This window comes from Muscardinus avellanarius, assembly GCF_963383645.1.
Source record: "Muscardinus avellanarius genome assembly, chromosome: 4".
Classification (NCBI taxonomy): domain Eukaryota; kingdom Metazoa; phylum Chordata; class Mammalia; order Rodentia; family Gliridae; genus Muscardinus; species Muscardinus avellanarius.
The window spans coordinates 136,769,579-136,987,563 of record NC_137789.1 but is presented as its reverse complement, the minus strand read 5'-3'; the positions used below and the strand labels follow the sequence as shown (position 1 = coordinate 136,987,563).

General features: G+C 43.8%; 5 protein-coding genes and 1 pseudogene across 7 annotated transcripts; 2 read left to right on the top strand and 4 right to left on the bottom strand.

Annotated features, from left to right (window-relative positions):
- Nucleotides 1-38,407: 38,407 nt before the first annotated feature.
- On the top strand, nt 38,408-40,075 carry ITPRIP (inositol 1,4,5-trisphosphate receptor interacting protein; the record flags this gene model as incomplete). The annotated part of the gene is made up of 1 exon (XM_080694611.1): nt 38,408-40,075. The coding sequence occupies exon 1, from the start codon at nt 38,417-38,419 to the stop codon at nt 40,073-40,075; it is 1,659 nt and encodes a 552-aa protein (XP_080550737.1). The 5' UTR covers nt 38,408-38,416.
- Nucleotides 40,076-52,634: 12,559 nt separating this feature from the next.
- On the bottom strand, nt 52,635-68,807 carry LOC308261783 (glutathione S-transferase omega-2; the record flags this gene model as incomplete). The annotated part of the gene is made up of 6 exons (XM_080693907.1): nt 52,635-52,794; nt 54,401-54,507; nt 64,361-64,462; nt 65,724-65,946; nt 68,416-68,524; nt 68,774-68,807. 6 exons carry the CDS (start codon nt 68,805-68,807, stop codon nt 52,635-52,637), a joined length of 735 nt encoding a protein of 244 aa, XP_080550033.1.
- A 6,489-nt stretch (nt 68,808-75,296) lies between these two features.
- GSTO1 (glutathione S-transferase omega 1) lies at nt 75,297-84,486 on the bottom strand (the record flags this gene model as incomplete). 2 transcript variants are annotated; one of them, XM_080694510.1, is made up of 6 exons in its annotated part: nt 75,297-75,450; nt 76,233-76,339; nt 79,218-79,313; nt 81,488-81,710; nt 84,165-84,273; nt 84,453-84,486. In XM_080694510.1, the coding sequence occupies 6 exons, from the start codon at nt 84,484-84,486 to the stop codon at nt 75,297-75,299; spliced, it is 723 nt and encodes a 240-aa protein (XP_080550636.1). The 2 variants fall into 2 exon arrangements, with proteins under 2 accessions (XP_080550636.1, XP_080550637.1); XM_080694511.1 differs by lacking the exon at nt 79,218-79,313.
- A 7,231-nt stretch (nt 84,487-91,717) lies between these two features.
- CFAP43 (cilia and flagella associated protein 43) lies at nt 91,718-195,379 on the top strand (the record flags this gene model as incomplete). The annotated part of the gene is made up of 38 exons (XM_080694860.1): nt 91,718-91,791; nt 93,091-93,344; nt 98,056-98,152; nt 108,452-108,619; nt 110,446-110,596; nt 120,145-120,304; nt 123,524-123,591; nt 124,926-125,057; nt 131,894-132,010; nt 137,453-137,533; nt 141,228-141,376; nt 141,828-141,931; nt 146,215-146,355; nt 147,533-147,705; nt 149,516-149,665; nt 151,204-151,334; nt 154,178-154,322; nt 156,863-156,952; nt 157,981-158,058; nt 164,149-164,274; nt 165,559-165,663; nt 166,947-167,063; nt 167,948-168,181; nt 169,988-170,194; nt 171,948-172,037; nt 172,292-172,372; nt 173,136-173,261; nt 176,735-176,854; nt 178,674-178,781; nt 180,954-181,040; nt 181,959-182,047; nt 182,900-183,113; nt 184,968-185,080; nt 186,690-186,849; nt 192,753-192,917; nt 193,972-194,052; nt 194,672-194,825; nt 194,966-195,379. 38 exons carry the CDS (start codon nt 91,718-91,720, stop codon nt 195,130-195,132), a joined length of 5,007 nt encoding a protein of 1,668 aa, XP_080550986.1. The 3' UTR covers nt 195,133-195,379.
- A 131-nt stretch (nt 195,380-195,510) lies between these two features.
- SFR1 (SWI5 dependent homologous recombination repair protein 1) lies at nt 195,511-197,648 on the bottom strand (the record flags this gene model as incomplete). The annotated part of the gene is made up of 3 exons (XM_080694859.1): nt 197,535-197,648; nt 196,677-197,081; nt 195,511-195,699 (listed from the first exon to the last, which is right to left on the bottom strand). The coding sequence occupies exons 1-3, from the start codon at nt 197,625-197,627 to the stop codon at nt 195,511-195,513; spliced, it is 687 nt and encodes a 228-aa protein (XP_080550985.1). The 5' UTR covers nt 197,628-197,648.
- Nucleotides 197,649-200,047: 2,399 nt separating this feature from the next.
- LOC308262447 (elongation factor Tu, mitochondrial-like) lies at nt 200,048-201,321 on the bottom strand (annotated as a pseudogene). Its single transcript has one exon. The product of its transcript is annotated as an elongation factor Tu, mitochondrial-like (transcript).
- Between the last annotated feature and the right edge of the window lie 16,664 nt (nt 201,322-217,985).

The following is a 217,985-nucleotide window of genomic DNA, read 5'->3' as shown; positions in this document are numbered from 1 at the left end:
CTCTACAGTAGGAATTGTGTCCTTCTGTGGGCCACAGAGAACCACTCAAAACTCTTGAGTAAAGGACCAATAAGGTTTCCAAAACCTTATTAGTGCTTGCAACATTGTGCAAGCATTGACACTGTATGTTGAAAAGAACTTAATGTGAAGCCAGCTGAGAGATCTCTCCTCCCAATAACAAAATAAAATTACAATTTGTGTGTGTGTGTGTGTGCGTGCGCGCGTGCGCACGCGTAACTGGGGATTGAACATAGGAGCATTCTATCTCCAAGATACATACCAGCCCTATTTTTTATTCTTTATTTTGAAACAGGGTCTCACTTAGCTGTGGAGGGCCTCACTAAGCAGCTGAGACTAGTCATGAACCTGCGATATCCTCCTGTCTCGGTCTACCAAGTACTGGGATTACAAGCCTGAACCACCACACCAGGCTTTCAATTTTCCATTAAGGTTTTAGGTAAGTATTCTAATCCACCCTCTATTTAACAAGGCTTTCTTGCCTAATATAAAGAAAATTAATGGATTCTTTCAAAAGCATGTATTCTAACTGGGTGCAGTGACAGGTGCCTGTTCTTCCCATGCTTGGGAGGCTAAGACAGGGAGGTTCAAAACCAGCTTCAACAATTTAGTGAGACACTCAGCAAGTAAGTGAGATCCTATTCCAAAATAAAATAAAAAAGGACTGAGGGTATAGCTTGGAGACAGAATGCCACTGGGTACCAAAAAGCAAAACACTGCTTAATTAAATCTTTAAAGGTGATGTGCAAGCAAAGAGAAATACAGTCTTTGGGAATTAAGACAGATATAGAATCACAAGCATATCTACAACATTTTGTATAACAAGTTTAGTATGAATTTTAAACTCAACAGAGGTTTTCTGCCTGACTGGAAGTGGATTATTGCAAAGAACACAACGTAGCAATTCCACAAAGGAAGAAATAAATCACATTTACTTAATATGGTGGTGCTGCTGCTGCTCTGTGCTTTCCCCTTGTTGATGCTAAACATGAGCACACACAGAAACGGATCACAATAATGTTCTCAAATCTCTCCCTGTAAATGGTATTAATGTTAGCACTTGATGAGCTGCTGGTTTGTTCACAGGCCACGTTTTCTTTGTACACCTGGCTCTGAGCACAGGACTGGAAAAATATCACAGAAAGGGAAAAAAATTCTGTGAACAAAAGATATTCTTATAGTGTGATGAAAATGTATACTGCTATTAAAAGCAAGGCAAAGCCAGTTTCTTAGCTATGACCAAGGAGCAGCTGGTATGTACATTGTTACCACATAGAATGTTATTTCAGAAATATAGTATCAACATGAACTGGTCAGGAAACTGTGACACTCCTTCATTGACTACCAATCATGAGATTTTGCTACATGCCCACTGTTCTGGATTCTTGGAGTGCCAATATGTGGGAAGAGAAGGAAAAGAAGAGGGAAAGAGAGTCACTATGTAAGAGGAGACCAGCATGAAAACAGATTGCAAAAAAACAAGAGGAGACTAGTGTGAAAATAGATTACAAAATCAGAGACTAAGAAAAATTGGCCAGGGTCCAGCAAGAAGAAAAATAGGAGAAAGGAAGAAATGTGGGAAGATAGTGAGAGGAAAGAGAAACGGAGAAATTATTAGTTCATGGTATTGGTGTCTGGAGCTCATTTATGGGGAATGAAGAAAAATGAAATAAATCAAGATGACTGGTGGGGGAGAAAGGAGAAAACACTCAAAACACATAATGGAAAATGTAAGGAAGAACTGGAAGGACCAAGAGGAGGGAATGGCATGGACGAGCCTCGGTAATGGGAAGAGGCGATGATATCACAGCAGCATACGTCAAAAGGGAGCAGAGAGTGAGGGGGCCCAAAGCATAAGAAAGATGGAGGGACGATAAAGAAAGGACCTGACCACAGCAGGTGGGGTTCCTAAAAGGGGGCTGGACCTGTTAGAGACAGAATGAAGAGGGGGTGGATACAGTGTAGAGGAAACAGAAGCCGCAGGATTAGGGCCTGATGGTGCTAAGAGAAGCTGGGCCCAGGGCTGGCTTTCTGGGTGTCAGCTCAATGCTTCCAGAGCTCAGTGCTCAAAAGGGCCCTGCCTTGGCTAATACCCTGCTGCAGCATCTTAAAATTCTTAATTTTTAACAGAAGCTTTGTGTTTTCATTTTGTGCTGGGCCTCGAGAAGCATGAAGCTGATCTCGGCTGGAACTGATCATGTAATAGGAAAGGTGGGGGATTTGGGCAGGGCCACTGTGGATGGGGACCGTGAATGGCGAGTGACAACAGGGACGTTAGACTGTTGAGGTTGTAAATGAGACGGCTAATGGACAGGCAGAGGGGTACTGAAGAACAGCAGATTGACTCCTCACGGGTGATGCTGAAGATGGGGCACTCTGTTCTGTGGGAGAGTGATCCGGAGGCCCTACGATGTTATCAACACAGGGGTCAAGGACAACACAGTGCAGTGGAGATGGGCTGAAGAGTCTTTAGTTAAGATCCGTGACAGCAGATGATCCTATGTTAGGGGATCAAGGAGTGACAAATGGACAGGAGTTGGGGAACGGCGTGACAGTGAAGTTCTAGGAAGCCTTCTTCCAGGCCTCCCTAGTCAGGTGGGACACCCTGAATACTTCTGTGTGGACTTCTCTGTAGTATCACCTTGTGGTTCACACTCTAGGGATGGATGGGTGCATGTCATGTCTGAGTCTGGGAGTTCCTGAAGGAAGAACAGGAGGCATGGAGCCACAGCCAACGGGGAGAGAAGTGGGGGAGGTGAGGGTGCGGGTAGGATGTGGGTGGGGACTGTCAGAATCAGGGGAGGTGACAGATGAGTCCCAGTAAGAGAGGGATGACAGAGGTGGGGCGAGAGGCGACAGAGAGGGCGCTGACTCCTGACCTCGGCCATCCTGACGCTTTTTCTGGGGGCCTCAGAGGCTGCTGTGGAGATCGCAGAAACTGGGTCGGAGTCTTGGGAAGGGACTGTGAACTGCCCTCAGCGTCTAAAGGGGCGACACGTTATCTCTATCGCTGGCCGAGGGCAGAAACCCGGCACTCGGCGCTCGGCGCGTCCTCCCGTTGCCTGGCAACTGCCACGCCCCCTAAGGGGTAGCTAGCGTTCGAAAAGGGAGGAGCCTCGGAGGTGGATGGTGTTCCCCAAAGAAATATGCAAATATTTTCAGAACGGGGAGGGACCAAGAAAATTAGGGGGCGGAGCCTCTGAGAGTCTAGGAAGAGTACCCTGGGGGGCGCAGAAGGTAGAAACGCGGAAGAGAAAGGAGTCCCTGTCTGGACGTCAGATACAGAGTCGAAGTCATTAAATTCTTTGATTCCTGAAATGTACAAGACCCACCCCTGGCTTCTTTTTTTCTCTTTATCCTCATTCCTATTCCTAGTCTTCATCCTCAGTCCCATTTGCATTCGCGCTAAGGTTCTTGGATAGGTATTTTTTTGGGGGAAAAAAAGTATAGCATTTTAATCAGTGTACTTTTAAATTATTTTAAATAACGGTATTGAACTTTAAAAAGTGTCTTTTTTTAATATTTTTTCTCCCCAGCTCCAGACTGGTACTGAAGATAGAACTTAGGCGTGCCCTACCACTAAGCTATACCCCCCAGGCTTTTTATTTTTTTATTTCAAGGTCTCACTAAGTTGCAGACTTAGTGATTCTCAAACTTGTGATTCTCCTTCCTCAGGCTCCCAAGTAGCTACAACACCACGGGTCCCCATGGAGATCATCCTTCACATCATTATCTTTCTAGGATGTGTCTTTGTTCAATTTGGAGTGATAATCCCAGCTCACAGTTTCTGATTACCGCACACATTTCAAATGGGGCATCCACCCCATTTTACTTCCATTCCCCAACTGTTAGATTAAAAGGCTGCCTCCAAGTCTCCAGTACTGCAAACAGTGTAGTCATGGTCCTTTGGTTCCTGGCCCATTTTATAGATCTGTGTGCAAATTCCTCTAAAATACATACATGGGAGCAATTGTGAAAGTCACAGGGGCTGCATGGCACCTTTGTACTTGGCTATGCAGGTGTGTCCTGCACAAAAAAATCCAGCCAAGGAACCACTAAACAACAGATTAAAAAAAAAAAAAAAAACACCTCCCTCTTCTTTCCTGCTCATGCCATGTGCTGGAAGATAACACATACACACACACACACACACACACACACACACACACACACACACAAAATCTATTCTCTAGCCAAGTCATGAACAGGGAAGGCTGTGAACAGGTTCCTTTTCCAGCTTATCTGCCCAGAGGTAGACACAGAGGTGCCTACCAACCTAGTGGAAGACCTGATCACTTAACTGCACCAAGGACTGTGAGATTGTGCACCCCAATCACTGCCTATGCTGCACACCAGTACGTTGCAGAAGAGTTTCTGTCCCCTGGACTCCAGTACATGGTAGTTTCCTCATTCATTAACACTCATTTCGTGTTTACTAAATATCAGACACTGTTCCCAGTGCTTTATAAACACTGACTCATCTAATTAGCCAACTTCCTTATTTTTGTCAGTATGATGGAAATAGTGTCAACACATTTTGCTTTCGTTTTCACTTTCTCTATCAGTGAAACTGAGTGCGTCTTCGTATATCCATAGGCCACTTGGGGTCCCTTCTGTGAATTACCTGCCATAGCCTGTGCCTACTTTTCTATCGGTCCTTTTCTTTTTGATTTGCAAAGCATTGTATGGGGAGAATACTAGGGATTGAATCCAGGGGTATTCTATCTCTGAGCTACACTCCCCAGCTCTTTTTATGTTTTATTTTGAAACAGAGTCTCACTAAGTTGCTGTCATCAAACCTACAGTACTCAGCCTCTCACATACTGGGATTACAGGTATGCATCACTGTGTCCTGCTACGAAACATATTTTTAAGTCTGAACATTAATGTACCTTTGAAGACTGGAAATTTTACCTTTATGTTCTTTATGAAACAGTGATCCTTAATCTTGACTTTGTAGTCCTTTTTCTTTTATTTATCTTCTTCTTTATTTTACTTTTTATATGTTCTTACAGTACGATTTTTAGTTCTCAACCCCAAGGTCACAAAGGTAGTGTTCCTCACTATTCTCTGAGCTTCTTCGGTTTACTTTTCCAAATCCGATTCTCTAATCCCTCTGCAGCTCACCTTTGTAACTGATGTGAAATAGGCATCCATTTGTATCTTTCTCCATGGAGTGAGCCAGTGTTTCAGCATCCTGTATTAAACAATTCACTCTTTCCCAATCAGTTTGGGAACGTCCCCAAATATACACGAGTATGTTCTGAGCTCCCTGGTTGGTTTCTGTGCCTGAATCACAGCATTTTACTACTAAGGTTTTATAGTCAGACATCATGGTTGAAGGACTAATCCCTCGCTCCATTTATTCTAGGTCAAAATTGTTTGAATTATTCGTGGACCTTTATTCTCTCATATAATTTTAGAATAAGTTTGTGAAGTTCCTCATGAAACAAAAATATTTTAATTGGAATCATATTGGATTGATTAATCCTGGGAAAACTGAAATCTGTGCAACAGCATCTCACCCACGACCTGAGACTGTAATGTGATGGAACCAATGTGTGTGGTTCGTGTCCTGCACGGTGTCAAGTGTGGGGCTGTGTGTCCCTTCCATTTCTGAGGACCCCCCGAGAGGATCACTAACAAGCAGGAGGCTTGCCGAGGTGACAGGAATTCGATCCAGGAAACGTGTTTTTTCAAGTGCCCACTACACGGTGGGTACAAGGCTGCACACAGGAACCGCCGGGTGACCAAAGCAGTCACTGACCTTTGCATCCACAGCCTGGCACTGGGGAAAGGCCAGAAAGGCCCACCCACGATCCTAACGCCATGCGGTATCATTTAGTGCATGCCCTACCAACAGAAAGCACTACGGGAGTTCAGGGAATCAGGGCATTGATATCTGAGAGCAGTATTTATGATATGGGGACAGAAAGACCCCAATGCAGGCCATCAGGGAGCCACAGGAGGCGAAAAGGCCACGACATGTTCAACTCACAGGGCTGAGATGCTCGGACATCAACAAGCACGGGGAAAGGATGACAGGGTGAGTGTGTGGACAAACCAATTTATGCTGATGAAACAATGATTGCCACTACGGAAGACTCTCCCTGTGTTGCTGCAATAAAAAGAAGCGCTAGGTGGCATCATAATACCAAAAGTCCTCACCTTTCAGGGCCTCCGGAAACGTCCACCAAGACTGTTTCAGCCCCTGATTTGGCCAAGAGTGCTTCCATGAACCTCATTTCTCGTGATACCCTTTTATTTTATTTCTTGAACATCTACTGTATGCTCAGCCCCGTGTTGCATACTGTAAAGACAGAATACAAAAGGAGTTCACAGGAACCTCCTCCCTAAATGAGCCTTAGGAGATGCAAATTGGCACGCCACCATTCCTCACAAAGATTCTTTGTGTGTGTGTGTGTGTGTGTGTGTGTGTGTGTGTGTGTGTGTGTGTGTGTGGTACTAGGATGGAACCCAGGGGCATTTTACCTCCGAGCTATACCCCCTGCCCTATTTTTTTTATTCTTTATTTTTGAAACAGGGTCTCACTGGGTTGCAAAGGGCTTCACTAAGTAGCCTAGGCTGTCCGTGAACCACGATCCTCCTGTCTCAGCCTCTCAAATACTGGGATTACAAGCGTGCGCCACCACGCCCGGCTTAAGATTCTTTAGAACAGTCAGAGGCAGTACTGAAATGAGAATGTCAGGACACAAGGTCCTGTGCAGTCTGGCCCTTTTGAGCTTAATTCCTTGAATACATCACATTCTTACCCACAACCTGGAATTCGCAGCCGCTGATCTGCCTGGCCCCTTCCCCTTCACTGGCTCCATCCATTCTTCCTTCAGATCTTAGCTCCTCTGGGAGGACCTTACAGACCAGCCCTGGCATCGGATGCCTTCCCACACTCCCATATTCTACTTCTTGGACCATCCCACAATGGTAACTAATGATCGAATCACGCAGGTGCTTACTTGATGCCTGTCTTCCCACCAGACTTCAGACAAGGAGGAGGCAGGGACCACATGTCTTATTCAGCCCTGCCCCACTGGTGTTGGAGTTACAGGCTCAGCGTGTCCCTCAAAATTCATAGGTTGAACCTCTGACCTCTGTCCTACCTCAGAATGTGACCATATTTGGAGATAGGGCCCCTAAAGTGGTGATTCAGTTAAAATAATAATTGGATCGGGGCAGACCCTAATCCAACCTAACTGGTACCTTTAAAAGATGAAATTTGGACCCACAAAGAAACACCAGGAATGTGTGCACGCAGTGGGAAGACAGGAGAAAGGGGCTGTCTGCAAACCAAGGGAAGGGGCCTCGAGAGAACTCAAATTTGTTGACGCTTTGATTTTGGACTTCCAGGCCACAGGCCTGGGAGGAAAGACATGACCGTCCTTTAAACCACCCGTCTGTGGCACTTCGTTATGGCGAACTCATACAATTGTCCAACACTGTGCTCAGTAACTATTGGATGGGTGACTATTCCCCCCCTAAGATAGTACAGTTCTTTTGTTTCCTGTGATATTATGGTTGAAACGCAGGAGTACTCGAACACTCAGCTACATCCCTAGCCCTTTTTAAAATTTTTTCATTTTGAGATGACTCTTGCTAAGTTACCCAGGCTGGCCTCAAATTTGTAATCCTCCTGCCTCAGTCTCCCCAGACACTGAGCTTACTGGCATGTACCAGTATGCCCAGTGGGTGAATGATTACTGAATGAGTTTTAAAATAAGGAAGTCAAGGATGTCATTTGGGGAAAGGCAACTGGTAAACACGGCTCTTGAACTCGACCTTCATATGAGTTAGAGACGTGGAAGGGAATACAAGGAATTCCCAGAATGGCAACTAGCATTCGGCAGATACCAAGCCTAGATTGTAAAAGTCCTGTTGGAGGGAGGGTGAGGACCCCATCAGGGACCAGTAGACACTAATGTTGATGAAAGGGCAGGGTGAATGGCAGAGCGTCTGGTAAGAATAATGGGGAAGTGGCTGCAAACTCAAAGACCAGTAGGAGCAGCCAAGGGTTTACCCATTTGTTCTGCCAGATAACTCAAATATATGATCATGAGCTGTAATACCTCTGCAAAGCTCCCTCTTTAAACCTGAATATAATAGCCTCTTAACAGCGCCCTCCTAGGAATTCGAAGCTGTGTGCTCTAATGCAGAAGTAAGTGCTATATTACATATAGAGCACTCATCTTTCCAACAGCACCCAGCAACCCAATGAGAATAGACTACAAAGAAAAAAAAAAAAAAAACAAGCAGAAGCACTGACTTGCACACTGCAAGCAAATTCCCAGCCTGCAATGCGAAGCAACTGCACCCCCCCCCCAAAAAAAAAAGAACCTACTCCTCCAAGAGACCACAGAGCTCCTAGTGGCTATTCTAGAGGGAGCTGGTATAGTCTATAATCTCCTCTGAGACTAAGAATGCCCACGGTGAAGCATACACCTGCCTGAAGCCAGGTACTCTAGGTTGCTTGACCTGGCTCCCCAGGGCCACAGCTGATGGGGTCAAGACTGGAGACCTGGCCACCAGAGGCCAATTCTATTGTTTTTTTCCTGAGACCAAGAATTGTAAATCAGTCATTGCTGGAGCCTGGAACTGAGCATGTAAAACACAGGACAGAGAGAGAGAGAGAGAGAGAGAGAGAGAGAGAGAGAGAGAGAGAGAGAGAGAGAGAGAAACAGGGTGTGTAGAAGAGAAAATAAAGCAAATGAATGAGGGAAAGCCACAGACCCAAAAGAGAGAAACAAAAGATAAGGGAGGGGGTCTCCTTTGGTAACTAATGCTTCTTCACATCCTGACAATAGGTCCTGGGGAGGCCCAGCAATATCCGCTTTCTTGGGTTCTGCTAGATTTGCATCACCCTAACAAAATCACCTTGTTCAAGCCAGATGTAATAAGTTTTCATTGCATATATCCACCTCCTCCCCAAGAAAAGCCCTGAACAACACAGGTCCCATTTGCAAAGGCATGCTTACATCACTGAATTTATTACCCATGGAGTTTAAACGCTGCATGTGGGGCCCCAAGTGGCATGGCAAAAACTGCTCCAGTCATCATGTCCAACATGTCTCCTCTAGGCTATTGGGAAGATTAAAAGCCCACGTGTTACAGAAAATTGTTATCATTTATCAGCCGACCCTGTGGTCACCTTCGATGATAGAGCAGAGTCCCAGCTGGGTAGCACTCTCCACAACTGTGTGAGGTGTATTTTGTTCCTTTAATCTTGTCCTTTTTCCAGCCTGCTGCAGACCTAACTTAACAGAACTTTGTTGAGCACTTGACGTTGGTTCCCAAAGGGTCTCTAGACAAATTCGCCTCCTGATACCTGAGAAGCCAAGAAGCTCGGGCAGATTCATTAGGAAGATGAAGGGTCAGGTGCCAGGCGGCAGCAGCCAAGAGGGGACAGTGTCTGTATGGAGGAGTCGGGAGTGTCATGACCACCCAGACATCCTACCTGCCTGCAATGTTGCTGGGTAAGCAGCTCTTCACCCACCAGATTACTTTGGTTAGGCAAGCTCATTCAGTCCCCTGCAGTCTGATGTCCCGCTGACACTGGTAAGGAATCCTACCAACCAACCAGCTGAACAGATTGGTTAAGAGCACTGAGTAGCTACGTTTTCTTACAAATATATAAGTGAATAACTAAGCAATGTTTAAAACCCAAAGCACACATACCTTTAATGATGGATCAATGCTTTTCTATAAACTATCTCTAGAAAGTGCTGTTTTCAAACACTCCTAGGCTTTACCTGGGCTCATCTTGGTATCTCCTTCATTGTCTGGTTAGTGCTTTCAAAAGTCAGCTCACTGTCACCTTCTTCAAGAAGTCATCCCAGTTAGGCACCCCTCCTCCATGCCGCTAGAAAACTCAAGCATCCTCTGTCAATACATTGTATGGAAGATATGTGTTTACTTCTGTGTCTCCGGCACCAGACTGAGAAGACCAGTACCTCTCTATCTCTATCTCTCTCTCTCTCTCTCTCTCTCTCTCTCTCTCTCTCTCTCTCTGTCTGTACTAGGGATTGAGCCCAGGGATAGTCTGCTTCCCAGCCACATACATCCCCAGCCCTTTTTCCTTTTTCTTTTGAAACAGCATCTGCTAGGTTAATGAGAGTCATGTTGCTGAGTTTGGTCTTGAACCTGCTATCCTCCTGTCTCTGCCTCCCAATTACTACAATTATAGGCATGCATCACCATGCCCAGCTCAGTCTTCTCTTTAATGTATATATGATGCTGACCCATACATAGGAGATACTCAAAATACAAAGTTTGGTGAATGAATGGGAAACACAACTAGCTTATGTACCCAGGCACACAGCAATTATTCTTAAAGGTGATTCATGCTTAAAAGAAGTTAAAAGCTATTGAAACATAAATATTTAAGATTCTTAAGGTAGTTAAGCAAAATCACGTTTGAGTATACACCAGAGCCCCAACAGAAAAATTAAGGATTGCATTAAAAGCATTTATCTTGGCATCTTATTTCCCTGCCCATTCTCACTGTTAAGTGCTAAAAACTGTTTTTGCACACACAGTAGGTCTTCAATAAAACTTGACAAATGAGTGGAAAAGTTGATGGATACATGGCCACATGCATTTAACGTGACTACTCCCTTGTGCTGTCATTCAGCAAAAGCAGCCAGAGACAGCGAACGTACAAGCACGACCGTAGCCAATAAAACTTTACTTACAGAAACAGGTGGCGCTTTGGGTTGTGCTGCCAGCTGTAGTTTGCCAGTTCCCAATTTAGCACAATGCCTGGCATAGAGTAGGTGCTGAAATATTTGTTGCATGAATGACTAAGGGAATGGAGGTTTTCCTAACATAACAGAATGGAGACTTGTTAAAGCCTGGAGCACCATCGTAAGTTACACACAACCTGTACCGAGAGCATTAGATGCAAAAGTAGGCCTGATAGAAGTTATTTGTCAGTTCTTTCCCATCCAAGCAGTGAGTGTGGATGAAAAATTAACGCAGCACAGATAGACCAGAAACAGCTATAACAGAGATGTAAGCTAGAAGAGTAGGTTGAAGATGAAACGTGTGTGTGTGTGTGTGTGTGTGTGTGTGTGTGTGTGGTACTGGGGACTGAATTCAGGGACATTCTACCTCTGAGCTGCACCCCCAGCCCTTTGTATTTATTGTTTGGAAAATAGGGTCTCACTAGGTCACTGAAAGTCATGCTACGTTGCTGAGGCTGTCCTTGAACCTTCAATCTTCCTGTCTCTGCCTCCCAAGTACTGGGATTGCAGGGGTGTGCCACCATGCCCGGCTGCTTTTCTTTTTTCAAAGTGTAGATCTTGATTCATTAGTAATTTGTAGCCTTCATTTATTTCAAAAAAAAAAAAGGGTAAGAGATGTTAAGAGGAAAAGATGGCTGGGGGCATCAGTGCAGCAGGTATGAGGCCCCAGCACCAAAGGGCGGGGGGATTGTACCTCATCTAGTAAACAGAAAGATTGTTCTTATGGAATCTGTCTTTCAGTCATAATGCACTTACTTGTATGTGAAGTTTCTTGAGTTATGAGGTAGAATATATTTTTAAAAGTATAAAAAAAACACTGTCTAATTATCAAAATCTCATTATTGAAGAAATTTAGTGTGATTGTACATCTGAAGGGAAAAAATACAGTGAAGGGCAAGATTCTGGGTGCCAGGTTCAAATCCTGGCTCTTCTACTTACCAGCTCCGTGACCCTGGACAAATTATTTTGCCTCTCTGGGCCTCAGTTTCTTCATCTGTTAAATGAGCATCTAAGGAGACTTACTATGTAGGTGTGAGAGGGAAATTATAAGAGTTATTACTTGCAAAATGTTTAGGGTAATCCCGAGCACACCATCTGAGCATGAGCCGTGATAATTCTGCAGCTATCCAGCAACAGAACCTTGAATGTCTGACCTCACTTCTCCGGGCTTGATTCTCAGGAGTGTGTGATCTCAAAGGCCCTGGAGATCCCATCATTTCTCAGGGCAAGAGTGGCATTGCCAGCACTGGCCAATGAGGAAACAAACAGTCCAGTTCAATCATCCATCATGTTCCACTGACACAGCTGAGGGCTCAGCAAGGCAGCATGTTCCAGAGAAACATCCTGTGAACTAACCTGCTGTTATCTCTTGAAATTCCAGGCAAAGTTGAGTTCAGGGTGGAGAAGGTAACCAAATCGAGCAAAGGGCCTTTTGTCTCCTCCATCAGACCCTTCATGACTAGCCATGGCTTCCTGTCTCTCCCAGTGTCCAGCGTTTCATTCCCTATCGTGGGATAACCACAGGTCAGGGTGAACAGGAAATCTGTCCCCGCTTATTTAATTTTTCAAAAACTTTCCAGTATTCCTGAGTGTGACATGTGCTGTTGGGCTGCCCTGGAGCTGGCCCAGCATTTGTCCCTTTCACTGTGGAATTCAACGCTTCATCTAGCACCTACCCTACACTCAGGGGGAAAAGTTCCACTTACACATACACCACCACCACCACCACCACCAGAAAAGCAGGTCAAGTTGTAACTGGCTGTCCACAAATAAAGACATGAAAATGACCACTAATAATGTTTGTTCATCCTCATTCAGAATTAAAGAAATGCAAACCAAAACATGAAGATGTCCTTTTATTCAACTATAAAAGAAGCAAACTAGTTAGTTAGAAACTATACCTAAGGTTGGTAAAGATGTGGAGGAAAAGGCAGTCTCATACTTTATCAGCAAGGGGTTGGGTCGGTAAGATCTCTTTGCAGGGCAATTTTGCAGTATCTAGGAAAACAGTAAATGCATATTACATTTGACCAGCCCTGAAATCATCGCGGCATTAAAATAAAATAGCCCCTTGTACATAGCCTTTGTATCTGGAAAATAAAATAAACTCTTGCATATTTAAACCCTTTAAAATTTCAAAACTTATAAAAATTGCAGTTGCAAGGCAGTCATGGTAGTACACACTGAGACAGAAGGATTGCAGTTTCAAGGTCAGCCTCAGCAGCTTAGTAAGATTGTTTCAAAATATAAAAGCACTAGGGGTGTAGCTCAGAGGTAGACTCCCTGGATTTAATTACCAGTATCAATAAAACTCAGTGTGTATTCTGTTACCTGAAGCCAAAAATTATTCCTAATTAGTAAGGTTTTTAAAAAACCTAAAAGGCAGTAAAAGATGGCATTCTTTTCTCGCACTGACTTTAACATGAAAGTTTCTAGTATCCCCAGTAAGTACAGTATTGATGGGGGGCTGGGTTTCACCCTTTGTTCTTATCACGTTACAGAAGTGTACCCCTCTTGTCTCTTCCCCCCAAGTACTGTAATTACAGGCATGCACCGGCTTTCTTGCTCTTTCTTCCTTTGAGGACTTGCCCATCACATGAGTCGTACGAGTTGGGGCTGCCACTGACACACAGGCAGCCCAAGGGTTTTGATTTCTGCAGCAGCCTTTCCTTAAAGTAATTCAGAGTCTCAGACAAACCACATGCTTCCTTGCCAATGGGAGTAGGATTTTTTCCATTCTCTTGTTATTCAAAGTCAGCCTTCCCAGAGCCCCCAGCTTTAAGAAAGGGGCTCAAACACAGATTCCTGTCTAAAACTCAAGGCCTGAATGAATTCCCTCATGTGTGTGTGTGTGTGTGTGTGTGTGTGTGTGGCGGGGTGGGGGGGGACGACTAGGGGTGGAACCCAGGGGCTTTCTACCTCTGGGTTATGCTCCCAGACCTATTTTATATTTTATTTGGAAATAGGGTCTCACTAAATTGCTGAGAGCCTCGCTCAGTAGCTGAAGCTGGCCTCAAACCTGTGCAATCCTCCTGTCTCAGCCTCCCAAACACGGGGATTACAAGGGTGCATCACCAAGCCCTGCTCGAATTTCCTCTTCTTATTTCACACCTGGAGATATTTCTTTTTCTTTTTTCTTTTTTTTCTTTTTTGAATATTCTATTCAGCCCTACTATTTTGTTTTGTTTTGTTATTTTGGGTCTGGGGATGGAACCCAGGGGCATTCCACCTCCAAGCTACACTCCCTGTTCTATTTTTTATTATTTATTATTTATTTTGAAACAGGGTCTCACTAAGTTGCAGAGGACCTCACTAAGTAGCTGAGGCTGCCCGTGAACCACGATCTTCCGCTCTCAGCCTCCAGAATGCTGGGATTACAAGCAGGCGCCACCACGCCCGGCTCAGCACTGTTTAAAGCAGGAATTCCCAGACTTGTGCTCCTTGTGTTCCCAGAAATTAAATCCTTTGTGCTTTCCTATCTTTTACTAACCCTTTCTAGAGTAGGCATGGTGTCCAACCCAGGAGGGGGAGTTCAAGGAAGGCTTCCTGGAGGAGTGACGGCTCATCCTGAGATCCGAAGGCAGAGTCCATAATTAGGCACACATAATGTGTGCGTGCATAGGGGTGACAGTTTGGAGGAACAGGTGGAGTGAAGGTTGGATGCAGATGATAGTGCACATGTGGATAGCCATGGGGCGGGGAGAGGGGAACAAACAGCATTTTTGCCTTCTGAGAAGCAGAAGTTCTAAGAAACGCAAGAAGTTTTGTGCGGAACTTGGAGTGAAATATAAGGTTGGAGAGCTAAGAAGGGGCCAGTTTATAAATGGGTTAGTGCCAGGTTAGGCTGGATGCACCTAGTCCTGACTGGAGACAGGAGCCCGTGAGCGAGGTCATCGGCCACAGAAGATGAGATCATCAGGTTGAAAAGAAAAGCATAATGAATGTTCCTTATATAAATATACACAGCTGGCAAGAAATTGCCAAAACAATTTTGCAGGCAGGGTGACAATCCAAGAGGGCATTCAAGCATCCAAGCACTAGGCTTGGTATTCCAGAAAAAGCCTGAACTCTGATGCTAAGGATTACAGGACTCAGTGTGGAGCGCCCCCAGCCCCAGGAAGTGCCCCCACCTGCTTAGGGGAGGGCCTATGTGTACCGCACCCATCCAACTTGCCAACATTTTGCAAATACACAGCTTTTCCAAAAAAATAAATAAATAAATAAATAAACGTTTCCCCAGTGTCCCTCCACCAACCTCCAGAGACCCCTGCTGTCAGGAAAGGGCCATCTGCAAAGAAACCCTGGACCTAAGAGTGCCCTGGGCCAAGGGCCAAGGGGTCTATTTTTAGAAAAACTTCTCATTGCCTGTTTATCTTTCCGATTCAGCCTAATGTGTTCCTGGCCATTAGTGTTAAAAGTTACTTGGCTGGATTGAGAAGGAAAGAGAGAAGGTGTTTTAAGACCACGGACCAGGAGCTAAGGTGATAAGCCCTGGAGGTGTTCTAATATCCCCCAATCACTGCCCTTTGGAGCTCCTAAGGCAACTCCATGAAGAATTCACTCAAACACTCCCTGGGCCTGAGATCTGGGCAGGTCACGAAGGAAAGATGACCCAAGGCTGGGGATTTCGTAAACCACGAAGTCCAACCCGGGTGCTACGTGCTGTCCCCTCTGCGCATCAGTTCTGCGACTTTAAAATAGAGGTAGTAATAGCACCTCTAACCTTACAACCCCATCCAGACTTTAGAAAAAGAGCGCCCTCCGCAGCGCAGCTTCTGGTCCTCCTTCACCTTCGGGTCCAGTTACTCCGGGAGAAGGGCCACGACTCTGCATTCACGCATCCTAAAATGTGGTGAGTTATTTAATCCATTCAAGCTGCAAAAGAGAAAAGGACCGGCGGCGTTGTGTCTCGACCTCTATTTTCCTCTAAGGGACAAAACTGGTGGCCCCAGGAATTCCACCGCTCGTAAAACGCGCCAAAGAGACGCTCTCAGACTGGCAGTGACTTAACCCCTTCTTTGCTGCGGCCTAGACCGACCGACTTTTAAGGGCGTCCTCCTCGACCCCCGTCCGCCCTCCCCACTTTCCTCCAGGGGCCACATCCCGTCTCGCCTGGTCAGTCTCGGGTTCTGCGGTCTGGCCTGGAGCTTCTGGGGGGTCAGTGCGCGGATCTCGGGGTGGGCCGGGGATCCGGCCGCGCTAACCCGCACGGTCCTCCTTAAGGAGCTTCCGCGGCCGCGAGGAGAGGCGGGTGTTTTGTTCTTATAAGGAGGGAAAAGTTTCCGTGACATCCAGGAAATGAGTAACTCCGCAGCCCCGTAGGGCCGCGCGGCGGGAGGCCAGGGGGCGGGAGGCGGCCACCGTCCCTCCAGCCGCGCGAGTCCCGCTGCCCGCGGAGCCCGGATCCCACCCGCGCACGGTCCAGGCGGCGCGGACCCCGGGCTGGCCACCGAGGCCGAGCGTAAGTCAGGCCTGCAGCGCCGGGCTCTGCGGCTTCCAGCCGCCCTGGCGATGGAGGAAGGGTGCGATGGGGACCCGGGACTCCGCCGATCTGCGCCCGGGACCGCGGGCTGGAGTGGGGTGGGGGGATGCCGGGCGCGCCTACCCCAAGTGGGCGCATTTGGGGGAACCCTTACGGCGCGCGTGCACGAGCGGGCGCCACTCCAGTGCCCGCGGCTCCGGGGATGCGCGCAGGGCTCGGCTCCAGCTCCGGCCGCTGACCCCCGGGGCTGACCCCAGCCCGCGTGGCCCAGACCACGCAGGCGCCGAGCCTCGGGGCTCCAGCACCTGCAGGCTCCTAGTGTGACCTTCTGTTGCTGAGACCCGCTGAGCAGAGTCTGGCGGCAGAAAGAAAAGTGGAGTCGCTCCGCTCCTAGGCCGCCCCTCTCCTCCTGGAAGGAAGGGGTAGGAGTGACGTTTTGTTTCTTTTTGGTTTATATTATTTGCTCAATGTGGTTGCTCCAGGACCGGATGGAGCCCCCGCCAGCCACTTCCTCTTTGGAGGCTTAGCGGAGTAGACCCCACGCTGGGCAGAACTTTCTCCCAGGGGTGCAAATAGTTTCTGCCACCCAACCCTTAACCCCAATCCTCGAGGGGGCCCCAGCCCAGGTTTCCCATCCGTCATGCTCCTCTTAAAAAAATAAAATAAAAGAAAAAAGCTGCCGGCAGGAAAGAAAAAACCCACCCGAGCCAGGGCAAGCGCCTCATTTTGCCCTTGTTCTTCTGCCCGGTGTGAGAAGAGCCCCCCTTCCAAACTACAAAAAGGCCAGATACTGCTAGCAGCTAAATTTACTCCGGGGTCCCTTTCTGTTTTCTTGTTCCTCTTTCTGTTCGGCAGGGGCCCTTCCCTTTTACAAACCAGTCTCCCTGGGAGAGGCTGCCAGCGAAGGCCAGCCCTTGGCTCAGGCAGTCACTGGTCCAGACACCGAAGAATGCTGTATTCACCTGGTTAGTAACTTCACAGGCTGTGCGGAGGAGGAGTCTCCCTCCAGCCCCCTCTGCCCAGGTGGCTTTCATTGTTTCTTAATTTCTTAATTCCTTGTGTGTTGCTGCTGCTTCAGGCCATTCTGCCTCAGATTTTCCACTTGCGGGTAACCACGGGTGCTTGTATCCACTCTCGTCCTGGGGTAATGGAAAGGCTTCATCCACACACTCATCTCTAGGTGGGTAATTCAAAGATGCAGCGATTTCAAGCTCTGGTTTTAAGGGGACAAGGAGCTGGACTTTTAACCTGGCATCACCCCAGACATTATTATCTCTCTGCTCTTGGGCACCCAGGGGGAGTGATGGGGCCGCTGGAGAGCCTGTTTGGGGAGGGAGGAGGGAGAACCAGCAATGCATATCCCAGGGATGAGAAGCACAGGGCGGCCTGCTGTGGCCTTCACGTGTCCCAAGCATTGAGATTTGAGAAATAATAAAGACCTGCTCCGTCTGGCCTCAGAGACATCTTGGCCGGAAGAAACAGAAAACAAATCTCAATATAGCACAAGAAGGGACTTTCAGCCACCAGGGCACCTCATTGCAAGGTGCAGCCCTGCCAGAAGACAGGTGCCTTCAAGCCCAGGGCTCTGTTCCACTTTGGAGTGGAGAGGCCCCCTCCGGAGGGATGAGGTGGTGCAGCAGTCTGGGGGATGTCTGGGAGCAGTGGACCCAAGGGAGGGGCTGGTGGTCCAAGGAACAGGACGTTATGTTGAGACCTGTCAGTCTTGGGCCTCTCATCCAGTTTCCCTGGGGAGGGAGACAGACCCCTGAGGAAGCTGAGAGCTGTGGCTAGTTTTTTCAGTCATATGTGTGAATTAGAATAAGGTGCTCCTGCCGAGTGTGGCTATACTTGTAATCCCGGCATTTGTGAGGCTGAGACAGGAGGATCATGGTTCATGGCCAGCTTCATCTACTTAGGCCCTCTGCAACTTAGCGAGACCCTGTTTCAAAATAAAGAATAAAAAAATAGGGCTGGGGTGTAGCTCGGAGGTAGAATGCCCCTGGGTTCCATGCCCAGTTCCACAAAAAAGAACGTGCTCCCCTCAGTAAGAGGATGACATTTGTGCCATTTAGAAGCAGGTGCCCATCGTCAAGGAGCCAGGATTTATCCTTGCTATCAGCCTGGTGCTCTTGGGCAGTGCACAACCATTACAGCAGCCCCTATAACCCGTTACCCAGGGCCTAGTATTTTTTAGGCTCACTCACTTGCCCCCCCCCCACACACACACACAAGCACTCTGCTGGCAGTAATGCATTCAGTCCTGACAGTTGCTCCGTTAAGTATTATCTACAGTTTACAGATAAGGAAATGGAGATCTGGAGAAGAAAAGTATTTAGGAGCCCAAAAGCTAAGTCCCAACCTGTGAGCATTCACAGAGCAAGAAACAGGTTAAACTTAAAGCAAGCTGGGGTGGGAAAGAGGAAAGAACAGTTGCCCTTTACTTTCTTTCTCAACAGAAGAGATACCTGCTTTCACCCCAGGTAGTGGAAAGATGGGAAACTCACCCAGCTGGAAAAGGAAGGGAGGAAAGAAAGAGGCCATCCCGGCCGTGACGGCTGATGGGGAGCCTGGCCCAAGCAGCAGGCAGCAGTGTGCGGGAGCAGTCTAGTTTGGGTCCTGGCATGAGAATGTTAGTGTCCCCTGAGCGGGGTGCTGAGGGAAAAGGCGACAGCTTCATGTAGGGCCCTCACCCAGGCAGAGTCTCCCCAGGAATGGAAGCGGGTGAGGGGTGACCGAGCAGGCTGTCCTGACCTTGCAGACCCCGCACCCCCACCCGCGTCCTCTTCCTTCTTTGCTCAGGTCCTGTTTGTCTACAAACACACTTCCCAGAATCCTCCAGGAAACCTTTGCCCAAATTCTGTCTCATTGGTCCAAATAGATACCTGTTTCTCTTGGTACTTGGTTAGTTGGAACTGAGCTTAAAACATGCTGTTCAGAGATACATTAAACACAACAGGCTTCTCGCCAGTCAGGAATCCACAGGCCCCTGGGAAGGCCGGCTGGTGCCCAGCAGATGCCCAGAGGGTGGTGTTACCTGGGTGGATCATGTCACCTGTCCCGGGAGCTGACTCTTAGCTGGACCCTCTCAGAAACCCCATTTGTATAATTTTCAGAGTGGTTTTTGACTCAGACTACTTCACCACCCTGAGAAAGCTCCCAGAAGAAAGCGCACTAGTTATTAATATGCACAGGAGACTGCACATCGTGCAGGCCCAGATGGCATCTTGTCTGTTTCCTGCATCCTGGGCAGGCCATTTGGGAAACCTGTATTTAGCAAAGTCTCAGTGGTGGGGGGAACCATGTGAAATAGTCTGTCACCTCTGTGGCCTCTTCCTAGTAGAGCGCTACCTGCCAAGTAGACCAGACACTTGGATCTGCCTGGCTGTGTGCAGCACCTTGACTAGCACCTCAGGGGCAATGTTCGCCTAATAGGGTTTCTCCCTTTACTCTTACATAATGTAGCTTTTATTTTTCATTGTATTTAACTATTTGCCCAGTGTTTTACAAACATTTGCTTCAAGCTGCACAGATTTACATTTGCATAAGTTAAATTCCTACTGTAAAATCTCAGAGATGTGAAACTGTGGAATGCTATATGCAAATCAAGAGGGTGGTCAGATGACCTGGGTGGGCCAATAGGGAGCCAAGTGGAGAGCCAAGAAACAGGACCCCTCCTTGCACTGAGACTCTGGGGAATGCTAGGGCCCAAGCGGCCCCTGTGGGGGCCTAGGAGTACAGTGGTTCTAGGGCAGGGTTTGCTCTGCTGTCTCAGGCCACCGATCCTGCCCAGCTGACCTCCTGGGGCTTCGTGGGTTCTCCCTAGTCTCTCTGGGCCCCCTCAGGGCTCATCTTCAGCGTACCATGCCTCCAGGCACCCAGAGCAAAGGAGGTGTGGCTTCGGGTGGGCAGATTTGGGTTGGGTCCTGGCTCCACTGCTCAGTCGTTTGGTATTCTCAGCAGCTGGATGAGAGCCTCCACTAGTCCAGGCCTCAGTTTCATCAGCAGCAAAATGGGGGCAAGTGGTAGAGGCTGGCGGGGTTTGAGCCAGATAGTGTGGAGAAAGCACGGTGCCTAGCCCAGGCTGGGGTCTGGTTTCTTGCACATAGATGCCAGTCACTGTTCTGCAGTCTGTGCTGGGCCGAGCATCCCCCCAGGCCAAAGGCCCAGGCTGGAGGACCTGGACTGGCCTCAGTGTCCCTCGCAATGGTTTGTTCAGAGCTAAGTACAGGATGCTGGTCCGGATATCTTGGCCTGCTCTGAGAGAGGGAGTCAGGTTTGAAGCTTGACCTGTTGCAGACATCAGGGAGGTGGGGAGGGTGAGGAGGTCTTTGCTGGAGGGGAAGGGGGTCATTTGAGAGTACCCCAAAAACCTCAAGGGCCTCCGCAGTGGTGTGGGACTCCTGATGTTTTCCTCTAGAGACAACATCCCCCCTCCTTCTACGTGGTCCACCCCATGATGTCAGCAGAATGGAAGGACCTCACAGGTGACATCACTGTTGCCCAGGCAACACTTTAAGGCAGCCAGGAAGGAAACAGACCAACCTCAACTGTAAGACACATGTTGAAAGGAAAGGACTAAGAAGGTGCCGTCTCCTCTGCAGGTGTGCTCAGGGCCAGGGGAGGACGGGCCACGGGGCAGGGACCTGCAGTTTCCAGGTCGGAGCTGGGAGCCATTTGGCGGAGGGTCTCTAGGCCTTGGGTTCAGCCCAGGGGGAAGAGCTCAGTGCTGATGCTGCAGTCTCTTTAGTTCTCTGAGCGTGAGTCCCTGCAGGGGCCTGAATCTGGAGAGTAGGGGACAGGCTGGAGTTACGATGAGTGTGCCATCAGAAAAATTGCTTTTCCTCTTACTCGTCCTCATCCTTCAAAAAAAGTGTGATGCAAAGATGCCCACGTCCTTACTCTGGAGTTGTTCATCTTTTGAGCAGCTGTTGTGTGCCCATGATATAAGTGTGGCACTGGGCTCGGGGACTTGCTGACCTCCTGGAGCCTCACAGCGGCATGCACAGAGAAGAATGTGTGGAATCCACTGTCCCAAGGGGTAGATGGAGGAGACAAAGAGGTAGGTTCTTCAAGCCAGAAGGAGAAACGGGAGAATCTCCCAAAGAGAGGTTTGCTTCAAAGCAGGTATTATCCCAGTTCACTTGCCTTCAGTCTCAGAGCTGGAAACAGAGGAGCTGCAGCTGTCTCCCAGAGCCTGAGGCTTTCTGCTCCCTCGGGCCTCTGGCCACACCGGGACTGAAGGAGGCTGCAGAATTCCACAGAGTGAGTGTCAAAGGTGAGAAGACAGCAGGGCCCACCCTCTCCAGGCTGAGCCTCTGGTCCCCTCTTGCCTTGATTTTGTTCTGTGATATTAGCAGACAGAGCTCAGTTTTCTCATCTGCCGGGAGCAGCGGCATCCAGTAGCTGATAATACTGAGCACTCCTTGTGATGCTCAGATGCAAAGCCCAGGCCAGGATGTGAAATAACTCATTTCCAGATGTATAAGGCAAGTGAGACCTTGCCGCCAGGGTGGAGGGGCCTGGCTTTGGAGCTGTCCCCTTGGGCAGAGGCAGCATCTCCACCCTCCCCTATGGAATCACAGGCAAGGGTGTTGTCCTCCCGTTGGCCCTGCGTGTCGCTGCAAAGCCATGTGCTCCAGCACACTGTTCTTTCCCACGGAGCCCTTTTCAATGGCCTTCTTAGCAGAAGTCAGGGGCCCCGCCTGAAGTTTGAGAAAGCGTGCTTTGTTCTGGAGTCACCAGAAAGCAGGACTGCAGTGTGCCTGCGCCCTGCCCTGTGTGCCGCCCCCAGGTACCCCATGTTTACTTATTCCAGTTTTTTCCGCAGGTGCCTCACCCCAATGTACGTGATCTCTCCAGTGTCAGAAGAGCCCCGTTTCCCTTTCCTGGTCTGCAGGGGTCCCCCTTCCTTTTGGCTGGAAAGCCATCTCAAACACAGACAGACGAAGCCTCAGGGGTTCATTCTGTCCCACGCCCTTCTTCGTACTCCATTTCACCTGAATTGTCACCTGGATTCTCAAACAGCACGGGAGAGTCCACAGGGCCGGGGATCACGCTGCAGCACAGATGTCAGGTCCCCGAGCAGCACACCGTTATTGGAAGCCCGTGGGCTTGGAAGTCAGACAGGCCTGGGTTCGAATCCTGGCACTGTGAGGTGGGGTGAGGGGCCGTGCCGCGCAGGGCCTCCTTTTTTTTATTTGTAAACGGAGATAAGTGGCTGCCTCTGAGGTTGAACGGGAGAGAAAATCTTGCCCTGTCAGTTGTGTGGTGGGAGAAGAGGTCAGGAGGAGTCGCCGTGGGGGATCGAGGGGGGCGCAACTCAGGATCAGAGAGGTCCTGGAGAAATCTGCCGGCCTTCTCCCAACAGCCCCTGGCTTTCTTTTGTAAAGATATATTTTTAAAATTGGAAATCTTTCCCAATACTGGTACATGAATACATTTTGAAACCTTTTCCCAGTACTGGTACACTTAGTTCATGTTGCGGGGGGGGGGGGTTGAATTGTGCGTGGTGGGGGGGGGAGTAATTCCCACACCACCACCACACAAATAGACAAACGGAAAAACCGTAGATTCTTGTCCTAAGCTAAGAATAAGTATTCATCGCTTGGACCGTTGCTGAAGATTTAAAGAAGTTTATTAGAAAGATAGAAATACAGAAAATAGAATACAGCCCCATGCCAAGATGGCATGAGGGGATGACTCGAATGAGTACAACAAAGGGCTTACACGTGGACTTGGCCTTTTATATCCATGACCTCCATCTTGTTTGCGTGGCTCTGACATAGTGAACGTCCCTGTAAGGTACCTCCCCTAGCAAGGTGTGGAGAGGTGTCTCCTTTCATAAAGGGCAAGGTCAAACCCTGCCCCATCCCCCCTAGATCATTATGTAGATCTGCCTTTAGAAAGAGGAAGCCCTAGCTCTCCTCTATTGACTTGTTAAGTACTTTGAGCTAGGTTGATTTACACTGGAATAGCTGCCTGTTATTAGGCCGAAACCAAATCCTTTCTTTATCCATGTCTGCCTCCATTTTGACACAACTATTTTGAAATATACCAATTATTTTCTTTTGAAATATATTAATAATCAGAGCTTTCCCAAATCTTCCTAGGCCATTCCCAATACTGCACAGTTCACAGGATGGACAAGAATTTCAGCACAAGGCAGAGACGTAGCGGCGGGTATGGGAAGGTGTGTGAGGATGACTGCAGCCCAGTGACCTAGATGCTTTGGGTGTTAGGGCCCTCTTCTGGGTCCCGATGGGGCCTTCATTGGCTAACCAACATGCATCCCATTTGCAAGTGGGGTGGCCAGCAGTGCCCGAGGAAACGACCAGAAGTGAATGGATTCCTGTCTTAGTGGTCCCAGTCGCCTTCCAGTTCTTTTGTGTGGACCCTAACAGTGTTCTGGGTAATTAATAGCCACAGGTTCTTGTTCTTAGCTGCCTTAAAAAAGAATAGCCAGAACTCTACTGCTATAAGATTAAACAGTTTTTATTATTATAACGGCAGAAAGAAGGGACAAAATACTGCATTAGAAAAATAGATGCAGTGGAGTGACTTGAAAATAATACACTGAAGTTTTTGAATACCAAACAGTTTTTATAAAGATTCATTATCCTTCATCTTGCCCAAACAATAGTCTTCCTACCCGACTAGGTATGAGTCTGCCCATTAACTCTGTGCAGGCCCCTTTTTTTATGATTATGGGGATTATGACTATGGGGATTTCTTGCTCAGCCAAAAGCTTTCTTGCTGTCTTCATGCAGGTATAGGCCCAGGTCTTTGTTAAGACCGGAATGTGGTATCCCCCCTTCAACAAATGCCTGTGTCATCCTCCCTCATCCTTGGGGAATTTTAGCCTATCTGCTAGAAGTTATTTATTATGTAAACCTGCCTTTAAAATATGAAGGCCCTGGGCTACAACTCTATTGTGTATTCTTGCTGATCACTTTTGGTGCCGGGAATCCTGCAGGGTTTCTTCCCTGCCTGAGTGCCTGCGCAACACCCAAGCTCTGACTATTTTTTATATTTTTTGGAATACCAAAGCTATTTTCAAGTACATTTTGATGCTATTTCCCAATACCAGCACAGAATGAGTCAAGATTTGCAGATTCCCCAGAAATCTGGGGCTGATGGGCATTGTGGGGCAGGGGCAGGGGAAGGGAGGGGTATAGGTTTCTACATTAATGTTACATCTTCTTCTCTCTTTATGTTTCTTTTTTACCTGCCTTTTTATTTCTTCTGTCCTGCCTCAGTTACAATTTACTAAACCATCTTGAGATGTGCAGAGCCATGAGGTTTGTATAGTTTTACCCAGAAAGGAAGATCTGCTGGTTGCTCGGCCCTGCTCATCTGTAACAGATGCAGTAATCATCCACGTATCTTTAATTTCTGTGAGGCACTTGAGCAGGAAGCTGGGTGCCAAGGGGCAAGGCAGCCGGGGGTCAGACAAACCTATGTTAGGGTTCCTTCCTGGGGCATTTGCTTGGTAGATAGAAGTGGTCTCCAGGGCCACGTCTGCAAAGGGTTTTGCTCACGTTCCCTCTGTCAGCGTATTGCTTTTCCAACTGCAGGGAAGAAAGGACTTAAAAGTTACTTCATCCCAAACTTAACACACCACTCCAGGAATGTCACATTCCCGATCCCCGGGGTGAGATCCTCTGGCCAGCCCTGAGTCCATTTGTCCATCCATCCATTCAGCAGGTGCTCATGGAGCAGTGGCCACCGCCTCCTAAGGTTGGGTGCTCTGGGACCAGTAGGAAGGGCTGCCAATGACCCTCTGCTGCTGAGCTTCCCGAGTCACCAGACTCCCTCCTCTCCATCTCTGGGAGTCTTTAGAAGACATGGAGGTAGAGACCATTTAATCTTCCCCAGGTTTCTGGAGGAGCTGCAGGGATGTTGATCACCCCCCCTTTTCCCCAGAGGAATCCTTAAGTCATAACAAATCAAAGGCTGACTTTATCACCAGTGTCGATGCCAGTGACAGTGATGTTTACAAAACATGTGATCATGTGCACCACATCGCTGATAAACAAAAGCCACGGTGTGGGTACCACCACCATCAGCCAGGGGCGGAGGCAGACTCAAACCCAGGCCATCTGATGCCAGAGTTTAGCCCTTTTGTCAGAGGAGGACACAATAATTTTGTGGGGTTCTTGGCTTCCACCGAGAACAGAATATCAGCAGGACAGGTCAGAGACAAATGCAGAGGTTTAATTTGAAAAAAGTAAAAGTACACAGTCAGGGGAAACACGGCCACCTCAAGAAGGTGAGCGGGCCAGGATCTTTTAGCAATCCTTTTTTATGGGATACCTAGAGAGGGGGTGGCCAGGGGCAGGAAATGGGGTAACATGAAAGATGCCCTTTTCCCTTTGAAGCTTCAGGTTGACAAAAGGTGTCAATTCTCTTTGAGATGGGACTCCCCCAAAGTTGAGAGGCAAGTCAGGGCCACCGTGGAGAGGGGTCTGTAACAAAAGGTGTAACTTTTTCGGGGATCCTCTTCCCAGGAAATCGGAGGCAAACAGAACTTCTAGAAAAAGGTGAAACTCTCTCACAGATTTAATCACCTCTGGAATTTTCATTTGGAGCCAGCACATTATGATCTAAAAGTATGGGCCTGGCTCTGGCCTAAAAGCAAATAAGCTCTGTTAAAACGAAGGATTGCAAAGTTCTTTAGATTTTAAAACTATAGTTTTCTTCCCTTCTCGGTTTGTCTCCTTTCTACCTAAAATGTTATTTCTTCCCTCCTACCTCACCTTGACTCCCATTCTCTAAACCCTCACACAGCGCTGTACTTTCTAGTGTGTCCCTGTGCACTTGTGAACATGACATTAGCAGTGGCTGCTTGTGGACCCGCCTCCGTGGATGCATGGCCAGGAGGCATGGCCGGGCATTATCTGGACACCAATGTTCACAGTTTCTGCCTCCCTCCTTAACCTCCATCTCTGGCTGCAAATGATATGGCTGTTTATTGTTGTTTTGTTTGGGGTAATTTACAAGGAGTGTGACTCTGTGTTGTCACAGATAATTTGGGAGCAATTTTGCTAACTGTTCCAAGCCTTGGGGTCTAAGCCCAGGCCCTCTGCTCTCTGAGAGGAGGAGAACTGGTTTGCCCTCACAGGTGTGGGAGGAGGCCGGCAGCTGCTCCATTGTTCAGCCCAGGACTCTGCATAGGCAAAGTAGCTCTTCGTGTTTTACAACCTGGTTGGCCTCCCTCCTGCCTTTCAGTCTTTTGTTCCCCTTTATTAAGATGAAAGGGGTTTCAGATCTTTGCAGACACAGACCGTGTGTGTGTGTGTGTGTGTGTGTGTGTGTGTGTGTGTGTGTGTCTGGCTGGCTGGGGGGTGGGGGGTAGGGAGCTTCCCCTCCTCTCCGCCCCTCCCCCTTTGCCCCAGTCCTCCTGGGTCCGGGCTTTGTATCAGGTTCTGCCTAAACCTCCAGGACTAAACTGAGGGGCCAAGATAGAATAGGAGGCTGGAGTTTTTCTGTGGCCCTGACTGGTAAGAGCGCGGTGGGGTGGGGTGGGGGAGCTGGACTCTGTGAAGCCTTGGGAGCCTCCTGAGAGCCCACCTAACCCCACTGCAGCCAGGCTGTTCAGCTTTGGTCTCTTTGCTCCCATCCAAGGATCAAAAGGAAAGTGGCTGGCGGGCTTTGTTCGCCGTGGGGCTGCCCGGGTCTGGCGGCCCGGCGGGGGCGTGGCCAGGGGCGGGCTTTGTTTTGCTTGGTGTTTACTCCTTGCATCTGGCGGCTGCTGCTGTAGCTGCTGCTGTTGGGAGTCCCTTGGGAGTCTGCTGCTCCACCAGAGGTGTGGTCTTGCTATAGAGTGGGTGCTGTGCTCAGAGGCAGGGGGTGTACAAAGCACAGCGTGGAGAGAGGGGAAGGGGCGAGCTGGGGGAGCCCTGGCATGCCCAGTGAGAGGTGGGTGACAGTGGTCCCTCTGTACCAGCCCCCATGAGGACGAGATGATACTCCCAGTAGCCGGAGGAATTCCGCCCTGAGGAATGGTAGCCCAAGCCAGGCCAAGCTCATACATGACTGGGAAATGCTCAGGGTGGTACAGTGTGAGATGTCTGTTCCAGGATGGTATGTCCTTTGCACGGTGCACAAGTCTGTGCCCCCACGCTTTGGGGACTGTAAAGACAGTCAAGACTCTGCCCTTGCCCCAAGGAGGGCAGCTAACTGATGAGCCAGCAGGATGGCACCCCAGGCCACAGGGCCTGGCGCACCGTCACTGTGCACCCAGCTCCTGGGCACCATGAGTGCCTGCAGCCATGATGGGGCCTGGTATGTGCCCGCGTGCCTCTGTCTCACCCACACAAAGCGCCAGACACTTGCCTGCACTCAGGGGATTAATATGTTCTTCCATCCCTTTCCAGAAAGAAAGGGACGGGGTTGGGAGTTGAGAGAAGGCTTCTTAGAATGGTGTCTGGGATGGGCTTGTCGTGAGGACAGTTGGGTAGGGTTTGGCCCACAGACACAGATGTCAGAGGGAAAGGTGGAGGTATGCAGGAGGTGTTCAGAGAGCGGCAACTGCCCCAGAGTGGCAGATTTGGGTTGGTCCTGGCAGGGAGGGAACCAAGAGGTCACCTGAGTTTGGGTAGGGACGGGCTCTGGACATGAGACTTAAAGCACTGACTTGTTCGTGGAAACAGGATTCCACTGAAGTGGGCAGGGGAGAACTACAGGGCTGGGTCCTAGGGCAAGCACATGATGGGAGAGCACCGTCTCAGGTGGAATCCCTTGCTTTGGTGCAGAGAATAAAAAGCTGGAGAGAGACCAGAGGTACCCCAGCAAAAGGGGAAAGTGGTCAGGAATTGCCAGCTGAGAGAAAGAAGAGGGAGCACTTCATCAAAGCTGTGTGAGCCTCCTATTGCTGCCATAACAAATTACCACAAACTGGGGGCTTAAAGCAACAGACATTCATTCTCTCACAGATCTGAAGGTCTGATGCCTGAAATCCAGGTACCCACGCTCTCTCCGGATGCTCTGGGGGTCCTTCCTAGCCTCTTCCAGCTCTGGATGCCACTTGGCTGTGAGAACATCCCTCCCGTCTCTGCTTCCGCCTCCCATCGCCGCCGCCTCTGTCTTGCCCTTTCTGTCTCTTCATAAGGATGCTGGTCACTGGACTTAGGCCCCATCTGCGTAATCCAGGATGATCTCGTCTCAAGAGCCTTAACCTCAACATATGTGCAAAGACTCTTTCCCAGTAAGGTCACATTTGTAGGGTCTGGGTACATTTGCACATCTTTTTTTTTTTTTTTTTTCAGTACTAGGGATGGAACCTGGGGGCATTCTACCTCCAAGTATACCCCTAGCCCTTTTTTTATTCTTTATTTTGAAACAGGCTCTCACCGAGTTGCAAAGGGCCTCACTAAGTAGCTGAGGCTGGCCGCAAACTGAGGCTGAGAGAACAACATCTTTTTGAGGGCTACCTTTCAACCCTTGCAGTGACTGCTGGACTTGAGGTGTCCTGGCCAGGGACCGGATAAGAGGAAGGGGGAGGAGGGCTGGGCCTCAGGGGACAGGGGAGCGCTTCCCTTGGCCTGTGGCTGTTTTACTGCTTGTGTCCTCCTGCTCTCTCCCCTCCCCTGACCATCTGTAGGCACCATTCCTCTGTCTGGTTGTCTAAGACACTGCTTTCTGTGCCATCCTGTGGGTCAGGGCCTCTGCTGCTGAAGCTACGCAGGTATCTGAATGGAGGGCATGCACCTGTCCTGCGAGATGGAGAGCTTCCAGGCCTTCTTCCTCTGTTCACCAGAGGACATGATCAGCCCAAGGCACAGGAACAGGAAGAATGTGGCTCTCCTCCTGCAGCTGGCAGGGGCTGGGCTGCTGTCCTTCCTGTGACTCGGCTGCCCAGCTGCCCTCCTGACCCCAGCCCAGGAGGGGCAAGGATGGAGTTGGAGACTTTTTTGAAACCCCTCCCTCTTCCAAGAATGGTTTTGGTAGTGTGACTGGGCAGCTTCTGTGAGTTCAGCCAGTGCCCCATGCAGATAGCAGAGCTCACCTAGGCTGAGGCTGCTGTATGACTATGGGTGCTTCCCTCCCTCCCCGCCTCAGTGGGGCAGATGGGGTGGGAGCCCTCTCTCTGCTCTCTGTCCCCTCTTTTCTACCCTGTTGCCCTCACCAGGGTCCGGTCCTGGGTCAGTCTGGACTTTCCCCTGGTTTAGGGAGGGGCACGGGACCCTGGTTCTCCAGTCCTTGGGACCATAGACCGTAGCCTGTGTGTTTAGTGGTTTTTGTTTTGTGCTACTGGGGATTTGATCTCAAGGCACTGTACCCCTGAGCTACACCTCCAACCCAATTTCATTTTCCATTTTGAAACAGAGTCTCACTAAGTTACTAAGGCTGACCTCAGACCTGTGATCCTCCTGTCCCAGCCTCCTAAATATTAGGATCTCGGGTGTGTGCCCTTCTGCAGACCTAGCCCAAAACACCAAGTACTCTTTAGTCCATAACTCTTAGATGACAGAGTCTCCTCCTCTTTCCTTCTAGTCCCAGGAGAGGCTGCAAGGAAGGGAGGAAACCTGCCCTGGCATTTACTTAAGTCCCCAGCTGCCATGGAGTCTGCCCTCCAGTGCCAGTTGTGACTGTTCTCTCCAGTGTGGCTGTCGGGCTGCGGAGGACTGGGCTGGAGTCAGGACTGGGCGTGGGGAAAGGGTCCAGCCTGCTGTTCCAGGGAGCCCTGGACACAGGGAAGAGCAGGCTTGCCGAGTAGTCTTGGGGGGGAGTGGGAACAGGGAGAGCCGGGCCTGGCAGCTTGGAAGGATGGGGCAGGAGGCTCTGGGCAGGAGACAAGAGGCTGCGGCTTGCGAGGGACCCACTGACGTTTCTTATTGAGCTCATGTGGTTTTTAAAGGATTTTTGAGGTAGTAGTCAACACTTGAAATTGGAAGCTTTTGATGCATTCAGATTACTGGCTTCTCTTGGTGTGTGTGTGCGCGGGGGAATCTTGCCATTTGGGGTACACAAAATGTGAGGTGGTGACTCTACCCTGCAAGTAAAGCGTGGGTCATCTAAGTGACCAATGTCCCCACAACTCATTTCTACACAAGAGCCTGGCATATTTTCCCCTGAGCATCCCCCAACCGACCCCCCAGACACTTGGTTTTTGTTTTGTTTTGTTTGTGGTACTGGAGGTTGACCCCAGTGGCATTCTACCTCTGAGCTACACCGTCAGCCCTGTTTTATTTTTTATTTGGACACAGGGTCTCACTAAGTTGCAGAGGGCCTCGCTCAATTACTGAGGCTGGCCTCAAACCTGTGATCCTCCTGTCTCAGCCTCCCAAGTACTGAGATTACAAGTGTACCCCCACCGTGTCCAGCTCTGGCACTTCTTTTTATAGCCCCTGTTCTCAGGAAGGCTGGCTGGAGGAGAGGAGAGGACAGAGCCGGTGCAGGGGTGGTGGGGACCAGCTGGAGGGCTTCAGGAGGAGGTGCCAGGCCTGGAGCCGCAGTCGTTCACCCACTTTCTCAACTGCTTTTTCTTGGTCCTCTTCCTTCCGCTTTCCTCATTTCTTTCTCCACCTTCCCCTCCCTCTCCTGCCAGGGCCCAGCCCCCCACAGGCACCCTCCCTGTCCCCACATGGGGTGCAGGTGAAGTGGACAGCCGCAAGAAGGACCTTGCTGGCGCAGGAGCTGGCTCCTGGCCTTTCTGTCCAGCCTCGCTCCTGGAATGGGGGCAGGGTGGTGAGCAGCGGCGCCTTCGGAGACGCTGTGTCTGAGCCCTCGGTACCAGGTACCACGTCCTGTCCTGGCTCTCCCAGGTTGGGCACAGGAGGGTGTTGGCGCGAACGTTGGTCCCACAGCTGCATCTGCCCCAGCCCTCTCCTCTCAAACAATTACATGATAAGTCAGCTCCCGGCGTGTTGGGGCCTGCGGCATGTCCAGCCTGTTGTTCTGCGCGCCCTCAGGAGGACGTTCTACTTTGTGACCATGTGGGCCCGAGGGTGGAAGGCAGGAACCCATTGGTGAGCTGACACAGTGTGGCCTGAGCTCAGCCGTCCATCATGAAAAGGGCTAGGTGGGCCCGATCTCAGGAGACCAGCTGCTTGTGTGATAAGGACACTGGACTCCGCCCGAGTGACGTCACATGGGCGGTTGCGGGTCTTGCTAGGAGCAGCATGGAAATGTGGGTGGGATGGGCCACAGAGGAGAGCTTACGCACTCAGACTGCCTGGCTGGGGCTCCTAGCTCCAGAACCAAGGCTCCGGCCCAACACGGGCTCCGCGTTCACCCTGTCCTGCTGCACCATCCTCCTCCACGCTGAGCAAGCTTAAGGCAGCTGGCCTGGATGGTTGTGATGGTCACAGTGGTACCCCGCAGGTGGCCCCCAGGCAGGGAGAAGTGGCAGGGCTCAGTTCCCATCATGTTCCTGGGGTCAGGGAGGAAGAGCAGACAGAAGGGCCAGACCCAGAGGTGCTGCTCACATACCTGGATGTGCTGCAGACCAGGCAATCTTGGCAGCCACCCAGGGAAGCTCCCTGACCCTCGCTCTCTTTATTTGTAAGATAGGGATAATGTAGCTACTTGGTGTTCTGAAAACGAGAAAAAAACACGTGCAGAGTGCTTAGCACTGCGCCTGCCATGGGGCAGCTGCTTCTGTAAATGTTCTTAAGGAAAATGTCCTCAACCTTTCACCACCCTTCTTTCAGGCAGGAATCCCTGCCATGCTTCCTGGGAGGTGCTTGGAGGATGCTACCTTTACCCCGTCCTCTGGCTTTCATGTCTCCTCTTTAGGTCTCAGTTTCTTCATCTGTAAATGGGGCTTAGAGTAGCACAACTCTGAATTCTGACTTTCTTGAATCTGTGGCTTTATCCTCCCCCTCCAAAAAACAAAGCAAAAAACCAGCATATACTTCATTAGCTGGGGCTGGGACACCAGCACAAGGCCAGGCATACGGTATGGGTTCAGCCCAAATGCATGGCAGTTTGAGTCTCCCTGGATCCCTCCTTTCTTGGAGGGCCCAGAACCTAGACATTGGGAAAGGCGCCCAAGTCACTCCACCTGGCCTGGGCTAAAGTCCTCCCCGGCCAGCCAGCAGCCTCCTCCTTTATTCCATTTCATAAAGGAAACTGTCAGCTGTTCCTTTTGGCTCTGAAGGTGATGCCGCATTTGCTGTTGTAATTAGCAGAGCTAATTGCATCTGACAGGCCGGGTCAGGGGCAAGCCCTTGGCAAGCTCCAGGACCCAGCTGCTGAGACTGCAGGAGCCCCACCCTCCTGCCTCCTACCCGGGATGACTGGCTTGGAAGAGGTGATGCTTGAGGGTGGTCCTTAGACTCTGGTGGGTGCTAGAACCACCTGGAGAGCTCATTACACAGTACACACACCACATCCACACACACAGCGTGCTGGGCCCCAACCCTGGGACTTCTGATAGCAGGCCTTGAATTGCACCTGGGAGTGTGTGTTTCTTTTCTTTTCTTTTGGTGGTACTGGAGTTCCTGGAAACCCTTCTACCTCCGAGCTACACTCCCAGACCTGTTTTTTTTGTTTTTTTTGTTTTTTTTTTGAAACAGGATCTCCTAAGCTAGCAAGACTGGCTTCGAACCTGCACGATCCTCCTGTCTCCGCCTTCCAAGCGCGGGGATTACAAGCGTGCGCCACCGCGCCCGACCAGAGAGTGTGCATTTCTAACAAGCTCCGAGATGGTGCTGATACTGCAAACGCTCTGAGAACCACTATCCCTGAGGGCATTCTGGGACCTGGGCACTCCTGTGGCCAAGGATGCAGCCAGCCCTGGGTGGGAGCTGGTAGGTGGAGGGCAGAGGGATCTGATGGACAGATCGTGTAGCTGGACACAATCTCATTGTAGAATTCTGCCTAGAAGCAGAGAAGGGTTGAGTTTGGAGCCAAGGGGTTGCACACCAACACCTCCCCAAATAGGCAGGTCAGAGGTTTCAGGGCAAGGAGAGGCCTCCAAAATAACAGGCATAAAACTCGCCGTCCTTGTGGCTTTTGAAGCTCTAGCTGAGTTGTCTTACACGCTCATCTGTCTCAGATGTCAGTACTTCTGGCTGTCCGACTCCCCTTGTGGTATGACCAGGGGTCATGCTCATCCTTGTGGGCCCTGAAGCATCAAGCAGGTCCCTCAAGCCCAATAGGTGGCTTTGTTACTAGCACAGTGGAAAAAACCTGGGCTCTGTGGGCAGGGCAGACAGCGGGCCTGACTTTCAGCCTGGCTATGACTCTTCTAGTCACATGGCTAGAAAATTACTTAGCATCTTGGGTTTGGGATAATGCTTCTGCGAAACAGGGATGGGACCCACCTCTTAGAAAGTTACAGTGGTCTCTGTAGACAGTGCCCAGCACTTTGAGGGAGAGCTTTAAGATAGAAGCTGTGGTTATTGGACAACTCTTGGGGTGCAGGAATAAGGGACCCCAGTAAGGAGCCTGGGAATTCTTCAGGGCCTTAGGGTCCTGGCCACCACCTGCAGCCCTCTGCCTGGGCACACAGACTCTGCCGTTTTCTCCAGCCCCTATTGCCCCATGACCTGGCCCCTTGCCAGGCTAAGTTTAGCTGAGAACTGCATGAGCCACCCTCAGTGGGCGAGGCGGGGGTGGAGAGGAATTCACGGGCTTCCTGTCAACTTCCTGGCAAGCAGACAAAAGCCCGCCAAATGACCCAGGATTATTCTCAAAGCCGAACCCACCAACTGATGTCAGAGAACACAGGTGTGGGACAGCCTTGCGAGGTGAGAGCTTAGGACAGAAGATGACGTCTAGTCTTGGGGGAAAGCCCTCCGGGGAGGGATGTGTGTGTATGTGTCTGCACATGCAAGTGCACACTTGCATGCATCTGTGGTTGAGGAGCGGTTCCCAGCCACTGGCCCCATCTCGTGGTCTCCGGTCAGCACGCCCTGATTCGCTCTTTTGTTTTTCTGACCTGGGGTGGTCAGGGCAGTAGCTAGGTGACTCCGTGTGGGAAGAAAGTAGCAGAGGTTCCAAACTGAGCCGCAGGGAGCAGGTGCTGAGCAGCCACAGCCCCTTCTCTGTCCCCAGGATGCTGCAGGCAGAGCCATCTGTGCAGAGTCTAGTGAAGATCAAAAGGATATCTGGGATCCCATCACGGGGAAGGAGGTGGCTTAAAGGAAGAGGTGAGTCAGCAGGAACTCCGAACCTGCAGGAGGATCCCAGGCTCTGCGGGCCTCTCCCCCTTTGCTGGGAGGCAGGGCGGACCCAGACACGGGCCAAGGCACAGCCAGAACAGTGGAGCATTTTGTGCTTTGAAAGCACTTTTGAGCGTGGGTTTCTCCACGCCCTTGGGACTTGGGCAGGGCTGGTGTCGTGGCTCATGAGAAAAGAGGCCTGTGGAGGCTGAGGGGAAAGGAGCTGGTCTTTCCAGACGGAGTGCCTTCTCTCTGCCCGGCACTGTGATCTCACTTGACTTTCCCAACATCTTCATGAAGGAGAGACTGTTCTGGACTCCTCCTCACAGGTAGCGGACAGGAGCCCCAGAGCAGCCGAGTGATCTACCTGAGGTCATGCAGCAAGGGGCAGAAGCAACTGAAGTTCCAGGGCAAACGTGGGAAGGGCAGGCTGTTCATTTCTGAGTCACCTGCTGGGGAGAAGAGATGCGCAGTGTAAGGTTTTTACAGAAGTGAACCCCCATCTGAGGGAGATACTTCCAAGAACTCCACTGGCACCTGAAAGCACAGGTAGTACTGAGCCCTACAGCCCCAGGCACCTTGCGTCTTTGTAATGCTTCCCTGGCGCTCATGGCCAGTCTCATTGTAACCCTGCCCTCGTCTGTGTTACTGGGGGCTGCCTGCATCCTGCCAGAGTTCCTTGTAGGGGCGTCAGCTGTGTATTCCCGTCTTCTCACAGCCTTTTATCAGAAAGCTCACGCAGGAGCACGGACTTCACCAAGTTCAAGATCATGTGCATTATCTTGTTTAGGCTTTATAGCAACCGGTGTCATTCTTCCCGTTGAGAGAAAGAGACTGAGTTTGGGAGAAGTTGAGGGATTTGGCCAAGGTCACGTCTAGTAGGTGCGTATGCTGGGTTCTGATCCAGTCTTTGTCCCCCGAGTCCATCCACTTAGCCCTTTGGTTTAGCATTTGGAACTTTGCCACCTTCGATACATGGAGGCTCTGGAGCCCGTCATCCTTGAGCAGGAAGGAAGATGCTCGTGGGTAGTATAGAGAGTACTGCTGGGTAGAGAGGAGGAGGACTTCCAGTGGCCACGGCACTCCTCAGTTGGTGGCACCGTAGCCTGAGTTGACATGGAAACTGACTCCCTGCCTGGTTGGAAGTTACCAAGGCTGTCACTGTAGATGGCCAAGGTCTCCGGTGTCCAAAGGTATCCATACCTGTGGTATGGGGGCCCTAAAGGACATTTGAACCCCCAAATTATCTCCTGTCTAGCTGCTGCCCAGTATCCACTATGGCCACTCCATGCCTTTACCTTAAAACTCTGATCCAAGTTCATCACCAGGCTCACAGTTTGCCTTGGACCACCCTGGCAAGATCTTCCATTACTGTTTCTCTAATGTGGAAACCAGGGCTGACCTGTTTCTGCAATCATCCAGCACGCTGCTCCTTGGCTTGGGGATGAAAAGCTGGCTGGCTGGCCCGGTACTCTTTCCTCATCTCACCTCTTGCAGTCTGACTTCCTCCGCTTTCTTCTGCCCCCATTTCCTGCCCTGCAGAAACCAGCGAGTGCCACTAGCCCTGTAACCCCATTACCTGGGAGGCTGAGCCAGGACAATTGCAGGTTGGAGATCGGGCCTCAGCAAATTAGTAGGACTCTGTCTCAAAGTAAAAGACAAAAAGGGCAGGGGATGTAGCTCAGAGGTAGAATGTTCCTGGATACAATCCCCAGTAACCCCTCCCCCCCCAAAAAAAAAACACCAGATATTTTTATTATGCAAATTCGGGTTCAGGAGTTGAAGCCAAAGAGAATGAGACTCCTGTCCAGAAAGTCCTATCAGCCAGGGTCCTGTCTTGCTGGGGTGGAGGCAGGAGATGAGAGAAATCCTCTGGGCTCTTTTTATTGTCCAAGAACAATCTCTGGACCTTGCATTTGGCCATTTGCTCTCTTTGCTGAAGCCTAGGCAGGAAGGGGAAGCGTGGGAAGGGCAGATGGTTCATTCCTGAGTCTCCTGCTGGAGAGAAGATATGTGCAATGTAAGGCTTTTACAGAAGTGACCCCCCCCCCCATCGGAGGGGGATACTTCCAAGAACTCCACTGGCACCTGAAACCAGAGGGGGGTACTGAGCCCTGTAGCAACTATGTTCTTTCTGTACATAAATAAGTTTAATGCCTTTCCCATCTTAACTTATCCGCCATATACCACACACTGTGTCCATAACTTCTGCAGCTTGAGGCAGGCATGACAAAACTAACACAAACTTCTTTTTCCTTCACAGTTTCACAGATGGAAGATTCGCTCTTCCTATGGAATCTTAGCAACCTTTTCATATGATCTCTTTTTTCTTTGCCAAAGTTGAAAACGTTCATCCTTTCCCTTAAAAGAAGCACTTTACTGCTTTCTCTGGCATATCCAAACTGCTAGCATCACCAATCTTGCACTTTGGGGCCATTATTAAGTAAAATACGGGTTACTTGACCACAAGCACTGGGCTCCACGGCAGTCAACCTGATAACCAAGCTGGCTGCGAAATGGCTAACAGGCGGGCAGCACATGCACCGAGGACATGCTGGACAGATGTGATTCACATCCCCGGCAGGAAGGAGCCAAGCACCACACTAGATTTTGACACACTACTGAGAACGGCTGCAAGCTAAAACCTGAGCATTGTTCGTCTCTGGAAATTTCCATGTAATATTTTCAGACTGCAGTTGCCTATAGATAACTGAAACTTCAGGAACTCCTAACTCTGGCTAGGAGCTGGGGAGACTACGGTCTTACAACTGTAAGGCAATGCTTCCCAGACTTGAATGTGGATGGTATGAAAATACAGGCTCTGGTTGAGTATATCTGGAGTGGGGCCAGGATCCTGCATTTCTAGTAATACTATCTCCCCGGATTTATTGCAGCTGATGGTCTGTGGGTCATATTTGAATTGCAAGGATTGCAAAAATCATCCTTCCCCGAAGGTCACATGAGGCCTAAAAATTCATTTATCCAGGGGAAATAGAGCACCCCCTTTCCCAACTAAGAAGTCAGAATTAAAGTTCAGATGCTTACAGCTTGTTTCTCTCTCTCTCTCTCTCTCTCTCTCGCTCTCGCTCTCTCTCTCAATCTCTCTCTCTCTCCCTCCCTCCCTCCCTCTCTCCCTCTCCCTCTCCCTCTCTCTCCTATCACACCAGGACACAGGGGCTCAGAGAGGCTACTTAGCAATTGTCAGAGTCACACACAGCTATTCATTGACAGGGCCAGTTTGGAACCTCATGCTCTTAACCACTGGGTTTTACTGTATTTAGCAGGAAGATGCATTCACCAGATGGAATGCACTGGGGGCAGAAGATGATTTAAGAATATTTGGAAAAACACCCCAAACTGATGTAAAGAAAAAGGAATTCTCTATTGACCCATATGACTAAAAAGCCCAGAAGTAATGGCTTTGTGCATGGCTGCATCGGGCGAGTCTGCTTCCCCCTTTGTTGACCTCTTTCTCAGTCAGACTCCCCTCCCTGGTGTCTGCATAGCCACCAGCACCACAGGTGTAACCTTGTTACCTAAAACCCTAGTAACAGGGTGAGACTTTCTCCTCATTGGTCCAGCAAACCCTACATTTTTCTCCCATTGGCTCAAAATAGGTCATGTGTTCATTGGAGAACCAATGATGGTGGCTGCTGCTGGGGGTGGGTGTGTGGAATGGTATGAATGTCTTGGGCCTGAGTTACCTACTCACCCCTAAGCTAGGGGCAGGATTATCCCTACCCCAGGATAAGGACCCAGTGAAGAAAAGGGTTGGCTCCTAGGGTCAGTGGGTTGCTGTCAGCAGCAAGACGAATGTCCTGGCAGACAGAAAGCAGTGTCCACCACAGGTGTAGGCCTTGGGCTCTTCCTCCCGACGCCAGACTAAAGAAGAACCGGGAGGCAACTACAGGGCCAGGCACCCGGGTCCGGTGGGAGAAGAACCAAGATATCGGCTCTTGGGGGAAGAGGCTGGTACGAGAGTCCTGGGAGGAGTGGCACTGTGGGAAGTGTGTGTGACCTGTGATCTTTCTGTTCCCAGGAAAATTCCAGCCATGGCCGTGGGGCTCTTCCGGGTGTGTCTGGTGGTGGTGACAGCCATCATCAACCACCCACTACTGTTCCCGCGAGAGAACGCCACGGTCCCCGAGAACGAGGAAGAGATCATCCGCAAGATGCAGGCGCATCAGGAGAAGCTGCAGCTGGAGCAGCTGCGCCTGGAGGAGGAGGTGGCGCAGCTGGCAGCAGAGAAGGAGGCCGTAGAGCGGGTGGCCGAGGAGAGCCAGCAGCAGCACGAGGCCCACGTGGCCTGGGACCTGTGGACCACTCTTTGCATGATCCTTTTTCTGATCATCGAGGTGTGGCGGCAGGACCACCAGGATGGGGCCTGGCCCGAGTGCCCAGGTGGGGACGAGGATGAGCTGCCAGGGCTGGGGGGTACCCCGCTGCGGGGCCTCACCCTGCCCAATAAGACCACACTGGACCACTTTTACGAGCGCTGCATCCGGAGCGCCACGGCCGATGCTGCCCGCACCCGGGAGTTCGTGGAAGGCTTCGTGGACGACCTGCTGGAAGCCCTGCGGAGCCTCTGCAACCGGGACACCGACATGGAGGTGGAGGACTTCATCGGAGTGGACAGCATGTACGAGAATTGGCAGGTGGACCGGCCACTGCTGTGTCGCCTGTTTGTGCCCTTCACGCCCCCGGAGCCCTACCGCTTCTACCCCGAGCTCTGGTACTCCCGCCGCTCGGTGCCCCTGGACCGCCAGGGCTACGGCCAGATCAAGGTAGCCCGGGCTGATGGGGATGCGCTGAGCTGTATCTGTGGCAAGACCAAACTAGGGGAAGACATGCTGTGCCTTCTCCACGGCAAGCCCGGCGGGGAGCGGCCAGGCAGGGAGATGGAGGAGCTGCTGTGTACCGGAGAGTCTCCTTACCTAGACACCATGCAGGTCATGAAGTGGTTCCAGACAGCCCTCACCAGAGCCTGGCACCGCATCGCCCGCAAGTACGAGTTTGACCTGGCCTTCAGCCACCTGGACACCCCCGGCTCCCTCAAAATCAAGTTCCGCTCGGGCAAGTTCATGCCCTTCGACCTGGTTCCCGTGATCCAGTGTGAGGACTCCGACCTGTACTTTGTCCCCCACCTTCCCAGGGAGCCCTGCGGGAGCACCCCGGCCTCCAGCACCGACTGGCTCCTGTCCTTTGCCGTCTACGAGCGACACTTCCTCAGGATGACTTCGAAGGCGCTGCCCGAGGGGGCCTGTCACCTCAGCTGCCTGCAGATCGCCTCCTTCCTGCTCTCCAAGCAGGCCCGCCTGACCGGCCCCAGCGGGCTCCACGGCTACCACCTGAAGACGGCCCTGCTGCACCTGCTGCTCGCCCGGCGGGCCTCCGACTGGAAGGCGGCACAGCTGGTCGCCCGCCTGCACGAGCTGCTCAGCTTTCTGGAGAAGAGCCTGCTGGAGAAGAAGCTCCATCACTTCTTCGTGGGCAACCGCAAGGTACCCGAGGCCATGGGACTCCCCGAGGCGGTGCGCAGGGCCGAGCCACTCAACCTGTTCCGGCCCTTCGTCCTACAGCGCAGCCTCTACCGCAGGACAGTGGACTCCTTCAATGAGATGCTCAAGAATGCCCCGGCTCTCATCAGCGAGTATTCCCTGCATGTCCCCTCCGACCATGCCAGCCTGCCCCCAAAGGCTGTCGTCTTGTAGAGCACGTGGGATTCAAGGGCCAGGAGGGAGGGCATCCCTCAACTGCATGCCACTGGAGCTCTGCAACCCTGTCTTGGGAACACGGCAGGCTGAGTAAGGAGCCGAGAGGTTCAGCCTGCCAGGAAGCCAGGTCTTCCTACAGTACGGAGGAAACAGAATTCCAACTGGATGCTGGTTTGCTTTCCTGCCATCGGGGTCTGTTGGTAAAGCTGTTGTTTGGGCTAGAGGACCGCTCCTTTGCAATGCGCTTTTGGGTCACCATCCATGGCCAAGACGATGACTGGACATTCCATGGGCCATCCATGGCCAAGACGATGACTGGACATTCCATGGGCGCTGAGTTGGAGAGAGCGCAGGTGCCGATTTGAGCGTAATCCTTATTGCATCTTGGGTCCAGTCTGTGCTTAGTATCAACAGAGAATCTACTAGAATGTTGCCAGGGACATGTGCTTAGACCCAGTACCCCATTCCTAGGAAACCTGGGCCCCAGCCATCTGCAGCCAAAGCACGAATAGGGACAGATGTGGGAATTCACAACCTTTGACCCATATCCTGCACAGTGGGGGTCCCATGGTGGCTGCCAATTATTTATACTACTTGAAGAGAAGACCTGGTACAGATCGGAGGCCCCCGTTGGCTGCTCTCTCTGATACACAGAATTGGGTACTTGGTGGCAGAGAGCTTGCCGCTGGCCTGCTTTTCGGTCACGCCTCCCCCCCAGGTGCACTTCCACCAGCGGGCTCCATCCTCTGCACCTGAGCGCGGCTGAGCATGCTGAGTGCCAGCGAGGCAGTCTTCCCCTCTCGGTTCTCTCCTCAGCTGGTCTCAGAGCCTGGGTTGCTAGGGTCTGGCTTACAATCTGGCCCCCCTCAGAGGAAGTTGCAGAGGCCTGAGGTTAGGACTGCCATAGCCCTGAGCTGTGCTTGGGTTCCAGTCCTAGCAGGAGTGAGAGCTCCTGGAGAAGAAGCAAGAGCTGATGGGGAAGCCCAGTCCCCATTTTCAGCCCCAAGGACTCTGGCTCCCAGCTCCTCACCACGGGGGCTTGCTCACTGCACAGAGTCCACCTTTCTGTATTGCTTTGCTGAGCATATGGGTGACCCCCATCTAAAGCCTGGGCAGGGCTGCCCGGGGACCTGTGTGGGCCTGCGGACACAACCCCTGGGATTCAGAGGCCTCTACAGCGCTACTGAGGGCTACAGGTCCTGGGCAGGTACCGGCGGCTGAGGTGAGACGTGCTTTGGAGGATCTGGGACTCCCCTCCACCTGGGATTCACTGACCCTTGGAGATGTCTCCCTTCAAGGTTGCCTGAGGTCCAGGAGGAAGTGGGGACAAAGAGCAGGGCAGCACCTGCATTCTTCCTCCAGGACTTAAGCTGGCCTTGCCTCCCAGGCAGCATAAGCAACACGCAGGTGCCCTGGTGCACCATGACAGGAAGAGAAGCTCCTTCCCGCGAGCCCAGGCATATTCTCTTACCCAGCCATGGAAAGCTCCAGAAGATGGATCATTTCTGCACCAACGTGGAGAGACTCCGCTGCCTACATCAGTGCAGCAGATCCCATAGGACTTGTCCTTGTGTGAGCAGGAAGTAGGCTGAGCCTGCGCTGGGGTACTCTGCCACAGCCTCAGCTCAGCGCCCCAGGAAACGACCCTGCTCAGGTGTGACTCTTAACAGCAGCCTGGAGACACCCATCCTTCGAGATTTGTTTCTAGAATCAGGGCAGATTTCCTTAATTATTGTGGCTTCTGCCTTTCCTTTCTTCATCCTTCTCCTGTTGTGCTTTGAAGAGATTCCAGCAACCAAGAACCAGCCTCTGGAAGCCGAGACCAAGGCTGGGCTCGCTCTACTTCTCATGACTTCCAGGAGGAAGGTCACTCGAAAAATACCTCTGGCGTCTTGTTTATACAGAACGCGGTGGGAAACAGAGGTCGGTTGTGCACCAAAGCTGCTTCTGAAGCAGAAAACAGCAGGGCTCTTGGTGTTTCCTGCTGCCTTATTTATATTAAAGGAAGAATTAAATTCTCACAAGGAGTAGGAACACGTTTGCTTTTAGCGTCAGGAAATCTGTGTGGCTCCCGGGGCAGGGCTAGGGACGGGCTGCATTTCCTATTGACAAGCAGAAGCTCTCAGCCCTCTTTTATTCTTACACTTTCAGGAAACTTCTAAAAGTAACAAACTGGAACATTTTTGTCTTGGAGGCAGTTAGCATGCTACCTGCAGAGATCCAGAAAGGGCCTTTGCAAGTCAGCTGTAGGGCAGAACCCAGCACAAGACCTTTCCCCACAGAGCTGATGTGTGCAAAGAGCTGGAAATAACAGAACGCTTTGTTTGAAGAAAGGGACTAGCTCACTGGGCATGGTGGCACACACATGTAATCCCAGCTACTCGGGAGGCTGAGGCAGGAAGGTTGCTAGTTTGAGGCCACTGGGGGCAACTTAGTGAGAACCTGTCTCAAAATAAAAAGGGCTGGGGGTATACTTTAATGGTAAAGAACCCCTGGGTTCAATGATACCCAGTACTCAGTAGAAAGAAAGCGTTTGCCTTATAAACTGGAGGAGCTCTAGCTCTCTGGGGCGTATGGGATTTTAAGGACACCTCCTACCCTCTTTCTCTGAGCTCTCCCTTTTCTTTCCCAAAGATGGTGACTCTGCCTGGCATCTGCCCACCTGCTGGGCAGAATATTTCAGACTTTATTTGCTATACTTGACAAGGGTGGACTGAGTAGGGCCTGTCCAAAGCCAACTTTTATAACAACCCTCTGATGAAAACTAACCCTGGAAGGAACATTGTAAGGTGACCTTCCTAGCAGTCACCTGTGAAAAGTACAACCAGAAAGACCAAAATCTTAGCAGTGTGTAGTGATACCATTGCTTCTAATCCCAGGAGGATCACAGGTTCAAAGCCAGCCTCAAAAACTTAGCAAGACCCTGTTTCCAAATTTAAAAATAAGGCTGAGGTATAGCTCAGAGGTAGAACACCCCTGGGTGCAATTTCCAGCCACACACACCCACACTCAAAATGCATTGCTGATAGGTTCCAAAAAGACCAGTCAGTTTGTCCACACGTCACCAGCACTCCCCATTATCACCTGGGCACAGGCTCCTGGGCCACACTGCAGTGGAGTTTGTAGGAACTGGGCCCAAGAATCTGCAATTTCACCAGGTTCCCCAGATAATTCTGGAAATCCAAAAACCACTGATCCCTGGGGTGACTAGGGAAGACTTCACTGGGGGTGCTGCACCCTATGGCCTCTGGAGGTGGATAGGACTGTGACCAGGTGGGGCACTATAGGCAGAGCCGTCGATGCTGAAGCAGCCCCTGCTGCACGCCAGGTCCCTTGTCTACCGCACACGTGAGCTCTCCTCCATGCCAGCACAGGCCGGTGCTGCTACCGTCTCCCCTGGTTTCCAGATGAAGGAACCGGTGCAGAAGGGTTAAGTGACTTGTCTAGGGTCACACGAGGGTAGGTAGCAGTCAGGATTGCAATCAAGCAGGGCTGATAAATAAATAGCAAATAGAGATGGTAGAGTGGAGAGAGCCACGGGAAGCCTTGAAGGCTAATCTGAGGTAAATCTGGACTTCATACAATCAACAGTGGCAAGCCATTAGTTGTTTGGTTTGGTTTTATTTTGTTTTAGCAGTACTAGGGATTGAATCCAGGAGTGTTCTACCTCTCAGCTATACCCCCAGCCTTATTATATTTTGAAATAGGGTCTCACTAAGTGGCTGAGGCTGGCCTTGAAACTGTAATCCTCTGGTCTCAGCCCCCCAAGTACTGGGATTACCAGCCACTGGTGGCTTTTGAGTGAGGCAGTAACTTGACTCACCCCAAAGCTATGGAGTCTTTAGTTAAGTGATCAGTCTCCTCCGGAGGTGCTGTGGGGGGTGGGGGTGGGGGAAGTGGCGGTCTCCCAGAGCAGTGGTGACTAACTGGCAGCAGTCAGTGAACATCCGGGAAATCCTAACTTCAGTCTCTCCGAGGCTGAGGCCCAGAACATTCTCATGTCTCGGCTAGCCCCACCTCGTGGGATAGAGCTGAAGGTCGTTTGGTTTGGCCAGCAGAGGCCCCATGCAGAGAGCCAAGGACCACCCCAAGAGACCTCATCCTCAACACATCCCACCAGGGCGGGCCTGAGTTAACTTCTCCTGGCCATCTAAAAACAGCTTGTTCTTTTAAGTCGTTTGTTTTTGTTTTTTTTTTAAATAAAAACAGTACTAGTCATGACAAAAATATAGCAAGTTACATAACAATTCCCACTCGTGACTGAAGTCCATTCCTCAGAGATAACCAGTATTGAGTTTCTTTGTGCCCCTCCAGATTGTTTCTGTGTATGTATCGCCTCTGTGTGTACCCCCCTCTTTGTCCTCTTTTACATAGATAGCCTCACACCGTCTAACTTTTCTTGGACTTTTTAAACATTTGCTTCTATTTCATTCCTGAAGACAGCTGCTCACTATCTCATTAGATGTGTGTGCATGCCTCAGTTTACCCGGCCCCCTCTACCAAGGAACCTGCAAGTTGCCTCCATTTTTATTTTTCCCTATAGCAAGAAGCACTGGAATGAGCATCTTTGCACTAAGGCTATTTCGAAATGACCCTTTCCTGGTAATTATATTCTGTACTTAGCGACTTGATGTATGTGGATTCACCACCAAGCATTCCTCCCATAAAAAGAAACTATTGCCAGGAATTTCTTCAGTCATTAAGACACAAGAGTAAGGGAAAGAAGCTGAGCATGGTGGCTCATACCTATAATCCTGGTACTCCGGAAGCTGAGACAGGAGGATCACAGGTTCAAGGCCAGCCTCAGCAACTTAGCGAGGTCTATTTCAAGATAAAAATGCTTAAAAGGGGCTGGAAGTGTGGTTTAGAAATACAGTGCTCCTGGATTCAATCCCCAGTACCTGAAAATAAGTAAAGAAAGCCAGGTGTGATGGTGCATGCCTGTACGCACTGCACACACGCACGTGCGTGCGCACACACACATAAAACAAAGTTTAACCAAGTATCCAGTGGCAGATGTGCTTTCCCTGGGTTGAGCACTAAGTATGTGGGGAACGAGAGTATAACACAAGGCTCTGTACCCAAGGATCCAGGTCTCTCAGGAAGGCAAGACCAATGGCCACAGAGTAAGTCAGAGAGCCATGGAGGGTGGTAATTGGAAGTGAAATTGTGTGGCTTGGGTTGAGCTATAACCATTTTAGCTCCCTTATCAAATGAGAAGCACCTCCCCAAAGAAAACCAAGTCCACCTCTGTCTCCCAAATGCTCGTTCTCCATTCATCTGAGCCCAGGGCTGGGTTATTTCCTCCTGCACCACATGGGGCCTGGCTTTATAGGTGAAAACAGCATTTGTCATCCCTCTGATGTCCCTCTGCAGCCCCACGAAGAAGCCAGAAAATAAAACTGTCAACAACAAATTATCTCCCAGCAAGACAGAACCACAGAAACCTCAGAGATGCTCAAAGACAGTTCTTTTCTCCGTGGGAAAAGGTAGGTCTTAAAAGCAACACAAGATTTGCAAGAGAGGGGTAAGAGGAAGATGGAAGGTGTTTGGTCCCATCTGTTTCTTGGAAACCCATGGGTCAGTGGTATTTTTAGTTTTTCTTTGGGTGACATTAAAATAGAAATAAAAAGCAAAGACCCACTTCCTGCTCCCTCTCACCAGCTGCCCGTGGTGGTTGTATTCACAACTAGCTGTGACCCCAAGTCTCACTGCTTGCCTGATCCCCAAGAGCAGACTGAGGACAAGAGTTCTGTGGGGTTAGTGTTGTGATTGGACTCCCCCATGGGTTGGCAGTGGCCTTGGCTCTTCCAAAAGGCCTGGGGAGTGCTGAGTCAGCCCCCTCCCCCAGGAGTCTGGAGGCTGCAGGCCAGCCCTAAGACCATGATCTCCCAGACAAGGTGAGTCAGCACATACATACTCCACATACCGCCACCCCAGGAATCAGAGCCAGCCAGACCACAGCAGATGCACTAAGTAAAGCCAGACTCGGGGGCCAGTCCTATTGACATCACAGCTTTGCCCAATGTGCTTGCAAAGAAGCCCTCTCCATGGATTTGTTCCTCATGGCAATTTACAATCTGACCAGACAGGGAAGCTACGCAGCCTCAAGCATCTAGCGGAAGACCTCAGGCAGCAAGGCTGCCCTGCTGAATGTAGTGATCCAGAGAACGGAGGAAGAACAGGCCCCACCATGTCTCCATGTGCCTCGACATCCGCCCACTAGTTCCGACATCTCCAGGTGAGACTGTCAGCAGACAGAGTTGAAGGAAGTCCCCAGAAGAGAGAAGGGACCTCAACTCAGCAGTCCTGGCAAGTTCTTAGGCTGCAGAAAGGAATTTTAGGACACAGCAAAAGGAACAAACAAAGATTTCTTTTGGAAAGCAAGGAGATTGATTCAGGAAGGCAAGCAGTAGAACAGGACACACACAAAGGGAGAGGGAGTGGGGTGTTGGAGGGCGGCAGGTGCTTTGGGGTCTTGGGCTGTTGTTAAAGGAAACTAAAGAGTGATGAATGACGTGGCGGGACATCAGCAGGTGAGCTGGGTTCTAATCATGGACAGCAGGGTGGGTCACCATGGTCTGGTTTTCTTTTCAGGATCTCTGGGTTGATGCCACCCAATCATTAGGTCATACCTGGAATGTGCACGTATCCTAAGTATCTAACGAGATTTTCCCCTTGGTTTTATTTAGTCTAAAGAAAATACATTGTGTGTACTAGGAATGTGAGCAGGCATTAGTTAACTGGATTCAATACTTTAAGATTCATGGGCATTTTAAGAATTTATGTCTGGAGGAAAACAGGCTTGGGGCATAAAGGACAGGGTGCTCATGGAACTTCTTAGATTTAAAATTACCATTTCTTTTTCCTTTCTCATTAGTCTCCGAACTACCTATTCTTACCTCTTCTATCCTACCTTAAGGCTGAGGCTCCACACTCACGTACACAACCAAGAGCTAAGACTTGGGCTCTGAGTTCAAATCCCAGCACTGCCACATCCCATCATTCCAAATATCACCATTTCTAGGAGCGTTGATTGTAGAATGTCCCCCAAACACTCATGTGTTAAAAGCCTGGTCCCCAGTGCAGCAAGGTTCAGAGGTGGGGCATGGCTGGTTGGAGGAGGCAGGTCACTGGGGGTGTGGCCTCAAGGGCTGTGTGTGTCCCTGGCCACCTGGCTCTCATTCTCCCCTCTCTGCTCTCTCTTCTCCCCTCTCCCCTCTCTCCTCTCTTCCTCTCCCTCTCTCTGCTTCCAGCTGCCATGAGATGAACAGCTTTCTCCTGCCCTGGAGCTGGCCAGCCATGGACTAAACCTCTGAAACCATGAGCCAAAAATACATTGTTCTTCCATTAAGTTGTTCTTGTCAGGTATTTTGGTGACAGTGATGCAAAGCTGAATAACACAGTGGGCCTGGGTTTTGCCTCCATTTCCTCAGGTATAAAATGATAATGGTCCTGCCCACCTCATAGAGTCATTGAGAACATTAAATGAAAGGGTATGAGCAAATCACGTAGGCCCTCCCTGAAGAATAAGTACCCCAACAACACACCCAGCAGCCTATGTTATGTGTGTGTGGTAGGGGGAGGTTACAGGGGATTGAACCCAGAGGTGGTCTACCTCTGAGCTATACCCACATCCCTTTTATATTTTTGTTTTAAAATTAGGTCTTGCCTGGTTTCTGAGAGTCTTGCTAAGTTGTTGAGGCTGGTCTTGAACCTGTGATCTTCCTATCTCATCCTTCCAATACTGAGATTACAGGCATGTGCCACTATGCCCAGGTCCCAGCAGCCATTACTACCTTTGCTCTTAGGAGAGCTCCTTAGGGCCCATTGCTCCCTCCTGTTGTCCCAGTGGCGTCAGGGCTGTGCCCCCATGCTTCCCAGTGTGAGGCTGTCTTTTCTGGAGATGCCCTGAGCACACAGCTTGGACCAGCACGTTCTTCCATACTGCCTTGGGGCCAGATGCATGCTGGGTATGAAGAAAATGTGGACCTCACTGGAGGGGCCTGGGGCACTGCCCCCAAGTTGAGAAAACAGTGAGGGTCTCTTGGCCCCAGCCCTTCTGACAGCCAGAGCTTAGATCAGCAATCGCCAGAGCCAGAAGAGAGCGAAGCGGTGGTGCCCGGCAGGACACTGATTCTCTTTAGACAGCAGACCCATGGTGCGCTCCCTGGATGGGGCCCGTGCACCTCATTCATTCAGTCATCCATCCTATCATGTGTTCCTGCATTTTCTCATACATAAAATAATGGCTGGGGATCACTACTCTACACCTGAATACCAGGAACTGTGCAGATGCCACAGAGATCAAATCAAGGGGACAGAATTTTGCCTCCAGAGAACTCCCAATCCAGGGGGAAGCATCAGCAGGTCAGGAGCCCTGGAGACAGGGAGGTGGAGGAGCGCTGGGGCTGCGGGCACGGGCTCTGGAGTCGGTGTCTGCACAAGTCCCAGCGCTCCGTATGGCCAGCCACGTGCATTGGGGTGAGAGAGCCGTGCCGCCTTGAAGCCTGTTTACCACCTGTAAAGCAGGAGTAATTAGTACTCGCCTCATTGGATCGGGAGGTGTAAGTAGTGCACTGTGCCATCCTGGCATTTAGTAAGTGTTCTGTCAACATGAGGTCTGTTATTGTTCTGACATCCCTCAGTTCTTCCTCCACTCCCCAAAGCCAAGCCCCCACAGATGCTTTCCCCGGCTCCCAGGTGAGCAATGCCTCCTGCCACCACCCCCGGGGATCTGGAGGTTCCCGTGCACCTCCTCCCTCTGCTTTCACATCATCTGCGACCCCAGAGACAGCCCGTTTAGCAAATAAATACCCAATGACCATTTATTCTAGAATAAAATTATAAAAATATATCCCACCCTTATCACTTAGTTATTTCCTCATTATTTACCCTGATAACGGCCTCTTAAGACAGAAATGCACAAAAACACACACAAATGCACTTTTGAGAGCTTTCCATGCCTCTGAGCATAACCCTATATTAAGCCCAGATTTTGCAAAGGCTATTAGCACTAACAGAAAACCACTCTCCTATTCCACCTCGCCCCATCCAGGGAGGCTGAGAGGGAGGCTGCACCTGCTTAGGGTTCCCGGGGGGCAGCCCGGTCACTGAGCTGATCCCTGACCTCTGCTGCTTTGTCCTCAGGCTGGCCTGGAAAAGGCTATTTCCTGCGGGTTCCTAAGGCAAGTTGCTGACCGTCGCGACCCAACCACGCCCTCTGCAGGGAGCTGTCTGCTAAGGGCAAAGTGGGCTTTGGACACCTGAGCCAGGGGAGGCCTTGAAATCAAGGGAACCTCTCCCTACTCCCAGCAAAGCTCAAAGGAGCAGTGTGGGAGTCACATTCGGGGGTCCCGGGAGCATGAGAGGGGATGTTGTAGCTTGTACTTTACAATTTCGATGCAATCTCCTTTAACGCACACAGCCACTTTTGTTGTCTGAGATCAGGAATTTCAAGTGACATTTAGTCACCATCCCCACCAGACATCAGAGAACTCGAGAGCTAGAAAGAATTTCAGGTGACATTTAGTCACCATCCCCACCACTGCCACCATTGCTGCCAGCTGCCCCAGCCACAAACACCCTCTGCCCTCAGCCCTGTTAAGATGGCGAGGGGCTCAGTCCAGACCCTGTAAGGAAGGGAAGGCCGCACAGCCTCCTGCGGGCATCCATTCTGACATTAAAATCCTTGGTGACAAAGAGGTCTCTCAAATGCTGCTTCTGTGATTCAACTCATTTCCCCCTTTTTCCAGTGTGGAGGAAATACAGCTATCTGTCACCTTGAATCCTGAGGTTTCAAATGCTTCCCTACAAAAATGGATGGGCCTGGAGAACATTATGTTCAGTGAGATTAGCTAGTCTCAGAAAGCAAAAGTTCATATATTTTCTCCCATACGCAGAAACTAGGAAGTAACTGGGATACCAGAGAAACTCCAGTGGCACCAGGAAGGTGGTCTAGGGGAAGGAGAGGAAGAGGGAGGATCGATGAACATAATCCATCGACATTATGCATATGTGTGAGAATACCAGTGTCAACCCCAGTACCCTGCATGGGGGAGGGGGTGGGCAGGGAGCTGGGGAAGAGCCCACCAAGCGCTGCGGGCATGTGTGTCACCATCACACAACTACATTATGATGTGAGATATAGTGCACCAATAAAAGTGTATTAGAAAACGCTGCCTGCAGGATAGGCACTCACTGTTAAAGGAGGCTCTCTCTGGGAGAGAAGCTCATAGACTCCCTATTTTTGTATCTTTTAAGTGATAAGCAGTACTTCTGCCCCCACCCCGTAAGAGCTCTCCGTGGAGCATTATGTAGTTACCTCCCCCTCTTTCCCGCAGACTAAATCCTCCTAGTTTCATCCACAGGCTGACCACGCAGCTTCCTGTGGGTCTGGCGGTGACGTGAAGAACTGCAGGAGGAAGGATGAGGCCGTGCCTGTGGCCAGGACTGAGGCCACCTGCAGAGAACACCCTGCCCAAAGGATCCCGAGCTGGGCTGCGTGCCCAGCCTGCCATCTCCCCAGGAGCACTTTTCTCCATCCTTCATTTCCTGGTTCATCAAGTTTTCCAAATTAGTACGTGGAGTCCCGGAAGAGATCACGTTCATTCTGGCCACCATGCTGTATTGTCACATCAACAGCAAGCTGGGCTCATGCCAGAGTCATAGCACCCAGGGTTCACACCTGCAAAGGGTGGTCAGCCCCCTAAGCCGTAGGAGAGGCCCCAGGAGCCGATTCCCCTCTTTCCCAGCGCAGATCCCAGGGAAACGGTGATTCAGGGCACACTTGGCTGTGCAGCTGCCCGGGTGCCATGGCAACAGGGCACCACATCCAGAGCAGATGGCGCCGCAGACCGCCCATCACATGGTGCCTCTTCTAGCCGGCCAGGCCACTTCACCAAACAGGCTTGCTCTCTCTACCTGGCATGGAGCAAATCCTGGTAACTATTTACATGGGCAAAATATGCCCAGAGCCAGCAGATAGCAAGGCCGGGCTGAGATGTGGGAGGGAGGGAGGCTGGGCTGAGACAGAGGCAGGGGCAGTGGACCACTCCTCTGCGCTAGGAACAAATCAAACCGAGGCGCTTGCTGCTGACTAGTCTCAGCGCACGGCTGGGAATCTGGGGTGGGGGGGGAATCCAGGTGAGGCATTGAGATAACACAGCATCAGAGCTGGGCCTGGTAGGGCATATCCATAATCCCAGAGACTCAGGAGGCTAAAGCAGGGGGATTGTAAATTCAAGGCCAGCTTGGGCAAATTAGGGAGACCCTGCCGCAAAATAAAAGATAAAAAGGGTGGGGCGGGGGTAGTTCGGTGGTAAAGGAACACATAAGTAAAACAAAACTTCAGCAACAGACAGTCCCAGTCGCTCTCCTCTAGGGGAGCGATGGAAGCTTCCAGGCAAAGGCCCTGCCGCGCGCCTGACCATCTTCAGCTCTTGTCTTGGTGGTACCATACTGCCTGGACAACCTGGCGGAGGGGCCATATCACTGCAAGCCAAGCAGCTTCCAAAACCAGGCTTAGAACCTCAACCAAGCTGGGCGTGGTGGCACACACTTGTCATCCCCGCGCTTGGGAGGCGGAGACAGGAGGATCGCGCAGGTTCGAAGCCAGACGCGCTGGCTTAAGAGACCCTGTTTCAAAAAATAAAAAAGTATAAAATAGTTCTGGGAGCGTAGTCCAGAAGTAGAAGGGCTTCCAGGAACCCCAGTACCACCAAAAAAAAAAAAAAAAAAAACCCTCACCCAAGACGATGGAGAGACGAGGCTCCTGTGCAGCAGGGCCTGCGTCTTTGTCAACGTTATCCCCGCCGTGGCCCTGGGCCTGGCGCTCAGCAGAAGCATCTGTTGGGACCAAACTGAAATAGCACGTGACACAAATCCAACAGAGTGACCTTTGACCGAACTTGGGGTGTGGGTATTTTTTAAGGCAGGATGCTGGCAACAGAACATTCTAGGAGACATCCTGAACCCCGACAGCACTGGCACTATTCTGACGTACTTAGTCCACTTAGTCCACGGTGATAAACGGGTGTTTCACTTCCTGCTTTGGAATTCTTTCCAGTCACAAGACCCTTGGTGTTTCCCAGGCCCGTAGCCAAGGTCTGAATGAGAAGGCTGCTCACGCCCACCCACGCGGACAGCGGCCTCCATTCATCAAAAGGAAGGCACTCGGAGATGGAGTGTCTTCTTCTTCCCTCTCCCTCTTCCCAAGTTTTCCTCCCACCAGTGACAGACACCCACCCTAGGCGGGCCTTGAACCAACATCAGAACCAGTCACCTGGAGGTCAAACTGGTCCAAAGGCCAAGGAGCCAAGAAAACACACCGGCTCCCCAAACGTGCTTAAACGTCAGCACCGGATTCTTCTACAGAATCATTAGGAGCTACTAACGATAGAGTCAGATGAGTGAGTATCTGAATGAGTACATTTCCTGTTTCCATTTTTATTGGAAACCTCAAAGAAAAGGAACAGAGACAGATCGACTACCTGGACAGTCTCCGATGTGGAATCACAGGTTGGGGACTCTGGGTGGCTAAGGGGGACCGTGAAGCTCAGCAAATCAGCCCAAAATCAAAGGCATTGGGGTTGTTCTGGAAATAGAGATTCAAGAAGCCCATGAAAATGCTCTTATCTATGAGCAGGGCAGAGACTGTGGGGTCCTGCTTCATGGCTGCTATCCAGAGCCGTAACGTTGGGGTGTGATTCACACAGCTGCAAGAGAAGAGAGAGGTGTCAGCACATACTATACGGGAGGTGCTGGGAAAGGGGACAGTCGCCGCCTCTTACATTGGCAAGGAACAAAATAAATGGGTTTACTTGGGAAATGCCTTTGTCTTAGTTATTATCATGCGAGCATGATCACTCACAGTAGGGAAATCTCATTTTTGGAGCAGTTGTATGTGGTTTTTGTATTATAGAAGTTGTTGCTTGCTTCCAATAAAAGAGTGAGATGCCAGTGGACTGAAGCTCTGGGGAAATAAGGCACCTGCTTCATCGTTTGATAACAGCAAGACAAACCGTCTTGGGTCATTTTCGGATTTTACTGAAGGGGTTGAAAAAGATAAAGGCGAGAAGTTACCAAGATATTTTTAAAATGAATAAGATGATCAGGAAACTTGAAATAAAAGAGCTGACAGAGACCTTTCAAAGAGGGATCATGAAATCAGGTCTAGGGCAGGAAGGGTTAACACAGTACAATTTGGGCCGGGGAGCCCGGGTCTAGCGTGAAGCTTCTAATCTGTGTTTCAACACCCTGTCCTCCGAGGAGACAGGTCCTTGTAATTTACATGTATGAGATTGAATTTAAATAACCAAGTATTTCATTTCTGATCCGCAGGACCATTTCTAAACACCACGAATGTATGTCCAGCACCCACCACGCGGCTGACAGGGATCGAGCTAGGGTCACATGCATCGAGCTAGGGTCGGCACACATCCAATGTCTCCCTGAGCTTTGGGATAACAAAGCTGGCATTCTGCCTCCAAGCTATGCATCCAGCTCTTTTTGTTTTTATTTTTATTTATTTATTTATTTTTTGGTGGTACTGGGGGTGGAACCCAGAGGCTTTCTACCTCCGGGATATACTCCCAGAGTATATTTTATATTTTTTATATTTTTTTATATATATATATATTTTTTTTTTTTTTGGAAACAGGGTCTCACTAAGTTGCTGAAAGCCTCCCTAAGTAGCTGAGGCTGGCTTCGAACCCATGCGATCCTCCTGTCTCAGCCTCCCAAGTGCGGGGATTACAAGCGTGCGCCACCACGCCCGGCCTTTATTTTTATTTTAAAACAGTCTTGCTAAGTTGCTGAGGGCCTAGCTAAGTTTCAGAGACTCGCGTCAAATCCGTGATTCTCCCATCTCAGCCTCCAAAGTACTGGGCTTAAAATCTTTTTTTTTTTTTTTTTAAAGGGCATGCCTCTCTAGGGGATGATGCCTGAGAGACGTGACTCAGTGTGTGATCTCTGCTGTGATGCAGCAGAACTGAGTCAGGGGCTGGGGGAGCTGCAGACAAGCGCTGAACGCCGTGAGCCCAGCCCGTGGGGGTGGGCTGTGGAGGAGAGCAGGCGGTGACAGCTATGGGAGCTTTTGCAACACGGGCCTCATCTGCAGACCTCCAGAAAATATGTGAGTGTGCTGGCAGTCAGAGAGAAGCACAGGTGTGTTTTGAACGAGGAAGCACATTCGGTGGCGTTAAGGCCTGATCTCGTTTCACATACACCCTGGGACATGTCCGCAGGGGGCGCTAGGGGCCCACAGACCTTCCCAGCCATCTTCACCCAGCACATTTGCAACCACACGGTCAAATGTCTTACTCGGCTATCCCATATACATCCAGCCGCTCAAACCAGGGCCAGAGGAGGTAATCGATCATGGATATGTGGTCTCCACCAAAGAAGGTGGTGTTCTGATAGTCCAGAATCTAGAAATGTAAACAGAAGAAAAGCAAGTTACTCTGCAACGTGGCTGACACATTTCTAGACACAATTATGAAGTGTCTCTGAGGTTTTCTCCACCTCCTTCAGGGTCACACTCCTGGCCACATTCTGTTGCCTCCTCCTCTTCAACACTGGAACCACTCATATGACTGGAGAATTTGCAAGGACGAGCTGGGAGAAGCGGCCAGCCCCTTCCTCCAGCCTGGAGCTCGCTCCTCCCCAGGCTGAGCTTCCCAAAGGTCTGCTCCTGCTTGGGGCCAGCTGCCCAGCACCCGGAGGCTTCGTCTTGATTCTGAAAGCCAGCGTTATGACCCCAACTTGCTGTGGCTGTGACCCCCATTTCCCAGCACACTTTATCTGTAATAAAGGGGTTATTGTAGTCACCCTGGGTCTTCCTCTTTTTCCTACTTCTCAGTCAGCTCAAAGCTAAGGCAGCGGAGAGCAGCACCGTTGAGTGGCCCTCGAGTCCCAGCGCTGCCTTTCTAACACGCTTCCGTCTTTTCTTTAAGTTCTTTGAACCTCACACCTTTGTTGGCTACTCAACATTATCAACATTCCGCACCAAGATAAAATTTTTGTTTCCCAAATCAACACAGATAGATGGACTATAAAAATTTTAAACTCTCAACAAACAGCCCAAAAAAAAAAAAAAAAGCACTTGAGTTTTTTTTTTTTTTTAATTTTTTTATTTTAAGCAGACATGCCTCTGGGCGTGATGGTGCACGCTTGTAATCCCAGCATTCCGGAGGCTGAAACTGGAGGATCGTGGTTCGTGGACAGCCTCAGCTACTTAGTGAAGCCCAACGCAACTTAGTGAGACCCTGTTTAAAAAATACAAAATTGAGCCGGGCGTGGTGGCGCACGCTTGTAATCCCTGCGCTTGGGAGGCAGAGACAGGAGGATCGCACAGGTTCGAAGCTAGCCGCACGCGCTGGCTTAGGAGACCCTGTTTCCAAATAAAAATGTAAGAATAGGTCTGGGAGTGTAGCCCGGAGATAGAAGGGCTTCCAGGAACCCCAGTACCACCAAAAAAAAAAAAAATACAAAATTGAGCCGGGCGTGGTGGCGCACGCTTGTAATCCCTGCGCTTGGGAGGCAGAGACAGGAGGATTGTGCAGGTTCGAAGCCAGTCGCGCCCGCTAGCTTAGGAGACCCTGTTTCCAAATAAAAATGTAAAAATAGGTCTGGGAGTGTAGCCCAGAGGTAGAAGGGCTTCCAGGAACCCCAGCACCACCAAAAATAAAAAATTAAGAAAAATTTAAAAATTAAAAATAAAAAATTGGATTGGGGAGAGGTAGAATGCCCCTGGGTTCTATCCCTAGTATTGAAAAAAAAAAAAAAAAAAAAAAAGCATGGCTGAGGTTGTTGTTGGGTCAGGTCTTCCCAAAGAGTATGGCGCCAATTACCTAGTTAAAGCAAGTAAGCTACTCACGTTGGTCTACATAACCCATAACCAGCTAGCTATTTCCCCCCTTGCTCTAGATGCAGACTGCTGGCCCAGGTGCGTCGTGGAAGCAAGCTACGATGGTGTTTCCCTCTTGAGATGCTGGGGCTCTCTGAGGTTTGCTAAGAGTCCACTTGTAAATTGGGTTCCTGGGTAGGAATGGCACCAGCAAAGGACTGGTTCCTCTTGGCTGGGGTGCGCTCTTGGCTCACAGTTAAGACTGGGAGGTCTGGAGCCAGCAGCCTGGTCCTATGCTGGGCTTTACCTCTGATCCTACATGGAACCCAGCTTATCTCCTTCTGCACTCAAGACTCAAAGTTCTCATCTGCAAATTGGTGGTGATGTCAGTGCCCACCGCAGTGCTGATAGTGAGGAAGGACATGATTGCTCATGGAGAAGCCTGGCCCTGCTCAGTGAGTACATGAGGGTAGAGACCCCTGCAGTCTACATCCACAGACACCACATCCATCCTGACAGGGGATCAAGGCGCTCCTCTGCCTCCCTGCCACCCTTCACAGAGGGGAAAGCAAGCCTTTTTCCCTAAAGCCTATCTATTCCCCAGAGGGGTATGAAGGAGTCCCTTGATCCCTGCCCTGAAAGTCTGGGAAAAAAGTGTTAGGTGGTGCCAGGCGTGGTGTTGCATGCTTGTAATTCCAGCATTTGGGAGGCTGAGACAGGGGGATTGCAGTTCGCGGCTAGCCTCAGCTACTTATGCCCTTTGCATCTCAGTGAGACCCTGTTTCAAAAAAAGAATAAAAAATAGGGCTGGGGATGTCGCTTGGAGGTAGAATGCCACTGGGTTCCATCTCCAGTAACACCATAAAAAAATGTTAGGTGGTATATATATATATATATATATATATATATATATATATATATATATTTTCGGAACTGGAGATGGAACCCATGGGCATTCTACCTCTGAGTCCTATTTTTTATTCTTTATTTTGAAATAGGGTCTCAGTGAGTTGCAGAGGGCCTCACTATGTAGCTGAGGCTGGCCACGAACCTCCTGTCTCAGCCTCCCAAGTACTGGCATTACAAGTGTGCACTACCATGCCTGGCTCATGTGCTATTACTTTGGTTAAAGAAGCTAACAGGATAGTACTAAGCAAAATCTGCACAGTGAAAACCCGACCAGAGGCTATTTTCAGTCATGTGTCAGTAAGATCTGGCTGAGAAGGGAAAGGAGCACGTCACCCCATTTCTATAGGTTCCAAGCCAGCTCTAAGCTTCCTTTGTGTTCAGGAATCATAATCACTGACTTTGAAATGTACATCCAGAGCTCGTTATTGGACTTCGCAGCACGAGTGAGAATCAGTCTAGAGGTGTGGATTCTAGATAACTCTTCTGCAACTGCATAACTTCTGCTTTACAGAGCAGGGTGTTCTAGAAAAAGTCCTGGCCAAGCAAATCAGATACAGATGTTTAATAGAACCTATGGTGGTGGTGGTTGGGGCGGGGGGAGGGTCCTTTGGAAAAGGGGCGAGATAATTTTGCAAATGAATAACTGCTTGGTAATTATGTTTGTTTGGTATATATTTCTAAAAGTTTTCCCATTTACTCAAAGTAGGAGCATGCCTTTAAGTATTTATGATCTTTCAGACCCATAAACCTCCTTATATAAACACCCCTAAAGTAACACTGGTGTTATCAAGGTACTTGGCATAGTGAAAAGCTGACGTGAACAGATGGATGAAACAGATCAACAAGCCTTCAGCAGCCCCTCAAAGCCACATATGCCCCCTAACTCTCTTAGGCCAAGCATGACTCAGACCATGCACATCGAAATACCTGACGTTCTTCCCAGGAGGTACATAAACAAATGTATCAAAGTAAATCACCAAAGAAGTGTGGGATGGAGGGAGGGGGAGGGAATGGGATGGGGGCTGGAGGAGGGCTTGTATATCCTCTCAAGTCTTGTACTCCAATGTGATTGATATATGACTACAATGCACCAATTTAAAAAATAAATTAATTTAAAAAAAAGAAAGAAAAAAAATACCTGACGTTCTTAATACTGCTGCAGATACATTTTTTTTCTTTTTTGGTGCTAGGGATGGAACCATGCCCTCATGCAAGCGAGGCAACCAGAGCTACTTCCCCACCTACTGCTGCAGATTCCTGAGCCCTGCCCCAGACAGCAATTCTCGGCAAATTTCATGCAGGGAATGAATCTAAAAGTTCCTATATAAGAGCTGTCTCCCCATAAACTAGCACAAATGCTGACTTTTTCCACAAATGCGTCCCAGGGATGCAGCTAGGCCTCTTTGGAGGTCAGTTGTCGTCTTAGGACCCTCAGGAGGAGACTTCCTTCTATGGAAACCTGGTACCTTACAGAATGCAAAATCACTTTCCCCTTAGAATCCCAGATATCGCAGGGGAGATATTCTGCAGAAAAGGAGTTTATTTTTTGGAATATTATAAAAATGTATTTTAAGGAAATTTTCAGTGTTTTTTGTGATACTGGAGATTGAACCCAGGGATACTCTACTACTGAGCTACTTTCCCAGCCCTTTTTATTTTTTATTTGGAAACAGGGTCTCACTAAGTTGCCCAGGCCAGCCTTGAACGTAAGATACTTCTGTCTCAGCCTCAGAAGTACTGGAACTACAGGTGTATACCACCATGCCGGGCTAGAAATACTATTTTATAAAATGTATTTTATAAATACTATTTTATAAAAGTCACTCCACAAGCAGTAACTAGTGTGCGATGCCAATACATAAGGGAAAACTGATGAGTATGACAACCGCACACCGTTTCCAGCGGCTGGACACGAAAGGCCAGGCTGGCGAAGGGTGAAGAGGGAAAGTCGGCCCTTTAAGGTCAGCACAGGAAGAAGCACACAGGGCTCCCCCTGGTGGCCATCAGTGGAGAAGGCAGTATCGGCTATAATAGAAGGCGGCTTTGGAGAAAGAAGCAAGATCATTAGAAGCAAACCTCAGACTTCTTTATACCAGGCACTCTAAGAAAAGAAAAAAAAGAAAAAAAAAAGAAAAAAAAAACTCCGGCTTAAGATCTTGGACTCTCCGTTTCAGTAGTCTCAATAATTGAGCCTCCAACCTCGAAGCGGCTGCCGACCCTCCCGTCATTGACACCATCACCAAGAAGTCCTGACGCAGGTGGCGGCTCCCAGCGAGGACTCTGCACTTGTTGGAGGAGGGAGATAGCATTTTGTCTAGTTGGAAACAATTCTTAAGAAGCAGAAGCCGCTCCCTTCCAAAAGACACAAAGCTACCCGCTGTTTTGTGAACAGGACAATGCAAGCCCTTATCCAGAAGCAGGATCAAAGGACTCATCTCCAGGCCGGCGTGGTGGCGCACGCTTGTAATCCCCGCATTGGGAGGCGGAGACAGGAGGTTCGCGCAGGTTCGAAGCCAGCCGCGCTGGCGTAAGAGACCCTGTTTCAAAAATATAAAATAGGTCTGGGAGCGTAGCCTGGAGGTAGAAGGGCTTCCAGGAACCCCAGTACCACCAATATATATATATATATATATATATATATATACACACACACACATATAAAAAATAGGTCTGGGAGTGTAGCCCGGAGGTAGAAGGGTTTCCAGGAACCCCAGTACCACCAAAAAAAAAAAAAAAAAAAAAAAAGGACTCATCTCCAGGGTAGAAAGCTTGTGAATCCCAGAAAGATAAGTGGAACGTCTCAGGATTTCAAATTTCAGGTCCCTGCCACATTGAGACAGCTGAGGATGGGCCACCGGTGTGATGCGCCAATTCCCTGCAACACTAACCATTTTCTCCTCTAGAAAGAAGCCTGGAAGAAAGGCCTTCGGGAGAACAAGCCCCTCCTGCTGCCCTGGAAAAATGCAGATTATAACTTGACAATATTTAGAGATTAGAAGGACAGAGAAAATTCTAGGCTAGAGTCCTTTCATGGCCCTACTTCTTTTGTTCAAATCTGTTTGTAAGAGTAAGTAATGCTGACCAGACAAATATGAGCAGAGAGACAAATGGCAGATGCAAATGTAAATGCCTATTTACCACGTCTCTGAAGGGAGAGAGGACAATCCTATTCACAAAAGCATTAGAAGAAAGCATAACAGGAAAGGTTTGTGGCACAGTATTTCAAACTGTTATATTTCTATATGCATAAACGGGACAAGCCAACTTAAGAGCCGGAACAAAAAATGTGTTTAAAAAACAGTCAAGTAAGTTGGGCATGGTGGTGCATGCCTATAATCCTAATACTTGGAAGGCTGAGAGGACTGCAGGCTCAAACCCAGCCTCCGCACGGAGTGAGACTCAGAAACCTAGTGAGACCCTGTCTCCAAACAAAAACAAATAAATAAAAAGGGATGGGGGTGTAGCTTAGAGATAGAATGCCCCTGGGTTCCATCCCCAGTATAAAAACAAAACCTCCCCATCAAACGCCTCTCCAGCTCTCTACTATGGCCCTGCTGGCCCGTCTCATCTGTCTTTCACACTGTTGCTGGGCTGACTGCTTTACTCTCCTGCCTAATAATCTTCAATTATTTCCTATCAACTCTGCCAACAAGAGCAAATTTTTGGCACCGTGGAAGGGTCCCTTTGCTTCTGGCCCCAGCCCACCCTGTGCCCCCATCCATCCGTGAAGGGTCAGTGGAGGCTTTCTCCACCACACACGTCAGCAGCCCAGCACGCAGCGTGCTGAGGCTTTAACGGGGCTGACCAATCGTCTCCTTGGCTGGGCTTTGAGCCTCCTGAAGGTGTCTTGGTTTTGCATTTTCTAGTACCTGCTACAGAGCCAGCATGGAGAGGCCACATGGACTTACAACATATGATTAGTACAGTCCGCTTGAGAAGGCTGGGGAGAGAGAATGAGATGGCATGTACAAAGCGCCTGCAGCTTGGTCCCTGGCACAAAACACTGGCTTCTCGTTGCCCCAGAAAAGAGCCCCACTGAAAAAGATCTGTGCCTCCACCATAACTTTATATATTCACTCAGCAATCTGTAACTTACAAAATTCATCCATCATCTAAACATAAAGTGGGCAGGAATCAGACCAAAAATGTTTTCAGTCATCCTCAAATTCAAAGAGTTTTGTTGTCCCTGACTGGGCACATTTTTATCTGTGAAAAGGTGACCAGGCATGACCAGATCAGCTCAGCTGATCTTTTATAAGAAGACCCAGGCCGGGCGTGGTGGCGCACGCTTGTAATCCCTGCACTTGGGAGGCGGAGACGGGAGGATCACGCAGGTTCAAAGCCAGCCGCGCTGGCGTAAGAGACCCTGTTTCAAAAAATATATATAAAATAGGTCTGGGAGTGTAGCCCGGAGGTAGAAGGGCTTCCAGGAACCCCAGTACCACCAAAAAAAAAAAAAAAAAAAGAAGACCCAGCTGGGCCTGGTGGCCCACACCTGTGATTCCAGGACTTGGGAGGCTGGGCTGAGACAAGAGTATTACAGGTTGGAGGCCAGCCTCAGCAACCTAGAGAGGCTTTAAAAATTCTCAATTTGCTAAAATCTTCAAGCTTCTTTTTTTAAAGCTTCAATTCCCTTCTCTGTCCAAATACTATCTTAATAGATGCCTTGTTAAACACCATAGTCGAGGTGGTACTGGTCTGGGGGAAGCAGATCTGGAGCCATAACCAGTCCTCTTCTTGCATAAGGTTCTGGAATCCTGGGGAGGAAAGCCTAGGACCCAGGACACCTTCTGCCACAGTCTGCAGGCTCAGGACAGAAGGTTGATATTTGTTGTTTATAAATATCCTAACTGTAAAAATCTAAGGTAGGAAGTAAAGTGTATGTAAATTTAATCTACTTTTATTTGATGATGGTCAAATGGAAGAGTATTAATAATCAGCCTCCCCTAGGGGGATAAAAATTGTATTTTCTGGCTGCCAATAGAGGAATAATTCATTCATAAAAAATATCAGTTTCGCCGGGCGTGGTGGCGCACGCTTGTAATCCCCACGCTTGGGAGGCAGAGACAGGAGGATCGCGCAGGTTCGAAGCCAGCCTCACTGGCTTAAGAGATTCTTTTCCAAATAAAAATAATATATATAGTAGCCCGGAGGTAGAAGGGTTCCATCCCCAGTACCACCACCCACAAAAAAAAAAAAAAAAGCATAGTTTAAGATGAGCATGGTGGTAGCCTTTAATACTAGTAAAGAGGGTTGCAGGTTCAATATCAGCCTCAGCAATTTAGCAAAGCCCTCTATAACTTAGTGAGACCCTGTTTCAAAATAAAAATAGCCGGGCGTGGGGGCGCACGCTTGTAATCCCTGCGCTTGGGAGGCAGAGACAGGAGGATCGCGCAGGTTCGAAGCCAGCCGCGCGCGCTGGCTTAGGAGACCCTGTTTCCAAATAAAAATGTAAAAATAGGTCTGGGAGTGTAGCCCGGAGGTAGAAGGGCTTCCAGGAACCCCAGTACCACCAAAAAAAAAAAAAAAAAAACCAGCTTCTGGAAAAAAGATAAAGGAAGTCAAAGAAGCATCTCCCAGATTCCTTTGTAGGTGGGGAGTAAGTACTATGTAGCTACATTACCACCAAGGCAAAGCAGAACCCTACTGGCAAGGTTGCTCCTTGCCCACCCACACCTACCTTCCCCCTTTTCATTAATTACAAAATGCTGCTTCCATTCAGGGTATCTTGGCTAAAAACTAATTTCCCAGCCTTCTCTGAAGATAGCTATGACCCTACAACTAAATTCTAGCCAATGAAACGTACACAGTTATTGGATTTAGGGTAAAGATCTTTTTTTTGGTGGTGGTGGTACTGGGGTTCCTGGAAGCCCTTCTACCTCCGGACTACACTCCCAGACCTATTTTTACATTTTTATTTGGAAACAGGGTCTCCTAAGCCAGCACGTGTGGCTGGCTTCGAACCTGCGCGATCCTCCTGTCTCTGCCTCCCAAGCGTGGGGATTACAAGCGTGCGCCACCACGCCTGGCTGGGAAAAGATCTTTTAAAGAACATAGCTGTTTGCCATCCTGCCCCCCTTGTCTCCTTTTCAGAGACTGGACTGGGAGGCGATGGCTGCGGTTCCAGAAACTCTCTTGTCATTTTGAGGATGAAAACCTTGCACTAAAGATGAAAGAGAGAATGCCTCAATCCTTGGTAATTTCATGAAGTAGTCAGCAAAATATCACAAAACTATCTTCCTCTGGCTTTTTTGCTGCGCTTTGTTTTGTTTTGTGGTACTGGGGATTAAACTGAGGACTTCACGCTAGGCAAACACTCCACCACTGGACTACACTCCCAAGCCCTTTTTATATTTTTATTTTTTAATATATTTTTATTGGTACATTGTATTCAAGCATCACAATGGAATACAAGACTTGTGAGGATATACAAGCACACATCATCCAATTAGCCTTTATCCAATCCCCATCCCACTCTCTCCCCCTCCCTCAATCCCATGCTTGATTTAGTGATTAACACTGATATATTTGTTTACGTGCATCATGTGTTTTAAAGAGATTCCATCTTCCCCCATCCCATCCCCTCTGATTGGTCACCTTAATTGCTCCTCCATAGGCCCCTTTCTTCCACTAGATTCCCTATTACCCATTTCTTCCTAGTTTTTGCATATTAGGGAAAGCATCTGATTTTTTTTATTTTCTGTGATATTTCTCTGTGTGTTGTGTTGCAAGTTCCGATCCCACTCTTGAAGGCCTCGGCACCGGACCCAGGCCCTTTTTAAATTTTATTTTTGAGACAGGATCTGGCTAGCCTCAAACTTGCTATTCTCCTGCCTCAGCTTCCTGAGTAGCTGAAATTCCAGTCTTAAACCAACACACCCAGCTCTCCTCTTCCTCCTCCTCCTCCTCCTCCTCCTCCTCCTCCTCCTCCTCCCCTCCTCCTCCTCCTCCTCCTCCTTCTCCTCCTCCTCCTCCTTCTGATAGAACCCAGGGGCTTTTCTACCTCCAGGCTACACTCCCAGACCTATTTTCTATTTTATTTGGAAACAGAGTCTCCCTAAGTTGCTGAGAGCCTCACTAAGTAGCTGAGGCTGGCTTCGAACCTGTGTGATCCTCCTGTCTCAGCCTCCCAAGTGCTGGGATTACAAGCGTGCACCACCACACCCGGCTCTTTCTTCTTTTTTTAATGTGAGACAATAAACTTTTACAGGATAAATGCACAGCAGTTAGGTGCTACTGGCAGCCAAATATAATCCCTGGCCAACACCAGTGTGCATAAACACTTCAGGAACATAATGTCATCGCATGTCCTGCAGACCTTCTTTGCAGACTTTCGAGAACAATTCCAAAGCAGGTCAGTGTAGAGCCAGCGCCCACAAATTACAATCAGATGACCAGAAGCTGAACTTTGCTCAGAGTCTGGTAGGAAGAATCAGCCTTTGAAAGCAGAGGCTGTCAGAGGGCCCAGATCAGAGCCCTGCATTCGTTTCCCCAACTCATCCCACTCGGAGAGGGCCCTCCTGTACCTCTTCCAGGTTGCAGAGTTCCTGGCGCAGGACTGTCTTCAGATCAGCACATTCTCTTCCACATCTCAGTGCTACCAGACACTCTTTGGTCAGATGTGGGACCTAATTAGAGGACACAGTTTCTTAGTGGAGAAGTTCAGGAGAGCTCCATGTCCCTGCTCTGTTTAAAAAGGAAGCAAAACTTTATAAATTCAGCATAGCTGGCCAGCACTCCCAGACAGACTCCCAGCTTCCTGCAAGGGGCACATCTCTGTGGTTCCAGGAACCCACTGCTCACAGCACCCTGGTAAGATAAGGTGCTTTAACAGGGGTTCGCTGGCACTCCTTACCTGAACAGCTGTTTCTGTACTGTACATTCTTAGGCAGGACACTCAATCTCTTTAAGCCTCAGAGTTCTCATCAGAAAAATGGGTACAATAACTGCACCCACCTCAAAAGGCAGATGTGGGCTGCAGTAAGTGGGCATTTGTACAGCAGTCAGGGCAGTGCTTGGCCCATCTGATGTGCTTGATATATGCCAGCTAGGAATGGCATCCAGTTTTTTTTTTTATTTCTTGCCAAAGGGGAATGACATTAAAGTTTCTCTAGCACCTCTTTCTTTCCTTCCTTACTTCCTTTTTTTCTTTTTTCTTTTGTACTGGGCATTCTACCTCTGAGCTACACTCCCAGCCATAGTTTTTATTTTGAAGCGAGTCTCACTAACTTGCCGCGGCTGCCCTTGAGTGCGCCACTACACCCAGCAATCACCGGCACCTTTTTTCATAAGCAATAGCTTCCTGTTCCTTCTGTTCTTCACATTTTCCTGGACAGCTGGCACTTTTGCCTTATTTAAGGGCAATCCCCTTCCATGCATAACCTTCTTCCTCCCAGAGCCTAAGAAATACTCCCTTTAAGGGATCCTGTTTTTGGTCTTTCGGTATTCTATTTCAAGTTGCATGACCATTACTATAACTCCCAAGACTGTTGGTTGAAATTATTTAAATTATTATTTGTACTAGAGATTGAACTCAGGTGCATTCTATTTCCAACCTATACTCCCAGACCTTTTAACGTTTTATTTTGAAACAGGTTGCTTAGGCTTACTAAGTAGCTAAGGATTGCTGTGAACCTGCAATCTGCCTGTCTCAGCCTCCCAAGTATGGGATTATAGGAGTGTGCCGCCACTCCCAGCTCCCCAAAATTAAAGCCTTTAGCCTTTACTATCCGTGGTTATACCCTACTTTAACTCCATGTCAATTATTCCCTGGAAGTTCATGTGGTATTAAAATGAATCAAATTTCACCAATGATTATAACAGGTTGAAGTTTGGGAAATACATACAAAGCAAAACCGAGTGTAAGCGGCTTTTTAAAACTGGTCATACCTTAGAAAACAGCTCCAGCAACATCTTTTGGCGAGCTCGCTCATAAGGGTCATATGGGAACAGCCTCCTTCCTGGATAGGCGTCGTCCAGGTACTCACAGGTAATGACAGATTCATAGATCAGTTGACATTGGCTATTCTCCAGGACAGGAATTTGGCCAAAAGGGTGTTTTGTATAGTACCAGTCAGGCTTGTCTTTTAGGTTAATGTTGATAACTTCATGTCTTAAAAAGCAAAGGGCAAAAAAAAAGAACACAAATGAGAGGCACATGCAGGCAGACATTCATCTCAAAGAGAAACAATCCGTTTATAAAATTAGAGATTGTAATTATATTAGCCTTTTTTAGAGTTTAAGTTTGGTACAAATTGCATAACATCGCTGTCTTCATTCCTGCAGGAAGAGGCGTTAGATGTTTTCTAGACCTTGTCTGGATCCTTCCTCACGATTCCCCACAGAATAGGTTTACTTTATGGGAAATAAGACTCAAGGAGAGTCCAGCATGGCTGTCATGCCTATAATCCCAGTACTTGGGGGGTGGGGACTGAGACGGGAGGATTGCAGGTTCAAAGACGGCCCTAGCAACATAGTGAGACTCTCAACAACCTAATGGAACCCTGTCTCAAAGCAAAAAATAAAAAATAAAAAGGGCTGGGCTGCAGCTCAGAGGTAAAATGCCCCTAGGTTCAATCCCCAGTACCACAAAATAAATAAATTAATTAAAATACATTCACTAAAAAAAAAAAACACACACACACATCTCATATCCACCTTCCACTAAGAAACAGCAGAGCCAAGATCAGAGCCGAAAGACTAACTCAGAGCATACATCCCTTACCACAGCATAAGATGGCTTAGGATGCTTTAAAACTCAAAAAAACAAACCTGGTATTAATAGCTCAAGACAGAACATGACAAATGCCAACAGTAAAGAGTATAAGCTGAGGCATCAAACCGGACAGTCCAGCTGGAGACCTTAGCCGCGCCCCCTCCCTCACCAATCTGCGCTCAGGGTCCTTAGTGGGAAAAGGGGAAGGAGCACATTGTTTAGAGTGTTGGAGATGGCGCCTCGCACATTAACATGCAATGCTTTTAAATTCTTACTAATTACTAATCGAGGCTCAATCCCGTAACATCACCGGAGGCAGGCACATATTTCTTAAAAGATTAAAGAAAACAAATGGGGGCATTTGTCGCTCAGTCTGAGCCTGTCTTAAAGGAGTGGTTTCAGCCAAGTGACTTTTGTCCTTCTCCCCAAGGGACAAATGACAAGGAAATATTTTTTGTTTGTCACAAGTGATTGGGGGAGGAGATGCTACTGGTGTGTGTGTGTGGGGGGGGTGCTGGGGATGGAACCCAGGGGCATTCTACCTCCAGGCTGCACCTCCAGCCCTATTTTTTATTCTTTATTTTGAAACAAGGTCTCACTAAGTTGCGGAGGACCACACTAGGTTGCTGAGGCTCGCCATGAACCTGCAATCCTCCTGTCTCAGCTTCCCAAGTCCTGGGATTACAAGCGTGTGCCACCAAGTCTGGTTTACATACATTTTTCTTTTTCCTTTTTTCCTTGTCATTTTGGGGATTGAACCCAGGAGCTTCTACCTCCAAGCTACACTCGTAGCCCTTTTTGTTTTTTGTTTTAAAACGGTCTTGCTAGGTTGCTGAGAGCCTTGCTCAGTTACTGAGGCTGTCCTCAAATCTGCAATCCTCCTGTCTCAGTCTCCCAAGGACTGGATTTCAGGCGTGTACCACCATGCCCAGATCTAAAGAATCCTTATATTGGCCTTTGTATTCTCTGAATTAAGTCTGAAACTCTATAGTTATCCCCTAATGAGGGGCTCTCCAAGACAAAAGTCAGGGCCTGGAGCAACACCTTCTCAACTCTTTGGCTCCAGGCCAGTTGCATTGCGTAGTCCACATTCCAGCAAAGTTACCCCGCCTTCCAAATCCAGAACTGAAGGAGCTAGTTTTGCCAATTTCCTCCTGAACCTTCCAGATACCTCTTGATAACAATTACTTCTATTTCAGTGTTTGGAACTATCTGTTTCTTCAACATTTTTTTTTATGCTTACTATGTGTCAAGCTCTCTTCTAGCCCATGAATGAATGACAAAGTCCCGAACCTCACATTTTGGGGATGGGCAATATGAGGGGTTGTGGGGGAAATTGAAGGAGTGGGAGTTGGCAAAAGACAGATGAATAAATAAGAAAATTTTGGCTGCAGTAAGGGCAACAATGAAATCCAAGAGTTGACCTAGAACACCCGGGTGTGGGGAGGGGGAATCCTGAAGGGGATCAGGAAAGGCCTCCCTGGCCTGGGCTCTGCTCTTCCCAAACAAACATTAGAGGAGCAGAACAGTTCGTGACATAATCATCCAGTCTGCTCTGTGTTATCTAGAACTTTCATGAAGACGCCACTCCAAAAAGAGCTCTGCATTCCAGGAGGGCCTGGGAAGCCTCCCTTGCTTTAGATGTTGGTATACCATATTCAGTGAGTCCTCCTCCACACCAAGAATCCATAAAGAGTGGGCATTTAAATCCCGACATGCATTTCAGAGGAGACTGGTTGACTCGGCCTAATAAAAAGAAGACCAGGAGCTCCTTCTAATATCTGAAAGCGCCCCAGAGTTTAACACACCCCCCCCCCATGTCTGTAGGGCTTAGGACTCAAGGAGCACTGGGATCTAGCTTCTCACCTGATGCCTTTGGCCTTGAGGACCAGGCGTGTCCTGTGAGAGTAGGGGCAGAACCTCATGCTGTAGACACGGATCATACCCTCAGGGACTGGCCCTGGGGGAAAGCTTCCTACAGGGTGGGGGGTGAGAGGCTGGTTAGCTCCGTGGGGAGATGGCTCACTCCCCTCCCTGGGATCCTAGGAGGGCTCTGAGCACTCCACCTCCCCAGCCCCACAGAGGACACCTTTGGTTACAGGAAGTCCTCCGAGTCCCTTCTTGCTCCACTGACCCACAGCCAAGGCCCAGCAGCTGCTCTCCAGAGCCTGAGTCCCCAACAGATGGAGCTCTAAGCCCGTGGGCCATGATCCAGAGGACTTACCTTTCCCCAAGGACCTGGTTGCATCCCCAGACATGGTCTCCAGATGTCTGCACAGCGCCCAGTCCTCACAGTTGCCACTCTGTGGCTGGCGGTCGCAGACTCCTGGAACAAGTACACTCTGATGCCCTTCCTGTCCCAAATTCAATTTTTGAATGACTGTACTCTGGCAGGGCAGAGGGGTTAGGATAATTTAACCTGGGGAGACATCGCTGCAGACTGGGAAGTTCAGGGAGCTGGCAAAAACAATATCACACAAACAAAACCCGGAAAAGCACCCCTTGCTTTGGACATTCGGGTGCCACTTTGGTAGAAACTTCTCTACAGCAAGAATCCATGAAGCATGGGCATTTAAATCACAACATGCATTACAAGGGAGATTAATAAAAATTGACCAGGGTAATACTTATTCCTTCCCATCCAAAGTCCTCCTTCTTATATCACTTAGACATTTGGCCACATCTCTGTATGAGTATGTTTTTTTTTTTTTAATAAGGCCAAACTTTCTCATGCTATAACAGACAGAAAAAAAGATTAGGAGTGTTGAAATTTTGCATGGCCCTGAGAGTGAATGGCAGCTTAAAATTTGCACTCGAAATACCTTCTCCTTAGCTAGGCTTGGTGATATACAGCTGTAATCCCAGTATTTGGGAGGCTGGAACTGGAGGATCATGGATTTATGGCCAGTCTCACCAACCTAGTGAGACCCTGTTTGAACATAATTTAAAAAATAAAATACTGCTGGAGATATAGCCCAGAGTTCAATCTCCATTGTGAAAGAAAGAAGAGAAAGAAAGAAAGAAAAAAAGAAAGAGAAAGAAGAAGAAGAAGAAGAAGAAGAAGAAGAAGAAGAAGGAGGAGGAGGAGGAGGAGGAGGAGGAGGAGGAGGAGGAGGAAGAGGAGGAGGAGGAGGAGGAGGGAGGAGGGAGGAGGGAGGGGGAGGGAGGAGGGGGAGGAAGGAAATAAGAAAGGGAGGGAGGGAAAAGAAAGACCTCTCTTTGCCTCTCCTGATCCTGGCTCTACCTGTGAGATTTTGCCCAAGTTCTGAAAAGCTAGCAGTGAATACATACAAGATATCTGGAGGCAAAGAACAATTTGTGAGCTCATCCCACACCTAGCCTAAGTTTCTAAGAAGACTCTCTTGTAGTTAAGGACACATTACCCACAGCTCAGTAAAGCAAGAGCCACTGGGCTCCTCCATCAGAGGCAGGTAGAGGAAATCACTGGCCTTGCTCTGATGCTGATAAACTGAAACCCTAAATTTTAGCAGGTGTCAAAATAATTCCTTTTAATTTCCAGGATTGAGCTGAAGTGGCAATTGCTTGCAAATACATTTTATGAGGTTCATGGATAATGAAAGAAAGAAAACTACTTTGTGTCTCAAACACACTGACGAAATTATTTCCATACTACTTTGCTTCCTACAACCAGGCAGGTAGCTCGTATTAATCTTATTTTACAAAATAGAAAACAGCCCCAGAAAATTGAAAATATTTGCCCAAAGTAAGCAGCTAGTGGAGTTGAAGAACTTTTGTTGAGAATAAACTTAGGGCCTCATGCCAGTCAAGCATTCTACCACTGCGCTACATCTCCAGCCCCTACAAAGTTCAAGAACTTTAAAGTCCAGACTAGCTCAGTGTCCTGGCCTCTAAACCTGTTAACGGTGTGGAGGAAAGGGTACGTGTCCAGGAAAAGATAGAATGCATAATGGATGCTAATTCAATCTGAATGTTTTATTAAAATGACAGTAGCACATTGCGTGGCTTATAAATGGGCACATTTTTAATTCTAATCTATCCATAATTCTACCCATAATTTCTTGGTTAATATTAACATTTTTTTACCAAGAATGATAATTAAAAATCTTCAGAATAGTGACTTACATTTTTACTATCATTCAATAATTTCATGTGCAATAAGCCTAGATAATGATGTGGCATGTGTCATTACTTTATAAGAATTGGAGAAGAGCAAAAAATGTTTGAATAAACGCATAGATGCTTAGAAACGTATAGCCATCCAGTCAGAAATCTGATGTTTGGAAAAGAAAAATTGGTTCCGGACGACAACGACGACTACTACTATTACTACTACTACTACTACTACTTCTTTTTCTTCTTCCTTCTCCTCCTCCTCCTCTTCTTTTTTGCGGTATTGGGGATGGAACCCAGGTCTGAGCTACACCCCCAGCCCTATTTTTTATTCTTTATTTTGAGTCAGGGTCTCACTGAGTTGCAGAGGGCCTCACTAAGTAGCTGAGGCTGGCCACGAACCCATGATCCTCCTGTTTCAGCTGGGCTTACAAGCGTGCGCCACCACGCCCAGCTGGTTCCTCCTCCTCCTCCTCCTCCTCCTCCTCCTCCTCCTCCTCCTCCTCCTCCTCCTCCTCCTCCTCCTCTTCTCCTTCTTCTTTTGGTGGTGGTACTGGGGTTCCTGGAAACCCTTCTACCTCCGAGCTACACTCCCAGATGTATTTTATATTTTTATTCGGAAACAGGGTCTCTTAAGCCAGCGAGGCTGGCTTCAAACCTGCGGGATCTCCTGTCTCTGCCTCCCAAGCGCGGGGATTACAAGCAGAAGACATAGAGATTTCCCATATCCTCAGCCCACATACATGCACAGCCTCCTCCACTACTAACATCCCAACCAGAGTGGTACATTTGTTAAAATTAGTGAACATACATGGACATATTATTTACTCAAAGTCCACAGTTTACATTACTTATTCATTTTTTTTAATTTCATATAAACTTAATGTTATGTTATAATTTGTATTTTTCAACCATTTAAAAATGTAAAAACCAAGCCGGGCATGGTGGCGCATGCTTGTAATCCCTGCGCTTGGGAGGCAGAGACAGGAGGATCGCGCAGGTTCTAAGCCAGCTACCTCTCTGGCTTAAGGGACCCTGTTTCCAAATTTTTAAAAGTATAAAAATAGATCTGGGAGTGTAGCCCGGAATTAGAAGGGTTTCCAGGAACCCCAGTACCACAAAAAGAATAAATAAATAAATAAATAAATAAATAAATAAATATGTAAAAACCACTGAGCTCTTTGGGCTGTAAAAAAAAAAATAGCAATTGACTGGATTTAGCTCAATGGCCTTAATTTGCACATCTGTGGTCTGTATTACAATGACTAAATTCGCAATGGCCAAACTAGGAATTTCATATTCCATTTGTAAGTGAAAGGTTCTACTACGCCAGAAGAGGATATGCATTTGCAAGATTTTTTCCCTCATTTTCTCCTTTAAAGGAAACCATATCTGAGAGTTAGAAAGTGTTGTTTATTAAAAGTAAACATTCTCCTGTACATGGGGAATCAAGTCCTGAAATTGAAGTCTATTTGAGTAGTTAGAGGAGAAAGGACAGAGGGATGGAAACTCTTCTTCTTCTGATGAGAAGCAAGAGTGGTTCTCAAAACAGGCTCTCGAGCCAGATGGGCTGACCCTGAGACCTGCCTTTGGCTCTCCAGCCAGCTATGGACCTCTCTGGCTTTCACTTGCTTATAAAATGAGAACATTAATGGTGCCTATTAGAGGGGCTCATTGTATGGACTGACACTACCCAGGCACCATTTATACAGTAAAATCTCAGTGCACCTCAAAATCTATGGCAAAGATTAATGACTAAGAACACATTGTAATATTATAATGCATTATAGTTTTGTATCCATAAAAAACGAAATATACTGTAACTCAGCTTTGCCGGGCATATTAGTATTAAAATTCAACTCACAATACTTATTTCATCATTACCAGTTTGGAGGCAATACTACTATAACACCATGTGGTTTGGAAGGTTTAGTTTGGACACAGGATGAGGTATTTAACACTTAGCATGTGTCTGTCACCTAGTAAGCAATATTATTGCTTGTAAAAAATAAGCTATTATTATTTTTACTATCGTTTAAATGTAGAAGGGAAGATTTTCACAGTCTTCAAAAAGACAGGAAAAGCCCAGAAACCAAATTTTCCTGCCTGCCTGAGCACAAAGCTTGTTAACTAGTGGGTGCCCCCATTTCAGGGCTGAGAAACAGTGATCCGAGGTGGTCTTCACCTGCCTCCAGACAAATTAAAAAAATATATATGAACAATTTAATTTGAGTTAAAAGTATTCAGTTTAAGCCGGGTGTGGTGGCGCACGCTTGTAATCCCTGCGGTTGGGAGGCTGAGACAGGAGGATCGCACAGGTTCAAAGCCTGCCTCAGGTACTTAGTGAGGCTCTCAGCAACTTAGTGAGATCCTGTTTCCAAGTAAAGTATAAAATAGGTCTGGGAGTATAGCCCGGAGGTAGAAAGCCTCTGGGTTCCATCCCCAGTACCACCAAAAAAAAAAAAAAAAAAAAAAATCCGGTTTAAATACTGTCCTTTATTCTTAAAATATGTCTCTTGTACTTTGTTTTTGTTAAATTATTTGATATAACATTTGTAAAGTTTACATAGTTGGGCTTTCTCTTAATGTGCTCAAATTAAAGTGCAAAATTAAAAGTTGGCACTGCTACTCTGGGGCCCAAACTGTGTGATATTCCAAAGTTCAAAATGTGTGATCTCAAATCCCTTTCTCTTAGAGTACAACGCAGGTCTCTTAGAGTGCAACGACCCACCCTGCGGAGGTGACAGGAGAGACGCCCACCAGGACCCTCGGGGCGCCTCGGGAACCCGATGGCTGGGAAGTGCAGTGGCGGCAAGGGAGGCGGGGCTCAAGTGGGAACCGCCCCTCACACGCGCTCCTACCCGCCAACTGGTCGCGTCGCTCGGAGCTTCAACCAATCGCCAAAGCTTTTGGAAACGTCTGTCACGCAGAGTGGAACCAATGAGCTGTCGCGGTGCAACTCCTGAATACTGAAGTCTAGGGTCCCGGCCAGTGACTGCGCTGGCCAAAGAGAAAACCCGGTAGTGGTTGGCTGTGGCACCGGAGCGCCCGGCCCCACTTCCGACCGGAAACCCGCCGAGCGCTGCCGAGGCCTGGCTGGCGGGCGGGCGGGCGCGCGCAGATGGCTTCGCCCGGAGCCGCGGCGTTGCGGGCGGCCGAGGGCGGGAGCCGGAGGCCGTTTATGAAGTCAAACGGTTCTCGGCTGCCTCTCAGGGCGCGGCTCCCACATCACTGTGAGGCGGGGGTTCATTTCCTACTCGGGCTTCGCGGCTCACTCTGGAGCTACTAAGTCGGAAAGGCAGCGCCGAGCTGTAGAAGACTGCTGTGAATGGGTGGAGGATGGATGGATGGATGGATGGATGGATGGATGGATGGATGGATGGATGGATGGATGGATGGTGGATGCTGGGGATAGAGCCCAGAGGCATTCTACCTCCGAGCGACACCCTAAGACCTATTTTATTTATTCTTTTTAATTTGGAAACAGGGTCTCGCTAAGTTGCTGAGGCTAGCTTTGAACTCAAGTACTGGAATTACAGCCATGCACCACCACGCCTGGTTGCTGTGAAGTAAGTGTGTGTGTGTGTGTGTGTGTGTGTGTGTGTGTGTGTGTGTGTGTGTTTTACTGGGATAGAACCCAGGGGCTTTCTACACTTTCAGACCTATTTTATACTTTATTTGGAAACAGGGTTTCACAGAGTTGCTGAGAGCCTCACTAAGTAGCCGAGGCTGGCTTTTAACCTGCGGGACCCTCCTGCCTCAGCCTCCCAAGTACTGAGATTACAAGCCTGCGCCACCACGCCCAGCTTTTGCTGTGAACTCTTAAAAAAACTAATCATTTGGAAGTTTTCGTCACCGGCAAATCTGAAAATAAGTACTGGAAACCAGACTTTGGAGCCGTTTGGTAAAAGTGTCTTGGATGTATTCCCCGGATCTTTCTGCCAGATTGTTAATGGAACCTCGGGACCAGCTGTAGAATGAAACGAGGTTTTCTGACTGACTTACCTTCTTCTCATGGAGGTGGTATGATGATAAAACTAGTGCCATTAATATTTCTCAATGGGAATATTACCTATTATTCAGCCTTATATACTGTGATATGCACAGTATTTAACTGCATATATGAGGCACCTACTGTGTGCCCAGCATGGGATTTGGAAGGAAGAACTTGAAAGGGCTAGAGATTGGAGGTGGGAGACCAAATAGACTACCAAGTCACATAGCTTTAAGGTGATGTGGAGGGAGTGAAAGCAAGTTGATGATGGAAAGGAAAGAAGAAGGAAAGTTTCTCAATTCAGAAACAAGAAGACCAGAAGTTTTAGGGGGCATCTCTTGAGGTAACAACAGGGTGTCCCATTGGAAAATTCCTATGAACATGTAGAAGTCTAGATTGAAGTTTAGCTCTCCCTAGAGGTGATGGGGAAAGACAGCCTCTCAGCACCGACTATGATAGAACCCACAGTCATTTATTTGAATATTCTGAGATAAGAGATGTGTTCACGTTTCTGTAGGAGAGCATTGAGGAGACTCCAGAGTTAGGCCATGATGTTAGATCAGCTGGAGATGAACCAATGAGATGTGAGGGCACTTAGTAAAACAAAAGCATTGCTATAAGTGAAGGAAAATGTCAGACAAAGCTTCGATTCTTGCCCCCTTCAGAGCCCATAGTCACAAGCTTCGATGCTGTTCTGTAAGTAGAGATCTAAGAAACCTTGATAGGTCTTCGCATCCTTGAGGAGGGCTGATACCGTGGGATCTTTTCTCATGGCTTCCACCCAGAGTTTAAGTTTTGGACTGTGGGCTATACATCTGTAAGGGAGGCAGAAAGAGAGGTGTGAGCCGGGCACACTAGGATGGCATCGCAAAGCCTCCCGAATGCCATCATCAACATCACTCTGCAGTTTTGCCCCTGACCTTTCAAAAGATTTCTTTAAAATGCATGTACTCATAGGATATTAGATTCAAAAGGTATCATAGAGCCCCTAGTTTTACAGAAGAGGAATCTGAGAGGAGAGTGAAGGGCATACTCCATATAAGAACCTGTCCAAACCTCAAGACTGATTAAGACTGAGAAATAATACTGTTAAACATCAATTATTAATAATTATTCTATCATTAATATCTAATAATTTTTAATATTAATTAGATATTCAATCATAAGATTGTGATAAAAAGTAACCCTGAATAGCTCTACCCTCTTAAGATGTGGGAAGTAAGCCAAGGTAGCTGGCTTCCAAACTCAAAGCACATGTGGAAATCTTACTTGTAAATGAATGGGAGGTGACCCTCGTCACACAGTCGTGCAACAACATCTTGTAAACAACGACCATCCTTGCGTATTTTTTAACCAAGATAGTAAATTTTGAAATATTTTACTCCATGTCACAGAAATCTTCTGCCCCCCCCCCCCCCGGGATGGGTAAGAGTAGTGACAGTTGGTGTATGACATGCCTTGAGGAACCCAGGACTCCCCTGTCTCTCTCATTCATACTAGTTGTATTAAACATTTCAACTTTTGTTTAGATGGAAGTTCAATATATACTATATCACCTATCATCCTAAATTAGGCACCAAATATTTAAATTTCTTACTCATTTAGCTCCAGTGCATCTAGCCGTTCAAACCAGGGCCACATGAGGTAATCAATCATAGAAAGAGAATTGCCACCAAAGAAGGTCGTCGTCTTATTAGTCAGAACCTGAACATTAAACAACATAAAAGTATGTATTTGTGCATTTAGTAAGAGCTATCACCAGAAATGATAAAGGCAATTTAAGTAAAGCAGGTGAGAACAACAGCTTTTATCCTGAATATCCAAGTAGGGCTTTTGTTTGATCAGAAAACTTGAATAGCTTTACAAACTGTTGGATTGATGTAAAGCATAACAATCAACCAAATAAACTGGAAAACAGAGAAAAATGAAACAAGCCACAGAGCACAATATATCTGTAAAAAGAAGACTAGTATTCATAATGTAAAAAGAACTAGGAATCAATAAACAACTGGCAAACTAACCATTAGAAAGATGAACATGACTTGCACTTCACAAAAGAGTTCCAAATGACCAATAGTAATTTGAAAAAGTGTCCTACTGCATTAGGCATCAGGGAAATGCAAATTACATTACCAGTGCACACCCTTGACAATGGCTAAAATGAACCAGATGAAGTTTGCAAGAATGCAGAAACACTCCTGGTAGGAGTATAAATTGGTACAGTCACATTTTAACAGAATATGTCCTTTATAACCTAGCGATTCTACTTGGGACCCTAACATGGGTTTGCCTAAAGATATGTGTACAAAGCCTATAATCCCAGTACATGGGAGGCCAAGAGGGGGAACTCAGGTTTAAGGCCAGCCTTGGCAATGTAGACCATTTCACAATAAATAATAAAAAGAGCTAGCCATGTAGCTCAGAGGTAGAATGTCTCTGGGTTTAATCCTCTATACCTAAATAAGTAAATAAATATCAATACAAATGTTCATTATTTGTAACAGCTCAGATTTGAAAATGTTTATTGTCAAGAGTAGAATGGGCAAATTGTAGTGTAGCCAAACTTTGAAACACTATACAAAGAATAGAAAAGAACCACACACAGCACCTAGTACTGAATGAATGAAACCAGACCCAAAAGAGTAGGTATTTATATCATTCCATTTGTGTAAAGTACAAAAATTGCACAAGCTAATATTCTGTTTCTTGATATGGGTGCTGGTACCATGACTTTTCACTTTGTGAAAATTTGTAAAGTTGAGCTCTTATGCTTTGTGTCTTTGTCTTCTGTCAGCTGCTGAACCGTATTCATCTTAAGAATATGGACTGCATCTGCATGTAATTTTTCAATAAAAAGTACTTAAAATATGCTGGGAAAGGTTTAATTAAATAGATGGAAATAAACTGGATGTAGACTGTTAAACATATGATAATTCAAAATCAACACCAACAGGATGTTTTTGAAATTTAAGAAAGTGAATTGATAGTTAGGGTGCTGTCAAAAGGGAGAAATTGAGAATATTATCAGCCTAATTAAGCACTACACCAATTTTCCTTTATTACTGCCTCCAGGGTTTTTCTTTGGATCCATGTGACATGAGCTGTTAATTAATTATGTCCCCTATTTGTCTTCTGTCAGCTGCTGAACCGTATTCATCTTAAGAATATGGACTGCATCTGCAGCTTTGCAACCTTCACACTGTCCAGCAGAAAAATATAATTGACCAAAATTGATTCAAGAAGAAATATAATCCCGAAATAAATTACCATTAAGGAAATTTAACTAAAATTAATTTAATTAAATACATTTAAGTAATGAAAAATCTACTCCTGCAACAGAGACATGAGGCTCAAATGTTTTATAAAAACAGTCCATCCCTATTAAGTGGTTTCCAAGATTAGAAAAATAGAGGAAGGTACTCAACCCATTTTAAGAGGTTAGACTATTCCTAACACCAAAATCAAAAGACACTATAAAAGTAGAAAATTATAGGCCAATCACATTTACAAACACATGTATAAAAATTGATTGATTTTATAATAAATATGAAAGCCCATTGAAAACAGATGGGTTTTATCTCAGTAATGCCAGGATGGTCCAGAAAAATTTATCAATAGCACTCTAGTCACCAGATTAAAGGGGAAAATTCTGTAAGCATTTTAATAGCTATAACATGCCACGAAATTAAGTATTTATGTTTTTTTTAAATACTGGAAATTAACAGGAAAAAGTTTCAGGAAAAAAAACTTACAGGAAACTTCATTTCTACTGATAAAACATTGGAACACATCCCCAAAAAGCAGGAACCTTGTCTTCCCTCAGTGAAACTTAGGTTGAGTATGAACAGAATGTCTCAAAGCCAAGAGGAAGGGTCCATCTCAAGGCCCAAATGACAGCCCTTCCCCAAAGGAATAAAACATCTGGGCTACCCCTAGTGTCTGTGATTCAAGCTTTTTTGTTTGTTTGTTTGTTTGTAGTGAAATGTTTATATATCAAGTAGAAATACACAATGGCATTGACATCCTGATTACAATTGGGCTAAATTGTTATTTTTTGAAAATATGGACAAAGACTGGAAGCAAGCATGGAAAAATGAAAACAAGTGACAAATGATGGGAATGTAGGTAATATTTTCTTTTTTTCTTGCTACTTTAATGTCAGTGCAACAAAACAAGTCCTTGACAAAGTGCATTTGGGAAGACGAACTTACAGAAATCAGTGTACATTTTTTTTTTCCTTTTTCTGGTACTAAGGATTGAACCTGGGGCATTGTACCTCCAAGCTACAGTCCCAGCCATATGTTTTATTCTTAATTTTTGAAACAGGGTCTCACTAAATTGTGGAGGGCTTCAGTAAGTGACTGAGGCTGTCTGCAAACCTTCAAACCTCCTGTCTCAGCCTCCCAAGTACTGGGACTACAAGTATGTGCCACCACGCCCAGCTCTAAATTTTTTATTTTATATTATTTCTAATGGCTATAAAGTAACTTGAGAAATGGGAGTATGAAGAAAAGAGTAGAAAGCAAAGGAAGGTAGATACAGAGTGCCATTTACCATGATGAGAGCTAAGAGAAACAATTACCTCCTCAAGCTTGCTGAATTCTTTCTGCAGTTCTTCTTTTAGGACAGAGTGGTCTTTACTTGGCCCTCTAATATAGCTCGATATTAAAGATGGTACCTAGAAAGAGAATGATTTCTTAGTTCATCAGTTTGAGGCTGACTGCATCGGCCCCCTCACGTTAAAAATATTGTAGAATCCTCATAATCATGGTGTCTGGGAATTCCAGGTACCTGCGTTCACAGGGGCCGTGCACTGACCTTAGAAACAATTTTATAGTCTAAGCTGTTGTGTTGGTTCAAGATTTTATAAATTGCAAATAAGAGAGCCCCTTTTGGTGAGTTCAAGCCAAAAAAAATCTTAAAAAGACACTGAGTTGCTCATAGAATTTTGGGGAGACTAAGCAAATAAGTCTGGAACTAAGAACATTCCAGATTATGCCGAGAACTGGCCTAATGGGAAGTGCTTGATGCTGCCAGTGCCAGCACAGCCCTGACGCCACAGAGTCAGTCCTGCTGCCAGGAGGTGGACCCTGGAGTAATCCCAGTGCTACCAGGCCCCTGCCATTGTTACTCCAGAATTGAATCCTGCAGCCACCACGGCTCCTGAGGCCACAGCTCTGCCAGCACTCGCCAGCAGACCCACAGGAGGCCGGTTTCCTCACATCACTCAGGTCTGAAGTGTGTGTGTGTGTGTGTGTGTGTGTGTGTGTGTGTGTGTGTAAGAGCCCCAGTCACAGGTCTTGGCCCCAGTGGTCAAGGAGCTGAGGAAGAGAATTTTTTTCTGAGTTCTATGTTGGGGAGGTCACAAAAATTGGTTCAAAAGAGATTGCCTGCCTGCAGATTTGACAGGTGGAGTAGCAAATGCTTCGATGCTTGTGGTGGAGGTGTTTGCGTTTTAATATTTTCGTCTTTGGATCATCTAATTGTAAGAGACAGAAGCCCACTCATCCCAATTTAACGGGGACTTGCAAAAACAGAAGAATCCTCGAGATCCCATTGATGTCAGTACGACTTGCCCTGGTTGGCTTGCAGGTAGCCCTCTGTCCACATTTCCATCTTCGCCTGCCTAGACTTTCATCTCTGTCTTTCCTGAACTAGCTCTTCCATATTATTTTTCATATATCAGTTTTAATCACAATGCTCTTAATTTCTGCTTCACCTAAAAATGTATTTTATGCAGCTTTGATTCTCTTTGATTCTCCATGATGCATGTACAGCTCCAAAGCTTAACATTTTTACTATCTCGCAATTAGCGAGACGCAGCAGGAAAGGATTGGAGAACATTTCTGGTCTAATGTGCTATGGTTAGGAGGGCTGGATCGTGTGATCCACAGGCCATCTTTTTCCTGTAAGTGAATAGGAAAAAAAATGGTGAGTATCCCCAGCTTTCTGTGTGTGTGTGTGTGTGTGTGTGTGTGTGTGTGTGTGTGTGTGTTACTAGAGATTGTACCCAGGGACATCTACCTCTGAGCTACACCTCCAGTCCAATTTTATTTTTTATTTTGAAACAGAGTCTCACAGCAAGATCACAGCTTCACAGCCAGCCTCAGCAACCTCCTGAGGCCCTCTGCAACTTAAGGAGACCCTGTTTCCAATTAAAATAAATGAATAAATAAAGTAGGACTGGGGTTGTAGCTCGGGGCAAGAATTCTCCTGGATTTAATCCCCAATACCACACACACACACACACACACACACACACACACACAAAATATATATGAACTAAGGTGCTGAGAGGTAAAGTAACAGGTCACACAATATGCAAGTGGCTGAGGCTGAGCTGGTCACAAAACTAGACAGTGGCCAACAGTGATCACAACGCAGCCCTCACCCTCACAGAGTTCGCATCCCAGTGTAACACAGGGGAGATGGCAAGCAGTTATCAGGGCCAAGTGCTTTGATGGAGAAAAGTTAGCATATCTGGGGACACAGAGCCTGGACCACTGACCAGCACTGAGAAGCTTCTGGAAGATAGCACCAGCCCAGAAGACACAGGGGAGATGACTAGGAGACAGCCAGGCCCCGGGAGACGATGGAAGACACCGGAGAAATGCTGAGAGAGACAGGTGGCTGGAATGTAAGGTGTTAGGGGAAGAGCCAAGAGGGGCCGCTTTGGAGAGGGCAACAGGAGCCGGATCGTGGAAGGACTCGCCGGGCATGGCAAGCTGACAAAAGCATATTCCTCTTTTGTCTTCTTTTCCTAAATCACTGGACCATCATAAATAACATTGATTTTAGCTTTTAAAAAAAAAAGCATTTTCAAATAGGAGCTGAAATTTCTTACACACACACCTTAGAGAATAACTCGAAGACCATCTTTTGGCGAGCTTTCTCATAAGGATCCTCTGGAAACAGCTTCTTCCCGGGATAGGCTTCATCCAGGTACTCACACGTAATGGCGGATTCATAGATCAGCTGACCCTGACTGTTTTCCAGAACTGGCACCAAAGCATGGGGATTCTTCTCAGAGAACCACTCAGGCTTATTTTTTAAATTGATATTGATGACTTCATGCCTGAAAGGCACATGCAAGACTATGAAGAGAGCAAACCATTTTCTGTACTACTGAATAAATCCTAACTGGTCCCACAATCCACATCATTGATCAGATCCCAGTTTTAGGATTCTCCTTGATTCCCTCCATACCAGTCTTTTACTTAAAGCATTTAACCATCAGGCGTAGTGCTGCATGCCCGAAACCCCAATACCTGTAATTAGATCTACCTTGTATCTTAAGAGATTACAGAAGAAATATCACATAACTGTTAAAGCCAGAGCTACATAATTGTCAAAGCTGGCTCAATGTTCAATAGAACAGATTACTCAAAAGTAATATACACCAACACCTTTCGTTTCCTGTTTTCCTCCCGCATGGCAGTAGCTAGAATAGCATTTAGTTTGAGGATTTAAATATGTAATCCCTCATGGAAACAAACGAATAGCCAGTTGGAACTCTAGTAGATGTGTAAAAGTTTATGTGCTCACAGAATACTGGGCACACTCACATTACAAGAAAAACAAGAACCCCTGCCAAACAATGACTAATATTTCTGAAAATTTACTTTATGAAAACAAAAGGTAGATCCTGGCCTTTGGTGATCAAGAAGTCTCACCGAACATGCATGCATTTTGGTAGCCTGCCATTTTGAGCCAACAGTCAACACACCTGTCCCAACAAGTAGAAAGATAAAACTTTTAGGGAAAACCATGCTTGGATAGGCTACACCATATGGTCAAAATTAGAAGTTCAGTCAAAATTCCTGCACTATTATAGTACCTGAAAGGTCTTATTATCTCCTCCATAAAATCCCCCTTCCCACTATGATGGTAAGATAATTTCTTAAGAAAACAGTCCCAGTAAGACAATGTAGAGTTCGAGAGAAAGACACATAACCCAGGACTTTGTACCCCTAAATCCAGTTGTGTCCTACCCCCAGACTTGAAAGAATCCAGTTTGAATTTCTCTTACTTGCAGTAAGAGTTCTGACCAATGCAGCAAATATTACAGTGTTAGCTGGGCGTGGTGGCGCACGCTTGTAATCCCAGGATTTGGGAGGCTGAGACGGAAGGATCGCAGGTTTGCGGCCAGCCTCAGCTACTTAGGGAGGCCCTCTGCAACTTAGAGAGACCCTGTTTCAAAATAAAGAATAAAAATAGAGCTGGGGCTGGGCGTGGTGACCCACACTTGTAATCCCAGCATTTGGGAGGCTGAGACAGGAGGATTGCACAGGTTTGAAGCCAGTCTCAGCTACTTAGTGAGGCCCTTTCCAACTCACTGAGACTCTGTTTCAAAATATAGAATAAAAAATAGGGCTTAGGGGGTGTTTCTCAGAGGTAGAATACCCCTGGGTTCCAACCCCAGTACTGAAAAAAAAAAAATAGGGCTGGGGGTGTAGCTCAGAAGTAGAATGCCCCTGGGTTTAATCCCCAGTAACACATACACACCAAAAAAAAAAAAAAAAAAAAAAAAAATATATATATATATATATATATATATATATATATATATATAGTGTTTTAGATAATCATTACTAGTGGATATTTTGTTGTGTATTTATAATCATAATTTCACCCAAATAAGGTGCAAATCTCAGTGAAGTGATAGCTAATACAAAAACTTTTTTTCTTTAGAATGCACATTACATTTCTTTTAGGAAACAGAACTGTCTGACTAACCAAATCTCCCCTTAGAAGATTAAAGTTAGTTTACAAACTCTAAGCACATAGATAGAAAACTTCTCAAGAATAGGGCTGTTTTAAACTTTCACTGGTATCCAGTATTTGTTCAAAAGATTCCCCAGGCTACTGGGAGGGAAATTGTTCTAATGGATGGTACTGAGCCTCAGAGAAAAGCTACTTGGCTTGCCCAATACGGATAACCCTTCAGTCCATAACTGCTAGTTCCAATACGGAGGCTTCACAAAAGATCCATTATAGGCCTAGTCATTTCCTTTTCTTGGACTAAAGCAAGATGTCAAGAGTTGTGCCGGGGTCAGTCAACTCGGTGCTATTCTAGTAAGTTAAAGATCTGAACTCTGTACCCAGGCGAGTTACTACACAGGGAGGGACCATATATTGAAATAAGAGGCGATCAAGAATGGAGAAGCCACTGGGTGAGAGCGCAAACACTGGCCCAGGAACCTGGAACCCAGCACGGCTTAGCCAGCTGCTGTCCGTGTCCACCGGTGATCTTACCCCACAGAAAACCCACTGTACAGCGGCCGCAGATTTTATAAAGTGGCTGGCTGATGGGGGTGAGCTGGCCTAGACTGCTGTAGTCAGTGGCATTCCCTTCCCCCTCGGAGGGGAGGTCTGGAACTTGCTATGCCCCCCCCATTAAGGGCCGAGAATATTTTTCTTCTCGTATAACAGACACAAAAGGACCCCCGGGGGCCCTCTCGGGAATCCCCAGCCCCAGAGGCCGCCCAGCGGTCCCGCGGGCTCTGGGCGCCCGCTGCCCGGTCCTCACCGGATTCCCTTGGCCTTCAGGACCAGCAGCGTCCTCTGGGCGTAGGGACAGAACCTCATGCTGTACACTCGGATCAGGCCCTCCGGGACCGGCCCCGGGGGCGCGCTGCCTGCGGGGGAAGCAGAGAAGGTTATGGCAGGTCTTGGGGGACCCCCGGCCCCCGCCCCAGAGTTGGCCTGGCTCTGGAGGCCTCGCCCGCGGCCCGAGCGGCGGCTGGGCTCCGGAGCAGCCTCGCCCGCACTTGGCCCCGGCCGCCCGCGCCCCCGCTCCCTGTGGCAGCCGCCTCACCCTTCCCCAGGCTCCGGGCGGATTCTCGGGACATAGCGCAGGCAGAGCTCCCCGCGTGGCTGGCTCCTGGGTTTGCAGAAGATTCAGGAAGTGGACGGCTTCTCCCTTCCTCCCTATCTCCCTCCCTCCCCTCCCTCCGGGCTCAAAGGGTGTCTGCCCGGTCTGGGCTGCGGACAACTCCACCCAGAGGGAGCCCGGACCCCAAGAGGCACCAGTCAGGAGAAGGCTGGATGCAGGTCTAGGTGCCCTGCTCTGCGAGAAAGCTGCGGTGCTGCGGCCCCAACTGCATAGGTGCCCCCGCCCAGGGCTGGCCTCAGGGTTTTTTGTGGGTTTTTTTTTTTTGGGGGGGGGGGGTGGTATTGCATCAAACTCCACCAAGATACTCACCATTCGGAGATACACCAAAGTGGCTCCAAATGTACCAGTATTGGGAAGAGGCATCAAAATGTATCAATGTGCCGGTATTGGAAAATTGCTTTGATAATTTCCAAAGTGTAAAATACAGTCAGAGCCTAGATGCTGTGCAGGCACTCAGGCAGGGAGGGGGCCGCAGCTATTATAATGCAGAGTTCCTCCCTGTCTTTGCCCTTCATTCTAAGGATTAATCTATAGTAAAGGCCTTAGAGTCAACTGAAGCCCTTAGCCCTAAAATTAACAACAGAAGCAACCGGTGCCTCTGTTTACCTCCTCTCCTCTGTGATCCGGCCTGGGCATAGGAAAGGTAAACTTGTGTGTGGCTTCAAAGCACCCTAGTTGATGAGCCACTAATACTCCCCAGTACAGTAGAGACAAGGGCCAGGTAGATTCTTGACCCTTGCACTTAGTAGGTGCACTGTCCGGAGACAAGAGGCACAACCTGGCTAAGGCATAAGTAACTAGCCCATTGCCTTGGTAATGCTGATGAGAAAGTTACCAATACAAAATCTATTTAAAGGTCAGCGTCCCCGAAAAGGGCCAGAGTTCCATTTTCGGGCTCTCCAGCATGCGGATCAGCAGGCTGCTTTTTCCTTCTCTTCTCTATTTCCTACCGCTTCATTTCCTAATTTTGTAATAAAGGTTTGTTAAAGCTGCACTGAGCTGCCGGTTTTAATTTTTCTATTCAACAAATTTTAGTTTTAGAACCCCCACCATTCAAACTGTAACACAAATGCTCAGAAGCACCCACCACCACCCCAACCTAAGGTCCTGTCTGCCCTCTGCCTCTGACCCTGACCCTGGCCCTGACCTCCCAGACCCCCAGCCCAGCCAGGAAGGTGCTTCTGGAGAATAGCACTGAGATAAGAAAGGATGAGTGGGAAGACCTGTCATTTGAAAATCTTTCTAATCCCAGTAGTGGGGAGGCGGACACAGGAAGATTTCAAGTTCAAAGCCAGCCTCAGCAATTTAGTGAACCGTCAGCAACTTAGTGAGGCTCTGTTTCAAAAAATTATTTTAATAGGGTAAGGGATGTAGCTGAGAGGTAGAATATCCCTGGGTTAAATCTTCAGTACCAAAACAAAACAAATGTTTTGAGAGTAGGTAAATTGTGGTATATTCATATAATGACAATTATTCAGCAATAAAAACTAACACACTAAAGCTATAGCTGTCAATGTAAGTGTATCTTAAACACATAAGACTGAGTCATAAAAACAAGTCACAAATAAATAGATGGCATAACTATATATATTAACACACAGCATGTGTGTGTGTGTGTGTGTGTGTGTGTGTAACTACCTGAGATTGAACCCAGAGGTAGTCTACCTCTGAGCTACACTCCTAGCCCTATTTTATTTTTTATTTTGAAACAGGATCTCACTAAGTTCCCGAGGGCCTTGCTAAATTGCTGACCTTATCCTTGAACCTGCAATCCTCCTGTCTCCCAAGTACTGGGATTACTGGTGATTGCCACCATGTCTACCTTCTATATACTTTAAAACATGCACAATTAAGCAGCACATTGGTTATGGCACATGTATATCGTGACAGAATTGAAAAGCAGGAGGCAATAACCATAGAATTCAGGATAGTGGCCATGCCGGGGAGGAGGAAGTGACAGGAAACGTTAAGGTGCATTGCGTGGAGGGGGTACTGGTAGGCTGTTGGCCGCCTTGGAAGAGGGAGGGTGCATTGTGTGGAGGGGATGCTTCCAGGGTGTTAGCCACCTTCCATTTCTTCAGTTGGAAGATGGCTTCTGGAGAATAGCATTGAGATAAGAAAGGGTGAGTGGGAAGACCTGTCATTTGAAAAATCTTTTTATAGAATTAAATTTTTTACTACATGCTATTTTGGAAAAATTTAAAATATAAGAAACCGATTTTTCAGTAAGAACAGAAAAAAAACCCTACTGTTAAAAGAGAGGATGTATATCTACATATACTGACACAAAAACATGTTTGAGATACATTGTGAAGTGAAAACTTGCAAGCAGCACGCAGAGATAATCCCATCTGCTGAGTACGCACTTCCTGCCAGGTATCTGCTAAATGTTTTAAATTGGGGGGAAAAAACCTTTAAATCCCACAACAATCCTAAGAATTAAGTGTTGAGATGGTTATCTCGTGGAAAAAATTAGGGGCCAAAGGTTAAGTGACTTTCTCAAGATCTAAATACCTGCAAAGGGTGGAGCTGGTTTTTCAACTTTATTCTGGCACTAGAGTCATTTCTTAACTGCTACCATGTTTCCTTCTAGGATTCACATTTTTTGGTGTTTTATAACACCTCTGAAGTAGAGGTGCAGTTAAAATCACCATAGGCTGGTGGCAGTCCCGACACAGGTGTGATTGCCTGTGCTTGTTGCAGGGTAGATATCAAGGGCTCAGAAGCAAATCCCAGAGGTAAGAAGAGAGAACGCAACTGCGTTTCAGATTCAGTTCTCTTGCTGGCACAGAGGACAACGTTGGGAGAATGGAATGCATGCTAGCACTCTGGGTTGAAAAAATTATTCAGAAGAGCTAGATTCTAAAATTGAATGAGTTGAAGCAATACTTGAATTTATGCCACTTACACTTCCCTTTTTACACTTGCACAAGAGTAGGAGAGGATAAAAATCCATTTCTAAATGGGCTAAAGATTTCTTTTATGATAAAAAGCCTGTTTGAATCTAAAGGAGCTCTTTTTCAATGTGTGTAAAGTAAAAATTCTAGAATTCTGCTGTAGTGTAGTTGGTAGATTATTTCCCCTTTATCATTTTAGATTTGGTGAAATGCAGTATGTCTTTCTAACAATTCTTTTAAAGTACTTGCCAATTTGTAGGGGGCCTATGGGGTAGTGAACCCCGGGGCATTCTACTTCTAAGCTACAACCCGAGCCTTATTTTATTTTTCATTTGGAAGCAGGGTTTCACTAAATTATGGAGGGTCTTGCGAAGTTGCTGAGGCTTTGCAAACTTTTTAAAATGGAAAAAATATATTTTATTTCATGACCAAGCGGAAAACACAAAACACACACACACACACACACACACACACACACCAGCATTTATGCGTTTAATCAATGCACTGTGAAATTCCTTCTGTGTTTTTTCATTTTTAAAAAGTTTCTGGCCCCAACCTAGTAGGTAGATCTTATTGACCACTGGTGTGTCCCAAAGTATAACTGCTGTAGAACATATATATGTGCTGCCAATGCTAATGAAACGGGGGTTTCTTGAGAGAAAACCCGGCGAGTTCTTGTCTGCGCTGAGAATGACACCCGCAGACCTCAGGAAGGGGAGTAAAAGGTTTATTGGAAGCAGCAGGGAAGAGGGGGGGAGTGGTTGAACACCCCCAAAGGGGCTGGAACTCGGGGTCCAGCAGCTGCCTTCAGGACAATAGAGTAGCCCAAGCTGAATCAGGTGCAGGCTGCTTTCTTCCAGAGTCCGCACGATCTGCCAGAAGGGAATAGAGAAAAGTGGCCGAACACCCCATAGGGGCAGTCGGAACTCCGGGGTCTAGTAGCTGCCTTCAGGGTCACTACCCGAGTGTCGCCCGAGCCAAGTGCCCATCAGTTGCAAACTACCTTCTCCCAGAGTCCACGCGATCTGCCAGAAGAGAGGTACAGGTCACCCCTAGGGGCCTGGCCAGCCATGATGTCCAGCAGAGGCCTTCAGGTCACTACTCGAGAGTCACCCGAGCCACGTGTCCTCAGATGCACTCTGCCTTCTCTCAGAGCCAACACGACCTGCGAGAGAGAGAACAGCTCCTTTCTACCTCCTCACTAATAAGCAATTTAAAGGAATTGCACGATCTTAACATTAGCCCCAGTAGTATCCTTTGCATTCATAAAAAACAAAACAACAACAAAAATAATTTAACATGGCTTTGTGATTATGTATCCAGCCTACCCAAGTGCATGGTTTCAGTGTGGAAGCAAATCACCTTTTTTTCCCTCAGGCCCCACAGTGGAAGGAAATGACTTGCAATCATGCAACAGAGCCCTTTATCTTTACTGTGAATTTTATATAAAAATCTCTTTTATGTGCAGTATTTCATTTGAGCCCTACAGCATCCCTGCAAGAGTAGCCAGGCCAATGTTAATGTCCACTTTATAGATGGTGAGGTCAAGTGGCTTTCTATTTATAACATATCTGTGTGTGTGTGTGTGTGTGTGTGTGTGTGTGTGTGTGTGTGTGTGATACTGGGGATGGAACCCAGAGGCATTCTACCTCCAAGCTATATCTCAGACCTATTTTTTATTCTTTATTTTGTAACGAGGTCTTACTAAGCTGCAGAGCGCCTGCTCACTAAGTAGCTGAGGCTGGCAGAGAATCTGTGATCCTCCTGTCTCAGCCTCTCAAGTACTAGGATTACAGGTGTACGCCACCACGCCTGGCTTCATCACATATCTTGGAAAAGTCAGAAATAGAATAAGAACTAGGACTTTTAGGTTGAGGGTTCTTTTCTCTAAACTTCATAGCTTTTGAGAATAAACTCTGAACTCAAATGCTCACCGCTTCATGCATACTTTCTTACTGTTGACTCAAGTTTTGTCCTAGAATATAGCACAATACCCAATTCTAAATTTGCCATGCCAGGTTTCCACCCACAAAGAAGCCACAGAGCATGTATTTTTTTTTTTTGGAAAGTACTGTTTCTTTTTATCTTGTCTAATAGAACACAAGTTGAAAAACCCTAAAGGCCAAGGAAATTCAAAGGAAGGAAGTCAGATGAAATGGTATAAAATAGAGCACACTGCTAGATTTTACTGCTTTTAAGCTTTGACTTTTGTGAGAATTTAAGACAAATGAGGTGATGCTTTTGAAGAGGATGTAAGTTTAGATGACATTATTCCCTATGGAATGTGGAGTGATAGTGAACTAGGATCTTTAAACACTGTGTAACACTTTGATGATGCTTTAAAGTGTCCCCCAAAGACTCATATGTTGAGGACTTGGTCCCCAATGCAGGAATGTTTAGAGGTAAGCCTTTAAGAAAATGACTGGATCAAGAGAGCTATGACCTCATCAATGGATTGATCCATCTGATGGAGTAATGATTTATATGGCCATTGGGAAGTGACGTAAACTATAGAAAGGTGGATAGATATAATTGGAGGAAATAGATGCCCTGGGAGGGTGTATATTGGGCCTCTCAAGCCCGCCTCTCTCTATCCATTAATGGTCCCTGTGTTAATTTCAATGAATTCTCCATTAGAGTCTTCAGATGTCAATGTTCTACAAATCTGCCCAGGATCCAAGGCTCCAAGCCATCAGAAGCCTCCTGCCTCTGGAGGGGGTAACTTCCTTACTTTTTGTTAGTCTGTATTTTCTCATTCCTGCAAGCACCATTTTCCCCTTTCCATCATCTCCTACAAAGTCTTCCTTCTATGTTATCTTTTCTTAAAGACTAATTTGTCAAAAGTATGTGACATAGTCAGGAGTTAGGAAAATGTAGGCCAAGAGGGAAGAGGCCCATGGAGAAGTACAGCTGCAAGCTGCAAAAACAAGTGCTGAAGTCCCACTTCTCTCTGAGACTTGCAAATGTGGGATTTTGTGGGTCAGTTTTCTGCAGTTCCTAAACACTCAGTACCATGTGTGGTTGCCATTCATATCTCAACATACAGACTCTAGTACAGATGTATATGTCTCCATTTTCCCTCCACCCCACCTTAATGAAGGGCACCGCCATCTCCGGCTGTGTATCAGAACTCTAGAGCATCCTTGGTTCTTCCTTTTCCTTTACTCGTCTTTATCAGACCAGCATCAACTCTTACAGACTTTTACCTTCTAAAATAACTTTTTAACACATTGCCCCCCACCTCCCAGGTAGATGTATCTGACAACATCCATAGACACTTGAGATAATCACTACTATAGAAATGCTACTGTCAGAGATGCAGTGTGAACACTTACACTGCAGAGGCATCTCTACCCACCCACCCCCATCCCAATAGTAAAGAAATCCTGGTGTAGCAGGTCCACTTGTCAGGATGTTGTAACAGACTCCTGGAAGATCTTTCTATGTCAATTCTCTCTGTTCCCCACCCACCTGATATCCTGCTGCAGCCAGAATGATCTGTTATAAACATAGATCTGACCATGTCATTCCCTTGCTTAAAACAGCTTAATGTCTTTTCATGGCTCTTAGAATAAAGGGTAGAATCCTCACTTGCCCTTCACCTGGTCCTTGGTTCCATCTCCAGGAAAAGGAAAGAACCCGAGAAGAGGAAGGGAAGGCGAGGGGGAGGGAGGGAGGGCAGCGGGGGGAGGGGGACCGAGCCTGCGACGCAGTGACAAGCTGGTGACTTCCGAAAGCTGTCCGCTCCCTTGAGGTAGCAGAGGGTACTTCTGAAAGTGCTGTACAGCAATGAAGGCGTGGAACTCTGGATTTAGACTAGACCTGGGCTTAACCACTGAGCTTTATAACCTTGAACAAATTACTTTTCACTTTCTTTTTCGGCTATATGGGGCTGACTGGGAAATATGAAGACTAACTGAACCTGAGTGGAACTTGGAACAAAGTTTGGCCTTTCCAACGCTCAAAATAATAGCTGTTCTTAGATTTATTAGTATTGTAATTATTTGGCCCAGGCTAGGTCTCTCCAGCACCTGGGGGCGGAGGGGGGCGCCCTTTGCTTCGCTCGACTCTCATCCATTGGTTAAGACGCAGCAGCGCTTCCACCAATCCGCTTGGCGAGAGAGTGAGGGCGTGCCAAGGGCGGAGCCAATGGGCGCAGGGGTTGCGGTCTCCTGGAGACGGATGTAAATAGTGGCGCATCCTGGGAACCTCTGCCACCAACAAACTGTTACCAAACCTGCGCCAGGGTCTGCGTTTGCTGCCCACCGCCAGACCGAAAGACACACAGCCATGGCGCAAAGCCGGGAGCGAGAAGAGCCTCCCTACGCTACCCACTCCTCCAGCAACGCGACGCTGTCTGTGAGGTGCGGCGCCCGCGGACCCTGTGGCTTTTGTCTTGCAGAAACCCCTGACCTCCTAGGAGCCCTCCTTACCCTCCGCCTTCTCCTTCCGTAGATCTGCTTCCCCGCAACGGCTTTCCGCCTCGCCAGCCTTTTCCGCAGACTCCCTGTGCGACCTCTTCTTTCTGCTCCTCCAGTGACCAGTCTCCAATCGTCTTTCCCGGTTTATTTTCTACGACCTCGACACTTTTGCGCTTTCCCAAGATCCCTCTCCTTGGCCCATCATTTCTGCCTCCTCTCTGGTTTAGTATTCTCTGCGGTGACTCGGTTCCCTGGCCTTTGATACATAGTCCTCCGTCCCCCCCTCCCCCGACCCGAGACAACCCCCATAACATTCTTGTTGTCTTAAGTGATTTCCCCCCACAGTTGGGACTATCGGTTCCTTCCTTGTCTCGTCCATTGCCTTTGGGTTGACTTGCATTTGCAGCTGGCTTTGAAACACAGAAAGCGCTGCACAAATAGAGGTGGCATTTCTTTCCTGCCACAGTCTATAGTATTACCCGCGCTCTCTTCCTCAGCCCCCCGCTCGCCCATCCGTTGAGATTACTCACCAAACCAGTGTCCTTCACCGGCTTTCTCTATGATCTTAGTTTTCTCTATTATCTTTGATTTATAAATGAAATCAGAATCTCCCTTATCGCAGGCCCTCTTCCTTCTAGCATATAACTACCAAGCACTCCTTACTTAAAAATATGTTCCTTTTGTGTTCCAACCTTCCATTCACGTCGACTCTGTTCTTTTTGTTTTCTGCATTTACCTATGTTTTTTTGGTCCAGTATATGGCTACATAGTCTTCATCTGTGTAAAAGAGCTTTTTTCCCCTGTCTCACCATCACAAAGCATTCTGCCCCACTGGAGGTTGTTTTTAAAGTTTGTTTTAGAAGTGAAAATTATAAAAGATGCACCCTGTGTTTTCTTTCTGTCTCTCTGTTATTTTACCTTTTTCTCTTCTGAGTACACAAGGCTCCAGAAATCCCTATGAAGCTTTCTATGTTTGTTCAGAGTTGTTCTTTACTGAAAAAGTTCTTCATAGAGGCTCTTCAGACCTGTGGAGATTTAGGCCAACATTTAAATTTCTATACACATTGACTCAAACTGATTTTGCTGCCAGCAGACGTGCTCTTTCATCGTGGAGACTGCTGAGCAGAAAAGGAGTGAATATAGATGTGTTTCAAATTGTTATGACTTTTTGTTTGCTTTGTTAACAAAAAGAAAAAGCATTTGAAATGTGTTATATTGATGGTAACGTATCTTTTCCCAAAGATGGGTGCAAGGATTCCCTAAACAGAATGTTAATTTTGTCAATGAAGAAACCATTTGCTACCCTTGTGGGAACTATGTAATATTTATTAATATTGAAACCAAGAACAAGACTGTACTCCAGTGTATTAATGGAATTGTGGGCGTCGTGGCAACTAACATTGCTTATGAAGTTGTGGCTTTTTCTGACCGGAAGCTAAAACCCCACATCTACATCTACAACTTCCCTGGACTGACCAGAAGGACCAAATTAAAAGGTATCATGGGAAGCCCTTCCTCTGCTCATAATGAATGGACTCTAGGTGTGACCAAATCTAGTTCTCATAAGTGAAGGTGGTTTGTAAGTTGAAAGTTTTTATTTTAATTAGAATCACGCTGATCACTAAAGATTTATAATCAAGTAGACTAGAGCCTGTATACTCCAATGTGATCTACTTGCCATCAGCACTGATGCTACCTGGGAAACTGTTCAGAAATGCAGAAACTGGCTCACCCAAAACCTATTGAATGGGAGTCTGCATTTTAACAAGACTTTCAAGGTGATTCATATGCATATTAAGCTTTGAGAAGCACCGGGCTATAAGTCTGACCTTTTTCAGAAAAATTTTTTCTTTCCTAATTTCATAGTGAAGATTCATAATGAACTGATGTTTGTAAAACTTATAAAGGCAAGTCTCAGAGCATCACTTTTCTCATCCATGAAATGGGGATAAAGGTAGTATCTAATATAATGTGCCATAATGAACACACACACACACACACACACACACACACACACACACACACACACCTTGTTGACTCATTCATGAATAAATCTGACCCAGACTGAGCTGCAGGCACATCTCCTGGTACCTCCAACTAGTGAATCCTGCATGTAGCATACCAGAGACAAAAACCTCATACTTGAGGCTGGACTTCGTTCTGGAGTCTTGGGGGTCAATAAGTGTATAAGTGAAATTAGATAATATTGCTATAGCCGAGCATGGTAGTGCACGCTTGTAATCCCCCACGTTTGGGAGGAGACAGGGGGATCACGCAGGTTCAAAGCCAGCGGCGCTGGCTTAACAGACTCTGTCTCCAAATAAAAAGTATAAAATAGGTCTCGGAGTGTAGCCCGGAGGTAGAAGGGCTTCCAGGAACCCCAGTACCACACACAAAAAAAAACATTTTACATTTGGGAGGCTGAGACTGAAGGATCGTGGTTCGTGGACAGCCTCAGCTACTGCATGGGTATTTATTTTGAAAGCAGCATCTTACTGAGCATTCTTTATCAGTCCTTGTAGATGACTGCATTATTTCTCACCTCCTTTCTTGTAGCTATAATTTTTCTTCAGCTTTACACTTTGCATTGGCCAGAACTTCTAGGTTGATATTAAATAATAAAGGTAATTGACTTAGTTCTAATTTTATTTTGAATTCTCTTAGGGTTTCATTATTCATGATGGATGCTGACCACTGGTTTGAATGCACTTCCAGCTGTTTGTATAGGGCTACTTTCCAAATAACTAAGCTGGGCAGTTTTGAGGAGTAAGGGTAGTTTTAGTCCACACAGATTGTTTCCAATATGTGAATGGGATTATGTTCTAAGTGAGGTCCTCTGCAACTTAGTGAGACCCCTGTTTCAAAATAAAGACTAAAAAAAAAAAAATAGGGCAGGTGGTATGACTTGGAGGTCGAATACCCCCCGGGGTTCCATCCCTAAACTCAAAAAACCCAAAAAAGTTCACCTATTTTTTCATATAAAAGTTGTATGTATATAACACTGAAAATAATTTAAAACATTTTATACAAAAATATTGCTATAACATTTTGTTGAACATTATAACTTTTTTGTTGAGATGTTTTGAAATACTTTTATTAATGCATTGAAATTATACATCATTGTGAGGTTTAATGTGATACAAACATCCATGCATACATACAATTCATGCACACAGTGGGGGAATTTTCCGTGTTTTGAACAGATTATGACAAATCTTAGAACATAATCCCATTCACATATTGGAAACAATCTGTGTGGACTAAAACTACCCTTAATCCTCAAAACTGCCCAGCTTAGTTTGGAAGTAGCCCTATACAGACAGCTGGAAGTGCATTCAAACCAGTGGTCAGCATCCATCTTGAATAATGAAACCCTAAGAGAATTCACAATAGGCCCTGTTTCAAAATAAAAGTTAAAATATAGGAATGGGGTATAGCTCAGAGGTAGAATGCACCTGGGTTCAATCCCCAGTACCATAAATAAATAAATAAATAAATAAATAAATAAATACTTTGAAAAAAGCCAAAGACATAGAGTAACCTAGATGAAGAAAATAAAAAAAAACACTAATTTTTAAAAAAATTTTATTGGTGCATTGCAGTCATACAACTTCATAGGATAAAAGATGGTAGAGACATATATACACACATCACTCAGCCCTTCCCCAGTTTCTACCCCATTTTCTTCTCCCTCCCTCCTTCTCATGTTTGACTTAGTGATTGACTTTGATATGTTTTTGAATATATATCATGGACCATCCACACAACATGCAGGTTCCATCCATCCATCTATTATTTTAAACATGTAAGCTAAAGAAATGGAAAGAAAAAAGAAAAAACCACTAATTTAAAGTAACTCCATAAAGATATATTCCTGGATGGAAGCCCTAGTTATTATAGAGGAATATAATATTTGTCACAGGAAATAATTCATACATTTATTATATTTTAGAGAGCAAGGAACACTTAAATGATTCCAAACTTTATCTGGGAAAAAAGAAAGTAGAGCATACTTAGCAAAAGGAGGGTGGCAAGGTACCAGGTCTTTGTAACTTCATGGCGCTATAGTAATTTGGAGTGTGTATCAGTACAGGGACCTCCAGGTCAGTGAAAGTAGAATTGCCTTCTGTGAAAGTAGAATTCAATTTTAAGGAAATATAGTAATCGGAAATATGATAAAACATGTGTGCAAAAGAGTTTTAAAAACTGTCATAATAGCAAAATATTAAAAATACTCCATATCCCCAGTATTATGAATATGGTTAAATAAATTAAAGCATTCCATAAATACTATTACAAACATTAAAGTCACATTTTTAAAGAAATATTAAGACAATGATAAAATGCACACTATAGTGTGGACCAAAACAACAACAACAACAACAACAACAACAACAGGGCCAGGCATGGTGGTGTACTCTAATAATCCCAGGACTTGGGAAGCTGAGACAGGAGGATTGCAGGTTTGAGGCCAGCCAGCCTCAGCAACTTAGTGAGACCTTGTTTCAAAATAAAAAATAAGAGCTGGGTGTGATAGCACACGCTTGTAATCCCAGTACTTGGGAGGCTGAGATAGGAGAATCGCAGGTTCACAGCCAGCCTCAGCAACTTAGGCCCTCTGCGACTTAGTGAGACTCTTTAAAAAAAATAAGTAAAAAAAATAGGGCTGCCGAGCATGGTGGCACAGGCTTGTAATACCCGCGCTTGGGAGGCGGAGACAGGAGGATCGCACAGGTTCGAAGCCAGCCTTGCTGGTTTAAGAGACCCTGTTTCCAAATAAAAAAGTATAAAAATGGGTCTGGGAGTGTAGCCTGGAGGTAGAAGGGTTTCATCCTCAGTACCAGCAAAAATAATAACAATCAACCAATCAATCAATGGGGCTGACAGTGTAGTTCAGAGGTAGAATATCCCTGGGCACAATCTCCAGTTAAAAAAATAAAAATAAAATAAAATAGGGCTGACAGTATAGTTCAGAGGTTATATGCCCCTGGTTTCAATCCTCAGTACCATAACAAATTAATTAATTTTATAAAATAAAATAGGGCTGGGGATGTAGCTCAGAGGTAGAATGCCCCTGGGTCCATCCACGGCACCAGAAAAACAACAGCAACAAGACAGTAGGACACAATACCATGCATCACTCAAATTCAGTTTTAGATAGAGTACTTGTTACATGTGATATTTAATCCACAATTGTTATATCTACAACAGGAAAGCTACATTTAAAGAAAATATATTTGTATATATTTTTATAAGTAAACATGACAAAATACCAAAAAATTTTGCTAGATTTGGTGATAGGATCACAATGGATATATTTTTCTTCTTATGTTTTTATGCTTGTATCTTTTTATAACCTTCAATTATGCGGGGGTGTATATACAACAATAATTATTCTAAGGCCTTATTTCATTGTTTTTATTTTTGCATTGAATGTTCAATAAGTACATGTTTTCTTTGTTTTTTAGACTACACTAAATAAAGTCCAGTTAATGACTAGGGTAAAATCGCAGGAAACAGGGCATTAAAAATACACAGGACAAGAAAAGGCAGAGCTAGGTAATGGCAAAGCTCGCCCCTGTGGAGCCACATCAAAGAAGCATAGGTGAAGGGGAAGGAAGTCAGATCCCACATCCTGGGAGGCAGGAGCAGCATGGCTCCGTTTCAGCATCCCACGCTTCACATTTTAAACATGTTGCTAAGATTTTTCAAGTCAAGTTGCATTTTTTCTACTAGATATACAAACGAGAACAGAACATTTGTAGTTGTCCCAAGAACTGGGAAGTATTAAACTTGAGGGGCCAGATATGGCCTAAGGCTACAATAAGGAAATAAGCTATAATTCCAACTCCCCAAGGGCAGTTTGAATGACTGTTGTAATTACAACATCTCATGTACTGAAGGGATACTTTATGGTCTCCAGGTCATGTCAAATCATGCTGGGCCATGTATCCTCAGTTCTGCATTGAAGTCTAGAGACAGTCATCTAATGGTCTTAATTCACTCTAATATCTTTTGAAAATGGATCTTAATGTTGTTCTTAGCTTTCTGTTCATAGTCTTAAAAGCCATTGGGATGATCCCTTACTCTTAACAGTCAAATGCTTCAGAATTAAGTGAAAACCACAAGAAAAGGGAAGCAAACTACTGAGTTGACAGTTAATCCATCCATGATACTCAAATCCTTGTAATGGGTTTTCTATTTTAGGCAATGTTCTTCTGGACTACACGTTACTTGCGTTCAGTTACTGTGGCACCTACCTGGCTAGTTATTCCTCTCTTCCAGAATTTGAACTGGCCCTCTGGTAAGTATCCTCCTGCAAAATTCACTTGGAATCTCATCCTTCTGGATTTTACCAAAGGAAATATACATGAAATTCTGAAATAAGAAAAAATGGAAGGAGTAACAGTCCTGATAGTAAGGTCTAATAGTTGTTATGTTTAGGCCCAAAATTTGGCAAGGCAAGCACTACATAAAAACTAAGTTAATTATTTCTTTCTCTTTTTTATTAACATGCCACATCATTTCCTTTGTCAGGTAAAGAATATACTTATAAATAATATATTAGCCAGGCATGGTGGTGCACACTTATATTCCAGAATTTTAGTGCTTGGGAGGCTGAGACAGGAGAATCACAGGTTCAAAGACAGCCTCAGCAATGTAGCAAGACTCAGCAACCTAGCAAGACTCTGTTTCAAAACAAGAAATAAAATGGTCTGGGGGTGTAGCTTAGAGGTAGAATGCCCTTGGGTTCAATCCCCTGTAAAAAACACACACACACACACACACACACACACACACACACACACAATAAAATTAAAAAATGAATTATACTTTAAAGTTTCATCTTTTCTTAAATGACACTTTTGAGTTGTTAGAATATTTTCTACTAATTTTGAAATTAAGATAGTCCCTAGATTAGAGCTTAGTTTGCAGTAATTGCTTTTAGAGATATTAGAACAATTATTTGCTGAGAGAGTAGAATAATAGCCCACACCTGCCAGTTTTACTGAAAATGCCTGTGGATTAGACATATCTCTGTTCTGTGTCAGGTCATACCATGAGGCTGACTTCATAACTGCATTTGTTCTTTTGTCATGATATAAACCCCTTCCAGGGGAAATTTGGTTTATTAAGGGAAAATACAAACTGTTCCAGGAACCATGGAGAATGCATCTTACATATGAGCATTTCTTATTCAAAAGTATAAGAATCTAGGTTCAGAGAGCCATATTTAGTATATGTAGAGTTTTACAGAATAGCTTGGTTGAGATATAATTGACATATAGCAAATTATTCATATATAAAGTATATAATTTAAGATTTGATTCATGTAAATATCCATGAAGCATCACCATAATTACAATAAATATATTCATCACCCCTAAAAGTGTCCTTGTGTCCCTTGAGATCCTCCTTATTGGCACCTGCTACCCACGCCCTTACCCCATCCCTGTTCTGTCTCAGGAAACCACTGGTGTGTTTCTGTCACCTGAGATTCTTTGCACTTTCTAGAATTTCACATACAGAGGGTCATACAGCATCTATTCCATTTTGTCTGGCCTCTTTCGTGCAGCATCATTGCTTTGAAATTTGTATATACTGCTGTGTGTATCAAAGGTTGTTCTTTTCTAGCCCATGATACAGATTTAACATACTTTGGCCACCTGTTAATGGATCTATTAGCTTACTAGAGCTATTGACAGAAACTACTGCAATTTCTGTGGCTTTTCCAGCAGAAATGTGTTCTCTAACAATTCTAGACAAACAGGACAGGAAGCACCCAGGGAGAGAAAACAAATGCATAAGTTCTGATAGTTCCCAAAACATAGGGCTCCTCTTGTCTTTTATAAGTGCACCCTAGGAATAGGACACCCAGCCCAGAAGTAGAAGGAGCTCTGATGTAGTCATGTGGCAGGCTGGGGCCTGGACAACGGCCCACAAATGGCCAGCTGTGTGATCTTAGAGAGGTTGGGCTTCAGTAAAATGGAATATGATAATATCTCCTAAATATGTTTTTCCTCGAGTTCATTGAGTAAAAGTATCCACAATACCTAACAAGGCCTATTACATGGTATTTTTTATTTAATACAGAGACCAAAAATGATCATTTTAGGCTAATTCTGGACCACAGAAAAGGTTTTGTTTTTGGCCATAAGACACTTTTTTTTATTTGGAAATTTTAGAGAAAAAATTGTCTGGGCTCTCTCAAATGCAGCCAGCCATGGGCCTTAGTTCCCAAGGGCAGTGGTCTGTTGTAGGCTAGTGTGTGGCTACACACTCAGGCCACAGGCTCTACCAACGGAAACAAGGGTGGGTAAACTGAGGTCCATAATTATGACCTGCATATTGTCCCCCACTTGTTTTGTTAATAAAGTTTTAATGGAACATGGCCCTGCTTACTTGCTTCTAGATTGGGTCTGCTTTCACTGTATAACATCAGAATTGTATTGGTTTGATAGGGGCCATATATAGACTCCAAAGCTACACATACTTACTGTCTGCTCCTTTTAGGAAGAGTTTGCCATCCCCTGATTTATCAGTGTACATTCAGGACATTTGCTTCATTTACATTAGCTTCATAGACCCCGTGGGCATTAAGGTTTGCTCACTGGATCTAATTCATTCAGTGAAATCTTGATCCTTGGCATTGTGCTGGGTACAAAACATCTCTGTTCTTAGGCATCTTTCCATATAGTGCAGAAGCCTAAGACTTGTGAAATTTCCGATAGGCTGAGGTGGGGCTGAGACTAAGGGCAGACAGGATCTCCCCATCCCACCCATTCCCCTATATTTGTGTGCACATCTTTTGTGTGTGTGTGTGTGTGTGTGTGTGTGTGTGTGTGGTACTGGGGGTGGAAACCAGAGGCTTTATACCTCTGGGTTATACTCCCAGACCTTTTTTATATTTTATTTGGAAACAGGGTCTCACTAAGTTCCTGAAAGCCTCCCTAAGTAGCTGAGGCTGGCTTCGAACCCGTGCGATCCTCCTGTCTCAGCCTCCCAAGCATGGGGATTACAAGTGTGCACCACCACGCCTGGCTTGTGCACATCTTAATATTCATGAGCACTTCTACTTAGAGTTGGGAGGGGAGGAACAAGAGGCAGGACTGAGGAGAGAAGAGGAGGGCAGATGCTGCCCGGAGGACCAGAGACTATTCTCTTGTGAGGAGATGCTGCCTGTGGCTCTGTAGCAGCAAAGAGTACAAATGAACATGAACAGAGCCAGGAGACAGGCCTTCTTCTAGGCCTCTGCTCTGGCACCTCAGGTTTTGAAAGCTCTGGGAACAGTCCTCTGGCACCCTAGGGTGCTGCATAGAAAATGTGAGCGGGATTTAGTGCTCTGATAGGCGCCAACAGCCTGTATCTTCACCAAGTAGCCTTGCCATCCAGGGGCCAGGACAAAAGGGAGCTGGAAGATGAACGGGGAGGAGGATGCTGTCCAGTGACAGCGGCTAGCCCACCGCTGGAAAGGCCGCTTCATACTCTGACTTCTGGAAACCAGATTGGCAGGAGCACAAGGACCGTGATTCAGTTCCTGGAAGGAACTATGTCCAAGGCAACTTTACATTCTAATGTTTGAAGAGAGCAGAATAGGTTCCTGTATCATTTGCATAATTAAAAATTTGCACTGTAAAAAATATTTTAAAGTAAGAGAAGAGAGGCAATTTGGTGCTTGTGGTCCTATGCCAAGGTGTCTGGGACATCTTAGGTCCATCAGCAGAGGGCATAGGGTAGTTGAGCTGCCATGCTCACTACCACCACCAGTTTCCCCTGAGAAGCCCTTGCTGAAAGTACCCATGAGTCAGCCCTCTTGATCCTTTCAGGAACCTGACATCCATGCTGCTCTCATTTTAAAGAAAGAAACTTTAGAGAATTTAGGTATTAAAGCAGTTTTTAAACGAGCATTGTGAACACATAGGGTAGTTCAGGTATTAAGGTAGTGTAACCCCTTAATAACAGAACCAGTAGGAAAATAAAAGAAGCTGCCTCCTGTCACAGTCCATTTGGGTGACCAGGTGACTTATAAGCAAGAGGCATTTCTTTCTGGAAAGTGGGAAGTCCAAGGTCAAGGCCAAGGCAGTTCCAGCGTCTGGCAAGGGTCTGCTTCCTGATTCGTAGATGACACCGGTTATGGTTTAGGTCTGAGTATCCCCAAATGCTCATGTGTTGGAAGTGTGTTCCCAGTGCAGCAGAGTCCAGTGGTGGGGCCTGGCTGGAGAGGGTGGTCATGTCGTTGCAGGCAGGGTTGTGGGGACTATGTGATCCCTAGTCCCCTTTTCTTACTCTCTACATCTGGCCACCATGACTGAGAGTGGCTTTTCTCTGCCATGTACTTTGCCACCAGTTTCTGCCTTGAGCTTCATAATTAATAAACCTTTCCATCTCTAAGTTGTGCTTGTCTTGTATTTTGATCACAGTGACAAAAAACTGAGTAAAACAGCACCCTCTTTCTATGATGTCTTTTGGTGGAAGGGACAAGCTAGCTCTCAGGGGTATCTTTTTAAGGGTAATGATCCCTTCATGAGTGCTCTGTATTCATGACCTAATCACTCCCAAAAGGCCCTATATATGAATTGGGGGGACAAAAAACATTTAGAACACAACAGTTCCTGAGTGCTTAAAGCACACACACACATACACACATACACACACACACACACACACACACACACACACACACACTTAGAAACAAGAATGGCTTAAGAGAAATTCTAGGTTGGACACCAGAACAGCTAACTTTCCAGAAGTCTCCATAACCATAACACTTTAAACTGATAAACACTTTATTCTACCAGGCAATGCTATCATACCATCATATCTGCTCCAGTTAAGCTCTCACCTATAAAGTCATGTGTTACCGACGGGCTCAGTCCTTGTGGGGGGGCAAGTCCACTCGCGGCCGGGAGCCTCAGAAAGATGGGGCAAAAGGCAGGTGATGTCCTGCAGAAACTTATCTGCAGCGATTCTTTCCCCTCTATGAATTCCCTAAGTTTTTAGGTACGACGTTTGGGAAAGAATCTGAGGCGGACAAAGGCTTCTTGAGCCAATGACACTTTATTACAAAAAACCCCAAAATTTATACCCTTCACCAGTAAAGTTAATAATAAGAGAAGAAGGGGGTGGGTGTAATCACTGTGAAATAATAATGAATGACATGTAAACAAAGGTAATAAAACTAGTCCTTCAGCTGGCTGTTGATCTTCAAGAGATTAACTCCCTCCGGATTCTTTCTCAGGTTTTGCAGATAAGCAGTTCCAAACAGGCATGCCCAAGGCTTGGGGGCTTCTCGGGGAATCTTCTTTAACTTTCTTGGAACTTTCCATCTTTTTGGGCTCAGTTCATATAGCAAGTGTGGGGAGATGTGGTGATTCAGGTGGATGTGATGGAGTTTCTTCAGGTGTTGGCATCTTATCTTCTAAATCTGAAAGCTTAAGCAAACTCACAACACAGTTTTGCAGACAAAATACCACAAACAACACCACAAAGTTCTTGGTTTTAATTGTCAGATGTATTTCCTTAACTGCTGAGCACTCTTCTTTAGACAATAAGCCTATTAAAAGCCTACTCATCTTTAATAATCCATTTCTCTGTCACAAACCCTCTGCAACCTGCTTCTAACTTTCTAATTCCTTTCTTTCCCAGTTGGGACGTTCTTATGATAAGCTCTTCTTCATGCAAAAATGCTTTTCTTACTCTTACACGGTATTTCCTTTCCTTCATACATATATATTTAGAACGTCTGTCCTTTATTTTGTCATATTCATTTCTAACCATGGGTCAGTCTCTGTCTCCATGAATGCTCATACTGAGGTAAAAGTCAACAATCTTTCTCCTTGAGTCTATTGTATTTGGGCAACTAAGTTGTTTATCAACTAAATTGCTTTAAGGTCACACACAAGGTTTTTATCTTCTCTGTCTCTAGGCAGGATCTCAAGGGTAAACAAAGTTACCTTAAACTGAGCTACCTTACCGGAGTTAATAGCTTAACCTAAGTTAGTGATAGTGAGGGTCGGAGACCCTTTGTGATTGCTGCAGCTGGAGTGCTTATCACAGCATCTGAATTCTGGCCAGTTTTTATTATTATTGAGCAGAGCCAAGGACGTTTAGACAAATTATTAGAGAATTTATTTCCTCAGACTCAATTTCTTTCATAGTCCTGTTCTCACATCACCGGAGCAATTCGTGTAGAGAGTTAAAAGAATACTAGAAGAATAATAGTTATGCAAGAATATCTAAAAGTGGAAAGATGCTTTTGGCCAGTGAGCACACCTTCTCTCGGGGCTTATTTCTCACTTTGAGATTTTGCCTATTTAACTGCGAAAATGCAGATGCCGAGAGAGCGTGGCTTTTGCTGGTATCTGCAGTCATGCCTGCCTTTATCACATAGGAGCTGGTAATCAATATATTAAGACAACAAAGTTACATTTTCCAAGAGAGTTCTGGTCAAAGCAAGGTATAAAGTTTATTTTTTGTTGAAGAAGGCCTGTTTTAAAATGCGTTCTAGCATAATATGGGGAACAGAACCAACACAATATTTTCCCCTCTCAGTTGGAATTCCTATGTTCTTGTGATCTATTTGTCAAAACTTAAATAGCTTCCAAAGATCTCAGGTCCAATGGGCATGCATCTATTCTGAGGATGGGGTGGGTGTCAGGGAAAGCTTTCTGGGGAGGGGAAGTAATGTTTTAAGTTGATACCCTGCCTTGTTTGCTAGGCCTTCTGTAACAAAGTAACCCAAAGTAGATGACAAACTATAGAAATTTATTGTTCTAAGCTCTGGAGACTCAAATTCCAAGATCTAAGTGTTGGCAGGGTTGGGTCCTTCTGAGGGCCGTGAGAAGATTGGTTCCATGCCTCTCCTCAGAATCTACTGGGTTCCCTCCCCCCCCCCAGAAATCTTTGGTGTTCCATGGCCTATAGAATCATTGCCCATATCTCGTCTCTCATCTTCTTATGATATTCTTTGTGCGTGTGTGTGTGTGTGTGTGTGTGTGCGCGCACGCGCCTCCTATTGTCTCCCATTCCTCTTATAAGAACACCAGTCATATTGGATTAGGGCCCATTCAACCTCATTTTAACTTGATGACCTCTACAAAGACCCTGTTTCTAAATATCATATTCTGAAATATTAGGGATTAGGACATCAAAATATGAGTGGGAGCACAATTCAATTCTCATAGTAATACCTAAAGGATGAGTAGGACTAAACCTTGAGAGGGGAGAGAAGAAAGAGGATTCCAAGCAGAGGAGTGGCCCACACAAAGGCCAGGAAGTCTGAGAACACAAGGCAGGCTCTAACTGAAAAGTCAACATAAGGCAAAGGAAATTAGCCACAAGAGAGCAGCCAGCTGATGAACAGCCTTATACATAGGTGACCATGGAATTGATCATCCATGAACATGAAGGGGGATGTTATTAATAATTAATGCAGAGCAACAGACCTGAACTGGGTTCCTCCAAGAAACACTGGGAAAGGACTTGCCCTACATGTAATCCATGCTAAAGCTGGTAGATTCTTAGGCCAGAGGCTTGACTCCAGAGATCCAACAAACCAGGTCTGCCCACTTGCCCCAAAAAGCAAACAGAAAAGGCAATAGATAAAAGCATGAAAGAAACTTTAACTTATCAACTCAACTTCTCTGGGAAGACAAGGAGATCCTTAGCTGACAGTGGTGTTTCTAGAAAGGGAAATAAGTGCAAGTGTTGGGGTTTGCATAGCTGGAGGCTTTTCATGTCTGCCAAAGCAGGTGGGTGGGTGAGTGTGTATGTCTGTGTCTATGTGTGTCCGTGTGTTACTGGGAATTGAACTCAGGAGAATTCTACCTCCAAGCCACACCTTCAGCCCTTTTTTTATTCTTTATTTTGAAACAGGGTCTTGATAAGTTACTGAAAGCCTTGCTAAATTGCATAAGGCTGGTCTTGAACCTGCACTCTTTCTGTCTCAGCCTCCCAAATGCTGGGGCTGCGGGTGTGCATCACCAAGACCGACCAAAGCAGGTGACCTTGATCAGGCGTGGTCTGGTCCATCCTTACACCAGGGTCTATCAGGTAAAGTCTTGTCAGAGATAAGAAAATTGCTATTGCTAGGGGGAAGCTTCAACACGTCACAGGATGCTTATCCATCAATGCCATTGTTCCTGGAATCCAAGGCGGTGCAGGGCAAAGGAGACAAATACAAAATGGAGGCAGAGATGCCAAGTCTTTAATCTGCTTAATCCATATTTCTAAATATATCATTGTCTTAAGAGTGGTTGTTTGCTATTCAAATGTCCTATGTCCTTGGACATTTGTAGGCAAAAGCAAAGAGTCTGTCCTTATTGCACTAATGGGCACATGTTTATCCAAAAGGCAATGGGAAGCCTGAAGCAAAGCCTCACGAACCAGTTCCTTAGTAAGGAGGCCAGGGAAGAAGGCCAGGAAGGAAGAGTGCCAATATAAGGTCACATTATTTGGCAGCCACCACATGGTACCACAAATAATTGATGGCTCTGTTTTGAAGGTGGCCTTCAGAGAAGCTCTAGGAACTATAAATATGAACTGTCCCCAGCCAGTGACAGATGGTGGGTGGGGAAAGGGAAGATGAGGAGACAAGAATTTATCCATCAACGCCTGTATTCCATTGATCAAAACTTCACTACCCGGGGCGTTAACTCCTCTGCACTTTTAGGCTTACTGTGTCGTCCTGCACCTCATGCCCAGGTGTGATGGGTGGGTAACATGGAGTTAGTCAAAGTAGAATTGTCTACCGAACTGGACAACCACTGAGTTAGTTAGGTAGGAGACATGGTCCAGGTGCCAGACACAATTGAGGCTGAGAGGCTATGAAGTGTCTGACCACACGAGGGATGTGACAGAGGGTCCAGAAGGTAGTTGTAAGCTCTGCTGAATTCTGCAGCGGTAGAGCTGGACAAAGACCAAGGCAAGCCTGTTGGCTGTGGGATGAAGGCAAGTGTCTGTGGATCTCAGCTGTGTTCAGGGAATGGTGGTGATAAGACATAGATATCCTGGGATGAGGGGAGAGAGGAACTGAGAGGGCAGAGGCAGAGAGAGTGAGTTTAGAAGAAGTCTGGCTCAATGAGAAGGGAAGGGAGATGTGGATGGGTGAGATTGAAGGAAGGAAGGCTCTTTATGAAGATGGTATAGCTGACCACCTAAGTGTTGATACGAAGAAGTTGGGAGGGAGGGTCTGGATATGCAGAAGAGGAGTAGTCACAGATAAACTAATGTTCTTAAGAAGGCAAGATGTGTAGGATCCAGCATGCATGGTGAAATTGACCTGTAGGAGGAAAAACAAGCCTTCCATTAACAGGCGAGGAGGAAAGGATGATGCAACCCTAGTGGGTTGTTAAGCTTAATAGCAGAAATTGGGGGGAAGTCTCAGCTGGTGACCTCTATTTTCTTTGTGGGAATTGAGGCCACTGAATTATTGAGAATGAGGTAGAAGTGTTATGGGCTTCAACAGAGAGGAGATTTTTATTTTTATTATTATTTTTTGTGTGTGTGGTACTGGGGATTGAACCCAGGGGCATTCTACTTCTGAGCTACACTCCTAGCCCTATTTTATTTTTATTTTGAAACAGTCTCACTAGGTTGATGAGAGTCTCACTACTTTCTGAGGCTGTCCTCAAACCTGTAATCTTCCTGTCTCAGCCTCCCAAGTACTAGGATTACAAGCATATGCCACCATGCCCGGCTAAGAAAAATATATTAAATAGTTGCTTTACGCCATGGGAGAGAGAACCTACCAGAGAAAGATAGCAGAATTGGAGGCTGTCTCAAGGGTCCAGTGAGAGCCGTAACCACAAATGTATTACTGGTGGGATTAGCTAATCCTGTGATCTTTGTCTCTATGTCCCCAGCATCCCAGGCTTTCAGCTGTAGCCATACAGGGTTGACAGGTCTCGCCAGGTATCTTAAGCAGAGAGTCAAAGGATCAGAGGAACTAGAAAGTCCAGCAGTAGTAGCTGATGCAATATTTGTCCTGGGCATTCAGGATGGGCATGGGAGGCCGTGAGAGCTGGGTGGAGGGGGGACAAAAGATAGGCTCAGTAAATATTAGCTCTGATTTGTTGCTCACGACTTGGCTGGTTCAGGGCCTGAAGGCAGAGTACACACTTTTGTTGTTGTTGCTCTTTTCTTTTCCATTCAGCTAGTGAAGAAGCCTTGCTCCTGGTCAGGGTAGGGGTCGAGGGCGTTCTCTCAAATGGGTAAATGAATGAATCAACTTTAAAATGCTGCTCTTTTCTAAATGACCAGTTGGTATCTGTGAGTACAGTACACACAGATCCATGTGGAGTACTTACACGTGGTGCTTAGAGATGTAGACATTACATGCGTTTTTCTACAAATGTGATGATGTGTTCCAGTTCCTAGGTTTGCTTGAGGTGAATTCAGATTGAATATATATAGCTATTTTGTTTCTTAGAGAAGATCAGTAGAATGATAAGATTGCCTATGAATTTGATGGTAGTGTCATAGATTATATAAATCATATAAATTATGTCTCTACTTACAAAAAGTATCTTAACATAATTAGATAAATCTCAAGACATGAAATTTAAACTAATTAACTTTCCCTCAACTGCTGTTTTTCTCTAAGGAACTGGGAATCAAATGTCATTTTGTGCAAGAAATCACAGCCTGGCATAGAGGTGAGCCAGATGTCTTTTAACCCCATGAACTGGCACCAGCTCTGCTTATCCAGCCCAAGTTCTGTAAATGTGTGGACCATTGAGAGAAGTAACCAGGAACATCATTTCAAATCAAGGTAGAAGGCTTTGTTACCACAAATAACCAAGTGATGGTCTTTGTTTGAATTCATGTAATGTAGGTGGGTCAACTTGATGAATCAAGTGGCTTTAAAACATTCACACACACACACACACACACACACACACACACCCCTATATTTCTATATATATAATTGTCTTAGAGTAGCTATTTGCAATTCAGAAAGACTCTCTTTGACTTCATTTCCCAATGAGTTTTAAGTATTAAGTCCTTTGAGAACTTTTTCCAACATGGTTTAATTCTGCAAACTTTTGATTTTTTTTCTTACTATTTTAAAACATTACTGTTGTATTTTAAGGACATTTATGACCTTTTGCTCCTATTAATTTACTACCCTACCTAAATCTCACAAAGAAGAAACTGTTAAGATATAGAAAGTGCAGAGATTACAGTATACACATAGCCATGTTATCTGTAAACAAGAGAAGTTACATAAGGTGGAGTCTTGGGCATTGCCTGTTTAAAAAGAAATGGGTCAGGGAGAAATTCTGGAACCCATTGTTGATAACGATAACAGCCATCGTTGACAGCAATGGGTGCCTTTGTTGAGAAAGAGCTCAAAGACTCAAAGTGCTACTGAGCTGGCCATTTTAACCTACTCTACAAAGTCAACGGCCTAGAGATGTTGGACAAGCATGCCCTTGAATTTGTGAGTTTTGAAAAACTGCCTTCAGTGAAATTACTATAAAGCCAGGAACAAACGTTTTCAAACTGGAGATCCCCAAGAGAGTACTTCTTTCTGCTCAGTACTCTTTATGTCTCAAGTTTGTTTTGACAAAATCCCAACAAATAGCCAAATCTAACACCAGTGAAAGTTGACAAGACTGTATCTCTTAACAAAATGGGGTGATGTCTGCAGCCTTGTGAGGACAGTTAGGTAATTTCTCACACACCTGTCTTCCTCTGCTTCCCTCAGATGGTTGCTCTAGTTCTGAATGTTGACTCGCATGGTTTTTCTATAAGCACATAAAGTGGAGACACAATGAGTGGATTGTCCTGATTCACAGAGCAAGCAGGATTCAAGAGCACATACATTTAAGTAGCACAGCCTTACATTTAAATAGCATAGCCTTACATTTAAATAGTGGGTACTTTTTTTCAAAATTATTTGTCATTCAGTAACAACCAAGGAAGTTTTAAAACTAATATATGAGACCGTGAATCTCCAGACTCGCCTTTATAACCATATTATTATGGATTAAAAGTAGATATATGGTAACTTTGAAAATAAATTATTGATATGAGAGGTTGGCAAAGGTGGCTGAATCTATTGTACAAATATGCTTATGTTAGCTCACAGCATCTTTTTTATTTGAATTAGTTGCCAACATTTAAAATTTGAGACATTTCTCATAAATACCCAGGATATGATAGCCTCTTAAAATTTCAGAACCAAAATTCTCACATGCCAACAACCCTCTTGGTTGGAACTGAGTAGCACCTGCCACCTATATAAGAGACACTTTACTATTTGTTACAGTGTCCCTCTCCCCTCCCCCACTTCCACCATCCACCTGCCAGCTACACATTTATCTGCCTGATCCCCATCACTATTCAAATTTACAATTCCTGCTTTAGACATTAACTTGGAACATCTTGATAACCCCTATGTATTTGTTTATAAATGTGCAAAACTTTTTTTGCCACATAGCATATATTTTTCATATATTATTTGGCTTTTATCTTTTTATGTAGTTTTCTGTTGTGCAGCTCCCTACCTCCCTTACCACTGACAGTAGTAGCTATCTCAGTGGTTAGTGTCTAATCTGATTGTTTTGATGTCTTTTTTTTTTTTTCTGACAGGACCGTAAAACTGCCTCTAGAAGATGGGACATTTGTTAATGAAACAGATATGCTTTTCCCCCACTCGTCTTCCAAGGATCTCATCTACGGACCCTTGATGCCACTGTCAGCCATTGCAGGGCTTGTAGGGGAAGAGGCAGAAACCTTCAGGGTAATTACCTTATTTGCCTAAGTTGGAGGTCTTGGAAACTTGGCTTCCTTTGACTGTCTAACTGCACCATGAGACTTGGAGGATGGAGAGGGTCATCTGGTTTTCAATACAGATTAGCCATGGAGACTTCGAGAGACAAATACTGGAGCTTTGAGTCTGGATGGCCGGGAAGATGATGGCAGCTGCAGGGAGCCCAGATGTGGTTTTGGTTTGGGAGATACTGAAGCTGAAGTGCAGTGAAGGCATCCAGGTAGAGATGCTGGGTGGAAGTTGGCAAGCAGACCCAGTTCCAGGGAGGAGAAAGTGGGCCAGGTACGGATATTGGCATCCTCGTCACAGCTAGCAGGTGGGACCACCCGGAGGGGGGGTGATGAACAAGCAGAGAAATGAAAATCCAGAGAGGAAGTGGACTGTGGGGAGCCAGGAGGAGAAAGAAGATTGGCCAAGGGTCCCAGAAGTAGGAGCGAATCCAGGAGAGAGGAACACGGAGGAGTGTAGGGAAGTCTCAAAAGGGAGAGTTTGGTCGGGCTTCATGGTGTCCACCTGGAACTTCAGTACTTGAGACGCTGAAACAGGAGGATGGCAAGTTGGAGGCCAGGCCTGGGTAACTTAGTGAGACCTTGTCTTAAAATAAAAAATAAAAAGGGCTGGAGGTGTAGCTCTATGTAGAGCACCCCTGGGTTCAGTCCTAGTACCACTAAAATAAAAGAGGAGTGAGGGGGTGGGAGTGTGTCAACAGCTACGTAGGCATTCATTCCTCCACCCCACAGATATTTGTCAAGCTCGTTTTATGTAGTCGACACTGTATTGGGCCATCAGGACCACATAGGGACCAACCACACATAGTCCTCACGGAGTTTATGTGCTTGTCAGGGAAACGACACTAACAATAGCAAAAGTGAAGAGAGACATTAAACCGTGCAAGCTGTGATAAATATTAATTTTTATTTTATTTTATTTTATTTTTTATTGGTGCACTGTATTCATACGGCATAGTGGGATACAAACTTTTGTAGACATACATGCACACATTGCCCAGTCAGCCCCCACCCGATCCCCACCCCATCCCTCCTTCCCATGCTTGGCTTAGTGGTTGACATCTAGTATTATAGCAATTTATCCAAAATTAAAAATGATAATTTCACATAACAGTTTCATTTGTCTGATACCAAGCTTTTGATAACTTAAAGATAACATTTCAATATTTCTTTTTACTTTCTTTCTTACCAGAGAATATTTTTTTTACTATTTTTTTAGGTGAAACTATCATATATTTATATATTTATTTTTCAGAAAAAAAATCTATCCTAATATGGAATATGGACTCTAGATACCCAAAACGATCTTGAAAAAGAACAAAGCTAGAAGATATATATTTCCTGATTTCAAACCATATAAAGCTACAATAATTGAAACAGTGTAGTACTATTCTAAAGGCAGATATATAAACCATTGGAGTTAAATAAAAGCCTAGAGCTAATTTCTTCCCTATATTGTCAAGTTATTTTTGACAAGGTTTCCACGAACATTGGGTGGTGGAAATAATAATCTTTTAACTAAATATTGTTGAAAAATAATACTTACATGGAAAAGAATAAAATTGGACCCTTACCTAATCCCATATACAAATATTAACTCAAAATAGATAAAAGACCTAAATATAAATCTTAAGACTATAAACTTTTAGGAGAAAATCTGGGTCATAAAACCTCACAACATTGAAATTGGCAGTGATTTCTTGGATATGATTTCAATGGCACAGGCAACAGAAGAGTATACAAACTCCCTAAAAAATAAAAAAATATTGTATATCCAAAGACAATGTAAACAGAGTTAACAGTTACTGATAGAATGGGATAAAATATTTCCAAATGCTATATCTGAAGGTATATTAATATTCCAACTAGACATCCTAAAAATTAACAACAATAAAAGCAAACAATACCATTTAGAGATAGGTAAAAGACTAACATAAATAATGAATCTCCACAGATAACCAATCTTAGTAGTCTGTTGGATGGAAAATCTTGTTTCTCTAGTTCTGGTGTGTGTTACCTATTTCTTCTTTGTAGTTAATCTCTTTGAGTATTTTCTCTAGCGCTGGTTTTGAAGACATAAATTCCTTCAGTTTCTGTTTGTCATGGAAGCTTCTTATTTCTCCATCTAATTTGATAGAAAGTTTTGCTGGGTAGGAAATTTTTGGCTGGAAGTTGTTTTCTTTCAGAGTTTGGAATATGTTACTCCAAGCCCTTCTGGCTCTCATAACTTGGTTTGGGAAGTCTGGAGTGATTCTAATGTCACTTGGCCCTTTGTTTTTGTTGCCTTTAAGATTCTCTGCTTGGCTTCCACATTGGTCATTTTGACAATTATGTGGCGTGGGGATCCTCTTCTCCGATCCTGTCTAAAGGGAGTTCTATAAGTTTCCTGGACCTGTGTATCAACCTCTTGTTTTATGTTTGGAAAATTTTCTGCTATTACTTCCTTGAAGAGATTGTTGGTCCCTTTGGTTTCACTTTCTTTTCCCTCCTCTATTCCAATTATTCTTAGGTTAGCTCTCTTAAAATGGGCCCATATTTCTTCAATGTCAGATTCCTGCTGTCGGATATTTTTTTCTAGATTAGAAACTATGCGTTCATTTTTGGAATGATCATCTTCTAAGAGCGAGATTCTGTTCTCCATGTGTTCTAATCGGTTGTTTGTGCTTTGAATTGAGGCCTTTACTTCATTAATTGCATCCTTTATCTCTTTTTGGCTCTCTCTGAGTTCTTTTCGAAGCACCTCTATTATTTCTACAGTTATTTTCCTGATTTGCTCTTCTAGAAATCTCTGATTTTCTGTTTTATCGGGTTCTGATGTTGTGGGGTTGTGGGCATTCATTGCTCCAGTGTTATTCCTCTTTCCCATGATTTCGGAAGTTTGTGCCTTCTCTGGGTTCTTCCCTTGGGTCACTATGACTTCGCTTAAGGTGCTCTGGATCTCGAGTCTGTAGTATCTCTGACCCCACTACTCCTTTACTGGGTTGTATCACAGAGTCTCCGGCCCAGGGAGTCGATAGAGGCTGCTTTAGACTATGGGGGGGTGCCAGGTTGGACGTTCTCCTATGGTGTGATATCTCTGCCACTGCCACTCCCCCACTGGGTCAAGTCCCAGGGAGTACAGTACTGGGATTTCTCCTCTGTGGCCCGCAATTTGACTCACTGTTCTTGAGTACGCAGATGTAGCTGTACTGGACTCGGTGAATTCACTGCTGCTGCCGCCGGTGGCAATATGGTGCCGCTGCCATGCCCTCAGCTGTGAGGCTGGCGTATTTTTTCTTCTCTGGTTTTGAGTTCCATTCTTAGTCCCTGCAGCGTGTGCTGAGCTCAGCCACTGGGAGCTTTAGATGATCCCTGCGCCGAAAGATCCCGCCTGGCTGTTCCGCAGCGGCTCACCTCGGCTTGCTGTAGCCGTCCAGTGAATTTGCCGCTGCCGCCGGCAGTATGGCGCTGCTGCCGCGTCCTCCGGCGTGAGGCCGGTGTATCTCCTCTGTGGCTCTGAGCTCTGTTCTCAGTCCGCTTTCTCTCTGGAGCCTGGTGATTTTTTTGTTTCTCTGGTGATGGTGTTTTCTGGCTATGAAAGGCGCTGATTTTGTGGTAATGGAGATTGGTTGTTAGCGGGGCTCTTAAGCCCCGCTTTTCTCGGTTGCCATCTTCCCGGAAGTCCTGTGATAAATATTAAAAGGGGATGGGGTAGCAAGGAAAAGATGCTGGTTTGCTGCTCATGAAAGGCCTCTGGGGAGATGACATTTAAACTGACTTGAAGCACAAGCCTTGGAAATATTTGCCACCAGGGGGCAGCAAAGTAAAAACAAACAGCTCACCATGGAGGTGCACAGGCTTGTTTCCCTGTTTAGTATGTGGCGCCTTGAAGCCCCCAATTTTAACTATCTCGGGTCATTTTTTCTGCAGTGAATTTCTGCAAGAGCTCTCATATTCACTTTTTTTTTTCACCGACATGATTATCTACATAAAACATTGAAAATAGAGGCAATTGTCATTTGGAAAATGCTATGAAATGTGGAGTTACCATTGTTTTAAACGCTCATAATAGACCTTTTTTTTTTTCTCTTAGTACTTTTGTGCTCCACGCATCTTAACCTTTTTCTGAAAGCAGAAATCTAATGTTATAGTTTGACATCTCTTAATCAAACAGGGTATATTAATAAGGCCATACACTTTGCATTTTAGCAAGAAATTCATTTTCCCAATAGTTTAGTTTTATAGCTAAATAAGATGAGGAACGTGGCTAAGACATGAACTAGTGGTTGTGCCAGGAGTGAAAGCATAACCAAAATAGATCTCTAACGTCTCCATTTCATCCCTTCCTTGAATCATTTTTTGTGACCTGGCTGCTAATGGCAAACAAACAAACAAACAAAAAAAAATTAATAGGGACTTCATCCGAGTGAGTCTTAGAAATCAGCAAGCCATGGACGTTTACAAGATCACAAACATTAAATAATCCCATTATCCTTTTGTAGCTAATGCTAGAAGGACGCATTATAGGCCTTTAAAAAGGCCCGAGTCACATTACCCAACTTATTTAGGGCATTAGAATCATATCCAGTTGTGGTGTGGGGAAAATCAAAGGCAGATGTTATCTGGGCAGAAATTGGAGCCAAGAAAATCAATTTAATCTCAAGAGTACAGTTTCTTTTTCCATCTAGCCCCCTCCCTTGCTTTTTTTCTTTTTTAAACAGAAGTTCCGAAATAGGAATCTCTTTTTATAAACTCAAACACATTTTGAGAAAAAATATTTTTTCTTTCTTTCTTTTTTTTTTTGAGAAATAACGTTTTCTAAAACAGTATTAAGTTGGACTCCAATTGTTCATGTTTGCTCTTTATGTGATCACAACATTTGATTTATGATCCTAGAGGTCTGAAAAAGGAGATTGTATTATTGACAAATATTTTTAAACCCATTGTTACCTTTAAAAAATCTCTCAGAACTTTTAGAATTGAAAATTTTATCTTCTCACATAATCGTATATCATATTTATTTTTAATTGATACTGAATATAATAATAAAAGATAGTAACACAGAGACAAGCCCAAGTTTTTTGTTTTGTTTTGTTTCTTTCTGGTATTAAGGATTGAACCTAGGGGCAGTCTACCTCTGAGCTACACCCCTAGCCTTATTTTATTATTTCATTTTGAATTAAAGTCTCACTAAGTTACAGCAGGCCTCACTGAGTTGGTGAAGCTGGCCACAAACCTGCGATACTCCTTTCTTAGCCTCCCAAGTACTGAATTAAAGCTTGTGCCCTCAAAGACTCCTGGCTCAGGTTTATCTTTAAAAAAGAAAACCTGCCCAGTATGGTGGTGCATGCCTATAATCCTAGTACTTAGGAAGGTGAGACAGGTTCAAGGCCAGCGGCAGCAATTTAGCAATATAGGTTTAAAAAATAAAAATAAAACAGGGCTAGGGTGCCGCTTGGAGGTAGAATAACCCTGGTTCCCTAGTACAACAGAAGAAAAGAAACGCATAAAATATTGGTTTAACAGACCACAGCCAGAAAATTCCAACTTTGTTTTTTACCCTTCCTTCCTTCCTTCCTTCCTTCCTTCCTTCCTTCCTTCCTTCCTTCTTCTCTCCCTCTTTCCTAGAGATTGAACCCAGAGACATTCTACCTCTGACTATACCAGTAGCCCTTCTTGTTTTTTTAGAAACAGGATCTTATCTGCCCAGTTACCTTGTCTCTGTGCCTGAGAGCCATCCCCTAGCCAGGGCTCAGGCTGCTCAGAAAGAAACCCAATAAATTGTTTCACGAATGTACAGAAAGGAGAAATCCCCTCCCAAGGACTCAAGGAGAGATTGTTCTCCATAGCAATAAAGTACTATTGTCTTTGCCAATCCCCACCACCACCATAAAAAGAAACAGGATCTTATAAGCTGCTGAGGTTTTCAGTAAGTTGTTGAGGCTGACCTCGAACCTATGATCCTCCTATCTCAGCCTCCCAAGTTAATGGGACATTTACCATCACACCTGGCTGAAAATTTCAAGTTTAATCTTCACATTCTGTTTCATACACACAGATTCACTGGTATTGGGAGAATTGGATGGGTGGTAGGTGTTTTGTTTTTGTTATTATTTTTATTTGTTTTTATTTATTTATTTTTGGTGGTACTGGGGTTCCTGGAAACCCTTCTACCTCCGGGCTACACTCCCAGACCTATTTTCTATTTTTATTTGGAAACAGGGTCTCTTAAGCCAGCACGGCTGGCTTCGAACCAGCGTGATTCTCCTGTCTCCGCCTCCCAAGCGCGGGGATTACAAGCGTGCGCCACCATGCCCGGCTTGTTATTATTTTTAAGATTTTAAGTCAATTGGTATACTAAAAATAAAAGTCTTTCTGTAACTTATACTCTAAGGTTCGATGTCATCAAGACAATACAAGAATTTTTTTTTTTTTCAGTACTAAGAATTGAACCCAGGGCCCATTCTTCCATTCTCTGCTAAGGAATTTTTAAATAATGTTGATTCAATGAATAACTTCATTCCATATGAGTCAAATCTCAGTCAGACACCAGAGAAATATCATTGGTTAGCAGAGTGAAATCCTTTTGATTGGTTTTAGCTCTACCTCCTCCTCCCCCCACAACCTCTTCCTTCTTCAGGTGACCACATGGTTACTCAAATATTTATCTTCTAACTACGCATAGCTAAGAGGGCATAGAATAGACCAAATATATAATTAAAGTCAATCTATCCTTTAAAAATGGTATGATGAAGCCTTAAAATTATCTATCCTTTAAAAATTATAATAAAGCTGAGCATGGTGGCACACACTTGTATTCCCTCCTTGGGAGGCTGAGACAGGAGGATCCGGGTTTGAGGCCCTCCACAACTTAGTGAGACCTTGTTTCAAAATAAAGAATAAAATATCGGGCTGGCTGGGAGGTAGAATAAAAAATCAGGCTGGCTGGGAGGTAGAATAAAAAAATCAGGCTGGCTTGGAGGTAGAATGCCCCTGAGTTCAATTCCCAGCACCACAAGAAAAAAGAAATAAAAACCCATGATAAATCTTCCTATGCAAGGTTGCTGCCTTCATTTTATTTCAAGTTCATCCCAAATAATGTCTCGCTCCACTCCCTTTATTCCACCAAGAGGAACCATTGCCTGCTCGTGCGCCTATAATATTGAAATACCTCCCTACTACAACCACCATGTTTCCTGATTCCTGATATTTGTTGACTACTTCTTCTCTCAATAGGTGATTACACTATCGAGAAGACAGATCTCTTGGGACTTGGCACAGTGCCCGGTATATAACCAATGCCCAATAGATGTTTGTTAAAATATCAATCATGCTAGAAATTTTTATCCATTGGGAATCTGGTAGAAATAATTACTTTGGAAGGGCCACACTGGCCATTACCTTGAATTTACAAACCTTTTTATGAACAAAAAGAGCAACCTATATTATCTGAACAACTGCGTATTTATTACAAAGGTGGCTTGCATACTTAGAGTTCTGAATAGAAAAAAGGGGCCGGGCGTGGTGGTGCACGCTTATAATCCCTGTGCTTGGGAGGCAGACAGGAGGATCGCGCAGTTTCGAAGCCAGCCGCGTGTGAGCTGGCTTAAGAGATCCTGTTTCCAAAAAAAAGTATAAAAATAGGTCTGGGAGTGTAGCCCGGAGGTAGAAGGGCTTCCAGGAACCCCAGTACCACAAGAAAGAAAGAAAGAAAGAAAGAAAGAAAGAAAGAAAGAAAGAAAGAAAGAAAGAAAGAAAGAAAGAAAGAAAGAAAGAAAGAAAGAAAGAAAGAAAGGAAGGAAGGAAGAAAGAAAGAAAGAAAGAGAAAAAAGAAAAGAAAAAAGAAAAAAGGGTTGCTTCTATGGGTTCAAAACATTACCCAACTGTGAAACCTATTCCAGCTCAGCCTGGCTTGCTTTCCACAATACTTCTCAACACACAACGTTCTACAGTTCTTTCACTCTCTATTTCCCCTCACCCAGAGATAAGCTCCACGAGAAGGAGGTGTTGTAGTCACTGCCTTATCCCTGTGCCTGAAATGTAGTAAGCGCCTAACAGGCATTTGTTAGATGAGTGAACATCTGAGTGTGAGAATGAAAGAAACATGGAACTCTTAAGGAATTTAAAAATTATTCTGTTAATTTGACCCACAGCATAATAAAAGTGTTGACTCTATCAATGACCATAAGGGTGTCTAAGGAAAAAAAAGACATTATGTTGTAGCACACGCAATTCTAATAGCATAACATAACAAAAAGCCCAGATGAGGCCAAACATCACACACACACACACACACACACACACACACACACACACACGTAGGTGTAACTAGTTCAATAGAAAGGAAGGAATGTCAAATTATGATATTCTGAATTCTGATTCTTGATGAGTACTATGGGGTCGTCTGTTTCTAAAATAGCTGGCACAGCTACCTTGACCTTCAGGAAGAAGAGTAGGTTGTTCAAGGTTTACACGGAGGCCAGCTCTGTGCTGACAGGGAGAGGGCAGTTGCTTTGGAAAAGTGCCTAAGGCTGTGGGGAGCTCAATATTCAAGTATTATCATCTAAGGCACAGATCAACAAACTATAGCCTGCTTTTTGTGGCCCAAGCTTAAGAATGGTTTCTACATTTTTTTTTTTTAAGTACAGAAAGAAAGTGACGCCAATTTATATGGTCCAGAAAGCCTAAAATATTCGATCTCTGTTCCTTTACAGAAGACATTCGATTAGACTCTTGATCCACTTTGGTTTTTAGTCTCTGAAATCAGCTTTTGTTCAAGGTACATACCATAAAATCAAAGTCATATAGGATGTCTCCTGAGCCAAATTAGAGGCGCTGAAGAGCCAGGCCAAGGGTTTTCTTCTCCTTTGTGAAAACTAACTTAAGCAGAGGATCTGAGGCATCCTTGCACACTGCGGACCATCCTGCAGAACCAAAGAGGGACTGCTGATGGAAATCTTTCCCCCAAAGGGTGATTTTTTTAAAAAAGCTAAACAATGATTTTTGTAGCTCCAGGATACCAAAAGAGTCCACTTAGAAACATTTTAGATGTTACTCAAAACCCACGAGAATGTGTAACAATAGGGAACTCTGAATGCATTGGCAGAAGCATCTTTTTTTTCCCCCCTTAGGGAATTAAAATGTAGAGAGTACCCAGGTGTGATGGCACACACCTGTAATCCAAATTCTTGGAGGCTTGCAGGAGGATTGCAGGTTCAAGGCCAGCCTCAGCAACTTAGTGAGACTCCATTTCAAACTAAAAAATAAAATAGGTCTGGGGGTATAGCTCAGAGGCAAAATGCCCCTGGGTTTAATCCCCAATATCACACAAAAAAATATTGTAGAGAGTGAGAAATGAAATGAGGAAGTTCATGTAGTTCTTGGAAAATGGCAATACGTACATGGCCATGGTGCTGGCTTTCTTGTTGGCATTTGTTTTGATGGGTGTCTCTAGCACTAAGCCATGATTGTTATCAGCTCTAAGCCATGATCGTTATCTTAACATGAAGCATTTATTTTTCCCCCCCGAAGCCAAAAGACGATGTATATCCTTTGCTTCACCCAACTATGCACTGCTGGACTCCAACGAGTGACCTGTACATTGGCTGTGAAGAGGGTCATCTCTTAATGGTCAGTGGGGAAAGCTTGAAGGTGACTGTGCTTCAGAAGACAGAGTCCTTACCGCTGAAGGGTAAGAAACTGCTTCATCTTCCCAAAAGTATAGCCATTGGTGTAAGTTTTGCACATACTTGAAGATGGATTTTTTTTTTACCCATTTTTCCCTTTCTTAGATACATCTTTGGTTCTTCCTTTTATTTTTTTAATCCTCTAGTTATTTGCCAAGTCCTATGGCTGCTCCTTACAGGTAGCCACTGTTTATTGAGTGTTACTTTCCTCTTGGCACTCAGGATACTACTTTATATTTCATGTAATCCTCAAAACAACATAATAAGAAGATACATTCTTATGTCTGTGACACAGATGAGGTTAAGAAACATGTCCAATTTCATATAAACTGTGGATACAATGCCTTCATCCAGGAAATAAGACCTCAGAGTGCACTTCCTTAGCTACTAACCTGTGTCCTTTCCGACACATAAGCCCGTTGAGCTTAGTCAGCTCCTCATGCCCCCTCCTGTCCCACACTCATTTCCACCCCTCTCTCCATCATGGTCGTGACTTTTAGTTCCAGCTTCCTTCTTGAAAACAACCTTGTATTGCTTGGTTAGAATTTCAAAGAGAACTTTACCCAGTCTCCCTTGGATCTAGTGTCCATTCATGGTTCCATCAGGTGAGGCCAGGGTTGATGCTGAGTCATAGGAGCCAATATCTACCCACTAGGGGCCAGGTGTAGATCCCTGATGCAGGGAGCCCCGCCAGGGCGAGCCCCCCACGCCTGTCCAATGCTCTCTCTATTCCAATGGCTCTGACTGTCTTGATTTCTGTAACAACCTCAGGACTGCCGTCTCTGAACTAAATCTATATCTGACTCCAACATCTGTGGCAACTCTGAACAGTCGAACTCTGAATATGTTAGCAGGACAGCTTATTTTTCTTAGGGAAATAATATGGAGAGAGGAGAGAGAGAGAGAGAGAGAGAGAGAGAGAGAGAGAGAGAGAGAGAGAGAGAGAGAGAGAGAGCACGCCAGTATTTCTTCCTGTTATTTTTCAGACATGCCTCCTAACCACTCCTCCTCTTGCCACTTTTCCTCTCTGAATCTCCCAGTGCCTGGCTCAGGATCTGCCCTCCAGCAATTAGGACATTCCCCAGATGGACTATCACTCCTGGGCCCCCACTTCCAGTCCCCAACTCACACTCTATGGGTAAACTCTCCCCAGATGCCTTTCCCTTTACTCCACCTGCACCCTCCAGCTTGCTCTGTTCTCTAAGCGAGCACCCAGAGTGGCCATCCGGTGGCTCTAAAGAGCAAGTCTTCCAGCATCGGCTCTTGAACTTTTTGAAACTTCTCACCATTCCTGTGCTCTCTCTAAACTCTGTCAGCTGTTGTATGTGCCTTTGTCTGTCTGGGATGTCACACTCTTCCGTGACTCCTTGGTGAAATTCTCCTCCTGTGTGGAGCCCTCCCTAGCCCCACTCCAACCTTCAGGCCCAGTGCGATGGCCCTGTCTAGGATTCCGTGAACCCCGTTCTAGGCCATGACAATGCTCACACGCATGTCTGTCTGCCCCATCAGTCACCAATTCTCTGTGGTCAGTCAGAGACTTCAGTCTTTAATTCCTTCTTTGGCTCCAAATCAAACCCCAGATACTTCTGGAGAGTAAATCGGCACCTACATGCCTTTGCAAAATGAATTCCAAGACAATGGTTCTAAGTTACAAAGTTCTATCACACTTCTAATATATTTTACACAATTTAGGACTTCACTGTATGCAGTCTTGCATTGCTCATTATTTTCTGCCTGCCTATGATTTCTTCTGATTTGATAAGTGCTTTCAAATACAGATATATCAAACCTCTACAATGTTGAAGGCATTAAGCAAGGTGCCTTAGGGGTTACATAGATGAGAAACACATACTCTCATAACTTCCATCTTCAAGGGAGGTAGGTTTTACTGAAGAGAATAAGAGAAGTAGACAAATAATTATAGCCATGGAGACTACAATTAAGTTGATCTCATTTAAGAAAGAGCTTTGCAGGTTCTATGGGGATCCAGGTGAGGAAAAGCATTCAAGCTAAGTCATCTCAAAAGTGCATTTGAAAGCCAGGCCTAGGGGTGCACTCTTGTAATCCCAGTGCTTGGGAGGCTGAGACTGGAGGGTCGCAGGTTCAAGGCCAGTGTCAGCTAGTTAGTGAGGCCCTCCGCAATTTAGTGAGATCCTGTTTCAAAGTAAAGGATAAAAAATAGGGATGGGGGTATAGCTTGGAGGTAGAATGTCCCTGGGTTCAATCCATAGTACTGCAAAAAGAAAATGCATTTGAACTGGCTCTTGAAGGAGGGGTTCACGGGCAGAGGTATAAGTAGGTAGAATTTTGGGCCTTGGACCTATCTGCATGGATAACAGACTAACACGGGCAGGTTGAAAAATAATAAGTGGTCAGGTTTGGAGCGTCGAGTATTATAAGACTAGTAGGGAACAAATGGACATCATTCCAAATCAGATTTTTCCTGTCCAACCAAGTAATTTATACTTAATGTAGCTGACAGTGGAAAGACTTCAGCCCCCACCCCCACCCTAGGTATGGGTCTCAACTGGAATTGTGTGTATGCAGATTGACTTAGCCTGAGTTCAGGAAAGGAGAATCCTAAGACTAGGTGGCTATTAGCAGCAAGCACCTAGACCAGGCCAGGAGTTATAAGAGCCTGGAGCCTGTTGGCAATCAGATCAGAAAGAAAGGACTCTGAGAGGTGACTAGGCTTTGAAGGAAAGGGTCGTCTGCTTCTTAGCATCTAGCAAAATGTCAATAAACAAATAATGCAGTGGACGCCAGCTGAGCCTTTGCTTTTGTAGTTCGTATCATTCATCTTTATAAAAAAGGTGATGTGCTTTTGTTATTTTCCCCCAAGAGCAATGCTTATTAATAACAAATATTCTCATAGAACATTTTTTCACTTTCTCTTTGTCCACTGGGATTTTATTTATTGATATATAAATTTATATACTATAAAATGCACACATCTTAAGTATACTGATAGATACTATAGTTTTGATTTTTTAGGGCTTTCCCCCCCAACTTCTTCAAAACTCTGACAGTGCTTTCATAAAAAATAAAGTGTATTTACTACATAATTCTATAATACTAGTTATATGAATCTGATGGAATAAAACTTCAAAACCACTGGTTTGATTTATATCAGTAACTGTTGGTAAACAATTTTAATAATTCATTGTTATACTATATTTCTAATTTTGTATCATCTGTTTTGCTTTGTTTTTCTTCTCCAAAAGAGGAAAATCAGCTTATCAGTCCAGTCACCATGGTATATCAGCAGGATGGCCTGTTTGCTTCTGGAATTGTAATGTATTTTATTTTTCAAAATCAATTGCTTTTGATAAAAAAAAATAGAATTTCCTTTTGCCGCCTTTTACTGTTTTGAACCATATCTGGGGATGTCAAGTTCTGTCAAATTATTTTTTAATTTGTTAATACTGCTTGCCCTTTGGATGCTATTATAAACATTTTTATTATGAAGAATTTCAGTTATACACAAAAGTAAAAAGAACTATCACATCTTATGGCAAATAAAAAAAAAGGCAATAAAATATCCATTATCATCCGGGTATGGTAGTGCCCGCCTGCAATCTCAGGTCTACTCATAGCTGACCCCAGTCTCCTGTTAGCTTTGCTGTGCCATTGCCACAGGTCACATCTCCAAGACCCTGAGGGCAGCTAGACTATCACAGAGTAAAGATGCAGATCCCCCTGTGAGCCGCCTCATAGCCCAGGCGCCTGTCTGCGCTCAGCTTGCAATTCCCCCAAGGTTGCCGTGGACTACCCCTCCTCTTTCCTACCTTCAATCTGCATTTGTGGCCTTTGTGACTCTTGACTCCTTTGAGACCACCCTCCATATATGTCTTAACCTTTTTTTTTTTTTAACAAAAATAATGGCAGCATTTGCTGTGGTGCGGGATGGAGAATGAGGATGATCTTGGAGAAAGTACCTTGCATGTCTCCCCCACCAACCAGGTCTCAAGCACCTGCATCCAGCCATTTCACAAACACTGACTCTCGGTTACACTGGGCGCCAGTTTAGAAAACGATGTAGTTAAATTAACTCAAACCTACCTACAGCCAAGCAATCAACCAATTCATTTTTATTGGACAGCTCCTATGTTCTGTTATTGTGTAGGGAGCTGAAGAAGAGGATACAAAGGAAGTAAAAGGCACATTCTAATACTTGGGTGGTTTAGGGAGATAAGAAAAGCTTGTAATAAAGATGGACAAGCGTACCCAGGGCTGAGGACAGGGCTATCTACAAGCCAACAAACGCTGCCTCGTTTGTCCCAGCTCCTGAATAACGAAAAGGTGTGAGAAAATGGATGCTCCAGATGCTCAAAGAAAAAGGGCAATCAGCAAAACTTTAGGTAACTGAAAAATGTGTCACAAAACAGATACAATCAAAGCTCGACCAAAGAACGTGGGTAAAAGTTGCCTAAATAAAGACAAAAGGTTGGTGTGTTTTAGATACTGTAAACATGGGGGGCGATTCCACATAAGTAATAGATGGTAGTAAATGGTAATAAGTAGTAAATGGTAATCTCTAAGTCTTCACTTGTTGGGCAAGGAAAGTGTACTATGTGTCGACCAAGACTGATATTGTACATTTATCTCATTGTGTTTGGTCTGTAGGATGGTGCCGTGTACTCTTTAATTATTAAAGATTCAAGTTACAGAGTAGAGAACTTTCTTGAGGTTGAAGGGCCTGTGGAACATCTGATGTTTTCTCCCAGTTACCAAATGTTGCTCATTCAAACAGACAAGGTATGGTAGAAGGTGATTTCTTTTATTTTCTCTCTCTTTTCTCTCCTTTTATTTTTTTAAGTTAGTACTGGGGATTGAACCCAGGGGCATTCTATCTCTAAGCTACACCCCAACACTATTTTTTATTCTTTATTTTGAAACAGGGTCTCAGTGAATTGCAAAGGGCCTCACTAAGTAGCTGAGGCTGGCTGTGAACCCAGATCCTCCTGTCTCAGCCTCCAAAATGCTAGGATTACAAGCATGCACTACCACACCCAGATCACAAAATAATATTTTTGATAAACAAAGAGAAAAGAATTTTAATTCAAAGAGAAAAATCAGGTGCCGGGTGTGATGGCACACACTTGTAATCCCAGCATTTGGAAGGCTGAGACAGGAGGATCGCGGTTTGCGGACAGCCGCAGCTGCATAGTGAAGCCCTTTGCAACTTCGTGAGACCCTGTTTCAAAATAAAAAGAATGAAAAATAGGGCTGGGAATGTAGCTCAGAGGTAGAATGCCCCTAGGTACTGCAAAGAGAGAGAGAGAGAGAGAGAGAGAGAGAGAGAGAGAGAGAGAGAGAGAGAGAGAGAGAGAGAGAAAGTTAGATTACTTCAAAGGAGTTTTAATTAGACTAACAGCTAAGTTCTCTGTGGAAATAAAATAATGTTAAGTAAGAAATAGTGGAGCCAAGCACGGGGGCACTTGCTTGTAATCCCAGTACTTGGGAGACTGAGACAAGAAGGTCACTGATTCAAAGCCAGCCCTGGCAACTTAGCAAGGTTCTCAGCAGTTCAGTGAGGCCCCATTTCCAAATAAGAAATAAAATCAGGCTGGGTGTGTAGCTTGGAGGTAGAATGCTTCTACGTTCAATCCCCTTTAAATGTATACCATTTATGTTCAATAAAAAAATTGTTAAAAAAATAAATAAAAATAAATAAATAATTAGCCGGGCATGGTGGCACACACTTCTAATCCCAGTACTTGGGAGGCTGAGACCAGAGGATCACAGGTTCACAGCCAGCCTCAGCTACTTAGTGAGGCCCTCTGCTATTTAGTGAGACCCTCTTTCAAAATAAAAAAATAAAAAATCAGGCTGAGGATGTAGCTTGGAGGTAGAATGCCCCTGGGTTCAATCCCCAGTACTGACAAATAAATAAATAAGTAAATAAGTAAGTAAATAAATAAATAAATAAATAAATAAATAAAATAGGGAAATATCTTTAATGTGGCGCAGAAGTCAGCACACTGTGGCCCCATGAAATAAAACCTTATAAACAAGGTTTTATTGGAACACACCCACTCCATTTACTTAGGGATCTCTGGCTGTTGTCTACTTCAGTGGCAGCGTTAAGTAGCCACGACAGAGACCACACAGCCTGCAAAGTCTCACATAATTACTCTCTGGACCTTTTTTTGTGTGTGTGGTACTAGGGGTGGAACCCAGGGGCTTTTCTACCTCCGGGCTATACTCCCAGGCCTATCTTATAATTTATTTGGAGACAGGGTCTCACTAAATTGCTGAGAGTCTAAGTAGCTGAGGCTGGCTTTGAACCTGTGCAATCCTCCTGTCTCCACCTCCCAAGCGCTGGGATTACAAGCATGCGCCACCACGCCCAGCTCTGGACATTCATTTAAAAAATATTTGCTAACCTCTAATATAGTAAAAGAAAATATCATCTGAAATTCTATTACCAATGAAAATATTTTAGGAATATTTAGTATAGGAATTTTTATTCCTCTACTTTTTCCCAATGAAAAAAGTATAGGATTAAAAAGAAACATTTTCAGACATTTGAAAACTGAGAGTTTGTCCACAGCAGACTGTTACTAGAAAATTCTAAAGCAGGTACTTCAGGCAGATGGAAACGATCCCATCTGGAAGGTCTGTGATGCAAGACAGAAGGATTGAAGGTTCACAGCCAGCCTCAGCTACTTAGTGAGGCCCTCTGCAACTCAGTGAGACCCTGATTCAAAATAAATAATAAAAATAGGACTGGAGGTGTAACTTGGAGGTAGAGTGTCTCTGGGTTTCATCCCAAGTACTACAAAAAATTAATAAAAAAATAAAAAGGATTGCAGGTTGTAGCTCAGAAGTAGAGTTCCTCTGGAGTCAACCCCCAGTCCCACAAACACACAAAAACATAACCCAACTATCTGCTATAAGTGACACATGAAGTAAAAATATAGAAAAAGTTATGTCATAAAAACATTAACCAAAGGAAATCCAGTAGATATATTAATATTAGAAAAAATAGTCTTTAAGGTAAAGATTATCACTAAAGATGAATGGCCTTATTTTGAAGTAATAAAAGTTTTCCAAGCATGGTAGCACAAGTCCCCAATGCCAACACCTCAGGTGGTTGAAGCAGGAGGATCACAAGTTCAAGGCCAGCCTGGGCAACTTAGTGAGACCCTGTGGGAAAATAAAAAATAAAAGGGCAGAGGTGTGGCCCAGTGGTTGAGCCCCCTCAGTTCAACCTTCAGTACCACACACACACACACAAAGATTAAGCTCACCAGGAATATATAAACATTTAAAGCACATAGGTAACCTAATAATATAGCCTCAAATATATATAACAAAACAGAACAGAATGGCAAGATAAAGTCATGCTAAGGGATATTTTTTTTTTACTTTTTTTTTTTATTGGTGCACTGTATTCATACATCATAGTAGGATACATACTTTTGTAGACATACTTGCACACTTTTCCCAGTCAGCCCCCACCCAATCCCCACCCCATTCTCTCCCTATCCCTCCCTCCCATGCTTGGCTTAGTAGTTGACATCTAGTATTATGGCAATTTAACTAAAATTAAAAATGGTAATCTCAAATAACAGTTTCATTTGTCTGATACCAAGCTTTTGATGACTTAAAGATGACATTTCAATATTTCTTTTTACTTTCTTTCTTACCAGAGAATATTTTTTTTCTATTTTTAGGTGAAACTATCATATATTTATATATTTATTTTTCAGAAAAAAATCTATCCTAATATGGAATATGGACTCTAGGTACAGAAAACGATCTTGAAAAAGAACAAAGCTAGAAGATATATATTTTCTGATTTCAAACCATATAAAGCTACAATAATTGAAACAGTGTAGTACTATTCTAAAGGCAGATATATAAACCATTGGAGTTAAATAAAAGCCTGGAGCTAAATTCTTCCCTATATTGTCAAGCTATTTTTGACAAGGTTTCCACAAACATTGGGTGGTGGAAAAAATAATCTTTTAACTAAATATTGTTAAAAAATAATAATTACATGGAAAAGAATAAAATTGGACCCTTACCTAATCCCATATACAAATATTAATTCAAAATAGATAAAAGACCTAAATATAAATCTTAAGACTATAAACTTTTAGGAGAAAATCTGGGTCATTAAACCTCACAACGTTGAAATTGGCAGTGATTTCTTGGTTATGATTTCAATGGAACAGGCAACAGAAGAGTATACAAACTCCCTAAAAAATAAAAAAAAATTGTATATCCAAAGACAATGTAAACAGAGTTAACAGTTACTAATAGAATGGGATAAAATATTTCCAATTGCTATATCTGAAGGTATATTAATATTCCAACTAGAAATCCTAAAAATTAACAACAATAAAGGCAAACAATACCCTTTAGAGATAGGTAAAAGACTAACATAAATAATGAATCTCCACAGATAACCAATCTTAGTTGTCTTTTGGATGGAAAATCTTGTTTCTCTAGTTCTGGTGTGTGTTACCTATTTCTTCTTTGTAGTTAATCTCTTTGAGTATTTTCTCTAGCGCTGGTTTTGAAGACATAAATTCCTTCAGTTTCTGTTTGTCATGGAAGCTTCTTATTTCTCCATCTAATTTGATAGAAAGTTTTGCTGGGTAGGAAATTTTTGGCTGGAAGTTGTTTTCTTTCAGAATTGGGAATATGTTACTCCAAACCCTTCTGGCTCTCATAACTTGGTTTGGGAAGTCTGGAGTGATTCTAATTGGTTTGCCTCTGAATGTCACTTGGCCCTTTGCTTTTGTTGCCTTTAAGATTCTCTGCTTGGCTTCCACATTGGTCAGTTTGACAATTATGTGGTGTGGGGATCCTCTTCGATCCTGTCTAAAGGGAGTTCTATAAGTTTCCTGGACCTGTGTATCAACCTCTTGTTTTATGTTTGGAAAATTTTCTGCTATTACTTCCTTGAAGAGATTGTTGATCCCTTTGGTTTCACTTTCTTTTCCCTCCTCTATTCCAATTATTCTTAGGTTAGCTCTCTTAAAATGGGCCCATATTTCTTCAGTATCAGATTCCTGCTGTCGGATATTTTTTTCTAGATTAGAAACTATGCGTTCATTTTTGGATTGCTCATCTTCTAAGAGTAAGATTCTGTTCTCCATGTGTTCTAAATGGTTGTTTGTGCTTTGGATTGAGGCCTTTACTTCATTAATTGCATCCTTTATCTCTTTTTGGCTCTCTCTGAGTTCTTTTCGAAGCACCTCTATTATTTCTACAGTTATTTTCCTGATTTGCTCTTCTAGAAATCTCTGATTTTCTGTTTTATCGGGTTCTGATGTTGTGGGGTTGTGTGCATTCATTGCTCCAGTATTATTCCTCTTTCCCATGATTTCGGATGTTTGTGCCTTCTCTGGGTTCTTCCCTTGGGTCACTATGACTTCACTTAAGGTGTTCTGGATCTCGAGTCAGTAGTATCTCAGACCCCACTACTCCTTTACTGGGTTTTATCACAGAGTCTCCGACCCAGAGAGTCGATAGAGGCTGCTTTAGACTGTGGGGGGTGCCAGGTTGCACGTTCTCCTATGGTGTGATATCTCTGCCACCGCCCCTCCCCCACTGGGTCAAGTCCCAGGGAGTACAGTACTGGGATTTCTCCTCTGTGGCCCGCAATTTGACTCACTGTTCTTGAGTGTGCAGATGTAGCTGTACTGGCCTCGCTGAATTCTCTGCTGCTGCCGCCGGTGGCAATATGGCACCGCTGCTACACCCTCGGCTACGGGGCTGGCATTTTCTTCTTGGTTTTGATTTCGACTCTGAATCCCTGCAGCGTGTGCTGAGCTCAGCCACTGGGAGCTTTGACGCTCTCTGCGTGGAGAAATCCCGCCTGGCTGTTCCGCAGTGGCTCACCTCGGCTTGCTGTAGCCGTCCAGTGAATTCGCCGGTGCCTCCGGCAGTATGGCGCTGCTGCCGCGTCCTCGGGCGTGAGGCCGGTGTATCTCCTCTGTGGCTCTGAGCTCTGTTCTCAGTCCGCTTTCTCTCTGGAGCCTGGTGATTTTTTTGTTTCACTGGTGATGGTGTTTTCTGGCTATGAAAGGCGCTGATTTTGTGGTAATGGAGATTTGTTGTTAGCGGGGCTCTTAAGCCCCGCCTTTCTCGGTCGCCATCTTCCCGGAAGTCTGCTAAGGGATATTTTAATATGCTTCTTGCAGTACACGATAGAATAAACAATGTATTCTCAAAGCAGCATAAAAAAATGAGCAAAAAAGCTTTCTCTCTATGACTCAGAGTGGGGTTTCCGTTCTGAGTAAAGCCAACATTCTCACGTTTTGTTTTGTTTTGTTTTTCTTTTGCAGTACTGGGGATGGAACCCAAGGGCATTCTACCTCTGAGCTACACCCCCAGCCCTATTTTTTATTCTTTATTTTGAAACAGGGTCTCACTGAATCACAAAGGGCCTCACTAAGTATTAGCTGAGTCTGGCCACAAACTGCGATCCTCTGGTCTCACCCTCCCAAATGCTGGGATTATAAGTGTGCACCATAATGTGGACTTCATGCCCTCCTGTTCACCTTGTTCCATCACACTGGCCGGGGCGGGACAGGGGAGGCTGTTTCCTTGAATACACCAGGCAGGCCCTTCCCTCAGCCTTTGTACTGGCTGATGCCTCTGTCTGGAGGACTCTTCCCTCAGAATCCATGTGGGTCTTTTCCTCGTCTCCTTCAAATCATTTCTCTAAAGTTCCCTTGTCCCTGAAGCCTTTCTTGGATGTTAAGTTTAAATTTTTGCTCTCTTATTTTTGCCATGAAGTATCTTCCTCCCCTGCTTTATCATTATTATTTTTCTTCTTACAAGTATCACTATTTAGCTCACGTGATGATTTGGGGGTGTATTATTTATTGTGTGAATCTCTCAGTAAAATGTAAACACCCTAAGTGCGGGGAATTTTTGTCTGTGTTGTCCTCTGATGTCACTGCAGCGTCCAGATGAATGACTGGCATGGTGTATCCATTCAATATTCATTGAAGGAATGAACGAAAGGTAGTAAGGATCTACCAAATTTTGAGTTCAACAGAGTTGTATTTTTTAGATAAATAAGAAAAAGAATATTTGTGTTTAATTCAAATAAACTTGAAGAATTACAGGACAAAGTTTGACAAAGTTTGAGATGTGAACTTGGGAGCTGAGAATGATAAACAAGTCATAAAGTAACAGTTTCAGCCACACTTTCAAGGCTTAAAACTTTAATTAGTGCTTCCTATTATGTTTAGCATGTGGTAGGCTTTAGTAAATCTTAGCAGCTTTTCTGTTTCCCCACATTTTTCAGATTTTCTACATGAATAGACATTATTTTGAAATTTAAAAAATGTATTGTACTATGTTTTATCATTTAAAAAACAAATACCTGGAATCAAAAAAGTCTTATTTATGATTTTAAATAGTGAATGAATACATCAATCAGTCAGTCAACCAATAAACAAACAAATCAAGCATCTAAGTTTTAAGTGCCTCAAAGTCAGGTCCTTGCTGTGTTCTGTGGTTTATCCCATTTCCACACAGTTTAGTACTTACAGTAGGAATTTAATAAGTACTTGTTGGACTATAAAGCAACAATTTTAATGTTCCTTTTTTTCATGTATCAGGGATCTGTCTATATCTACACTTTTGGTGAGGAGCCAACCTTAGATAAAGTCCTAGATGCTTGTGATGGCAAATTTCAGGCAATTGACTTCATCACTCCTGGAAACACACATTTCATGGTAAGGAAGATTCTATCGTGACACAATAGAATTCAAAGACATGACGCTTCAAGATTTAAATTCTGATCTATATGTAATTGGGTAATTTCAGAGGTTCATGTGCATAGCCAGGCACATAAGACGCAGAGTATCTTGGAGGTTAGGGTAGAGATGCCAGAATACTTCCATTGTCAAGGCTATTCCCTAGTTAGGATGACATCATCATATAGCGACTTCAGAATATTGCCTCCTGAAAAGAGCCAGATCAATTCTGCAAGCCAGGCCTTTAAAGACACTCACGCAGTAAGCTGCTCATATTCACCTCCTGTCAGAGTGACATCAGGTCCACAAAAGAATGAAATATGTGCCATGAACAAAATGTTAATTCAGTCTACTTAGGGAAGAAAAAGTCTGTACATTAACAAACTATGTACTTCTGGGTTGTGGATGTAGCTCAGTAGTATAGCACTTGCCTAGCTTGTGAGAGACCCTGGGTTCAATCACTAGCAAAGACAAAGAAAAGAAAGAAGTAAAGAAGGAAAGAAAGGAAAGAAAGAAAGGAAAGAAAGAAAGAAAGAGAAAGGGAAAGAAAGAAAGAACTTCTTTCCTAGTGTCCCACTATTTACTCAAGAATCAATTTCAATTTTATGTGATTTATCATTCTATAAAATAGAAACATATGTAAGCTAAGAAATAGATGACATTTTAAGGTTTCTCCCAATCTCAAGGTCCTGAGTACATGATTTTTAAAATGTCTATTCTCATCGTGTTTCAATTCAGTAAACATCTGTATGAGACTTACATGTTCAGGAATTATATATTCAGTTCACATTTTCGGCTTACTCCTTAACTTGTCTCTTGCTGCAGTCATTTTACGTTGCGTTCAGTTTGGATCCTGGGGAAGTTTTCTTTCTAAGTGAACAAATGTGCACTTTGGAATTCTGATTCAGTATGAAAGGTGTTTGAAAGTCATCAGTCTCATCCTTACAACAAGAAAAAAAGCTGGGCAAATGGAAAATGACCTCTCTTCGATTTTTCAGAGCATCAAGGTCATAGGGTAAACCACTGCTTCTCAAATTGAGAGATCAGCAGGCACATACAGAGGACCGCAACTTACTGGAATAGAAGCTGAAAGCACCAGGGAGATACAACTAAAATAACTGCACATTTCAGGCCTTATTTAAGGAGCCTCCAGAGAAATTCAAAAGGCAGCATTGGAGGCAAAAACAAAGATACCAGAGAAATTTTAGCTTCTGACTAGCTACAGTAAACATTAAACACAGTAACTCCCAGCAGATAAGCACCAGTCCTGACACTGAAGCCTATTGACCTCAGCTCCCTTTCCTCAGTACAGCACCTCCAGCCTTCAACACAGATGTGCCAGGCACACTAAAAGCCAGACCAGAGCAAGAATCAAAACAAATCTAGTAAAGAATAACATGCCTGGGCTTCTTATGGAAAAAGTGAACCACATACAAGAAAAATGGGGAGAGTAAGCAGAGATTTGGGAACTATAAGAAAGAAGCAAATGAAAAGCTAGAAATAAAGACACCCTAAGAGAAATAAAGAATGCCTTTGACTTATTCATCCATAGACTGCATGTGGCTGATAAAGAATCAGTGAACTTGAAGAAATTATCGATATCATCCTCCCCAACTAAAATGCAAACAGAAAAAAATGAAAAAAGCAGAACAGAATATTCAAAAATTGTGGGACAGTTACAAAAGATATGATATACACATAATGAGGAACCAGAAGGAGGAAGAAAGAGGCAGGAACAGAGGCAATATTTGAATTAAAAATAAGTGAAAATTTTCTGAAATGTACTGGCAGAAACAAAACCACAGATCCAGGAAGCTCAGAGAGAACTTAGCAGGATAAATTTCGAAAAATTCATATTTGTCTACATATTATATCCAAACTACAGAACATCAAAGACAAAGTCTTGAAAGAAGCCCAGAAAGAGGAAGGGGGAGCACTTTACCCAGAGGGACAACGAGAACAATTACATTGAACTTCACTTCAGAAGCCACGCGAACAAGAGTGAAATGAAATATTTTAAATGTTAAAGGAAAATATCTTCCAGCTTAGAATTCTGTATCCAGTGAATTATCCTTCAGCGATAAAGGAAAATACTTTCTCAGACAAATGAAAATTGAAGGAATTTTTTTGCCAATAGATGTGCCCGGCAAAAAAATTGTTTGAAGAACTTCAGAGAAACGGATCTACTGAGCAGAAAATTGAATTCAGTAAGGACGTAACCAAAATGAACTGTGCCATTGATCATGATGCACTTGGCAGCTGTAGAATGCCTTATCCAACAGCGGCAGAGCACATATTCTTCTCAAGCTCCCAAGGAACATTCACCAAGACAGATCACATTCTAAACACACCTTAACGAATATGAAAGAATACAAGTCATATAACTATATTGTTTAGGGACAAGAGAATAAATTTATAATTTATTAGGGGCTTGAGGTACAGCTCGGTGGTAGATTGTTTGCCTAGAATGTGCAAAGCAGCCCTGGGTTTGATCTCCAGAACTGTACACACACACACACACACACACACACACACACACACACACACACACACGAAACTTCCTAACTACTTAAAGATCAAATAACACATTTCTAAATAACACTTAGGTCAAAGAAGTCTCAAGAGAATTTAAAAACGTTGAACTACATGAAAATGAAATACCACTTACCAAATTTAAGAACGCAGTGAGGGAAAATTTAGAGCATTGAATGCTTTTAGTAGAAAGGAGGGAGCTAAAACAAATAATCTAAGGAACCACATTAGGAGACCAGAGAAAGAAAAGCAACTTAGGTTCAAAGTAATTAGAAAAATAAATATCAAAAATTAGAACAGAAGTCAATGAAATTACAAGTATGGTATCAATAGAGAAAAATGAGCCCAAAATTTGGTTCTTTATAAAGATCAGTAAATTTTATGAACCTATATATAGTTAGGTCAGTTAAGAAAAAAGAGAAGATATAAATTATCAAAATCAGAAAGACTGAAGGAAAGTTTATCACAACTGACTTCCCTGGATATTAAGTGGATAATAAAGAAATGCTATGAATAACTCTATGTCCACAAACTGGACCAATTCCTTAAAAGACACAATCTACCAAAACTTACAGAAAGAGAATTAGCTATTCAGAAAGGGTATATAATCCAAAAAATTGGAAGAATAATAACTTTCTAAAATAAAAAGCACCAGGTCCAGATAGGCTCACTGGTGAATTCTACTAAACATTTAAAGAAGAAATTATTTCAATTCCTAGAATCCCTTCCAGAAAAGAGAAGCAGAGGGAATACTTGTAATTCAGTAACTCATTCTCCTGAGGTATTATTCTACTACCAAAACTAGACAAAACATTACAAGAAAAATGGACTACAGATCACTATCTCTCATGAGCACATATTTAAAAATCCTCAACAAATATTACAAATCAAATCCAACAATATATGAAAAGAATTCTACATTGGGAGTGAGTGTGATTTATTTCAAGTATGCAAGGCCGACTCAACATTCAAAAATAAGTGTTATCTATCACATTAAGGCTATCATCAGGCTAAATAAGAAAAATCATTAATAGATGTAGAAAAGACAGTTAACAAAATCTATTACCTATTCATGACAAAATAAACTCTTGGAAAATGAAAAACAGAGGGGAAGTTCAACTTGACAACGAATGTCTACAAAAATACCTATAGCTAACATTATACTTAATATTGAGAATTCCTATTCAGCATCAAGCTGACATTCTGAGCTAATGCAATAAGACAAAAAAGAAGAGGAAGAGGAAGAGGAAGAAGAAGAAGAAGAAGAAGAAGAAGAAGAAGAAGAAGAAGAAGAAGAAGAAGAAGAAGAAGAACAACAACAACAACAACAACAACAACAACAACAACAGTAACAACAAGTAAAAGATACACAGATTGGGAAGAAAGAAACAAAACTTTGTTCTTAGATGTCACGATTCCCTGTGCAGAAGATCCTAAAGAATCAACAAAAGCCTTCCTAGACTTGAGTGATTATACCAAGGTTTCCGGATAAAAGTTTAACATGACAAAAAAAAAAAAAAGCCAATAGCTTTCTTATATACCCTTAATAAACAATTAAAATTGAAAAGTAAGAACAATACAAATTTACATTAGCGTCATCAAAATGAGCTAGTATAAATCTAATAAAACGTGTTTGTCTTCTATATGAGAAAAGTACATCGTGATGAGAGAACACAAAGACCTAAATAAATGGGGACCAATAGAGAGCCCAGAAATAGACCCACACCAATAGTCAACTGACCTTTGGAAACATCAGTGCAGTGAAGAACTGATGATCTTGTCAAAAAATGGTGCCAAAACAACTGGGCAGCTACATGAAAACAAATGTACATGCAGAATTTACCCCTTTCAAAAAATAAATAAAGCCAGGCATGGGGGTGCACACTTGGAATCCCTGCACTTGGGAGGCTGAGACAGGAGGATTGTGCAGGTTCGAAGCCAGCCTAAGCTGGCTTAAGAGACCCTGTTTCCAAATAAAATATAAAATAGGTCTGGGAGTGTAGCCCAGAGGTAGAAGGTCCTTGGGTTCCATCCCCAGTAACACCAAAAAAAATAATAATAATAATAATTAAACTGGACCATAGCCCCAAATGTAAAGTGAAAAGTTATAAAACTCTAAAAGACAATGTAAGAGGAAAGCCAAGCAACCTTGGGCTTGGTGGTAACTATTTAGATTTAATACTGAATCACAGTCCATGGGAGGAAAAAGAGATAAGTTGGACTTCATTAAATTAAAAAAGTCTATGAAAATTATTTAAGGGTGTAGGGGGTAAGTAGAGCACAAGGGAATTTATGGCAGTGAAGCTATTCTGTATGATACTCTGGTGGTGGATACACATTCCTAAGGTAAGCTATAGATTTTAGCTTATATTTTAGCTCATAGTATATCAATATTGGCTCATGAATTGTAACAAAATACCACACTAAAGTAAGGTATTGATAATAGGAGAATTATATATGTGGAGGAGAAGAACTCTCTGTACTTTCTGCTCAATTTTTTCTGTAATCTCAAAACTGCTTTAAAAATGTCTAGTAATCTTTAAAAAAACAGTGTATAATTTTCTGTTTCTAGAATTATTCATTAGAAAATAATCCCATTGAATTTCCAAGTATATTTTATCTTAAAGACATCATATGTAAAAATCTTTATCCCACTTTTATAATTCTAATTAGTTATTATGTATTAATTAAATTGCACTACAGACAATATTTCTTCAGAAAATAAGTGTTGAAACTGTAAAATAATTATTTATAATCTACATAAACATAATAAAAGTTGTTTTTTTTTTTTACTAAATCTTTGGTTGGCATACTAGAAAGTAATTTAGAATGTGTTTTCATAGAAGAGTCTGGTTTTCCATTTGGTTTTATTTTTTCTTTCTTTTACAGACACTCACACAATCAGGGGAAGTTTGTATTTGGTGGATGGAGGATTGTACTTGTGCAAGCAGGTTTTATCTGAATACTCCAGTAAGTATGCCTCATAGATTTTTAAAAAGATGATTTCAAAGCTATGCCCGTGGCACACGCCTGTAATCCCAGTACTTGTGAGGCTGAGACCAGAGGATCAAGGTCAGACTCAGCAAGTTAGAGAGACCTTCAGCAACTTAGTGAGACCCTGGTTCAAAATAAAAAATAAAAAGGGCTCGGGGTATAGCTTGGAGGTAGAATGCTCCTGGGTTCAATCCCCAATGCAAAAAGAAAAGAAAAAGTTGAAGTCTAATCTAGTCTACATGTCCATGTTCACATTTCAATTGTCTGTAGAAACTTGCTGTGCAGGGCTGATTGCATTTTACCTATGGATTTAGGATCATGCTGTGTGTAGAGTATCTGCTGCAGCCAGGAGAGTGGGGATAACATTCTATTTTGTGATACTAGACAGGCTAAGTTCTCTGTGGTGGCAGTTATTTCTGAAATCCTGGTGCCTTCCATGTGTCTCATGCTGTAGGCTCGTTGTAGACTGCCAGGGGTCTGTGCTGCGTGCAGGCTTGGGGTGGGGGAGACAGCTGAGAGAGGCCCCACCAGTGACTAACGCTTCAGTGCCACGAGGGAGGAAGAGAGTGCCAGAGTTATTGCGTTTGCTCAGAAATGAGACAGCCTTTGCCCATAATGAATTAAATGGCCCCACTGTGCCAAGAGATCAAATAGAAACAGAAGAAAATTGTCACCCTTGACAGATTAAGCCAATCATTAGAAGGTGGGGGTTGTTGACTGAGTCAGCTGTAGAGAACAGACCTTTTCTGGTCTCTTGTGTGTCTCAGTCTCACAGCTCCAATGATATTACCAAGGACACTGTTTTTCTGTCCCTACCCTAGGCCTTTAGTTTCATCTTAGGTCTCAGTGGTATGCAAGTACCAGGCTCCAATGTCACATCACATTACCAGGGAAGAAAACTTCTGACGGGAGGGGGAAGAAGAAAAAAGATCCCCTCTTCTAGAAAGCTTAGTAAATATCTTCTAATGTCTTAATGTCTCTGAACTAATCACAGTGGATAGGGAGATGAGAAGTGCTAGTTGGCATAAGCGCAGCCCTGGAAACGTGAATCAGATCTCTTTCACTCAACCCTGAAGCTAGAGAAGGATGGTTTGTCAGCGCATAAGCAAGAAATGTTCCGGAAGGAAGGCATGTGGATACTGAATAGCAAACCATTAATCTCCCACAACACCTACCTCAACATGTTACTATTACTTTTGCGCATTCATAGTGCATTGTGCATAATATAATGTAAAAGGGGAAAAAAGGAACAAAAAACACCTGTGATTTGAGGGGTTTTTTTCTCTCTATTATTTACTGCCACCGTTGTATTACTCGGTTCTAGATAAGTTAAGGGTCTTAGCAGGTAGGGAAGTTTTAAACCTTCCCCTTTATAAAATTAAAATCTCAATTATAAAAGACTAGGCATCATACTACATGAAAGAATATTGCAAGATGCAAAAGATACATAATTCATTCAAGTAAATGAAACTCTTCCCCCAAAGTAAAGATAAAAATTCTGTCCTAAAAGACTGGGGAATAGGAGAAAGAGTCCATAATCTGTATGGCAAGTGTTATGTATTAATTTCTACTATAATTCCTAGAACTAGAAAGAGATTTTATAAGTCCATCTGGACAGCTCCTTTTACAGATGAGAGACACACAAATGTCTAACCACACCCACAGGGGCCTGTATAACCAGGTCTTACCTTGTTTCTATTGGCTAAGGTGGAATCCAGGTGCCATCAAAAGTCCTCAGCCATCCTTCAGTGAGCTCCAAATCAAGCCTGGTCCACTGATATAAGCCAGTCGGCACGGGGCAGAGACATTGGTCTGTCCCACTGGGAGACACCACTGTCCTACAGAAAGCTGATCAGGGAGCAGCCCCAGTGTCACTGAGACCAGATCTCCCAGTTTGTGTCCCAAGTGTGCTCCACTCCCCAGGGAACCGGCCCAGCACCACAGTGGCCAGACACCCGGACACTAGCAGCTTTGCTTGATGACTCCTGCAGGGGACACGAGACTCCTCTGGCTCTCACTGCCAGTTTTAGACTAGCCCACTACTGCCCTGGAATAGAGGAGAATTATAGCTGATTATTTTGGGAACACAACGTACACACACATAACACACACACTGAGAAATTCTATGGAGACTTTCAAACAATAATAATAAAAAAAATAATAATTTTTTAAAAAAACTCACTCGGTTGGGAGTGAGCACATTCTGGTGAGGCTGAACACGAGTGTTCATCTAAGCTTAATCACCAGCTGTGGGACCCAGAGCAGGTTGCTGCACCTCCTTGTCCCCTGTTATTTATTCTGCAAAATGATGATCTCTTAAGTTCTTTTTCAGTCCTAACATTTCATCGTTTTATTCAAAACAAGCTGCACAACACTAATCATAGGGGAATGACTCTGATTCCATAGGCATTAAGGAATTAATTTATCCTCTTAGGCATTATATTCTGTATAAATAACTAAGATGAACAGGGATCTGTTGTATGTTTCTTTGATGATGGAATCCATGGTCCAGTGACCCGGTTAGCTTCTTAAGTCTTCCTTGGTCATACCAGATCCCCTGGGCCCCCCATTCCTCAGATGATGAATGGTGGTTTTAAAAATCAACAACATTCTATTAAAATGTCCAGGAATTTATTTTAAATTTCTTAGTTTATTTGTCATTATCGTTAGCCTGGCATAATCATTTAATCATCTTTTAGGAATAAAGATGATGTTGTGGTTTAAACTTCAAGAAACCACAGGAAAATGGATGGAACTGGAGGACATTATGCTAAGTGAGATTAGTCAGTCACAAAAAATGAGAAATTGATGCTCTCTCTAATATGCGAAAGCTAGGGAGAAAGTGGGTCATAGAAGGAACTCTAGACAAAGAATGGAATTCTATAGATGAGCAAATAAGGTGACCTAATTGAAAGGATGGGAGGGGGGAAGAGGGAAATTCTCTAATGCACATGATGTTAACAAACATATCAAAATCAATCACCAAGCCAAACATGAGAAGGAGGTGGGGAGGGACTGGGTGGGAATCGGGTAAGGGCTAATTGGGTGATGTTTGCATGTATGTCTCCACCATCTTGCATCCCATTAAGATGTATGAATACAATGCACTAATAAAAAATTTATTTAAAGTTTAAGAAACTGCTTTATATGCAATTAGGATAAAAAGATAAGATGTGCAAATTCCTGTGCCTGTTGATGTAGTTGGTTAGCTCAGAAGTGTGGAGTTCATACTTTGAAATATGTACCACCCAGCCGGGCGTGGTGGCACACGCTTGTAATCCCAGAATTTGGGAGGCGGAAACCGGAGGATCGCGGTTCGCGGACAACTTCAGCTACTTAGTGAGGCCCTCTGCAACTCAGTGAGACTCGGTTTCAAAATAAAGAATAAAAAATAGGGCAGGAGGTATATCTCAGAGGTCAAATGCCCCTGGGTTTCATCCCCAGACATGCAAAAAAATATATATATATGTATCACCCAACACCGGCCACTCCTCTCATTCTGCAGGCTTTGCAAAAAATATAACTGAGTCTTTTTGTCTTGTTTGATGGCTGGTGGTTTGGTGCTGGGGAAGAACCCGGGCCTGGTGCATGCCGAGCTGTACTCGCAGCCGAGTAGCCTTCATGTCTGTGGGAGAGCGGGCCTCATTCTCTGGGGCTTTATCTTAAACAGGCGACCACTTTGGCGTGCTCTCCTTCCTCCTTCTGTGCTGCCGTGGGGACCACAGATGGCTGTGTGTACTTCCTGGACGTATGTGAGGTGGCATCCCCTACGATTTGTCACAAGGCCTTCCTCTCCAAGTCCTCTGTGCAGCACCTCATGTAAGCACCCTGCTCCCCCAGTGCTTTCGTCAGGCCTGTCCCTTGAGGATTCCAGTAAGGCCATCATTGCTTTGAAACATACAATTCACAGATTTCATCTCTGTTGAATGTTAGTATGTCCACTTGGTTTGACAGTCATAAAGTATACAGAGGGCAGGGTGTGATGGTACATGCCTGTGATACTAGTACTTGGGAGGCTGAGACAGGAGGATAGCAGGTTCAAGGCCAGCCTCAGCAACTTCTTGAGACCCTGTTTCACAATAAAAAATAAAGAGTGCTGGGGCTATAGCTCAGAGGTAGAATATCCCTGGGTTCAATTCCCAGTACAAAAAAAAAAAAAAAAAAAAAAAGAGTGACTAGTTTTGACTCCAGAGTTGTTCACCCAGTAAATCTGTTTATCATCTAGTGGTGAAGCAAGTAGGATCTAATCATCATATTTCTTCTGTTCTAGTTATGACCAGAGAGGAATATATCTGTTAGTTGGAACAGCAGAAGGAAACATCTTTGCTATCGATGCCAACCCCTCGAGCTTATTTCAGATCCTTGGATTCACAGGTACCACATAGGATATTTATTGATTTAAAATATCAATCACTCTTCCGGGAAGATGGCGACCGAGAAAAGCATGGCTTAAGAGCCCCGCTAACAACCAATCTCCATTACCACAAAATCAGCGCCTTTCATAGCCAGAAAACACCATCACCAGAGAAACAAAAAATCACCAGGCTCCAGAGAGAACGCGGACTGAGAACAGAGCCACAGACGCGGCAACAGCGCTTTACTGCCGGCGGCAGCGGGGAGTTCACCAGACGGCTACAGCAAGCCAAGGTGAGCTGCTGCGGAACAGCCAGGCGGGATTTCTCGGCGCAGAGAGCATCTAAAGCTCCCAGTGGCTGAGCTCAGCACACGCTGCAGGGATTCAGAGTGGAAATCAAAACCAAGAAGAAAAACGCCAGCCACACGGCCAAGGGTGTAGCAGTGGCGCCATATTGCCACCGGCGGCAGCAGCAGCGAATTCAGCGAAGCCAGTACAGCTACATCTGCATACTCAAGAACAGTGAGTCAAATTGCGGACCACAGAGGAGAAATCCCAGTACTGTACTCCCTGGGACTTGACCCAGTGGAGGAGGAGCGGTGGCAGAGATATCACACCATAGGAGAACATGCAACCTGGCACCCCCCCACAGTCTAAAGCAGCCTCTATCGACTCTCTGGGCCGGAGACTCTGTGATACAAACCAGTAAAGGAGTAGTGGGGTCTGAGATACTACTGACTCGAGATCCAGAACACCTTGAGTGAAGTCATAGTGACCCAAGGGAAGAACCCAGAGAAGGCACAAACTTCTGAAATCATGGGAAAGAGGAATAATACTGGAGCAATGAATGCCCACAACCCCACAACATCAGAACCCGATAAAACAGAAAATCAGAGATTTCTAGAAGAGCAAATCAGGAAAATAACTGTAGAAATAATAGAGGTGCTTCGAAAAGAACTCAGAGAGAGCCAAAAGGAGATAAAGGATGCAATTAATGAAGTAAAGGCCTCAATTCAAAGCACAAACAACCTATTAGAACACATGGAGAACAGAATCTTGCTCTTAGAAGATGATCATTCCAAAAATGAGCGCATAGTTTCTAATCTAGAAAAAAATATCCGACAGCAGGAATCTGATATTGAAGAAATATGGGCCCATTTTAAGAGAGCTAACCTAAGAATAATTGGAATAGAGGAGGGAAAAGAAAGTGAAACCAAAGGGATCAACAATCTCTTCAAGGAAGTAATAGCAGAAAATTTTCCAGACATAAAACAAGAGGTTGATACACAGGTCCAGGAAACTTCTAGAATCCCCTTTAGACAGGATCGGAGAAGAGGATCCCCACACCACATAATTGTCAAAATGACCAATGTGGAAGCCAAGCAGAGAATCTTAAAGGCAACAAAAGCAAAGGGCCAAGTGACATTCAGAGGCAAACCAATTAGAATCACTCCAGACTTCCCAAACCAAGTTATGAGAGCCAGAAGAGATTGGAGTAACGTATTCCCAATTCTGAAAGAAAACAACTTCCAGCCAAAAATTTCCTACCCAGCAAAACTTTCTATCAAATTAGATGGAGAAATAAGAAGCTTCCATGACAAACAGAAACTGAAGGAATTTATGTCTTCAAAACCAGCACTAGAGAAAATACTCAAAGAGATTAACTACAAAGAAGAAATACGTAACACACACCAGAACTAGAGAAACAAGATTTTCCATCCAACAGACAACTAAGATTGGTTATCTGTGGAGATTCATTATTTATGTTAGTCTTTTACCTATCTCTAAAGGGTATTGTTTGCCTTTATTGTTGTTAATTTTTAGGATTTCTAGTTGGAATATTAATATACCTTCAGATATAGCATTTGGAAATATTTTATCCCATTCTATCAGTAACTGTTAACTCTGTTTACATTGTCTTTGGATATACAATATTTTTTTTAATTTTTTAGGGAGTTTGTATACTCTTCTGTTGCCTGTGCCATTGAAATCATATCCAAGAAATCACTGCCAATTTCAATGTTGTGAGGTTTTATGACCCAGATTTTCTCCTAAAAGTTTATAGTCTTAAGATTTATATTTATGTCTTTTATCTATTTTGAGTTAATATTTGTATATGGGATTAGGTAAGGGTCCAATTTTATTCTTTTCCATGTAAGTATTATTTTTCAACAATATTTAGTTAAAAGATTATTTTTTCCACCACCAAATGTTCGTGGAAACCTTGTCAAAAATAACTTGACAATATAGGGAAGAAATTAGCTCTAGGCTTTTATTTAACTCCAATGGTTTATATATCTGCCTTTAGAATAGTACTATACTGTTTCAATTATTGTAGCTTTATATGGTTTGAAATCAGAAAATATATATCTTCTAACTTTGTTCTTTTTCAAGATCGTTTTGGGTATCTAGAATCCATATTCCATATTAGGATAGATTTTTTTTCTGAAAAATAAATATATAAATATATGATAGTTTCACCTAAAAAAATAGAAAAAAATATTCTCTGGTAAGAAAGAAAGTAAAAAGAAATATTGAAATGTTATCTTTAAGTCATCAAAAGCTTGGTATCAGAAAAATGAAACTATTATGTGAGATTATCATTTTTAATTTTGGATAAATTGCTATAATACTAGATTTCAACCACTAAGCCAAGCATGGGAGGGAGGGATGGGGAGAGAATGGGTGGGGATCGGGTGGGGGCTGACTGGGCGATGTGTGCATGTATGTCTACAAAAGTTTGTATCCCACTATGATGTATGAATACAGTGCACCAATAAAAAAAAATCAAATAAAATTAAATTAAATTAAAAAAACAAAAAAACAAAAAAAATAAATAAATAAAAAATAAAATAAAATATCAATCACTTTAGCCGGGCATGGTGGCGCGCACGTGTAATCCTACTGCTTGGGAGGCTGAGACAAGAAGATCGCACAGGTTCGAAGCCAGCCTCAGCCACTTAGTGAGGCCCTTTACAACTCAATAAGACCCTGTTTCTGTTTTAAAATAAAGAATAAGAAAATCGGACTGGGGTGTAGTCCAGAGGTAGAATGCCCCTGGGTTCTATCCCCAGTACCAAAGGGGAAAAAAAATCAATCACTTTACTCCAAAAAGCTTAAGGTTAGGAAAATGGAACTATAGCAAAACATTTATGGAATATTTTCTAAAAGTATTTAAGTACCAATTTACGTAACAATTAAGTTATTTAAGAAAATTCACACATTATATTTGAAGGTGTTTGGAATATTAAATTATCTTCTCGGTATATAGTTGATGCTAACAACTATTGAACTAATTTAATGAAATAGCTGAACATTTTTATAGTATTATAAGGAGAATTAGAGCTACTTTTTCTTTGAAATAGTTTTTAAAATAAATGTTTGATCTTTATTTAATAAATAAATTCTTTTCTCTGTGCTTTAAGTACTGAATATATATGCATGTTTCCCCTCAAAATATATTTATAAATTCATTCATTGATTTATAAGATTTATCAAGAACCTACTAAGTGTAAAATGCTGAACCTAAGCCCTTGGGGGATAAAAAGGTCAAGGAGACAATTTAGTGGAGAAGCGTGAAGCTGCGCGCTGTGTAGACACAGAAGAAGCAGCAATGGCTTCTGCCAGGTGTGAGGGAAGGAGTGGAGGTGAAGGTGTGCACAGATGGGGAGGTGCAAGAGAGAACCGGGAGGCTTCCCAAGAAGTTGTGGGCTTGAAGGAGTGTGTGTGTGCGTGTGTGTGTGCACGCGTGTATGCATGTGTGTGTATGTGTGGTACTGGGGGTTGAACCCAGGGGCAGTCTATCTCTGAGCCACCCGGGCAAGAGTGGGAGGGAAGTGTGGAAAGAAGCCAAGCTGGGCCCCAGGCGTGGCGCACCGTGCCAAGGGCAGACTGGCTGGATTTCTAGAGGAGCAAGCTCATCGCCACGAGTCTTTCTACCACGCCCATGCCTTTAGTCACAGATGCAAAGAACTATGCCAAGAGTGTACTCGGTATTCAGAGTGGGCACACTGGCCGGAGCACGTAGGGTTCGGCTGAGGCTGGTGGGGACAACAGACTCTGGAAGTCACTCCAGTTGGAAAGAAGCTGGGTTAAACCGGGCTGGCTGGAATCTGCCAATCCAGACATCAGCTCATCAGAGCTGTTCCTGTTGTTTATGTTTAAAGGTCATTTCAAATATCAATAAATTTGGTTCTAAAGATTGCATGAAGATTGTCTATAATAAGATACCTTTATCGCGATGGTAAAAGAATCTTTAAACTTACCAGTGACCACTTTGACATTGATTTCCATTTGCTTCCAGAGGTGAGCAAAGACATTCTTCAAATATCCACAGTGTCTCTTTTGGGCACAGACATGGTGGAAGTGATGGTACTTTCCGTACTTCAGGAATCAGGAAGAAGCAGGCTGGAAATATTCACTCTGCCTGTAATGCTACCACACGGTAAAAACCAGCAACCCAGCTCATTCTGTCCTGGACCCAGATCCATTGTTGTAGGTGCTTTTTCTTCTAGTGAGAGATTTGTTTTTCTTAGCATATGAAGAAGTAAAATGGCTATCTTTTGCACATCTTTACAGAGTGAATCTGATGTGACTACAGCACAATTTGAAATGTGGCTTTTCCTCTAGGCCTTATGACTCATGAATTTATTTTATTATTAGAGAAAAGAAACAGAATCTACTGACACATGTCAAATCAATGTGCCATACTGTGATGCCTCTTGTTATATAGTTTTAAATATATACAGTTAAACTCAGATAGCGTATAGTGCATTTACCATCATTGATAGAAATTATAAAGAAAGCTTTCTGGGGGGAAAAAGGGATGAGAAAAATACTCTTTTTTTAGATAGCAAATATTTTTGATAAATATTTTACAAATACACAATTAATAAGGCTCAAAGTACCTTTATGAGCCAGGCATGGTGGTGTGTGCCTATAATCCCAGTACTTGGGACACTGAGACGGGAGGATCACAGTTTCAAGGACAGTCTCAGCAACCTAGCAAGACCCTATTTCTAAACAAAACCCCACAAGGGCTAGTGGTGTAGCTCAGAGTAGAATGCCCCTGGGTTTGATTCTTAGTACCACCACAAAAAGTACTTTTATGTTTTAATTTAAGAATCTCTTCACTATCATGTTTATTTAAAAGAAATGTCCTGTTGATTGCTGAAAATAACCAAGGCCTACAAAACATATTTTACTCACTATCAGGCATACGTATTTCTAGTTTTTTTTTTTTTTTTTTGTTGTTTGTTTGTTGGTTTTTTGGTAGTACTAGGGTTCCTGGAAGCCCTTCTACTTCCGGGCTACACTCCCAGACCTAGTATATATATTATTTATTTTTTTTTTTTTGAAACAGGGTCTCTTACACCAGCACGGCTGGCTTTGAACCTGCGCGATCCTCCTGTCTCCACCTCCCAAGCGCGGGGATTACAAGCGTGCGCCACCACGCCCAGCTATAAGTATTTCTAGTTTTGAAATGATTTTTGTCACTAAATAATCTGTGCAATATTAATTGAGCATTTAAAATTTTTATTTTGCTTTACACAATTGTTCCTAATAATATAAAAAATCAATATATGATACAAATGAACTCTCTTCTTTTTCAAATCTTACAGTTACTATAGCCTTTGCCAATGAAAGAGGGAGGCTGAAAGATGAGTTTATTCACAAGTACCTGTATGAGATGGAGCACACTCTGTCCTCTGCAGTCTTAGACTATCAAAGTAACCAAGTACACGGCTTCTGCAGTCAAGCACCATACATCTGCAACTATCTTCTTCCTGAAAAAGTATGTCAGAACTTTACCATTTGCCATCACAATCAAAACCAACTTTGTATTCATTAGACATGATCCTTCTGACTCTAACAGAATAGGGCAGTTGACAATTGGCTTTATCAACAAAATTCCCTTGAATAGATAAATATTGGTGTTTCTCATTAATTCCTGATAATGTATGTTCGAGCAACCTCACATGTATGCGACATATATCATACTTATCAGATAAACATGTGGTTGACACAATATTAATTTAGTGCCTTAAAAAAAATGTAAGCCAGGCATGGTAGGGCTCGCCTGTGATCCTAGTACTTGGGAGGCTGAGACAGGAGACTTGCAGGTTTGAAGCCAGACCCAGCAATTTAGTTAGACAAATCAGTCTGGGGGTATAGCTCATAGGTAGAATGCCCCTGGGTTCAATCTCAGCACCATGCATGCGCTCGCACAAATACAAACACACACACACACACACACACACACACACACACACACACACACATACACGAGAGAAAAAAAAGAAAATCTAGCATTAGAAAATCTATTCCAGCCGGGCGTGGTGGCGCATGCTTGTAATCCCAGCATTCGGGAGGCTGAGACCAGAGGATCGCGATTCCTGGATACCCTCAGCCACTTAGTGAGGCCCTGTGCAACTTAGTGAGACCCTGCTTCAAAATAAAGAATAAAAAAATAGGGCAGGGGCTGTAGCTCAGAGGTCAAATGCCTCTGGGTTCCACCCCCAGACCCGCAAAAAGAAAAAAAAGGAAAAATCTATTCTATAGATCCATAGATGCCAAAAGCTATAAAATAGATAGATGATTTTCAGTGGAACTCTGTACCTAAGCCCTCTGAACCTAAGCCACAAAGTGATTGTTAAAATATGTTCCTGGCATATTTTCACCGTTCTCTCTTCCAACTTCTTTTGCACCATGTTACCTCCTGCGGCACACACTGGCCAGCGACCTGCTTACTGCCCTTTGGCCAGGTACCATCCCTCTAGTGGGTCCCAAGGCCATCTCCCTCCCTCACTGCCTCTCTGAAGTCTTCAGTCAAAGCCCTTGGAACTGTGAGAAAACAAAATGGCTCATGGCAAGGAGAATTCAAGGAAGCGTCACGGAGGAGGCCGTATTTGAATTAGACTTTGAAGAACACGTCCAGTTCAGACGTGGAGGAATAATGCGTGCAGCCTGGGGGTTGGTGCTGATATAGGGAAGTAGGCAGGACTGGTGGGAACAGGGTGGAGAACATTCTAGACCAAGTGAAGGGCATGTGCAAAAGCGTAGAGGTGGGACACACAGGAGGACACTGACTACTTTCTTTAGACCTGCTTCCCAGGATCTAGGAAGATGATTGGTAAAGATAAAGACTGTCAAGGTAGGCTGGGATCCTTAATGGCAGGCTAACATAGAAGTGAGACTCTCCTTGCCGGGCGTGGTGGCGCACGCTTGTAATCCCCGCACTTGGGAGGCGGAGACAGGAGGATCGCGCAGGTTCGAAGCCAGCCCTGTGCTGGCTTAGGAGACCCTGTTTCCAAATAAAAATGTAAAAATAGGTCTGGGAGTGTAGCCTGGAGGTAGAAGGGCTTCCAGGAACCCTAGTACCACCACCAAAAAACAAAAAAAAAGAAGTGAGACCCTCCTTAGTTGCCAGAAACAAATTGTCATTTGCAAACAGAGGTGTGACATGTGGTACACACAGGTGCTTCCTTGACCCTGTACTGGTTCACTCCAAGAACAGGGATGTCTTTGGATTTGAATCCGACCACACAGGCAGTGCACATCTGCAGACCTGATCTTCTCTATAATGTGGTCCCTTTCTTTGGCAGGAACATACTGACATTTATATTCTTAAGCCATCCCAAAAAGTGCCAAGCAAACAGTATGGACCCGGAATGCTCTACCTGTCTCCGCATGGACTATGGCTCATAACAATGGCTAAATGTGGAATCTTATGTATCCGGGATGTCTACACATTGGTAATTTAAAAAAAAAATAAGTATATTGAACCAAATTCCTTCATCACTTGCAGATTCAATGTGCCACCACTACTACTTTTTCTGATTTCCATTGTTCTTAGACCTCTGAGAAAGTTAAAAAAAAAAAATACTAGCTTCTCTTCAAAAGGTGGGGGATCCTGTTCTAGGTTTTGAGACTACCTGTCCTGGCTATCAGTACTACTGAATCCGGTCAGTGATTCTGACCTAGTTTTCTAGCCCCACGCACCCAGAGCACTGCAGGCAGCCCTGCACCACAGTCCTAGGGCGCCACAGATATGATCCAGGTTGAGTCTCACATCCCAGCTCCTTTTGCTACTCTCTAGTAGAAAGAATATTTATGAAAAAGTGATACATTATATAGAAAACACCTTGAATCCTCAGAGATTCTTTTTTTAAGTGAATGATTCGCAAGCTCTGCTATGGTGCTATCCAAATGGTTTGTAATGCACGGCGTAGCCGACACTGGCACAGCGTCACGAGACATCAGAGTTGCTCTGGGTTGATCCTATTACCTGGGCTCACATGCAAAGCACTCAACTCATATATGAGGTTAGTCATGGAAGCACTGTTTGTAAAAACAACCTAATCTCCATCAGCAGAGGATTAGGTGAATAGCTTTATTATGGTATAAAATCGGTATATAAATAAAACATGAAATATTTCGCAGCTCTGATACAGAATGAGGACATTTTTATGTAGTAATGTGGAAAGAGCTTCACACTGATTGTTAACAGTGTTAGAATTTATGTAGAAAAAAATTTATATTTGTATAAAAATTTGTTTATGCAAAACAGACACACTTTTTTTAAAATAAAAAAAAGGTGTCAAAGGCTATTGATACTAGTTACACTGGCTGCCTTTGGGGTACTGAGAACCAGTGAGACAGAAACCAGTGTTGAGTCAGGGAGCTTAAACCGGTGCTCCCTATGCCACTCTGTGTGTGTGTGTGTGGGGGGGTTGTTTTGTTCTGTTTGTCAAATTGGCTTAATTAGCATCTTTCAAGGATGCTAACAAGAACTCCAAGGCATATGATTTTCTGTCTTCATGCTCTCTGTCAGAGTCAGCTTGTTTATCCTCCCCTGACCCAGGGTCCTGTGGCTTGAACCCAGGGCCTGGAGGATACTGGGCAAGCACACTACCACTGAGCTGCCCCCGCCCCAGCCACAGAGCATCTGAATTTGCCACTTCTGCGAACCCGAGGCCCCTTCCCTCACTAAGGGCCTCTGTAAGTCCCTTCTCTCCTTGGTGCCTGCTTCCTGGCCTAAGTCAGTGACAGTCCTTTCTCTTTCCACGCCACATACACAGAACAGCAGGAGAAGAGATCAGTCCTGGCAAACGTGTTTAGACTAGGGATGTTAAATGCTACCTATTGCCAAGAGTTACTTCTCTACCCACTAAAATGCTATTAGCAAATAGAAACAGATTTATCCGCAAGCAAAAGCGCATGCAACTCTGTTAGAAAAGCCATGTCAAATTGCCGTTTGTAATTTCTCCACTTTGTTCTTAAACCCATTGAGGAAACATTTGCTCGGTGCCGGAGCCATTCTCACCAGGGCCACGGGATCCAGTCCATGAGAATCTCCATGGATGGGCAAAGCATTCTGGTGAACGGGAAAGATGACGGCACCCTCGTGTTCCTAAAATGGAAGTACGTACAGAACACACTCAGGAACCCCACTAGGTGCCCGGTGTTTGCAAACAGTCAAGCGCAGCCCCATCAGCACAGCAGGAGAAGGCTGCTGTTGCAAAGCTAACCTTTCATAGTCGCAGATCCTGAGGGGAGAGGGCATACCACGCTGCGGCCTTGGCCTCGCCACATGGGAAGCACCAGCCTGGCTGGGGGAATAGCTTCAAAGGAAGAATCCAATCCAGCAGGCTTAGGATGAGCAAGTCTGAGTCACATCAGTAAGGTGTGGGGCACAGAGCCAGCTACCCCTAATTGTCTGGGACTTCACCCTGAGGCTGTCAGGGCAGGGAATTGATGGCCTGAGAGTGACAGTCCGCAGAGGAGGTGACAGGGGCTGTGGCCTTTGAAAGGCATGCCCTGGGGCAGGTCATTACCATCTTTAGGAATTGGCTAGCCCTAGGAGGGGTGGTTCCCAAAGTTAATGTCTCTGGGAGTGCCAGTCCTACTTTTCACAATAGCAGCTGGAAGAGCATGTAAGGAATGAGGACAATCGTGAACATTAGATGACTTTAAAAACTCCTATTTATTCCCAAGAAACCCAACCTATGTGTGTATGTGTGTACCGTACATAACAGGTAAAAAATCTCATTTGCTTGACTGATAAGATTTTGCTTAGATGATTCTAAATTATTTAGATTCAGTTTGGTTAGACTAAAATTAAAATTCTAAATACACAAATACTACCCAAACTTACAGTTGGTGACCAAGAGTAGAGAGCATAAAGGTGACCCAAAAAAGACAGCCTGTGCTGGGCCCTTGGTGGCGCATGCCTGTAACCTCTGCACTTGGGAGGCTTGGATAAGAGAATCACAGGTTTGAGGCCAGCCTCAGCAACTTAGCAAGACCATTAGCAAGTCTGTGAGATCTTATTTCAAAATAAAAAATAAAACAGGGCTAGAAGTATGGCGTAGAGGTAGAAAGCTGGGCCTGGTGGCTCACACTTGGGAGGCTGAGATAGGAGGATCAAAAGTTCAAAGACACTCTCTCAGCAAGTACTGAGACTCTCATCGACCTAGTAAGACCCTGTTACAAAATTTAAAAAAAAATAGGAATGGAAGTATAGTTTGGAGCTAAAATGCCCCTGGGTTCAATCCCCAGTACTACACATACACACACAAAAAAAGACAGCCTGAACTTTGAATATTGCTGTGTGTGTGTGTGTGTGTGTGTGTGTGTGTGTGTGTGTGTGTGTGCATTGCCTGTGCATGCCTGTGTGGTACTGGAAATTCAATCTAGGATGATTCTACCTCCAAGCTACACCCTCCAGCCCTATTAATTTTTATTTTTGTTTTTACTTATTTATTTATCATTTATTTTGGTGGTATTGGGGATTGAACCCAGAGGACTTCTACCTCCGGGCTACACTCCCAGGCCTTTTTTATATTTTATTTGGAAACAGGGTCTCGCTAAGTTGCTGAGAGCCTCACTAAGTAGCTGAGGCTGGCTTTGAACCTGCGCGATCCTCCTGTCTCAGCCTGCCAAGCACGGGGATGACAAGCGTGCGCCACCACACCCGGCCTTAGTTTTTATTTTTTGAAACATGGTCTCACTAGGTTGTGGCTGGCCTTGAATCTGCAATCCTCCTGTCACAGCCTCCCAAGTTCTGGGATTTTAGGCATATGCCACCGTGCCTGGCTTGCCTTTTTATTTTCATTTTTATTTTATTTTTTATACCGGGGATTAAACATCACAATCTTGGGAGCCACTTGTTTCAAAGATTCTTTTGAAGACTGCATCATTATGTCCATTTTACACATGGAATCTTGAATAAAATACAAACCTCTATCTTACTAAATAAGTGCTAACATAGCCTTTACAGTCTGAACAAATAGCAGCTTGGGCAGGAGCCAGAAAGTGCGGGAGCCCTGTTTATAGAAGTAAAGACACTTCTGCCCATTAGTACTTGCCCAACCTCCCGCTCAAAACAAAGCTGGGCGTGAAATGTCAGCCCAGGACTTACGAGCTTGTGACTGTTACCAGTGGCCTAACCCAGGACCCTGCCTGGGTCACACCTGGCCACATTCAGCTATCTGCCAAATAAAAAAGAAACAAATGATGGAAAAATGAATCTTAGGCAGTTGTATCAAACTGGGGCGAGGCAGCTAGACTGCTTTTTCCAGTTACCATTTATTAGAACAAAAGCCAGATGATGCACAAGGGTGGATTTAGTCAGGCTGAGCTTAGCTGGAGAATAGGTCAGTTTTGATTTTCCTGGAGTCTGTCCTCGGTGTGAGAAAGGAAGAGAGTTACCAGGAAACTGCTTTCTGTCCTTTCACAGGGGGTCTGTGAGGACCCCAGAGTAATCTATACCAATGTTACTGGAGGTGGGGCATCTGGGGTGTCTGTGAGCTGTTCGAAGCACAGAATCTAGTGCCCCATCCAGCTTTTCTGCGTCACGGTGTCTGCAGGTGGGACCAGGAATGTGTTTCCAAGAAGCGTCCCAGGTGATACCTGGTTTGAGGCATCCTAGTGTGCTGCGTGGAAGGACCCCTGCCTCCCCCAACAAAGTGGACTGGCCTGTGCAGTGGTCAGGGCAGGTCCAGGGGCCGTGCTGGGTGAGGACATTGGGACAGCCTGAGGAGAGGTCACCCTAGAGAGGTATAGAGGCTTGTGTCCTGGAGCCCATGAAAGGATTCTCCCCTAAGAAATAGAGCCCTAATAACTACAGGGCACTACAGAGATTCATCCCCATGTTTTTTTTTGTGTGTAGAGATGATTGGGTATCTGGAAATAATACTGCTAAATACTTTTTTTTTTCTTATCATGATTTTACAGCCTTTGTGTTTTCTTTTTAATCACTATAGGCGGTTTGGAGGAAGCTTAGCTGCTGAAGCTGAAGAATACTACCAGCACCTGATAGCTTCTCTGAAAAACATCATGGAAGAGGAGAGTTATTATCTGAGTTCACCAAAACTCTCCTTAGATTTTGGAAGCGAACATGAATACACAGTTGAGTTCCCGCGTCACTCTCTAGCTTGCATGTTGTTGTTTTTCTTAAATCAATTTAGTTTTCATTTTATAGCTTTCTTTATGCATATATTTAGCAATATTTCTCCTTATCTGGGCATTTAATAAGTTTTCAAGTATAATATAATCTATATCTGAGAGAAAATATTCAGTCTCAAAATGGTCACAAATATTACATCTAAGATGTAATAATCTAAGATGTTTAAATAACCATAGTACAACATTTCCAGGCTTCCTGGAAAAAAAGTCTTTTACCAATACTGGTGCTTAGCTAAATCAGCCTTTTGATACTTTCACATCACGTACATTATTTAGGAAGTGTTGGGCTAGAGAACAACATTCGTCCATTTACCGAGAACTGAGCTGGGAGAGGGGTGGTAGAGGCAAAATAAGAAAAGGAAAGTTTCCATTTTCTTGGTGTTTACATTTTAATCGGGGGCTGGTGGTATGCAGCAAGACAGATAAATAAGCGAACAGAGAAGAAAAGCTTAGTGGCAAGTGCTCTTTGATGAATGAGAATAGGTTGATGTCATAGTGTTTGCCTGGAGAGCCTCTCCAAGGAGAAGACACTGAAGCTGAGATCTGAATCCAAAGAGGGTGGAGGATGGAGGACAAGAGAGCCCGGGAAGAGGGGAAAGGAGCCTGGCATGTGGTGGGCAGGGACCTACAAAAAGCCCATGCCCTTCAAGTGAGCAAGAGAGAAAGTGGTAGGAGATGAGGTAGGTCCTCTAAGGGGAAGAGACCAGGTAAGAAAGGGCTTCGCAAACCAGGTCATTAAGGTTTTATTTTGCACATACTGAGAATCTATGGAGGTGTTCTGAGCACAGTATTAACTAGATCTCATATATATCTTTGAAATGATTGTTTGCCTCTGGATGAAGAGTGTCCAGTAGAGGACAAGAGAGGAAGGCAGCAGGGAGATTGGGGAGGAGGCTGTGGCAGGGCTCCAGGCAGCTGGGATGGGGTGGAGGAGCACCGTGGTGGACCTCATAGAACTTGTTCCTGGACTGTGTCATGGTTTGGAAGCCCCTTGTCAAGTCCCATATGGGGTACCAAAGATGTAACCGTTCTGGGTGGTTGATCACCCACCCAATCATGGGTTTTTCTCCTGGGCTAGTTTAGAAAAAAGGCCTGGAGACTTCCTTGGATTATGATACTTAAGTAAATTTTTATTAAGAGAGAGAAAGAGAAGGGGAAAGGAGATAGTGCCACACTGGAAAAGAGGGTGTGTTAGAGAGCTGGGAACCAAAACTCTGCTTTTTCTTAAAGTTTCTGATCTTAAATAAGGTCTCTTATCTGGGTTGTTATGCTGACAACTTATTTTCCCACCTTGCAGGTGCCTAGTATCTTTTTTTTTTAAGACTAGTCTTGCCAATAGCCTTGACCCATTTTTTTTTTTAAATCTCTGTTTTGTCGCCTCTAAGTTTGAAGGTCTGTAACTTTTTACCTTTCTCTTGGGGTCTGCCCCCATCTTATCTCCCCATTGTCATCCAGCAGGGTTTAGGGGGAGAGCCACTTGCTTGTAGACCGGGCACTGTAGGAAGATGACTGTTTTAACCCTTTAAATGCTGGCTCTGGTTTAGAACAGGGCATGGTATGAAATTATCTATAACCTGATCAGACTGGACATAGAGAGAGAAGGGACTCAAGGACAACTCCTAGATTCTTTCCTTTGAATCCTGGGGATGGAGCTGACTGTGGGGAGAGCGCAGCTGTAGGGAGAAAGAAGAGATCAGTTTTCCCCACACTGAGCCTGAGAAGCCTGCTTGCTATCTGAGTGGAGACGCCAGGCTGACTCTTAGCTAGATGAACCTTGAGTTCTGGGGAAGGGCCAGGTCTAGAGGTGTCTGAGAGTCAGGGGCACAAGGATGGAATTTAGAGCCATACAACTAGGTATAATTATGAGGGTGAGTGGTGAGATGTGGAAGGGACCAGGGGAGCGGCTGCTAGCAAGCAGAGTCATGGGAGAGATGGGGGAAGTGATATCCTGAACTCTTCCACATTTTGCTGCAAAGAAAAGCACAGAGATGGATGGGGTGGTCAGTCAAGAGTAGTTTTCCTAAGATATTAAGAGTATGTGTGCATATTGTTGGGAAAGAGCCAATAGAAGGGAGATGTGGATAATGAGAGATGGGGGAAAGCATAAAGACCTCAAAGAGGAGGACCAGATGGAGGTCCTAAGAAGGGATGGAGGGCAGTCCTGGATAGGCAGGTAACAGGGAGGAGGCAGGGGAGGTGAGGACAGCCTACAAGATCATTTCTGACTTCTCAGCGACTTTCTCAGTCTCTTGCAAAGTAGAAATTAGGCTTATGCGAGGTATATAATGGTGTCATATAATGTAATATTTTAGACTTTTAAATTTTCTGGAAGAAATTAAGAAAATGGTGGGAAAATGTCTGGTACAATTTTTAAAATGGCCACAAATGCAAAGGAATTCAATGCAGTTATATGAAGTAAGGTGGTAGAGAAGAACATGATCAATTTTTAATTTAAGAAATGTCTGTCTCCTAAAATGTATCAGAATAATATCTACAATGACTCATCACAAGAGGATTTAGTCATGACTGGTGTTAAGAAGGAAATTCCATGGATACAGCAAAAAAGCCAAGAGGTATTTATAAAATGCAGGACAACTTCGAAATAATGATCTATGGTAAAGTAAATAAATTAAATTCCTACAGAAACCTAGTGAAAAGCTAGAAGGTACAATAAGACAGGACTTGATAATGCACCGTACTGTTGCAAGTATAACTTTCATGAAAGCAAATAGATACCCTAAAGACAGCACAGTCCATTAGATTAACTCATATAAGCTTTAAGAACTATACTTAGGGCTGGACGTGGTGGTCCACTCCTGTAATTCTAGTACTTGGAAGGCTGAAATGGGAGAATCGCAGGTTCAAGGCTAGCTTCAGCAATGTAGTGAGACTCAGAAACTTAGCAAGACCTTGTTACAAAACAAAAAAGATAAAAGAGGTAGGGGTATAGCTCAGAGGTAGAATACTGGTAATACTTTCTCACACACACACACACACACACACACACACACACACACACACACACACACACTGTACCTGGACCAACATGAACCCTGCAGAAGTGTCTAGGTAAGCCAAAGCAAGGGATGAACTGTGATACCCTCATTTTGCAGTGAGTTTGGGGAGATGCTTGTCTTGAAGCAAGTGGCGGGAGGGGGAGCAACATAAGTGATGCTGTGGCTTCTAAGGTGACAGAGGAGACATAGGCAGCAGCGTTTGAATCCCAAAGAGCGCCTTGGTTTTCCTTGGTCAGTTGTTCACTGTTTGATTTTCACTAAATGATTTTCCTCCCACCAGATGTGGCATCCACATGGTTTCAAGTTGCTTCAGTCCCCCTTTATAGCACAGGTTTAGGTAAGGTTTAGGTAAGTTAGGTTTAGTTAAGTAAGTATACCTAAACTTACTTTAGGTAAGTTTAGGTTTAGTTAGGTTTAGGTAAGGTACAGCGGGGGCATCTTTTCACGCCAACTTTAGATTCCTAGTCTTTGGAAGTGTCTCATTTCTGTTTCTAGAGAAGCGCTATCTCTGTAGCTAAGTGTCTCTCCTCTCTCGCCCTACCATTCCTCCTGCTTTGTTAAGTGATGAACTCGGTCCTTTTCAGGCCACCAAAAAGGAAGTTCAACGGTTCTCCCAGAAAAGGAAAGAGATAAAAAGAAGAATCAAAGAACTTGCTAAAATCGTAAGTGTGTGATTTCGTATCCTAATGCACCTAGCCCTCGGTCTAGTTTTTGAACTTCATTTTGTTGAACACAGTGTGAAAAAGTACTGCAAACTGAGTCTTTGAGTGTACTAAACAAGGCTGGATTTTTTTCCATATTACACTACATAAGCAATGGCTTTTGGTGTCTTTCCCCAAATCCCTGTTTTATATGGTAACTTCATATTTATTTTTATCAACATCATATGTTTATAAGTCAGAAAATACTGAACTGTATAACTAAAAATAATGTTCTTAAAGCAGCTGCCCTACTTCTCTCCACTCTCATTACTGCATTTCTGAGGTGGCTGTTTCCATTTTTTTTTTCCACTTTTTCTTTTGGCTTTTTACCCCCATCTTTCTAAATGGTTTTGTAAATACCACTGTTTCATGATATTTCTTGAAGGGGTCTGGGGGTCTTCGGAACCAGTGAAGGGGGGTCGGCGCAGGAAAGATCCAGGGCCATTCATTGGAGATAAGCAAGCAAGCAAGCAAGCAAGCAAAAGCTTGATTAAGACAGCCCAGCTCCCTTTTATATCAGGAAGCTGGGAGGAGGGGGCTTCCGCTCACAGCGGAAGATCGGAAGATCGCACAAAGTACAGGGCGTTTACTGATTGGGTGGCTCATACCCCAGTGGGTGTGTTATCAGGGGACTGGTTGTTGGGCATCCCGTGGCCCCTTTGGCAAGCTATGAGGTAACCAGCACAATCCGGAAGAGAAGCCAGAGAGGTGCCATCTTTGGCATGACTGGGCTGCTTATCCTAACATTTCTAGTTTGACACTAATTATGGCCTTGCTGGTTTGTAAGAAGGCTGGTTCTTTTATATCCCCCCTCCATATGTACACTGTAAATTTCCAGAGCTGAGCCACACTATATGTTGTTATTACATGTCTACTTTTACAACTTTACTTTTCTTGGAGTTAATCATTGCCTTTAAGTTAAACCATTCTCTAGTCCTATTGCTTATCCAATTTCTCAAAATTCTAGAACACTCTTCTCAATACAGTCAGATACTTGAAGTAGTCAGTCTGTCAGTGTTTTGTGGTTGTTGCTGTTGTGTTTGTTTTTTAATTTTTTGCAACTTCCCTTCTAGAACTTTCCATCTTCTAGCTTCACTCTAAGTGTCTTGCTTTCCCAGACCAGACACATGGCTGCTGTGCTAGGGCCTTTTTCTTGCCTATCTTCTTGGGAAATGCTCTTATCTGCTTCCTGAATCCCTATTTCCTGCATCCTGTATGCTTTTCTTTGTTTTCTTGGCCTGCATCTTCCAGTAGCTTCCTCAGGACTGTTGTGGAGTTCCATGCTTGGAACATTCTTTAGAATACAGCTGTGCCTCTTGGATGCCATTCATATGTAATCCAGTGTGAGTGGTGTCCAACTTACAATTGTACAATGTTTTCACTCTATTCTTGAGAAAGGGTGCAGAAGAGGTTTATTTAGGGGGATTTGGTGACTCTCTCTCTCTCTCTCTCTCTCTCTCTCTCTCTCTCTCTCATACTGAGGATTGAACTCAAGGGGCATTCTACTTCCGAGCTAGACCTCCAACCCTATTTTTTTTTTTAATTTTGAAACAGGTCTAAGTTATTGACTTTATCTAAGTTACTGAGCCTAGCCTTGAACCTGCTATCTTCCTGTCTCAGCCTCCCAAGCATTAGATTACAGGTGTGCACCACCATACTGAGGTAAAATTTTGTCTTTCTTAAAATGTCTTTATCTTACTCTTACCTTTATTTAATGGTCTGTGTAAGTGTACACAGAACCTCAGAATTGAAGGTTGCTTCATTGTCTCCTGACTTAGTGTTTGCTTTAGAGAATCTAGTACCTTTCTGATTCCAATTGTGTGTGCATATGTGTATTTCTGGGGATTGAACCCAGGGGCATTCTACCTCTGAGTTATACCCCAGGCCTTATTTTACTTCTTATTTGGAAACAGGGTCTCAATAAGTTGCTGAAAGCCTTACTAAGTTGCTGAGGCTGGCTTCAAATCTGTGATCTCCGGTCTCAACCTTCTAATACTAAAATAAAAAATAGGGCTGAGGCCGGGCGTGGTGGCGCACGCTTGTAATCCCCGCGCTTGGGAGGCGGAGACAGGAGGATCGCGCAGGTTCGAAGCCAGCCGTGCTGGCGTAAGAGACCCTGTTTCAAAAAATATAAAATAGGTCTGGGAGTGTAGCCCGGAGGAAGAAGGGCTTCCAGGAACCCCAGTACCACCAAAAAAAAAAAAAAAAAAAATAGGGCTGAGGTATAGCTCAGAAGCAGAATGCCCCAGGGTTCAATCCCCAGTACCAATAAATAAATAAATCCCCTCTCCAATTCTCCCATTTGAATATGTCATCTGTTTCCTACCAGGATTCTACATTTATTCCTCTTTCATGTGTTAGACATTGGTCAGTCCTTTTTAGTCAAAAAACTTTATCTTTCAGTTCAAAGAAATGCTCTTAAAGTATTGCTTTGGTAGTTTCCACCTCTTTACTTTTATTTTCCTGGTTACTAATGAAGTCCAGTATCTTTGCAAAACTCTCTGTGAAGTCTCTGTGCATATCCTTTGCTCATTTTGTTACTGGGCTTGTTGATCTTTTTCTTCTTGATTGTGGGAGTTCTTTATTTTTATTTTGAATTTATATTTATTTATGATAATTAGGGCTGTGGTGACAAACTTGAAAAAATATGGCATAGAGATGAGAAGTTGATTTCATTCTCATGTAAGAGTCGGAGCGGGGGCAGGTTCAGGTTGGCAGCTATTCTGTCCCATAGAGTCATTCGGAGACCCGGGATGCTAGTGACCCTGCCATCTTCAGCACGTGGCTTCTGAGGTTGCCTTGCTCCATCTCATCCCGGTCAGGTGTTAAGGGAAAAGAACACAGGGGTGTGTATGGAGTAAATCTGGAGGTAGTCCTTATTATTAGGTTGGACTGCATAAAATTGCTATTTTATATAATCTAACCCACATATATTTTCTACAAAAATATATAATTCTGCTGGGCGTGGTGGTGCACACTTGTAACCCCAGTACTTGAGAGGCTGAGACAGGAGGATTGCATGCTCATGGCCAGCCTCAGCTACTTAGTGAGGCCCCCCCTCAACTTAGTGAGACCTTGTTTCAAAATAAATAATAAGAAATAGGGCTGAGGGTGTAGCTCAGAGGTAGAAAGCCCCTGGGTTCAACCCCCAGTTCTGTAAAATATATATGTATATTATTTTATATGTATTATGTAAAATACATATTTATATACTACATAAATACATATATTTATTATATTAAATACGTTATAAATGTATAACATATATTTATATAATATGTATCCTTAAATTTTATTTTATTGGTGTACTATAGTCTCACATCATAATGTGGATCATGTTGACAATGGCAGATATTCACACAGTACTTGGTGCCCTTCTCCCTCCCCTTTTTCCTCCCTCCCAATACTGAGTGTCTAGGTTAGCTATGTTATATTCATATGTATACACATATTTGAATGTAGCTTTTCCATTAATAAACCTCAGCCTTCTTCCTCCCCTACCCTTTCTTCCTGGCTTTGCTGATATTTCCCCTCCATTATATGGAGTCCCTCTGGTATCCCCAATGCTCCCTAGCTTAAGCATATTAGAGAAAACATATGTCCCTTCTCTCTCTGTACTTGGCTGATCTCACTTAACATAATGTTCTCCAGGTCTTTTCATCTTCTTGCTAATGACATGATTTTGTTCTTCTTAATAGCTGAGTATAATGCCATTGTGTGTATTTCCCATAATTTTGCAATCCATACATCTGTTGATGGAGACCTATGTTGGTTCCATATTTTGGCTATTATGAGTTGTGCTGCTATGAACATGGGTATGCATATGTTACTGTAGTTCTCTGATTTCAATCCTTTGGAAAGATACCCAGGAGTGGTATAGCAGGATCATATGGTGGGTCCATTCCCAGTTTGCTAAGGAATCTCCACACTGATCTCCATAGTGGCTGAACTACTTTGCACTCCCACCAACAGTGTAGGAGTTCCTCTTTCCCCACATCCTCGCCAGCATTTGTTGTTATTTGACTTCTTTATGTTGCCACTGTGATTGGGGTTAGATGGAATCTCAGTGTAGTTTTGATTTGCATCTCCCTGGTGGCTAATGAAGTTGAACATTTTTTCATGTATCTATTAGCCATTTGTATCTCTTCTTTTGTGAAATGTCTGTTCAATTCAGTTGCCCATTTCTTAATTGGGTTGTTTTGCTAGTATATAGTCTTCTGAGCTCTATATAATATGTATTATATGAAATATATATATATATATGGTTCTGAGTTAGGATAGAAGAAATAAAAGGAGACAGAAAGGAGACATAATGGAGAAGGATATACAGTTTTAACTGAAAGTTCTGCAGACTTTTCTAGGCCTTTCACTCCCCAAGCCAATCTCTTTCCCAGCCTCATCATGCCCAAATTTCTAGGAAATCTATGTCTTAAAATTAATAAAAAATTCACTTAATTATGACAATTATCTTGTGCAGTGTTAAGTAACTTCCCAATAATAATTTAAGCAAGAGAGATATGCTATCGTAGGAAACCTATAACTTAGGGGACTTTTCAGCATTATCTATTGATCAGAGACCATGTCACCCTAAGGATCCTAAGACTGACCAACCCCCATAAACCTTGTTGTGATCACCAGAAAAATGTCATCCTCACGTACCTTCCCATGCCCACCCCTCACCAAGCTGCCTTATAATAGGGGAGCCAGGAACTCCGAGAACACATCACTCTTTTGGAGATGGCCCACGTCTCCCTTAAATGTCTGTATCCCTGCTTTCCTAAATAAATCCCTGAGTCTCTATTGACACGCGCTGACAGTCTTTGCCTTCACGTATGTCAAGGAGCCCCACTGGTCCTGAGTGGAGCTCCCCGATCTCTCTGGGAACTCTTCAGGATCCTCTTTGAGAGAATCTCTTCCCCCACGACAATCCAACCTACACCAAATGTTTTCTGTCTCATCTCTTAAATTTTATAATGTACACTTTTCAATGCAAGGTTCTAAGACTATGGCATGGTCCAAGCATATTGATCATTTTCTATTTAGCTTTTACTTTTCGTGTCTGACTTTAAAAGGCCTTCCTAAAGCTGGGTATGATAGTGCATGCCTATATCCCAGCTATTTGAGAGGCTAAGATAGGAGGATCCTTTGAACCCAGGAGTTCAGTGCTACCATGAACAATACAGTGAAACTATGTTTTGCTTTGTTTGTTTGTTTGTTTGTTTGTTTGTTTGTTTGTTTTAAACTTTCCAAAGTCTCTCACATATTTTCTTCTGTTACTCCTTAGTTACTTTCATAATTCATATTTGCAAATGGAATGAGGTTTAGATCTAACTTGATTTTTTTTCAAATAAAAATTCCATTTGCCCAAAGCTTGGTAATTGAATATGCCATCCTTTCTTCACTGATTTACAGTACCTCCTTGGTCAAACCCTGGAGTCCCAGGTATAAGGATTGTTTGTGGATTCTCTGTTTTGAGATAGATCTTTTCCTGAGCCAACACTAAACAATTTTAATTGTATAACTTTATAATATGATTTTATCTTAAGGGTAATTCTCCCTTTGCTCTTATTTTTAAGATTTTTTTTTTTTGGTGGTACTGGGGTTCCTGGAAGCCCTTCTACCTCCAGGCTACACTCCCAGACCTATTTTATATTTTTGAAACAGGGTCTCTTAAGCCAGCGCGCCTAGCTTTGAACCTGCACGATCCTCCTGTCTCCGCCTCCCAAGCGCAGGGATTACAAGCGTGCGCCACCATGCCCGGCTAAGAATTTTTTACTTTTTAATGCACATTTACTTTTCCATTTGAATTTAAAATCAGCTGATTTTAAGTGAAGATCTTACATAATTTTGGTGCTTTTGTTATTAGATGAATGAATTTTAAGGACCAAACCTTAAAACTCAGCCTACAAACTCATCTTTTATTCAGTAGCACATTTGGATGAATAGAACATCTATTTTATTGATTGCTATCTAAAGAGACTAAGAAAATTATCTCTAGCTTTAAAGTTAAATTCTTTACTTATCATTCTTTTCTATTATTTCAAAATGCAGGTTCTGAATATGATGGAAGAAAATGAAAAGGTAGATAATATCGCAAAATTAGACCAACAGGAATTTGGCCTGGACCTTGAGGAACTGGAAAGGCTTCATGATGAAAGTGAAGAGGAGGTGGCAAAGGTTTGAACTCACTGAGTATAAGTACCACAAGGTTACAAGACAGACATAAAAGCTTGGTGTAGAGAAAGGCGCTTTCCATGTTGATTTGCTTCTTACTGTTAATTTTTCCTGAGCTCTGGGATTTTGAAGAGACTTCAGCCTTGGGTTGGGCGGGATACTGATCCAGAAGAGAAGCATGTTAGTAGATAGCACCATGAACCCAGCTGGCTTTCCGCATATTGAGGGTGGAGCACTAGTCTCTGGGAAGAGACCAGCCAGGGATTGGGAGCCTAAAGAAACTAGGCTACAAGGAGCCCCAGCCAGGATCTCAACAAGAGGGAAAAGACCAAAGCCCAGGAATAACCATCTGGATGTGGTCGTGGGGACCAATGTAGGAGTCGGCCAAGTAGCCTTCACAATGGGAAGAGGAGGGTAGAATAGACTGGCGCTCTGGCAACTTCTGACAACAGATACACCAAAATAGCTGTATTAGCCATGAATCCAGTGGATCAGAACAAGAAAGAAATGAAATGCAAATTAAACTGTCATTTGATTAGACAGTTAATAGAATAAATAAACAGATAACAAAAATACATTCTGACATCTGGGAACTATTATTAACAAGTTTGCTAATATATCTGTTAACAAAGTAAAATGCAAGAAGGGTCTGGAGAGGATCCTAAGGCCTAAGGATTACTGGGTTTCACTTTTATACCCGATCTTTTGGCCAACTCTATTAGAATAGGACTACCTAATTACTGATATATTAAGTGATGTGAACAGATAAGACTAACTGAAGTAATATGCATCTTTTTAAATGGAAAAGAATATTGAGTTATTCTTTATATTGTGGACATAAGCAAAAGGGAAGTTACGTATAGTAAAGACCCCCAGACAGAGGTCACAAACTGGCACTTCAAATATGTGTTGGCAAGAATTAAGCCAGCATTTAGATCTCTGAGAGTTTCACATACAAATATGAATTTCAAACTTCTCTGATGAAACAGGGAGGCTTGGCTCAGGGGTCAGTTCTCAGTCCCCTACGCCCATGTGTGTGACCTGGCCACTCTCACAGGTGTTTGTGTTGACATCCAGAATCTCAGCCTCCAGACATAAAGTTCAGGAAATGTTCTCAAAGCCACCAGACATTCAGCTCAGTGGAGGGTAGCTCAAAGTGTCAGGGAAAGACCTCAACAGGTCCCACTAAGTGTGTAGCACTAACTAGGTAGTGAGTTTACAACCAGGTGACTTTCTGTAAGAGGCACATTTTAATTTTAACTTTTCCCTTCCCCTGTGTGCTTCAAGATCAGAAAGGATGTAGAGATGCACAACCTCGCCAAGAGATATTTGACTGAGCTTATCAAAGAGGAATGCTGGACCTCCATGGCTGTAAAAGGCCGTGCTCTTAAGGTAAAGGACATAACCCCAGGTACAGAACCTGGGCTGATAAGAATTTTCATGGTAAGTCTTGGCATAAAATTGGCCAGGCATGGTGGCACATGTCTGTAATCTTAAATGTTAGCACTTGGGAAGCTGAGGCAGGAGGATCGCAAGACTGAAGTCAGCATGAACAACGTAGTGAGATCTCATGTCAAAATGTAAAAATGACTGGGGATATAATCCAGTGGTAGAGTGCCCTGGGTTTAATCTAACACCCTCCCCACAAACACATACACGCACCCCTCACTCACAGCATAAATTTTTTAAAAAAATTTTAAACCCATACATACCAAAACATTTAAAGCACACCCTGCCTCTTTCTACATTGAATTCCACCTGCTTGTGCTATTTTCTCTTAATTTATTCTTCCCTCTACTAAGTCTCTATGCACTTCCAAGCTAACACATCTGAAGGTTGGCCTTAGTGCCCTTTCTTTCTAACCTCTGCAAACTCCCAGTCTTCAGATTCTAATAACTGTCTACTCTAAAAGGCCACCTCAAGGTATAAAATAAAATAAAATGCCACCTCACCAAGTCCCACACACATCCAAAATATCACTCACATTTACACCTCTGCCTGCCTTTGCATTTTCTAAGGAGCTGTTTTAATTTTATTCTCTGCAGGGTGACCAAAAGCCCAGGTTTGTGTCTGTGATTCTACATTACCTAACTATTCACACACCTTTATCACTTTCATTTATCATACATGAGAGCACGGATATGTACACACACACACACACACACACACACACACACACACACATTTAGATAATGAAGTAGCACTCTACATTTATGTGGTATTTTTGTTCTAGAACAGGGTTTCCCAAGAGTGGCATGTTGAGGTCTAGACAGTTTGTTATGGGCTGTACTATTCATTGAAGGGTATTTATCAACATCCACTGCCTCTATCTAGTAGACAGTAGCATCCCATACCCTCAGTGACTATAAAAAAAAAACATGTCTCCAAATATTTCCAGAGGTCTGGGGGAGGGGAAGGAAGGTGGACAAAACTGTTCTTATCTTAGAACCCTTGTTATACAAATAAATCCTTTGCAAAAGCACAGTATTTTGTATACTCCGTTTATATTGATACCAATGGCAACATACCATTTTATATTTAAAAAGCTTTTCATTATCAATTTTACTCACTGTATAATATCCCATGAGTTCATTTTAATCAGAGAACACATCCTCCACATAACCCCAATCAATTGTACTGAAAATGGTTTTATTTCCTTTTGCTTTTTCCCCAAGTGCTTTCACATCCCATATGTGGTTGAGAACTTCCCCATGAAAGAGCGCACAGCCAAAGAGCTGAAGGAACTGGAGAGAGTTTTGCAGCAGAAGAATATTGAAGCGGAGTGTCTTAAAGTACTATTTTAAATATATGTGTTTTATATAAGTGATGTGATTTATTTTAGGGACTCCTTCATACAGATTTGAGTCGGGCTACAATTTAAGATAGGTCTACATAATGTTTATATTTAAATTTTTATTTTTTCCTAATTTGTACAGATATTCTAATGAATTATAGGAACCAACTCCATACAATAAATTGAGGAGCCTATATCCTATACAACATTACGGGCTAGCCCTCCAGTATGAGGAGATGCTTTAAAAAAATAAGAGTTGGGGTTTTGTTCTTTCTCGTTCCGAGATTGTCTCTGTCCACACTATCCTTTTACACTAGCCACTTAACACTAAAGATTGTGCTGTGAGATAATTAAGCAAAGAGGAAGCTGAAGCTAGGTGTGGTGGTGCACGCTTATAATTTCAGCATTCAGAAGGCGGAGACTGAAGGATCACGGTTCGCGGACAGCCTCAGCTACCCAGTGAGGCCCTCCGTAACTTAATGAGACCCTTTTTCAGAATAAAGAATAAAAAATAGGGGGGAGGGGCATAGCTCTGAGGTCGAATGCCTCTGGGTTCCATCCCCAGACCCACAAAATGAAAAAAAAAAAAAAGAAAAAAAGATGAAGTTGAATCTGCTTTGATGGAATTGTGGTTTTCCTAAAGAAATCCTAATTTTTGTCTTGTTTTAGCAATAATATCTGCCAAGCCAGTAAAAACTACTGGCCCTTCGATGTAGCATTGTTTTTATCAGAATTTTACATCTATTCTTCCTGAAACAGAAGATGAAAGCATACTTCAATTTTTTTTTCTTTTAACAATTTTTTTTTTATTTGTCACACAATTGCCCTTTGGAGAATTCTTATTATCGCCTAACTTTCATGTCATCTTCTCCCTCTATTTAGCTACGAAAGGAAATTGTAGAGGTTCAGTCTACAATAACCTTGGTTAAAAAGCATCATGAAGAGGATGATGAAGAAGAAGATGATGAAGAAGATAAGATAGTAAAACATACCAACTTGCCCAATTACCTGCTTGGGAGTCTGAGTACTGATTTCGGGGTAGATACCTCTTTGTTGTCAAGCCAATTGGAACTTCATTCCAGAGAAGAGAAAGTCAACCAAATTATATTACTCAAAGTGGGTGAATTTTCTTTTATCCTTACAAATCTCTGAAACTCCCCATAGGGTGTCTTCCAAGGGCTCACTTTGAAACTAATGCCAATCAGATGATATCTTTAAACTACACAGAGAAATAGACAGATGGCTCCCATCCATGTCCTATATAAGTTTTGTCTTCTAGAGACAGAACTTGTATACAAGAGTTGCTTCCAATTGGTTTCTGAAGAATCCTCTACATTGGTTGACATTGTACAATTAAGATTGAAGTATGCTTTCAATTTTCTGTTTCAGATAGATCTAAGCTGTTCTGCTTAGATCTTTAGTCACCTGGAAGAAACTCTTAAATTCCATCTTCTCAGTTACTTAGATGTCAATTAGAATCTCCTTGTAAGGGCAAGACAAAATTGTTTATCTATCTGCTTAACCTGGGGAAATACAGTTTTCCAAGATCTCTGTAAACTCTGGTGTTCAGAAAGAAGTCCTCTGGCTCTCAGGCCCTTCTCCTTATTTTACACCAAAAAGTCAGTCTCAGAACACATCTGTCTATAGAGAAGACCCTACTGAAGGGCTGTTTTGTTTTGTTATGGTACTAGTGATTGAACCCAGGAGCATTATACCTGTGAGCTATGCCTCCAACCCTATTTTTATTTTTTAATTTGAAATAGGGTCTCACTATGTTGCAGAGGGCTTCACTAAGTTGCTGAGGGTAGCCTTGAACTTGCAATCTTTTGGTCTCAGCCTCCTAAGTATTAGGATAACAAATGTGTGCTGCCATGCCTGGCTTACCAAAAGCTTTTAAAAATGCAATGACTGATATTATACATAGTTTAAAAATTAATGTTATCTGTTTCTGTTCTTAAAAGTCCTTCACCCATATCTGCAACTTGAGTTCTAGCCTCCTGCCATATTGCTCAGCTTTTACTTCCTATTCACTTCTTCTTCCCCTCCAACCCTTGAAATCCCTGTTCTTTTACCCTCACAATGGTTTAGTTATTTTTTTGATGCTTAGCTTCTGCTGACCCATACCCCAAGGGATTACCTTCTTGTTGCCCTATTAAGGTGTTTCCTACAAGAAGGTGATTTTATCCCAAGAGAAACTCGGGTTCTGGTGTTAAGGTCATTTTCCACCCTATTTTAATGGTTTCCTCTTTAGTAGGAGAGATACACAGACTAAATTCTGACAGTAATATAATGGCCACTTTGAGCTGAGCCATTAGCAATAGTGGAGACAATCCGCTTGGATTCACTGCCATCTTAGGTATTGGCTGATCCAGCTTGCTAGCTTGGGTTCTCCTCCTACCTGAGAAAGACCTGACCCTATAGAGAAAGAATACTGCATACTTCCCTCCAAAAGTCTCCAGGCATACTCTATGAGCCATCTCTTCCTCTCTCCCTCTGCCCAACAATGCTCTGAAGAAGAGATGCTTTCCAACTTAAATACTACACGTTGTTTTATATTTTCTGATGGATTTTTTTTTAGAACATGCACAAAAGTGGAGAGAATTCCTCAATGAGCCTCTAAGTTCCCATCAGCCACTTCAGCATTTTATCATCTGTCATCATACCTGCACATTGAATTACCATTTGTATTCCAGGAAGCACTTAATGCCACACGTTGCTGTTGCCTTAATCTTACTGTGGTTGAATGCCACTGTAGGTTACTGAGCCAAGAAATGACTCAATATAAACAGTAGCCAGGAAGATTAGTTTCCCTTCTTAAGACAATTTCTGGACTGGCTTGGAAAGGACAGTGAATCTGTGGGATCATGTGGCCAGTAAAGAAATGAGATGTGATGTGTTCTCAGTAACATATCGGTATTGCAGGATATCATTTACAAGGTAAAAACTGCTTTCAATCGTGAGTTTGCCGTTGCATATAAACAAAAAGAGTTTGAAATTGCACGCGTAACGGAAAGAAATGTTCGAATTCAAGAAATTATTTCAGATCTGGAATTGGGAGAAACAGTCTGGCAACCAGTATTTGAAGACTGCGAGAAGCCAGAAAGAACCCTGATTGTGGAAGATTATGAGGTACCAGCGAGCCGTATTATCTCTTCCCTCTTTGTCCAGAGATCTCCCCCCAGTTCCCATTTCCTTCATCTTCTTGTTTACACTACTAATATAACTGCATTAGGCGGCACTCTTGATTATAGGCAACAAACACAGGCGATGTCGATGTCGCCACAGCGATAGTGAGGATTTCTTTTATGAATCCAGGGAAGACTTGGAGATGGAGCGTGGGAAAAAGCAGGAAGCAAAGGCTAGAACTTTGTGGGAGTTTGGAGCCCTTGTTCTTTGTCCCTTAGCTTCTCTCTGCATTTCTGCCTCCTCTAGCAATGTCTACTTTATGCCCACCGCTCGAGAAATCAGCGGGTCCAAACTGAAATCTCTTGGTTCCAGTTCGGGGTTTGCCAGAGAAGGGGTTCAGTGCATGAGCTCTGAGGGGTGCGGCCACGCTATGGGAATGAGGCCGATGGAGTTTCAGTAATTATTCAAGGTCACTGGGGCAGTACATGCCAAGGAAAGGGGGCTGTAGATAGCTTCTTAAAGTATTAGCATGAAGGCAGTTGTGTGTGTGGGGGGGGTGATACCTAAGGAAAACAAGACTTGGCCATATTTCATTTTTCAAAAGCAAAATTTTAAAAAGTAAGAGACTACTCACAATTCTTGTTCACCTGAAACCAACTTAATTACTTTGGAGCATGAGCTAATAGTGATATTCAGAAGTAACATTCTCACAATCCCTGTTAGATGCCAGGCACCGTTCTAAGTGCCTCATGTAGGTGGGGATGTGTTTACAATTGCACAGCCTTTTAACATAGATGCCAATGTCCCCCTCCATCATGCTGGGGCCCCCAGCTAAGCACAAGGAAGTCAAGTGGTAAGGGACAGATACAGTCCCCAAGACCACCCTCCCCTCAGTGACCCATCTCCGCCAGTCACGGCCTGCCTTGGAAGCTGGCTACATTGCTTAACACGTGAGCTTCGGAAATCTTTTAATCCAAATCCTAACAAAAGGACATTGTTCTAATCTCATCTCCCCATGTATTTAAGAGCATCATTTCTCCCTAACCACCTGCCATGGGACCTGAGATCTGGAGCAGAGTGACAACAAAGACCTCACCTTGCCACTCTAAAGGGCCCTGCTCGGGATCACTCTGCACATGCAGAGTTCACCCCCCCATCACCATCACCATCACCATCACCATCACCATCACCATCACCACGCCTGCTTGCTTTCTGGCCCTACTTTCCTGCTCACTGTTCTTTAGCTGTCCCAAGCTCTTAACCTCTCAGGACCCCCGTCCTTCAGGACTTGACTCACGTGACATCTCTTTGCCCTTCCCTTTCCCTGAACCAAATCACCTCTTATAATCTCTTAGGTGATGAGAGCTGAAAGTAAAGATCTATCCTTCTAAATCTCTCATTTTAGACCTCATCTTCATTTCAGAATAGGAGATTGGTTACAGAATCTAATACCATTTAATCTCCTCCCAATGTGTGGAAGGAAAGTCTGGTTTAAATCTTTTAAGAAGCCGGGCGTGGTGGCGTACGCTTGTAATCCCCGCGCTTGGGAGGCGGAGACAGGAAGACCGCACAGGTTCGAAGACAGCCTCTCTGGCTTAAGAGACCCTGTTCCCAAATAAAAATATAAAATAGGTCTGGGAGTGTAGCCCGGAGGTAGAAGGGTTTCCAGGAACCCCAGTACCACAAAAAAATAAAATAAAATAAAATAAATAAATCTTATAAGAATGATAGCAAGAAACAATTTTTTCTCTTTCAGATTACAGCTCATAAACATGTTACTTCCTGGCAAAAAGCCAAAACAGAATTGGTGACGACCCATGAAGCAGAGCGATGGCTTCATTTACAGGTACATAGTTTTGCTCAAACAGAATCTAAGAGCCTCTTTTCTTCGGGGATACTTATATTCCATTATAGAAGGACATCGTATTTGTCATGGTCCAGAGACCACTCAGGTCTCAGTTGGCTTCCTCCTGTTCTCTCTTCTATACCACTGCCGCCTTCCCCAGTCCTAAGTGCAGACACTCATGTGTGGGCAAGGGGGAGATGCCCCTTGTGTGGCATCTGCCTCAGCTGCCCTCTCTGATCCTCCCTCCTTCCCAGGGTCTTGACATTAGGAAGAGAGCCCTGATGGACATGATGGGAGGTGTTCTGGAAGTCAAGAAGGAAGACATTTTGAGAATGGTAAGATTTCTAGCCATCCTTGCAGAATAAAAATTTGCCTTTATTCTATATGATTTGTTTTAGAAATTCTACAACAACACATATTAGACAGTCTTGTAATAACATACCACAGTAGGCAAATAAGAAATCTGCCTTTCATTCACACAAAAAAGTAAATGAATGGACACACAGAATTAGCCATAGTGCTCTTGGTCCCTGCCAAAGGCAGGGGCCACTTCAACTGGAATTGTCCAGTTACACCTGGAGGTATTTTCTTTGAAACCTGACATAGGTGTTCCTGGAGTGCAGGTGTAGCTCTAGATAGAAAGATGCCAGTGCACACCGCTTGAATATGTTGCCTAAGAGTTGGGGTATATCCCAAACTTCCCCCCTCACCAAGTCACAGAAAAAAACACTTGAAATGCTGTTCATATCCTTTAGTCAATGTGTCAGGCTGTTGTCCTTGCCAACATGAAGGGCTACACCCTTTCAAAGAGGTTTTTGTGGGGAGAGGGGGTGAGATTTACTGGTGATTAAACCCAGGGGCATTCTCCTCCAAGCTATACATTTAGCTCTTTTTATTTTTTGTTTTGAAATAGGGTCTCACTAAGTTGCTGAGGCGGACCTGCAATCTCCTTGTCAGAGCTCCCTATGTACTGGAATTATAGACATGAGCCACTCTGCCCTGCTTAACTGCCAGCCTAGCTCTGAGCTTCTACTGTCCTGCTACATTTATACTTGCACTCAAGTGCATGGCTTTTTTTTTTTTTTTTAATGTCTTCAGGTGATCCCTCAACCTGCTTTCATGGCCAAACCCGATGCCGTGTGGACTGAAGAAGAAAGGAAACAATTCAAAGATTATGAGAAAAAAGTCAAGGAGTTAAATGAAGAAAGAGACAAGTATAGAAAGGTCAGAAGAACCAGAACTTAATACAACTTATCGTTTTTTTGGTTTCAACATCTTTCAAATATTCTTTTTAAAATTTTTCTCAGTCTCTTTAATGTTTAAAGAATGGTGCTTCAACTTAAGTTCTCTTGAGAATTTCTCACTTAGAAAAGTGGTAGGAGATGAATGTAAAGAGTTAGAACAAATTAAAATGAAAAGAACTAGCAGTGGTTTAAAAAAGGTTCTTAGTGATTTCAACAATCCCCACATTGTGACCATTCCCTGGGCCTGTTCATTCTCTAGATGTTTAATGAACATCTGTCCTGGCACCTGCAAGTTACCACGAGGGGTTGCTCTACCCATCTACAGCTATTTGAGTTCAGCGATACTTTTGATTGATGTGCTCTCGAGAAAAAATTTCAGAAAAATAATAATGTGATTATATATTTTGCACAGTTCTCATTTTAAGTTTTTGCAATGTGGTTTTGTTTTTGTTTTTGTTTTCTTCCAGAACTGGGAATAGAACCCAGGGACACAGGGGCATTTTACCTCTAAGCTATACCCCCGGTCCTATTTTTTTTGGGGGGGGTGGTACTGGGGATGAAACCCAGGGGCATTCTACCTCCAAGTTACACCCCCAGTCCTATTTTTTTTAATCTTTATTTTGAAACAGGGTCTAACTGAGTTGCAAAGGGCTTCACTAAGTAGCCGAGGCTGTCCTCAAATGACAATCTTCCAGTCTTAGCTTTCCAAATGCTGGGATTACAAGTGCATGCCACAAGCCCTGGCTCTGTATTTATTTATTTATTTATTTATTTATTTATTTATTTATTTATTTATTTTGGTGGTACTGGGGTTCCTGGAAGCCATTCTACCTCCGGGCTACACTCCCAGACCCATTTTTACATTTTTATTTGGAAACAGGGTCTCCTAAGCCAGCACACGCGGCTGGCTTCGAACCTGCGCGATCCTCCTGTCTCTGCCTCCCAAGCGCGGGGATTACAAGTGTGCGCCACCACGCCCGGCTTTTTATTTTTTTGAAACAGGGTCTCACTGAGTTGCGAAGGGCCTCACCAAGTAGCTGAGGCTATTCGCGAACCGCGATCCTCCAGTCTCTGCCTCCAAATGCTAGGATTACAAGCGTGTGCCACCACACGCCACCATACCTGGCTGTTTCTGCTTTTTATATCCTCCCATCACAAAGAAACATTCCCACATTAACATTGCTTACATTTCTTCTAGAGATGTAAAAGATGATGGCGTATACAACCAAATAAGTAGTGTTTATTCTATGAAGGAAGTACAATCACACTGTCATTCGAGACCAGATGGCTTGCTAGCTTTCTTGTGGCTGTATCTCATGAGCAAGTTGTTTGAAACTATTGTTAACCTGTCTATATTTTTATTCACAGCAGTTCTGACTTGCATTTTAACCTAAGATAGCACTTAGCTAAAAGCCCAATTCTGTAATCCCAGAAAAAGTAAAGATTTTAAGGAATTACGAAATATGGATCCCTAAGGGATAAAGGGTGGTGACCATTCCGCTGTGTTTGTGCGTTTTATGTTTGAAAATACTTTCCAGACTACACCCTCACTTCCCTGGCTCCTTCGTCATACTCCCCTGTGGCCCCACTTTCCTCTCAATCCCCCACTCAATGTCTCCGCTTGATTTATTTCAGCATTCTGCCTTCTCCCCACCTGCATGCATGCAGTGGATAAAGAAAAACTTGGAGTTGCGCCCCGAGTTAATGACCTTCGTCTCAGCTGGGTCTGCAGAGCTGCTCAGCGATGCTATTCTATCCCTCTCCCCACCTCCGCCCCCAGCCTGGTTCTCACAGTGGAATAAGAATCTGCATCACTTGGGGATCTTGTTTAAAATGCAGACTCCTACTCCACCTTGGCCCTCCTGTCCTGTCCTGGGAGGACCCTGAGATTCCACACATCCAACAAGACCCTTGGAGGTGCCATTGCCACCAGCTAGTGGATCACACTGGGCGTGGCAGGATCCTAGAGGACCATGTCACACCTGCTCCTTTGGCCTCACACTTTCAACCCCTGAGCCCTTCAACTCACTTGCCTTGTTTACTATTTCACTGGGAGAAAAGAAGTAAGGACAAGAGATTTTTCTACCACGGCATCCTGCACGGAATCAATGGAGTCCTACTGCCTTTCTCTTTGTCATGGATGAGATGGCCTTAGGGCCACTCAGGGTTGCTCCTCTCCCTATGAACAGGACACCATCCATCTCATCCACTCGCCCCCTTTTCCTGCGCCCTTGTATTTTCTTTTTCTACTGGATTTTTTTCCATCAGCATAGACACAAGCCATAATCTTATACTTCTTATAAGATGTACACATCTTATGTATCTCTTATCTTATTAAAAATAATGCCTTGAAGGGGATACTGGAGTTTTTTCTATTATTAAGATTTGGGGGTTAGACTGATTTTATTCCAAAGAAAAAGATCTAGTTCCCTTGAACCCACTTTCCTCTCAATCCCCCACTCAGTCTCTGCTCCTCTTCATATCAAAACTCAAAAACATTTGTTCACTGTCTCCAATTTCTCTCAATTTATCCAATTTTTCTTTCTTTTTATTATTATGGAAAATGTCAAGCATATATGAAAGTAGAGAACAGTATAATGAGCCCTTATCTGACTAACAGTTATCTACTCATGGCCAATCTTGTTTATTTTATATCTTCATCTTCTTCCCTAACTCTAGATTACTTTTTAAATAATATAAAAATTAAATATAAAATATATAACTTTAAAAAGCTGGGCGTGGTGATATATGCTTGTAATCCCTGCACTTGGGAGGCAGAGACAGGAGGATCGTTCAGGTTTGAAGCCAGCCTTGCTGGCTTAAGAGACCTGTTTCCAAATAATATATATATATATATATATATATATACACACACATATATATATGTCTGGGAGTATAGCCTGGAGGTAGAAGAGTTTCCAGGAACCCCAGTACCACAAATATATATATATATATATATATTTATATATATATATATCAGTAAATATATATATATATATATAAAAATATATATATATTTATATATATATATATATATCAGTAAAAATATTAAAAGTCCATGAAAAAGTATTCAAAGCTTGAAAAAAAAAACCAAGAATTTTTTGGCTAACTCATGTGTCTAGAAATTGTTATTGTATATAGCAAATCAGAGTTTGCTGCAACTTGTTTTTCTAGGCCTACTTCTGGCTGTATCATTTAGCCATCATTAGTGATTTTTATACATCTGCCCCCCTTTCCCAATGTAATCTTTTTAAAGCAAAACTCCCAGACACGGTATCTTAAACAGATCCAAGTGGAGCATCTCTGGTTGAAGGAGCAGTGGACATGGAACCGCTGGCAAGCTCCACCTTCCTCCTGCCCCTCCCTTGCAGCAAAAATGCACATACAGTGTACATTTAATTAACAAGCATTTAATTTGCCCAAACATTAACTTCACTATTGCCTTCCTTTCAGTCGTTAGAAGCAGAATTGAAGAAACTTCAAAACTCTGTTCAAGAAAGCACACAGAACTTTGATGAACACCTAAAAAGACTCTTTGAAAAGAGAGTGAAGGCAGAGATGGTTATCAACCAGGTAGAGAAAGTCTTCTCTCCTTTGTCTTGTTCTCCAGAGACCAACACTACCTGATGCCAAAATCCTGCAAGCCCAGGTCCCAGGGTCCCTCTCCAGCCTTGTGGTGTGCCTTCTCCCCTTGCCGCACTTCCTCTTCCCATGCCTTGACAAATAGCTGCTTTGGGGGGAGGGAGGAGAAGGCTTCCTTCTGGGAGGTGGGGGGGTAGGTGGGATGCTAAATGAGGGCTTAAAGGATTTCTCCCAGTGATAAAATATTCTAAAGTTGATTGTGGTGATACTTCCACAACTCTGTGACTATTCTCAAAACCATTGAGTTACACGCTACACACAATGAATTATATAAGTATATGAATTATACTTCAATAAAGCTGCCATTAAAAAAAGCAGATATACTTAGAACACCTAGTTTTACAAGAAAATAAAACCATCTGACTACTGACTAATATCCAAACGACTTGGGAACCAATCTCATAATGTCATCTTTAAATAAGACCATTTAAGATTCAAAGATGAAAATAATTACAATTAATTAAAACTCATTAGATTCAAATTTATGAGTTTCTGATTTTTAAAAGGAAAAATTCCAATCAATCACCTTCAAAAATGACAACTAATTCATTGTCTAAAAACTGATGGAAAAATTAAGTACTTATTCTACCTTTCTTATATGAACTGTACCACTAGGTAACTGAGCAGTAGGTAAGTAGGATCCTCCTACTCCCTTTTTTGTTTATTTGTTTTTTGGTGGTACTGGGGATGGAACACTTCTACCTCTGGGCTACACTCCCAGACCTATTTTATATTCTATTTGGAAACAGGGTCTCTTAAGCCAGTGAGGCTGGCTTCGAACCTGCGCGATCCTCCTGTCTCCACCCCCTAGCGCGGGGATTACAAGCATGCCCCACCACGCCAGGCCTTTCTACTCCTTTTATGACAGTGTTTCAACTAATAAACAGACACAGACTATTATGACTATTACCATTTTTCAACTCTCAGTGTGATTTATTGACCTGGGTGTTGAGTATCTACAGCTATGATCATCATGTAAAGACAACCAGATATTGTGTGTCTCCTGGTCAAAGAACACACTATCACCTACAGCCCTGCCCAAAGGATTAAACCTAAATCTGAGAAGCCCTCCAGATGCAGCTGTAATTCTGAGGAAATAGGATCTAGGAACCTGGTGAGCTACACCACAAGTGTACAGTGGGTAAAGCCCAGACCAGGGGAAATGACAGGCTATGGGTTACAAATGAATCGTGAGGGAAAGAAAGGGATAGAAGGAGACATGAAGATTATAGGAGATTTAGGAGACATGTATATAGTCTATAATGTAGACTATACACTACCATTTACTACTATAATGTAGTGCCTAGGTATACACATTTGAGATAAACTACAGAGAAACACAGGTAGCTGTTACTGTTAAAAAAAAAAATCAAGGCAGTGGTTAGTACTGGGATGGGGATTTTGATAGGAATTCCTAGACACAGCTTCTGTGGTGGCAAAGTTCTATTTATTGAGTTGAGTGGTGATAAGAAGAATGTTGACCTTTATAATAATTCATTAAACTGTACATTCATGCCATGTATTTTTCTGTATATGTGCTTTACCTTATCATAAAACGATAAAAGGTAAAATAACCAAGGAGTTACTATAACAATCTATTCACTTTTAATTTAAATTATTTCTCTTATTTATATGTCATAAAATTTTTTGATTAGAGCCAAGTCTGATAACTATTAACTGAAAGTCCTTTCTCGGGTAAAAGTATTGACCACCACTTTCCTACCCTGGCCTTCTTTTTAATATTCTACAGGAGGAACTGAAAATAAATAACCTAGTGTTCTCTTTACTGTTGGATGAAGAATTACACTCCAGAGAATTGTTCCTGAATAACTACCTGGCAAGGAAGCAGGAGGAAAAAGTTAGTATTGCACCCACGTTTAGTTCCAGGGTTTCCTGACAGCAGTGCCCTTGTTCAGCAAGAGCTTCCACATCTAGACCTTCCCTTTCCTCCTTCCTTCCTTCCTTCCTTCCTTCCTTCCTTCTTTCCTTCCTTCCTTCCTTCCTGTCTCCCTTCCTTTCTTTCCTTCTGCCATTCCTACTTGACTGTGTACATCCCTGGGCTCCCTATCTGAGACTTTGTTCCATGGCTAGGTGAAAGAACCCATTCCAATCATTTAATAAAATTATGTGATTATGAGTTCGCAATCATTTAGTCAAAAGAACTATGAAAGTCAGGCATAGTGGTGCATGCTTGTAATTTGAGTACTTGGGAGGCTGAGACAGGAGGATCGCAGGTTCAAGGCCAGCCTCAGCAACTTAGTGAAGCCCTCTATAATTTAGTGAGACTCTGTTTCACAATAAAAGAAAAAAAAATAAGACCTGGGGTATGGCTCAGAGGTAGAATGCCCCTGGGTTCAATCCCAAGTAACACACACACACACACACACACACACACACACACACACACACACACAGCTGTGAGGCTTCTGTATAGCATGTGGATTATAGATTGGAGTCACATACTTTCATGGTTGAAAGCACCAGCTTTTAATCACTGACCGGCTGTGGAATCTTGCATGAGGCATAGAACCCTTTAAGCTACTTGCCATTCTTTAGGGAGTATTGTTCTAGTACTGGGGATTAAACTCAGGGCCTCATGCAGGTTAGGTAAATGCTCTGCCTTTGAGTTAAATCCCCAGCCATTTTTATCTTATTTTGAGACTGAGTCTCTTTAAGTTGCCCACAATGGCCTTAATATTCTTAAGTTTTACTAAACATGGAAGCAATGGGTTAGTTCATAGAATAAAAAACTGTCATAATCTTAAAACTATCTAAATATAAACATAAGTAAATATAGTTTATTAAAAAGATGACACACACAAAATGCTTATTGCATAAAAAGTTTCAACAGACCAGTCTTTACTAGTAGTATAATAATGGCCACTTGTGAATGCATGACCTGTATGATAACTGGTACATGTACTTATATCTAAGAGTCTATCCTTAGATTCTTGTGTGTGGGGGGTGGTGGTACTGGGGATGGAACCCTTCTACCTCCGGGCTACACTCCCAGACCTATTTTATATTTTTATTTGGAAACAGGGTCTCTAAAGCCAGTGAGGCTGGCTTCGAACCTGTGCGATCCTCCTGTCTGCGCCTCCCAAGCATGGGGATTACAAGCGTGCGCCACCACTCCCGTTATCCTTAGATTTTTAAAGCATATGCAAAGAACTCTCTAAAGACATTCCTCCTCAGAGAGACCTTGCAAGGTACTTCTTTCACAGACAGAAGATTGTCTTAGAGGAGCTGGTATTATGTCTGAGTAACTGCTAGTGTGTAATAGAGCAGGAGCTAGAGATGCAGACATAGGTGAAGACCACACGCAGATGAGAATAAGCAGAAGCTACCCACCCATGGCTTGCATAGCAAGGGCGCCGGCCACCAGATCTCCAAAGCAGGCAGAGAAAGTGAGTGGGAAAACTGTTCAGCAAAGCAAGGAGGGCTCAGGTACACCCTGACTGGAAGTTGTTGGCTTGGGCAAACCAATTAGAAGCAGAGCAACCTATAGGTTTAGAGAACATATTTGGCGTTCTCTGGATGGTCGTAAGTTAGAAATGTGCACAAAAACTAGAGAAGCTAACAATTACTGACCAGGCCCTGACATCTTAGTGGAAATCACTGCAAAGGTTTTGGTTTAGCTGTTCAGCTGGTGCTGAAAGGTTGTGGGAAAGAGTTCTGTTTTTATATATGGTCTGGCCATTGTCCATATTCAGTCTCTCAGAACCCGGGTCCATTAGACTCCCAAGCCTCCCTTTCCTTGTCCACACCACCCTGCCAAGAACATAGTGTGCTCCACAGACACGGTGTCATTCAATACAGAACTGGCTAGCCTTAGGAACAGGCGACCAGATATTTGGTCTTTCTGAGTCTCCAGCTGGCTTACTTCCTTCTATACATGTTTTCTATAATGGATACTCCACCGACACACTTAATCTTGTCCTAGAACATTTCCTATTCTCTTTAGAACTCTCATATGCTTTTATCCTGAAAAGTCTCCAATTTCAATGTACTGTTCCTACCTCCATTACAGAGCCAGACAGCAGAAGCCATCCAGAAGTCTAAAGAAGACCTTGATGTGTACAAAGAGAACTATGACAACTTACTGGCAGAAGACAAGGTGAGAGCCACTGTGTCACCCACTGATGATGCAGTCGGGTTGTAGTTCCCAGGACTAGGGGAAGCTGAATGGCACATAACTTAATTTCCATGTAGACTTTTCTCCCACCCTGATTCCCAGTTATGAGTGAACTTCATTCTATTCCATTATGTATTTCTGAAAATCCGTGCATGAAATGAATTATTGTTAACTTCTATGGTCTTCTATGGTCTACTTTCTCTTATTAGAAAAAAAGAAAACTCTAGGGTTTTTCAAACTTTAGGTTAAAGACTCCATTGTTTGGTTTTGAAATCAATTTAGGAGACCTGACAGCAGTTTTGTAATGGAAAAAGGGGGGGGGGGATAGAATAGCATAGAGAAGTCAAAATAGCTGGGCATAGTGGCAATGCCTGAAATCCCGGTACTTGGGAGACTGAGATGGGAAGATAACAAGTTCAAGGTCAGCCTTAGCAACTTAGCAAGACCCTGTCTCAAAATTTAAAAAAAGGAATGGGGGTGCAGCTCAATGGAAGAGTTCCCCCTGGGTTCAATCCCCAGTACCACAAAAACAAATAGGAGAGAGAGGGAGAGGGAGAGGGAGAGAGAGAGGGAGAGGAAGAAGGAAGGGGGAGGGGGAGGGGAGGGGAGAGGGAGAGAAGACAAAACAGAGCAGAAGGGAAGGGGATAGAATAGAAAAGAGCAAAGTAATTTGCCTGCTTTGTGAGTAAATATTTACTTCTATGACATATTATACGAGATAACATTCTTAATACACCTATGTATGTCCTATTCAAAACAAATCTTCTCCCAGTTAATGGTCACCCTCTACAACTTCATATAGAAGGTTTTCATAAATTTTTAAAAGCAAAGTGGTACAACCTGTATGTTGAAGAATATCACCAACTAAAAAGTTTCTGGCGATGATGTGTTTGTCCTTAGGTTTTGGATCGCAGCTTTAAAAAGGAATTTTCTGATATTCCCAGTCATCAGGTGGATGTGCTCTACAAACTTTTTAAACGCCGGCCAAAGTTAGTTTCTCCTTTGCTATTATGTTTCTGAGAAAATGCCTGTAAATAAAGAGAATTATAAGAGTTCACCTATTTTTCTCCCAATTAGAAATAATATAACTGAATTTAAGTGAATACCTTTGTCTTGATCATAGTTCCTCATTTTTTGAGGTTATGCCTGTATATGTATATGTATATGTATATGTATATGTATATGTGTACATATATATATATATATATATATATATATATATATATATAATTTTTTTGGTGGTGGTACTGGGGATGGAGCCCATGGGCCTTCTTCCTCCAGGCTACACTCCCAGACCTATTTTATATTTTATTTGGAAACAGGGTCTCTTAAGCCAGCAAAGCTGGCTTCAAACCTGCGCGAGCCTCCTGTCTTAGCCTCCCAAGTGCAGGGATTACAAGCATGAGCCCCCCCCCCCACATTTGCCTATATATATGTAACATGACTACTCCAAGAGGATCTCAGAAGATGTCTCAGACAGACCCAGGGGAGCCCCACACTTTTGGGGCTACTGTAATACATATCTGCCTGCTTGTAATACATAGAAGGATGACAGTTCCCAGAACAGGCAAAGTGCCAGAGCTGACTGCAGTTAGGGATGTCTCTAGTCCATCCCAGAGTCATGTCTGGAGACCCAGAAAGTGTGGAAGAAGGTTCTAGGTGGGTGCTTCTATTTTTGGAATAATCTATCCACCAGTTCTCAAATGCCAAAGAAAAATAATTGCCATCCAATATATCATGCCTATGCTAAGTGTTCTGTTATTTAACATTGATTGATTGATTGATTGATTGTGTGTGTGTGTGTGTGTGAAATATTGATCAACTTTTCTTGATAATCCCAGGGTTCACAAACAGAAAATGCAATCAGAAATAGCCAGTACTGTTCCTTTTGGAGAGCGACCAGGATCTGGCAAGTTGAATAAGGAAAATTTTGCTCAGTTAATGAAATCCATGGAAGAGTTGGATAACATTAGTAACATGCCAGAAGGCTTGGATCCGCTGGTATGGGATCATTTCTGTGCAACCAGACGAGCAAAAGTGGAAAATGAGTATAAAGTATGTATTATCATTTCAATTTTATTTTTAGCATACTAATATCAACTATATAGTTACACTGCTCAGGGCATCCAGAAAAGCTAGTTATCAAGGTTTTCCTGCCGGGCGTGGTGGCGCACGCTTGTAATCCTCGCGCTTGGGAGGCAGAGACAGGAGGATCGCGTAGGTTCGAAGCCAGCCGCGCGCGCTGGCTTAGGAGACCCTGTTTCCAAATATAAAATGTAAAAAGAGGTCTGGGAGTGTAGCCCGGAGGTAGAAGGGCTTCCAGGAACCCCAGTACCACCAAAAAAAAAAAACAAAAAAACAAGGTTTTCCTGATAGGGTAGCAGATGGCAATATTAATAAAATAATGAAATAAGATATTAACTTTGGTGCCATTGAGGGCCTCCTGCAGGTCTGTGCCTGTAGACTCACATGGTCCAAAACAGTGGCCACTAACAACATGTGGCTATTGTCCATTTGAAATAAATGTGACCAGTCCTAAGTGTTGTGCATGAAAAAATATACACAGATTTAGAAGACTTTGTATGAAAGAAAAAAAAATGGAAAATGCCTCATTAATATTTTTCACTTTGATTATAGATTGAAAAGACAATACTTTTGCTAGATTGTATTTACTGAAATATACTAGGCCGGGCGTGGTGGCACACACTTGTAATCCCAGCATCCGGGAGGCTGAGACAGGAGGATTGCGGTTCGCGGACAGCCTCAGCTACTTCTTAGGCCCTTTGCAACTCAGTGAAACCCTGTTTCCAAATAAAAAAAATAGGGCTAAGGATGTAGCTCGGAGGTAGAATGGCCCTGGGTTCCATCCCCAGTGCCACAAAAAATAAATAAATAAAACTAAAATTTAGGGGCTGGGGGTGTAGCTCAGAGGTACATGTCCCTGGGTTCCATCCCCAGTACTACCAAAAAAAAAAAAAAAAAAAGAAAGAAAGAAAGAGAGAGCGAGAGAGAGAAAAGAAAAGAAAAAGAAGTATAGTATAATATATACTATATTTCTAGTGTAATTAAGTTCATCTTTTTCATGTTACTTTTGGTGGTGCATGCTTATAATCCCAGTACCTGGGAGGCTGAGACAGGAGGATTACAGGTTTGAGTCCAGCCTTAGAACTACTTAGTGAGGCCCTCTGCAATATAGCAAGACCCTGTTTCAAAACATAGAATTAAAAAATAAAGGGCTGGGGATATAGTTTGGAGGTATAATGGCCCTACCTCCAAGGGTTCAGTCCCCAGTACCATAAAAAATAATAAAGTAGCTACTACAAATTTTAAACGTACACATGTGTCTCATGTTATGTTTCTGTTGGACAGCACTGAGATACTGATCTCATTTGGCATAGATTATAAATACATTTAGCTCATCAGTTTTGTTAGTATAGAAAAAAAAATACTAACAAAAATGTGGCAAAGGGTAAAAATGTGTCAGCATGTTTATTTGGAAAGAGAACCCTTCCTCTGGCTCTCTCTTGTCCACTCCCTGCCTCTCCTCCCCAAACCCCCTAAACTCAGTACCACATGGATCAGGCTGGAATATATTCATTCAGCTATCAGTGGTTATTTTATAATTTCACCTAAGTCAATGGAAACCAATCTCAAATTAAGATATAAAAATATTCTAGCTACTTGCCTACTTGATTTTCAGCAAAAAGCCAACTTAATACTCTTCAAATTTTTCCTGGCACGTGCAGTGCACGTTTTACACACCTCTTATTGCATCACGTCAGGGATTTAAATTCTTATTTATCTCTTAGATGGGCTTGTTGAGATTTTATAACAAGAAAATTTAAAATGTGTAATTACTGAAGTCGAAACTCCGCGTGTACTGAGATGCTCGCGGTTGGGTTTCTCCAGGTGAAGCAGAAAGCAGCTGGCTTAATGGAAATGATGGCGTTTGTCCGGAGGAGAGTTGAGGACGACGAAAAGCTGCAGCAGGAGATCGAGCGAGTGTACCAAGAGCTGGTCCTGTAATTTAAACCTTTCACTCAGCTGTTCCTCTTCAGGGTCTGAGCTGGATTTCCTCCCCTGCCCCTTGGGGAGATTGCCTGTTGAGCGATAGGTCCATAGCTGTCACAGGCCGGGCCTTGATCCCTCTTGATCCCAGAGCTGCATTGAAAACTTCTACTTGAGCCTGTGTGGTGCCACACTCCTGCAATCCCAGTACTTGGGAGGCCGAAACAGGAGGATCTCAGTTCCAGGACAGCCTCAGCAATTTAGCCAGACCCTGTTTCAAAATAAAAAACCTTAGTGAGATCCTATGGTATAACTCAGAGGTAGACTGCCCTGGGTTCAATCTTCAGTTAAATTAAAAAAATCTACTTGTAAGAGTACATTTTGTCACGTAAGATTTGTTTCAGGAGCCGGGCGTGGTGGCGCACGCTTGTAATCCCAGCATTCGGGAGGCTGAGACCGTAGGATCGCGGTTTGCGGACAGCCTCAGCTACTTAAATTAGTGAGGCCCTCTGCAACTCAGTGAGACCCTGTTTCAAAATAAAGAATAAAAATAATAGGACAGGGGGTGTAACTCGGATGTCAAACGCCCCTGGGTTCCATCCCCAGACCCGAAAAAAAAAAAAAAAAAAAAAAAAAAGATTTGTTTCAGGATAGAATTTGCCGCTTGTTGCTTTGTTCTTAATGCAAAGAAGTTTTAGAAAAAACTTAGGATCTCTCTCTTCTACATAAAAATATAAAGAATCTGTCTCTACCAGTTAAGTATTTTGGAACTTAAGCTATATAATAAGCTGTGTGGAACATTCAATGGATGTCCAAGCCACTCCCATGTAGATACCTACCAGCTGCATGTTCTACTTCAGAGGAAAGTATAGGTTTTTACTGAGTGATTTATATATTCTTTTCAAGACTCTGTTTTGAAAAGTCTGGATTTATAGCCATGTGGATAAACATATCTCCAGTGTTCTCAAATTCATCATTCTATATCATTTTCAGATAGAATATGAATTTTGCAGAAATAAACTTAGTAGCATATAATTAAATATTGTTATATAGCATCAAATCAATAAATAAGGTCAGAACTTTAATAGACTTGACGTTTGGCAACATCTCTATTTCCTTCATTTTTACTTTATTTTTTATTGCAGCCAAAATTGTACCATCTTTCCTTAATTCTAAAGTAAAGTTTGAGCGCCAGGTGTGGTGGCGCAGGCTTGTAATCCCCGCGCTTGGGAGGCAGAGACAGGAGAATCACACAGGTTCAAAGTCAGCTGCGCTGGCTTAAGAGACCCTGTTTCCAAATAAAAAGTATAAAACAGGTCTGGGGGTGTAGCCCGGAGGTAGAAGGGCTTCCAGAAACCCCAGTACCACCAAAAAATAAAAAAATAAAGTTTGATAAATGTATTTTTGTCCATACTATTCTCTGAGCAACCCAGTTATAATTCCAAGTCAGTAAAATGAGATATTGGAGGAACTTGTAGGAAAGCTCATCACTGGGAAAATATTCTTCATATTAATCTCTAAGGTGTTTTCCTTAAACTAATTTCAATTATATAATCTCAGATAATAGGTGAAATATGAAATATAAATGTATTACAACTTCCTTTGAAATAATTTTCAATTTAGATTACAGGAAGACAAAGCAAAATTCCAGTTAAATTTGACAATCCAGATTCTTCTTAAACAAGGACAAGTAGAACTGGAGAATTTCCAGCTACTTCTGGAGTATTCTGATGCAATTCTCATCAATAAGAACATAATCGAAGACTTGAATTCTGTGATTCGGGTAAATATTGTTTTAAAAGAGAAAAAGGACAACCTATTGCCTTTTGTATTAGGCATTTTACATTATTCTTTCATTTTCACGATAAGTAATTTACTTTGGTTAACTCAGCAGTTCCTAATGTCAGCTGCACATTAGAATCACCTGAAGACCTTTAGAGATGGAGCTCAGATCTCATCTCCAGGCCTGTGTATTTTTTTAAAGCTCCCTAGATAGAGATATAGTCAAAATATTTAAAATATAAATATAATATGTATTATGTATTTTAATTACAGGATTTAATAAATTGATATTAGGTATATATTAAATATAATACAATAGGTAATTATCAATTGAAATTAAATATATAGTCAAAGATATAGAAAATTCAGAACCATGGAGTTAAATGTTCACTCTGATAAGCCATAGTTTATTCATTGTTTATATAATTTTCATTATACAGTCCTTTTACTTTATGGATTGTTGGTAATAATGGCTCTGATTATAGTTTTGACTGTAGACATTTGAGTCTTCTTTTTTTAAATCTACCTAAAGGTTTGCCAATTTTGTTAATTTTTTTCAAAGAACCAATTTTTGGTTTTACTGATTGTTTTCTCATTTTCTATCATATGTATTTTTGTTCTAATCTTATTAGTGTTTTTGATGGCCTCAGGTTAGTTTGTTCTTTTTCTAATGCCCTAAGCTATACAGTTAAGATTACTGCTGCCAGGTCTGCCTTCTTTTTCAATCTAAGTGTTTATAGCTATGAATTCCCTCTCAACACTGCTTTTGATGCATAAGTTGGAGTATGCTATTTTAATTTTTCTTCAAGATATTTTCTAATATTATATTTTGATGTTTTCTTTAGATTATTAGTTATTTGATGTGCTATTAAATTTCCACATATTTGAAGATTTTCCAGTTTCTCCTTTTGTTTTTGACTTCTAGTTTCATTCTGTTGTGATCAGAGCAAATACTTTGTATAATTTCAGTTTTCTTTTATTGAGACTTGTTTTATGACCTAACATATAGTCTACTCTGCAGACTGTCCCATGGTTACTTAGGATGTACATTTTGCTGTCATTAAATGATGTGTTCTGTGTTGTCTAATTATGTCTAACTGGTTTATGGTGTTCAAATTTTCTACTTCTTACTGATCATCTGTATACTTATTCTACCCATTACTGAAAGTGGGATATTGAAGTCTTCAAATTGTGGAACTATTTCTCCTTCAGTTCTATTCATTTTGGCTTCATATATTTTGGGGCTCCTTTCCTAAATGCATTTATGATTGTTATGTCTTTTTGATGGACTGACCCTTTACAAGTGTATAATGTCCTTTTTTGTTTCTTGTGGCAACTTTTGTCTTGATATGAGTGTAGCCACCCAGCTCTTTTGGTTACAGTCTGCACGAAATATGGTTTTCCATCCTTTTACTTTCAAACTATTTTGAGTCTATTCTAGATGGAATATCTTTGGATCATGGTGTTTTAAAAATCTATTCTGCCTGTCCCTGCTGTTTAATTGCAGGATTTAATTAATTGATATTAAAGAAATTCTGATAAAGAGCTTCCATTGGATGTTTCTCTGTATCCTATATTTTTGGTTCTTTAATCCCTCCATCACTCTTTTTTTCGTACATAGTTGATTTAAGGGCACTACAAAAATCCTTTCTCATTTCCTTTTTCTATGTACTTCTCAGTTATTTTGTTAGTGGTTTCCTTGGAGACTAGTTGACATCCCAACTTCATAACGAGTTTGAATTAGTGCCAATGTAACTTCAATAATATACAAAATTCAGTTTCTATAAAGCTTTTTTCCCCAATTGTTGTAATTTATATCTTTTCATAATATGACTATTAGTATAGCTTTGCGACAGTTTTTGTTTTGGGTAATGGGGATTGAATCCGGGGGCATTCTGTCTCTAAACTACACCCCAAGCCCTTTTTATTTTTATTTTGAAACAGGGTCACATTGCTGAGGCTGACTTCAAACCTGTGATTCTCCTGTTTTAGCCTCCCAAGTACTAGGATTACAGACATTTGTCACCATTGTCTTCATTTTTGAAAGATGATTTTTCTAAATCTAGAATTCTTGGTTGACAATTTTCCCCCTTATCTTCCTTTTTTTCTTTTGGTATGTGTGTATGTGTGTGTGCATGTGTGAGAGTGCAAACAAGCATGCTTGTGCTACTAGGGATTGAACCCAAGGACATTCTACCTCTGAGCTACACCCCAATCCTATTTTATTTTCATTTATTCATTTATTTATTTATTCATTTTGGCAGCACAAGGGATGAAACCCAGGGGTATTCTTCCTCTGAACTATACTCCCAGCCCTATATATATATTTTTAAACAGGGTCCCATTACATTGCAGAAGGCCTAAATAGCTAAGACTGGAAACAAACCTGAGACCCTCCTTTCTCAGCCTCCCAAGTACTGGGATTACAAGTGTGTGCCACCACACCTGGCTCTATTTTGAAACAGTGTCTTGGTAGGCAGATGAGAGTCTACTTGCTGAGGCTGTCTTTCCATCCTCCTGTCTCATCCTCCCAAATACCAGGATCACAGGTGTGCACCACCATGCCCAGCTCATTCTCTTTTCCTTTCTTGCTTCTACCCTAGGAGTAAATGGTTTGGGTTTGGTTTTCCTATTTTTTTTCTTTAGCCTTCTACCAGGCAAAATCATCTTTTTCTTCTGGCTTGCTGCTCTTCTTTCAGGGGCTGAACGCTTTTATTCTATGAGGGAAACGGGCCTGGGCTTTGTGCCTTTCCCAGAGTGCTGGTCCCTGTCCCTCTCCAGGCCTGCACTTCCAAAGTAGATTTCCATGCTGTTCCCTACCTCTCTGGGAAACACATGATGGAGGTCTGCAGAAATGGGCCTGCAGGTGGGCATGGGCCTTTTTGTTTCTGGCCCCCGTGTAGTCCACATTGGCCTTAGCAGTGCATTAAAAACTTTGAATTCTTCACAACTTCATTAATGATGCCAGGCACAGCTCCTTTCTGCATACTGTTACAAATCAGTTAGAGCTTACATTTTATTTCTTCTTAGATGATTCTCTCAAAAATTGGCACTCTGATTTTGTAGCTTATATGGATTTTTCCTGACATAAAGCCAAAATTAATTTTCAGATTTGTTGATTAATTGAATGCAAAAGGAAGAGTAGGATAAAAAATAACTACTAAAACTTAAGGTTGAGCAATTGGGTATGTGGTGGTGTCGCTGACTGACCAGGGAAAGACTGAGGAGTTGTAGCTTTGGCTGGGGGCATAAGGTAAAGAGTTGATCATTGTTAAGATGCCTATAGAACACCCCAAAGGAAATGCCAAGTTTGTCGTTCAGGGCAGAGATATAAACTGTGCTCTCTCTATATATAAATCACATATATTATCATCCCATATGGGCTTTCACATAGCTAGCTACATATAAAAACACTAAGCCATGAAGCCAGGTGTGATGGTACACCCTTATAATCCCTGCTCCTTGGGAGGCTGAGGCAGGAGGATTTTAAGATCCAGGCTGGCCTTGGCAAGTTATCAAGACCTTTGTCTCAAAATAAAAATAGAAAGGGCTGGGAATATAACTCAGTGATGAGCACCCTAGGTGAAATCCTCAGTATCACAACAAAACAAAAAAACTAACCCATGAGATTGCTTGAGCCTGCCTAGAAACTGTGGACCAATATAAAGGGAATTTGGATCTGCACCCAAAATTCAACTCTGAAATTTTTAGCAGAAAAAGGAACAAATAAGGAGACAGAGAAGCTTTTGTTAAAGTTGGAGGAAAACTAGAAACATGAGAAGCTCCTGGAGGAGGGAGTTGTGCCGTCTACTTTGCAAAAGTAGTCTTGGCGGAGGGTTGGGAAGGAACTAAATTGGCAATAGGTCAATAATATGAAATGGATCCCAATAGCAACTAGATCCCTATAGTAATTCTTCCCATTGTATCAACCAAAATGTCACCCAGGGCAACACATTCCTGTCCCCCAGCCCCACTGAGAAACAGCGTTCTAGAAATATGTTTGAACTTTAGATTTGGAGCTATGGATGACCAGATCAATGGTAAGACTATGGAAGCTGAGTGGCTGATGTACAGTTGAGAAAAGGTCATTAAAAGTAAGAAATCCAGGGATTTAAGAGGCCAATGTATGATCAAAAGATGAAAATAATATAGCAAAGAGTAGAAGATAGTGTAGTCTGGGGGCATGAGCTTTAAAATACAAAATTTTGCCCGGTGTAGTGGTGTACTTGTAATCCCAGTACTTGGAAGGCTGAGACAGGAGGATCTCAGATTTGTGGACAGCCTCGGTTACTTAGTGAGGCCCTCCACAACTTAAAGAGACCCTGTATCAAAATAAAGAATAAAAAACAGGGCTGGGATGTAACTCAGGGGTAGAGTACCCCTGGGTTCCATCCTCACACCACAAAAAAAATAAAAGCAAATTGTGTGTGTGTGTGTGTGAGAGAGAGAGAGGGGGGGGGAGGGAAGGAGGGAGGAGGGAGGGAGGGGGAGAGAATAAGAATTGAACCCAGGGGTACTCTACCTCTGAGCTACACCCTCAGTCTTTTTTTTTTTTTTCTTAAATTTTTAAAACAGGATCTAACTTAAGACCTCACTAAATAACAGCAGCCTGGTCATAAGCCTGTGATCCTTCTGTCTCAGCCTCCCAAATTCTGGGATTACAAGTGTGCCCTATCACACTTGGCATATATATTTTAGAAACAATGGTTTCTTTACTAGCAATCTTATAACAAGTTCATAAAACATAATTCAAAGTGAAGTGCAAAACTGCTAGGTATTAAAAGTCATTTCTTTTAAAACTTTTTTCTTTTCCATTAACTACCAGATATTGTTGTGCCTAACTGCCTTAACTATAATCCTTCATCCACAGCATCAAGTGGGAGGACAAGGAATAGGTTTTCAAATGCATTACAGGTTGGTAGACTAGATGACAAAAGGAGTTCCTCTTATCCCTTGACATCTAAAGTAAACTGGCTCTATTATTAAATGCTTCTGATAATCTCCTGCACTTGGCAATTGTTATGCTTCATAGTGCTCAGATTTTTTTTTTTTTTTTTGTGATACTAGGGTTCCTGGAAGCCCTTCTACCTCCAGAATACACTCCCAGACCTATTTATTTTTTATTTGGAAACAGGGTCTCTTAAGCCAGCAAGGCTGGCTCCGAACCAGCGCCATCCTCCTGTCTCCGCCTCCCAAGCGCGAGGATTACAAGCGTGCACCACCACGCCCGGCCCCGGCTAGTCATTTTTAATATTTGCTTTTTTTTTTTTTTTAATGGTACTGGGAATGGAACTCAGGGGCATTCTACCTCCAAGCTACACACTCAACCCTATTTTTTACTCTCCATTTATTTTTATTTTTATTTTTTGGTGGTACTGGGGTTCCTGGAAGCCCTTTTACCTCCGGGCTACACTCCCAGACCTATTTTATATTTTTGAAACAGGGTCTCTTACGCCAGTGTGGCTGGCTTCAGCCTGCGCAATCCTCCTGTCTCCGCCTCCCAAGCGCAGGGATTACAGCGTGTGCCACCACGTCCAGCTTATTCTGCATTTCTTAAAAAGCAGGTAAGAGGCTGAATGTGGTGGCACACATTTAATCCCAGTACATGGGAGGCTGAGACAGGAGGATCGCACAGGTTTGAAGCCAGCCTCAGCTACCTAGTGAGGATCTTAGCAACTTAGTGAGACCCTGTTTCCAAATAAAACATTAAAAAAAAAAAAAATAGATCTGCAAGTATAGCCTGGAGGTAGAAAGCCCCTGGGTTTCATTCTCAGTACCACCAAAAAAAAAAAAAAAAAGAATTCTTTGATAAAAGTGTTTTCTGAAAATAACATTCAGCTTCAAATATTCTATAATTCTGTATGTAAAATTACTCTACCAATATCAAATGTACTTTTTTTTAAGACTCAAGGACAAAAGAAAATTGCTAGTATGATGGAAAGCAAAGATGTACACAAAGGAATTTATCAGATTGAGTGGGAACATAAGAAAATGGAAATGGAAATGGAAGACCTAAATCAGAAGGCTTGGGATATTCAGATGCTGTTTTTCTCAAGAGATCGCCAAAAGGCAAGTTTTCCGAGGGGGGTATATTGTGATACTGAGGATTTAGCCCAGGGACAATCTACCTCTTAGCTACACCCCCAGCTATACTTTTTTTTTAGAAAAAGGGGTCTAAGTTTGCTGGAGCTGGCCCTGCATTTGCAATCCTCCAGTCTCACCTCCTAAGTACTGGGATTATAGCTATAGGCTTGTATTACATGCCTGACTCCCTACAGTTTTAATTTTATTTGCTAATGTATTAATTTGTAAAACCAGAAGTGTTCACAATATCAAACATACTTTTTGCATTGGAGATTGAACCCAGGGGTGTTCCACCTCCTAGCTACATATACCACCACTATTTTTTAGGAAGTCTCTAGTTAAATTGCTCAGGCTGACCTCGAACCTGTGATCCTCATCTCAGTCTCCCAAGTACTGGGATTACAAGCCTGTACCATCATGCCCAGCAGTGTCATCTAACTCAACTTTCCAAATCATTTCCCACTGTTCCTCTTACTTATTAGTATTCTCAAACCAGATTACCATTTTCCAAGAGTCTACCTCTGCAACCTTTACTCATTTGAATATATATATATATATTTTGGTACAACCCAAATCTATGTTTACTGAGGTTTAAATGTCATCGCCTCATACAGCTTTTCTTGATTTCCCAAGCCTGGAGATCTATCACAAATCACCTTTGAATTTGCACAACACTTTATGTATCTTCTAGCAACTATATCCCTATGCTGTCTTGTTCTTGAAGGATAGGGTGTGTCTTTGTATCTCCCTAATATATTTCACTAGAATGCTGTTAATATGGGACCCAAGTGAGAATTTAATACATGTTTGGTGAGTTGAATGAATGAATGAAAAGAAAAACTCTAGGCACTTGTAATAGTATATGGCTGAGTACACTGATGGCTGACTTTAAGTAAACATTATGGTACCAAAGTCAAGTCAATCTTGCATAGATATTTGCTATGCAAAACAATTTTCAAAACTAAAATAATCTCTATAAAGTTATCTATTGAACAAAAGATAAACATCCTTACATTTTTGTGGATTTTTTCTCTTACAGTACCTAAATGAACCAAACTATGAGACTCTGATTGCTCTTCAGATTGGAATAATGGAGCAAACTATAGAGGTTTTAGATAAGGTAAGTCTCAAAAGATTTTGATCAATATGAAAAAAGTCATGAATCATTTTAAAAAATATTAGTGTTTCAATCATGAATTCACACAGAACCTAACAAAACCTTGGTCATTTACTGGTTTTCATATTATAACTAGAGGTCCCTGAATAGTATCTTTACAAGTTACAGCCAATGGCATAGACTAAAGTACTCTTTTAGATATTAGAATTAACCTCTGGGGACATACAGAATAAAGTGAATTTCCTATTTCACATTGGGTTGACTTATGTAAGAGAAGTGATTATCTTTCCTTGGCATTGTCTTATAAATGAAAAACAAGTACTTAATTTTGATTATATACCATATGTAAGATGGAAATAAAGTAATCTCACACTCTTTAAAAGTATTTCCTTTTTGTGAATATACAAATTTTCTTCTGTAGTCATTACCATACTACTCTACCTTTCAAAAAATAATTTAACTGTCTTTTACAGACATGGTATGTCTATTACACACAGGCACTAGGGATATGGTGTAAGATGTTATCTTAATGATGGTAATAAATTTTAAATATGGAAATAATGTCTTTATAATTTTTTCTCAAAATGACCTTTATGGGGTTTCATGGAAATAAAAATTTCAGACCCACAAAAAGAATGTTGAGAACTGCAAAAAACTACTCAAGAAACTGGGAAGGCTCAGCAATCAAAGAGATGTAGCAAATTATACTCTAAGTTGTAATCTACGAGAAGAGCTGGTAGCTGTCTCAGAAAGACAAGACATCTGCAATGCAATGGGTAAGCTTTTTTACTTTAATCAACCGCAGGTTCTTTAAAAATAATTGGTATTCCTGAAATCTTACAGCTTACTAGCTTCGTCTTAGAAAGTGCTGGTAATAACCCAAAACTAATTCTTTTTTCCTTCACTTCTGGGATAGGGACTACTCTGACTTGTGAAAAGATTGCCAAAGAACGATATAAAAACATGATGCAACAACAGAAGCTGACAAATATTTCAAAACAACAAGCTGAACAGATTTTAATACTACAAGCAGAAGTTGAAAGATTAAGGATGAAAACCTTTCCTGCTCTTGTTCAAATGTAAAAGGCTATCAGGAAATACAAGGGCAAATCAATAACTCAAAACATTATTTCATTTGGGGCAAAAACATTTTTTTGTTGTTGTTCATACTGGGAAATTTAAGTAGAGTCACTTCTTAGTTGTATGTTTTTCACAGAAATTATTAAATTTAGCCTTAGTCAACAGATTTTTGTCCTGCAGGAATAAATGTGTAAAATATTAGGATTATTTTTGTTCAAGAACAAGATTTTAAGCCGGAAAGTACTCAAGCTGCCCTAAACTGATGTTCAACAAGATACCTTCCTCTAAGCCTAATGGTATATACCTTCCCTTTAAAATTAAAAACAAGTATTTTTCATTAGGTTGTCATTCTCAAAGACATTTTAAAGAAAACACTATGAATTAAAGGCCTGTAAATTCCTCCTCACTTCTGTTGTAGTGCAGCAAATTATCATCTAACCCATAGTAATCTATCAACTGAGTAAGGCTTAGTTTCTTCTCTTCGGACAAAGCAGACTGCAACTCATAAAGCAGCAGCTGGCTACAGTTTCTCCACTTCTTTGTTAACAGCTGTAACTCAGACAGGTCATTCTGAAACGAGAAAAAAAAAAAAAAAGAATGTATGTCAATAACTAGATAGTCATGCTATTTTAATTTCATCAGCCAGTAATGTGAAGGTTCAAAGGCAAGCAGTGCCTGAAATGATTGGGACTTATACTTAGGAAAAGAATATGATTTCTGTGGCTCTTCTGTTTGGTCCAAGTCCTGGGCCAACATTACCCTCAGGAAAAAAATCAAATCATTAAACCAGAGAGTAATACAGGTTTTTTATATTACAGCTGTACTTTTAAAATATGATCTTCCACTTAATTTTTCTGTGAGCCCAAAACTGTTCCAAAAATAATAATATACTAAGTAAATTTTTTAAATTTAATATCTCATATATAAGCCATTTAAAAAAATCCTAAAACTTCAAGGGAACAAATGATACATGTTATTCCATCATTTATTCCACATGGCTGGGGAAGGAGGAGGTATTACATATGCAGGAATTATTCAGGTAATAGAGGCAACTCCTTCCAAGTGCCCAGATTCTGTTTAAGTCAACATATCTATGTTGAAATCTGAAAACTAATATATATTTGTTTTCTCAAACAAAATGCCTCCAACATTTTAATTCCTTAGTGGGGACACAAGTCATTACTAAAAATATTTTTTACTGTACTGTGTCTATTAGTTTTATTCATTGCCAATTTCTATTCCCATTGTATTTACAGCTAACATTTGATATTTCTAATATTGTTACGGGCTGGAAACTAGAAAAAAAAATGCTTCAACTACAGATTAAATGAAAGCGAGGACTTTAAAGTTTTATCTATTATTTATAGGCCTTTTCCCTTCAGCTCTAAATCTATGACTTATATTTTAATTAAAGCTGTTGGAAGCCAGGCTTTTGAGTATTTGGCTTGATGTCTATTATGCCAACATAATTTCTTATATTTGAAATGACTTTCCTGAAATTTATGTCAAAATTTAAAATCATGCAATGGTTCTTAAATTCTTCTCACCTTTGATCTATACATTTTGACTAGTTTTAACCTCCGAAGAAGGTCTTCTTTCTTCTGTACCTGCTTCATCAATTTTGCTTTTTCTTCACTTAATTCTTGTTTAAGCTTCTCATTCACAAAATCACTTTGAAGACCACTGCTCGACCCGGTATCGAGAGATTTAGATTCACATGCACTAATATTCTTGGTGTCTTTCGAAGAAGCATTTCCTTCAGATTCACTGTCCATGTGTTTAGAACTGTCGTGAAATTCCAAACAGTTTTCTTCTGATGAAGATGCTGGTTTCTCTGAAAAGGCCTGATCAAGTTCTTCGTTCTCTATCTTAAGGCGTTTTACTACACTGCAATAGGAATTAAGTGAAGATCTTGTTTTCCTTAATTGTTCGTTAAGTGCTGCACTCAAAGGCTGAAAAGGGCACAAGACATTAAAGATATTAATTAAAAAAACATTCTTGATGCAAATAAGTCTACTAGAAATGAAAGCCTTTCGTTTCTAATGGTAGGTACCACTAGATGGCTTTCTGACTCCATATATTTAAAGTAAGCATCACAAAACCTCTATTTCCCAGATGTTCCATTAGTTTTATTTTCTTTTTACCTAAGTAAAACAGCATTGAAAACACTTATCCCAGAAATAAGGAACATCTGTTCAACAATTAGCATGATTCCGACACTAATTCTGGTGCCCTACAAATTAGACTGAGGAAAAGATCTTCCTAAAGATAATTCTGTACAGACTCAAAACAAACTTCCTCAGTGTGGAATGTTATAATAGCATGAAACTAAACAAAATGAACTGATTCAAGATGAGAATCTGGGTGTGTTTGTGTGTGGAGAAAGAGAACCAAGATTGTCATACTTGTTCGGAACTATCTGTACAGGGAGATGGTGAATTCCCACAGGACTGTGGAGTGCTAGGTAAAACCACAGATGAGTCTGATGAACTTTCCATCTCGGAAACGAAATCCTGGTTAACTTCTAAAAAAGAAAATAACCAAAAGAGAATAGAATTAGCCATACCTCTATACAGTCCTCAATTTTTGCCAAAAATTTTTTCATTAGTGCACAACACATCCTCAAGTAAGTTAGCAATTTCTTCAAATTACACAGTTTTTATTCATTCTTGCATTTTGCAGTTTCCCATTTACCTTTCCCCACAGGGGCTATCAGTATTTTTCTTTCAAGTATCTCAAAACCTCTCCTTTTGTTTTTAATCTCTAAAATTATAAAAATCTGTGTTTTAAAAGGGAAGGGGTATAACAATTTCAGTCAAAACAATACACACACACACACTATATATATATATATATATATACACACATACATACACATATATGAACATTTTTGAGGGGTGGAATCCAGGGACCTTCTGCCTTCAGGCTACACCCTCAACCCTAATTTTTTATTTGGAAACAGGGCCTCACTAAGTTGCTGAGGCTGGGTTCGAACCTGCGATCCTGTCTCAGCCTCCCAAGTACTGGGATTACAGGCGGGAGCCACCACACCCCGCTCATTTCGCTACATCTTGATAATTAAAGGCGAAATAGCGGTAATCGTGACTCCAAAATCATCATCAGGCCTGTCAGGCATCCGGAACCCGAAAAGCTGTGAACGAGTTACCCTCCAGGCCTGAGGCATAAGAAACACTGGAGGAAATAAATTAACACCAGGCTGCACCCTGCTTAAGTACCAAACAGTGGAAACGAGTCGATTTCCTCCATAACAAGCATCCGCGTCCAGCCGGGTACAAAGAGGCGGAGCCCCGCCTTCCCCCGCTGCGGCCCTCCAAAGGCGACCCCGGCCGCGGGAAGAGGGCTTTAGTGCACGGACAGCAGACGCCGGCAGCCCCGTTCGCAAACGCTTCCCTGCCGCAGATGACAATACCTTCGTCCGCCATCCTTGGAGCGCAGAGAAAGGGCGCGCCGCCGCCGCCGTCCACCAACACAGCACCGGGGTGGGGCCGCGCAAGAGGCGAGGAGACGCCAAGTCGGCTGCTTGCGCGCGCGGCCCCGCGGCGCCCAGAGCCCAAGAGCGGCGGCACTGCGCCTGCGCGGCTCTCACGTGAGGCAGCCGAGACGCGCGATTGGTGGGATTGACAGGCGGGCGCGCGCGGCCCCGCCCCGCGCCTGAGAGCGGCGGGAACGCGCGCGCGCCCGCGAGCCTCGCTCTGGCGGCGGAGGCGGGTGGGGCTGAGCGCGGAGCCGCGGGAGGATTCGGGCGGGAGCGCGCTTCCGGCCAGGCTCCCGCCGTCCCTTCCGGCCTGGCTGTCTGCGTGCCGCGCCGGGCCCCGCCCTCGCCAGCCTGGCAGCCTCCGCCGAGGCTTCCCCGTGGCGGGCAGGGCGGGAAGCGGCGCGGCTGGCGGCCCGTTAACCCCGCGGCCCGTAACGCTCGGAGGTGGAGTCCACAGACGGGCGGGTTGGGCGGCAACCCGCCTAGAGCCCCGCGCCCCGGGGGGCTCATCTCTGGCTCCTCCGCTTCCTGCCCCCCCCATCTTTTTTTTTTTTTTTTTTTTTTTTTTTGCCAAATCGGAGAGAAAATGTGTAGCCGGACGAGATGTGTTGCAGCGCAGTGCCTGCTTGAGACTGAAGATGGCGCTTGCCGAACCCCTGGCGGCGGCAGCATCTTTAGTCTGAAAACTCCCGGTTTCCGGTGTTGGTGAGGTTCCGTTGCTTCCCAACAACAAAGCAAAGCAACTCGGGTGGGGCGCTGGGTTTAGGGAAAGGCGGTTGAGTAACTTCTGAGTCAAGGGGAAGTTGGGAATTTTCAGAGGCTAGTGTTTTTGAAAGTTGACACTCTAGTAAAAAGTGATAACTCGAGTCCTAGGCAACCAGATGTAAATAAGATGAAGTCTATCTAATGCAGTGATAGGGAGCATAAATGTTGGGTTGAATTGTCTAGGTTCGAGTCTTGAAGCTAAATTTGATTTGTAATGTAGTGTCCGAGTGCCTCAGTTTCCTCGTCTGTAAGTGGGGACAATAGTACCTCCCTCCTAGAGATTAAAGAAATAAGATTTTATGAGAGGCCCTTAGAACAATGTGAGGTATCCAGGAAGCACGCAATGGCTGCTTTTTATATTTAAGTACATTTACTGTTTTCTAATTGTGGTAGTGGAGTTTTCTGGGGGGTTTCATCCAGTTGGGTTCTATCTAAAACGCTCTAAAATAGACCACATTCCAAGCCTTTTTTTTTTTTTTAACTATTCACAGAACAGTTTACTGGCCTACCTTGCCTGGCAGGCCACCCCTTGTAACCAAGGGAAGTGTCCACCTAGCTGCATTCTGCTGGGGTGCAGCTTGTGTCCTTATGGAGCACCAGAAGCAGGAGGGAACAGTGACCCAGACAGCCCTAAACTCCAGAGAACCGCAGCGGAAGTCAGCCTCTTCTCCACTTGAGATTCTCTTCCTCTGTTATGGTTGGTGTCTTGGTGAGGAGACCATTGCTGATGGTCAGTTGCCATCTTGCAGAGTGAAACACTGGCCTTTCTCTAAGATCATTGGCTGCCACAAAGACCTGGGCACGGCAGGCTCCTTCCCCGGAGGCAAGATGACACTACAGGCCATGTCCCATGTCAGAAAGAACATGGCAGGCATGAAGTGGGACACAAAGGGCCTGTAGCGACTACCCTCCTCCTCACTAAGGAGGTAAACCTGTGCTTTCACCTTCCGATGGGGCTGGATGGAACCTGGCTTGACCATAACTAGGCCGCAACTCAGATCCTCCCACTTCAAGCCTCAGACCAGGGCCCTGAGGTCATCCCCCGCCTAGGCTCTTGTAAAATATCTCAATGCCTGTCACAACAGTGCGAATGTTCTTGCTCTGTCCCAGGAACTCACACTTGTTTCCTTTCTTCAAACTGCCATGGTCTAGTGTACTTGTCACTACTGTGCAGGGGTAGTAAACTGACAACAGGCAGCAGGAAAGGCTTCTCCAGGTCCCCAGTAGACACTGGGATGTAAGTGTCGACCACATCCAGCAGCTTCTGCACTGACTTCACACCAGCTCAAGGGCACAGAGAACAGAGTCTACCGTGACTGGGGTCTCCTCCCCTTGTAGCCAAACTCAGTGGCAGTTCCTGGATCTCCAACTCAACTAGGTACATCATTTCGGAGTCCTAGACACCATCTGCCTTGTTCATGTACACCACAACATGCCCTGCCCCAATCTGTTTGAACAGTAATAAGTGTTCTCAGGTCTGAGGCATAGGGTCATCATTGACTGCCACCACCAGGACACAGCCATCGAGGGGGCGTGCCTGTGATCGTATTCTTAGCTGGAATCTGTATGACCTGGGCAGTCTGTGCAGGCATGGTGGCAAGCAGTGGTGCTATACTCCACATTGATGGTGATACCCCAAGCTCACACCTCTGGGGCACTGTCAATCTCATATTTCTTGAATTTAGCCCTACCTCCCTTGGCTAGAATTTTTGTGATGGCTGCAGTCAGTGTGATCTTGCCGTGGTCCACATGGCCAATGGGACCCACATTCACATGGAAGCAGGTCTTCTTGGCCTCTACCACCAGGCAGCGGTACAAGAGGGGCAATGCTGGAGCCTTGAGAGGCCGCAACACACCTGTAGTAAAGGGGTATTTCTGGCACAGAGACCGCCAAAGCGGGACGTCTCACACAGCAGGGTGGCTGCCGCCATTGTGGTCATACTTGACCACAGGTACCAAGTGCTTGGTGCTGAAAGCTCGCATGTGCAGTTGAGGAAAGGCACTCCCTATTTTATTTTTGAAAGGGTCTTGTTAAGTCGCTGAGGCTAACCTCGCACTTGCTGAGGCTAACTCAATTTGTGATCTTCCTATCTCAGCCTCCCAACTACTGGGATTACTAGTGTGTGCTACCACTCGCGGCTTACCATTCCCTACTTGATTTAAAGGAATGTACCACACAAACTTTTCATTCCTTCACTCAGCTCTTCCTCCCAAACCACAGATATATTTTAAAAGATAGTATGATCTATGAAATGTCACACAGTGTAAACCATAAATAAATTGTAGAAAAATTGGAGCCTCTGCATATAATTAATAATAAGTATTCAGCTCTTAAATTTAAAAAAAATTATATAAATCAGCCTCAATGAATTTGCAAAGTCAAAGACAATTCATGATTTAGTGATACAGGTATTAATCACTCCACCAAACCACAGATCTCAATCTATACATTAACTTTTTTCCTTCTACTCATCCCCTGGCAGGAATTAATTTCACTAAGAAAATGATTTGTCCTGACACTCAAAGCACAATGCAGACTCTGCATATTCTTTATACCTCAGGGCATAAGGGTGGGTTGTTTTTATGAGTCCTTAAAGTCAGCTGCTCCCAAATCCTTTTATCATCACAACCTAAGCTTCGAGCTGTGTTTTTGCTGGCTACATACAGGAAAACAACACCTTGCCCTGCAAATGTCCTGACTTGCTTTTCATGGGAACTGGTATATTAAAATGGATCGCTCAGATTTTCAAAGAATTTCAGAACACGTTCTCGGGGGAAAAAAATCCGTATTTCAGAAACGTGCATTTGTTGACCTCCACCTCTGACTCCTACACATTGGCAGGATTCAGTGATCTCACCTTTTGTATTTTATTTACTCTCACCTCATACCAAACTGGAAACCCACCTTCTACTCTCTTATTTAGTGTAAAAGATCTGGAATGTAGATGTCCTTCAGTTTCCAGGTACCTTTACATAAAGCCTAGCAAATATTTCCATGTGTTTATGACCTGAAATCTATTTGCCTGTGAGGAGTTTGCTGTTTTTGACACCGGATGCTGTATATTTTATATGAAATTCTTCAGGCAGGGAAAAATACTGCCCAGTTGAACCTGAAACAAAGACTCCTTAACCCACCATAGAGAACAACTTAAGCACTACGGTTCAATGATAATAGTAATTAATATCAACTTGAGTCAGGCTTTTATGGATGTGTTTTTAAATTTCTTCAGGACCCAAGGCTACTGTTGGCTACTTTGTTATTCACAGGGAGTGGTAAAATGCTTCTTGCAGTCTTGCCTATGATTACTGTTGGTGGCATGATGACAAATAGCAATAAAATCTTTATGAGGTTATTTTATTCTTCTTTTTTAATGACAGGAAAACAATAGTGAATAGTCTTTCTCCCCAGATATGCATGTACACGCTCACACACACACACACACACAAATGTATTTTTTGTCCACAATGAAAATTTTCATTTCAGTAGATTTATTGAATTAGTTCTTAGATCTCAACAAAATCTCAGGATGGTCTAAATTTTATTCATGAACTTTTCTGTATCAACAAAATTTTTTGTCTTATATAGGACAAAGCTAATATCTGTAAGTTTTTTGTGTTTGTTTGTTTGTTTGTTTTTGCGGTACTGGGGGTGAAACCCAGGGCATTCTACCTCAGAGCTACACTCCCAGCCCTATTTTTTTTTTTTTTTTTTTTTTTTTTTTTGGTGGTACTGGGGGTGGAACCCAGGGACTTTTCTACCTCCAGGCTATACTCCCAGACCTATTTTATATTTTATTTTGAAACAGTGTCTCATTAAGTTGTTGAGAGCCTCACTAAGTAACTGAGGCTGGCTTCATACCTGTGTGATCCTCCTGTCTCAGCTTCCCAACACAGAGATTACAAGCTTGTGCCACCATGCCCGGCCCTACTTTTTATTCTTTATTTTTGAAACAGGATCTCACTGAGTTGCAAAAGCCCTTACTAAATACCTGAGGCTGTCCATGAACCACAATCCTCTTGTCTCAGCCTCCCAAATGCTGGGAGTATAAGCGTGCACCACCACACCCAGCTTTTCTGTAGGTAATTTGTGTGTGTGTGTGTGTGTGTGTGTGTGTGTGTGTGTGTGTGTGTGTGTGTGTGGTACTGGGGGAACCCAAGGGCTTTCTACCTCCAGGCTACACTCCTAGACCTACTTTATATTTTATTTGGAAACAGGGTCTCACTAAGTTGCTGAGATCCTCACTAAGTAGCTGAGGCTGGCTTCGAACTTTCATGATCCTCCTGTCTCAGCCTCCCAAGTACTGGGATTATTAGCATGTGCCACCACGCCCAGCTCTCTGTAGGGTTTTTTTGTTTGTTTGTTTGGTTTTTTTTTGGTGGTACTGGGGTTCCTGGAAGCCCTTTTACCTCTGGGCTACACTCCTAGACCTATTTTATATTTTTGAAACAGGGTCTCTTATGCCAGCGCGGCTGGCTTCGAACCTGCGCAATCCTCCTGTCTCCGCCTCGTGCGCCACCATGCCCGGCTCTGTAGGTATTTTTAAAAACTTTGTCGTCAGGCATGGTGGCGCATGCTTGTAAATCCCCGTGCTTGGGAGGATTGCGCAGGTTCGAAGCCAGCTGTGCTGGCTTAGGAGACCCTGTTTCCAAATAAAACATATAAAATACCTCTGGGAGTGTAGCCCAGAGGTAGAAGGGTTTCCAGGAACCCCAGTACCACACACACAAAAAAAACTTTATGTCTTTAAAACTAGGATTAAGCCGGGCGTGGTGGTGCACACTTGTAATCCCTGCACTTGGGAGGCTGAGACAGGAGAATCAAACAGTTTCAAAGCCAGCCTCAGCTACTTAGGCTCTCAGCAACTTAGTGAGACCCTGTTTCCAAATAAAATATAAAATAGGTCTGGGAGTATAGCCCGAAGGTAGAAAGCCCCTGGGTTCTACCCCCAGTACCACCAAAATAATAATAATAAATAATAATAATAATAGTAATAATAATAAACTAGGATTAAAATCTACTTTGGTGAGACGATGTATAAAATCCACCTGAGTACGTTGATTTATAATGTCCATTAAGACAAATTAAACAAAATTCAGATTAGTAACAGAAGAAAATTGTTAAATTTTCATAACTTTTAATATTTCTTATGACTTCTTTTCCTTCCTTCCTTCTTTCCTTCCTTCCAGGGGCATTTCACCTCTGAGCCACACCCCCAGTGCTTTTTATTTATTTTTGTTCTTTTTGTTTCTCTGTGTGTGTGTGTGTGTTACTGAGGATTAAACCAGGGGCCTTGTACCTCCAAGGTATACCTCCACCCCTTTTTATTATGTTTTGAAATCATCTCACTAGGTTACCGAGAGTCTCACTACATTGCTGAGGTTGTCTTCAAACCTACGATCCTTCTGTCTTAACCTCTCAAGTACTGAAATTACAGTTGTATGCCACCATGCTGGCTATTTATTTAATTTTGAAACAGGGTCTTGCTAAGTTACTGAGGGTCTCGATAAGTTTTTGAGGCTGGCCTCAAATCTGGATCCTCCTTTCTCAAGTCTCCCAAGTATTGGGATTCAGGTGTGTACCGCCACACTTAGTTATGACATTTTTCTTATTTGTATATAAATTGAAAATCATCTTTAAAAACTCTTCTGTGGGTTTCTTTTGCCAGGAAGTCCAGTTATATCTTACAGATTTATCCAGAGGTATTTTAGTGTTCTGTCATTTCATAGATTTCCCTTCGAGAACAATTGATAAACTATTTCTATTTCTTCCTTTGTTTCCTAGATATCCCATCTGGATTTCCAAAACCTGTAATAATCTCACTTGTAGAGACTATTGAAGATTTTGTTACCAATTGGTGACTTTTGTGGGTTAACCATTTAATAGTCTTTAGCCAGGTTAAGAAGAAAGGATTGTATCTTCATTCCCAAGATGAAAGAGCTCTTGATTTAGTTGTTAGGCATGCCTAAAAGATTGTTTCACTGAACAGAATGGTTACTGAGAACATGGATATATGGAGAGGGTCAATTATTCATGTGATAAAAATCTTTGCATCACCAGGCAACTAGAAAATGTTGCATCCTGACTATCTGGTAGTAGGATAGTGTACTGAATGAAAACCTAAAGCATTCACATCACTTGAAGTCTCTGTCCTTTTATTCTACCAGATATGGCACTTTGTCAAATTTATTTGAGACTAGAGATGCAAAAGTGTATGATTCACTGCTATTACTGGGTGTGTTCCCTTGAAGAAGAATAGAGTGATTCAGGCCAGATTAATAATGGGGAGTGAGGAGGTAGGCTGTGTGGGATTGCGGCCTGGGGGTTAGACGGTGAGAAGATGATGGCAATAATGTATTGCTCGGGGCCACATCCTTTTCCCACCCTTTACCAACTCCGAAATGTCACCGTCACATTCATTTGAAGAAAAGGGAAAAAGAGGCATTAGATGTCAGCAAATCCTTAAGCAACAGAATTTAGAACTCATCTTGTAATCATCTTTAACCACCTTGAAGTTGGAGAGATAACAACTCCCATGATAATTTCACAGTATTGAAACCTGTTTGAAGTGCCGGTCAACACGTCAATTCAGTATTCTACTCTCCTCTCTCATTACTGTTTCAGTCCTGGGGGTCCAAAAGGGTTTTTTCCTTGGTAATTTTTTTTTGAATGGTAGAAGAAAGGTTTCTAATAGGAAAATAAAGAGTTAGGAGAGCATTCTGCCATGTTTTAGGATACTCTTAATCATTTTGATTTCCCTTTTCCACTCCTTGACAGACTTTGGTGTTAAGTATAACGGTATAACAAACGTGAATTTAACATCACCAGAAACTTTCTGGCCTAATTCACATCTGAGATCTAAACTGAACTTAATCCTTTTTCTGCCACCCCACCAGTCAGGAGAAAACAGCAGTTAACCACTACCAAAGGCAACATAAAATGTCTTACATTTCCACCAACAACTTTTTTTTTTTGGGGGGTGATACTGGGGTTCCTGGAAACCCTTCTACCTCTGGGCTACACTCCCAGACACCTATTCTTTATATTTTTATTTGGAAAGAGGGTCTCTTAAGCCAGCAAGCCTGGCTTCGAACCTTTGTGATCTTCCTGTCTCTGCCTCCCAAGTGCGGGGATTACAAGCGTAAGCCACCACGCCCAGCCCAACAACTTTCTATGAGCAGCATCAGACCTATGGAACACTGAGCCTGCGACCAGATCTCTGAGTCCCCAGTGAGGACCAGGAGCAGAGGCAGCCCCTTCCCACCTTCCAAGAGTGTATCCAAAGCCCTGTTCCTACCCAGTACCTAATCATGCCACTTATCAGTGACATCAACACTACCCAGGTATCCACCTCCATTACACCTGTGACTACTGGTAAATAATGTGTGAAGTTTAATGATGATGCTGTAACCCTCAATTGGCAAATGAAATCACTATTTTTGACAGTGGAAATATATTTTTGCTACAGATAGGATCTTGTAATCTTTAACTGCCTTGAAGTTTGAAAAATAACAACAACCCTCCTTTTCTTGGGAAAAAAAAAAACAGAATACAACTCTATTCATTCTGCATGGTCCTCCAAGATTTTAACCAGCTATTTAGACTTTGTTAGCACAAGATTAAAACATGATACTTTCTTTCAATGATATAAGCCGTTAACTCAAATTATTCTGAAATTTGGGGGGGTTGGGGATGGAACCCAGGGGCATTTGACCTCCAAGCCACACCCCCTGCCCTATTTTTTATTCTTTATTTTGAAACAGGGTCTCACTAAGTTACCGACCACAAGCCTCAGCCTCCCAATGCTGGAATAACAAGCATGCATCACCACGCCCAACTTTATTCTGAATTTTTTTCCTCTCCAAATTTCCTTTTCCATGCTACTCTGGTATTATTATACAATCTATTAAGTACCCACACCATTTCAGTAATTTTTCACTTAATATAAGTACTTAACTCTGAGTCAAATTGTCCTTTTATTACAACCATTTCAAACCTTGTTGTTAGCTTTTTTTTTTAAATCAAAAAAAGGAGCTGAATGTGGTGGTGCACACTTGTAATCCCAGTACTGTCGCGCAGGTTTGCAGTCAGCTTGAGCAATTTTTTTTTTCAGTGCTGGGGATGGAAGCCAGAAGCATTCTACTTCTGAGCTATACCTCCAGCCCTATATTTTTTATTCTTTATTTTGATAGGATCTCACTGAGTTGCAAAGGGCCTCACTAAGTAGCTGAGTCTGTCCTTGAACTACAATCCTCCTGTCTCAGCCTCCCAAATGTTGGGATTACAAGTGTGCGCCACCACGTCCTGCTTCAGCCTCAGCAACTTAAGGAGGCCCTTTCCAACTTAGACTTTGTTTCAAAATAAAATAAAATAAAATAAAATAGAATTGGAGGTATAGCTCTGGGGAAGAATGTCCCAGGGTTCACTCCCCAATACAAAAAAAAAGTATAAAATAAAAAAAAGAATTACTTAAATAATTCTTTCCCAATGCCCCATAGTACCTGAGAACATACCTTAGCCTGTCTGCGCTGTGCTGTCGACTCTCTTTCATAGGCTCTCTGATGGCTTGGGAATCCATGCCCTTTCATGAATGCTGGATTTTCAAAATGCAACCTTTCTATTGCTGAAGGTCTGCCACAAGTAGAATTTATAGCAAGCCCAGGATGACACCCACTGGCAAAGATGGTCTTCTCAGGGTTTTGAAGGCTTGCCATTTGCCAGACACAGTCTCAGGATACCAGGGGATATAGGTTTAGGTTTTAGAAGTTAGGCACCCCTTCACAACCACATTTGTTAAGCAAATTCTTATGAAACTGTAAATTATAACTACTCATAGGTTAAAAAAAAAAAGGAAACTTCACTACAGGTTGGCATTGTCTGAAATACCTTCCTAGCCTAACTCTGGGCCACTGAAATAGAGCTTTTGAACCTGCATGTACAAGTTTAGGATTTTTGTAAAGCTGCCAACTCTCTACTGCAGCAATAATTAGCATAAGGCTTGTGCAATTAAGCTATCCCCAAAAGGAATAAGTTTGAATCTCTGGCAAGATGTTTCTCTTTTCTTTAGAAAAATAAGTAAATAAAAGGCAGTTTAATCAGTTCACATTATTTTCACTCAGAGCTATCTTCCCTAGATCTGAAGAGATATCAAGCTGATTTTATCTTTTTCCAATAATTGTCTACAGGGGTGATGATTTATTTTCAGTCACTGCTTTTTCAGAATGAATTAATCTCTTTTTATTTCTTTTCTTTTCTTCCTTCCTTCCTTCTTCTTTTTTTTTTTTTTTTTTTTGTATATGTATGGTACTGGGGATTGAACCTGATCTCATTAGGTTGCCAAGAATCTCACTACTTGCTGATGTTGTTCTTGAACCTACGATCCTCCTGTCTCAGCTTCCCAAGTCCTGAGAATGTAAACTGAATTAATTAATCAATTTACTGATCAATATCATATTGTCCACCATGAATACTTCCCATTTTTTTAGTTTGAAGGAATCAGCCTTGCTATTCCTTACTAATCGACAAAATTTTCGATTTCTCAGAATAAGAGTAAGTCCCCCAAAACAAATGCAAGGAAGAAAATTTATTTCAGAAAAAGAAATTCAAGCCAGGCATGGTGGCACATGCTTGTCATCCTAGCATTTGGGAGGCTGAGACAGGAAGATCACGGTTCACAGCCAGCCTCAGCTACTTAGTGAGGTCCTTTGCAACTCAGTGAGACCTTGTTTCAAAATAACGAATAAAAAATAGGGCTGGGGTATAGCTCAAAGGTAGAATGCCCCTGGGTTCCATCCCCAGTACTGAAAAAAAGAAAAAGAAAAGAAAGAAAGAAATGTAAAGATATCAGATACCATCAGTACCTGAGGCGACTTGGTTTGGATGTGTGAAAAATGGTACATCATTACAGGTTTGAAAGACTACAGGTAAGACTCCTGTGGACCAATGAGAGCACCTGGGAGGTTGAAATCAAACCTGGCTTACTATTTGGCAGCTAAGGCAAGCCTTACAAACCCATCACCTTCTGATCAATAACTGCTCAGACTGAGACTACAGGAAGAGGAAGCATCCTGGACCACTGTGCTCATGACCTAAGGCGGTCCTCATATGTTTGAATGTTTTCCGCCAAGAAATTATTTTTTCTCCCACAAGAATTATGTGGGAGAGGGAAGCTGTGGGAAAGTGAGGGGAGACGGGGAAGGGGAGGGAGCTTTCTCTACTTCATGTTACTTGCCCATAGGCAGAATAGCAACTCATGTTCTAGAACACTATTTTTCACAAAAAATTACTACTAGGCTTATTTACTCCATATTACAAAGTTATTCTATAGATTTAACCTAGATTTTTGTCGGGGCCCACTCGGCTGGACCGAGATGGCACCCAGGCTTGTTGCCAGCGTGGACTCAAGATGGCGCCTAGGCTTGCAGCCAAGTCACGAGGCTCACGAGGCTGGCGGTGCCCTGAGCCTGCGCAGTGAGCCCTATCAGGCGTCCTACGGATGATCAGTGACGCAGCGCCTCGTGCTACCACCAACCCGCCTATGAGAGGGTTAGAAATGCGCATGCCCTAGCTGTGGGAAGCTTGGGGTTGGTGGAGTGATGAGGGAGGGGTTATGAGACTGATATATATATTTGCCTGCTGAGAGCATTGAAGAGAGAGAGCATTAAAGAGGAAGCATCATCAGCAGACTCGGCGTTTGTGTCTTCTTTCCTGGGGCTCTGCAGGACGGAGCCTTAGGGACGCGATAGATTTTTAGGTATAAGCAGCAGACCAAACACCATATATCCTGGGCACATTTGCTTTGGGCTTGGATTCTTTTTTTGTGTGTTTTTGTTTTGTATTCAGGATTGAAGCCAAAGGCATTCTACCTCTAAGCTATACCCCTAGCCCTTTTTACTTTTTATTTTCAAACAAAGCTTCACTAAATTGCTGAGGGTCTCACTAAGCTTACTTGGGGCTCAATTCTGAGAAAGTAATTTCTTCCGTAGTAAGAAAAATTTTGTGTTCATAAGGCCTTTTAATACAATTAAATTTAAAAGGCTATGAAAGATCAAGATTTTGTGATGAACCCCAGCACAGTGGCACACGCCTGTAATCCCAGTACTTGGGAGGGTGAAGCTAGAGGGTTGCAGGTTCAAGGCCAGCCTCAGAAATTTAGAAAGTTCTTGCTTAAAAGTAAAAAAAACTAAGCCAGGCATGGTGGCGCACGCTTGTAATCCCCACGCTTGGGAGGCTAAGACAGGAGGATCGCACAAGTTCGAAGCCAGCCTCAGCTACTGAGTGAGGCTCTCAGCAACTTAGTGAGACCCTGTTTCCAAATAAAATATTTAAAAATAGGTCTGGGAGTATAGCCTGGAGGTAGAAAAGCCCCTGGGTTCCATCCCCAGTACCACACACACACACACACACACACACACAAAAGTAAAAAAACTAGAAAGAGCTGGGGGTATAGCTCAGAGGTAGAATGCCCTTGGGTCTAAATCCCTACTACTCTCCCCCCAAGAAAAAATATGATTAATAAAGATATAAAACTGCACTAGTGATATATGTGCACTTTCTTAGAACTGGTGGAATAATGACCAGGTTCTACCTGATTATACCTTGTAAATGTGATAAGCCATGTTTTATGGCCAGTGGAATTTTGAATGGGTAAGACTGGAAAGCCACAGACCTTACTTATTTGAGTTTTCTTTTGCATTCCAAACCTCATCTTTGTTGATTTTTGTTGCTATATGCAGCGCAGTGGGGATGAAATGGGCTGTGGCCAAGCAGTGAGGTGAGGCTGCTTGAGTCTGTCCTCAATGTGAGGCGACCATGGGTTGTTAGTCTCAGCTGAGGAACAGGAGGAAGTCCTCCGGGATTCCTGTTTGAATACAGGCTTTGGGAATACAAATGACACTCACTGATGCTGACGACTTCTTTTCTCTAACTTGCTCATCCTGCTGGAGATCTGGCTGGGACTAGGAATAGGAATCCCGTTCACAACAGTGAGCTGTGGGACCTTGGCAGGTTCAGTGCAGTTCTGTCTTCTCTGAGATACCTAAAATTACTAGTTCCCACCAGGGAGTTAAAGTTACAGGTTAAATTTCCTATAGAAATAACCATTATGATAATACTATGGAAGAGGGCTAGCTACTGCAGATTGAAGAGTGAACATATTTTTCAGAAGTTTACAAATTGGACACCAGTATTTATGCCATGATTCAATCAGGGTCATCCCTGGGAAAAATGGCATCAGAGGATTTTTTTTCTAGTTCTTTAATGACCTCTCTTTCCTCTTGGCAGCCTTCCCATATCATCTGAGCCCCACCCTCCAAGCCCAGGGCTTCAGCTAATCCTCTGCAATCACCTTCTGCCACTGCCCAACACTGGGCACTCTGCTTACCTTGCCTGTCAGCTTACAGGATTCAGGACCGTGTCTTAACTAACATTTTATGCATGCAGATGGTATTCAATAAATATTCTGAATGGAGGAATTCAATAAATATTCTGAATGGAGGAATTCAAGAATAAATGGATTATTATTTAATAGGCAGTTCAAGATGTGGGAATCTCAAACAAAGTAAGAAAAGAAAGTGACAGTATAGGGTGTAATGGAGGAGTGGGGGAAGTGCTAGCAGGGAGCAGAGCTGTCACCATGGTGATATTACTGAGAAAACCTCTGCAATAAATTCGCCTGCCTTTAAGCAAAACTAGATAGAAAAAATAAGCTAAATGCAAGTACAAGCAAAGAGACGAGTCATTTTAATGACATACTGAATAAAAAGTGAATCTGGGGAGAAGCAGTTGGACATCCTCCAGGCAAGGGTCTATTGTTTTAAACCTCTTATGATACTGGTTGCAATGTAAAATGGCATCGCTGATACAGAAAACAATATGGTGTTTCCTCCAAAATTAAACTTACTGTACAATCCAGAAATTCCATATCTGGGAATATGAACCTCAAAGAATTAAAGCAGAAATTCAAACAGATATTTGCACAACCATTTTCATAGCAGCAGCATTCGTTATAATCAAAATGTAGAAATTACCCAAAAGCTCATGGGCAGATAAATGGATAAGCAAAATGTGGTATGTACATACTATGGAATATTATCACTCAGCTTTAAAAGGGGATGAAATTCTGCCAAATGCTAGATGAACCTTGAAAACATGCCAAGTGAAATAAAACAGACACAAAAAGATACATTACTAGTCCACTTTATAACTGGTACCTAAAGAAAGTCAGAAACAGCACAGAATAGTGATTACTAGGTGTGTGTGTAAAGGGGGGAGGAGTGAAATTATTATTGAATGGGTACAGAGGTTCAGCTTAAGATGATAAGGTTCTGGAGATGGATAGTGGTGATCATTACATATCAGTGTAAATGTACTTAATGTGATAGAATTATACACTTTAAATTGTTAAAATGGTTAAGTTTTATTTTGTGTATACTATCACAATTTTTAGAAATCTCTTGCCAGGCACAATAGCACACACCTATAACCCCAGCTTCCTGGGGGGCTGAGGCAGGAAGATCTCAGGTTCCCGGCCAACCTGGGCAACCTAGCGAGATCTTGTGTCTCAAAATACAGCCTGATGACAGAGTGCTTGCCTAGCATGTGGGAGGTCCTCAGTTCGATCCTCAGTGTCAGTCTCTCTCTCTCTCTCTCTCTCTCTCTCTCTCTCTCTCTCTCTCTCTCGCACGTCAAGTATTGAAAAACTGTTTCTGGGCACCAAGCACTGTCTGAATGTATGCCATTTTCAATATGATCCACATAAAAATTAAAGAAAAAACTTTCTAAAATCCAATGTAAGCCTTTCAGCTACATTTCTTTCCTCCTCCTCCTCCTCCTCCTCCTCCTCCTCCTCCTCCTCCTTCTTCTTCTTCTTCTTCTTCTTCTTCTTCTTCTTGTACTGGGGATTGAACCCAGGGGCATTATACTTCTGAGCTACACCCCCAGGCCTACCTATTTTTTATTCTTTATTTTGAAAGAGGGTCTCACTAAGTAGCTGAAGCTAGCCAAGAACCTGTGATCTGCCTGTCTCCGCCTCCCAAATACTGGGATTACAAATGTGGGCCACCACGCCCAGCTATGTCTTCTTCTGATTATTACTTCATATGACTCTGTCACTGGACCAAGGAATACTACTTTGGCCAAGTAGAAACATATGCTTTCTTTCTGGATGATGCCACCAGCCCCTGTTTGGAAGTGGAGCCTTGGATCACAATGGGATGGATTTCCACAGATGTGTATTTCCCCCTTACTGAAACCCCTCCTGAGAGGAAGCAAGCTTGTAGTCTGTGTAGCCAGGGAATAGAGTGAAGGTAAGTCAGGTTCCTGGTATCAACCACAACATCAGCTTCAAGAAAACAAGTCAGACAAGGCAGCATGAGGAAAATATAAGTTGGGCAGCATAAGAGGAATATTGATTTTTCATTCCACATGGTATCCATGTATCAAAACAACACATTATGCTCCAGGAATGTATGCAATTATTATTTGCCTGTTTAAAAAATACAACTTCCCGGGCGTGGTGGCGCACGCTTGTAATCCCAGCATTCGGGAGGCTGAGACTGGAGGATTGTGGTTCACGAACAGCCTCAGCTACTTAGTGAGGCCCTCTGCAACTCAGTGAGACCCAGTTTCAAAACAAAAAATAGGGCAGGGGGTGTAGCTCAGAGGTCGAATGCCCCTGGGTTCCATCCCCAGACCCACACACAAAAAAAAATTTTTAATAAAAAATACAACTTAAAAAAATCAAGAACATTGATTTTATTAGATTTGCTCACTGTGCTGTATACCAATAGTGTAACACCTAAAAAAGGTAGAGAAAGCTAAATCCTTTCAGGGATGAGGTAAGAAGGTAAACAAGTCATTCCTTTGAAAGGCGGGCTGTGTTTCATTCACCCCATTTAGCCATTGTATTTGCAGAAATGAGCCTGCCTCTCGCCCCTCCTCCACCTCACTGCTGCCCCCAGCTCAGGTCTGGCCTGTGCGGCACAGCTTCCTGACTGCTCTCCTGGCTTCTGGACTTGGCTGGTACTCCCCTCGTGCCAACCTGTTTCCCACGCCCATCCGTTCTCCACCTGGCTGCCAGAATGGCCTTTTAAAAGACCTTACAATCTTCCAATAGCTCCCAATCCTCTTCAGGAAAAAACCAAACTCCTCACCCAAGCACCATGCATACCTTGCCAGCTTCATCTTGTACCACTCCCAGCACCACCCTGCACACCAGCCTTACCAAACCGTGGCTTCAGTTCCCAGAACAGGCCCCGGCGCCTCTCCTTATCACCATATTAGTTCCTTCTGCCAAGAAAACACACACACACACACACACACACACACACGCACACACGCACATACAACACACACGTGCACACACCCATATGCATATTTTCCATCTGGCTAATTTCTAATCCCATCTCAAGTCTAAGATGCAAAGTCAGAATCCCCACTTCCTGTCACTCGCTCCTCAGTGACCCACACTCATTTTCATGTTCTCTTTCTCTCTGAGATACACCCCCAGCCCTTTTTATTTATTTATTTTAAACAGAGTCTCTCTAGGTTGTTGAGAGTCTCACCACATTGCTGAGGATACCCTAGAACCTGTGATCCTCCTGTCTCAGCCTCCCAAGCACTAGGATTACAAATGTGCAGCTCCACATTCTCTTCTAATCCTCTCCCTCCCCCAAGTCTTCTATCTAGAGTTAGATGCCCTTCTTATTCCACAGCACCCTGTAGGTGTCACACACTGTGAGCTGTTTGAAAACAGGGACTGTGTCTCTGATCTCTGACTCCCCAGCAAGAGACTTAAACCTGGGGATTTGGTTGGGAGACAGAGTGTAAGGGACGGGAACAGTGCTAAGGGAGTTCAGAGAAGGTTGAGCCAAGGAAGGCTTTGTGAGAAGTGGTATGTGAGCTGCATTTTATTGTCTTCACAACAATCCTGATAAAGTCCTCTTGCTTTTCAATCAGCATTTTAAAAGCTGGTAAAGCAAGTTGTAAAATATAATAGACTAGTGATAGAAAAGTTTTTAAACACCTGCGTAAGAACCTATGGACAGGTATCCAAAATAGCATGGCTTGGGGTTTTCCACTCCCGTTGGGTCATGAAGAAGGAAGTACTATTATATAGAGTAGCAGATAAGAGAATGGATACTGGAGTCCTTTACTTACCTGGATTTAAGTCTTAACTCTGTCCTTATAAAAGCTATTAATGGTAATCCTACTAATGTTTCCTCATGCATAAAATGGGGTAATAATATCTACTCATTAAATGTGATGCTGCAGATAAAGTAGTTGACAGGCACTTAGCCGGTGGTGCCCTCAGCCTCCCGGTGGTGAAGTCATGGTGATGTGCTGGACGCTTCCTCAAAGCTACAGGCAAAGGCAGATGGACCGCACAGTAGAGAATGAGCTGCCGAATGAGAGAAGTTTCCTCACCTCTTTCTTTCTTTCTCTTTTTTTCTTCTTCCTTTTTTGGTACTGGGGATTGTACCCAGAGGCATTCTACCCCTGAGGTATACCCCTAGCCCTATTTTATTTTTATTTTGAAACAGAGTCTTGCTAGGTTGACAAGAGTCTCACTACTTGCTGAGGCAGCCCTTGAATCTGTGATCCTCCTTTCTCAGCCTCCCCAATACAGGGATTATAGGCATATGACACTATGCCCGGCTCTTTCTCACCTTTTTTATCTACTCAAATGTTCTTAAACCATGCTCCAGTGAGACAGTGGTGCTTTGTGATTTGGTCCAATGTATTTTATAGGTAAAATAAAGTTAAGGTGATTATTTTCAATATTATTATATTAAAAGAAAAACTAATATATGAAGTAGAATGCTTTTGATTTAAAAGTTTTCCCTAGCAAACAAGACAACCTAGAGGAGGAGAAAGGAGGGGGGAAGAGGAAAATCTCTAAAACACACAATATACTTAAACATATCGAAGTCAACCACTAAGCCAAGCAAGGGAAGGAGGGACAGGGAGGGAATGGGGTGGGAATTGGGTAGGGGTTAAATCAATGATGTATACATGTATGTACACACAAGTTTTTTACCCCAATATGATGTATGAATATAATGCACCAATAAAAAATTAAAAAAAATAAAAATTCTCCCTTATATTTTTCTTAACACTTTAGCATCTGATAGTGGATGATAGCAGATAACTAAATCTACATACTAAGATCAGTAAAATGATTTATTTTAATTATTTAGTCAACAAATATTTGGTTTGGGGCTTGTTTGTATTTTTGGGGGCGGAGGGTTTCTGGAGATTGAACCCAGAGGCATTCTACCTCCAAACAACACCCCTAGGGTCTCTCTAGATGACTGAGGGTCTTATGACATTGCTAAAGTTGGTCTTTGAACCTGTGAACCTCCTGTTTCAGCCTCCTATATACTGAGATTATAGGTGTGCAAATATTTGTTTTATAAAATTTTTTCTTCTAAAGACCATAAACATGTAATATCATTTCCCCACTAATATGATTGCACCTTCTTCATATGACAAAGTTAAATATGGCTTTATTTCACATTTTTCTTCAAAGAGCACCATGACATCTTCATCCTTAACCATCTGCAGAACTGCCTGGTCTGCTCATGGCACCGGCCCACTGTCTGAAGCTCTGGAGCTCTAGTTTTTAAGACCCCCTTAAAATTTTACTACAATACCCATGGAGTGCCCCACTATTCTGCTCCTAGTCCCGCTTATCTTAGAGGAGCATTTCTTTACAAATGGATAATATTAATTCTGCATGAATTTTCTAACATAAATAAGTTTTACATAAAAACACAAAGTCTTGGTTGCTGCGCACTTCTATTATTTGTGATCTAGTTTGTGAGTTAAAGAGTCCCTCTACACCTGGGATTCCTGTACTGGAGGGCATCCCAAAGGGTCCTGCTCTAGCCGTGTGTCCCATGGACCATTAAAAGAAGAAAATCAAGCTGTTCACATTAATGACTGAACAAGGAAGCTCCTCAAATTTTGGAAAACATCAGTGATTTAACTGTGGGGATGGGGGGGGTACTGGGGATTGAACCCAGGGGCATTCTGCCTCTAAGCTATACTTCCAGCCCTATTATTTATTTATTTATTTATTTATTTATTTATTTGGGTACTTGGGATGAACTCCAGAGGCTTTCTACCTCTGGGCTATACTCCCAGACCTATTTTGTATTTTATTTGGAAACAGGGTCTCACTAAGTTGCTGAGAGCCTCACTAAGTAGCTGAGGCTGGCTTCGAACCTGCGTGATCCTCCTGTCTCAGCCTCACAAGTACTGGGATTACAACCATGCGCCACCACGCCTGGACTATTTTTTTTGTTTTTAAAACTGAGTCTCACTAAGTTGTGGAAGCCCTCACTAAGTAGCTGAGGCTGGCTGTGAACCTGTGATCCTCCTGTCTCAGCCTCCCAAGTACCAGGATTACAGGTATGGACCACCACACCCAGCGAGGGTGATTAACTCTTGACTCATCTTCCTCTCAGAAATCCTCCAGGGCTCAGAGTAACTTGTCTATTGCATGTTGCTGATAAGTAGATGAGTCTAGAACACTAGGTGTTGGCAAGCTCCAATCTGTCAAATAGCCTTGGGCAGCTCTCATCTTGAAGTGTG